A 275,151-nucleotide genomic window follows, 5' to 3' on the forward strand; every position below is an offset into this window, starting at 1 on the left:
CAAATTGAATAAATTTGCCATCGAAATAGCAAACATCATTTGGGAGGCGACTTTGAGCTACATGCTTTACATATTTATCTTCAATCTTAAGTTCAAGGCAATTTTTAGGCCAACAACCAAAGTTTTGGCCTTTAACAGCTCTGCTGATTTAATGATGAAGAGACCTGATGGAGCATATACTAAATATTAATGAAGGACATTAACGTCTGTGACTATGTAAACATGAATTTCTAAAGTTAGAGTAATCGCCAAGCAATGGGCTCGGAGCACAATAAAATTCAATAAAGTCAAATCAAAATAAAACATTTATATAATTGAACAAGCAAACAGAACCAACTCATCTTAAACTTTCTGCAATTCTCTTTAAACTTTGACCAGTTGAACTTGTTGTGTTTTTTTGCCCTCAACCTCAAAACATAAGCAAAATATTTCTTGCACATTGTTTAGCCCAGCTCGGTCTGGACCCGAAATTCGATTTGATAATTTGCAATGAAAATCAATAGAGGAAACTTTGCTGCAGCTGGAAAATGTGTAAATCGAGAAAAAGACAAAAACCAAATCGTCGTCTGCAAGTTTTCCCATTTCCAATCAGCTCTTACTCTGCCCCTTCAGCCCCTACTCCCTCCTCAGCTGCCCCTGCTTGGCTATAGAATTCATTAAATATTCTGTGGAGAATACAAATTCTGACTCGAATGGCTTTTTCCTCGACTATTTACTCTCTCTTGGACATTTTGTTGGCCAAGTTTATTGTGCTTTTCGGAATCGTTCGCAGTCGAGCCGCAGTTGGGGTTTGGATATTGAATTTAATTTTTATTGTGGAAATGTTGAAACACTTTTGTTGCTGCTGCTAATTGATGCATGCAGCTGACTGCGGGGCATCAGCCGAGCAGCGGCAGCAGCAGCAGCAGCAGCGGCAGCAGCAGCTGATTGACTGCCGCTCTCACCTGGCTTTGGCACAGGTAACAAGAGCTCAGCACCGAAGCTAATGGAGTAATTACCAGCGCATTGAAATGTGGTAAAGCTCCACAGCGCGAAGTAGGCGAAATGGCGGAGGGGCGAAATGGGTGACTGGCTCAACGGTTACTGTAAGACCCCTTCCCCCTACTGCTGGCAGCCCTAGCAGCCCTCCCGACGGGAGTTAAAGTGAGTGGGCCGTTGCCGTTGCCGTTGCTCGACTGCATAAGTATGTGGGCTTGGGTTTGTTTGATGTGGCCTGAAGGAGAGAGGGTATACAGACGTGGGGTATGCGCGAATTGCAGTAGAGTATGCTACGTTGAGAAACGGCCAGCATTATAAACGGTTTGTATAACGTATAACAGTGTATTCAGGGGGTATAGAAAGGGGACAGCTTGAGATGGGATGAGGAGAAAGAGAGTCAAAAAGATAGAGTTATTATGAAGAGAAGAGAGAGTTACAAATGTATAAGAAGGGAAGACCACAGTGATAGATGGCGAAGATATAGAACTGAAGAAGAGGAAAGTCTGACAAAGACAGGAGAAACTTAAAGAATGAGAAAAGATTCCGAATGAGAGAGAGAGAAAGAAAGGAGTAGAGCTGGAGACAATGAGAGGCAGAGAATGAATGGAAAGGACAGATAAAGAATGAGAGACAGAGAAAGAATGAGAAGGACAAACAGGTAGAGACTGTGAGAAGAGTTAAACAAGAAGGAATAGAAAGAGAGTGAGAGAGAGAGAGAGAAAGAGAGAGAGAGAGGGAGTAACTGAAAACATTTATTATTATTGTAATTATATTTTGCTAATGCTAATCAACATTGTTTGTAGAGCATTTGTAGAGCATACGAATTTCGGTCATTCGTATTTCACACTTTTCACCTTTTTCTGTTTGTTTGCTGTCGAGTCTTTGGCATGAGCCAAAGCGTCGAAGCGCCGCTAGTAGCTGCTTGGTTATAGCCGTCTGGGTGCTATACAGACTGCTCGCCTTTCCCCCTCTTTCTCTCTCTCTCCCTCTCTCTTGGTCCCCCTTTTTGCTATTGAAGCGCTTTCCGCGAAACGCTCGAGTAAAGCGGGGCATTATTATGCGAAACTCTTTTGGCCAGCCGGGCATATCAACAGTTGGCTGCCGGCTACACATGAGAATGACAGAGAGCGATAGGGTGAGTGGGGGAGGAAGGTTGTGAATGATATGGGTAGCGCGTGTTGGTTAGATAGAAAGAGAAGGGCTAGGGCTAGGTGGCTAAATGAGGCGTAGAGAACGAAATATTTAGATTTGTGTGAAATGTGCAATTAGCTGTTGCGCCTTTATTTCTCTATATACAATACATATGATAATTCAGATATAGATACATATATGTGTGTATACATGCATAATGATAACTGTATCAAAGTTAATACAATGCTTAATTAAACAACATTTTCAATGATGGCAAACAACTTTAAGTTCATAATAAAAAAGTCAAATGCAATTTCCAAATGAAATTATTTCTATTTTGTTTCTATATATCTAGTATGGTCTATTATTATAATAGAGTAAATTGGATTGCGATAATTGATTTTCACCATGAATTATAAATTGCTTTATTTTTCCCCTGTTGTTTGCTGTGATTATGGCAGTTGGTAGTGCTTATACATATACAGATATATACAGATATATACAGATATATATAGATATATTTCCATAATTACTTTAATGAATTTAATTTGTCATCTGAGCTCAGAGTTGATTGAAATGCCACGCACTTTTAATGAGTGTTAATGTATATGAGTATTCACATGCACAGATAGAGAATCATATACGAATTCAATAAATCTGAAAGGCCTTTTCATTGTCAGTTGGATGCGCAGCAAACCTTGAACAGTTAATGGCCCCTGCAGCTTTATGGCCAATCACATTTCGGTCTCTTGGCCACTGAATAGAATATTATAGAGGTAAAACAGTTAACAAATAATTGTGTAAAAACAGTGCTTAGGCTGCAGCAGCTCAAAGTGCATTCAGTTTGGCCAAACATAATCCAACCTCTAGCCTATGGCCACTCTTATACGCGCTCGTGCTAGACGTATAAGAGTCTCACTCGCTTCGGTTGTGTTGTGTTGCATTGCGTGTTGAGGCAACTTGTCTGATGTTGCCTGCGACTTGTTGTGCTTGGCTTACAGCATGTTTGATGTGCAGCTTGAAAGGTGTTTTCATTTGTTACCTTTAATACATGTTTTAGAAATTGCGAAGTTGTGCAGAGAATATACTAAATAACTTTGAAAGTCGCAGTTTATGCTTATTAATATTATTAATTATTAAATTATTAATAAATATGTTTATTAATAGGTCTTCTTAGTCCAAGTAATTTATTCTTATACATCGGTCGTACCTAATGTTTTCCATTTGAAAATTGATTTCATAAATCATAAATTCTTTTATTTTTAAAGCAGCTCATCACTATAGAATATATATAAATAGACTAAATGTTCCAGCAGCATTTCAGTCCAACTTTGTCAACATTTAACCCAGCTACATATTTTCCAAATATGAGCTAATTTGCCTTTTTGATTTTATAAAGAAATTTATTATACAATAATTTTTTAGAATACCACAAAAAATATATTTTATGAACAATTTTAAGAAGTCATTAATTTGAAGAATATTAAAAGGGAATATAATACTTACGAAAATTTGGTGTAAAACATAACAATACTTGTATATATAGATATATATCTCCTTGAAATGGCGATTTGTTCTAAGCTAAGTTCATTTTTTTTTTTATTAATAGCTTAAACAATAATTCAATATAAGAACCAATAAATAAATACAAAATAGCTATATAATAAAATTTAGTTTTTATTATTATATTTTTTACAAAGAAATTTATTTAGCTTTAACTCGTAATACTTTGCTTTGCAGAATTCAATTTGGTTTTTGGTTGGTTGGTTGTGTATGTGCATATATGCTAAAAATTATTTAATATTCAGGTACTTAACATTCAGTTGATTTGCCTAATTGGTTTCATAACACTTCGCACTTGGTCGATAAGCGGCAGCCGTTGCTGAGCCAAAGCCGAGCTGCCAAAGAAGGTTGCGAAAGTCAACTGAGGCTGAGGCTGAGGCTGATGCTGCTTCCTAATGAAGCGCCGCTTAGGATTGCGGCAGGTGGCAGTGGAAAAAGGAGCGACGGAGAGAGGGAGCGAGGCATAGCAGTGAAACAAAAACAATGCGAACGCAGTTGCAACGTTTTGTGGCACAAACGATACGAATAATTAAAATCCGTGCGATGTGAAGAGAGGCGAAACCAACTAATTGGTTTTGCATGACTTAATGGCGAGCCAAATGCGGGTGTGTGTGTGTGTGCAGATGTGTGTGGGTGTGTAACGTGCCACAAGTGGCAAGTGGCGCGAGAATCGTGTTGCCCATTTGTTGCACAAATGATGTTTGTTGCATGCAAAAAGTCAACAGCAATTTGCGCTTGTTTAGAGAAAACACACACAGCTCGGCCTGCAACATGCCCCAAAATGTGGCAACATGCAAATTGCGAGCTATAAAATGGTAAAATTGTAAAATTGTGAAATTGTAAAAGTTTCGTTCAGAGCGAAATAATAACTTGGCTTAAAAGCCTGCAAATGGCGCCCAAATAATGTCAAAGATTTGCCCCAGGAATTTTTGGCACGCAACGGAACAGCAGGGGGGAGGAGGGGGGAGAGGGTGGCTGTGGGAGACTTAGAGCTATTCATATTTATATGCAACTGACAGATACACACACACACATTTTGTATGCTACAGTTGCTGGCCATAAGTTACTTTCGGCCATATTTTACAATTTATTGCGCCTGTCAATTGCGAACAGGCAGCAAAATAAAAGCCAAGCAGCCAAGTTATAAATGTATCCACTGCTATAAATAGATATATATATATATATATATATATATATATATATATATGCACGATATATACTATATATATAACATATTGTGCATATATGAAAAAATACTCGTAAGCAAATTTATTCTGCTGCACTTTGATTTCGCTCGTCGAGCAGCGGGAGCGGGAGTGCTCGACTGGGGAATACCCAGAGCCCTAGATAGACGGATGGCTAGAGCTGGATCGACTCAAGCGGTCTTTCTACTCAGGCATTCATATGCCTAGTGCTGTCTGCCACGCCTTCTTCTCGCTCGTCCATCATACCCTCACTCAGCTCCCTTTCTCAAAGCCAAGGAAGTGTGCAAAATAGTTGTGCAAAAACTTTGGGCCAAAATAAAATCTGTGCATTCATAATAAATTGCTGGCAGAGTTGCTGCTGCTGCTGCTGCTGCTGCGATTCCAGGCGACATGGCAGACAAATGGCAACTCTGGCAGCGCCTGAGGCCAATTTTTGCGCATGCAACAAATATTTTCACTTAGCTCAACTGCAAAGTGGACAAATAAATTCGAAATAAATTTTGATTTGAATATGATCTACGATTCGCTTTTGCATCGAGACATTTCCAAAGGAAAATTCAAGTGAAATAGTCGCTGTTAACAAAGTTCCTAACACGTTTTATCAGCATGGCAATTCTTAGAGCTAGTTTTATGCAAACTAATATCAAATTCATATGAAATGCGATTTCTGTCAAAATTCCTGCTGCAGCCTCAAGTGAGTCTGTGAGTTGAGGCATGAATATATATATATAAGGGTATGTGTGTATGTCTGCACACATTATATCTAAGTTGTGTAGTGAAATCTAGACTACAAAATCCACTTCAACTGCAAGCGAAGACATTTGCTCATGAAACGACCTTTCTATGCGATTATCATAAATCCAAGTCAGCAAGCACATATTCAGATTTTCATAACGTGGTAATGATTATATATGTACATATATCTCAGCAAGTACAGTACGCAATAATGTCCTTCACATTAGCTCCCTCCTTCGCAGTAGCATTCTCATTAATATGTATCGCTTTCTCTTTCAGTCTGCTCTGCTATATATAACTCTCTCACTCCGTCTCTATCTCAGTCAATTTCTACGTGTCAGCCCTTTTAACTGCTTCCCTTTCTCTTTCGTTCAGTTCTATATATTATTCAAAACCCCGATTCATAGACCCTATACCTATTTATAATCCAAATATATACACGTATCAGGGCCTCTGCTCACATGTCCCTCATTCCATTAGTAAAAGAAAATCCGAGCCGAAAAGTCCATTCCGACAGCTGATGGCTCAATGCATAGCCGTTGGTAGTTGACCTTTGCACTGTGTCGGCTTTTATTTTTAGCAAACCAAACCTCTGATGGGCATGCATTTTCAATCGATTCAAGAGCGCAGCACGTGCTCGAGGCAAGCAGAGCTAAATGGTTTATAAATAAGGAATCGATAAACGATATTAATTTATAATTGCCTGCAAATGGTCGTCTGGCTTAAAGCTGTGCTGTCTCCCTCTCCCTCCCTCCCGCTCGCTCTGTCTCACTCACACAGCGAAGCCAAGTGGCTTTTTGACTCTGGCCATTAACATAAACCTGACACGTTGCCAGCACCGCCTGCTGCCGCATTGTCAGTGGCAGAGTTAGCACTCGACTCGGGTAGGGTATTGGTAGGGCAGGGGAGGGAGGGGGGTCGCTTGCCTCAGACATTGGCTTCAAGATTTATGATAAGTCACGAGTTTGAGTGCTAAGCGATTTTGGCAACGGATCGTCTGCTAAACATTTGCAATTATTTTCCCTCGCCTGATTGTGGCTCGTGTGTTTCTTTGCTTTTCTTCTTCTTAGTTTTTCTTTTTGCTATTTGTGCAATGCTCATTTAACAATTCGGTATTGGCTTAACAGCGTCGGCAGCCAATTAAGCCAACTGCGACGAGCTGATGGAATTACGAGGCGTGTCAGCCCAAGCTGGCCAGAGTGCGAGCCAAGGGGGAGCTGCAACCGCAAGCAATTTACGAACGAGCCTCAATATCTATCTCTAGCTCTATCAAACTCGCATTTGCAGCAGCCTAAATAGTTGCACTACCTGACCATTTATAGATACCCAGGGAAAATGGGCTGTGGCAAGGGGTATACAGAAAAGAGTTAAGCATTTCTTAAATGGTAGAATTATGCCAAATATCGAAATAAAATATTTTTACTTTGATCTCTAAAGAGCTCTCTCTGAGAGCTGTAGGTATTAACTTTGATATAGAAACTCTCAGAAAAACATTTCGCTGCATAAAACCAATTTCTCCCAGTTCTTCGCTTATTGTCGTACATGCTCATCTAGGATATCTTGTAGTCTTGTCTACTCGTGTGACCCTCACATATCTCTCTAGAGAGCATCCTTCTTATCATACACTTAACTTGCAATAAACATATGCTTGTATAACATCCAATTTTACAGGGCATCTCGAAGTCGACTTCTCGCATCAATATAGTATATGTAGCATACTCTTTAATCATATTTTCAGTCTACACATAAGCAGGGTATATTCTGTCATCTACTCTTAACAATATTTCAATTTGTTATAGTTATCTACCGATCTTGTACAATTAAGCTTAGCAGATATACTCAACCCATTAACAGGGTGTCTTCCAGTCGACTACTGAATCTCATCTCCTCGCTTTACATACGCTAGAGTACAACATACAACTATATTCAGCCTGTTTACAGGGTATATGCAAGCTGACTACTCGTAGCTGTCTGCCTTCCTCTTCCCTCTTCCCTTCTCCCTCTCCGCTTACCTCTCTCGCACCTTAGCTTTTTCTACAATTGCAATTTTCTGTATGCTTTGCAATTTGCTATCGGACGTATTTCCACTTTTTCCTACGTTGCCTCACATAATTTCAATGAACCGCATTTACATTCGGTCTTATCTACTCTCTCTCTCTGTGTCTCTCGCCCACTCCCCCGCTCTCTTTCCCTCTTTCCCTTTGGGTTTCCATAGGTTTATCTGTTCTGCCGCATAGCCATGGCTTTCAAGCGTTGACAGTGTCCTCGGCGCCCCCTGCTCTCCGCTCGTCGCTCGCTGCTCAATGAATTCGCATTGTTGTTGCTCGCAGTTTTGCGGTTTTCGGCATGCTTAATGCCAATCTCCATGTGGCACATGCACATCCACACGCGGCGCCACAGACAGCACAAAAATCGCAGCAACTCAGGCGCATTTCGTAGATACGCGCACTCTGTGCATCCATCGGCCGCCGGCGGCACCTGCAAATAGGCGCGCGATATGCATGAATAGTCACTACAGCGGCCAGGTACTTCGCTCTCCCTTTGGAGCCTTCCTCTATCCGATTGCGACTGCAAGGGCAAAATTATGAAAATCAATCAAATTATTCTGCTATAAATTTGGCAATTGTTCTTGGTAGAGAACAAAGATACACTATAGAGAGATAGACAATATATAGAAACCTATGGTGGCCCTTAACACATGTCAACTTCTTTGTTTTAGCTATAAAAATACTCAAGTCTTATTTTTAGCTGATTAAGAACTAAAATACCATACAAAATGTGAAAGAAAAACGATTTTTTGAATACAATTCATTGATGAATTTGCCATGTTATATTTATAATTTACGAGAGGTAAAATCTCTGTCCAAGTACTCTTAGCCCTAAAAGCTATTATTAGAGCACATTAGCACATGTTATCTGTATATAAACTCAAATATATCATTTCATATATTATAAGAGGCGTATATTGACTTTGAATTTCATATCAGAACAAAGCCAAAGAGCTTTAGCTCTTATCAAAGTATTCGATATGAGCGTGTATTGATTAGTCGATTACACCCGAACATTATTTTCTATATATACTGGGGTTATACATTTCACAAATCATTATTAAAACATAATTTTAAAAGATAGGATAGCGTCACAAGAGCTGATCCAAAATTATTTGCACAGAGACAATTTAAGCTGGAGCTGGTGCCACGAGTCGCTGGCTCGATAATTGATAATTGGATTAATTTATGATTTGTTTATGTCACACGAATTCGCGAGGCCTCTGGCCCCCCGTGGCGCTATCAATGAAATGTTCTAGCTGATTACAGCTCACAATAAATCTCACGTGGATTATCTCATCATGAATAGAGCGAATCGAGCAGCTATCGCGACGGTTCCAGTCAAGTGGCCAGCAATCGTTAGATAAGATTGGGACAACATTTTCGGTAATCAAATAGCGCTATAGGTAAATTTACTTTGCTCAGTTTTGCGCTTACTGTGTAGGTGCCCGAACGTGGAGTAACTGAAGGATATTCGCAATGCTGAAGCAAACGCTGCTCGTCCTGGCGCTGTCCGCTCTCAGCGCAGCTGTGCTGGCTGCTGATTTTAATCCTTTCATCGATATACCATTCAAGAGAATCAAGACTTCGGTGAGTGCTGCATAAAAAGCTTACAAATGAATCTGCAATGGGAGTAGCTAAAATGGGGGTAGCTAAAATAGGGGTAGCTAGAATAGGAGCAGCTAGGGTAGGGGTAAGGACTGCTAGAGTAGGGAGCTGAGCGAATTATCGTGTTGAATTCGTATTCACCTGAGATAAAGTTTATAGAGTGAGGTCAAACTAAATGAATAATAACAAATTTTGTGAATTGAGTTCGATTCTCAGTTTTATGCATTCGAAGTGCTCAACTTTAGTCCATGGTATAGACAACCTATTAAATTTTTCAGCCATTCAGCTTGACTAACTAGTATGAACTAAAAAGTATTCTTCTCGCTTCATTAATCAACTATTCTGTTTATATTCCATTTAAAAACAAACTGAACTAGAACCGGAGCTACACACCCACTCTCTCTCTCCCTGTCTCCATCTCATTAAATGAATCACGCTTCCATCTCTAGCTGATTTCAGTCAGGGCTTTAGTGAATGTTAAGCAATGGCTTTGGCCATTTGGCCATTTTGCAGGCGGAACGCATCGAATCGCATGGCTATCCGGCCGAAACGCACGAGGTGGTAACGGAGGACGGCTATGTGCTGAACATGTTCCGCATACCGTATTCACCGAAGCTGGCGAATGGGAACGCACAGCGTCCGGCCGTGCTCATACAGCACGGTTTGTTCAGCTGCTCCGATTGTTTCCTGCTCAATGGGCCGGACAATGCTTTGGCCTACAACTATGCGGATGCGGGCTACGACGTCTGGCTGGGCAACGCCCGGGGCAATATTTACTCACGCAACAACACCAGATTAAGCACGAGTCATCCATATTTCTGGGCATTCAGCTGGCACGAAATCGGAGCCTACGATCTGCCCGCCATGATAGATCACATCCTGGCGACGACCGGCGAGCGGGCGGTGCACTATGTGGGCCACTCCCAGGGCTGCACCACCTTCTTTGTGATGGGCGCCTTTCGGCCCGAATACAATGCCAAGATAAAGACCGCCCACATGCTGGCTCCGCCCATCTTCATGGGCAACACGACCACTCCCATGGTTGTATCCCTGGCTGACTATGTCGGCTCGCCCGGCCTGGGCGCCGAGCTGCTGCAGAACCAGGTCTTCCTGCCCATGAATCCGCTCATTCAACGCATTCTGGACACAGCCTGCAGCAATGATCCCTACTTCCTGAGCTACTGCAAAACCCTGGCCATGCTGTGGGCCGATGGCGTGGGCAACCTGAACGTGGTTAGTACTCCTCATATTCTGACATTAAGTGCAGATCAACACCGGTCACTGACCCCATCCCCCTCCTCCTAGACTCTACTCCCGCAAGTCGCTGAGACCCATCCGGCCGGCATTTCGACCAACCAGGGCATCCACTTCATACAGTCGTACGTGTCCAACGAGTTCCGTCGCTACGACTGGGGTCCGACCAAGAACAAGGCTACCTACGGCACGCAGGTGCCGCCCTCCTACGACATAACCAAGATCACATCCCAGGTCCATCTCTATGTGGGCCTGGCCGACGAGTCAGCCAACGTCAAGGATGTCGCGCGCCTGCCCGCTCTGCTGCCCAATATGAAGGAGCTCTACGAGATACCCGACGAGACGTGGGGACACTTGGACTTCATATTCGCCAGGCAGGTGAAACAGGTGATCAACGATAGGGTGATTGCCTCGAGCAAGGCCTACGATCAGCTCCACGCCAATTGATCGCACGCAGTTGCCTAATCTAATCGCAAACAACTTGTGGACATGGTCTCTAAATAAACTTTACGCCAAAACGACGCAAATCTCTAACTGAATGAGCTACGTTTAAGGATAAGCTAACGGGGCCGGGTGAGGCAGAGAGAGAAAGAGAGAGAGAGAGTGTGTGTGTGAAAAGTTAGAAAGATATTGTATATCTTTGCAGTCTGCAGCGGCTAATTACACAACGTTTTAGCTACCCCAGTGTCTTCTGCTCCAACTATTTTATATGGATACCCTGTAGCTATAAAAAGGGCTTTGTGAGGTATCAGAAAAACTATAAATGAGATTACATACCTGATATCCGATTGAAGTCAGCTCTTTGCTCTACCTTTCCATAGATTTTACCAGAATTTTTATTTAATTTCCAGTATTCTGAACTGGACGGGATATCATTACAGTAAATATATACATATAATGTTGGTGTAAAATCATGTCTGTATTCTAATCGGGCAATAATATACTCCATATTCCATATTCCAATTTTATACAGGGTATCTCCCCATCTATCATACCCCATTTAAGGCCACTTAATTGTTCGTTTGTTTGTTTGCTCTGCTTTTCTTCTTTTTTTTTTTTTTTTTGGCGTTTGTTGACAAAGTTTTTCGCCAAGCACGTGGTTAACACCAAGCACAAGTTATCCGACAGTCCGCGGCGTGCCGGCAAACGGAAAATGCGAAACGTGAGAGGGGAAACGGGAAAGAGGAAAGGGGGAAATGGGAATAGCTGACAAAATTATAGTAATTAGCGTCTGGCTGGACCGTCGACCGGCGCGAAGTGCTGCAAATATGTTTATAATTGTGATTTACGGGCTTGAGGTAAACTAATCGAATGAGCTCCCCTATGAAACTATAAACTGAATTCTAATTATCGATAGAACTAGCTAATCTATGACTGGGAAATGGGGAATTCCATTAGCCGAGTGCAGCATTATGTGAAATGTGAAATGGAGTTAAAGCGCTTCCACTGAGTGGAGACGGTGTACATATATACATATATATATATATATATACATACATATACATATATCAGTGTTGATAGAGATAGTTATATATGTAGATATTGGTATAGTGATGGATAATGACAGACAACTATAAATCACTGTATGAAGAGATAAAAAGTTGTACAAACTGCGTTAGCTAAACATAGATTGTGAGGGAGGAAAAGAGAGAGAGACCAATTAGAGCATTTTCTTAACTCTAACTCTGTCGCCTTTCTCTTCCCTTTATAATCCCTACTCTGTGAGCCTCTCTTTCCCTCTTTCCCTCTTTCTTTTACTCACACCCTTTGTGGGTAGTATTTAGAAATTTAATGTTGTATAAGCAACAAACAATTTCAAGTTTACTTCTGAGAGATACTGCGTAATTCAGAGGGAGAGGGAAACTTTGAGGGATACTCCGAGAGTGAAAGAGAGAGCTTATTGGCAAAGCTGAACCGCAGGCACCGAAGCAACGGAATATTCATTAATGACAAATTTTTCATGTGGAAACTGAATAATGCAGATGAGGATGAGGATGGGGCTGACTAAGACGATTTAAATGAGAGTTAGGATATGAGAGGCTGCAGACGATAAGGTTGAATGCATTTGAAACAAAATAATAAAAACGGAACGAAAAAGAAGTAAATAAATAAATGCAAACCACATTAAAGAAATAAAAATATTTAAAAAATAAAATAAAAACAAAAATAATATAAAATTTATAATTTAAAAAATTGTTTAACAGTTAAAAAAAAAAATGAGTAAAAAATATTTAATGAGTAAAAAATTAACATTCAATTTATAAAAAAATCGAAAAAATTAAATCACAAAATAAATATATTAAGTATACACAAAAGGAATAAAGAAATATAAATAAATACATTCTCTATAAATCTTAACAAAATGAAATATGAACCAAAAATGAAAATTAGTAGCCTGTCTCTCGATGAAAGGCCCTTGTGCCACGCCCCCATATGGTGATGTCAGCCACCATTTAGATATAAGTAAATATGAAACTTAATCCTTTACTGCACATTGCCAATTTGGCGGACAAGTGGCAAAAGGCAAAAGGCAGAGAGCAAAAGGCAAACAAAAAATGCGGAAAACGTATTTCTCATGCGGCAATGTCAAAGTTTTTGCTGCAGCAGCGAACTGGTTGCCTCTAAGTGGCAACATCTTATATTTTTTACATTTCTTTACTTGCTTAAACATGGAAATAAATAAAAAGGAGGAAAAGAAAAACAGGCGACAACAATTGCAGAAGTTGCGTTTCGCGTTTGGCGAATTGAAAAATTTGCGCCGAAAAATGAGAAAATGCAAAGTTTGAGATAAAAACAAGAGAAATCTAGAAGAAATTTTACAAGTCGGCGTCGACTGCGCTTGCCAAAATGTTTATTGTCAAAAAGTTGCAACAAAAGTTTTTCTCTCTCCCTTTTTTTAATTTATTTTGAATTTTTCTTTTTTTTTTTTTGCGCTCACTTAGCCCAGTTAAAAGAAGCGCATTTATGTAAATAGCCAAGAATGTTTATGTAAATGCGTCCAGCTAAGTGAGTAAACACACTGCGAACGTTGTAATTTAAGCTCTGACATTTTGTTGACGCGCAAAGTTTTTCCATTTGCGGCAATTAACGTGTCATTTGCATATTAAATGAGTTGCTCAACATTTGCATAAGCTGACGAAATTTCAAATTGTAACCGAAAATTTGACAAAGTAAGCAGTGCAACCGAGAGAAACTTGGCTAGGTGAACTGCTTGCTACGAAAAGCAGTGCTAGGCTGTGTCAGTATAAGGTTGGAGACTTTGAAGGCTGTGCCGTGACCAGTATACGGTTAGAAACTTAGCTAGCCCAATATTTGTTAATAGTATTAAATAATGTAACAGTGAAATATATATGTTGTTATACTGCAACAATAATATTGATTAATGATTTCCATATCTTTATAAAGATCACTGTTTATTTTGCTGATTAGTCTCTACATAGACCAATTAATCTCCATTCACAGCGTGTTTTTCCTCTAGGTATGAGGTTCGAAGCTTAGCTAAGCCATATAATATAAGTCAATTATGTGAGAAGCTATGAGCAAAATCCAAAGACACTTTACAATTATGCGTTATTCTATATAGTAGTGGCTCTCTCTCTCTCTCTAGTACCTACACCCTCTATATATACACATCCATCTCACTCGTTATCCCTTACCTCTTACCTTCGTGTCTCTTCATGCCAATTCATTTCATTCCCTAGGTAGCATTTACTTTCGAGAGCCCAACGCTAGATGACAAGTTTGAAACGCTGCCCTTTGGTGTTTCTACATTTGTTGCTCAAAAAACAAAAGCTAATTGGCCAAAACGAGGGACATGAGACGGACTGAGACGAGTTTATTGACTCGCTGGGAACCCGAGCTGAAACATAATTGAATGAACATATCAAATTTCAATCAGAGCTAAATCTTATTAAGAGCAAAGCAAAATAAAAATAAAAAAAAATAGCGAAAATGAAGAATAGCAATAGCAATAACCACAACAACAACAACAATAGCGACAATCAAACGCCCCGCAGCTAATCAGGCTCTAATGGCGATAAATATTTCATTCCATATATTTTGGCAGATCGCACGAGCAGCGCCCGCAGAGCCACGCCCACTTTGCCTGGATGAAGCTTCTTCAAGCGTCGCCAGACAAAGCCAACAGGCAGCAGCAGCAGCAGCGCATGCCAGACAAAATCTGCGGTGCGATCGACAATCGTGAAGCGCAGACCAAGCGACGATGCTGATCGGTCGCAGGGGCAAGGCGGAGGCAGACACAGAGGAGGGGCAGGACCACAGCCAGTTGGTCAGCTCAAGGCGTTGCCTCTAACCTGCTCCCCCAACCCTGCCCTACCTGGTTGACCCTGCCTTTTGCCATTTTTGTGTTATGAATCGTTCAGTTCTTAAGCAGATGGAGGAGGCGAGCATGGGCGGGTGCGACGACACGGATGAGAGGAGGAGACGAGCAGGAGGAGAGGCTGAAGATGAAGAGCAGTGTGTGGAGGACGCTAAATATGAAAATGCGGGAGAGGAGCTGTAGGAGCAAAGGTTCAGGCTAAGAGTGAAACTGAGGAGGAGTTTTGGGTAGGGACTGATACAGACTGAGGGGAAGGTACAGGCACTCGAGAAGCAAGAGGACGAGACAAGGGTTGATACTGTGGGTGAGCATGAGTCTGGAGCTGAAGCTGGAGACGGCCCTTAAGAACGCAACGGAACGTGGAGGAGGAGGAGGAGGAAGAGTAGGAGAAGTAGGATATGTCTGGACATGAGCATGCTGCCTGCCTGCCATTATGAGTAATGGGAGTAATGCCTGGGCATTTGTTTACTTGCGGCGCTACATCGAAGGCAGCTGCGCAGCGAAGCTCAGCTCAGCTCAGCTCAAAGCTGTGAGACCTGTGCTCTATGGGTATTTTGAAAGAGCTGAGCAAATGGACACGAGATGTGTTTGGAATATGTATTTTACAATGATCAAGCTGACAGAGAGAAGAGCGAAAGTGTACATAGATCAAGCGTGAGGAAAGGGCGGAAGAAAGGTTTACTCTGAAATCATTGGGTTAGTCCAATAATCTTACCTATGAAAATTACAGCATCGACTCATTAGTAATATGCTAGATTATATAGAAAATAATTCTATTTCAGAGAATATTCATGTCATTATTAAGCATCATTATGAATAGCATTATTGCAATTATCATTATACTCTGCGTGGCGAAGCAAAAGTTTCTTTGATTTTTCTTAGTATTTCCGATTATTATCATGGGATTAATATCAACAGGAAAGCTTACATTCGAAAAGTTCTGTCGAGCAAAATATATGATATATGTAGATATTTTGTGTTTCTAATTACATTATTTGTTTTATATATTATTAAAAATTTTAAGTGAATCAGCAAAGGCTCCCAACACCCATATTGGATTGACAGCAACAGCTCTTAAAGCAAACATTTTCCATATATAAATATTTCCATTTTAATTTCCGCAACAGCAGTAAATTCAGTTATTAAGAAATTAGTTTGGATGAGAGCTTTATTAGAGAAATGACGTTTGATAGCATCATGATCATTAGCTTTAATTGTGGCCTCAGATTAGGCCAAGACAAGCAGCTGAAAGCCGAGCTCTTAGCAGTGACAACGCGAACTCCCACAACAGCCAACAGCAGCAATGCTCTTAAGCCAAGAGAGTGGCTCACGCACACACTCTCTCTCTCTTTTCTCTCTCTCTCTCTCTCTTTGGGCTCTCTTTTTCAAACAAGAATCTTTGGCTGTGAGAAGAATTTCGTTTGGCTGCAACTTTCTTTCGAGAGGGGGCAAAAGGCTTTTCTTAAAAGCGACGCGACGTCGCGTTGGGGGCTTCAGTCAGTCCCCAACACGCGACGCGTTCAGAACGAGCAGCAGCAGCAGCAGCAGCAGCAGCAAAGCAGAACAACGCAAGAAAATAGAAGTGGAAGTAAAATACTTGACGCTGTGAAAAGGATGAGAGCAAGATAGACATACAGTGTGTGAGTGAGAGAAAGAAAGAAAAAGAGGGAGAGAGAGAGAGAGAAGTCAAGTGCAGACAGACTTCGATTTTTGTTATTGTTCGAGCGGTGCACAGCAACAAGAAAAACAAAAAAACAGAAAACAAACAAAACACAACTACAGCAAGTGGATAAACAATTGCAACAACAACAACAACAACGACAAGCAAGAGAGGAAGAAGAACCACAACAATTGAGCAACTCTTTCATAGGTATGTGAACTTTGAGCAGGCAAAGACCTGGCTCATTAGCATGTGGCTTGGCCAAAGAATGCGAAGAAAAATTCTGAGCTGCGGTTTCAGTTTTCTTTGCTTTTCCCCTGCTTCGTCTTCTTCAAAGTTTTTTTCTTTTTTTTTTGGCATGCAAAATTGTGGAAATTTAATAAGAGTTTTCCGTGTGTTTTTCTTCCATGCCGCTGCAACATCGCTCGCATTTCAGCTAACAGTTTTTGTTGTTCTGTTGCCAACTCTGCGTTGCAGCCGTATGAGAAAAACCATTCTGGCTGGTAGAATGGGGGGAAAGGCGGGGAGGGTTCATTCGGTTCGCTTGGCTTTGCGGCACTTTTCGCTAAGCAAAAAAAAAAAAGAAGAAAATAAATAAATAAGAAGGAGAAGGAGAAGAAATTCCGCTGGGCGCAAAAATGTGTTTGTGTTTGTGGCGTGTGTTAACGGTATTGTTTACAATGTTAACAGAAGTGCCAAGAGAAGTGCAGAAGAAGCAGCAGCCGGCCTGCCATTCCGGGTGGCAGCTTAAATAAATAATTGAGACGCACAGCGACAGCCAAAACGTTGCGCCTCGCTGCACTCACACACACACGCACAGACACTCACACTCGCACAATGAGGTAGAACTAAAGTCGATGCAGAGGCTAGCAAAACAAATGACTTAGGCAACGAACTTGGACTTGGCGGCGTCTCAAGTGAATAATAGCCAGAGCAAATAATTCAGACTGAGTCGAGCCAGCAGAGACCGAGTGGAGTGAGACATGCTCCTAGGAATTCTGAGGAGCTGTTGAGATATGCTAAAAGGATGTTTGGGTTGAATTGTTTGTCCTTCTTAATTGCTTGATGTTAAAGATCTGCGATGAGTTACTTACTGCCTAGCTAATAATTACTTAATAGAGCATAAGCATGCTGCTGGAATCGTCTAGAAAGTATAACTTCAGTTATTCGATTATTCAGACTTCGTAAAGGACATGAAGATCTCAGCATTTATTGTAAAGCATTCAATGGCATACCCTCTAATATATTAACTATAATATTATATTCTATCAGCTTTAACTCGAAATGTATATGATATAGACACCATGTTTGGTGTCTATTTGATCAGCAAATGGGTATTGCGGAAGAATATTCCTTTCTGCTCTGAGTACACTTTTGAACTATATTATAGGCATTTATCTATGGGAAGAATATTTGATGAAGCTAATCATATCATATAAAGACAGTTCAGTTAGCAAAGATTGCTGTAGATCAAACACATTGGCAGATTATATAATATAAGTTTTACTCGGAGCCATTTCGATTGCTGATCCCTCCTCCTATGGTAAACCTAGTAGTCCTTACACGATCTTACATTTAATTTATGACAACATATTGTGTCACTATACACTATATATTACCTTAAAGCAAGCACCGACTACGAATATAATTACTGTACAACGAAATCCGTTCGGTATTTTATGAATTTTGCAAACAAAAGGAACAAAGGAAATACAAATACTGTATTAAATATTTGTATTCCATTATCTTATCTTCTATTATCTATAGATTTACTAGTACCGTATGTATATACATATGTAGTAAAATTTCTCATTTCTTTTCGCATTTCGATTCCCACATAGAATAGCTTAATTCATCAAATCTGTCATTTGTTTGCTTTTGCCTCTGCTCAAAACATAATTTCGAGCGCAAGCCAATAATTTCCTCTGTTGATTCGTGCTGAAGCCACGCGAATGGCCACAAATTAAATAATAAGCCAGGCAATTAAATAACCCTCCAACGGCTTCCACAGCAACAACAACAACAGCAACAACAGCAAAAACTAACTGAAGAAAAAAGGTCATAAGAAATTGTGTATTTATTAGAGAGAGAAATGCAAAGCAGATGAGCTGAAAGTCAGTCGCGCTCTCGCCCTCTCTCTGTCTCTCTCCCTCTCTCTGTGATGCTAATGATGTAAACTAAGCATTTAACTGTTAAAAGTGCCGACAGCGCCAGCTGAAGATCACAGTGGGCCACAGAAGATGCGCGGCAAATGCGACGACAAAAGTTGAGGTCGCCAGGTCCCGCCTCCAGCTCCCCCTCTGCCGGCACTGCGTAAAGTCAAAGCCAAGTTCGAGTTGCTAAGACCAAATCAAAGCCGTTAGCTGGGAGACAGAATGCGGCTAAAAACGCACTCGGCGCTCGACTTGAAAGACGTCAACTGAAAAGGCCATGGCGGGGGGAAGCCAAACAAAAGGGTTTCACACACACACACACACAGAGTGGAGTGTGCGTGTGTGTGCGTGGAGGAGCTTGTGAAAATGTAGGTTGCATTGGCAATGAGTGAAAATGTTCACGGTAATCTTTACAGAAATTACCGTTTCATTCTCGTTGTTGTTGTCGTTGTTGTTGCTGTTGCTATTGCTATTGCTGTTGTTGACACAGCAGCAACCAGTTGCTGCTGCTGCTGCTGCTGCTGTGATTACAGCTGGCTTTTAATGATCATCATTAGATGGTTGGCGCGCACTTAAAGGGTTCTTATTTTTATGGCTATAGCTCAAAGAAGAAGAAGAAGAAGAAGAAGGAGGAGTATCTACAGCAACAACAGCTAACGTGACAACATGCAATACACAAGAGCAACAGCAACAGCAACAGCAATGGCAACGGCAATGGCAATTGCAAGAACCGCTTCAATAATATTTGATAATGCAAAGCGGAAGCTATAAAAATCCCAATGCGAACGACATTTGTGTTAGTTAGTTAGTTGCCCGCCTTAGTTAGTTAGTTAGTTAGTCAGCCCGATCGTTACATTAGAGCGAAGAAATTTGCTAATTGCCTGCAATTGACGAGAGGAACTAGGCATAGAGCAGGCGAAGGCAAGGGGCAAGGGGGCGTGCAGGAAGCAGCCTCATTAAATTAATGGAAGGCACACCAGAAGATGTACACTGGCAGAAAAACAAAGCAAGCGCTAAAAGTGTAAAGTAAAAAAGGAGAAACATATAAATAGGTATATAAGCAAAATGTTTTTGATTCTCTATTGGCAAATATTTCATGTCTATTCAAGCAAGTCGAACTTCTGATTCTATTCATGCCACAATCTAACTTGCCTCACAATCAGCATTTCTTCAAGTGTAGCCAAATCTCTTTGAGCTTGAGTGCACTCCGAAAACACAAGTCGCTCAGGGGCGTGGCGCAACGAATACACTACCTCAAGGTCAACTGGCAGCCGAATGGGCGAATGGGCTCCTTTTTGGCAGCTCGAGCTCCATTCGAGCTGCATCTGATATGCCTAAGAGGCCGAAACACAAAGGCGCACCGAAACCCGAACACCCGATATAGATAGAAGACCCGCACGTAATCTGATATTCCGAAACGAAAAACGAAGAACGAAAAACGAAAAAAGAAAAAAACAAAACACAAGAAAAAGAAAATAAAACTATAAACAAGAGAAGAGTTAGTTTGCCATATGAGGCGAGGGTTTTTGTTTGGTCTTCAGTTCTGTTGTTGTTGTTGTTTTTTTTTTAGCTATCAAAACAGCATCAGCAACACATACACACACACACATACAGAGACAGCGAGAGGCAACTGGCCAAGACTCGACTTGGCAGCTGGCCAAGAGGTAGACAGTGGCGCGGCGGGCGGGGGGCGTGGCATGCATGCATGCCTGCAGTTCCAGGCGAGTGCACAGCAAAAAAGCAGACGCTGTGCCGTAACAGTGAGTGCAAGAGATGACAACCAGGTGCATGCAACATCCCAGATATAAATCAAGAGCTCTGCGAGCTGCAGTCACCAGAAGCAGCTCAGCTGAGTTTTGGATGAAATAACTACGATAGAGAAATTCTTCAGAATTTTCTAATGATATTCCAATATAGTCATACAGTGAGACTACATTAATTCGGTTTAGATTGTGATGTCATTGAGAATAGATGAGGGTAATTAAAACGAAAGATGTACGGGCTGTTTTTATAGATAGTTGCTCCAAAGAGACATATCTAATGTTGTGCAATTCTGAAAATTAATAAGTATATGATATATAAATATATGATATAGAAAACAAATACGAAACATAAGTCATCGGAATATTATCGATTATCGATAAGAAGCTAAATAGCTATGATAATAGAATTAAGCCAGAAATGATCTATGAAATTTTAATAAAGATTCTCTAGTGAAAATCATGGGATATGAATTCTATATCTTATGATATACATAGTATATAAATATTGAGTACATTTGAAAGAAGAACAGTTTCTATAACAAATTTATCATTGAATTGTGATAAACCAAAACTTTTCCAGTATTAAAGCCTGAGTCCCAACTACATTTAAGACTGCCAAAAACTCTCTTCAGGCATCCAGCGAATATCTCAAACACTCTGCAAATGGATGGACCATTCAGTTGACTTCCATTTTGGCTCGATCGCCCTGTCAACTATTTATCAGAGCTGGCTGGCGATTGCCTTTCGAGGACTGGGAGTTGAAGTCTGTTGGGGCCGGACACGCAAATTCTGTGCTTGGCTAACGGCTCTTGGCCATGTTAACAAGTTGCGTTGACAAATGTTCCCGGAAACAGTTCGTGCGAATTTGCATGACAAAAAGGGAAAATGGAGCTCAGCTGGGAATTGCTTTGTATTGCATTTGCCTAATGCATTGTTTTAGCTCCGACTTCAAGTAGAGGCAGAAGCAGAAGCAGAAGCAGAAGCGCAGATTTCGACAGAGTTTGGGTCGCTGGCCAGGTTTGTGCTCCAAGTCTTTTGATTTATGTGTGGCCAAATTGAAGTCTATATTAATCGCAGCTGTCAGGTTGACAATTTTATTGTAATGCCAGCGCGAACGCGAATGCGAGCGTGAGCAACTCACGAACTGGCCGACAATTTGGCTTAATGACCCAGTACAAAGCGACAGCCAAACATATTTATGGCCAAGAGACTTTGGCCAATGAACTTGGCGCTCGGGTACTTAATGTGGCTCAGTCTTAGCCTAGCTCAACTCAACTCAACTCAACTCGCCGTGAAAGGTGTATGTGTGTGTGTGTGTGTGTGAGTGTGCGGGTCCAGCACATTGTATCGAGTACCTTTCCATTGCAATCGCTTTGTCGTGCAGTTGTTCTAATTTCATTTACCCAACGACTTTCACCTGCCCAGCATAACTAGAGGAGCCGCAGACCAATCCAATCCATGTGCAGCCCTAATTAAGCAGAAACACGTGCCAGCCAGAATCTACCTATGCTCCACATACAGCTCATTCTCGCCTTGCAACGATAGAAATTCAATTAACTCCCATGACAAACTGACTGTGAAATGGGAGAATTGGAGAAGCTGAGTGAAAGAACTTTTTAAAAATGGGTAAAATAATCGTGATAATATTTATATATTATTATTGCGCATCAGCGGGGGCATATTAAATTGTTCATAAGCTTTGCTGAGTTTGGAGTAGTGTCAAGCATTACTGGGAAACTCTGAACATATGAAATATGCTTGCAAAAATTATAAAAGGCTGAAGCCGACCAGAAGCACAAAAGTTCTGGGAATTCACTTAGCATCTACAATCTGTCTAGAGTTTTGATTCATGAACCCACTGTTGGATAGATCTACATATATCATTCTTCTGTATTCCCCTACGCCTTCCCTAGAACCGCAGTCACAATTATAGTTGGGTTTTCAGCTTTGGAAAGTGCATTCAAGCTTCGTTAGGTTTACTTTGAATCAGTTCTTCTTGTTTCTCATTTCATTTACAACTTCCGCTTGGCAAAAATTAAAAAAGCAAAGCAAGCGAGTGAAGAAGAGGAAGAAGGAGCTGGAAAAGTATTCGATGGCGATCGGAGCAATCGCTGATGATGAGGTGCATAAACGACGCCCATTTATTGAGCCCTCGCGGCTTTAATAACTTCGAACGTGAAGCGGCTGTCCGTCTGGCTGAAATGTGGAAGGTATCAAAGGAGAAGCAGAATGAGGAGCAGGAGGAGGCGCATGAGACAGAGGAAACATGTTTGCCTGCCAACAAATGACAGGCATTTGTCTGCCTCATTCTAAAGGGGGAAACGGACAGACATCGCGACGGACTTAGAGACCCAAAGACTGAGAGACTGGAAGACTGGAAGACTGAGAGACAGGCAGGCGGGCAAAAGTCGCATCAATTGAGTTCGACATGAAAATTGCGCTGTGTTAAATTCTTGAGACTCCACAGCGAGTTGTTGTTGCTGTTGTTTACTTAGCTATGTGTGCAGAATATACACACAGAGGTTTACGTGTATACGTGTGTGTGCTTAAGAAGCCACACATGAAGCGAAGGGTAGCCAAGCACTGGCTGTCATTATTTCTGTTTATGGTCAGGTGTGTCTGCAGCCCGTTCGTAATGGTCAATCTGGCCAAAATTGTGAGCACGCGTGGGCTACAAATTGTTTTGGCACACTATAACAACAGCAACAACAACAACAACAGCAACAACAACAACAACTGGCAGGTGGCACCAATTTCACTCAATATGAAATGGCCAACTTAGAAATGGCCAATAGAAAAGTAAGCGAGTTCTTGGTCAGGCAAATAGCCCACTTTTAACACATGATTCATAATCGACTCATTTGTGAGTTTCGATTTCAGCCTCTTCTCTCTGATTTGATCTACTAAAGTTAAGCCAAAGAACAAGTGGAGAATTGAAAGAAAAAGTATCACTGATAAAACTAGTAGAACACGAGGAAATAACAGAGAGAAAGAGTTGGGTACGGTCTCTACTTTAATCATTCATATGATTCATATGCAACTCATTACGGGGTTTCGATTTCAGATCATGAGATTCTTGTCTCTGTTCTGATCAGAGGATAAGACTTAAGAAGAAATATTAGAATAACGAGAGATCAAAAGAGAATAACGGCGAAAAATAGAGATATCCACTGGCCGGTTACCCCACTCTACGCACAATCATTCATTTGCAACGCATATCAATTTCTTATTTCCATTTCAATTTCTGGTTTCTTTCGAGCCTAACAAGAAAATATAGAATGTAAAATGTAGGCAAAGCCGAACGTGAGAGAATGTCAATGGGACACTCGGCCAGCTTACGTAGTTCTTAGCTCAGCGCTAACTTTTTTCTACATCTCTAATTCATTCATAAGATTTCCATTTCTTGTGCTCTATTTGCAAAGGTAAATGAGAGAAACGAGCATAAGAACAAAAGAATGGACATAACTGGACTGCCTACTAGTATAGTCATTACCTAATTCATTTGATACATATTCCTCACACTTCTTGGGCTCAATATATCTATTGCTTATGGTGTTGGATTGACGTGAGAATCCTATATATGTTAAGACTCTTGAAAATCTCTATATATGAATCGTATGAATGGAATGGGAAGTTCCCCAACTATTTATATTGATTCCATTTTCATATTTTCTATTTTAATGTCTGTCTAAGCTAAACAATGGCCAAAGATTTCATGTTATTCACACGATTCATATGAAATTTCATTCATTCAGCTCAATTGTCAGCTCTCCAGCTCTTTACTTCATTCATAAGCAACTGACTTCAATTTAACATTATTTCGAGAAAATTCGCCAGCTCTTCGTACAACTCATATGATTGATAAGGTACTCACTTAATTTTTGATTCATTGATTGACGTCAATTTATCTCTTGGCTTCATTTCTATTCTTGTCTTTGATGTGCTAAGGTGTAATAAAGGAAATTATGTAAATCACATGATTTATACAATGCTCAACTCGTTCATTCAATCATGCATTTATTAGTTTTGATTACCATTCCGTTCCACTTCTCTCACTACATGCAGAAGAAGAAGAAACCTAATGTGAGAGAATTACGATAGAGTCACAAAAGAATTCTCTACTAACCGAGTTCTACATTCCACTCGCATTTTGTAATTTTATTCATTAGTTTCGATTTCTGTTTCATTTCGAACGTAAGCTTATTTTCGAAAGTGAAACACAATAGATTTGCCAGAAAAGTCTGTAGTAACCCAGTTCGCTCTGCTATTCATATGATTCATAGTATTCATATGCAGACTCATTTGAGCAGTTCACTCATTGATTTCGATTTCTGTTCTGGTTCGTATTCACGCGGTTCGCAAAAGTAAAAACTAGGCTCTGGCACTATTCGATCTCAGTCTGGATTTACATAATCTGGGTGAAAGTTTTTACTGCCTGCCTGCCAGAGCAAATTATAAGTTAGAAGCTATGCCCAGTAGCTGCAGTTGGGGGCCAGATTTGATGGCTGCGATTTGCAGTTGCCTTTCACAAGCAGCTGAAGCAGTTCCCCGAAAATACGAAAATCTGTCAGTGGGGCGTTGCCTCAGTGTCAAAGAGCTGTGGCCGAGCAGCAGCCAAAGTATCTGTCAGATACAAGATACAAGTGCTCAATAGCTAATTTATTGGCCTGAATTGATGTCGCGCTTTAGAATTTATTGCTCTGCTAGATTCTCTCCATCTTCTTCTCCCTCTTCCTTCAGCTTCTTTTCCCGATTGACTCGAGAAGAATCACATTGTCTGTGCATTGTCTTCTGTTTGAATTGGTTTATGGCCTGGCTAACAAAGCTGCACTTAACTAGGTTGATTTCTAGAGTAGCTCCAAAAAAAACATAAAGCGATCGGACCTGAATGCTGGACAATGAAGTTGTGGGAGCTGCTTCAGAAAATCACCTTTTTCCGTCAACAGAAGAAGGCTTTATAGAAGGCTTCTTCTTTTTCACAACATAACGGACTAGCGAAGCAAATATCTGAATAGGATAAGCTTTACTATGAATGACTCCACTCTTACTTCCAACATCTTTCTTAAGACCTAATGTCATATAGAAACTTATAGCTTATTTATGTATTATGTATTATGATTTTCAACTTCTACTAATGCAGTTAGTCCATATGCAGATACTGGATTGGAGACATGATTATACGAGTATTTAGGTGGACTGAAACCAGAATATAGTAGTTTAATTCAAAGGGCATTAAACGCTCGAAGCTCTAGCTCTAGCTGACTTTCCCATCAGAGCTTTCCACAATTTAATGCTGACCTTTGTTTGGCTGCAGCTCCAATAAAAACTCTCCAAAGCCATAAAGGTAATATCACACTCTCCATTTCGCTAGCCAATAATTAAGTTAGCAGTTCATTCTCAACACTTATTTTGCTGCTATTCTCAGAGACAGTTACGACAATTCCAAATTTGGTTTGCAGAAATTGCAAGTTGAGTTTTTTCGAGTTGTTTTCGTCAAATAATAATGCAAACTTAATTTGGGACTTTCGCCGCTTTGCAGCGGTCAAAGTTAATTGCTTTATTAATTCGTCTAGCAGTTCTTTCTCTCAGTGTAGCTTTTGACAAAAATTATGTTGTTGGGGCGTAATTGTTGGCCCCGTTACGTTCAAGCCGCCCCAACTGCCAGTCGAATTGAGTTTGAGTTCTTGAACACACTCGACTCGAGTCGTGTAAGACAATTGCTCCCACAGCCTCGTGGCATGCAGCTTTCTTTGATTTTGGTTTTGATATTGGCTTTTGTTGCCTTTTTCATACCCTGTACGCATGGGTGCAGAGAGGTAGATTAGTTCTGTGTGAATGTAGCTCTTAGGAGACCTAGTCTCATGGAGTATAAATGTTCTTGATCATGAAGTTTAGACTAGTAATGTAATGTAAGGCTGTCTCTGCATATTGTCTGTCTGTACGTCCTACTTTGGACCCGTCGATAACTTATCGATTGGTTAATTCATCTGCCATAGATTCGCCTATCCATCTCTCTTCATCTGTCAGCATAACTCACAATATTAAGATTCCCACTGCTCAGGGTATCTTCGTGTCGATCACTCCCCTTGGCAGCAAACTTTCTTGTGCTTTTTTTCATAGCCTGTAATAACTGTAATTTATTTACGAGCTTTACACACGTTCTGAATACGCCTTTTGCATTGTTTTCCAGCAATTCTTCTCTAATATCTAAATGTACAACTAAACTGTAATTAAACTGAAGCAGTTTGTCCGATTTTCGTTTTCCATTTTCCATTTTTCCAGTAGCCTCTCAGCAGCTGTCAGCTGCAATTTGCCTTGGCAAAGAAAGTGCCAAATTAAGTGTTTAACAAGCCCTAGGCCAACAGCTGAGCTGAGCTCGACCTGAAGAGTCTATCAAAGAGAGTGTATGAGTAACAGAGAGAGAGAGAGAGAGAGAGAGAGAGAGAGAGAGTGTGTGTGTGATAGACAGAGATTACTCTTTAGAGTTGCCACTCTTAGCTCTTTGACCTGGTCTTTTTGCTGTTTTCGGTTTTAGTTTTCATGGCCAAGTGAATTCAATTAACGAAAACAGTCAAAATAAAAGTCAGCTGCGGTGATTTATTGTGTGAAACTGAAACTTCTTCCTCTGATTAAATTATTTATTTAGCTGCTGCTGCTGTTGCTGGCGTGAAAGTTTCTGCTCAGTGCGCCAATTCAGAGGCTTTGACATTCAGATAATAGCTTGATTAAAACTTGTCATGAGAACGAACCGGCGAGTTTTTACCATGCCAGGCCAAGCCATGAGAGCTCCAATTAAGCGCACTTCTCGATCAATGCGCAGTGTCTGCCACTTTGTGATGGGGTATGCCCGGCCAGTTGGGTTAGTTTGCTCAAGTCCCTCAGAACCTGCTCAGACTGTAATTTGTGAAAGAGTTCTATGATGTCCTTAGTTAATTTAACCTGGTTTACAGCTGTAGATAGGGTTCTCACTCTCCCACCCGTTCAGTTGTCCATGTGAAATCTGGGTTTAATATGTAGGTAAAATGTATTTATTCATATGACATGTATTTATTGTCTTTATATAATTTCTACTACGTGTCTTATCTCTAAACTCTCAGAGGAGCAGCCCTGTCATTTTTTTTTTAACATATAATTAACTAGACTTAGTGACTTCAGAATTTGACTAAACTTTAATTTATTAACAATTTTAGCTCTCTTAAATTTACCCTCGGTAACATTATATAGTTGTTTCTGGAATGTGGTAGATTCACTTATTTATTTATTTTAGTTTATTATACCCTGAACCCATTGAAAATGGGAAATCAGGGTATAATGGTTTTGTTGAAATGTATGTAACAGGCAGAAGGAGGCGTGGCAGACCCCACAAAGTATATATATTCTTGATCAGGGCGACGAGCTGAGTCGATTTGGCCCTGTCCGTCTGTCTGTCTGTCCGTCTGTCCGTCTGTCCGTCCGTCCGTCTGTCCGTCTGTCCGTCTGTCCGTCTGTCCGTATGTTTGAACGCGTCGATTTCCGAAGATATAAGAGCTAGAGACTTGAATTTTTTTTTAAAATGACCGTATATACAGCGCGGACGTCGAGTTTGCTTTTAAAATTCGAAAAATCATCCCGTTATGTTTTTATCGACTAAAAACATTCAAGTTCAAATCAGATGCCTCTATAGCTAATTGTGAATGATTTTTCTTTTTTTAAATTTCTCAAATATTCAATATAATATGTAGATCATATGCTGAAAGTTTCATTAAATTCCGTTCAGTCAAAAATTAATAAAAAATAATCAAATATTTCGCCAATTAACAAACGCACGTGCAGCAGCTACAAAAAAAAACATCACATCAGCTGTTAGTTTCGTTTAGTTTTGGTAGATGGCGCAGCAGCAGTGAATCTATTTGAGTTTTGCCAGCGCCACCAGCAGGAGTGGGGTGGCCTAGTGTGTTAGCTGGATGACGCTCGATCAAGAAGTCGCGGTTCGAATCCCGATCGGTGCAACACTGATGTTAATTTTTTTTAATTGTTTCAAAATATTTTTATATTTTCATAAATGCGTTTTCTATTTAATTTATATTTTTAAATACACCGAAATTGAAATTTTAACTATACTTTATGTGCGTTTTTAATAGTTTGGTTATTCTAGCAGATTGTTAGAATCACATCAGCAGTTAGTTTCGTTTAGTTTTGGTAGATGGCGCTGCAGCAGTGAATCTATTTGAGTTTTGCCAGCGCCACTAGCAGGAGTGAGGTGGCCTAGTGTGTTAGCAGCGTGACGCTCGATCGAGGAGTCGCGGTTCGAATCCCGATCGATGCAACTGATGGTAATTTTTTTTTAATTGTTTCAAAATATTTTTATATTTTATTAAATGAGTTTGGTATTTTATTTATATTTTTAAATACATTGAAATTGAAATTTCAGCCATACTAAATGAGCATTTTTATTTGTTGGGTTCAGGGTAGTATCTAGTCGAGCACTCTCGACTAGAATTTTCTTACTTGTTTTTTAGCTTCTACAGTCATTGAGCGCTCTAACGTAGACTTCAACTGTTAAGCAAGTTTTCAATTACCTAATGAAACCACTTTCTACATTTTATGCGAAGACAGCGTTACTGCTAGTCTTTGCCGAAGTTCTGCCATTGCCTAGGCATGATTTATCCTGTCACAGTCTAAAGCTAGCATTAGTCTGTGCTTAAAATTGTCTTATTGTTTTTTCTGAGTCTACAGAACGAATCTAGCTATTCTCTACAGCTATCTTTAGTGGACATTCGGTAAGTTAGGGTATCTGAGAGTCGTGTTGCCAGTCAGCAGGCAGCTGAGCACAATGTGGCTTGTGTTATGTTCTGCATTTGCATGAAAGTTTGTCGAGCCTCGCGCTGTTCTGGGCTGCTAATCACGTTCTTAATGAAAGTGGATGCTGTGTGGATGCAGTGTTGCCTGTCGACCACTGTTCGTGTTTTCGTTCTGGCCAACTGGAGAGCAGGAAGAAGAAGAAGCAGTAGACGACTATTTGGCTCTTTCACTGGCAATGACCGCCATTTGCTGTGGCTCCATTTGATTTTCACGTTTGGCGATTCGTTTGTTTGTTTGTTTGGACAATTCGCATGCAACGCTTCGCCCGACTCTGAGTGGTTCTGGATGCTAAGTTGTGCTGAATCCGATGCTGAATTCTATATTCTGGCTACCAGTTCTGGCTCGTCTTCTCTGGTTTTCTCTTTTTGCTATTTTTGATTGATAAATATATTATTTATAGCTGCGTTTCGTGTCTGCTCAGCCTCACAGCTGCGATTTTAATTAATATGCTGCTTCCTCCTAGAGAGCTACGTTGGCCCACTTCTGTCCGTCTCCCAATTTGTTTATATGTGTGTGTGTGAGTGCGCGTATCTGTGTGCGGGGGAAACACTTAGCAAATGTAAACAAACTCATAAAGCTGTGAAAATTATTGCAATTGAATTAAGTGCTTCGGAAAAGCAGAAAATACGCTTATGGGAAGTACATAAAGGGAATTGTTTATTTACAATATGTGAGATGTTAGTAGAGATATTAGTAGAGGTGGAGGAGAGGTAAGGGCAGAGATCGAAACAAAGTTCTCTTTGGAGCAAGAGAAAAAGAAGAGGAATATATTCAGGAATTGATTTTATGTGAGTGAATTTCGTGTTTTCAATATATAAGAATGTTTATAGTAAAAGATATAACTAGATGTACTTATATACATATGTTTATATAAAATGTATATTCTCATTCAATATACAAATTGTCTATCTTAGTAAAACTAGACTCTTCAAGAATTTCTTATATAATGAAAACTATTTATTGGAACTTAAATAAGTCTAAGAGGTCTATTCTATGTTTGTTATAATGTTACAAAATTTTATTGAAGGTAAAAGTCTTATAATAAGTCTGAGTAAACTTAATCCGAGTGCAATGAAATCGAATGAGCTTTTTAGTATTTATTACACTTTTTTGCTCTGCTCGATTATTTTGTAAGAAATGTTTTGAAAAACGTGAAACTTCATAAGAGAAACCCGCGCAATGGCTGAACAATTTCTAACCAAAATTCCTAGATAAACCACGAAATGCCAAAAATTCAGATACTTATCTAACACTTGAGACAGCTGAAAGCGTTAGCTAAATTAAATTTATGCTGCCCAGTCATTATGCCATTATGATCTATATGAAGTACTTGCTTATAAGGCAGTCACTCACCTGAACTCTAATCTGGCTCTCTCCCTCTCTCTCACTCACTCTATCTGTATCGTTTAGTCTAACTCTTTCTTTTTCTTTGTCTTTCAGCTCACAAATTTCTTTTGTAAGTGCTTCATTAAAAGTGTGGCAGAACGACAAACGACCACGAAGCGCTTCGAAGGCGACGCAGCAGTAGAAAGAGGAGGAGGAGGAGGAGGAGAACGAGGCGGGGAGCAAGGGGAGGCACGACGACAACAACCTGTATCATCTGCTAAGTGCCGCTCGCGACAATTGTGCGGGTAATTGCGAGTCTTTGAAATTTTTGGTCTCTTTTGATGAGCTTATGCCCTGCTCTGGCTGTGGCATCTTCGATTCGCCTGTCATTGGAAAGTTGCGGCCGCTGCGTGACACACATTTCACGCATTAGACACGAGCCTACCGCCAGCTGGCCGTTGGAGCTGGACTCTGGCGTCGGGAAGACTAGGCCTAGACTGGCTTTTTCTTGGAGCCCGCACTCCCAGCCAATACAGCCGAAGCCCCGCTCCGTCCCCCTCTTGCATTATTCATGCGTGCAACGGCCCGAGGAGGAGCGGCCGCCGCAGTCGGCGCAAAGATGACTCTGCGCTTAGTCAGCATATTGTCTGTGGCATTCATTTCTGTATTGCCCGCACAGTTGGATGCATTTATCACGCAGAATACAGGTGAGTTACGAGACACGAAAAAAGCAACAGCAAGCAGCACGTCACATAATTTAGTGGAAGTCTGGAGGCGCGGAGGGACCAGAGGCAGCTCTAAGCAAAACAGATTTTAGATTGTTCACTTCTTAGCTACTTACTAGCTTAAATTTCAGATAGTAGCCCTATGTAGAGTGACTACTATACCTAGACTAGGTTAAATGAATATAAATATGCTTGGCAGGAGCTCATACTTCGATTACGAATATTCATTTGAATTGCTCGTCGAACTGTTGGCAGTTGTAGCTGAGCTCAGTGAGCGCTGCTTCTATGTAAACGGCAAAGTTCATTGGAAATTCAAAACAATTCATAACTCCGCACAGTTCACATCGTCGTTCTACAGCTGGAAATAGAAATCACTGAAGCTCGAAGAAAAAACTATATATACTCGTATACATACAAATATATGTGTATCTATATACTTTGAAAGGCTTTAACAGCTAAGAGAGAATACGTCCCAAAATGTGGGCAGAGAACTACAATGCGCAACTGAGGCAGGAGGAGCCGTTGCCCTACCGAACCACCGTCTACTTGCCCGTACCCGACCAGAGCGCAGTGGCCCACGCGATGACCACCAGTGTGCTGAGCCTGCCCACCATGGTGCCAGCCCAGGCCTTCGTTGTGGTCACCAGTCCGCAGGGCAATCACATACAGCCCTACGTGCAGCAGCAGCAGCAGCTGGAGCAGCCCATGTGGAGCCTCGAGCAGCCTCCGCCGCAGGAGGAGCAACAGCTGCTGACACCAACTTCCGACTTGAAGGAGAACCAGAAGAACCAATCGAAGAAGTCGCTTACTAAGAAGCTTCACCGCTATGGCGCCTCACCTGAAATGCTCAAGTCGGGCTCGGCCTTCCCTTCCTACTATGCCGATCCGCAAAAGCTATGGCACCCCTATTACCTGAACGAATAAGATGAAGAGATTCAAACGGACCACAAATAAACAGATCTTTAATATTCAGGCGCATACCAGATTAGAGTATTCCCCAGATTCGAGTACTCTTCTGTAATCCTCCTGTCTTGAACGTTGTGTGTGAATAAACTTGAGCATATTGAAAATCCGCTTTAGCTGTTATTGCCAGTAGAAACTGTAGAATTGCGATTGTTCCATGGATGACGAATAATAGAGAGAGGGAGAGAGAGAAAGAAAGAGAGAGAGAGAAAGAGAGAATATATGGTATTGATAGGAAATAGAATCAGCCCAACTAGATTCGAATTAGATTCACGGATATGTTAGGAAGTATTCCTTCAAGCAAATATCAGAAGCTATAGGCAATTGCAGTTTCAAATAGGTTAGACAGTCATTCCTTAAGATATATGTATATGCCAGATCAGTTATCAGTTATCTTATGAATATTATCAACGAATAAGCCTTGCTCATATTTTGTCAATCCCTTTCATCTCCCGCTCCATCTACCATTCTTGACAGGCTGTCATCACAATGGCACTTGGTATGCTGACAAGTCGGTGGTGCCCAGCATGGAGAAGTGCCTCAATTGTCAGTGCAATCGCAAGACGCTCGTCTGCCGGCTGAAGGTCTGCCCGGAAATGCCGATGCCGCCGCCTCGGGGCTGCGTGGTCGTCCAGCGGAAGAACAGCTGCTGTCCCTACTTGTCGTGTGCTCGCTTGGACGCCTTCTACAAGATACCCACCAAGCGTCGCATCATCGCCTACCTGGATCACTACGAGCGGGAGTCGATCGATCGCGTGGTCAACGACAACATGCTGCAGAGACGTTCCGATGACTCCGACGTCGACCTGTTGGGTAAGCTTGCACTTTAGCTGGCAAGGATCGCACCTGACCTATTTTGCTCTTTCCTTAGTGTGCGTGAAGAATGGAACTGTGTACAAGTCGGGATCGGCGATGTCCTCATCGAATCTGTGCAGCTATTGCTACTGCATTGGTAAGTGGAAGAAGACGAGGAGAATAGCTATGGAGAGCTGGGGATAGTGAGTGGGAACAGCTGGCGGGAACGCCTATTGGGAGTAGTACAGCTTGTCGGGTGATCATAATAACTAAAGTTTCACTCTCTCTTTCTCTCTCATCGACAGGTGGCAACGAAAAGTGTGTCAAGCCCAAGTGCATGCTGCCCGTGGACGGGTGCAAGCCCATATTCGTGGACTCCACCTGTTGCCCGGTGCGCTACGACTGCAGCAGCAAGACCTCTGGCAAGTCCTCGCAGGAGGTGCGCTACCGGAAGAACTCGAATAAGCACTTCCAGCGCATGGCGCAGCGCTTGCAGCGGAACCGCGGCTGCACCGTGGGCGCCCAGTTCTATGCGGAGGGCCAGAAGATGCGATCGGACGCGGATAAGCCATGTGACATCTGCTTCTGCATCCGCGGCACGCGCCGCTGTGCGCCGAAGAAGTGCGCGCCGGCCCTGAAGAACTGCATTCCGGTGGTGCCCAAGGGTCAGTGCTGCCCCTCCAGCTACGACTGCGGCAGCCAGCGGGACTATCGCCGCTCGCAGAGCTCTCGCCAATTCAACCTGTACAATCTGCTCTTTGGCAAGGAGGAGCAGGAGGCGGAGGCGGCAGCAGCTGCTGCCCTGATACCGCAAAACACCATGGCCGAGCACTACCCTCTCGACCGCCATCCCACTGAGCCACCCGTGGGCGATCCGCTGCAGGCCAGCAGCGAGAAGAGCATCTTCGATACGCTGCGCGAGGGCCTCGAGTTCATCGATGGCAACAACAACCAGATGCTGGCCAATAACATGGACTTGGTGGGCAGCACACCCACGGCCAGTCCGCTGATCTCTGACCCGAGCAGCACCACAGAGCTCAGCTTCCTCGACCTGCTGCTCGGACCCAGCACAGAGACCGAAGAGCCCATAACGCCAGAGGCCACAACCGAGAAAAAGAAGCCCATATCCTGGATGGACATACTGCTTGGACCCGACGAAGAGGAGCCAGCTGTTGCACTCGAGCCGATTGCGGCTGTAGAAGCCAGCTCTACTTTGGCACCGGCACCGGCACCACCCACGAGCAGCACCACTGAGCGCAGCATTGAGCGGATTGCAGACGATTTCGGAGACCGATGGATCGAGGGACAGTATGCGGTGGGTGAACTGCCAGCGGAAGCCCAGCAAGAATGGGCCGGACCCACTGAAGCCCCACCGACCAGCACCACAGCTCAACCACCCGATCTATTCAACGTGCTGCTGGACGGACTTTCAGTCATGCTGAACGACAATGCCACCAGCACCACTTCGACAACCACAACGACAACAACAACAACGAGCACCACTACGACTAGAAGGCCCTTTAGCACACACGCACCGCCCATGTTCCGTCCACTGCCGAGCAGCAAACCGCACCACACGCGCATCAACTCCAAGCTGGCTAATCTCACAGTGACCCCACCGATGGTTGTGGTCACCAGCAAATACGGTCAGCCCGTCACCTATCGGACGATGCCAAGCAAGGGCACCACCAGCACCACGAGCACCACCACAACAACAACCACAACCACAACCACACCCAAGCCACTTCCAGTGAATGTTACTATCTCAAAGACCACAACTACGCATAGACCCTCAACAACAAAAACAACAACAACAACACCAAGAACAACTACCAAAGCAAAGCCAAAAACCACCAGACGCACGACAACAACCACAACCACAACCAAACCAACAACAACCACAACGACCAGAACAACAACCACCACCACCACAACGCAACCACCAACAACTACAACCACGCCAAAGCCTACAACCCCAACGCCTCGCACCACCTTCCGACCCACATTCAAGCACAAGCCAACCCCAGCATACATCACTAGCACCACTAAGCCACTGATCATCAAAACGAATCCCACCATTTTGGAAGTGGATCCCTTGGACGATGCAGACAGCACTGCGCCCACGCTGCCGCCCAGCTTGCCGAACCTGAAAATCATACCGTTTTTGCCCACGGATGCTGTGGATACGAAACCACCAATACAACCACCCGAGGGCTACAGCAGCCACAATTACTATCAGCAGCCAGCGGGTCTGCTTGTCTCGCAAATCGCCTCCGACAGAGTGGACAGCGAGTACGATGTGACCTACGTGGATCAAGCACAGCACGGCATCAGCTTCAACAACAACAACAACCACCACAACAACAACCACAACAGCGATCAGGCTGCCTACAAATACAAGTTCAATGTGGAGGTTCCCGCTGTGGCAGCCCCACCTGAGCCAGTGGTGCACGTCATTGGCAGCGCCGACTACGTCAAATATGATTTCAATGAGCAGGTGGTGCAGCCACCCGTGCACAGTGGTTTCTCACCACCCACCGAGACGGAGGGCGGCTTCATGCCCAAGGAACCGCTCGTCATCGATGGGGAAGTGCTGCAGGAACATGTCACATCGAACGTCCTGCTGGGCGATAATTATCACGTCACGCAGCATATTATCGATATAACGACAGAGAGGGAGGATAACGACACGGCTTCAATCGGTGAGTTTGATTGAGCGATTGACTGGTAGAATGGCATCTATATAGAAGTATTTAGAAAGGAAAAGGAATTGATATTTGATTAGATTGTCGAAGACATGTAAATTTCTCAACTGTTTGATTCTCTGGCTGATTGAGTGATTGACTGATTGAAGTGTCCCGCAAAACTCCAGTTGTAGGAAAAGAGAAGTACTTGAATATCCCATTGACTGATTGGCTGACTAATTGAATGATTGATGATCCCCAATGCATAGCTCAAGCTGAATAGAATAGTATTCAATTATTTCTCTTATACTAGATATCGAGTTCCTCTTGACCTCTTTATATCTTGTCCCTCTCTCACTCCATCTTCAATTGCTCATTCATTTACTTCTACTCTTTTTGCCCCGCAGAGATCACAACGCCTGATCCCTTCAAAGATGTTATACACACGGAGAGGCCACCAAATCTCGATGTGCTGATTGGAGACAAGCTGCAGAAGAAACCGGCAGAGCAGCTGCAGCAGCAACATATCGAGAGTGTCACCTACAGCATCAGCCACTCTTCCGGCAATAAAACTGCAGCAGCAGCAGCAGCAGCAGCAGCAACAACAACAACAACGGCTGCAACTACAACCACAAAACATACATCGCTGATAGACAAAAATGAGATAAACAAACTGGATGAGCTGCTGGAAGAGCTGTTGGGCATGAGCCTGCCTACCAAGCCGCACACCAGCAGCAGTAGCAGCAGCAGCAGCAGCAATAGTACAGTGCCGCCTTTTAAAACATTGCCAACAGCAGCAGCAGCAGCAGCAGCAGCAACAGATGCAACAACAACTACTGCGCGCCCACCTGCCACACCCACCGCAGCACGGGGCCACAAGAAGGGCAACAAAACAAAGCCGAAAACATCGAGCAATAGACGCAACCAGACAGCAACTGCAACGGCAAAGCCATCCCGCAACAAAGGTCAAGCGACCACGCGCCGAACACCCGCCAGCAACAGCAACAACAACAGCAACAACATCAACAACAGCAACGGCAACAGCAACATTAACAGGAACAACTCAATGGGCAGCACAGCGCAAACAAGTGCAAAAACCAAAAACACGCCAGCAACAGTAACATCAACAACGACATCAACAGAAGCAACTAGCAGCCCCACAACAACAGCAGCAACAACATCAACAACAACAGCAGCAATTGTTTCCACCACAGTGCATCCATTTTTAATGTCACCATTCGACAAATTGCCCTTCATGGACACCAGCTACGAGGTGCGACATCAGCAACAGCAGCTGCAACAACAGCAACAGTTGCAGCAATTTCATCATTATCAGCATGCGCCAAGCAGCAGCAGCACAACAACAACAACAACAACAGCAACACCAGCAGCAGCAGCAGCAGCAGGAGGAGGAACGGCAACTGTTGCTGGGGGCGAGGGGCTAATGGATCCTGCGGGCATACTAAAATTAGCCGGCTGCAACATTTACGGCCGCATGTACCGAGTGGGTCGCATTATTGTGGAGCTATCCAATCAATGCCTCGAATGCAAATGCACCGAGGTGGGCGTCAAGTGCGGCCCATTAGACTGTTAGTTTAAGCCACGCCCCCAGCCCTTCCTCCGCTAAAAATCTCTGCGAGTGAGTGTGCGTGAGTCTGTGTATGTGTGTGTGTGTGTGTGTGACTGTTTAACATTTAAGCCAACTCTTTTATTTGCCCATTTCCGTTTTAGCTCTGAACTAATGCATTTAGTATATAGACTAAGTTAATCTAATTTTAATATGCATACATATAATATACATAATAATTACATTTACATATATAATATACAGTTGTGTTCATGCAAGTAGTAGTGCTGCCCTATGGAAGATTTGAACCAAATAATTCCCATTGAAAACTCTCAAAATTCGTTTCAAATTGTACTGTGTTTATCATAAAAATTGAGTGCTACTTTTTCCATGAGCACAGCTCTATTCATAGCTCTTTATAGGTACCCTTAACACTAAGTTGTATTATAGACGTAGTTCTCCACGCCTTAAGTCTAACCAAATCTTGAACTAACTGCAATGCATTTAAAAATCGAAAAAGAAATTTAAGTTTAAAATTTTGAAAAAAAAGAAGATAATAATTAATTATATTAAAACACATATTTCAAATATTTAAATTTTATTATAAAAAATGCATACCTTATATACATTTAATTACTTTTAAAAAACATATACATATAAGTAACTTTTATTTATTTATACATTTCAAATTTGAACAGTAAATAAAGAGTTATAATCTCTAAAATTCTTATAATAATAAATTTGGATTCTTCTGTATATGTCTCGCTCTTCTGTCTCTCTCTCTCTCTCTCGTTCTGTCTCTCTCTCTCTCTCTCTCTCTCTCTCTCTCCGTCATTCCATCTCTAATTATTTATTACTGTTCTTAAAGGTTTTATAAATTCATGCTGTTGATATGATTGATATACGAAATTCATTTTCTAACCTAAACAAAAAACTTATGGACTACCCTCGTTCATACAAATCTATTGGAATTTAGATCACATTTTCTGATAACTGATTCGATTAACCTGAAAACTATTCAATTGATTCATTGAGAATCCACCAATTCCACCAAATCAGTCTCGACGTTAGTGAGTTATGAGCCACTGCTAAAAATATATTGAAGCTAATTGCACTGCTAAATGAAAATGATCAATGATCCAGTTCAGATGGAAATAAATATAAAAACATAAATATGTAATTACCCTTGCCTTATGCATTATTCCACCTAATTAGCTGAGTCATAAGATTGAGTCTATAAAATCGATTCGATGGTGTAAAAATAACACTTTACCAACTGAAGCATAGAAATTTATGGATGCCCTTAAGAGTCAATAGCTTGGCCATAAAAGCCAAGCGTGAATACTGCCAGAAATTTATTCGATGAATTTGATTTGGCTTTTTCCGGCGGATTTGAGTTGAATTGCAAATGTTGAGACCAAGTTAAGGCAGATCTAATCGAATCTGGAATCGATCGATCAGAGTTAATTACAAACTTGGTGTTTCCGAAGAGATTCGCTTGTAAACGAGAAAGCCGCATATCAATCCGGCCACGCCCCCACCCAAATGGGCCTCCAGACTGATGCGCGGGTTGCGATTGTCATTGAGGCAGAAGTGATAAACCGTGTATGCCACATTGCTGACGAACAAGATCAGGAGGACGGCGACGCGCCAAGTGCGATGCGACAATTTCGAGAAATTCTATGGGAAAATAATAGAAAACCCAAATCAAAAAGTTAATGAAAAAAGTGAATAACGAAGTAACAAGGTCGGCCATTGCCGACTGCGCGATACGCTGTTCACAGGGCTGGAAAAACTGGCCAATGGTGGAAAGCCGATTGTGCATTAGTTCAATATGTATGAAGTGGCAGCTTGGTGACTGTCCAACTGTAATTAGAGATTTCAAACAAACCAATATACCCGTTAGCCGCATGTGAACAGTGTACGACAAAGTAGAAAACAAATTAAACTGCGGTTGCATTCGATTTAGCCACAGTTGACTGACCAAAACCAGGTGGGGCACATGACTGCACAGCATTGCATAGACGCCCGCCGATGCGCCAATCAGCGCGAGCCCCGGCTGCAGACTGGCGTTGGCCAGGCCGCCACAAAGGCCGCCCGTTAGATAGACGACGGCCAAGCGCCAGTGACCTTGCTCCACTTCCAGGTAGACTCCAATGAAGCACTGAACCCAAAAGAACAGAAGAAAACCAAAAAGCATAAGATGCATGGCTCAGTGTGTGGTGGCTGGGACCCACCTGCAGGCAGATGTTGATCCACAGGTGCCAGAGATCAGCGTGGAGCAGCATGTATGTAAAGAAGCGCCAGTACTCGTGCCCCAGCTTCGGCTTGTATATGAGGCGCCGCTGCATGCACGCGTCGGCAATCAGATACAGCAAGATCTGTGAATGGCAGAAGAGAAGGCGACAAGTCAGACAGATGAGCGACCTTAAACGATAGACATTAAGACATTACACTGGGCTACAAGACTGAGGGGCGACAGTGCGAAATGTTCCAGATTGAGATCTTGGCTATGACTCCTCAATAAGATGAAGGTACTGAAGAGCTAAGAGATTGCATGAAGATGAAGATAGACAGATAGACATATGTAATGTAATGTAATATCTAATTTGTATATTGCATGCTTGATGTATTTCAAATAAGGATGTCAATAATTCATAGGCACATCTCTGGAGTACAAGATCCTTTAGTAATTTCACACCTTTAACACTACGCGAATCTATACTTAAAGTAACAGGTTTAGTACTTTCCCGTTTACCGTACCCCACTTGATACCGTATCTCCACATTTCTACATTCCACAAATATTTGTATGTATATATTTTGAGCTTTACTTAGCTAATTCTTTTGCATTTTATAAATTTTATAATTCATAAGCCGATCTTATCTAAATATTTACTTTTAATCTATGACATTTTGTGTCTATAGCTCTCTAATTGGTATTCATCGTGGGTTGCTTGGGTTTTGGCACACATACCTAAAGCCAAGTTGCTGGAGATGGCTTATTTTAGATAGCTAAACGAAATCGAACTGTCAAATTGATTTTTTAATGTCTACTCAATATACTTATATTTTCCATAAATATATAATTTTTCTTGGTTACACTCCACTCTCCACTCTTTTATTGTACTTTCTATCCCACTTTGTTATCCCGAGAGAAAGAGAGACAACTGACACATATCAGCTGCACACGCTCTGCTCAGTGCACTTTGTAGCACAGTGTAATCGATCAGAATGTTACAGCAACACAAAATGATGTCAGGCCATCTGTCACTTTCGCTCAGCTTCGCATCAGCCGAGTGTTGGACGTCCAAGTGTGAGTGCCAAGAAGCTTCAACACATTGTGCTGCCTGACAAGGCAGCAGCAACAACAACAAAACTATGCCAAATCGGTGCAACATGCATCACACCAAATATGACAAATGCCAGTTGCAACAATTTGGAGTCAACATCGAAGCTAACTGAAAAAGGCAATAGCCAAGTCGATTGTGATTGTGATTGTGATTGGGATTGTGGAATGGGAATTGGAATTGGAATTGAAGTTTACCAAATTATGTAATGTGAAATGGAATATCTTAAGCCTAGCCCAGAAACAATTAAGAGAGCTCAAAGCGAGCGCCTATGAACAACTGATACAAATAATGAGTTATAAAACAAGAGACGACAAATGGCAACTGGGGCGACTTTTCTAATAGGGAAACACTTGTGCGACTTCTTCAGCGACTGCGTGAGTGGCTCAGTGGGTGAGTGCAACCACTTGCACTGCAAACCACATTCGCACTTGCTGCAAGACAGCAGCCAGCCGGGCAGAGATCAGCTGACATTCGTGAAATCCATTGGAGCAGTCGGTCCTCTAGGCTAATTGGAAAGAGAATGAAAGCAAAGTAGCTGAGCTAACAAATGCAGATGCAGATACATAGGTAGAGTGGGTTATATATTAAGAAACTAATTAAAAAATAAAAATATACTAACTATTTTTATTTTCTTACTTATTCATTGGGGTTATCGGAATACCTCGTATGGCTTAATAAATAAAAAATTAAATTAAATTAAAAAAAAAAAAAAAACTTATTCATAAAAATATCCTACTTAGACTAGAATTACACCCAATTGTTTATGCAATTCGTATATTAATTAATTTCCACTTATAACCACATTTCCCTAGTTTTCTTAGCAACTTCAAATATTTCTTTTGAAATGCAAGAAGTTGCGCATATGAAACGATAATAAATGGGAATCTGATTCACTAAGGTGAATCATATGAGGAGGTTAATTGTTAAATATTGTACTAATTGCACGACCTTAAATACCATAAATAAAATACGAAATTAACGAAATTATCGATTGCCTGATAAAAGAGCTGATAACTGCGAAAGCGATTTGAGTCATTCGCACACATTTCTTTTCTTTGTTTGCTTTTTCTTTTTTTTTTTGTAAGTCTAAAAATAAATCTATGACATATCCTTGACATAAACAATAAATAGGCAAACGATTCGAGATGAAAGTGAAAATAAAAAGTGTCTGGAACTGTATTTCAGGCGGAGAACGATAAGCGACGATAAGCATTACGCATACGTCACGTCAGCCAACGGACTGGCTGTCTATCTACCTCCACAAAGGACATCAGCAGTAGGAACCAGGGCAAGCGGCAAAGACGTCGTCGGTGCGATGAATGCGTCGACGTCGAGTCATCAATGGAACTCTTTTGCAGCGGCGCTCGCGGCTCTGACAGCAGCCACAGGCTGGCATCCTTTATGTTCGGTTTGCTGTCAGTGGGCTGCATTGATATTATACACACGTAAGCACTTTTCTGACCGATAGCACAACTGCTTAGCAATATACAATACAAACGGAACGTCCGCTGCGCTTGGCACTTAATTCGCGACTACAGAGACCCCCCATCACAATACAATACAATAACCCACACATACACACACAAACATATCGCTTTTGTTGCTGGCTACTTCTTACCATCGATCGTTTGATCAGTCATTGGAAGCTTTGACCACGACGCATATCCAAAACCCAATTGCATACTTTTAAGCGGAAACTACATTTCTGTTCGGTTTGTGTCTTGGCTAAGCAAATGTAAACTAGACTTGCTCACGATTTTTTTCTGTATTTTAGACAGATATTGTAAAACTATTATTAAATATATTTAATTGGCTTTTTCTGGCTAGACCGACTGAGAATGTCCTGGAATTTAAATTATTATTCTGATACTAATATATCAGTATTCATGATGAGTCAACTGAGGTAAGTCCAGACCTAATTCTGTCTATTTAAATAAATGTTCATATATTCTATAATTTAAGATATATATAAATAATTTAGAATTAATTCAATGCAAATTGTATAATTTAAAGATCAATAAACATTATTTTTGCAATAAACAGTCACACGGTGTTTTCATTAACAGAGCTTTTTTGGTGGCAATTAATGTTCAAAAATCAACGGTCAAAGAAATTTACTTTGCATATTATCATTGCCTAACTTAAGGTATAAACTATAAAAAATATTGCTGTATGACTTAGGGAGCTGCTGATGTGGCCGTTGGGACCTAAATTTGAACGGCGCTTTACAGAAGTATCAGGCGAACAGAAATGGCTAGCAGAGTGAAAAGTGTTAGTTAACAGTAACCTAACAGAATTATGTTAAATAACAGTGTTATGTTAAGTCGCTGTTAATTAACAGTACCGTCACTGTTAACTAACAGAATTCTGTTAGTTAACATATGTGTCACTGTTAACTAACAGCATTATGTTAGTTAACATAGGCGTCACTGTTAACTAACATACTTATGTTAAGTTAATGTACATTAACAGTGCACTGTTAACTGCGTTTTTTCACCCTACTTGTCCTTTCTGTTCACCTGGTACATCACCAAGATTACCGTGCAAATTTTGATCCCAAGGCGCTGCAACTCATGTAATGCTGAGCCAGCAATGCTGATAGATGACTGTTATCTTAAAATAACTATACCGATATTGACCTTACTTCTTAATACGTGTTTTTATCCATGTTTATTATAGACAAAATCAAGATTTATTTTAACAGTTCATGTTTAGATATTTCTACTTAAGTAAATGCCAGAAGCAGCTGTAGCTTTAGAGTAAAACATTTCATAGACAATCATAACTCAAATTGTTCTGTAGCTCGCAGACATATTTCCGACTTGTGGCATCTGACAGGCAGCCATTGGCAATTGCTTTCAACATCAACAACATCAACAACAGCAGCAGCAACAATTGCATCAACAGCAGCAGCAGCAGCAACAACATCCTTGGCATTTGACATTTTGGCCAAATCAAACAGAAGTCCAATTGCCAGCAGCAAAGTTGCAGTTCCAGCAACAGCAACAACAACTACAACAACATGAAAACTCACAATGTTTACACGAGCAATTTGTTGTTGTTGCTGGCGTGGTGAAAAGCTTCGTCGGGCAGAGCAAACGCCGCTCTTCTGCTCTTCTGCTCTTTTCCTCTTTTGCTCTGGTGGGCAGTCGCTTGGGCTCGCGCTCTCGGGCTGGGCACGTGGCACGTGGAGCAGCGCCTGTCAGCAGCCAAGCGCTTTATGAATGGCAACAATGAAATATTTATATAAGCCAAGCGAAACCAAATCAAACTCATTAAGGACCTCCCCCTCAGCTGGAGCTGATGCTGAAGCTGAAGCTGAAGCTGAAGGCTACGTGCCAAAGCAATCCCTGCTGGACTTTGAAAATGTTTGGTTTTTCTCTTTTTTGAATGGAAATGCACAGGGCGATACTGAAGTGGATGAATGAGTGAACTTGGACTGTGAAGCTTACTCCATGCATAGCCCAACTAGCATTGGGGCGCTGCTCTTAGCCCTTCCCTGATAATGGACTAGTTAAAGCAAATAAACGCTTAAAACCTTTTAATTCATTTTATTTGGTTTTGCGAAATGTTCAACACGCTGTAGATCCGCCTTTCCTTCCGCGTACCCACTCATTCGTCTATTTGTCTGTCCGTCCTTCCGCCCATCCATCTGTTCATCCTTTCCTCCTTCGTCTCGTTACCCCCTTTCTTAAAATGTATTAAGATTTTCCCGATATGCTCTACGTCTTCCAATCCTTTGAGGCTAGAGCTATATATACTTTGATTTAATATGAACAGGTATTGAGTAGTCGGTGCCACCCATCTGCAGCATTCCTTCTTGTTTCCTTTAGTTAATTTGTAAATTTTCACATTTTCTCTTCGCGCTTAGCTCGTTGTTAGAGTTCTTATCGGGGTTGTCGTAATGCCCCTAATGGACGCCGATAAGCTGCTGGCTGAGTCTATGGAAAATCGAAGTCAAAATCAACATGCATTTTCCTTACATTTTCTTGGCAGGCTGAAGTTTCCCCAGCTTCCTCTCATTATGGTTGCGGGCTCGAAAAAAACGTTTAGGCAAATCTTGGCAGCAAATCTCTCGCAAACAAAGGGCGTATGAGCTGTGGGCGTGGCACTTGAATGTTTGCCACTTGATTGAGTGACTAAACCGTCGCCACTTGGGACACCCGAGACCTAGCTGAGGGCTGTTTGCCGTAGGCGTGGCACTTGAGTTTATGAGCGCTATTTTATTGATAACGCCAAGGGGAGTAAATAACAAGTAAGAAAGCTCTAGTCGAGACTGCTCGACTAGGAGATACCCTGAACCCTCTAATCTGATATTCTAATCATTCTGCACTTTTATGCACACATACATATAGATGCATCCACACGCACGCATAAGCCTGCGCTCTGCTAACTGCGCAGTAAGCAGCGACTGCGCTTGGGCTGCGCTGCTGTGTGGGCAATATTATGAGAATTTATTTGTCGAATAATTTCTTTTGTAAACATAGGATCTTAATGAAACTTTCAGAGGATAATCATATGGTAAATATATGTGTACATTCCAAAGCACAAGTCTCTAGTATTTGAAATGCGTTTTTTACAAATTGGGGGAGAAGGGGGCGTGGTATCCAAAATCTGTAAATTACAAAATCTTTGTATCGATTAACTTTATATACAACACAAATTTAAAGACTCCAGGTCCAAAAATGTTCAAGTTAGGCTAAAAAAACAAAATCAATTTTTCGATTATTCTCGATAAAAAAGTTATCGGACGATTTATCGAAAAAATAAAGCAAACTCGTACTGCGTATGGTACACACGAGTATGCATGCCAAATTTCAGCTCTCTAGCTTTTATAACTTCTGAGATCGACGCACTCATACGGACGGACGGACGGACGGACGGACGGACGGACGGACGGACGGACGGACGGACGGACGGACGGACGGACGGACGGACGGACAGACGGACAGGGCTATATCGACTCAGCTCGTCACGCTGATCAAGAATATATATACTTTGTGGGGTCTGCCACGCCTCCTTCTGCCCGTTACATACTTTTTCACAAAACCATTATACCCTGATTTCCCATTTTCAATGGGTTCAGGGTATAAAAAGGGCTGGAGAGGGAGTACGAGGCTAGGGACGAAGGAAGGCGATAGAGGGACAGTGGGAGTGGAAGCATCATAAAACGCAACGTCTGATTAGCCAAAGAATTGGGCGTGTTTATGGCCAGAGCAGAGCAACTGCAATAACAATGAGTGAGATGAGGCAGCATCTGGGATTATGTCGAAATAACAAAATAGACCGAAGGATGCTGTCAAAATTTAGAGATGCAAATGATAGAGTTAGAGAGCTAGAGAGGAATTAGTAGAATGAGGAGGAGCAAGGGAGCAAGGGAGGAGGAAAGATGGAACAGGCGCAGGAGGGAACGGAGTGGGAGTAGCTGGAGGCGGTGAGGCTAAGGTTAAAATTAAGCTGCGGCTAGCTGAGCAAGTGACTAAATATGCGTGTGTATGTGTGTATGTGTGTGTGTGTGTGTGATATGTATATGTGTGAAACATATATATGTGTATATCTGAGTATATGTGTGTGACTAACATATCTGTATGTATGTCTGCTGTAGACTAACTTGTTTGTGTGTGTGTGTGTTGTGTTTGTATTTGTGCGGTCTTAGCGCGTGCAGAGGCATAAGCTTCAAAGCAGCTGAATAAGATGTGTGTGTAAGCAGCTCCCCCACCTCTCGCCATATACATATCTATATACATACATACGCGTGTGTGTGTGCGCGCCGTGTATATGCTGTGCGTGCCTCAGTTGCAAACTCAATTATTAACTACGCGTAGGCAAAAGGCAACACCTTCAGTGCGTGGCGTCTTCGCCAGTAACTTCATTCTCAACTATGGCACAGCCACGCCTACTCGCACACTAGCCCTCCATCTGCCTTCCCCCCCCCCCCTGTTCCCCTTCACTCTGTGCAGCTGTTAGCTCTTGGGAAATTTGCATTTTATCATCCATGTGTGGGGTCCTAATGCTGCAAGGGGGCTTTGCTTTTAATTGGGTTTCTTTGGCTCCGCTCTAGAATTAACGCCATTTGCTGTAGCCGTAGTTGTTGTAGTTGCTATTGCCGTTGTAGCTGTAGCTGCTATAGTTGTAATCTTGGGCTGAGGCTGCGGCCGGGCCGTAACTTATAATTGTTTAATTAGCAAGTAAAATACGGTGCAAATATGTGGAAATTATTGGATCAACCACACAGAACCATGCGAAACTCAAGCGAAACAATGCAAATTCCCCGTAGGAGTATTTTCCGTAACGATGTGAAAATTCAATTAACATGCAGAGCACTAGAAATGTTAAACAAAATCATAAATGAAACGAGCATTAGATTGGATTAGCTCAAATCACTGACTAATGAGTAAATTTTGAAATGTTTATTAACTGCTGTATCAGATCGGAGTGTTTACAGTTGAGTTTACAGTTAGTAATCAAGTGAAAAAGGATAAGGAGTAATCAGAAATGAAACACAGTAAAATTGCTCAAATGAAAACCCAATAAAATGTATTTATTGGGTGATAGAAATTAAGAGACTGGCAGAGTGGGACGAGCAAAGTCGTAGACTTTTATAATAGTCATTTATTTTTCATATTTACAGTAACTATACAGTACTATAAAGTAAAATATATATTAACAGATCTATTATATATTATATATATTGAATTATATTTATATTTACTCTTATTCATAAATACAATTTGTAAATATAAATCCATGTCCAACATTTTTATTTATTTCTATTTAATTTTTTTTATTAGTATTTTTTTTTTTAATTCTTCAAATTTAAATTATCAGAAATGTTTAATTTGTTGTTATTATTCTAATTCTAATTATTATATTGAGTCTTAAAATTATTATGAGTAAGTGATTTAATTAAGTAAACAACCAAAGTCAACGAAAGTTAATGAAAACCTGAATATATGCATAGACAGCAATAGTAATTTCGCTCAGTGCATTTGTCGGCTCACATTTAATAAGCTAAAAGCATATTGAGCGGCGCTGAACTCCGAAGATATTTATCTTAAGCATATGCGCATTATTCAGTCAATAGAACCATTTTATTATGACAACAAACCAAATAAATACGGGGTCCGATTCGAGTGCCACGCGAGCTGCCAGCTTAGTGCAGAGCGTGCAACAAAACGGGGCAGTTTACAGACAAATAGCGGAAAAGAAGGAAAAATGATTCAGGTTATGAATTGGCTCTCCATGGTCGGTTACGCATATATTTCATTCATTTTGGGTGCCTTTAAGTATTTGTTTCAATTTATTTGACCTACGTCTAGGCCATAGGCCTGATACCGCTAAACCGCCAGCAATCGCGGTCGAACTTTGTGCTGGACTACGCCATGATGGTGATTGTGCCCTGCCTCTATTTGGCCTCCTATCTGGGCATCAACTTGATGGAGAGCTTCGGCCTGCCCTTCCTCGATGCCTGCAACAGCGTCTGCCGGCTGAGCAACAACCTGTTCATGCACCTGGGCGCCTTCCTCTATGTGACGATCACCCTGCTCAGTCTCTACCGGCGCAAGCAGTTCTTTGTGGACTTCGAGACGCGCCTGGCGGAGATCGATGAGGTCATCCAGAAGTGCCGACGCGTTGCTGAACTGGACAAGGGCCGCGCCCAGGCGGTCAAGCACAGTGTCGCCTACCACTTCACCTGGCTCTTTGTCTTCAGCGTGTTCATCTTTGCCCTGTACTACGACTCCAAGGAACTGTATGCGTGAGTATGATAGACTAACGAGATACCCTATTCTAGATGAGAAAAATGACAGTGGAAACGTAATTAAATAAATATCTTACCAGTTGTCGAGCGGCATAAGAGCCGAAACTAGTGATAGTCAGATAGATAGAAGACAGCTTATAGCACATTAACAGCGCACTGTTAATGCAATGTTATTTCATTTCTCGCCCTATTATACTCATTTCTGTTTCAATTTAACTCTGGTCCCATTTATTATCATATATTAATTACAGAAATCTTTCTCGACAGCCAACAGGTCAAGCTATAAATCACTCTATAAACGTCTCGCTTTTACTCTCTCTGCCTCTCTCTCTCTCTCTGTCTCTGTCACTCTCTCTTTCTACTTCTCATCTACAGCACCTTTGGCGAGTATGCGATAATACCATTTATGGTGTCGAGCTTCCCATATCTGGCTGGCAGCATTATCCAGGGCGAATTCATCTATCATGTGTCTGTCATTTCGAATCGCTTCGAGCAAATAAATAAGCTCTTCGAGAAGATAAACCAGGAGGCGCGCCACCGCCACGCCCCGCTCACAGTCTTCGACATCGAGAGCGAGGGCAAGAAGCAGGAGCGCAAGCCAACGCCCGCCGAGAAAGCAGCCGCCACCAAAGCCATCTACAGCACCGATCCCAAGTTGGCGGATGGGCTGAAGGCCCAAAAGGCGCTGCCTGCCAACCAGCAGAACGAGCTGAACTCCAGCGATGAGGAGGACGAGGATATCTTCGACTACAACGAGGGCATGATGGAAGAGAATACCGGGTGAGCTTAAGGAGATGATATCATTAAAGAGTGCTGGAAATAGAATGCATATATTTTATTGGATATTTACAATTTCCTTTTAATATTTACATATTTTAAAAATAATAATAAAACTTGTTTATTGCTTACTCAACTTTGGTAGCACCACATCAGAGGCCAATTTGCCGGATCTGTTCAAGCTGCACGACAAAATACTCGCGCTGAGCGTTATGACTAACGGGGAGTTCGGACCACAGTGCGTACCCTATATGGCGGCCTGCTTTGTGGTCAGCATCTTCGGCATATTCCTCGAGACGAAGGTCAACTTCATAGTCAGCGGCAAGAGCCGCCTGCTGGACTACGTGACCTATCTGTATGTCATCTGGAGCTTCACCACCATGGTGGTGGCCTACATAGTGCTGCGGCTCTGCTGCAACGCCAACAACCATTCCAAGCAATCGGCGATGATCGTGCACGAGATCATGCAGAAGAAGCCGGCCTTTATGCTGAGCAACGATCTCTTCTACAACAAGATGAAGTCCTTCACTCTGCAGTTCCTGCACTGGGAGGGCTACTTCCAGTTCAATGGCATCGGGCTCTTCGCACTGGACTACACATTCATATTCTCGGTGAGGCACGGCAAATGTCTATTGACAGCTTCAAATTCATTTCAATACTGCTTCACAAAAGTGAAGTGGGCATATTAGTTTTTGAATAATTATTGTCTAGAAGCATTTGACTTTGAATATCTATAAACTATATCAAATCTATATCTATAATATCTATAATCTATATAAAATCTATAAAAATATTTATAAAAGTCGGCTGATAGAGATCCGAACTAGTTCCAATTCAACTGTTATTAGTTAGTTTCTGCATCGTGCCAGCTCAGTTCATTTTTAAAGGCTTTCAGCTCATATAGAATTAAGACGAACGAGTATTAAACAGTCGCTTATCTTCGATTATTCAATTGCTTCAATTTAATTTCGTTGTTTTTTTCAGACTGTGAGTGCAGCCACGTCGTATTTGATTGTCCTGCTGCAGTTCGACATGACGGCAATATTGCGCAACGAGGGCCTCATGACCTAAGCGCTTCGCTCCAATGCAATTAAATGTGGACGAGTTTTTCATTTATGCATTTATCTACTCTATTTTTGTGTCACATTTTTAACAACTTTTATTCAGCACTGCAAAACTTTGGAATTTGCGATGAAATGCAACGAATCACTCGATGGACAGCTTTAAATGTGTGAAATATATTTTGATTATTTACTCAAAGCAAAAAGTGTTTAGCTCAAATTGAATTTGAAGGCACAAATTGATAATTTGTAAATAATCTGTGCTTGATTTACAGAGGAGTAGGGAAAACTCTATAGAAACTGAGAGTTTTCACGCGTATTGCAATCGAAAGGAATACCTAATACAAACTAGATATAGAAACTATGAGGACCTTAAAAAAAAAGTAACTGCAGCTCAGATAAGAAAATAAGAGAACTAACGCAACAGGACAGCTGGTGATGTTCGGTGCCGTTAATCGCATCAGTGCGCGTTGTTCAACACTGCCGCGGTTAACCCAAGGTAGCTGCGAATTGACGAAGGCGAATGGATGAGGCGATGGATGAGGCAGGAGGGATGGGGAGGGGGAGATGGCGCTCTAACACAATTTTATCAACTGTCAATTGAAAAACACGATTTGCCAGTCATTCAGGCTTACAGTGGCCGGAGGAAGTGGGAAGCAGGAAGGATGGAGGAGGCAGCGTGTGAAGTGCTGAGCCGCCATTTTGTGGCTGTCAAACGGAAGCGGCGAAGTGTGAAGCAAAAAGTAAGAACATGCCGCAATTTCCGCTTTCAATCACGTTTAGCGCAACGGAAATGTGCACGAAATTCGCTTGCACTTTGCAATTGGCCGCAGCTGGGAGTGACAGATGTATGCTATACAGATATATATATACACATACATAATTCATGTATATGTGTTTCTGGCTCAATTATCATAGAGCGAAAGGCTGCCTGCCACAGAGCGGAGCCTCCGAGGTGCAGGCAATCAATTAATATTTTCGATATTATGACGGCCTGTCAAAATGAGTGTGTGTGTGTGTGTGTGTGCTGACCAGACCAAGTGTAGCTTATATTACACGGCAGCTAGTGATGCGAGGTGTGGAGCCTCATCAATGCCATAAATCAATACGACGCGCAAATGTCACATGTTTGACCAGTAGCGCTGCAACTTTATAGAGAGCGAAAGAGAAGCAGACAGAGAGAGAGAGAGAGAGAGAGAGAGCGAGAGGGAGAGAGCGAGAGAGAGAGAGGGAGGGCAAACAGAAGCAGCAACAGGCCACACATTACCTGCAAATTACGTCAACTGTTGCCCATAGCACAAACCACTTGAATGACTCGCTCTCACCCACTCCCACTCCCTCTCTCTCCCTCTGCCGTCCTCTTGCTCTGTCGCTCTCCGTATCTGGCTCACTCTCCCACTCCCAGCAGGCAACGTGACCAAGTGAAATGTCAGGGCACTTTTAAGAGTTCATTTGGAATGTAGCAAATTGTATAAACTACCAAACAGGACAAACAGGACGAGCAGCCAGACAGGATGAAGAGGGACAGACGGGCAGAAGGACAGACACTGACACAGACAGCGTAGCGCACATTTATTGGTGGGCGGGGCCAATTCACACACAATACCAACAGGTTGTCTTCGCTGTTGTTGTTGTTGTTGTTGTTGTTATTTGAGTAATTGAGACTAAAATGCATTGGCCTTCAACCCAGCTCGCATGGAAAACTTTTATTTGTCTACAGCTGAGGATTTATTATGCTCAAATCATTGGCGCTGACAGCTGAGTGTACAATAGCGTGTTGTACAACACTGGCAAATCCTTTGTGGAATGCGGCTTAATCCATTGACAGCAATTCCTGCTCGAAAATAACTCAGTTGCCCGAGCTTCAGTCGGGTAAAGGCCAAGGCTGATGAATTGAAAATGAACTATAAAGCTAGAAAGTATTAGACTAATCTCATTAGAATAGTTAAAAGTCTCTGAGAATCTGCCGAAAATGAAATTGATGCTGGCTAAGTATTTATTTACTTAGACTTAGAAAACACTAGGCGAGAGTAACCGACTAGAAGATACACCCCATATCGCAACCAATGTCTGCATATCTCGCAATTATCTATGCACAAATCAAACCTGAGTCGCACCTCCTCGACAAGATGGAACGCCGCTACCAATGCCACTTCTATGCCTATGCCTATCTGTCTGTCCCTAGTTGCAGGGACGTAAGAGATATGCTGTTAATCTGAAATTTAATTGTGGCCGTCATTAATTACAATGCAACAGCGAGAACGTGATCTGAGAGTGCTGCTGGAGCTTTTATTGATAGACAGAGAGATGAATCGGCAGACGTAAGGATGGACAGACAGAGAAATGCACAGATGAGCTAACGGAACGACTAGCGGACGTACAGGTATACTTTGCTAGAAGTAGTGTCCGCCACGCCTTCTAGACTCGACTCGTATATATATATATAGTACTAGCTGGCCCGGCAAACGTTGCATTGCCCTCTATATTATTTCTAGGTAAAAAATTGTTGAAAGCTATGTTGTTCAGGCTGGGATACACTGATAAATTTATTAATCGGATTTTCATTCAAGCACCTTGTTGTAAACGACATTCTTCGTTTTTTGGTCGGGTGCAAGAACAAATAATGCGGATCGTTTGCCAACACGTGAGCATGCCACGTACAATTGACCATGAGAAAAACACGCATTTTCTAGATTGAGGCCACAAATAGTCAAAGATTGGCCCTGTGACTTGTTGATCGTCATGGCGAAGGCAAGACGAAGCGGGAATTGAATTCGTTTAAATTCAAAGGGCATATCTGTTGAGCTCATCGGAATCCTAGGAATAAGAACTTCCTCATCTTTAAATTTTCCTTTGAGTATCAACGCGTGAATCACATTGCTCATCAGTTTTCTTATCACCAAACGCGTTCCATTGCACAGTTTTGGTTGGTTTAAATTTCTAAGCATGCAAATCATGGAGAATTGCTCTTTTCATAGCTGTGTTCATTTCTTGATGCCGGTCAAGTTGTTCTTCCATATTGCCCATGAAGTATATTTGCAAGAATTTTTGCTGTGCATCTTCAATAGGTTGCAATGATCCAATGCGATGGCAAATCTGGCCTTGAATCTTTAAATTCAAAGCCATAGTTATTATAGTTATATTTACAAACACTATTTACAGAAATCTAACAAACTACATTATTCAAAATTTTTTTTTGGCAGTCATAGAAAATAAAATTTTTAACGTAAATTACCTTAAATATCCGTCTCCAATATTTTCCGCCCCAAATTATGTCATTTGGAAACAGGCATTGTATTTTTGAGTGTTCGCTAGAAAATGTCGTGATTCTAGTGTTTCGCCATAAAGCAGGGAACGCAATGGCTATGGTGACCGCTAATGGCAATGTCACTTTACCACTAAGGCAGCACAAACCGGGCGTTTCACCAGCAAACTTCAATGCGCCACAATGCTAGCAAACAACGTCCATTGGACCAATGCAAACTAAACGATTCAAGCTGTAATCAATGGTGCAATCATATCGAAACGCTGCTCGATTCAAATCAATCCTTGAACCATTTCTTATTGCCATTTCACGGGCTGCCTCTCTTTGAGAAGCACGAATTAAGGCCCTTCTTCCCTGGGTACTAACGCGGAGCCTTTCTCGGGCGATTTCTCGCTCTTCGTCAGATAATTGACTCGCGCTATTCCGTTGCCTAATTGCATTATGGGTCCGCCGGGAAAGATTAGATCTTCTAGGACGCGGCATTTTTATTAATAGTAATACTGCCCTCGCACAAAACCATATAAAACAATCGAGAAATATAAATATAAATAATTTACACAAATTTATGTTTGAGACAAACAAATACCTGAACTTTCGAGATATTTAGCTTTTGTAAAAGTCCAAAAATACAATTTTTAATAATTAACTTTTTTTTTTTTTAATTTCGAATTTTGAATTTTTTTATTTATTCTTGATTGTTAGGTTTTAATCTTTTGATTTTTTTTTTAATTTTTGCAGATTTTTGATTTGAAATATTTATAAAGTTTAAAAGTCCGAAAATATAAAAAGCCAAAAATACACATTTTAATAATTACCTTTTTTTTTTTAATTTCGAATTTTTAATTTTTTATTTATTTTTTGAACAGTCAGGTTTTAATCTTTTGATTTTTTGCAGATTTTTGATTTGAAATATTTTTCCTTTTGATTTGAAATTTTTTTTTTTTTTTTTTTTTTTTTTTTTTTTTTTTTTTTTTTGAATAGTCAGGTCTGCTCGAGGTCAGGAGACCGTAGACTGACTGACTACATTTGTTTATTTACTTCTACACTATTGTCAAAACTGTCACTGTTACCAAGCCTACTGGGTATAAAAAAAATTTGAACATTTGGGGAAAAAACCGCGTTTTTCAAGTATTCGGCAAATTTTTTCAGTATTTTTAAGACCCTATACTAAACTCGTTGCGGAGACAAATCCAACAAATCAAAAACCATGAAAATTGGTTCAGCCCAAATCAAGTTATAAGCAGTCTTCACTTTTACACAACTTTCTTTTATATATATAGATAATATAGACTATATTTTCGAGTGTTTCGAGCACGCTAAATAACCTGTTAGCTTATGACTAGCGGCTCGGGGTGGCAACTCTGGCGCAAAAGCTTTTACACTACAGGTGTCTGTGGGCCAACGAACAGCAGAGAGCAGAGGCAGAGCAGCAGCAGCAGCAACAGCAGCAACAGGAGCAGCCATGGTGAGTTGAGCACAGAGCGCGCTCTCTCAGTGAGACACAAACGCCCACACATACACACACACACACACACATACACAGTCAGACAGGAAATATCCTTGAGAAGACAAGCAAACACCCTCGGCCAAGCGAAGGCAAATTGTGCGAGGACTTTGGCTGCTGTCGCTGCTGTTGTTGTTGCTGTTGCTGCTGCTGCTGCTGCTGCTGTTGTTGTCGACCAAATCAAATCAAACTGATAACAAATAGCAACAACAACTGGCTGACAGGATGCGTGAGAGAGCTTCACTCGTTCGCTCGCTCGCTCGCTCGCTCGTGCGTCCTTTCGTTCGCTCGTGTGGCGCACGAAGCATCGCCTGCACAACATATTCGAACTTTAAAGGACTCCTGGCAACTGTTGGCGGAACAGTTCGTGGCGGAGTTGCGAGTGCGTTGGTTGTGCGACCTGAAGAAAATCGAGGCGAAACCAAGTCATATAGAGAAACCTGTGCGTGTGCGTGAGTGTGTGTGTGTGTGTGTCAGTGTGGGTGGCTGCCTCTATATGTACATATATGTAAGACTGTGTGTGTGTGTGGTTGTTGTTGTAATGAAAAGCGAAAGTTCTGCGGGCGGCGTCAAATTTTGTGTGGCAAATTTAATTAACAATAAGTCGCCAAAGTGCAGACGCAGAAATTCCAGTTCGTATCCCCCATTTGGGCTACTATTGTAGCTCCCACTATTTGTTTTTCGGGAACAGTTGGAAATGCGTTTTGGTTTTGGCTCTGTTGAATAACCAGCGCAGAGATGCGCAAATGGCGCCGCGTGGGCGTCTGCCTTCAAACAAGAAACATGAAGATAAAAATGGTAGCAGCAGCAGCTATGTGTGTGCCCCGCCCCCTGCTCAGCTATAGATATATCTGAGATTTCTACTTACAGGTTGTTCTTTTTGCTTTTCGTGACCTTGCGGAAAAGTAATAAAACTTTTGCTCCAAGAATGTGTTTTGCATAGTCGAGGCGAGGTAGGGATAGAGATAGAGGTGGAGATAGAGGCTGAGCTCGAAGTATACGACGAACACATTTGGAAGAAAAAACATGACTTGATTGGCTTGTTCAAGTTTGCTGTAGCTAAAAGCTATCAGCGACAGAAGTGTAAACATTTTGTTCCATGCACTTGCGTTCAATAGCAAAATGAAAACTAAATTTTACTGCAGCGAGAAGCGCTGTCAGAAGAGATAAGCTATGCGCGCTCTGAAGAGGCAACTGTCAAAAGCAGGCGAACAAAGAGCTAGTCTGAATAGAGCTCAGAGCTCCCACTTTGTATCCAATAATCCTGAAAGAAAGAAGCAAAACCCAAAACTATTTAGCAGCTAAACTTCTTAGCTGCCTGTCAACAAATAGAAAACTCGGTGAAAGCCAAGCCAGCGACAAAGAAACCTAGAGTCTCTGACGCTTCTCTCTTCATGTTCAATGAACAGAAGGAAGAAGCTAAACGAAAGTTTAAGTGAAGGACAAAAAAAGAAATTGTGGTAAAATTTGTGAGAGATAAACAAGAAATTAGTAAGTTAGAGTAAACTGCAAAAGGATATTCCGCTTCTCTCTTCAATTTCATTCAATACAAAAAATAGCTAGAAAATTAGAAGAACAAGTCGAGAAAGCAAAGCAATTTGTCTTTTTTTATAGACAGAAAAGACACAAGAGAGAAGCACGACTGGAAGCTACTGATAAGCTTCAAAAGGGAGAAGCTTAGCAAAATAATAATTATGAAAGTTTTTTGAAGGATAGTCAGAAAAATATTCCTGCATGCCAAAGGTAGATAAGGCTTGACGATGCTCGCCCGCATTATAAGAGAGAAGCAGCAGAAAGAAGCAACGTCGCATTGAATAGCCTCTGCTCTAAATTACCTACAAATTGGCACATAGAAATATTAATTTTCCGTCTCAAATTCTATTCATAGACTCAAACCTTTTCTTCGCTTCTCTCTGCACCAACTTTTTAATGGCTTTTGCATAACAACAGTTCGAAGGGTCGTCGAGACGCGGCTCTATCACAGTTCCACTTCCACTTTCTGTGCCAGTTCCGTTTTCATTTTCATTTCCACTTCTCGCGCCCAACTTCCATTAAGTAAATTCTTATTTCCTGTTTGAGCTGCGCATTTAAGGAGCATGTCAACCCGAAGTTGTATTTATTTTTCCATTTCTTTCGGTCACGTCTCTCCTACTTTTTCGCTCTGGACTGTGGGCAATTTGTTGGGGAATTAAATTTGCTGCGTATGCCCCGCCATAAAATATTGTAATTAACTTTGGCCCGCAGGCCTGGGGGTCGCCTAGGCGTTAATGAGGCAACAGGTTTTTCGGGATTTCGCGAAACGCTTCAATTAACCAACACTAACAGCTCTGCAGCTAATAAATATTCATAAAGTGTGCGAATGTGTCGAAGCCATCGACTGACAACTGAGCCACAACTTTCGCCGGGGCCACAAAGTTTCCATTTCATTCCTTGAGCTAGAGCTGATGGAAATTCTGGCATCGAGCACAAGAGCTGAAGACCAAACTAACATGTGACATTTCGGCAGCGAGTCAAAACTTTATCCGCTCTAAAGTTGGCTGCATCAAAGGACTCAGCTGACATGCCGCCGACACGAACGGAAAATGGGGAAGGAGCCTGAGCCAGTTCTTTCAGCTTAAATTCGAGCATCCCTCAAGCTGCTTTTAGCGGCAGCTTAAATGCTTTGCCAGCTATTTATAAGACAGCTTATGGCCCAAGCCGAGGTGTGCTCAGAAAGTATCTCGATTTCGTTGATACTCCACTGCCTCAACTATGTTTGGCTCCTTTTAGATATTTGACTATACCAAGGGACATCCCTAGACCTGGTAACTGATGAGATGAAATCACAGAATTCGCATTACTTTTTGAACTCACCGTGCATGTCCGTCCTACCTCATGTATTGTGAAATTGTGAAAGCCAATCATAAACTACATAAATGCTACAAATTCAATAAACAAACAAGCGACAAATGAACTTAACACACACATTGAGAGCGAGAGAGAGGGAGAGAGTAAGAGTGAGTGAGAGAACGAGAGGCAGCATCTGTGTTTTGGCTTGCGAAATTTAAATATCTTCACATATCATCAATAGAATTGAATTATAAAAGAAAGTAAAAACAAAATCTAAAAAAGACAAATTTTAATAAAAACAAAAGAGACAGAGAGTGAGAGTAAGAGTGAGAGTGAGAGAGATAGAGAAGAAATTGAATTGAATTGAAGTGAAACGACAAAAGCAATACAAGTGCGTGGGCCTCATGTCTGAGAGCCTGAAACACAATACGTAAAATACAGATTTAAGTACGTGAAAGCCTGCCACAGACAGCGCGCGCACACATACATACAAACAACAACAACTTAAAATAATATCAAAAATAAAAGCCACAAAAACAAGAGGCAAAAGAGGAGGAGCTAGCAGTTGAAGCAGAGGCAGAGGCAAAGGCAGAGGCAGAGGCAGGAGAGCAGCAACAACAGCCAAGTGGTTGACTCTGATGAGGACAAAGCGTTAACATGATTTGATTTTTTATGAAAGAGAGGTAAGACCTATAAAAGACAACACATACATAGCATACAGTCATATGTAAATTGAGAAATATGTAAATATATGTATTTAGCGGACAAATGCGGATTAAGTGCGCAGTGATTATCAATTGATAAGAACTACGTACTCACAGCTCATGACTCAAACAAAGAAAAGTGTGACTCTTTGGTAAGATAAGATAACAATAAGAAAAGAATATAATGACTGCAATTGTAGAATGTACTCGATAAGCTGATAAGATAACTCAAGTTAGCAATCAAAACGATAACTTAACTGTATTTATTTCGCATTGAATTACGATTAAAATTTATATAAATAGCATTAAATGATAAAGAAATAATGGTTGGACATTGATAAACAGCGAATACACAGGTCATACTTTGTGAATGAAAGTGAATTGAATGAGATATAAATATTATGAATGATATACATTATGAGGGAATCAAGTGTTTGAAGTATTCGAATAGACATCTTATCGCTATTCCTTCATTTGGGCGAGAAGAGAGCTACTAGCTACTATTGGGTCTAAATGACATCAACAATTATATTTGTTTATGCAAAAATCTATTCAAAAACCAACTAAAACGAATGAACTTTTAATCTAAGAAAATCTGCGGATGTGGGGCAGTTTTATTGGCTGTAAATTAAAGGTGTAATGACAGGTATATAACGGCTTTCTATACGTTTCCTATCTTCCTTTAAAAATCTTAATTGACATTCACTGACGTAAGCAAGTTACATTTAAATTTAACCAAAGCAAAACTTGGCAACTCTATGGCTCTTCCATGACTATGACCTTCGCATCTTGAGGGGCTGGGAAGGGGCGTTACGCACTAAAGCTTAGCCATATTTTGAGGACACTTTTGGGGCTCGTTTAGCTCGAGTCCAGCTCATAGCGAGAGGCTGTTTGTGTTAGATGCTTCGAGTTGAGACTCAAATCGATAGCCAATAGCAGCTCACACTAAGTAAAGAGGAATCAGCTCATCCAACAGCTCTATTGGGACATGGGAAAGCGATGCCTCTAGAGAAAAAGAAAGAGAGCTGGAGAGAGGGGAATTGCACTCCGTGATAGTTACACAACCCTTGAAGCTTAACGTTCCTCAAACTTTAAATCCATTTTGCGTGAAGCTGTGTCACTCTATCTCTCTCTCTCTCTCCCTCTCTGTCTCTATCTCTCCATCTTATGGGACATCACTTGAAGTTCACTTTATTTGCACTCGCCTTAAAGCCATCGAAATTGATAAGCAGCGCATGCCAGAGCGTATTATATTTATCAGAAGGCGTTCATTTGTATTAGATATACATATACATCTGTGTCTGTGTGTGCCTGTGGGTGAGTGTTTGATTGTGTGTATGTGTGTGTGTGTGTGTGCGGCATTATTGTACATAATTGAATGCGCTAAATTATTTACTCAGTGACTTGTAAAGCAGGCCGGAGCTACACATTTTCTTCTGCCTCTCCGTCTGCTTCTCGGGCTACGTCTTCGTCTTCTTCTTCTCAATTTTCTGCAGACCCTTTTAGGGATCTCCGCATCAGCCAGACGACGTTTGACAAGGGATAGGGCAGGGCTTAAAGCTCCCATTTGCTTAATAAAATTAAATGGCTTTAAGGCCAATTCTGAGGCGAGTCGCTGCGCTGGAAAATATGCTACGTTTTTATTTGTTGTTTTGTTTCTACTCGGCTCTGCCTTGGTCTGCTCTGCTCTGCTCTGCTCTGCTCTGCTCTGCTCTGCTCTGCTCTGCTCTGCTCTGCTCTTGAGCCACCGTCACGTAGCTGTACTTGATGGGCTTTGCCCATTTTGTTTATGCATATTTGCTAGCATATCGATGCCGACTGACTGTGCCCGTGTTCATTCACCTTTACACTCAAGAGCAAGCAGTCATCCACCTGAAACAGCAACAACTACAACAACGACAACTACAACAACAACAACAACAACAACAACAACAGCAGCAGTGGCAACAATAGATTCAAATGCTTTTCATGCCCATTAAAAAGGGGAGTTCAGAGTATATTGATTTTGTAAAACTGCATACAATAGGCAGACGGAGGCGTGGCATCCACAAAGGATATATATTCACATAGGATATATAGTATTGATTAGAATGCAGAGGTGGCTCGATTGAGTCATGGCCGTCTGTCCGTCTGTTCAGCCCTCCATCTGTGCGTCCGTACGTCTAGACGAGCAGCTAGGGCCTTGAGATACTAAATGTTTTTCTTAATACGCAGCATGAGCTCATTATCTTTTTCGATAACTCATTCCATCTCCCTAGATAATCGATAATTTGATTTAGCTAAGCGCGCTAGATGCCTGTGATAATATCTTATACCTGGTATTTTCCCTTGAGACAATATTGAACAATAATTTGTTGCAATCATTTCATAGAAAAATCCTGGAATATGAAGCGCATTGCTCAGGGTATCTGCTAGTCGAGCACTCCCCTCCCAGCACGCTTCCACTTGTTATTGCTGCCTTCACTTCGCTCAGCTAGAGAGTTTGGCGACCCTCGCAGCCGTAATCCTGGCAGTTGAAAGGTTTGCACATTTATGCTAATGTGCGGCATAATCAATGTGGCATGCCGCATGAAATATTGAAATACGCATCTGCAGAGATACACTCGAATATATGCAGAGATATATCCGCCCATTTCTAGCTGGCTCTGGCTGCTCTCAGCAACAGCAACAGCAGCAGCAGCAGAAATGTGTAATTTATTTTTTAATATGTAAACAAAACAACATTGTTTACAGTTCTTGGCGATTCAGAAATTGCTGCGACCACACGAATATTGTTGGCAGCCAAATCTGCATAAACTAATTTCGCTTTAATTAAATTAAGCACATAAATTAGAAATGCCAAACCAAATTAAATCGGGGCCCAGGCCCAATTGAGCTGAATAATTTAACTAATTTATCGCACTGTCCTGGGGCATTAGACCTGATTTTAATTCACTCTTACGATATACGAAACAAACTGTTTGGGCTCTGCTCATTCGATTATAAATAAAGCTGTTAGCTAACGATGGACAATGCCACTAAATTGGTCCGCTCTCGATTAGCCTGAATATCGTTAAGCAATTCACAATATATGTATATATAATAGAAATATATATATATAAATATAAATATATTTCTATTTCTTACTTCATTATTATTCGAATTGAAATATTAGAATTGTGTCTATTATTAAATACTAGAGCGATATCTTAATATCGTATTCAATTGGCACTTTTCATATTCACTGAATATCGTAAAACGATATCTCGTCATTCATTACTGTTTCATATTTTGTTCTCACATATCTCACAATATCTTACATGCACACATTTTCTGAATACCGTTTTACGATATCCGCTGCTCTGTTTGAATATCGTATGTTTTGCTCACTATTTCGCATCTCTTTAAGCGCAGCCAACTCTGCTGAGTCTGTGCGTCCATGTGTGTGTGTCTTTAGCGTCTGTGTATGTGTGTTTAGCCATGTGCATGTCGTTTTTGTTATAATTAAACAAAGGCTTTTTGCAAAACATTGTGAGCTGATGTAACAAGTGCTTCCATTTAGTAGATCCAATCACTCGCACTCCCTGGCTGGCTGGCTGGCTGGCTGGCTGGCTGGCTGGCTGGCTGGCAATGGCTGATAGTAATATTCCCAGTCAACTGATGGAAACGCATAAGCTCTACATGCATACACACATACGAAGTGTGTCTAGGTCTATACAATATAAATGATATATACGAATATGCCCAGAGCAGTGTCTATATAAAAAATAACAATTATGCTTATAGATGTGCTAGCTTTTAATGAGCTTAAAGCTGTCATTCGCTCTCCCTCTCCCTCTTTCTCTCTCTCCCTATATAAGCCTGTCTCTTTCCTTATATTTTTGTCTCCCCTTTGTCACATTTTTATATAGTATACACATACACGTACATATATAGTTACTCTGTATGCCATGTGGCCCTCTGACAATAATGGCTGTGGCGATAAATATTAATGACAATCGTTGTGGCACTTCACTTTGTTTACATTTCGACTTGTCATTCGTGGCCAAACAGAGCGAGTACACAGTGAGAATAAAAGGAAGTGCACAACTAAAATATACCCTAGCTGGGGGCAAAGAAGTTGAAAATGTTAAAGTAAAATTCAAGCTGGGAAGAAGAGAGTGACTTGGCACTACTTGGCACATAATATTATGTGTGTAGAATACATACCTTTTCAACGGGAAAGAACGAGCACATCACAAAGATACCCTGTGTAGAAAAGATTAGAAAATAGTCAAAATTTAGAAATTTGCTATTCAATTATTCACAGGTTTTTAAATTGATTCTCAAGATACGAAACAAAATTTAAAAAAAAAAATACAAAATATCTAGACATATGTATGTATATTATATATGTATATGTCTAATGCGGTATACATATGTATATGTCTAATACATAATTAATTGTTCAAATTGTTCTTTTATTATTCCTCTTAAATTTCCCCTTCATGTTAACCGTTATCAATATCATATCTGCCATTTATTGATTTTCCTTTAATATTATCTTCAATTGCAATTTGAATGAAATAGAATTCGACAGGAATTTCTGTAAATTAAATACATTGAATGAGGCCTCCGAAATAGATCAATTCTAACCATTTGAAGTTGTTACGCACTCGAGCTCTGGCTCTGGCTCTGGGCCTGGGCTCTGGTTACACCATGCTCCATATATTTCAATCTTAAGTGGCATCAAATTGATATTAAATTCCCATGACGCGAACATGACATGGCCCCAGCAATTTGTGGGGCCACAGGCCCAAATCAATAAATATATACATATACTTATGCATATATGTATGTGTATATGTGTATTATATCTTCTGTATACTTTTTTTGGGGGGGCACGCATTGAATTTGACTTAATGACCAATTTGCAGGCAGCGTAATATTATTTTCTCAGCTGGTTCTACATGCTGCGCTAGGTCTGTTTTTATGTGTGGCAGATTAATAAAATTAATGCTAATGATATTGGCCACTAAATAAATTGCTGCAAATGAATCATGGAAGTGACCCGAGAGCTGAGTCGAGTCACTTTGCGTATTACTTTAGCTTTTCGCTTGCTACACATTCGAGGAAATGTTTTTAGCGTGGTGAAAAGTTTTCTGGAACTGCCGAAATTTATGCATAATTTAATCATATTTATTTACAGCGAAATAGGACCAACTCCAGCCCCTACTCCAACTCCACCTTCAGCTCTAACTTTGCCACGGCAATTCGTGGCTAAAAATGGAAATTCTTTAGCTTGCGAACTTTGAATGCTTAAATATTTTATTCAAGGAATTATCTCTAAATAAATGCTGCAGCTAAAATTTACGTTAAACTTAAGCAAGCAGCAAAGCATTTTTGCTTAAGATTGTAAAGCACACTAAAAGAGCAAAATGTCAGCATTCCCACGAATTATTTATTCAAGCAATTGCCTACGATTATGGATGTATTAGCTGTATAAGCAATCTGACTTGGAAATTCATCTCTCATTTTCTTACTCTGTCTTTCTCTGTCTCTGTCTCTCTCTCTTTCTCTCGCTCTCTATCTATCTTTATCTACATCTCTCTCGTTGTCCCAGTCTATTTCGCTTCTGCCTCTCTCAATTTCTTCCACTTTCTCTTTTGTTTTTCAGACGCACCCGTTGCGTATACGTAATATTCATTCAGCTATGTACATTAGCCAAAATTATAAATATATAGTCCATATGCATATATATAGACATAAATATATTTACACATGTACAGCTGGGTATTATAGAGAATGCGAAAATTTCGAACTTGACTGAACTTGCAACGGTAATCGACTGCCTGATGAAGCCAAGATGAGCATGATATGGGAATGATTATGAAAATGGTGTTGGGTGACGATGCCAATGACAATAGAGATGGGGAGGGGGCTGATGACAATGTCATGTTTAATGCTCCAATTTATTGTTAACCGTTAGAAAATTTCACAACACGCTGCGCGTTTTATGGGCATGACTAAGCAGCGCATCGCGAAAATGCGGCCACAAAACAGAAAAGCAGGAAAAAACTCTGACATAGCTCTAAAAGGGAAAACGAACACGAAACGCAACGATGCTGAAACAATATGGAACAATATATATATATTTGAAAGACGGTTCAAAAAAGGCGAGATAAAAAAAACTTGACTGAAAATAAAAAAACAAGGGAAGTCTATCATAAACAGCTAAACGATACCCTGGGAGAGGGCTAACTGGGAAAGAGTTAACGACTTAGAGTTTGGTTATGAATATCGACCATCCACTGGTGTATCAATAATAGCAGCTTGAAGAATTCATTAGAAAGGCTCATAATGATATTTTCGATAGTTTAATAAAATCTAGATATGGAAGACCTTGAGATTGACTCGATGTAGTGCTGTAGGTTAGCGATCAACTGTCTTAAATAAACATTGCTTGCAATATAATTTGATCTTTAATCCCAAATACTTCCATCTCTCTGCCTTCACGCATACCCATAGGTCAAGCATACCCCTCTTCGAGCTACATTCACTGGGTACAGCACACGGACATGCTGTACACATGCCCATCGATTTCCGTCCTTGTTCAGCTAGCTTATCCTTTTTATGTTTGTTTACAAAAAATAAGCACGGGTGAAACTGAATAACGCAAATCTGTGCCGGACGCAGCCCAGAACTGTGCCACGAATAATTCTCCCTTTCAGCCTCGCATTTGTTGTGGCTTCGCACAGCATTTCCGTGTGCTTAGCATAAGGTAAAGGAATGCAAAATAAAAGAGAGATATGAAAAACCCTTTTCATAAGTCAAGGTATTTCAGCTCATGAATCTGAATCTGAATCTCGGCGAGCCGTGATGCTGGGAATGTCCGGCGTAGTGCATGGCAAAGGTAGTTGATTGATTAGGGTTATTTGATAATAGATGTGCATTAAGCAACGTCTGCTAAGCATGAGCCACTGATGTAGAAAGATTTCCGCAATATGCCCAATGATTAACTTCAGGTTTTTCCTCTGGCTCACAAATCTGAACGAAAAGTTTTTCTCAGTGAGTTCATATAACATCTAAATCGCACGTGAAATGAAAACTTCCTCTTACTTTTTGTCATAATTCAGCTTTCATCTTAAAGAAGTGCTATATAACAGTTATGTGATTTTCTTCTCCTCAAATCATCTTTTCTCCCTCTCTCTCAAATTCATTTTTATTTTTTCTTCCATTTCTCTCTTTCTCCCTCTCTATATTTATCTCTGTGTCTCCTTCTTTATCTCGATGCTCCTCTGTTCGTCTGTCTTTTTACTCTCTCGCTCTTCATTTCTTTGCTTCTGTGAGTCTATCTTTCACCTTACGTCTCTCTCTTGGTCTTGCTATCTGTGTCTTTGCTTTTCTCCTCTGACTCTTTATATCTGCATCTCTCTACCTCTACTCTTCTATGTTCTTTTCTACTCCTCCCACTCCACTTCAATTAACCCGTTACAGAATCGTTTTACCAACTAAAACATGCTTTCATAGCATGCACACAAATCTGATTTACATCAATTATTAGCTTCTCTTCTGCAATTCGTTCTGTTCGCACTTAAGTCGTAATCCTCTGATCTGTTACACGTCTATTTTGCATGTCATGAGCCAAGTGACAGCTACTCCATATACATATATATATGTTTGTGTATATGGACAGAAGACTTAAGCTGCTGCTGATGCTGCTTAGCCTGCGGCTGGCTGCCTGGCCTGGCTAGGGCAACATTTCATTCATTTCCTCCTGAATTTTTGGCCTATCAAACATTTCAAATCTTGGCACAATTTTCGCGAAAGACGTTTTTCCCACGAATTAGTTTTTTGGGGCAGCTACGCAAAGATGATGATGAAGGGAAGGGGGAGGAGCAGGAGGAGGGAGTTAAATAAACTCTTGAGGCTTGCATTAATTTAATGAGATTTTGTGGCAGAGCCTGCGGTTAGATGTTACTTTCGTTTTCAGCCTCTTCTGTTCTTTCTCTTTCGTTTTTTTTTTTTTTTTATTTGTTGGCCAGCCCAACCGCCATCTCATTTGCTTTAAGTGTTGGCCAGAATGGCATTGACGGCCGGAAAATGGTGAAAAATAAAAAGGAAATTTATATGTATGTATATATACCGTTTCAACGCCTTTTTCTGCACACTTTTCCAGCTCAACTGCCGAAAGGCATCGCAACTCAAGCGGAATAACTGAAGTTGTCAGCTGATGCTGATGTTTTGACTTGGTTTATCTTTATGTTTGTTCTCCTGCTTGTTTTTGTTGGCTTTGCCGTTATTCTTAGCTGCATTTTGCATAGTGTGTGCGTGTGTTTGCTGAAATTAGCAGAGAGTTGATTGAGCATCAAGCCACATCCATAGGCAATCAGAGGCAGTGCTAGAGCAATCTTAAACAGAATCACAAGAAAGCTTGAGCTGGACAGATATTCGTGCATATTTTACATATCAATTAAGATGTATAGTTTACATCGTAATAATCTATAATTTCTAACTCTCTTTCAGACAGAAAGAAAAGAAAGACAGAGCTTAGAAGATTTCACATTTAAAGAAAACAGAACAGAGTTTTAAAAATATCTTTAATTATTTCAAACAAAACATTATTATTATTTCTATATACGCTTCTGTCATGGCTATAGCTCTGCCTGGAGAACTCCTTTGATTATCAGCATTTGAAGCTTCTCTAAGCCCGTTGTGAGTCTGAAATGTCTCTACTTTAATCTGAGGTATTACATAAATCTCTTCTAATCCCCTGCTTAAGTCACAGCATGAAATGAAAATTTAATAACCTTCAAAGCAAACTGCCATGGGGCGTGCAGCGTATGTCGCATATCTTGCAGCAGCAGCAAAATCCAGACATATTCAGCTTGGCATAACTTGGCAAAGGTTCACTGCCAGCAGCTCGAATGGCCGAATGTCTCGAGCCGAGATAAGACGCACATTATAAAGCCATAAAAACGACAACGAACAGGACATAAAAATCAAATCAAATGCATTGCAATGACAATTGCTGCTGCTGCTCCTGCTCCTGCTGCTCCTGCTGCTCCTGCTCCTGCTACTGCTGCTGCTGCTGCTCCTGCTCCTGCTGCTCCTGCTGCTCCTGCTCCTGCTACTGCTGCTCCTACTCCTGCTGCTGCCTGGCCAATAGAGAAGGGGGAGTTCGAGCTCTGCCTCGGTTTCCGGCACATAAAGCACACATCAAATTATTAAGATCGAAAATCAATGACAAAGAAAACTGACAAAATCAGCAGTTCAACACATATATATATATATGTATATATCGTATATAATAAACCGAAAAAATGAAGAAAACACATCTATTCATGACACTCGTTCATGAAATGAGAAGGGTATATTGGCTTTGAGCAATATCTGACTGTCGCAACTATCGACACTCTCCGTATGCTTCTTCCCCCTCCCATCGGCCCCTCCTTCCGTCCATCTCTTTTCATAGCCTGAAGCGAGCATTGAGTCAGTCAGTCAGGCCCGACTGCAACATTCTCACTCGTTTTTTCTCTTATTTATAGCAGAGGCAACGCAGAAATGTGTAAAGCAGATAAAAACGTGCTTATGAAAGGGTCCGCAAATGGATCTAAAGATAGTTTATGCCAGCCGGTGGCAACAACAAATAAAGCCACTGAGCTGGGAGCCGACGAGCAGGAGGCGTCAAATATGGGCGTGGCAGCTGTGAACTCAAAGCTGTTGTTTGTTTAGGTCAGCCAGCGTTCCATACAAGGAAGTCATTTAACCTATATAGCAAGCATTTCTATACGGTGTGGGGAGGCGGGGAGGGGGCGTGGCTACACACATAAACCTGTCTTTTACATGTGGCTGATTTGTCAGAAGTGTTGCTTAACCCTTTATGAATTAAGCCGACAGCCAAAGACACGGAGACCAACAAATGTCCTTACAGCAACAACAACAACAACATCCATCAACCAACAACAAGAGCGACATCCAACAAGCAGCAACAACTTTTATTATAAACATGTTGACAAATTTTTTATGCCGCTCACTTTATACATAAAATGTGATGATGAAGAAGAAGAAGAAGAAGAAAAAGAAAACAGACAAGGATATGGGAGCATGTTCATAGGGTAGCTACAGTCAGATACCCTAGCATACTTACCTCAAATGGGGCTGTATGAATTATATAATCTTCCATTCCTTCACCTTACATCTTCTATCATCCTACATAAATCTTCCTTCTACTCCCTTCACTCTTCCCTCAGTTCTCTTCCACCTTCCATCTTCCCTCTTTGCTCTTCCTTTGGTACTCTTCCCTTCTCCATCGTCTATCTTCAGTTTTCCATCTTCTTTAATGGGACATCTCTCGCCTCAGTTTCAAGATACCCCAGGTCAACCCAGCAAAGGTTATATAAAGGATATACGAAATGGGAAGGAAAAGAAAAAGTTGCGTTCACACACCCCGAGTAGCAGCTGCGTTTGATGGGCTTGCCCCTGTGGCGCTAAGAACGTGGCAAGTGGCAAGTAGAGGGCGGTCATGCATTTTCCGCTGCCACATTTTTACAGCTATTCCTTTGGCTTGCAGCGCCAAACTTTCCACAACGTGCAACTGCACCAGCTGCAGCACTGCTGACACTGAGCGAAAAAAGGGAGCACAAGAGAAACAGAACCAGCCTTAGGCAATATTTCAAGGATGATTTTGTTTAAGCTGCGACGTTATTAGCTTTACGATGTCAAGTGTTTTTAATGTGCACGTACACTTCACAATTTAAGAAGAGGATTTATAGATATAGACATATAAATAAGAAATGTAAATAGATTGCGAACGAAGTAGCTCAGCTCAGCTCCTTCAACGAGAATAATTAATATCAGCAGAAGCAAAAAATATTTGCAAATTTCTTTTCCTACAAACTTTTAAAACCTTCAAGATATTTTTGCATTTTAACTCAAAGTTTACTTAATACGAGATTAATATTCAAGAAACAATAGGTAATATATAAAAATAATTGAAGTTAATTTCTAAATAAGTCTTAAAACAAAGTTATGTAAAAATGTTTTCAAATATTGAAAATTATTTACTTAAATTTAAATAAAATAATAAATTAAGTTTAAAATAAAAAAATTTAATTAGCAGTTGTTCCAGCAGTTAAGATTTGAAAACGTGCCATTTATAGTCTAAAAGCTGCTCATTCGGGGTATTCCCTATAAAAAGGCAAGCATTTAATTAGCTGCTCCTGGCAAAGGCCAAACACGTGACGCTTGCAAGTTACTCACACGTGACTTGTTTATTAGGCTGCTCATAAAAAACACATTTCTCTGTCAAGTGCAGCTCCTCAAGGAAAGCACTCAGAGAGAGAGAAAGAGAGGGAGAGAGGGAGAGGTGCACTGGTTAAGATGTCGCCGTCAATTGCAGTTTGCTTATAAATTAGTCTAATTAAAAGCGGAACAAGTGCCATTAAATAAAGCGAGTGGAAGAAGAAGAAGAAGTCGCTGGTAACTGTACTTAAATATATCCATTTGATGTTCAACGATTTCAATAATTTATACTCAGCAGCAGCAAAGCTCTCAATTGAAGAGCTGCTCCTGCTGGCAGCAGCAAATGCGTCGAGTGTTTGCGCTCCTGTTAACTTGGCTTGTTCAATTTGATGGCTGCATTCGATGGCAGCTCGAGTGTGGCGGAAATCATGGATGGGGGTATGCCAGTTGGGCAAGGGTATTCCAAAGTGGGCAGTTGTAGAAATTTAATTACCGAATTTGTAAGCGAATTCGAGAATAGAGAATATTTTAATTTATATTTATATAATCAATTATTTTTTATTTATTTATAGCCCTAGCCTAGGCAGCCCCTGTATACCCTACAGCCCCATTGTCATAAGGGGCATAGCTAGCTGTGCGTGTTTTATGGCTTGTTACTTTTAATGTCTCTCTGAACGAACTCTGAGAACAGAGAAGAGAACATAAAATGCGGATTCAGCTGCCAAATAGAGACAACAAAAAACTAAAAAAACAAGAACTACTATTATTGGGTAGTAAAAAGAAACTTAACCGAACGATGCTAGGAGCAATAACAAATAGAGTAAGTAAGCAGAAAAAGCGAGAGCCGGGGGAGAGAGAGAGAGAGAGAGAGAGAGAGCGACTGAACGACTACTTCATGCTCATCAAATACTTTAAGAGGGAAACTTTCAACAACTGAGAATATGATGCTAACTATAGAGTATATGAGAGATGTTGTAACACGACATAAATTTATATTTATTAACCATATCTAGAAAACCTATATACCCCTTCAGCTCCCCACTAACGAGCAGCATAAGCTCTGCTGCAAATTTGTTCGCGCTTTCAATTGACTTTTGTGGCTTTGCCAGCAAAGCAAAAAACGCAACGACTGCCACGCCCCCTTTTTGGGCAATGCAAATTAATGCGCGCATTGCCATTTAATATGCACGCCCACACACGGGCCACGCCCACTTTTGTTGGAATAAAAAAGGCAAAAGCCACACACGCGCATTTTGTGTCGGCGTTGAGTTGAGCCACAGTGGCATACGAAAGTATGCACACACACACACTCTCTCTCCCATTTGCTGTTGTATACAAACTTCAACTAGCTGCGCTTATTCATGCTGTCTCGCTCGCACTTTTGTTTAGATTGGTTTTACTTTTGTTTCTGTTGGTTTCGTGCTGCATTTAATTAGCTTCCTTCTGGCAGGGAAATCGTATTTCATATCATTGTGCGGCTATACGGGGCCACGCCCCGGCCATTGTCAACAGTTGCCTTTGTTTTTTTAGTGATATATTATTTCAGAGCATCCGCATGTCAAACTTCATTATGAAGCTAAAAAAAAGTTTCTTTTAGATATTTGAATCTCATTTTGAGTTTTAGTTTGAGCCAAAATTTGCAAATTTTTTGAAATTTTAGATGAATGTTTGAGTTGACGAGGAGATAGAAGATTAAATATATATACAGCTAGGTGCTACGTATTGCATCGAGTCTTCCGTACTACCGTACTACCAAAAATAATCTCTCAGCCTGTAAGTAAATCCTCATACTAGATATCTTTATCTTCTCTGTCTGCCTATAATCCTCTAGAGTAAGTTCTCTTTCTGACTCTCTCTCTCTCTCATTCACACTCTCTTTCTATCTTTCTCTCTCTCTCTGTCTCTCACTTTCTCTCCCAGCCTTGATCTTTTCACATCTTCTAGTTCTGCAAATCAATTAAAAAACATTCTAATTGAGCAACTTTTAATATCCCTTTTAATATATAAGAAACTTTAAAGTTTCATTAAAGTGAAATAACAAACCAAAGACGGAAACAATGTCAGGCAAAAGTTGGCAAGTTGCATCACAGCTGGCAGCAACTTTATAAGTTTTTGTTCGATACGAAAACTTAAGCTAGGTAAATGTTATGCAATGCTTGAAAAATTCCCGGAATAACGACTCAAACTTCTCGAATAAATCGTCTATGATAGAAAGTATCTAATATGTATATCAGCTATTTTAATACACAAATTTGAATTCTGTTTACTTGCCAGCTTTACGACCTCACAAATTCTGTGTAAGCCCATTTACATTTCATTCCCCATATCTCTCGCAATTACTACATCATGAACTCATCCAGCTCCGCTCTCTCCACTCTATCTACAACACGGATCTAAATAGTTGACATCATAATGACCTCCTCCTCTCTCTCTCTCTCTCTCTCCCTCTCTATTCCCTCTCTCCATTGAGTTAATCTTTTTAAGTAATTTCCCCAGCGACAGTTTTTTGTTCATCAAATGGCTTTTCGTTAGAGAACATTTAACGGGAAATGCAATCAATAAGCGATGAACATTAAATATTATAAGTAGCACACTACACACACACACAAATACACACACACATTTTGTAAAATGCGTCGCAAATAAAACAAAATGGTGGCAAGCCCATGGATCGAATGGCCCAAGTTTTACGACAGGCGACGCACAACGATTTGTTGCCAACTAAAAGTGAAAACGTTGTAAAACGTTGCTTTCATTTAAAAATGGAAGGTTCCCTTGCCCCAAACTCTACCTGCCACGCCCACTCAATCCTTTTTTTGCACCAACTGGAGAATCCAGCTGCATTACGTCCCAGTTTAGTCATCATTTTACAGCTCTCGACTGCTGCTAATGCAAAAGATATGTAACACAAGTACATATCCTCGACACATGCTGATGCTTTTTGTATATGTTTAAATATACCCTGTAAACATTTTCACACAAGTGGGGCCTTATGAGCTATGAGGACAGTGAGCTGCGCTTTCATTTTATTTTCAACCAGGTCAACTTGAGACTCTTCTTATTATCTTTGAAGAAGAAAGAAAAGTTTAAGCTTACGACAATTCTAAACAGGGGGGGAAAATATTATAATAGATGGATCAAGTCCACAATGGAAATGTATTAATTAAAAACTTTATAATATATTAATTATCGAATATTCATAAATAAATGTCTCATCATGTATTCGCACAGGGTATAGCCTAGTCAGTCATTAGGTTTGTTTATCTCTCCTTTATTTCTTCTGCTTTTTATTTGATATTTACATTTCGTTCGCTTTCATGAAAAACTCATAAGCGTTTGGTTTGTTTTGGTTTTGGTTTGGGTTGGGTTTCGGTTTGGTTTTTGGTCTAGAGAGCAAGTCGTATGCAAGTGCTTCCGCTTGTTGCCTTTGTTGACGTGGCTTCCACCTGGCAACACACACGTACGTCAACACACACACTGACACACCGACACACCAACACGCGGAGGCCCAGCGAGACACTCGGAGCTCTGCCTTTTCGTTGGGGCATAAAATAAATATTTTAACAATTTATTTATGTATTTGCTTAATCATTTCGGCCTCGTGCTGACACGTTGAGCAAGCATTTTCTTCTCTTCCTCTCTGGCTCGAATATATGTAAATACAAATTTGACTAATATACGGGTGGAGATCTATTTAATCGTACTTTGAGCTCAGCAGCTTAAGCTGATTGCATTTACATATATTCTGTGAGCTCTATCACGATATAAAATATCAAGAAATACATTTTTATTCAACAAGGCTTAAGCTAAAATTCAGAAAATATTTCAAGTCTTTTCTGATAACCCTAGAAAATTATTCCCAACCAACATATTCATCTGTATCATAAATAAATATTTGCTTATTTATCAACACTAAAATACAAAAAGTATTCATACAACTGACTAACACTCACTTTGCATTTCAATTACTTTCCCTTAGCTTTACGCCAAGCTTACCCTCTTCACCTCGAGCACCACTTATCTTTATCTTAGCTAAATAATTGCCCATTTACCAACACTTAAATGGCCGTTAGCCATTAGAATATCGCAATTAGGCTCAAAGTGTTGCTAAACGCTGCGCAGGTTGTGCTGAACTGCACTGAAATCGGAGCAGAGTCTAGCCTTAGCTGAGGCAATGACAAGCCGCAAACCGAAAGGAAAGGAGGAAAAAGGAGGGAGAAAGCAAAGAGATTTCATTTAACTAATTAAATATTCAGGCAGCTGGCATGTTTTCATCGCAAGGACATTTCGGTTCCAGCAATTAGGGCTAAGTTTTCTCTCCTTTTTGCGAAAGCTTGGCAATTACTTATTTAAAGAGCATTGCATATATCCGTCTCACTCACTCACTAACACTCTCTCTCTCTCTCTCTCTCTGTCTCCTTCTCCTTCTATTGCAGCTGCACAGTGGCAAATGAGAAACAACAATGAGATGCATGCTCAATGCAGGAAAGAGGCAAATGCTCGCCGCAGCACTCGACGACAGTTGTCAGCAACTGCAACTGCAACAGCAACAGCAACAGCAACATCAGCGACAGCAACTAGTTGCTGGCGTGACAAAGCAACTGTTGCTGTTGTTGCTGCTGCTGCTGCTGGCAGTTGAGCATGCAAAGGCAACAACAGCAACAGCAACAACAACTGCAACACAGCCAACAGGCACAGCAACAGCAACAGCGACAACAACATCTACAGCTACAACAACAGCCACAGCAGCAGCCGCAGCAGCAACAGCCTCAGCAGCAACATCCACAAGCTTCGCCTGGCCGGGCTCGACTGCTGCTCAGGGCGATCCATTTAAAAACATTCTGCGAATTGGCGATGGCAACATAGTCACGCGTGTAAGTAGCTTAGACTTGAGTTCTAGGTGGCTGAGTGGTTTGGATGGTTGGGTGGTTGGGTGGCTCTGCTGCTCAAGTTTAATTCATCATTAGCTGCAATTAGCGCTGAGTGCAATTGTTATAATGAGACAGCCTTCAGCCACAACACTTGAGCAGACGAAAGCAACAGCAACAGCAACAGCAACAGCAATAGCAACAGCAACAGGCAACAGCAATCCGCTGTAAGGCAACACTAAATGCAGGTGCAAATAGCTGCACCTGAGCCCACTCAAGTGGAAGAAGCAGAGCAGTTAATCTGATTAATTGGTATCTCAAGCTACTGAAGCTAGTCAGATGCTGATGCAGTTCTTAAAAGCAACAAATTTGAGAAGTTATAATTGTTCGAATTTCATAAAAGATTTTCTGAATAATTCAGATTGAATTAGCATTCAAAATTATATAAAACAACAAGCTTTAGTATGAATTTACCTTTGATTCAGCAATTTTTGCCTTGACTCAGGCTTTGAGGAGATTAAGATATGAAGCCCAGGCTGCTAAGAGGAGGCAGCCGGCAGCTTGACCCAATTCGAGTCAAGGAGAAAAATTCATTGAATTCGTATTTTGTGAATTCGATAGACATTTAGTCATACACTCGGAACTTGGCCAAAGCTCAGCAGGAATCAGCAAAATACAAACAGGAATTCTTGATCGTAGAACTTTCGAATCGAAAAGTCAGGCTTATTGGCTTAGCAGATTTATATATAGGTGTATAATGTTTCGCAAAGAGGAAAGAACTATAGCTTCCCATGTCTTGGAGCTTTAGCTAACTACTTACAGACTCCTTGGCCAAAAAACAAAGAATTAAATTGCTAGAGCTGAGTGAATGGGTATTACATGATCGTTGGGGAGTGACTGCATTATCAATTGCATCAAGTTAAATTTATTATTCACTTAAATGTAATACTCTAAAATGGGAATTTCGATTCTCAATAGAAATTAGTTGTTCAATAGTAAATGAAATTAGTAAAAAATAAACTTGATTGTCCCTATGAAATAAAATTAGGAAAAGTTTTGGGTCCCAGTTCGCAGTTCGCAGTTCAATTAAAATGTTCTTTGTTGAAGCACTTCAAGGAGATCGTCATCAGGCTGAGGACAACAAAACAAAAGTTAAACAAAACAAAGCAATAAACTGTCAGGTCACACACACACACACACATTAATACATACACCCATTGTATATTTTGGGTCACTCTATCAATTTCGGGTGGACCAAAGTCAGCCGGTTCTGTTGGCAAGTTTCGCGCGCTCGCAGATTAGAACAAAGTGAGGCAAATAACTCAATTTTCCACTCTAACGATAAAAGCCAAGGGCAGCCGACGCCGGTTAGCTGTCTTGTCTGTTTGGGCCGTGAATGTATTTAGCCAAAAAATGTATTTTTAATGCGTTGACCAAGCAAACAAGCTAAAGTTGTCTGCCTTTTGGGTCGGGCTGAGCCGTGAAAGTGGGCGTGGAAATGGGAGTGGGAGTGGGAGTGGGAGTGGGAATTGGGCTCATTTATAAATATACCTAATGAATAGAGATTTATTGAGCTGCCCCCCTCCAACTCTGCTTCCTCTTCGCAGTCGGCCATTGAGCAGTCGCTGGTGACAATACACGACATCGCCACAGAGAATCTGGGCACGCTCTGCATCTCGCAGCTCTACCGACCGCTCCAAGTGCCCCTCAACTCGGAGCGCTTCGAGAGCAGCAGACAAAAGGCGGATTTGGCGGCATCGATTCTGCAGGAAGTGGGCATCATACGGCATGGCGGTGAGTACTCAATTATGTATACACAATGGGATGCGATATAATCCACAGTTACCTCAAACATGCATGCGTACATATATATAGATATCTATTCAGACATACATGTGTAGAAATTTCTCTACTTCTCTCTCTCTCTCTCTCTCTCGATTTGAATTACTTCCTTTGTCACGTCAATTATTGATTTGTTTTCGGTTTACGCAATTAACCAAAAACTTATTCCGGACTTTGACTTAAGTGAGGCATCGATTTGGTCAATTAAATGACTAATAACAGCAACTAGGCTAATTCGAGGTGGCAAACCATAAGCAAATGTCGCTCAAATTCTATATTCAACTGCTAACTTTAACGGAAGAATATTATTGGACCATAGTAGTCAAACAAAATATATATATCAAATATCTATTAGCTTAAGAAACTAACAGTAATCCATCCGCATAACTTGAGTTATCCAAACTCTAACATCAATCCATAGCTCAAGAATAATCAACTACGATCTGAAAGTAAAACTTGTATAAATCTTTTATAAATTTGTCAAAGACTTCTTCTTCTTCTTCTTCTTCTTCTTCTTCTTCATACTCTTAATATTAGATTGCAAATACTTCAAAAAAAGTTCAAATATTTACTAAGGCAAACAAACTTTTATAAATTTCAAGGCATCGCCTCTCTGTGCGCTTCTCAATCAAAGCATTTAAGACCAGCCAGGCAATTGATATCCTTTCGAGTGGCAGACACAGCTTGCCCCAGCCTCTGCCACCGCCACCGTCTCTCAACACAGCTGCAAAAAATTCTCTTAAATTTATTCGATTTACAAGAAGCTTTTTCCCTCGAATAATTTATGCGAGACATCAAAAATTTCCAAGGGGAGCTGCTGTAGCTGCTGCTGCTGCTGTTTGAGTGGCGGCAACTGCCAAAAATTCTATACACCATTTGCATGCGTGTGTGTGTGTGTGTATAGCACATACTTAAAAACTCATCCTGTTGCTCTCCTGCTGGCCTAAGTACAACAACAACAACAACAACAATGGGACAAACGACAGCAAATTTGCTTTCGCTTTATGCGATTTTTGCTGACACGTCGCACCTTTTCAGTGCTGAAATGGAGTGGCTCGGTTAGGAGGCTGGGCCACGATGAGCAGCGGGGGCGTGGCACAAATCAAGCGCTTGTCCAGGACACAAAAGGCAACTGGTGTGCCGCCAACACTCACTCAACAAGCAGTTGTTGCTGCTGTTGCTGCTGTTGCTGCTGCTGCTGTTGCTGCTGCTGTTGCTGCTGCTGCTGCTGCTGCTGCTCCTGTGTTAATATCAGAGTCAGTGTGCGATGAGTTCATTGTGCGTCTGTTGTCCTTGACAACGCATACGCGTATGTATGTACATATACATGCACATACACATGTATACAGGCGTGTGTATATCAGCTCTGGTTGTCTGTCGTCAAGGCTGCTTGACTGGGGATCCGGACGCTGGCATCGTTGCTGGCGTCGTCTGCCTTGGGGTTAACAACGACGCACTTGTGGCGCATCAAACGTCCTGCCAGCATTTGGTTGCCCTTGCCTTTGCCTTTGCCTTTGTCTCTGCTCTCTGCTTCGCTCCTGTCCTTTGTCAAACACATGCATGCAGCTGGCCGCCAGCTCCCTCGACATAGTATTTCCGTCTCCTTCGCCTTCTCGTTTTTTTTTTTTAATTTCAAGTTGTGTTCTGTCCCAGTCGCCGTTTATTCGGGCTCTGATTTGGCACCAGATTTTGCAGCTCTTTTACACGATAGACAACGCAGATGAAGGGACAGACAGCATCAGCTCAGATTTGAAATTGCATCATTTTAAAGACAAGTAAGAATGTTGGGACGGGGTGGACAAACAGACAGACGGACATACGGCAAGTCGACTATTGCACAATGCCAATCTACTTCCCTCACTCTGTGTATGTAAATATCGCTCATACGCCTGGTTACATTCGGTTTTTCACAAGGCAAACAGGCATCAATTTTTTATGTGACCACTCAAATAGTTCCATGTGATCCCCTATATAAATATATGCACAGCTTTTTCAACAGAAAAATTTCCTTTTTTGAGCAACACATTTTTTCCCGGTAGTAGAAAGATTTATATGTGTAATTAAATTATAAATAAATGGAAAAATAAATTCAATATATCAAAGTATTTATTTGCCATTTATTTCAATTTTATCAAGTATTCGCTCAAGTAAATAGAATAAAAAAAATAAAAGCTTTAATAGAGAACGCTTTATGAAAGGATTAAATGTTTTCCGCATCGCTGCTGGTCTCACAAAAATGTTCAATGAAATGCATTGCAGTTATATCAAGTATACGCCCGCATAAAAATAATTTAATGAATTCATTTAATATAATAGGAAATAATATTTAGTTTAATTGAAATCATTTTTAAAGTCCATATCAAACCATGACAGCTTCTCAAACTATTTTACAGCTATGTAAAAATAGTACCTTTGATCTGTAAGGATTTATATGGTAGTATTACGTTCAACTTATTATATTTTAAGCTTAAACTAAGAAAACTTGAAAAATAAACATGCTGAGCTTAAAGTGAGTTTCAAAAGAGCCTTAGGTACAATGTTAGGCTGACCCTTAAAGTCACCTTTAAAGTCCCACACTAATTAAAGAGTAAGAGAAGATACCTTATGAAAGTCTTAAAGCCGAATTCCGTCTTAAGAATCATATGAAAACAACTAAAGGCGCACTAATTGCCTAATGACATAATTAGCAAACAAACATCCGTCTCTCTCTCTCTCTCTCTCTCTGTCTTACACGACATAATCAACAGATTATTGTCAATCAAATTTCTCTTTCCCAATTTGCAATTGAGCCCTTAATGAATTGTGAAGCAAACTGAGCTCTTAAGCTCTGGCACACTTCAAAGTAATTGTTATATGTAGCTAGTTAAGTCGGGCTCAAGCACGAGTCCTAATTGCCTAAGCACCTGTTGCCGCAATCAAGTGGCTCAGTTTAACATCTCACTTATTGGCACACATGAAGCCGCAAAGAGTTTGAGGAATGTAATTAAACAATTATAAAGCATAGTTTTCCAATCAACTACAAGTTGAGCAATTCAACCTTGTCTCGTAATCAACGGAACAACTCGAGTTGAACGCGAGTCTCGATGCTAAATGGTTTATTGGACTGAAGCCGAGGCGAAGCGCTGCTAAAATTTAATTACTCAGCCAGAGAGCAGCAGCCATAAAAACGATACACACACACATTGTCACACACACCTGCTGGCACAGAAAGTTAGGGAGAGAAAGAGACAGCAGCAAACGAGTTGAATAATTGGCAATTTTACATAGAGACGAAGAAAACTTTTGGCAGGCAGGCGAAAAAACAAATTGCTTACAATTGTTGCAAGTTGCGCATGTTTATTTCTGACACCTACACACAAAACACTTGCAACACACACACACTTACCCTGCTCAATGGTCATAAATTGTGAAGTTGGGTCGCTCTCAAAGATTGATGATGCGAGCCGAGTGCAAGAAATCGCACGCAGATGATGAATGACAAACATGGCTATAACACACACACACACACACACATACGCCCCGTGTACGTGTGTGTATTTGCGTATGTGTTAGGTGAGCATCTAAGCTGCTTGACAGCCGTCGGCTAATGCTGTTTGCCATAAGGTTGAGCTGCCAGAACTTCCAACCTGTCCGTACTTGAACTTGCCACACTTTGTGACAACATAAGGCAGCCCTTTCCTTATATCTCTCTCTCTCTCTCTCTCTTTTCCGCCCTCTCTCTATGTCGTGTGCATTTCATTTTAACACCCGTCACAAAAACTTGCCACATTTACTGGCAACACGTTGCCTGCCGCCTGCGTTTCATTTGCGTGAACAAAAACAACTCGAAAGTGCCACTGCGAAGACACTATACATACTAATCAAAATATATACATATATATATGTATGTATATATCTCTTTAATATAAGAGAAAAGAAAAAGCAAATATGTATAATCCGTGGTCTTATTTCGTCGCAAACTAAAGACCCTTCAGTAGGCTAAAGTGGAACTGAGATCAGGGCCGTGTATAATAGAAGCTCCTACGATCATTTCGTTGACTGAAAATTAATCTTAAAGGTAAATTTGGGGTATCTAGTATATATGGTATATCCATAATAGTTTATCTAGTATCTAGTATATATGGTATATCCATAATAGTTTATCTAGTATTCAAATAAATCTTGCATATACCTTCATATATGGAATAGCTAGTATATCATGTATAGTACCTAGTGCATAAATCACATCTTGTATGAGTATGTTTAAATAAATCAATTATTATATCTAGAACACGCTCATATTCCTTAATATAGTTTGAATACCTCTCTAGGTTAAAGTATATTTTAGAAACGGTCACACAGAAAAAGTAGCACGGAAGTTGCGCTAATCGAATTTAAATAAGTTTACTTTGTAAACATTTCATGCTTTTGTTGCCTTTGTTCCTTGGAACAAGTCAAACAGAAATGCGGTTGCCCAGGCAAGTGTGGGAGCAAAAATATTAACTTTTGACAGCATTCACCTTCCCTCTCTCTCGCTCTGGCTGCCTTTCCGGAACAGTTGTTGTAGGTTGGGGCCTGGGTCTATGTGCGCCTCGCGCATATTAATCATTGTGGACGACCATTTTTTCCCTACCAAGGCTAAAAAAAAACATACTTGCAATTTCTTTTGCCTCTTAATGGGGCCTTTTTCCATATAATAAAACTATTTCAAGGTCAACATCGCAATGACAGCTGGCCTGGAATGAAATGTAACGGCAAATTTTTAATTTGCACAATTAAGCAGCGCAGCTACATATATTTTCACGAACTGCAAACGGTCACACTGGCATTGGGTTGCGCTCATAATTGTGCTATAACGATGCTTCTGCTTATTCACAACAATTTCTTGGCATTATCAATTCCAGCTTATTCGAAATGGCAATTATTTATTACAAAGTATGAAAAAGTGAATACAAATATAATGAGGCTTAATAAGCTCAATTTATATTCATGGTCGTGGGCAACTTTCACACATATGCTGATTAAACATTAAAGGAAATACTGTATTCCCACTTACCTTAATTACAAAAGTGTCAATGAATCTTCAAAAATTTACAATTTGTGCTCGCAGCATTTGCAATTCAATAAAATGCAACAAAGAATATTGAGCGGAATGACACCTGCAATTATTCATTTTGTAGCGAGGCCAGCTCAATTCGCCATTCAGCAGCAGTAGGAGGTGTCATTTCGGTCCATGCACGGCGAAGTACGCATGTGAAAGCGAATTAACAGCCGACGCCATGAGGAATCATTGTAGAATGAGTTTGCGAAAAGTGAACAGCTCAATCGCAGGCAAAAAGGAAAAGATGTAAATGCAATCAAATGCAAATATTTATGTGCTGCAGTGAACAGCAATAAGGCGCGTTAAGTGAATTATTAATGAACCTGCCTGCCTGTGTATGATGGCTGTTCATCTGTTCGTGACGTTGTTTTATTTCCTTCCTTGCGCAGTGGAGCCTTGTAGTTTCCCTTTTACACATTTCGCTTTACTTGAATGAATGGAATGACAACCATTGCTTCGCTGCCGGCTCAATTCGCTGCTAAGCAAACGTCGTAATCATTCCAGTCGCGGCCTGCGAAGAATGGAATTAAAGCAAAAGCGAATTGAGATACGCTTAGTAGCGAACGTAATTACAAACTAAATGTAGAATGCACAAGTAGTTACATTTGTATATATGCATACGAGTATTAATGAGAATACATCTCTGATTTTTATCTGTTCAATACCACGTTTCCTCACTTCTCACTCTTTCCTTTCACACTATTCGCGATCCGTTACCAAGCAAAAAGCAACACTCAAAAGAATGACACCTCCAAGATTCGTCGTCGTCGCAAGGCATGTTCAATTCGCCGTTGGCGATTCACGCAAACTGAACTATTCAGTGTCATTCATGTTACGGCTCGGCGAAAAACACCATTGAAGCGATAGCGGACCGAGCACATACATACATACACATGTTTATCAGCTGTGTGCATTACAAAATATCAGCGAAAAACGCAAACGCAGCGAAACCGAATTCCGCTTTGTGTATTTGCAGGAGCCGTTACAACAACGAAATGCAACGCAAGCGAATTGAGCCTGGTTGAGTATGCAGAAAATTACTCAAATGAAATTTGAAATCAAAATAAGAATTAAAACAATGCGATAGCAATTAAAATGCAAAGGTTTCTGTGCTGCAATAAGCAATTAAGTGCCGTAAATGAAATATTAATGAATTTGTCTGCTTTTTGTCTGTTTATTCGACTGTTTTCGTTTCGCTGTTTTCGCATTTAATTTCCTCATTTCCGCAGCAGATTTTAAATTAATTTCCACATTTCGCTTGTGCGCTGACCTACATTCCCCCGGCGCTTGCAACCTATGTACATATGTACAAATTTCCATACAAAAATATATGTATGTAAGTATCTCCCTTTTTTGTTTCAGGACTCTCGGATGCGCTGGCCAAGGGCCTGCTCACTGATGAATACATAAACGGAGCACGCATTTTAGCTTTGAACCTAACCAACGGCGCAGTCCAATCGTACGTCTGGTGGGTAAAGGGCGGCCACGACAAACTAACCGAGACGCAGCGCTACGAGGAGGAGGGCCTGCAAATTGGTAAAAAGCCCGCACACAGTTACCCCTGGTAAGTGGAGAGGGCACAATGAGAGCAAATCGATGACTTTTCCTAATTATACACGCAGACTGAACTGAAGGGGTATATTACATCTACATATACCTCATGCCTATCAGATCCTATCCTATCCCGATATTTTTAATCTCCATAGCTATCTAGAAATAGCAGAGAATAAATAGACAACTGTGCATTTCACTCTCATATGAGTCTGATTAATTCCTTACTCCAGTCTCTCGATAAAAATCTATAGTTCTTATTTTCCTCGCATAATATTTAAAGAACTATATAATAAGGTACTAAGCATAGGAATGGGCGTACTTCATATTCTTAATAGAGCTCCTTTAACTATATTTATTTACTCAAACGAAATACAGGGTATTCCGCAAGTCAATCACTTATCTCCCCCTTCTCTTACCAGGTTTGATGATGAGAGCAGCACGCCCACATTGCGGTCACCAAAGTTTGCGCCCAGTCCGCCGAACAACTACTACAAGGGCTGGTGGACCTATCCGTACTTCTCCTGCTCACTGAGCCGCTGGCTCGTCTCCTACAGCATTGCAATACCACCGAGTGGGCGGCACGGCCTGCGCGGCTTCATCAGCGTGGACATTGATGTGAGCTCGCTGCGTGTCAACCAGTGCGATGCACCGCCGTATCGCTTCAGCAGTAGCAGCAGCAGCACTCCGCCCCACTTGCTGCGGCAGTCGACAGTGCGCCGCGCCACAGCAGCAACAGTTGCTGCCAGCTACGACGTGGAGTCCATCCGAGACTTGCAAGCGTTTCACAGCTCGCACAAATGCCATCGCGCCTCCATGGTGGTAAGCAGCTCTGCTCCCCCCGCACCCACACACTCACACACACACAGACTATGCCTTAATTAACAACCCTATTGCAGTGCGACTATCGCCAGCCCAGCTCGGAGTCAACGACAATAAGCGGGGCCAAGCTGTTGCCGGGCATGATTAGCGGCAGCAGCAGCAGCTGGTCGCGCGGCTCGTATCAGTGCCTCTGCAAGCGGGGCTACTATTCGCTGCGGCATCCGGATGGCTTCAATGGCACCATCATGGAGATTGCCTGGCAGGAGCATCAGGACAATATAAGCAATTACTATACGGACGTATTCAAGTGTTTGCCCTGCGCCCCCGGCTGTGACACCTGCACCGGACCCGAGCCTTGCCTGGCCAACTATCACTGGCCTTTCAGGTGAGTTGAGATTTGGGATATGAGATGAGAAGACGTGACAGGAAAGCTAATATCCTATTTTATTTATATGACATCTTTGATCTATTTCCTATATCCAAGTCTATTTGACTCTACACACATATATCAATATGGTACTTCAACTTTTATTCCACAGAATATCTCTGCTGACCATTTCGATTGGCTGCGCCTGTGGAACCCTTGTGCTGCTCTGCTATCTCTTCAAGCATCGGCGGGTCAAAGTCTTCAAGGTGGCCAGCCCCATCTTCCTGATGATCACGCTCATTGGCTGTGCCATTATGTATTTGGAGGTGAGTAGCTATAAAACATGTGAGCAGGAGAGAGAGAGAGAGGTGGGCAGAGGGGCAGAGGGAGAGGGAGAGAGTGCGTTACACTCTGCTGGCTACTTAACCCATTAAAAGTCGAGCTACACACAAAGAGCATTACGAATGGATGGCAGGACAAAGCCAGGCAAAGGCTGCTAATGTGACAAAGGGTCTCATTTTGGTCCCATTTACAATTGACCCACATGTTGTAAAGCCGCACTCACCACTCGCAGCACCTGCGGCTGAGGCAACATACGACTCCGTTTTATGGCTTTTTAAATGCGGCTTTTAGGCACTCGCCTCTGTCGACGGCATTGCAGCTTACGCTATGCCGTTTGTAACTGTGCAGGAGTTAATGAAAACTTTGCCCACGATTAATTATTTAGTTCGAGAGGCTCTAAAAGTGTTAGTCTGATGTGGCTTTACTGTTAAAGCCACGCTGTTAAATATTAACTAAAGCAATGTGAACTTGCATGCTAATGAATTTTATACTTGAGCTAGAGCAAGCCTAATATCTAACAGAGAGACTTCTTTAATAACGATATATGCATATACAGAGATGCCTTAACATTTGGAATTTAAGTTTAACCTTTAACAGCTAGTTTACAGAGCTACTCAAAGTGCAACAGTATAGCTAACATAACATTTGAAATGCAAGTTCAAGCTGTTATTTACATTTTATGGTCATGTTAACTAGGCATACGCAGTCTCAAGCAGTGTTAGTTAACATAATTGATAACAGTCGTATGTACTACCCCTTATTTAATGTAAATGTAAGTGAAAATCATCTTGAATGGTTAAACAAAGAGCAAGTGTAAATAACAGCTAATCATGGGTTAACCAAACACTGTTAACAAATGATTAGCAGTTGCCAAATATCAGCAATATTTCAACTGGTTAATACTCAACTTCGTGTATATATGAACTTTGATGACTCGACAGATTTGCCCCAACATTTCTTGCTCCATTTGACAGCAGTACTCACATGGCGTGCAGAGTATACTAGCATTAGCCACGTACAAATACATTCCAGTATTGTTTACAATGATGCTGTCAACATTAGCCAAACGACAATGGAACTCCCGTCGGACGCATAAAAGACAAGAGAACAATGGCAAAAGCCTGCGAGTAACACGAGCACAACAAATGGGTTAAAAGGTTGCGTGGAGATGCGGATGCTCGTTGTTATGGCAGCTGGGGGAACTGGGGGAGCTGGGGGAGCTTTCAAGCGTCTCATTTACTAAATATAAACGTAACTGATTTTTTAATCAGAGTCTGGGCTTTGTAAGTGTGTAAAACAAACTAAAGCAACAATAAAACATTACTACAACATGAGCGACCAGGAACGAGCTCTGAGCGAGCGTAAAGGCGCATCCCATGTCAACGATAGCGATAACGAAGCTAATGACGTTGGCGAGGAGCTGCAGGAGGTGGAGGAGGAGGAGGACGAGGAAGCCATGCAGGCAGCCTTAAGAGAGATGGTTCAGGTGCCCGATATTGACCCCAAACAGAAGCAAACGCCAAGCAGGCAACCGTCGGAGCCCCGCCACATTGGCAATCTAATTGAGAAACTCAAGAAGACTGCGTCGCCAGAAACACAAAGGAAATGGCTCAAGACTGTGACAGATGTGGGAATTCAAGCGGAAAATACCGCCGTCGGCAAGAAGAGCACTCCAGAACACAAGCCAAAGAAAGCAGAACCCTCGGGCGAGAGACTGAAGCAAACAGCCATGCCGTCAGGCAGTTTGGCTCAACCTCTGCCCGCAGAGCAACAGCCCAGATCGGACCCATTAAAGAAACCCGAGGCTGGCAAGCAGACGACAATGCCAAACTATTTGCAGTTTACGGTTAAGCCCGAGCGACTGGAGCCCACAACATCGGACGAAGAATCCAAATTGGAGCGCATTGAAGCTGCCTCCAGGCCCAAGTCATACTTCCAAATCAGGGAGCAAGCCGAAGCAGCCATTGCTGCCATAGCAACTCCAGCCAAAGAGGCACAGGTCGCCGCCCGGCCAGAGAATGTATTGGAGCCAAGCAAACACTCAACTGGGGCCATCAATATACTGACGGGCCCATTTCGACGAAGCCTCAACGTAGAGCCCAGCGATGAAGAGCCATCAACAACAAAAGCGTTGCCCGAGGGCAAGAAGACAAAGTTCTTCAGCAATTTGCCATTATTTGGTCGAGGTAGAGCAGAATCCTCGGCTGTCGAGAAACCGACTGCAGAAGCGCAGAGTCAGGAGAAGCACCCCACACAGAAGGCAACCAGCGGCTTTTTTGCAAATCTAACATCGTTCAAAAGAAATCGACCAAAGCCCAATGAAAAGCTTGCCGAGTCTATCAACATCACTGCCCCCAATCAGTTTGTGGATGAGGCAATGGAGGCCACAGAAGTTCAGTCCACCCCGGGTGTAATTGGCACACAGTTTGCTCCAGTACCGAGCACTGGAATATTAGATACCGGGACTACACCGGTACCGAGTACTGGAATAATAGATACCGGAACCTCGCCTGTACCGAGTACTGGAATAATAGATACCGGGACTACTCCGGTACCGAGTACTGGAATAATAGATACCGGTACTAGTCCAGTACCGAGCATTGGAGTGATAGATGAAGAGGCTACCCCAATACCGAGCACTGGACTAATATATGAAGGGTCTACTCCAATACCAAGCACTGGGCTAATAGACGCTGGATTCACTCCAGTACCAAGCCTTGGAGTAATAGATGCAGGATCATCTCCAATGCCGAGCAACGTAGTGATAGATATAGGATCTACTCCAGTACCAAGCAGCAGCTCAATAGTACAGGCCGAAGAAGATTTCTATGACCTGGAAGAAGAAGGTGAAACCGAAGAACTAATTCAAACAGATGGCTCCTACGTAGTCACTTATCAAGAGCCTCTGTTTGAAAATGGCTCTACAATGCCCAATTTCTTAAATCAGTCTGAAGAAACTGCTGAGCGACTGTCCAGCAGTTCAATCAACTCAGAAGATTCGCCAGCTGAAAGAGCTTCATCCCGAGATGAAGAGACGAAATTTTTAATGAGAGCTGATCGAGTTGAAGGGCTTAAATATCCAATGGCAGCTGAACAAGGAATCCAAAATATAATTCCAGACCAAACTGCGGGTGCAAGAGCAGACCAACGCATCAATACAATCATGTCTAGGGAGCCCGATCTAGACACAGCAGCCTCAAGTTTAGCCGCAACTAATCAACTAATCGAAGTCAATGAGCAACAGTCAACGGCTATGGATACCGAGATCGAGCCATCTAACACTTTAACACGAACTGTAAAGGCCATCACTTCAGCGACTAGGCAACTGGAGGAGCCGATTATTAATTTGATATATAATTTTCCGATCTACGGCCGGTCTAGACCAACGCCAATCGACAGCAGCCCAGTAAGTCAAGAAACTGCTTTGCCTACTACGTCAGAGCCAGTCAGCGTGGAGCAGCCGCCAAATCTGTCCAGGTTTGGCAGAGAGAGGCCAACAACAAATCAAGGGACTGCAGAGACTGCTCACGATCCGGTCATTCCACTGGAGAGGTCTACACCAATGCCTTGTGAACCCAACATTAATATACTTACTGCTGTGCCAACTGATAGCGCCTTGGTCAGCTCAGCCAACAAGGCCTCTAGTGCCCAGAATCAGTCGAGTTCCAGCCTACGCCATCTGGTGCCAGCTATGACCTACAGCGGAGCCTCTCATCCCGGTAGTTCCAACTTCACCGAACAGCCAAGAGCTTCGCCTGTTGAAGACGGTTCGGCTGTCGAAGGGGACATTCCATCTACCAGCAATTCCTTGGCTAGCAACATATTGCGCTACTTTTTCCCGGCAGATCCCAAGAGTCCTCCACAGCAGGACCATGTACAACAAGTCGCAATGCATCCTTTGCCCAATGAAGTGATTATAATCCCGCCACAGCTGCTAAAAGACAAAGACCACAAATCGCAGGGCAGGGACAAAGACAACGATAAGAATAAGGAGAACGAAGCGGAAAAGGATAGGGATGAGACGGCCCAGTCCGGTCATATGAGGCATTCCGAGTCGATGCGCACTCTGACCATAATCGGCCGGCACTCGCACATAACGACGACCTACCGGGATCATTGCCATTACGAAAGGCACGACGAGGGCGTCGACAAGATCGCCAGGCGCAAGCTGATCATAGCCAGCGCGCTCTGTCTCACCTTCATGATCTGTGAGATCATTGGCGGCATACTCTCTCGCAGCCTGGCCATAGCCACGGACGCAGCACATCTGCTAACGGACCTAGCCGGCTTTCTCATATCCCTGTTCGCCCTGTACCTGAGCGCCCGCCCCTCCACACAGCGCATGAACTTTGGCTGGTACCGCGCGGAGGTGATCGGCGCCATGCTCTCGGTCTACTTCATCTGGGTCATCACGGGCGTGCTGGTCTACATGGCCATAGAGCGGCTGGTCACGAACAAGCATGATGTGGACGCCAAGATCATGCTAATCACCTCCGCACTGGCGATCGCCTTCAACATCATCATGGCCATCCAGCTGGGCCATGGGCACTCGCATGGCCACTCCCACGGCACGGCGCAAGCCCATTCGCACAGAGAGCCGAGGCTGCGCCTGAAGCCGTCCGAGACGTCCGCCGTTCCGACCGGTTCCAGGGCGAATATTGTTAGTCCCGTTCTCAAGGAGCAGCAGCAGCTGCTGCCACTTTCCGTTTCGGCCCAATGCACCCGGGCCGACAAGGAGAACATCAACGTGAGAGCCGCCTACATTCATGTCATCGGCGATATGATTCAAAGCTTCGGCGTCTTCCTGGCCGCATTGATTATATTCTTTAAGCCCACCTGGGCGTTTGTTGACTCCATTTGCACGTTCATCTTTTCGGTGATCGTCCTGCTCGTAACCTTTCGCATTTTGAAGGACGTGCTGATGGTGCTCATGGAGGCGACACCCGACTACATGGACTACGGCGAGGTGCAGCGCACATTCCTCAGCATCGAAGGGGTGGAGCATGTCCACAACCTACGCATCTGGGCGCTGAGCATCAACAAGATTGCCCTCTCCGCCCACTTGGCCATCAGCAAGGACGCCGATCCCCAAGTCATTCTCGAGAAGGCCACCACATTGATTCACAAGCGCTACAACTTCTTCGAGACAACCATCCAGATCGAAGAGTATACGCCCGGCATGGAGGACTGCAATCAGTGCATGACTCCCCAGACCAAGGCAGCCGTCGACGAGGCCAAGGGCGCGGATGACAAGGACAAACCAATCGATCACAACAATGCCAAAGATGATGACGAACGACGAACGCCATCGACGAAGAGATCCGCGAAAACTTAGCCTACAAACTCAGCCTAGCAAAGACTTTCCTTCCTTTCCTTTCTTTCTGTTGAAATTGCATTTGTACTCAGCTCGATTTCTTTTTGCTTGGGAAATCTTCTTTTAATAATGAAATTATAATAAAGAAAATTACAAACTTTTGGTCGTAATCACTTCAGAGTTGGGATCTTTCTTAACTAAATACCCTTAGTCTCTATATCAACTTTTAAAGACATATATATTTAAGCCTAATCGAATATCTTTACCCTCTTTATAGATGGTCGCCATATTTCCCTACCTGGATACCACCTGGTGCATTGCCACCAAATGGACGCGTCATATGGGTTTCTGCATCACCTACACCTCACTGCTCATGAAGACCTGGCGGTAAGTCAACTCTACCCACGATCCACCCCCCTCCCCCTCTCTCTCTCGTTCTCTTTGTACAACTCTCTTGCCTCGCAGTGTCTCCTTGACATATCGCGTCAAGTCGGCGCATAAGATAAAGCTCAATGACCAGCAGCTGCTGCAGTGGATGGTGCCCATCTTGCTCGTAATGCTCATCTATCTGGGCACCTGGACAATTTCCGCCACGCCCTACGCTGAGGTGGTAAGTGTCGGAGAGAAGAGTTAAATCAATTGCTCGGCTATAGCAGTTCTCATACCTTCACAGATCTACGATCAGAATCACCTGAAGTTCAAGCAGTGCTCGTACAATTGGTGGGATCACAGTCTGGCCATAGGAGAGGTCCTGTTCCTCGCCTGGGGCATTCGCGTCTGCTACAACGTGCGCAATGCAGAGAGCCTCTACAACGAGGCTCGTTTGATCTCCTATGCCATCTACAATATAGCCATTGTGAATATTGCCATGGTGGCTTTTCAGTAAGTCCAGCTATCACCTGTCGCACCTGTCGCACCTGTTGAAGTCCTCTATTTAAATTGTTTTTCTTTCTTAAGAGCTTCTCACACCATTTCTGTTTTTATCTTATTTTTTCCTAATTCCTACGCATGTCCTGGCATTTTATCTGCCCACTGCCACTGCCACGCCCACAATTTTAATTAAATTCACTGGCTTTGTGCGCTCGCGCATTTCCGTTGTAATCCTTTTTGTCGCCCTGCAAGGACATGCTGTCAGCCTCCACAGCTGTCTATCCATCTGTCAGTCCCTCCATCCCTCTGTCCCGCCGTCTGTCCGCCTGCTGCTTGCCTCTCGTCTCGCCCTGTCCGTCCGTCCGTCCGTCCATTTGTTTACACAGACATTCCACGGATTTCATTGCCAAGCTCTTGTCCGACTCTTGCCTTCTGCCTGCCAAATGGAAATCCTTTCAAGTGTTTTGATAATTAATGCAATTTGTTGTTGTGTTGTTCAACTTCCCTTCCCCCCTCTCCTTTTTCCCATGCAACGCTCAACTTGTTGCCCTCTGTACTTTAAGTTTAGGGCTTAGTCGTAGGTCAAGTTCCTTTTGCATAAAGTTTTCCGACTCTGTCGGGGATTCAAATTGAATTAGGTTAGGTTGAGTTGAGTTGAAAAAATAGGTAAGGAGTGATACAAGGGAATTAAAAGGCCACTTCAGCAGGTTTATATAAATGGAGTAAGGGATTGACTGACTGAAAGTGTGATCATTTGATTGATCGACTGACAGACTCAGTTACTGACCGAGAATTCGATGATTGACTGGCAACTAACTGACTGTTTGCTCAATTGATTGAGTAACTCACTGTTTGATTGATTGACTGACTGATTGATAGGATTGCTGGCTGATTAACTGTCATCTAAAGAACTCGCTATTAAGGGACAGAGAGATGCTTGAATGATCAACAGGACCAACCTGATTGATTGAGTGATTGACTAATAGTGGAGAATACATAATAATATATAAATATAAGCCGTACACTGTCCTTAAAGCCCTAAAGGTGCTCCAAATCCTCTCTGATATTCACCGCTCTCTTTCTTCCTCTTCCAGTGTAATGCTCTTTCCAAATGCTGGACCCGACTACAAATACATGCTGGGCTTTGTGCGCACCCAATTATCCACCACGACGACCATTGCCCTGGTCTTTGGCCCGAAGATCGCGCGCGTCCTGAAGGGCCAGGGCGACAAGTGGGATCAGAAGGCCAAGGTGCGCAGCATCACAGCCTCGTTCTCGCTCAATGGCGTGGGCCTGGTGCCCGAAGAGTCGCCCGATCTGTACCAGGAGAACGAGGAACTCAAAGTATGGCACCCAGTGCAAGCGTGTAAGACTTTCCTTAACCTCAAGCTCATCTCTCGTGCAGGAACAAATCCAGAAGCTGGCGCATCAAATCGAGTTCATGAAGACTGTGCACATGCAGATGAACAACCGACATCTGAAGCCAAAGCCTGGCGGCTACTTTACCATCACGTCAACCTCATTCCAGGCGCCCTACAGCAAGAGCACGGTTTCCACGGCGCAAACACAGACCGGCAAGGATGAAGGGTAGGACACTATTATTAATTTAAATAGTAGAAGGAATTTAATAAATATTAGTTTATATAACATATCCATATATGTTTAATCCTAACAATCCCATTTCTTCGCAGTTTGACCGGCAATGCGACGCCTCTGAAGTGCAAATCGCCGAAGGGCAAAGTCTGACGCGGTCAACGAAGTGTTAAAGATTGCTCAATAAATGTTGTTGATAAGCATGGAAGGGAGGTCGTGGATAATGCAATTGATTTTAGTTTCTACCAACAAGCAGACGAGCAGCAGCAGCGGCGGGAATGGCAGCAGGATGAGCTGGGACTGGAGCTGGGCAACGATTCGGATTTGCTGCGGCAATTCCATCGCATCTTTGCGCCCATTGTGGAGGACAGCTTGCAGCTGTACTACGAGCTGAACAGCAAATTCGACGATGATGCAGTGCAGCATGTACGCATACATCGCACTGTCGCCGAGCTGAACGAGTTGACCAGCAGCGAAGAGGAGACGCTGATGACGCAGCTGCAGTCGGAGCCAGAGCTGGAGCCGGAGCTGGAGCTGAAGCTGGAGGTACCCAGCGTGGAGAGCAGCTCAACCATTTCGACCACGTCGAGCAACTGCTTGTATGCGATGCATACGCCTCCGCCGCCATGCCTCGAGTCGCCACAGTCGGAGTTTGGGGATGAGCCGTTGACCATAACGGAGCAAGTGCAGCTGCATGCGCCGCCGGGCGACAACAACAATGCGGAGCAGGAGGAGCGGGAGCGGGAGCTGGAGGAGCAACAGGACTCTAGCCTCAACAACAACAACACCTCCTGCTCATTGTCCTCCACGCTGACGGATAGCAAAACTCTGGATGCTCGCACGCCCATCGTGGTTTGAAGTGACAGCCAATTGGAGTCCAATCGGAGTCCAATTGGAGGCGGGTATTCTGCTTTCTGCTTCAATTTGTGATTTCGTTTACAACAACAACAGCAAGAACAAAAACAACAACAACAACAACAACAGTAAACGCTTAATGTTTAAAACTAGTCTTAAATAATGTTTGTGTGTGTATGTGTCTCTAGCTCTGTCCCTCAACCGGGCGTAGGCGTCGGCCGTTGTTTGGGCGTGGCACGAAAGTAACCGGCAAGAGAGAGAGCGAAAAGAACGCGGAACCCAACGATGCGCCGCTCGCGCAAGAATTTTCTCATTATAATTTGTTAATAAGCTCATTTTGATTTTAGAAATATTTTGGGAAAATTTAAGTTTAATATTTATTAATATTATTGATTATTCAAATAATTTTTCATGCAATATAATTTAATTTATAATTTGAAACTAAGAAAAACTATTTATTTCCTAATAATAATAATTTTTTTATAATAGTTAAAAAATATTTATTTTTAATAAATCTATCTATTTTTTTTTTTTTTTTAATTTTAATCCAATTATAAAAATGCTTTAGACTATCTTATAATATACTATCCATGCCACGCCCAAAAACAACGACTTTGCCTTACATTGAACTTTTGAACTTCTGAATTCCCTAATTTGATTGGCTTTCGGTTTTAGCTTCTTACACATACGTCCATTTATTCTGGGTTTTCAAACATCTCTTCGATCATTCATCAACAAAATAGAGAAAAGTTACGAAAAGAATTCAAATTGAGCAAATTTTTTTCACTTCGTTCGGATTGTCAAGGAACTTGGTGGAGTCACTGGCCGAGGGGAAGGGATGGTAGGGGTAGTTGGGGGCCAGTTAAATTGTAGAATGTCAGATGGTAAAGCTCATAGAGCTATGCCCCAGGGCTTAGCCTGATCTTGTCCTTATTTCTCTCTCACTCTCTCCCTCATGCACCTCAGAAAAAGAAAACGTAATAAGAAAACTCCTTATTTTCACGCACCCACACGGAAAACTTTGTTGCAATTCGATTCGACCTTAAGTATTATAATCTAGTCAAAATACCTAACGCATCGTCAAGCTATATGTATATCCAATATATGAATCGTAAGGTTAGCAAACAGAGTCGATTTTAGTCTAATTGGTAAAAAGGCAGAAAATAAAAAATTAATAAATAATATATGAATTTTAGCGTACAATTTTTAACAATAAAATATATATTAAAAAAATTAAAAAGAAATTATAAAACAAAAACTGTTAACAGTCGCGCAATTTTTCAGAAATAGTTGGGCATTACGTATAAAAAAAAAAAAAAAAAAAAAACTTACAACAAATTATACAATTAATTAACAGTTAAGTTAATGTTTATTTAAACGTAAACATATTAAAAGAAAAAAATCAAAAGAGAAACAAAACAAAAACAAAAATTGCATAAATAAATGTTGATAAAAATAAAACGAATATAAAATGTATTTGATGTGGTCTACTAGGGACTGCTCGACTTGGAGAGCACAAGGATTATCCAATACCCAATACTCATCGGGGATCTTAGCTACTTTTGTCACAGGCTCGATTTATTTCGATAACTCCCATCAGACTCAGTCACAAACTGTGAGTTGTTCCCATCACATTTTTCAGCCTGAAATCGAAATTTAGATGTTTACGGCGTAACTAAACAGCAGCATGGGCCGCAAGTCTGATCCTGCTCAGGGTCGAGTACTTGACGAAAATTTCGAGTGTCTGATGCGTGTGGCTAATTGCATTGGGGAGGACTTGGCGCGGCCGAAGGATCGCGAGATTTGCTTCCAAACCCTTGAAGATCTGTCCAAATTCAATAGAAGCAGCTCGACCGTCACCAAGCGTCATGTGCGCAAGTTTCTCGCTTTCTACTTGCAGGTGCTGCGCTGGACCCAGGTCCATCAGCCCCTGGGACTATACGAGAAATGGGTAAGTAGACAGATAGAGATACAGAGAAAGAGAGTTGACAACTTCGGCCCTCTCGTATTCCAGTACAACACACAATCCAAATCGGATAAGGGCAACCAGCAGTCGGACGAAATGCATGTTTGGCTAGAGCACGGAGTCTCCTACCTGGCCATGAAGCACTTTGAGGATGGCTCCACCATTGTCTACTCAGCAGTTTCCAGGGACCCCAGCAACGGCTGGGCAGAGGGCGGACTCAAGACATTAGTCTCTGGGGGAAACACCGCAGAGACGTCAACTACAGAAGTTAGATAACTGTATATACGTTTAGTTTCGGCACTCTAAATCTGACTGATAAATAAATCAAAATATAAATATATAAACCTTACATACATTTCTCTTTGTCAAATATGAGATTTCTCTCTTCATTTCTCGAGATTCGGTGTACAACTGTGGTGGCTTAAAGTTAAATACAAAATGTGGACGGAATGTGTAGCAGAGTGTATACAATTTGCTTAAACTAAGTGTGATGGGAGCTTCCAAGTAGCTAATGAAGGCACTTCGTGGAGGCAGCTGGACTAGCTGCCTAGCTGCGCATGAATGCTCCAGCGGCTGCCATCAGGGCAAAGCCCAGCAGCAGCTGCAGAGACTTGTGCATGGTTACGAGGCTGGCGCCGTTGCAGCTGTCGCTGGAGCAATAGCACTCCTCCCAGTAGACGCCGTTCTCGTAGACGCCCCAATTGCAGACGCCTGTGACACCTGTGTCCGATACCGAGGCACAGCGACGTATTACTTGTCGCCAGCGGCCATCCCCTAGTGGAACACAAAGCAGATATAACAAATGGGAGCAACAATTGATCTGCAACTACTCACAGATGAAGCCTCGGGGTCCCTGCTGGATCACCTTCATGCAGAAGGAGCCTGGCATGTGGGACTCATCGCTGTTGCACTCAATGGCAATGTGCTCCGTGCGATTAAACGCTTTGTAGGCGCCGCAGCTGTCGTACCCCTTGCGATCTTGGTCCGATGAGCACTGGTAGCAGCGTATGGCGAAGCTCCCTAAACAAGTGAGTAATACCACAAGCAAATTTCAATTAGTTAATGCTGACAGACCACACCCAACATTGGACAATTAGCTAAGTAGACAATATAGCCTAATTAGCTATACGAAACAACTTACCGCACACGTTTAGTGTGAGCACCAACAGGGCGCAGCGTGTTAATGTCAGCATCATATAGCGTTCTTGTTATTTGTGCGTGTAAAAAGATTAAAAACTAAATTTACTTAAACAAAACAAGATGCTATGAGTGGAATGTGACCGTAAATAACGTTGACATTCTGTGTGAATGCCAAAGAATTGTGGCGGCGGGTCGATTGACAAAAGTGCTGGCCATTTGCAGTGTTGGCTGCTGTAATGAGCGTGGCGCGGATTTTAAAACATTTGAATCAATGCAATAATAAATTATTGTAAGTAGAATTAATGAGTATTTTACACTTCACCATATTTGTTACATGTAAATGCATACAGTTTTAACTTTTAAGAGCGCAAAAATGGCAATAATTTAATTATTTATAAACATAATAGTATGCAATGTGACCGTATGAAATGTTAATTTTTGTAGGTGGCCATGTGCAGTGTTGGTGAGCAACGTAAATAAGTTTGGCGCGCGCTTTGCAAATGTTTAATTATGCGCGATACAAAAACAAAATTTCGAAATTGAATATTTTATGAATACACTCAACAATGAAAAGAAATAAATAAGTATACATTTAGGTTACTTGTTGCAAATAGTTGTCCATTTTTTATTTGTTCTCATACACATCATTCTCATGTACAACATTGCGATATGTAACTATTTATGTTATGAAACAACTGCGTAATTTACACATAATATATAATATAGATAATATTTAAATTGTTTGTTTACGATTAACAGCAACCACCTAGTAGGAGTATTTAAATATAAACTAATGCTTATTTATTTAGATATAACTGTATATTTATGTATTTACAATTGGGGAAGGGGGAGCTTTAGAATATATATATGTATACATATATAGTTGAAGCGCAGCCACAATTTACAATTAGAATAAATAAATAAAATACTATTATTTGATGTACACATAAATTAAACATTTGCTTTTTCTTTTTTTGTTTGCAATTTGGCTAATGAGAGTTGTAACATCTAGATACGCCTAAGTGAGGGAGGGGAGGGGCTATATATTCGTAAAATACATATATATACAAAAAGTGTTAAAAATATACAAAAATCATATAAAATACTTTAACAAATGCATTCGCATTACTAAAATACTTCTTATTTGGGAAACAAATGCGCAGCGAGTTGTGGATCGGGCACGCCAATATTTGGGATATATACGTATGTATAGATAGATATATATATAATACCAGACATGCCTATTCTATGTATATATAGGAGAGGATCATTCAGTTTGTTTAGTTAATACTTATGTTTAGTTTACAAAGGCTATTTGCATTAACTATTTATATCATATTTTGATTCTGCATATTTTAGTTTTGTTTTCTTTTGGAGTTGGCGATGCACTGAGATTGTCACGAATTCTGTGTTTGGCTTTGCTTCTCTCATTTCGCTCATCGCTCGTGTGCATCAGGCGCTGCGCCTGCTGGGCTGATAACAGTTCAAACTGGCCGAGAGCCGAGCGAGCGCATGGAACAGGCGATTCGGCAGACGCATCAACTGCCGCTGCTGCTGCTGTTGCGGCTGTCGCAGCTGCGCCAGCACCTCGGCATGCTGCACATAGGAGACCCGTATGTTGACCGCCTCGTCGTCGTCGCCGTCGCTGCCGCTGCTGTCAACGTCTTCGTAGTAGGAGAAGCCCGCCGGCGGCAACTCGACAACAGGTGGCGCCACCGCCAGCGCTGCCGTGGACTATATGTTGGCGTAATACGGCGCCGGCGTGTGCGCGTCGCAAGGCTTGACGCGCAGCTTCTGCTTGTAGTGGTACTCCTTGAGATAGCTCTTGAGACGCCCGGGCAGCTCCAGCTGATTGATGCCGTCGTAGGTGGTATTCGAGACGATGGTGGCACGCGCCAGCTCCTGCAGCGAGAACGTCTGGCGGCGGTGCAGCGGCATGGTCAGGCAGGGCTCAAAGAACATGACGCACGACGGGTCCTTGTAGTGCTCCAGCAAGCCGGTCACCGTTTGATCAGCAAACACGCAAGGATCATGGCAATCGAAGCTGCAACGACAACAGAAATTACAAAATTAGTTCAAAGTTTAGCATGAATTTAATTAAATTTAAATGAATGAAGCTGTGCTTAAGCAATTTAGCTGGAAATGCTATCTGACGTTTTAAGCGTTTTTAGCCTGAAACCCCATTTAGCTGGAATCTCTTTTTATAGCAATTAATTTAGCATGAATAAATATGTACTTTTAGTGCTGCGCGTTAAATGTCGTCGGATCTAGTTCATGTGAATTCTCACGGCACAATAAGACAAGTCATCGCTAGACACCTTTTTGGAGCTACGTGGAGCTCATTAATGTGCTTGATGATTAATTTTGTATTATCGATAACACACGACAGCACAACTCACAACTCTAACATGGAAGGGGCACGAGCTCTCACTTTCCAATATACGGCATTCCACTGTTAGCTACATGTAAATATGTATGTGTGTACACCTACATGTGTACATAGACATTCACGTATCTCTACATGCATATATGTATGTATTTATGTCTCTGTTTATATGCATCGACTCACCTAAATTTGTGGCCACTTTGCTCGATGCGCGCATGCAGCGAACGTCCGTACTTGCGGAATGTAACGGAGAAGAGGAACTCCTCCTGCGCAGAGTCACGCAACAGGAACGTGCCCTCCGGCTTGCCCTCGAGCAGGCGCTCCGCCTCGTAGCGGTCCATCTTGCCCCAGTAGAAGCTGCTGTTGATGATCCGCTCCAGATCCGGGACCAGACAGTGCATGAAGTCTATCTGCGAATGCACCGTTACGCCGGCACCGTACGCATTCACCGTGGGCGGGCAGGTCTGTTCGATGGCGAGGGGCAGCAGAGCTGCCGTCCCAGCAGCAGGCGCTGCTCCCTCTGCGGTAACCAGGCGTATATTGTGACCCATGGCGGCGACCATGGGCAGCGTGTTGCGATTATTTTGGCTGGGCGCAGCGGGCTCCACGACGAACTGCGGCATCGGCTGCGAGCTGATGCGTATGATGACGTCGCCAATGCCATTCGGAGGCGCTGCCCAAATGGCCAATTGGCTTGGCTCCGCAATAGCCACTGAGTTGCGCTGAATTCGCTGCAATTGCGATGCCGCTGCTGCTGCGGCTGCTGCGCTGCCACTGCTGCTGCTTAGCGTCGGCGGCGTTGAACGTCTGTCGGCGCTGCTGCGCGTTTTATTCCTAGGTGCTGCGGCTGCTTCCTTTTTATCCTTGCTGGCCTGAGCGCTGCTCGAGCTGGACTCCAGTATGCCGCGTATTCCACGCAACGCATCCCGACATTTGCACTTGCAGCAGCGTCGCTGCTTCGATGTGGCTGCGGCTGCGGCTGCTGCAGCAGCTGAATTCGCTGAGAAGGCTTTGCTGCTGCGACTGCGACAGCAGCTGTTGCCCCCACCGCTGCTGCTACTGCTAGTGCTAGCTGCTGCCGAAGAAAGAGAGCGAGAGAAATAAAGACGAAAATAAATAACTGTATATTTGTGAATGAATTCGCTCTGGAGCTCACCTTGCGCACGTTGTTGTCCGCTCGACAGCATTTCGCTAACTGGCTGCGGCTCGAGCACCTCACAATACTCGACGCCTTCGCCGCTGCTGCGACGTAGCAGCGACGATAATGCCACTTCCAATTCGCCTTCTTCGCCGGCGACGTCGTTGCCGACGACGTCATCATCGTGCAATTGTAACATTCTCACCGAAGTCGGCGCCGACGCCGACGCCGACGCCAACGCTGACGTAGAGGCCGACACCGACGCAGTGCTTCCCGCTAAATTGTTATTATTCACAATTTGTCTTTCGCTTGGTTTTTTCGGTGCTTCCGTTGAAGAACTGCCCGCAGTTCGACTCGCACCTGCGCCCATTCGCTGCTCATTTGCATTGGCTGCGTCGTCCGCAGCAGACGCAGCGGCGCCCTCTGCCAACGGCAATTGCTCGCGCTCCCCCTCTCCCCCTCCCACTACCACGAGCGCCTCCTCCTGCTGATTGCCATTCTCCATTTTAGCCAATTGTATTTTAATTATAATTTGTCGCACCTCAGCTAACGCCTCGTCGGCGGCTGCTGCTGCTGCTGCTGCCGTTGTCGCTGTTGTTGTTGTATTCGTGCCGCCAGCTTCGACAATTTCGTCCAATTCTTCGTGCTGCTCCGAATTCGCTTCGCTAACGGGTTTTCTATGAATTTTGCTTCTGCTGCTGCTGCTGCTGTCAACGTCTGCTGTTCGCTTGCTCAATTGAAGACCCATTGGAAGCCGCTGTCTTCTGCTCTCTTCCAGTTCCGGCTACGTTCAACTGTGAATGAATGGAAAAAAAAGATATTCACAATTAATTTGGCTGTTTATTTATTAATTCGCATATTAGGGCTACACTCCTCTTAAAGGGGTGACCATATGTTTATCTTATTTATTCCATATTTTGGCATTTAGGCGCCTGCAGGCGCTGCCACCCTTTCTATTTGTTCCACTATTTGTCATATTTCCTGGGATTTCAAGGCGTTGCCACCGTAATATTCCCATTAATCACTCGCATTGTTTCCACTAGCTGCATTTCGGTGCGAAACGGATGTGAGCTATTTAAAATTGATTTGAAAGTCAAAATTTACCGCAAGTTTTTGCGTTCAGTGAATACATGACTGAGTAATAGAAATTCCACTCTATTTACAGTTAAGTTTTCTAAATCATTTTCTCACAGCAATGCATTCAAGTGTCACACAGAGTCAGACGCTTAACCGAGTGTGAAATGTCTTGACCTACGGCAACAAAACAGTCGACAGGCCCCCCTCTTAGCCCCACCACCTCCTCTCCCTTGATCTTCCAGTCTCGCTGACTTAATTAGAGTTGAAGTTGGAGCATTCATCAAGCAATTAAATGATAGATGGTAGAAGCACCCCCCACACACACGCACACACACAGTCACAGCTGTTGGCTGCCAAGTGGCCGACGCTCCCCCACACGAGCTGACTCACACATTGCTCAAGGAATGGCCCATTGAAATAAACAATGGAGCGCATACCAATCCCACGCATCGCGCCTGTCGACAGCATCTTTGCGAGAGCGTAACGTAACGCGAAATAACGTAATGATTGATGCTATATTTAGACAAGGCAACGGAGTAAACGCAGAGGAGAATCTGGCTAAATTCTAGCCGAATATGATGGAACAAGTGAAAATGTTTATATTTATGTGTATTTACTCACTCGCTTAACTGGAAAGATTTAGCAGTTATGCATTGTGAATATGATGGAGCAAGTGAAAATGCTTTAGATTCGTCTATTCACTAGTTCAGCTCAAAGTAGGTCTCAGTGGTTCATTTGAATAAAGCGCTCCATTGATGCGCCCAACTTCTTTTGTATATCAAATTTTTGTTAATTTCACAAATCATTGAAATGTTCAGAGAAACAAGAAGAAGCACGAAAAAACCCTGCACACACGAGTCACATTCAAGTTTACACTGTAAAATGTCGTTCATTCAGCGGAATCGCGCTTACGAGATTCATTTATTGATAAGGCGACTCGTATAAACGATTTGCAATTTATCTGAAGCGAAACTACGCTCTGGCATGTGTGTGTGTCTGTATGTGTCTGAGTGATTCGCAGTGTGACTCGGAATCCTTATCGCTGCAATTGAAATACGTTAGCAAATGCGTCATCCAATTCAAGGGCAGACCGTGACAGACTTCGCTCTAATGAGTCACTTTCTAGGCCAATGTACTCCACTCCAACGACAAAACTACAACAAAACGTGAAAAAGAACAGCTGGCAGCATTGACAAAAAAAAGCGTTGTCATTCTTTGGGTATTTCATGAAGCATTAGATCACCGATCAGGCGACTTTCTATTATCATCCCAATATAATATAATAGTCATTTCAACATATAAATTTTATATTCAAATTGGCAAGTCGCTTGTTCTATGTTTAAATATTTAATGCATTTTCAGCAGAATCACAAGAATATCATCCTAATTAATGCTCAACTTACTTTATTATATACCAAGTATATAATAGGTAATGTAATTATCTTCTGCAGAATCAGAAATCGCAGTTCACTAATTCCGACATTTATCTAATTGGCGTTTCAGTAGAAACACAAATATAATTTTCTCAGCGCTAATTGGCAATCAGTGAACTTAACCAATCGCCGCGCAGTTATGGCTATATATACATATGTACATCTATATGTACTTGAAACACCATAAATTTCTGGGAAATTTCAAAACGTCGATTGGAAACGCTTTCAAATTTCGCTCGTTAAACAATTAACAATGCGAGAAGGTCGAGGGAGACGGAGACACGGCGGAGAGTATTTAATGGCAAAGCTAAAGTTGGCTGGAAAACCATTTGAGGCATTTCGTACTTCCCGGAAATGCTATAGACAGCCAAAATGCGAAATAAAAAACTCGATATGGCAACGTTTGATTTGTGTTTAGTTAGAATTTCTATATTTTAATTGGCTTTCCTCTCGATACTATACAGTTAGCTAACTAATTGCCATGCAGCGCCATCTATCGGCATCAGCGACAGCAACAGCAACAGCACGTGCTGCATTTCGACCTTACTCAATGCGAATGAATCAATTCATTATGACACAGCTCATTCTGATTCGCTAATTTTAAACACAAAGTCCCAGAACAAAATGAATTATAGCAATATACATATATTATATGGCAGAATGTATATGTGCACATATGTATGTATATATATTATTTACGATAATGATGAAATCCAGAGAACCCGCATGACATGACGAGCGCTGAGCGAACAACTTTCAATGGAAACCCACAGAAGTTGAAGCATACCAGATAAAACCGCATAGCGCGCTCTAAAAAGCTAAACACACACACACACACATGCATGTTAGTAGGTAGGTAGTTTAGCCATTGGAGCATGAGTCACAGGAGCGGTTGCGCTGCAGCCTGCTTGGCGGTTCGAGAGGGCCCGCGCTTTCGTACCTTCTTTCTTCACTTTGTTTTTTACTTTTTTCCGTGTTGCCATGAGCTGGAAGTGCTGCAGACAATGCGAAATTTCATCAGAAATCCAAATACAGATAATGATCTAATACATAACTTGTTCGTGGTAAAAATAACGTTGATAAACGTTTCACAGTAAACCCAACTCTATATGTATATGTATATGTATATGTATAGGGGGCGCGTATGCACACATATGTATGTTTGTATGTACATACATTAGCACGGGGTGCATTGTATATTACTAAGCACCTGCGCTTATCTATAATGCGAGTTGAAATTAGTTTTGAATAAATTGTTCACAATTCGCAGTTTAAATACTTCTTTTTTTTTCTCTCTCTCTCTCTCTCTCTAACTCTAAAGCCAGCGCCGTATACAAATACTGAATATTTGACTTTGTATTTAGTAAAAAGTTCAAAGCAACTAAACCTTAAAGGGACGGCGGCGGGTGGAGGAGAGTCTGCAAAACTTTTCCAATTCAGTATTGAGAAAAATAAAACTTTGCTAAAAGTTAAGTCGCAGTTTTGCAAACATTAACTGTGGGAAGCGGGTTCCCAGCAATTCACCACCCGCTTGAGTTTACATAACTGCGCTGCTTCCCTCTCGCTCACTTCAATATCCAAGAAAGGAAAAAAAAGCGAAATTGCTGCGCTGCTGCTGCCTCCGCCCATTGTCATGTTTTTACGCTGAAATTGTCACAACAAAGCAAAATGAATTGCGGTCAGTGCGAGCGACGACGACGTGTAGAGGAGAGGGTGAGAGAGAACGAGAGATGATGACAACAATGAAGCTAGGCAAGCGGCTGTAGTAGAAGTTGTAGTTGTAGTGGAATAGCAGAGACGGGCAAGTGCAAAACTAAAGCGTGAGCAAAAAGTCAACTGCAAACAACAAAAGCCTGGAAGGAGAGGGAAGTCAGAGTCAGAGTCAGAGCGTGGCGAGAAGAGGCGCGGCGAAGCTTGCAAGCAGGATAGGGCTATATAGGTAGACAACAAAGACGAATGGGACAGACAGACGGGCGTAGGATTTTTAAAGCGAATTCAATTACTTTTTGTTGCTGTCGCTTCGTTGACTCTGTTGGCTGGCTGCTGCCACTGGCTGCTACTGCTTCTTCTTGCTATTTATTTCAATTTTTTGTTTTTTATTTATTTTGATTTTTTTCGTTTTTTTTTTTTTTTTTTTTTTTTTTTTTGCTTTTGTAGTTACTTGGAATTCGCAAATGAACTTCGCTTGAAAACAAAATCACATGCAAAGCAGAGCGCGCGGCAACAAAGCGCAAAGTGCCAAAGGAGCGCAACGAACGAACCGAAAAGGGAGGACAGAGCAGAGAACGGGGAGTGGCCTCTGCCTTCGCCTCTGCGCCTCTGTACAATGCGGCCTGAGAAAGTGTATTTCATTTTGATATTTTTCGCAAGAAAATTGAAATGAGATTTATTTATTACGTTTTCATTTTGCCGTCCGACCGTCCACCCGGCCACTCACTCATGCCATGACATACACATATATATGGATATGTATATGTGTGTATATGTACATATGTACATGTATATGTACATGTACATGTACATGTATATGTATGAATATTAAAAGGTATTTGCTTCTCTCCATTCATTGCGCGCTTCGCTCGAAATTGTGTAGTATGAACATAAACAATTCTCATGGCAATTCGGCTTTTTCATATGCCAATTTAATTAGCAATTCCACCGAATTCAGTTGCTCTCACCCACGAGCTTGATTTTTTATATTTATCTACGGGTCGCTATCTCGCTCACACACACCCGCCCACCCACACGCACACTGCTTCTTCATCTATCCCTTCATACGCTTATCATGCGGATCGTGACTGATATGCTGGGGACTTGGCCATTGCCATGGAAATACCTAGAGAAATCTCATTGACGTAGGTAAACAACAAAAATATGTAGCAAAAAAACAATCAAATCAAATTCTCATAAGATTCCATTGTTTATAACATAGCTTACTGTGAAATATGAATGCAAGCACACACACGCACTCACACATAGTCAGTTCATTTTTGACATTTGCAGTTAACAGTTAGCTGGCATGGCTGCCCAAGGGCAGTCAGTGTCGTAGAGGCAATTTATTTGTTACATTAGGGTGGTTCACGAAATGAAATGAATATTTTTATTTGAGTTGGATGCAAAGTCTTGCGCTCTTTGCTATTTTTAAATTATTTTCAAGTTTTGATAAAAATCTTTATTAGAAGACGGAATTCTACTTTTTGGTATTTCGAGCTCTTATCGCGCTATTTTGGGCAGTCGCATTATCAGCACAGCTCTCGACTCGGATAAATTTTCTAGGTAAATATACTATACTCTATGTACATATGTGCTTTATAAAGTACGCACACACGTTAATACAAACGCAATAATCTATATAAGTGGTAGCAGAAGGAGAACGAGAGGTAGCACAATAAATATATTAACATGAATGTGAAAAGTGGCAAAATTCGTAGAAATTCGCTGCGGCGCTGAAAGGCTCTCATGATAAATCCACATACAATTCACAGATATATACATATATGTACATGTGTGTTCTTGGAAAATATGTATGCACACGGTACTCACATGGTTGGTGAAGTCATGAAGTTGTTTAAAGGTACGCAGCCCCTACAATGTACATGTGTGCGTATGTGTGTGGGTGTGTGTACTTTTGTGTAGGTGTACGCCTTTGTGTATGTGTGTGTGTGTGTGTTTCTGATTAAACGCAAGCACTAACAAAATTTCGGCTTAATTTGCCAACAACTTTACTCTAGTCCAGCTGCGGGCTGTGAGTCGAATGCGTTGTCAAGGTTACCTCGAAAGATGGGTTCGGCCTATTCATGCTTAGATACAGAAACTGATACGAATATAGCTAGAGATACACACACACACAATCATTTATTTAGATACATTTGTATCTTTGTGTACATATTATGATATGCTAATGCTGGAGGTTCGCATTTGTACGCATAACGGTGAATGAAAAGAATATATCCAAATTGGCTTTTGTTCGCAGCAAATTCTAAACCCCAAAGTTAGACGGAGCTTAACAGACGAAACGAGAGAAATAAATGCAGATAATACGGCTTAGGAAAAAAACAACCATTCTGTTAAGTTGAATGAATTTAAAGACTATATACATACATACATTCTTATGTACAAACATATATAATCAGATGACATGTGAGTCGGATAGCATTATTAAAAGTCAGAAGAAATAAAGAGTACTTCAGGTTAATATAAACAATAGAAGATACGGTAGATTGCTATACGATATACATATGTACACATATGAAGTAGTTGATATACTAGTACAGCTATGTCTAGTAGTGAACATAGTGAAATATCTATAAGTATTCGATGTAATACAAGTTATTAAAGTCAATTTATACAATATTTATAAGTTCGTTAGTAGATAACTTATCATATTGTATTAAAAATAAAAAATTTTAAGTTTCTGTGTCGTAATAATAGCTAAATTTGATTAAAATCTGCGGTTGAACATTTCATTCATAGTTTCAATAGTTATACTACTCATAGAGCCCATATGATTTATGTTCCTCAAGAGCCAACCCACATACCTGGTGCCCGAATTGAGGTAGGCTCCACACTATTATCAAGAACCACTTGGATATTACCGAATAAGGCAATGCCTAATACTTTACGGCAATCACCGACTCGTTCCGTCCAGAAATGTCAACTGAACAATTCAGCGCAACAATCGGCGCTCTTTATTCAGTCAACAGAGACCATACATACGTATGTATGGATGTGAGTATAATAGCTACGATTAAATTTATAAATTTAGCGATTACGATTGCCTTCAGCCGGAAGCCGATAGGGAAAATTAAAAATATGAACGAAACCGTAAATTATAGTACTTTATGTATGAATATACATATATATATATACGCAAACACACGCACATACTCGTACTCACTCGTAAAACAGTTCCAGGCAGCTGTAAATATAATCAAAGCGTACCACAAAATTTCATTGATAAATAACAACGGTAAATGAAAAGCCCGACTGTGTATTTGTGAGCGTGTGTGTGTCGCCCATCCACCCATTGAGCTTGCCAACTAGAGGTGTGCACGGCACGTGAATTAGTAACTGCTGTATCGAGTAACGGTTACTCAATGTAAACAGATGAGTGCATAAATAAAACAAAGATGGTCTATTAAAGAACAGCAATAAGTGTGTGTAGTAAAACAGATACATATAAACACTTTGTAACAAGGCAATAAATCAGTAATCGAGTTATTCGATATTTGAATGTACTTGAATGCAAATAAACTCTGAAGTTGACCTTTCGACTCTGCGAGTGCAGAAGCAGAGAATTCAGTGCTAGTTACGCGCGCAATTTAAGTTACTTATCACAATTCACACGAAAATCAGAGTGTTTAACGGACCTGATAGTATTCAAGCGAATAATACGCGTATACACAGCGCTTATCAGACACATAGCGCACAAGACTCAAAGAGGAGGAAGAGGTTGGGAAACAACAATTCCAAGAACAATCAAAAGCGCTTCGTTTTCCATGGAAATGGAAGGCAAATATGTGCACACTCACACTGAGAGAGCGAAAGGGGCGGAGTGAGAGAGAGAGAGAGGAGCCACATGAAGAAGAGACAACATGGGCATGAGCAAGTGGCTTAGATAAGTCAACTGGAACTGGAACTGGCACTGAGGAACTGGCTCTGCTTGGCTGGGGGTCATTGGGGGTGTGTGGGCCATACGGACCAAGTGTAACAGGTAATTGGTAACTGGGCAACGCTCGGGCAAATATAGATTAGGTCGTCATCATCTACTTACGAAAGCGACCCAGATGAAACTCAAAGCAAAGCCAAACATAACAAAACATTATAAAACAAGTTCAAAAACTTGAAGCCAACCAAAATGAACCGGTTTCTGAGCAACAACAACAAAATAATCATACTAATATCCAAGCAAAACAAAACAAAAAGTTCAATAACAATCTTTGAGTATTAATAGCTTTATATGCATACAGCTTCGATGATTTACTATGAAAAACAATTAAGAGCAAACTAACAAAAACATAAAACATCAAAATAAACAAACAACCAAAATGAATTCCACTTTAACAAAAATTGAGTGTTTTGCCCACATTTCACTTTTGGCATTGCGATTCAATTGAACAAATTCACGCGAACAATTAACAATGAGCGCAAAATGAAGACGGAGAAGAGAAAGAAAAAACAACAACAGCAACAATGCATAGCCATTCGCATACATCAAATCAAATTTCCACGAAATCTGCACGTAAATCGTATAACAAATACAATAATACAATAGAAATAGGGAAGAGTGGAAGAGAAAGAAGGAAAAAAAAAAAACAATAATAGCCCGAGTGGCAGCAGCAGCGGCAGCTGAGCATAAGCCAATAGCGACAGAGAGGTTAGAATGGGGTGGGGAGAAATAGAGAATGGCAATCTTTACATGTTCATGCGTAGCGTATCATGATAACAGTGGGATCATAGAGTCGGTTGCAAAAATTTTAAGAAAAATTTAATTTCATTTTATTTATACATACATATAGATGAAAAAAAAATATATATATATATTTATATATAAATTGTAACTTGAGTATTTTAAGGAAATTCATTAAATCAGTTTAATTTTTCGTATTTTATTTCTGCTTTGTTCGAGTCAGCTCATTTTTATTTTTCATGAGTAATGCACAAAAAAATAAGCTGATAATTGCTTTTTTTATGCATTTCCGCTAGCTTGTCATGAAGTACATAGCCATATATACATATGTGTATTTATTAAAGAACAGCTGCTCAAATACCCGAACCAAAGACTAGTAGCTATACTATTAGATAAATCATAGTAAATTAAGAGGCTTTCAATGAATGTTACTCACATACTAGCAGCTTGACTGCATTTAACAACTTTTATTTATCTTGAAAATACCTAAGTTAAATGCCAAAGCAGCTGCGTGTGAACAAACACGATCAACTTAAGGGACATGCAAAGGGCTCAAGTTTGTCTTCTTCTTATTCATCTCTTTTTTTTTTTTGCTTTTCGGCGCAGACAATTTGGCATATTCGCCGTAAATATCGTTTGGCTCGCGGGCGAATCTATAAAAGCCAATTAAGCAACGCCCCAATTACACTTATCCTTGCTTCTATGTGTATGTGTGTGCGTCCGTGTGTCTGTGAGTTGGAAACAATTTCAATTTCACATGAAAAGCTATTAAAAATGCCAGAGAGCCCACAGAAATGCACTCAAAAAAAGTTTTAATACAAATTCAAGGAAATGAGCGGAAGAAGCTGGTCAAAAACCCGCTTTTAACAAGAATGATCAAAAAACTCTGCATGCTTGTGTGTGTGTGTGTGTGTGCATTACAGACAACAGCAAAGTTAATAACACCTTTTCTTGTGAAGGGTAAGTCGAAAAAAAAATATATATATCGTCTCTGCCAACGTCGAGTGTGTATGAAGTATGGCTTCAGGCGAATTGAGTCAAGTTTCGCTCTTGCTCTCTCCCTCTCTCTCTCTCTCTATAGCTGCGCGTGTAAACGTGTGTGTGTGTGTGAGGCCAGCTTCAGCTTGGCTTGTGGTGTTAAATGTTTGCAGCCGCAGCAGCAGCATTTCATTCAATAGCCGCCACAGCAACAGCAGCTGCCAACTTCAGCAGCCGCCAACTGCCGCGCTCCCTTTCCCATTGTCTGCTTTATGCTCTTGTTGCTATTGCCAAGTCTCTCAGTGTGAGCGCGAGAGCAAGCATATGCATATGGACGTGTGTGTGTGTGTGTGTATGTGTGTCAGTTTGTGTGCGCATTGTTGTCCGTCTTGTTGAGCTGCTGCTTCTGCTGTTGTTGTTGTCGTCGTCGTCGTTGGCTCGCTTGGCTGTCTGTCACTTCTCAGAAATCGGTCTAAATTAGAAAATGCGTTTCTGGGAATTTCGTATATCTCTTTTGGGCACAACGAAATAACGCAACGGCGACACCAATAATATATATGTATATATATTCTTTTTAATAAATATGTACATACATCAAGTATTGCTACTTATATGCCCTTGCCATAAACCATATATATTTATGTGTGTGTATTAATATAAATTTATCAATGGCATTTTTGCCACATAAGTTGTAAACTTTTTTGTTGGCATCATACCCAACTATTTACCTGATTAAACGCTGCTGCTGCTATTTTTGTGTTTTGCAATCGCTGTCGTTGTTGTTGCTTGCTAAATATTGGCTTGTTGGCAATTTATATAAATTGTATTTTAAGCATAATTCAGTTTAGCTAGCCACACAAACATTCGCACTTAGTTATATATCTGTGCTCTCTTTCTCTCTCATTTACACTTTCCGATTTATTTTCATCTTGTTTAACACCACGCGCACACCATCTTTTTGCACATAAATTGCACTGAAAACACAATCGAATTAGTGTTCACTTCAATTCAGCGGCGTTGATTTCATCAACTTAAGCAATTTCACTAACGCAACGAGGACGTATCTCAATTCTTTTGTAGACATTAAAGCTATACCGAGCGACAACAACGAGATACGTGCGTGCTACGAGTTCCAAGTACTGCTCGTTTGTGTCAGTGACACACACTGCCACAACGTGAAGTTGGCTCTGGCTGCCAGCAGACGCGTATCGATATGAACGATACTTCCTTTACTTGCAGTGTGACCGGATTCTTGAATTGGTGGCATTCCACGAGATAAATATTATAGAAAATTATTTATATTTTATTTTCGGCATGATATAAAATTAAAATAATTATTTATAATTTTTATGATATTTTTCTAGCGGCATATTTTCCAAGGAAAACAATGTCTTCTTAAGAAAAGAGAAATAAATACTTTTAACAAATAAATAGCTTATATGAAATAAATTTAAATTGTATCTATTTCTGAGTTTATTCATTTCAATTTCAAATAGTTATTGTACATTTGTATGATTATTCAAATAAAACGATATTTCTGAGTAAGCTCTTAAGCATACCTATCGATAGCAATTTGGCTGCGGCCATGGTCGGCTCCATGCGCGCGCATATTTGAAATGGACCTATTTGCTGATAGCAGAAATCAGCAAAACAATGTAAACAAATCTAGGTTGATAAACCTGTCAACTGAAATTTGCCATCGTTATGGCAATATTTGCTGTAAGTACAAATGTATGCACTCTAATCATAAGAAACTAAATAAAGTGAAAAGATTTTGACGTTCTAATCTCTCTACGGGATGCACAAACACAGCCAGAGGCAAGTTGAAGATAATAAATAAATTAAAATACACATTATATAGATACAAATACGCAAGATGATGTGCACACTTTTAATGCCCTACTCCGACTCGGTCTCGGACTTGGATTCAGTGCCACTCGGTCAGTCAGTCAAGCAACTTGAGCGTGAGCGTCTGTGCACTGCAATTTAATTTAATTAAGACGAAAGACGACAAGTGAAATATTTTTTCGTTGAATCAATTGTCGAGGGCAATTAGACAAGAAAACAAATCTCAGTTACTGTCTACGCGTGGGATGATGAGTGCCGAAAAGCTAGAAATGAAACGCTCCACCTCGATGCCAGTGAAGCCAAGGCCCCTAAATCCCAAGCCCTTGGCTCGATCCCCGGAGAAGGAGACGGTCAATGATACTGAAACCGATTACTATCCAGAAAGTCCAAGCTGTCTACGCAGACGACGTAAATCCAAGCAAGCAGCCGATCAATTGGAGACGCGCAGCGAGCAAAAGTGGGTCAAAATTAAGCACACTATATATTATACACATTATATACCACTTACATAACTACCGCAGCTTTCCATATACGCTCGACTGGTCGGGCAGCACCATTGAGCTCAGCCCCGACTTGGATGCGGATGGCAGAAAGCGCAGCATGCATCGGGTTATGCAAAAGAATGGTCACGAGAACGTTGTCTTTCGTCGCATTCCGGAGAAATCGTGGCGATATATGCGCGATGCGATTACCACACTGGTAAGATCCGTGTTCGGCCACAAGCCTAGTAGCAAGACAGAGCAGATAACACGTGAACGATCGAATATCTATAGCATAACGCCCAGCATTCAGCGTAAATTGGATGAATTGGCTAATGAGTCGCCGACAACAAAGCTGAAATATAAACACATGCCCAAGCCAAATAATGACGATAGGGAGAAAGTAACATTTAGCATTTAGCATTTAGCATATACTAAACACAATAAACTCACACAATTTAACGCAAATCCAAAATATATATAACAAACATATTACTTGGGTGCTGCATTCAAATTCATTTCCATCGATGACTAATTATTTGCTATCGCAAAAGCTATCGACTAGTTGGTGCAAATATTATATTTGGGTGTCGAGCATCATTCTAACATGTCAATCTCATCGCAAACGATAACGTGCGTGTACTGTCACTAACGATATCGATGGCACACGTCAATCATCGAAAACGATAACATTGATTCCGTCACTAACGAACTCGATACAAACATTTAAATACAAATTCATTCCACACTTCTATCACGTTCCAATTGAAATCGATAGCATTCGCTCAGTCCTAACCAAATTAAATTTCCCGCCCACACAGATCGAGTTGGATTGGAAATACATGCTGACGATTTTCCTAGGCAGTTACTTTCTGAGCTGGCTCTTCTTTGGAGTCTTATGCTATATGGTTGCTTATTCGCATGGTGATTTTCTCTTCGATTCGGTTACTGATGAACGTTTGGGTGAAGGACAAGATCCTTGCATCTATGGTGTGCGCACCTTTGTGGCCATGATGATTTACTCGATTGAGACGCAAACAACGCTTGGATTTGGGGAGAAATATGCGAGTGAGGAATGTCCGGAAACAATTTTTCTATTTGTCATGCAAATGATGTGCGCGGCGGCTATTGAGGGGTCAATGATTAGCATTATTTATGCGAAGACTGCGCGTCCGGCCAAACAGTTAACGAAGCTCAAGTTCAGCGATAAGGCTGTGGTAAGTCCTCTTAACAATATTTACATTTGTATGTATTTACACAAAGAGAATCTTGTAAAAAAAATCGAACTGCTTCGCTCTTATGATCAATGCTAACGCAACTGTTAAAATTACTTTGCATACATTCACACATATGCATACATGTGAGGATTGCCAGTTGGCAAACCGTTGTATTTTATGTGGCCGGTTACGAGGAGCAGCTATTTCACACTATCGCACTATGCTCAAGGCTTACAGATTCCGTTGCTCGTTGACAACAAGATAGAGATGGAGAGAGAATAAATAATATGTTAAGAATCTATAACCATAATATATAAAACCATAGACATACATATATGAATTTACATACAACATATGTATATATATACATATGTATGTATTTCAGATCTGTTATCGCGATGGCAAACTATGTTTGCTCTTTCGCGTCTGCGATCCGCGGGAACAGCAGTCCATCGAATCGAAGATACGAGTCTACATGATTGTGGACAAACAGTGAGTAAAGACAAAAGAGAGATACGATACTTATAATGAGAAACATTTGCTTTGGCAGTACTCGTGAGGGAGAGGTCATCAAGACCCACACGGAGCTGAAGCTGGAGGGAAATGGCGAGCAGCTGATTGTCTGGCCAGACATCGTTTGCCATGTCATCGATGAGACGAGTCCACTCTTCGCCTTCAACAATGCCAAGCAATTCAATGCCGGACTGTTTGAGCTCTATGTGACAATTGTTGGCACCTCGCCGACCACAGCGCAAATGACCGAGGCGAAGACTTCGTATGTTCCGCGCGAGATTTACTGGGGTCAGCGATTCGCCAACATCATCCACTACGATGCCAGCCACGAGCGCTATATAGTGGACTATGAGAACTTCAATTCGACCATATCGGTGGGTGTGGCAACATTTGATAAATTGCTGTTTGTTAATTGCAAATTCCGTCTCCAGGTGGATATGCCGGTCAAGCTAAGTCCAGCGGAACAACTGCAGCAGCGACAGCAACAACAACTCGAGCTGCAGCTTCAGCAGCTGCATTTGCAAAAGCAGCAACAGCTGAAGCTGCAGCAACTGGAGCTGCTGCAAAAGCAACAGCAACAGCAGCAGGAGGTGCAGCAACAGCAACAGCAGCAGGAGGTGCAGCAACAGCAGCAACAGCAGCAACCGGAGCAACAGCAGCAAAAAAGGGTAGCATTAGCAATTGGAGCTGCAGCAAAAGCAGCAGAAAAAGTAGCAGCAACAGCAGCGGCCATTGCAGGAGCAACAGCAACAGCAGCAGTAAACGGAGGACTAACAGCAGGAGCTGAAATTGGCATATAGAATATATATGTTGGGAATCTGTTGAGTATTAACTACTATACTTATACATACTGAATTGATGTGCATCGTTTGAATATGGACATAAACAAATTTAATACCGTGATTAATAACAATAATACATATTTATAAATGCTTTTTAAGCAGTTGCAAACAGAATCATGAATATATAATCGAAATAGAAGGAATCTCTTTGACAGTGAAGAAGCACATAGTAAAATACAATGAACAATAGTTGAAATACTTATTAATAAACAAATAGATACACATACATAAAGCAAACAAAAGGACTGCTGGCATGCAACAAAATAATCAGTTAAATCGAAATATAATTTCAACAAGCTTTTAAGCCTCATCGCCCTCTCGCACGCTGAGCAACAGCTGCAGTTGCTCTCGCAGCTCCTCGTTCTCCTTCTGCAGACAGGCGAACTCATGCACAAAGCGATCCTTGCGCAGCAACAAGTCGAGTGTTTCGCGTATCTCCTGGGTGATATTCAGCTGCTGCTGCCAGTAGTTGGCCATCTCGCTGAAGAGCAGGAAGCGCGTCTTTTCGTCCGACCACTTGAGCTCTTTCTCCAGCTTAACGAAACGTTCGTCCATGAGGCTAAGCACCTCGGCATGCTCCTTGCGCACCTCGACCAGCTCTTTGGCCAACTCAGCTCCATCAGCTGCATCCGGCAGCAAGGCATCTGTGGACAGGCCGCTGGAAGTCTTTGGCAGCAGTTGTTGTGGTTGCATTTCAATTGGCTTCTTTGCTGCTGCTGGAGCTGCATGATGTGGCGTGCTGTTCCGGCTAGCCGGCAGCAAGCGCAGACGTTGCCTCCGCTCGACTTCGGCCATGTTTGGATTCTCTTTGTCGCTGCCGGCACAGCTGCTGGCAGCGGAGCAGTTGGCCGACTGCATCTCGTGCAGCTGTGTACTGTGTTCGTCCGTCTCGGCGATCTTCTTCAGCTTGGCATCGCCCGAAATATTGCTGCGATCGCGCAAAGGACCGCTTAGAGTTTCTGTAAGAGAATTCAACAGTTTTAGTTTTTGTATGTCAGCTTCATCTACGACCTTACGTTGTAGGGAATCCGCGCTGTCCAGGGAACTTAGACCCGAGCCAGTGGCACAAATGCTCTGACGCTGCTCCTCATTGTTTTGCTTTGCTTGCAGAGCATCCCAGTCGAAACTGTCGCGTCTGGCTGTGGTTAGGCGCGTGGACATGCGATCCAGGGCGCGCGGGCGCTGCGCATCCAGGAAGTCACAGAACGAATCACGCTGCTTGCCGCCATAGCCCAGGCTGCTGCTCATCGTCGCCAGCTGCTGCTGCGTCTGCAGCAGATTGGCTGCAATGGATTTGCGCAGCTCATCGCTGGGCGTTGGCTCCACTGGAGTACCAACCGATTTGCCGGCGTCCATGGTCACGTTATTAGAGCTAGTGAAGCTGCTGCTTTGCTGCTCTTCCGTGGGCATAGGTACAAAGGCGACGCGACTCACGGCACTGTCAAAACATATTCCATTACAGACGATTGTAATCTCGATATAGGGAAAGCACTTACCAGCCCTCGTGAACCGGGCGCACTGCTAGCGGCGCCTTGGTGCTACGCATGTCGTAGGCAATCAGCTCGCCTTTGAGATTCCCTGCACAGAAGTACGTGCCACACTCGCTCAATGCCACCGTAGACAGGGGATGCGAGTAGGTCAAGCGACCCGAGGACGACTGCGCCTTATTGCGCCGTATGTCAAATATATTGATCTTGCAATCGTAGCCTACGCTGACCAGCAGCGAGGGCTGTGTGCTGCACATGCTCACATCTCGGCAAGGCGCATCGTGCGCCTCGCTCAAGTTGAGGATGTTGCGCTTCGATTGCACATCGTAGACGCTGACCGCGCCCTTGTAGCTGGCAATGGCCAAGTGGAATCGTTTGCTCGGGTGAAAACGAGCCAGAGTGGAGCTGCAAGAGAAGAGATTTGATATTAGATTTCGAACAAAATATTAGAGACAGGCGAATAAGAGAAGGAATTGGATTGTAAATATCATGTATATATAATATGTATATAGACTGTCAAGAGTGAGAGGAGAGATGTCTTCCTTCACACTTCTAGCTACAAGTTTACTCATAGACATCCCTGTTCTGCCTTCTCTGCAGCTATTCTCAAACATCTACTCACTGCTCATCGATGGTGACCGTTTCGATCTTCTGCTTGGTCTTCGTGCCGTAGATGTTTATTTTGCCGCTCTCCAGCACAGCGGCTATATAGTCATCTGTGCAATTGTAGTCCACATAGAGCACTGTGCTGCGTGACTGGTCCGCTGGATAACGGTGAATCATCTCAGCAGTGCGAAAGTCGAAGAGCTTAACGAATCCGCTCGATTGGCCGATGGCAATTTGATTGGAGGCCGTTTTGGCGCAGCACACGGAATAGGCATTGTCGATGGTCAGTTTGCGCACGCGCTGTATTTCAGGAGCTGCAAGAGAACAGATTAACATACACATCTTCCTATTTATATTGCGCACTTCGTTTATACCGTTTGGCTGCTTCTCCTTTATGCGCATCACCGCCAAGCCCGCCTTTTTGTCCACCTCCACAAAGACGCGTCGCTGCGCGTTAAATTGAAAGTCTGTGGACTCGCCATTTGCATGCTCAAATACAGATTTCGTTTCCAAATCAGCGAAATCCGATAAAATGGTCTTCTTTGAGGTGGATATTAAATACATGTTCATCAAAAAATTGCAAATTGTAAATTTAAATCAAATACTCTTAGTTGGCAACTGCGTTAAAAAAAAAGAACGGCTTTGTTTTGTATGGTCTTGGCATTAGAGTTGCCAGACTGTGTCAAGTTTAGCAGCTGGCAAGGATATTAAATCTTATTTTAATTCATATGCCAAGGTACTTTCACTAACCAGAGAACACTGGTTAGTGGTATTTTTTAAAGCTCAGAGTTATATATGCATTTCGTTTCACTTCATATGTATTTCGTTTCATTCCACAGGCAGAGGTTTTAAGCAAAAAATGAGTAGCAGCTTTGAAATTGACTGACTTCATTCAAAAAATTCGTTAGTGAATTGGAATTGGAATTGGCGGCTTTGTTTATTGAGAGCTTGAGAGTTGCCAGACTGTGCTAGAGTTTGCCACAATAAACAACACATCTGTTATAATTTAAAAACTAAGCTACTTGTATTATATATTGTTCCATATAGAACTACATGCGTATATACTATGACTGTATAAAGCCAGCTACCAGACCATCGCGTTTCTTTTCTGCAGCTGCCGTATGGTCCCAGTTCACTAATCCATGCTCTTCGAACACAATCGAATTTTGATTCTCGGGCAGCAGCTCACAGTCCAACGTGGAATCTTCAATGGGCTCGCCACAATCCAAGATAAAGTTATGCAGCATGCATGCGGCCGCGACAACAATGCTGGCCACTTCCATTGTCCCCACATCTAAAGACTTCAGTCGTCTAAAGCGAGACATCAAGGCCGTGAAGGCACGCTCGGCGGGCGCATTCCACAAATGTATAGCCTGATTGTAGCGTATGTGACAAGGCGTTAACTCCCCATTGTTGTCCGCGTACGGTGTCATCAAATTGAGCAGCAAGGGGTAGGTCATTTCACCCACGAGATGCTTATCCGCCGGCATCAGCGGTTCTTCCATGTCAATTAATCTTTCAAACAGTTCGCTCTTCAGCAGCACGGAACACTGATTGTCGGGCACATCAATGTGCACATCAAGGAAGCGACTCCGCTCATCACAAACTGCCTGGAGTGCCAGCGAGGCGTACTGCATATGCCCCTGCTCCTCGCGCACGGGCAGTTTTAGTGGTATGCGACACTCGTCGATGACACCCACTACTCCAGGTAGTTGACTGCACTTAATGCCACACGCATTATCCTTTGGCCACTTCACATAGCAAGGCATCAATGCTGCGAAGCCTGATGTAACCCATTTGAATATCTCGTGCCCAGAGCTCTTGGATATTGCAAACGATTCACCCACTTCGCGAAATGATTTGCTGAAAGAAAATGTACAAGTATCCAGTAAACTGATATTTCTTTTAGTTAAAAGTGGAAGAGTCTTGCCTACTTGCCACTCAGGAGTGTTAGGGTGTATAATAGTTTCTCTGGCAGCGATACTCGCGCTATCGGCTGGTGGTGTTCCGCCCCTGCTATTGCTTTACCCACAGCCTGCAGTAACAACTGTAAAACATAACATTTATAATACGTAAATATAAAGGCTATAAGGCAAATAGATCACCTCAAAGCTGCTGCGCTTCATGCGAAACTGTTCCTTGAATTGATCATCCAAAAATCGTGGAATTTCTTGTTTATCCTTATCCACTTCATTCGTTGTATGTAGCACACTTAATGTACTTTCAGCTGTAGCCAGTCGCACGGCCTCGGCCAGCTGTGGGCCCAGACCTTCGTCCAAAAAGAAGTTCAGCATGAACGCTCTGTGTGCGCGTTCATTCATTTTACCCGGAAAAATGCATAGGTAAACAAAATAAAAGTAAACACAGGTCTAACAGCAACAGCTGATATGATAATATTGAAATAGCGATGATACGATGATAATTAGTATCGATCTATCGCAAAGAAATGTGAACATAATTCAAATGTAAATGTCGAACATGTATAAAATCATCAACATAGAGATGAGAGCCTTTTAAGGTATTTCATAAATATCGGTCTATCGCAATGACTTTGCTGTATTGGAGCAATAAAAATGTTAATGAGACCTGCAATTTGAAAGACAGTGGTAAAAATAGGCATTAAACTGTCTTATAAGTCTATTGGGACACGCTTGTCTAATTGAAGCCAATTTCATGAATCGATAATGTAAAATAACAGTTCTTACGAGAGCACTAACAGGCACTTAACAGCTACTTATTTGCAAAGGAAATCAATACAATTTATACTTGTCATATAGATAATAGCCCAGTAGTTATTTCTATAAGACATTTAAAGTAACTCTAAAAAAATATTATTCAAAATTAGCGAAAATATCTCTTTTCAAAATTGGCGATGGATCGCTGTTAATAACAGCGCAGCAAAATGTTAAGTTTTTGGTTGCCAAAAAAAAAACCCAACATATGTTAGATGAACGACAATCAGGGGTTCCGTTCGTTCAGTTTATTTAGTGAGTCTTGGCCCGTGCAAATATCAAATAAATTTGCCAATATAAATTACAAAAACTCAAATTGCGCACTCGTTTTGCCAATAGCAGCAGGCAGCAGGGAGCGGACAGACAAAGGCCAATAGAAAACGCAATAGCTAAAATAAAGACACTAACAATAACAGCAACTGCAACAACGACAACGACAACTACAACAAAAACAACAACACAACCACACCTGCTGCAAAATGGAGGCGGAGGGTCTGACAAATGAGCAAACAGACAAAGTGTTACAATTCCAAGATCTAACTGGCATAGAGGACATGAACATATGCCGCGATGTGCTCATGCGTCATCAATGGGATCTCGAGGTGAGTGTCGTGGGTCGCTTGCTTGGAGTCTTAGATTAACGAACGCATCTTCGTGCAGGTGGCTTTTCAGGAGCAGATGAACATACGTGAGGGCCGACCCACAATGCTGACTGCCTCGACAGATGTTCGCGCACCGGCTGTGATCAACGATCGATTCCTGCAACAGGTCTTCTCGGCGAACATGCCAGGCGGACGCACTATTAGCCGGGTGCCAAGCATCGGGCCAATGCCACGCAGTTTCACGGGCATCCTCGGCTATGTGATCAACTTTGTGTTCCAATACTTTTACTCGACACTCTCTGGGATTGTGCGCGCATTTATTAACATTGGTGGCGGCAACGAGCCGCGCATTGTCTCCGATCCACTGGCCGATGTGATGAAGTTCATAAGAGAGTATCACGAACGCTATCCGGAGCATCCGGTCTTCTATCAGGGCACCTATGCCCAGGCCTTGAACGACGCCAAGCAGGAGTTGCGCTTCCTGCTCGTCTATCTGCACAAGGATCCCACACAGAATCCAGATGTGGAATCCTTTTGTCGTGACACGCTGTCATCGCGCCCAGTTATTGACTATATCAATGCGAACACGTTGCTCTGGGGCTGCGATGTGTCCACGCCGGAAGGATATCGCGTGATGCAGACACTCACGGTGCGCACTTATCCCCTGATGGTTATGATTAGCTTAAGGGCCAACCGCATGATGGTCGTCGGACGCTTCGAGGGCGATTGCACGTCAGAGGAGCTGCTGCGTCGCCTCCAGTCGGTCATCACCGTCAACGAGGTGTGGCTGAGTCAGGCGCGAGCCGATCGACTCGAGCGCAACTTCACGCAGACGCTGCGCCGCCAGCAGGATGAGGCTTACGAGCAGAGTCTGCTCGCCGACGAGGAAAAGGAGCGTCAGCGCCAGCGCGAACGCGACGCCGCTCGCGAAGTGATTGAGGCGGAGGAGCGCGCCCGACGAGATGTTGAGCTACGCAAGGAAGAGATAGCTAGGCAGAAGATCGAGCTGGCCAACCTGGTGCCGCAAGAGCCGCCAGCCGATGCGGCAGATGCCATTGCTGTGGTCTTCAAGCTGCCTGATGGCACACGTCTAGAACGACGCTTTCAACAAACAAATTCCATTTTGGTATATCATCAAAGCTAATCCCTAAACTGTGCCTCATTAACGATCTGATTTTCTTTCAGGACGTTTATCATTTCCTCTTCTGTCATCCCGCTTCGCCGGATGAGTTTGAAATTACAACGAATTTCCCAAAGCGTGTTCTCTATTCCAAGGCGGCCATCGATGCAGCCGAATGCTCTGTCGATGAAACCTACAGCAAAACCCTAAAGGATGTGGGTCTTAAGCATCGCGAAGTGCTCTTCGTCAATGATCTGGAAGCGTAACCAAGCCCTACTACCACCAAATAACAAAAACAGTAACAAAAGAAAAATAACAAAAATGAAACATACAAAGGAACGGAACGAACACTGAAATCTGTGTGTTACCAGCTAAACGAAAACGCATTACCAAATAACTTGAACCAAGTTTTGAGTAGTCGTAGTCCTCAACTCGAGTCCAATCCGTTTGGCCCAGTCGGAGGTTGGAGCTTCAAAACAAACACGCAAGAACTCATAGACAACAACAAATAATTCCTAATTAATCATGAATATATATAAACAGAATTGTTTAACAATTTTTATGTTGATTTTCGTCTAACACCAATTTTTCCGCCCTTTAAAGTAACTTCAAACAATTTCCATTATTTTTTAGGGTTTTTTTTTTCTCACACAAGTGTTGATTTAGCTGTATTTACTTGGCATTATTTAATTTGAAGACAAAAATTAAATAGAAATGAAGACAGTTTTTCATGACGAAATACAAAATACAAAAGTTTGTAAAATAATTTTGTAACAATTTTATTCACTAAGTTTAAATCTAAATGAAACCAATTTTAATTGGGTGGTAATCTAAAAGATACAATTTTAAAATAATAGGATAATAGAAAATGAAAGAGATAAATAATTTGCTAATCAATCAACTTATATGAAATATTTTTAAAAAAAATTTTAGTTTATAAAATAAAATCAATTGCAGTTAAATTTAGAGAGTGACATATAGAATCGATATTTGCATCAAGTTTTAAAAAGTATCGATGTGTTGACAAGCCAACCATATTCAATTAAATATTATGCTAATTAGTTGACAAATCCTTAATAAATTGAATTGATCGTTGCAAAGACTAACGAATTAACAACAAACAAGTTCTTTTGATGACAAAAAAAAGAAAAGAAGTATTCTTAAGATTCTTAGTGAAGCAAATTGCATTTGAACATTCGAAATAAGTAGAGTATCGATAGATGCATTTTTAATTGGTAAATTCACTTTATCGATACGCTGACGCTCAACACAGGGTGACTCATGCCCGCATATCTCATGAGTCAACTTGTTAAAGGTATTTGTCGCACTTAATCAAAGAGCCACACACACACAAATTGCGTGTCAAGCATTGAAATTTCCAAGCTCTTAAACTGGACAGCAAATATAGTGACTCCGAGGAAGATTCCATTTGGCATAGCACAGACGAGCGGGCACGTCTATTGCCCAAAAGAGGAAGCGAATCGAATAGTTTTGGCTTGCGGCCCAAGTTAAGGCAGCTGGCGTCTCAGCTGTTTGACCTCGAAGAGGTGCAGCAATTAACGCGTGGCCTACGCCAAGTGAATTACCAAAAGCTCAGCCAGGAGTTGCCTCAGAAGTTAAACAATCCCAAATACTCAAAAACCATGTCGGCACCATCAACCTCTTCCGTTGGCGATGCGGCTGCAGCGCTCTCTGGAAATTTGCAGCTTGCGCCACTCCGAACTCTGGATGACTTTGTGCTCGGATCGGCGCGCTTTCAGCTGCCCAACTTGAAGGACTTTGACAAGTGGGGCAACCGCGTGGTCAAGAACTTGCTGTACTATCAGACGAACTACTTCCTCGTCTTTCTGGCCATCTACGTCATCATGATAGCCTGCAATCCCATGAAGATCATCAGCGGCCTGATTGTGCAGGCTCTGCTAATCGCCATCATTTGGCAGTTCTTTAACAGCAAGTCCAAGACGAACTTCATAGCCAGTCGCCTGACTGGTGGCAACCCGATTCTAGCTCAGCAGCATGCCCAGCAAAAATGGTACATCCTGGCAGGCGCCCTGTTGGCTGGCTATCTGTTCCTGCACATGATTAGCGCGGTTCTGCTGACGGCCTTCACGCTGCTGCTGCCCGTCTCGGTGACCTTCATCCATGCCTCGCTGCGGCTGCGCAACATGAAGAACAAGCTGGCCAACACCATCGAGAGCTTCGGCCCGTCCACGCCCATGGGCTCGCTCCTGGATGCATTGAATGTGCGCGCCGAGGGAGTCGTCAATTAAAGCGGCAGATAAATAATGCTAATTGTTGATCATGTTTGAGGGAATGTCTCCCCCTTTTGAATAGATGCTTCGATTCACTGTATACACCTATATATATATCTATATTTATATATTATGATTTGATCTTTTTTACGTTTAAAAATGAATTTCTTATTCACGTATTGTTTCTGCTAATCAGCAATTATAAAAGTCAATAAAAGTTTTCCCTTAAAGTAAATCATTAAATAACGAATTTCTGATGCTTACTCAAAGTTCACATGGATTGTGAACATGCATACAGATGGATGTGATTGTAATATATATATGTACATACATATACATTAAAGAGCTTGATATACTTTAGGCAAAGACAGGCAACACTTATTTACCAATTAATCGACTGGCTATTTGAAATAAATAGATTAGATAGCAGCACATTCGATTTAAAGTCTGGTACATGGAAATATATGGGCTATATTAGATATAGGGTACAGTAATTTGATTTGAAAATAGAATAATGTTTGCCAACAAATCGAATGACTTCCATAGCAGCTTAGAATAGAGCCTACATCTAAATATCTATAATTTCAGGTATATTCTCCTTTAGTCGCTTTGAGTATGTGAGGACACTTCGTTCAGGTACTGAACTGAAAATATCGTTGAATATAATGAAATACAAAAGGAAAAGACTCTCTCCAGCAAAAGTACACAGTCCTCGACTAATCTAGATTCCCGCTAGCGGCTTAATATTGATTTCAAGCTCTAACGCAACTCAACCGTTGCTGGACAACCAGATAATAGCTGCTGCGTGCTTGAGAGCCAATCCCTGGACACTTGGTGTTTGGGCGCGCACACTGTCACACCATCCAAAGAGCAATAGTTCTTGTCGTTTATCATTGTGAAGTTCAGCTTAGCATCGCAGCTAGCCATCAAGACAATATCATTTTCGTTCTTGTGCGAGACTTCCAGTAGCTTCGCATTTACGGCGCCCAAGCAGTGCGGCACGTGCCACAACCCCTGATATTCTGCAACAATTTTGCGCCAATCCGAGACCTTGGGATGTGGCATAAAGGCGGGTGCTAGCGTATTCCACAGGACTTCGCTCATATCCTGGATAGTGGCACGCACTGTGGAGCAGCTCATTCTGAAGGCCATCGACAGATCGACCACCATGGTTGCTTTCGTTGTAAAAGATCTTGGCAAACAGGCCATCAATATCGCGATTCAGATTCTCCTCATTCACCCAAATCCTGCGCCGGCTCTCATTCACGTTTTCCACTTCGCCATGTCGCCGCCTCTTGCTTGGCGGATCTTCAGTTGTCACTTGGATCTTTGGTCGCTTTGTTGGACATTTTTCTAACATTACCAGCGCTCCATAAGCCAAATGAACTATTTGTTGCAGCCAGTGCAAATCTTCGACGTCCATTTTAACAGAATTGAATTCCGCGCGCCGCGCAGCTAACAATTAGCGCACTCAACGTAAAACTCCCCGGTTATCGATAGAAAAGGATCGATACTTAGTCAGCTTTTCGTAGATGGCGTAAGAAGCGTTTCGATTTCATATCGATTCAAAAGTAAAGTATCGATATGCAGTTTGATGTTCCGTAGGAATGTAACTTCAGTAACGGCACCAAACGTAATTAGTGGTAACGGCTACGGTTGAGCGTAAAACTCCAATGGTGAAATATCCATATTAGCTTTTTCAAAATATTTTCTACTTGCTTGAAATATATTTGACGGAATTTGATTAAATAGCATTTATAAATACTTAACAATAAAGTTAAAATAGTAAATTAAGCTATGAATAATTATCTAATTTAAAAATAAATGTATGTAATAACTTAATTTAGTTTTATTTTTGTAATATAAAACTAAATCGATCTTACCCTCGCGCTTTTGCTGGATTGCAATTGTGTTATTAGCGCGTATTTTGAATGCTAATCGAATGCTAGTCATAAATTATATATTTGTAGTCGCTTTAGGGTTATAAATAGATTTGCAGAAAGTGCTCCGCAATTGTTTCCCTTCGCGTAGCAGAATCACATTTTGTCACAGAGACCAAAAGCTGAGAGTCAAAGAGATGAAAATTGTGGACTCCCCCGTTGCTCTTTGTCTTGTTACTGCTGCGACAAATAAAAAAGGGAAAATGTATTCATGTGTATGGAATATATAGTAAAAAAAACAAAATGACATAAGTGGTTTTCTTTCTTTGAAATTTATTTTTGCTTAAAAAGTAAAAAGCGCAGTTTCCAATTAGTGCGCATTTGTTAGCTGAAGTGATTGGTAGAACAATTGACAAAGATAATAATTTGAAAACAAAAAATGTTGGAATTGATGCGCGATCATTGGACTCTGCTACGAGATGTATATCAACACGATCGCACAAATCTAACGGGCTACGATCTAATCAACATGTATATAAATAACAACGATGAAGCGAATCATGTGAAAATGTACACGACAGACGATGATTGGCTGGATCATGGAACATTTGTGCTAATCGTTAGTACTATATGAAGGAAATATAGACAATATATATGTAGTTATCTTTATATGTATTACAGCACAACAATATCAACAAATCAGATATATATCTAAATACTCTAAGTGGTTCGTTCAGGGATCTACAAAATCTGCTGAGTTCTCTTCAACTGAACGATCGAGTCTGGTTTTGTGGCTATAAACAGGTATTGAAGTTAACTGTAAATAACTATTGCCTTGAGAGAGGACTAAGTTTGAAGAAGTTGGATCAAATGGAAACATATGTATATTATTTACCTAAAACGACTATAGAATCATTCGATAGTCGGTAAGATATGACTTAGTTTAACATATTATATATATGTGTATATAATACATACTCTTCAGTTTAATTGCAGATATAAATTTCGCTCCATTGAACCTTAAGCACGCTACTTTAGTTGATGAACATTGGCCATATCGTTCAATTGATTCTTTGGCACTGATCGAGGATCGCATCCAAAATCATATTAGTGTTGGCGCTTTCGATGGAAATGGTCAACTTTTGGCCTGGTGCTTGAGGTGGTTAACTTCAGATATATCCCTTATACATATATACCACTAATATATCCTCTTATTCAGAGCTGTCCAGGGAAGTCTCAGCAATTTGTATGTGTTACCCTCTTATAGGCGTCTCGGTCTGGCTTCTTTACTGGTGCGACATATGGCTAAAAAAATTGCCGCAACTGGAGCCGAGGTTTTGGCCACGATTGCCTTTGGCAATGAAATTTCCCAGCTATTTTTTGAGAAACTTGGTTTCAAGCTTATCGACAGTATAGTCTTCACCATGGTGCCTGCACTATGATCGAGCTATATAGAAATCAATTTTACTGTATAATTATATATAGCATATATCAAACATGAAATACCTCAACAAAATATAGAAAATAAAGCTCATTGCTGAATGTAAACAAACAAGTGCTCTCTATTAAATATAAATGTTGCATGATAATTATTACTATTAAAATGTGTTACATAACGTTTATTTATTTTCAGATAATTTAAAATTAACTCATTTCAATTTTGCTGAATGTGTTTGAATTCGCTCCAATTGCTCATACTCCACTATAATCCACTGCAGCTTCAATTACTTTGAGCTTCACCCGTAACCGTTTACCAGCGAATATGCAGAAAAAATACTCTGCACCATATCGTAACCAACCAGCAACAGGTCAACGAATCGACTGAGCAAGAGCTGACAGATGCTTCCCATTTTATAGACAGCACAATTCGCTCAAAATAGGAGCTGAGCGCGTGAGAGCTTTTGTTGAGCTAGTTGTCTTACTCATTAAATACGAAGTGCATGCTGAAGAAGAATAAGTGTACTTATTACCGACAGGCAGAGTAACGGAGATAACTAAACCGACTCAGCTCTTCTTACTCATTGAGAATATCATTGTTAGATTTTAGTTGATATTGTATCCAAGTAGAATTAGTTCGTCTAGGCATAGTATGTATGTATCGTGCACATGTTTTATATTATGCTTGATAGACCTTCACAGTAATCTAATCTACTGAATGAATTTACAGTTTAGTTATCTGACGAATTATCTTTTTACTGATTTTTCAGCGTTTAGTCGAAAATCTTTGTCAACGCCGGCCAGCTGTTATTAATCTTATAGTATCAATGCATGCTGAGACTCTCTTCATTTAGATCATAATTTTACCATTGCACCGGCTGCACTAGAGGCCTTGCACTTGCGCACACATATGCATATATGTATGTTTATATGTCAGTCGTTTGTATACAGTTACATTTGATTACTTGCGTTTCGTTTTTTGAAAATTGTAAAATGATAAACACATGTACCAAATTGTTGTCAACTGACTCTCTCTCGCTCTTTCGAATTCGCCTATTTATAGAAGTGCTTATGACTTCGCCCATTTTAGTTGTCGGGCGAACTTGGAGCCGGTTGGTCATGTCGCAAATGCAATACGAATCTCATTCGCTTGTCGAGATAAGCCGCAGTGAATGGAAAACTTTGCTAGAGCTTTACAAGCACAAACAACTTGAACCCAATGGATATGGGCTAATAAAAAATTATATTAAATGGGTAGCTGAAGATGAGAAGGTGGATGCTAAAATATACTCGCTCGATGGCGAATGGCAAAGCGATGGCACTTTTGTAATGATTGTATGTACACAAAGAGAGTGCAGTTAAGAAGAGAGTAAAGTAATGAGAGTCTGCTCAATAAATTATGCACACATTTGCTACTCTTCGTAGGTTAACCATGGCATGGCCTTCAAAGAGCTCTCTTTTAATACACTCAGCGATAATTTTAAGCGATTGACAAATGCAATGCTTTGTGTGCTATACGAAGCTACCGATGCTTATTTGCTCACAGCTTATGGAGAGCGGCTTATACCAGTAGTAGATGCCTTAAGAGAGAAATGTAAGAGCATTTTGAAGAGAACGGATCAAACAGTCTGGTACAGAGCGAGCAAAGAGTTAGTGGCAAGCTTTACAGCGGAGTATGTATTTTTTATAGACCATAGAAAGCACTGAAAGTTCTATTAACATTTCTGTTTTGATTTTTTAGACCACCTGCTGGAATCGAGTTGCGTCGCTTGGAGGTGAAGCACGCCTCGGCCATCAATGAAATCTGGCCGCATCGTTCGGAAGGTTCTGTTGCATTTGTGAAGAGCTTGATAACTCACAATATTTCAGTGGGCGCTTACGATGAGCAAGGCAATTTAATAGCCTGGTGTATGAGGTGTGAACGATAACCTATCGAATATGTATATGTGTGTTTGTTCTTAAAGAGTTCCTTCACAGATTACCTAGTGGAGCGTTGGGTCTGCTGCGGGTTGTGGATACCCACAAGCGCCTTGGCTTGGGTAGTTTAATGGTTCGTTATTTATCCAAAAAAATTTCGGAGCTCGGAGATGAAGTTAGGGCACCTGTTGTAACAGAGAATACGCCCTCTCGCAAAATGTTTGAAAAGCTTGGCTTTCAGCAGATCGATCACGTTTACTGGAGCTGGTAGCGACAATTAATATTTATGTATAGCGCTACTCAAAAGAAAACTTTAAGATGAGGAATGCCACAATATTCCAATATTCCAGAGTATGTATTAGAAATGTTAATTTCTTTGTTTTGTGGTTTGAATTGCCATTCAACATTATGAGCTTTTACTTTTGTTAAAATAATAATAATACTAATAACAATAATAATAAATTTATGCACATGATTTTATTGTTTTTATTTTAGAGTATTTAATAGTCGAGCATTTCTGACTAAATCATCCATTGTTGCGTGAGTTAAGTTTTAATTAAATCTCGTTCACATAACTAAAAAATCTTGATTTGTTTTAAAATTATTTTTAACTACAAAAATAATATCCGAATATAATACTTTTAATGACACAATCATATAGTCATGAAATGCATTATAAATTTGATAATTGAATCATTGAAATATACATAACATATCCGTTGTTTTCCAATTTGGAAAATGAATAATTTTCTATTGAAAAAAGTATGGAAATTAATTTGACGCAAATGAAAAATTTACCAGCTATACATTGCAAATCAATATTGACATATGCTAAGGAACTATACGACTTACAGGCGAAGGGGGAAACACCCACAATATCTCAAAAAGCAGTTCGAAACAAACTTTCCCAGTGAACCCCAAGCAAGAGTATGACAAATCTTTGATGAATAAATCAATATACATTCATATGCAAACTGCCAATCTTAATATTGTCTCAAACACGAAATTTCTGCATACATTATAGGAGTAGATAATACGTATACAATAATCTCTAAATATTTGCTCAAATACTTAGTGTCAAACAGAGATGCGTCAAAGAGAGCGTCAGGTATTAGTATTCTAGTCGCATGGATGGGAAGTTGAACAATGAGCATGATAATCAACAGAAAAGGGGTTAGAGAACGCATGACTAGAGAATACCCTATGCAAAAGTTCGAGCTGCCTTTGCATGAATATCAACTGCTGTCTATACGTACACTGATGGCCAAAATATTAAGTACAGCAAGTTAAGTTGGTTACCGGCTAGCCTTGAAATGAACTGGATCAGAAAATAAACCATCCAAAAGACATACGAGTCAAAAGCATATATAAACACATACAGTAATGTCTGCAACAGTTGGTATGAACCAAATTTATTGTACATAAATGTATAATAAAGTTTCCACTTGCACAATTTTACAGTTCAGCTCATAGTGATTAGTTCAATTCACCTAATCGATTAATCGGTTTGCTGCCACACGATAAATTCTTGAATGATTGTTCTCTACTAGCCGTTACGGATTACATATATATGCGATTTGCTATTTACTAATTGGCTGGACATGCCTTTTTCCCTAAGCTTTTTGGTAAGTATTGAGTAATAAGAGATATCCGCTAAAGCGACTCATCACTAAGCGCTAATTTTATTCCTGAATACTTAATAGATAGCGAGAGAGAGAGAGTGAGAGTCTAAAGCCTGCTGATAGATACTTAAACATACACTATATTTAGATTGAGAGTATAAAACTAGATACCTATTTGGATCAACTATTTAATGAGGCAGAATCGAACGTAGTGCATGTCAACAAAATGTAAACAATAACGGGGTAAACCCAATGCAATGAGTTGTCATCAAAGAGAGCGCTCAGGGAGCGTCAGAGTTAAGAAGAGGCTGCGAGAGATGGTGAGTGAGAGAGTGTTCATGTGTGTGTGAAACGGAAGGGGTGCACATGGGACTGGGCTTGGATCGCACTTGTGATAACGAGTTTTATATATTTTTTTCGCATCAACCTATAAACTGTTGTGCACAAAGCGTGACAAGCTCAGTTTAACAGCAGCTTTAGAGGCGTTAACATCGCGAGCGTTAACTGCTACACATATACACACATATATACATATTATATGTATATATAAAAACAATTCGTAACTAAAGATAAGCATAAATTGTCCCAATGTTAGGCTCGTTGTTTTTGTTGGCCTTCGCCTGCCTGTTTGTCATTGGCAATGGCGATCTGGATTTGTGGCGCGATGTGCGGAGGCCGGAGCATCAGGCTCTGTTGCAGAAACTGAACGAGGCACACTCGACAGCCAGACCAGCATATTTAGCCCCAACGGCGCCGCCGCCGCCCCTGCCACAGTATTTGCCTAGCGTTCCCGCTATGGCTCAGTCTGTTGCTGCCTTTCCGAGCATCGAATACGCTGGCTCCAGTTCGGGCAATGTGGATGTGGCCGCCTCGGATGACATCGCACGCAACGTACTCACTTTCGCGCAGAATCTCTCCAATCAGATCAATGCCAACTATCGAAAGACAGTGATTTTTTCACCACTAAGCATTGTGTCTGCGCTAGCTCTGCTACTGCTCGGCGCCAAGGGACGAAGCTATTCGGAATTGGTTACCGTCTTTGGTCAAACGGATATGGTTAAGCTTCACGAACAATTCGGCTTGATGCTGCAGGATGTGCAGCAGCCAACTAGCCAGACGACGTCCCCAGTGCGTCAGCTGGATGCGTGGCACAGCAATAGCCTGCGCCGCAGCCTGCGCAACTATCCGCGCAATCGCCACGCCCCACAGGAGGTGCATGTGGCTAATGGGCTGTTCGTTAAGCACGGCTACAACTTGAATCCAGATTACAGGTGAGTCAATCAATCAATCGATTCTCAATAGTAACTTGGAACTTATATAGTTCCGGTTTTTCTATAAATATTTATTAATAATGTGAGAAACGGGAGTATATTTCATTTCGAGTACTTTAACTCGTTTTACATCAACAATTCTTTACATTATAACGGGCATCTCGCTCGTGCCTGTTAGAAATGTGCAATTTTGCGATAGCCATTGTTAAATATCGATTATTGCCCATCGGCCGCAAACCAAATTTACACAAGATTAAATCATTTTTAAGAAAACTTAATTTATATTAAGAAATGAATCCAATATTAAAAATTCTTCTCTTACAGACAAGCTGTCGTTAGCATCTATAAATCGGAATTGCAAATGCTCGACTTTGCCAACAGTCCAGCGACGGCCAGATACAATATTAACTCGTGGGTGGAGCAGCAAACTAAGGGCAAAATTGAGAATATAATCCCAGACGATTTGCCGCAGGAAACGCGCATTGTAATGGCCAATACCCTGTACTTTAAGGCTATGTGGGAGATCGATTTCATAGCCAGTGCGACGAAAGTTGAAAACTTCTATCCCAATGGCGAAGGCAGTCAGCCCGTGATACCCGTCGATATGATGGTCGGAGCCGGCGCGTTTCCCTACTACGAGGATCAGCAGCTTGACTGTCGGATCATTGGATTACCTTACCATGGCAATCTGACCACAATGTATGTGATTCAGCCCATGCGTTCCTCTGTGGAGCAGTTGGCATATTTGCAGCAGAGACTGAGTGCGGATGCGATTGAGAACATGATAAGCCAGATGACAAGGCGATCGACAATTATAGCTTTCCCCAAGATGCATCTCACAGAGTCCTTTAAGCTGAACACATTGTTACAATCGATGGGAATTGGCGGAATCTTCAACCCAGTACAAAACGATCTTTCATTGATTGCCTCAAATGAACCAACTGTGCAGGCACCTCAAATTGGACGCAGTTATTCGGATGGCTTGGGCAGTTTGCAACGTTTGGTGGCTCAACGGCAATTGGCACAATCGAGTAAGACACCCACGCCCCCCTCCGATCTCATTGTGTCCGATATTCTGCACAAAGTGGACTTTACGGTCAATGAACAGGGCACCGAGGCGGCAGCTGCCACAGCAGCTATACTGAAAAAATCCGGTCCAGAGGTGCTGTTCCGGGCGGAGACACCTTTCATATTACTGGTGCGTCACGATCTGACAAAACTGCCCTTGTTCTATGGTATGATCAATGAGCCACCCACAGCCAAAGCGAGTTTAATGCATAAGAATTAGAGACTAATCTAACTTCATAATTAGAAACTTAAGTAGCTAGCAATTTAAGTTGAGTGTATGTATTTAGAAAAGATTCTTCAATAAGATTGTAGGCTTATAATTTAAAATATGCTCCACAATCTGCCTTGTGTACATACATATACAATTGCTCCTATTTATAAAATAAATTTAATTTAAATTTAAAACATTGTTCTATTTGCTTAAATAACAAGGAAAATCGAACTATACAATTTATTACAAAAAAAAACTCAAAGAGTTTGCATTTCAAAATGAGCGCCTACAAGTCGATAGTTTTCAACTGCAACTCCTATCGATAACTTACGCGCACTGTGAATGGCAAAACGTACCGCCTAGGTCTGCCCTACCAAACAGCTGTTAACATTTTTAGCTGAAAACAAATTGTTCTTTGAACTCCAGACACTTTATATACAAATACCAATACCAAAATGATGGCAATGCCCGATTCCGACTCTGAGGATGAGCTGCCCCCTGGCTGGGAGGAACGTGCCAACGACGATGGTGTCGTTTGCTATGTCAAGCAAGTCTTCAATATGTACAGCTTAAGGAAACGCAATTAAACATATGATTCCCAATTTGCAGTCAACAAACTAAGACGACACAGTGGACGCATCCACGAACTGGACGATCCAAGCGGATTACCGGCGATTTGCCGCTGGGCTGGGAGAAATACTACGACGGGCAAAGTCAACGTTTTATGTTCCACAACAAAGAAACGAAACAGCGCACAAATATTGATCCACGTCTGGCATTTGCTGTCGAGGAGCCGACACTAAATATTAGTCAAGTGCGTCAGCGCTTTGATTCGTGCAGCACCGCGCTGCAGATATTGCATGGCAAAGATTTACACGGCCGTGTGGCGCTCATAACAGGTGCAAACTGTGGCATCGGCTTTGAGACAGCACGTTCCTTAGCTCTACATGGCTGCGATGTCATCTTCGCCTGCCGTAATTCAAGTACAACAGCGGAGGCCATTGAGCGCATAGCACAGGAGCGTCCGGCAGCACGTGCCCGGTGTCGTTCAGTGGCCTTGGATTTGGGTTCATTGCGCGCTGTGCAGCAGTTTGTAGAGGAAATCAAGCAGAGCGTTGTGTGAGTGTGACAACTACAGACTGTTTTCCATATTTTAATATCATAATTTGAATGTTTCAGTCATATCGACTATCTGATATTGAACGCCGGCGTCTTCGCTTTGCCACATACGAAAACTGTCGATGGACTCGAGACAACATTCCAAGTATGCCATTTATCGCATTTCTATTTAACGCTGCAGTTGGAAACACTATTTGACCACCGTACGCGAATTGTCGTAGTCTCATCTGAATCACACAGGTAAGTAGATCTAGTTATATGTCTAAACAGCATTGAAACACCGCTCACTACATGTAAATGGCCGGCACTGTATTTGAATACTAACAGATTCATTCAAAAACAATACTCGAATAGCTACCTAACCACTTGATACTCTTAAATAGCCATTAGTGTATTTCCTGAACTGAGAATATTTTAATGGACTCCACTGTAACAGGTTTAGTTCGTAGAAGCAGCATGCACATAGCATCATAGTACACTAGACATACTGTAAGAACCGCCACTGTATCTGAATGGAATCCACTGCATTCCGCTATGCGCAAATGGTACTAGGGCAATTTAAATGGCTGGCACTGTTGTGCATATAATCCAACTGTATTTGGCAGCATTTGTTTGCAACAAGTTTATTGCACTTATCGCTTGGACTTTGGGCTGGCTCGAGTCTCCGTTTGTTGTTTCTTTGCGTTGGCGTCTATGCAGTTTGTGACTAAACTATAAATAAACGCTTTGCATGCAATTTATACAACAACATACAACAAATGTATGTATGTATGTACATATGTATGCATGTGTGTGAGCTCCCAAATATCTTACATTTAAATAAATAAACTAAAGGGCGCTCAGCATAGCCTTTGCACATACATACATATGTACATATGTATATATGTATTTACATAGAGTATTAAAATATGTATGTAATACTTCTGAATATTTTCTAATCTAAAATTGCTTGTATGATGTCTTGGGCTTCTTTAAATAATGACCTTGCAACATTGGTTTGAAATAATATTTTTTTTGTTACGGCTTAACCTTGACTTCAAGGCGCGACGCAATTGAACTCGGCGTTCAAATCCGATTTATTTACATTTTTATACTGCGCATATATAAACTACGTCATAAGTTTGCCCTAACAAGGGGAAACCTGTAAATAGGAAAATCTTGTTGAAAGTACTTTTAACATTACTAGTTTTTTAAACAGCCTGTTTACATTTTTATATGAACTTCTTCCGGTGTCAAATTGCTGATTTTGGTAAAATGGTAGCGGTGCCCATATAAAATTGTTTACATTTTTATATGTACACATTTACACGCACACACACACATTCATATTCGCTCTAGTGCATGTTCATATCAGCTGAAGCCACATACGTTCAATTCACGTGCTGCGCGCACAAGCACAGTGGTACGCAGCCAGCATTTAACTGCTGTTCAACAGTTTGGTTGCATATAACAGCATCTGGCTACACTGTGTCTGTATACGAATGGGCAGATAAATCAACGAAACTCGCGTGAAGCGACGAATCGACGAACAAAAAGCAATTGAAGTGAAGTTGCTCATTGTTGTTGGAGGTGGTTTTTGCAGCTGCGTTTCTTCAGCTGATTCTGTGTTCGTTACCGCCATCACGTATAACATTTGTTGGCTCTGCGTTTTGGGTATCTTTCTGTCTGTATCTCGTGGAAGCATGCAGCAAAAGTCGCGTGCGCCAATTGTGTACTCACTAAAAGTCATGTATGCCAGCCATTGCACACACACACGCGCACGCACGCAAGCATAGCATATCTATGTATGGGTAGGCTGTTAAATATGTGTCTCTGAGCATATCTGTGCATGGGCTGTCGAATGTGTGTATTTGATGATTAATGTTGAGTTTCTATTGGGGTCAGAACACACAAAGCGATAATGATAGGCGGGCGTTGCATGGCCAGGGCGTCAAGATTTGTTTGCTGCTTGGGAAATAAAATTAAGTTAATTAAAATGATTGCTATAAAAACAATTGATAAAGAGACCTCTATGAAGACATTAAATGAATTATAAATAGGCATTATGCTAATCTTTTGTTGAAGTATGTACATCCACGACAAGCTACAAGGTAAAGGGAAAAGAAGCTTATTTTATTTTTGCAGCAGAATCTGTGTATGGATGTACATATGTATGTATGTATGCAGCTAACTGCGTAATTATGTGTGTGCTCTACTAGGGCGGCACAATAAAATAACAAATTCAAAGTCCACAAATTGCGCGCTTTGCTTTGTTACATTTGATATTTCGGCATTTACGAATTGCACATGCGCTACACACTTCTGACTGACAGCAGAATGAAATAAAGTTCAATTTCACGCCGTGCATTGTTGTTGTACAAAGGCTTTGTTGACTTTGTTCTAGGGTTTCATTCACGTGTAGGCGCCTTAGTCACAGTCATGGCCTGAACTTTTGTTCGTGGCTCGAGACTTGCATCTCATTAACGAGCATTGAACGCCGCCGCACAAACAACAGCAGCAACAACAACAACAACAGAAAGAATAACGATAAAGTCAATCAAGACTCGTTTGGGTCCAGCAAAGCGGTGGGTGCAAAGTCCAGAATGTGTTCAACTGGATGATGCCACAATGTTTATGAAAATACAGCAAGCCTTCTATTGAGCAAATATTCGCTTTCATGTTGCCAAAAAAACACGTTCTTAAAGATTTGCATATGTATTTATATACATATGTATATATATATGTACATATAGTTTGTATATGTAAATCATTTTGTTTTGTCTCAAAGCTATCGTTCTGATGTCCAGTTTGTTCGTTAGACTGGAGACTTCACTGTATGCACACAGAGTCGTGAGCCGGCAATGTACAGCAAAATCAAAACAAATATGCAGAAAGCGGGCCACAAACAGTAAACAATTTTTAGAACTGCGCGTCAAAAATAAACTTGAATTCCTTTCTCAATATCGCTGCTCGTCTCCCTCCCCCTGTATAATCTGGAATGATTAACCAATAGGCATATGTAAATACAAATGCATCCCTGTCCCTCCCCTTGCATTTACCGACTAGGGAGTTTGTAATGGCATGCATGTATATAAGGATGTATCTATCCCTGTCTCCCATCCATTTGCAGATTTGCCAATCTGCCAGTGGAGAACCTAACGGTGCAGCATTTGTCACCGCCTGCAGAGAAGTATTGGAGCATGATGGCCTACAACAATGCAAAGCTGTGCAATGTTTTGTTCACTCAGGAGCTGGCGCAAGTGAGTCATGGGCTATAACTGTACAATTGACTCGTGATCAATGACCTAATTTCGCACATGCTTTCTTTTGCAGAGATGGAAGCAACGGGGCATATCTGTTTTTTCTGTGCATCCTGGCAATATGGTTTCGACACAGCTGTCGCGAAATTATTGGTTTTATCGATTGCTGTTTGCCGTGGTACGGCCCTTTACCAAGTCCCTAGTGAGTAGTTGTATTTGGTCTTGGAACTTTCTGTTGTTAATCTTGACAATCCGCAGCAACAAGCGGCTGCCACGAGCATCTACTGCGCCACAGCCAACGAGCTGACAGGGTTGTCAGGATTGTACTTTAATAACTGTTATTTCTGTGAGCCAAGCAAATTGTCCAGGAACGAGGCACTGCAGAAGCAACTGTGGACACTAAGTGAACGACTCATACATGAACTAATGGACCAACCAACATAAAAATAGACTAAATTTGTCATAGTAATCTTTTTAATACTTATTTCTATATATTATAATTCTTTTTTGTTTAGTATACATTTGTTTTGGTGTTTTCTTTTATCTTAATGCTAAACAATTGTTAAAAAAAAAAACCTAACTAAGTGCTAAGGAACAATTATTTGTGTTCCACTGGGACTAGAAATCGGAGACGCGTCCTTTGCGCTCCCAATCACCATAGCGCGTTGGCTCCGGTCCAGCGGGTCCGCCAATTTCGCCTGTGTAGGGATTTGTCTGGTTGGGCCATGGCTTTAGTGGCTCCTTCTCCTGGTAGGGATGACGTGAGAATTCATCCAATTTACCCAGAGGCGTTTTAGCACGCAGTTTCTTCTGGAAGGCGATAAATTTCTCAGAGGTTGTCTTCGGCGGCTTAATCTCGACGACGCTGTCATTGCCACCAACGACGGCTCTGCAGGCGCTGCTCGTCGATAAGTAGCTCACTATTTCAAAATTAACGACAAATATTACAAATTAAATATGCTGCAATTTAAGCACACTAAAATCACACACACACACACACACACCTTGTTTGCTCATCTGCGGCATTGCGCGCAGCGTTTGTTTTGCCATCGACTGCATTTTGGTATTGTTTTTATTTTTTAAGTTCAAGTTTTGATCTGTTCTTATTTACAGTTATTCGAAGTACCGGTAACTGAGTTTAACTTTGTTGTTGTTGCGGTTGTAATTGAATATCGCACTGATGTTGACACTTGCTCGGCTTGTGAACGTTTGTGGCAACTGAACTGTGGCTCGTTGTTTTTATAGCTCCGCGAGACAACGCGTTGCCGTTTTTACTTTGTAGCTGATGCTGCTGCGGTTGCGTTGAAAGCCGCACGTTCAGATTTTACTTTTTTCTGTTGTGGTCTGTTACGTATTGTACTGGTATGCCGATATTGATAGCAGAAGAGTTATCGAAAATACGTGACGATAAACAGATTGGGCGATTGGTTATAAGCTGTGACGTCACTGCTAGCGGCCATTAGCTGAAATATTCCTAAAAAATTAAAAAATAAAATTAATTATCGAAGAAACATTGTCTCTACAATTAATGAATCAACAAAAACGCTGATTTTATTTTAACTTGAGATAAATGTTTCTATTGCTGTAGTCAAGATTTTAAAGAAATTTCGACGAAATCTTCTCAGCTGCTTATTCGCGTACATATCGCTTCCTTGACAATGTTGGTACATCGATATAATTCGACTCGATACATTTGTATTTTGCTTTGTAAGCAGTTGTCCGCATTGTATTTTAATATTTGTGTATTGTTTCACATTTATTTTAGTTTGTAATGTTGCCGAGGACACCGAAACCTGCACTTTGGAGATTCATCAAGGGTAGCGCCAAGACACTCTTTGTGCTGGAAGCAGTCTGTTTTGCTGCCAGCTACGGTCTCTACTACCGCATGAACACAGACCGAGGTAAGTGCCACATTTAGCTTTACATAAGCTTCCGCCTAAACGTTTACCTGCAGATTTCCGCCGGTACATTAACGAAAAATATCCCTACGCACTTGAGTATTACTATAAAATTGGCGAAATTGTTGGAGACAATAAGGCGCGGGAAACAGACGCAAAATATTGGAGGAGCACAGCGGAAGGATTCAAGAACGAATAAACTGTCATACCGATTACTAATACCCGATTCCCGATGGCGAGCAATCCTTATGTTAAGTCCATAGTGCTACTGCTTGGCTCAGGCGGCATAGGATATGGTCTAATGCTGCTCACTGAGCCGAGTGCCGAGAAGTTGGAGCGCATTAAAGCATCCGGATCACTGAATGCAGACCAACAAAAAAAGACACTGTTCATGCAAAAGCTAAAGGAAGCGGCAACAGATAGCACACCAATATACAGGCAAAGACCAGGTGCAGATAAAAAAGATAACTAGACTAAGTTATTTGTAATTTAATTGTTGTATAACCGAATTTTGTTATAGAAATGCACATTTTAAATAGAATATTGAATATTCGCTAAAACGAAAAATCAAATTTGTACCAAAGTATAACAGATTTCAAGTACCACAATTGGTACATATGAAGACTACTCACAAGTATGCCAAAAATATCTTTGTCTATTTGTACTCTTCGTTAGACAACATTTGTTTGTTAACGTCTCTTAAATATTACATTTTGATACCAGATATATAATTATTAAAAGATACGTATGTATACTGAAATCACTGCTGAAATATAACATATTTTGTTGCATTTGTTTTTCTCATCGCTAATACAATAACATCGTTTCTTTGCTTACAATACTAATCGATATAAGATTTCATACTCAAATTCGATATGCTAATATGCTACTTCGGCGTTTGGCATCACTATCGATATATTAATAGGTTTGAACAGCGACACTTCGCCACTCTGCTGAAATAGAAAGAAAGAGATTAATTATTATACAGGATGTCCACTGACAATATACCCTTGTTAGATGTTAACGGCCCATCTGCGATGCAGTTCGGTGCTAGTAAGGAGTTTCAACGACACACCGAACAGCAGGATTTAGATAGTGCATTTCTGGGCTATGAAAAGCGACCGTGGATGCAGGGGAAAACTAAACCGAACGTCCAAAGGGAACGTGAGGCCATATTGACCCTATTTGCCAAATCCAAACAGGATTATGTAAACGCCAATCATGTGGACAAACTTCTCGAGGATCACATTAGCTTTCGCGACTTGGCCTCACTCTCCAATGAAGACCTGGAGATGTTTGGGTTTTCTACGAAAAAGGAGCGCGAAGAGTGTCTCAAAATGTTTGCAGTGCTGCCGAATCAGGATCCCAGCTATGAATCTTTATGCCAATCGAAGGCCGCGCAAAAATATAATAATCAAATTGTTGGCAATGCGGCTAATCATCTAATGTACCTGCGCTCGTCCTTGGCAGCCACGAATTACAAATTGCAGGTACTGCCACCAGAGGATTTGATAGTGGGCGACAAACGCTATGCGAGTCGCTTTGCACTGGAGGCCTTGAACAGTGTGCAAACCATTTCGGACGAGCTAAACAAGGATCTACGTAAACTGCAGCAGCTACAGATTTCTGAAAGTCGCAAACAAATTGAGGAACAGGCGAGGGACTCACCCTCCAAGGAGGTGAGCGATTTAAAGGTGTGCAAATCTTATACAATATTAATCATATTCATATATACATTCACTATATAGCATAATCTAAAGCTTCTCTACTTTGCGGCAATTGCTTTGGGCACGGCTGGCGCCTGGTTCTGGTGGTGGTCGAAACGCAGTTACAGTCCAAACCTAGACAATATTTCAGTTAAGATCTAATACATTCCATATTTTAGATATATAGGGTCGTTTGTAGACCTTGTTATCAGAACTGCCTCGCATATAGATTACATGAGATGCATTTTGTATTTTACAGAGTATTATCTGTGCTCGAAGTTTGTAGTTTGTAAGTTTATTCCATTTGAAACGATAAACCATTCATGTTCCCAATTTTAGTTATATACAAATGCTTTCTTTAACAAGCATGCCCCATTCAAAGACTTTGGAATCTCTTAGCATATAATTACGCTATTTAGTATATATACTATTACATTTACTTACAACATATATAGAAATATAGTCTACAAAATGTGTGATCCGAGGTTGGACAGACAAACAGACTTCTGTCTTATATTCATTATTAAATAAGTATTCAAGTAATTTACAATTCGAATGATAATAAAGAAGTTGAAACCATCTTGCTTTTTAAGTAGATCCTACGTATTAAAAAATCATGCTACAATAAATTCATTATTTAATGTACAAAATAACATTTTCAGATTTACTAATATTTAGTTTACAAACTATCATACATGTACTGTTGTTCTATGGTTTAACCTCCTCGGCAAGCAGCAGAAACACCAAGTTCACATAGGCATCAACATGCTCTGGAAACTCCCACTTCGTAGTATGGGCAATTAGTTGAGCTCTACTTGTGGAGTGGGCTATATTACCTAGAACCAAGTACAAAATATGTATGAGTGGAGAGGCTTGTGGTGTCTGTGGTCTGCTCTAGTGTAGTGATAGTGCTATTGGCTGGAGTACATTTCAGAATTTAGCTCTACTTACGCATCACATGCTGTTTTACCATCGATTCCTGTCTGTAACGCTTTACCAGTTCCTCGGTGAAGGACACAAACTCTGTCAACTTCCAAGTTCTATAAAATATCACATTTGATGTAATGCCCGCTAGCAAAGTCAATCCACGCAGTTGTCGCAAAATCTCACGCGTGTTTGTAAATATATCAACAAATATCGACGTAATAATGGCCAATTTGTCGCAGCTCATATGCAGATCCTCTGGAAAATAGCCGTTATCTGCATTATCGTAGCAACGCGTCTTTCGCGCCTCAATCGCGTAGCAGAGGGACGTGCCCCGCTGTTGAGCCATTTGCCATTTGGCATAATTAGCCTGCAGGTTAGCTACCAGCCCTTGCAGCTTAGCCTTACAGCTGGCCAAGTTGGCGTCGTGCTTAATCGCCGGTGACTGCACGCGCTGGCTGTCAACAACTAAAGAACAGAGAGGAAATCAGTATATATGTGCTCTCTTTTATTGTGTTATAATTACTTACAACGCACTGGCGTTAAAGACTTATTCAATTGGTCCATTTATATTGCAAATAACTTGAGCAAACCAATTAATTTTTGAATCAAATAAAAACATGCCCAGAATTTAAAGAAAAATAATAGAAATAAACAATAAGCCAACCAGCTGACATCTATCGACTAGCCGATGAAAGAGCTACCGATTACAAAATTTGGCGAGTACATATCGCACATATTAAATATCAACTGCTGACTGACTGGTTCCGTGCCGTGTTCGTGCTAAAGACTACCCCAACAATCGATAGCTATCGGCGCCTGAAAGCTCACGCACACACTTACTCAAAGTGTCAAAAAAGTGCCGGTAATCATTTTCAGACATTTCCAAAATACATTCAGTCGAAGTAACTACGTAAAGCGCTACAACTAAATACAATTTTCTTGAAAACAAAATGTCGACCTGGACACCATTGGAATCCAACCCGGAGGTAATAAACTAACTTTACTTTACTGTTTAGAAATTGTTTTCATTTGCCATCTGCCGTTGCAACGCACTTCTGTGAATTTGATTTGCAATTTGTCATATTAAAAGAGACGCCATGTTGATTGCTCGTAACCCATTCCCAGGTACTGACCAAATACATACACAAGCTGGGTGTGTCGCCATCCTGGTCAATCACTGACGTCATCGGCCTGGATGAGGAGTTATTGGCAATGCTGCCCCAGCCCGTCAAGGCTCTCATTTTGCTGTTCCCCATCAGCGATGCAGTTAGTACGAGTTACAATTGTTGATTTACATTTACTGATGTCTAGTCTCCGTAGTATGAAAAGCACCGTGCCGAGGAGCATGAGCGCATCAAGTCGGCAGCTGAACCTCTGAAGACCCCAGCTGATCTCTTTTATATGCGTCAATTTACACACAATGCCTGCGGCACCGTTGCCCTCATCCACAGCGTGGCCAACAACAAGGAGTGGGTGCCCAATGATATCATCTCGCAAGTCTATGTAAACTACATATATGTATCTCTCTCTTAGCATTGACATTGGCGATGGCGTCCTAAAGAACTTTTTGAAGAGCTGCGCCAATATGTCGCCCGATGAGCGCGGTCAGGCTTTGGAGAAGGACAAGGCCTTCACCGAGGATCATCAAATGTTGGCGCAGGAGGGCCAAACCGATGCTGGCAACTACGACACAGTCATCCATCACTTCATTTCACTCGTCAATATCGACAACACACTCTACGAGCTAGATGGACGCAAGTCGTATCCCATCAATCACGGCAAGACCTCGGATGAGACATTCTTGCCAGATGCTGCTAGGGTGTGCAAGGAGTTCATGGCCCGTGATCCGGATGACATGCGCTTCACTGTCTTGGCTCTAACTGCTACGCAGGAATAGAGAGCGAGGGAAAGAGGGAGTCTCATCAAATATTTATATATGATCTCCGATCAAATACATGAACCATAACTAAACCTATTTTAACCCATTGTAAGGCCACGCAGTAAAACCTCTGCTGGTCATGTTTGCTGGCCATAAACAAAATTTATATATATTATATGATCTCTGATCGAATGCATAACATATTCATATTCTAACCCATTTGTGAGGCCAAGCAAGAGAAGTTCTGCTGGTTATTAAAACAAAATTTTGTCATGCATATTTAACCAAAAATGTATTTGAAATATTTGTAAAACCTTTAATTCGGCCTGGCCTGGTCATTAAACGAATAACCAAAGTTTATTCATATTACTGTTGGCAGACAACTGTCCATCACTCGTAGACTTCACTGTGGTGGTTCAATCACTAACGCTGCTCCACCACTGCATCAGCTGTTGGCCTTTAGCGATAGCCACTGCGCATGCCTCTTCCTTTGGTTACGCTCCACGTAATTGTTTGACAGTTGGCCGAAGCGAAACACCACGAGCATTGTTTTTTCTTAAATTGTAAAATACATTTAATTGGAAATTGCTTATAGTAAAAATTGTAAAGGACATTAAGAAAGGAAAACCCTCCAGTGTGCCCAGCAATAGAGCGAGACAGCCAGTGCAAGAGAGAGAGAGAGAGACTTATGTGTGGTCGATTTGATTGCTCGGCATCATGAGGCTGCTGCTCAAGGAGCTGACGCGTTTAACCACGCAGCATCGCACCTTCTATTGCTACATGTTGCTCAGCATCTGGATATTTCTGCTAATTGCAGGTAAGCTCAAGCACAAGTAGACCAGCTACTATTGATGGTATAGCGCTAGCTTTCAGGCTGCTCGCAACTAGCTTTTAGATTAGACGACAGCTAGAGATGTAAGACCCAGCTAGCCTTCTATCAGATTCCACTTGGAACATGAATGAGCTTCCTCTTCTTCCGCATTCAGCTTAAACAATTCGATTCCAATCTCTTTTTCCAGGCATGTATCGCTATATGGGCAACGTGGAACGTCTTGGCAATCCGGGCGGCGGCTTTGGCACAGGCACTGCCAGCTCGGGACTTTCTCCAGGAGCTGGTGGTAATGACGCCGCAAGCAGTGCTCAGCGTTTTGCCAAATATCGTGAACGCTGCGCGCCGCTCAGTCAGCTAACGCGCCTGGACGATGGCGGCATACTGGAGGGTTGGAAGCTACAGGGAGTGCTCCTGGTGATACGGCATGGCGACCGTGGTGCCATGTCCCACGTGCATGCCAACGGCATCAATTGTGGCGTGCCGGCCGATGGAGACAGCCTGGTCAACAAGTGAGCAGAAACATGTTATATTCCAACTGGAGGCAATTAATTCCAATTGTATCGATTTTATTCGCAGATATCGCAGCTTTCTGCAAAACTCGAGCAGCTCTGCGTCCGGCTCGAATCATTTGTACTGGAGCAAAGTGGGTCCATTCCATGGCTTTCCCTTGCTTCCCGCCACGGAGCGAGGCTGTCCGTTGGGTCAGCTGACGTACAAGTAAGTTGCTGGAGAGGATTGACGGCTACAGAAGATTACCTGTTCCATAGGTAGTGGATCGGGAAGTGAATTCATTCTTTAAATGATCCGCTTCTCATATAATTCATACTCTAAAGAAAGAGCAGGTGATCGATCCTTGGTAGACCCTGCATGGCAACCAGAACAGGGAATGACTCCTACGATTTTTACATGGATACATAGTCAATCTATCCCCTTCCCAGTATAAATACATCTATTAAAACGCCTTTCTAATCCCGCAGAGGCATTGCCCAGTTGCTGCACGTAGGCGACATCATGCATCAGATCTACGCCCATCCGCTGGGCCTGCTGCTCAAGCCGAATGCTCTGAGAGTGGGGGTGGACACGACGCCCCACACGCTGCTCAACTCGGACGAGGTGGTGGTCTTCACGACGCGCTATCGCCGCACCTTTCAGTCGGCGCTGGCCCTGCTCTTCGCCCTGCTGCCGGCGGACAAGTGGCTGGCACTGAACGTGAGGGAGTCGCATAGCATGGCGTTCTGCTTTGGAGACTGCTCGTGCGGCCAGTCGCTGGTGCTGCGCAAGCGGCTGATGCAGCTGGCGGACAGGCAGCTGGTGAAGCGCTCCGATGTGCTGGCCGTGATGCAGTGGATCGGCGGGACGCTGATACAGCACACAGCTAACGAGGGGGGCGTGACGAATCCCTTCGAGGTGGTGGATGCCATGCTGACTGTGCTCTGCCATGACGCCGCCTTGCCGTGTCGAAGGCGCAATGGCAGCCGGACTGCCAGCACCCTAGCCCACAATCCCGAGCTAGTCGACGTCATCAACATCGACCAGGACGAGGCGAATGGGGCGAATCTTATGCCAGGAGGAGCAGCGGCAGCAGCGGAGCTGGAACAGCAGCAGCAGCTGGAGGAGGAGGACGAGGCAGCTGGCTCCAATGGCGGCTGCGTGGAGCCCTCCCAAGTGGATGCACTTATGTCCTTCGCCGACGAGCTCTCTCTGCGCACTGCCCAGCACATCTACTACAAGCGAGCGGGCCTGCTCCGGGCATACGGCATGATCCGGCATATAGTTGGCTATATGCTAAAGATGATATCGGGGGATCGGACCAAGTTCGTGCTCTACTCTGGCCACGACTGCACCATGCAGTATCTGACGGCTGCCCTGGGCATAATTAGCAATCGTGACGGAAAGACGATCTCGTACGCCTCACGCTTGGCCTTCGAGGTCTATCGCTCCGATGCCCATACGGATTACTATTTCCGTGTCGTCTACAATGGGCGCGATGTGACGCAGCAGATCGATTTCTGCGAAGGTGGAAAAAGTCTGCGCGTGACTCGGGACAGTCGCGGCAACAAGGCCGATCTGTGTCCCATCGAGAACATCATTCGATTCCTGCACGAGGACTATTTCGGGCCATTGAATGCGACCAATTTCAAGGAGGCCTGCGCAGCGCCTGTCGCACAGTCACCCAAAGCGAACGAGTTCTAGTGGCACTGGGTTCCATTCTCAGCTGTGATAAGTATTATGTTATATATATATATATAGTTAAGACGAAATCCAACAAATGACGAAACTTTGTGAACACATACCAGAACGGTCCCCATACAACAACAGCAACGAAATCTATGCTACAGATTGCAATACCAACACGACTTCGTATTCGTATTGGCTCTCGGCGAGTAATGGAGCCTGAGAGTCTTGTGTGCGATTGAGGGAGATAGCAGCTATCACTTACACAACTATATTTTTACTTTCAATTGCTTACGCACATGATTGTATGCATGTGTGTGTCCTACGCCTAGTGCGCTCGAAGGAGATGGCAGCTCCCATTTGCTCATGCCGTCTCACTACACAACTGTGTTTACGCTCACTTTTAAGTCTTGATCAAAGCCAAGTGCGCTCGAGGGAGACAGCAACTTTCTCTTACACAAATCTGCTCTAACTTATTTTCAAATGCTTCATGCATGTGTATGTGCCTAAAGCCTAATACGATCGAAGGAGATAGCAACTCCCACTCACTTTGAAGCTCTGTTCTTGTTTATTTGCAATCGCTTTCTCAAATGTATTTCTGTATGTGTGTATGCATGTAACTTTTGTTTACATTTCTGATCATTGCTTATCCATTGAGTGAAGAGTTGGAGAAGCACTCTCAATTTTGTTGGCAGGATAACTATGCGTTGTTGTATGGCAAGTGACTGAATGAAACCAAACATATCAATTGAATCGCACACATTTTACTCTAAGTTAGTAAATACATATATATCTACATATATAGCAGAATTCTAGCATAATTGTAATTCCTAGACCGATACATATCAGCGATTGCTTCCACAGGGGCAATCCTTAACATTTTCTAGGTTAAGTTCTATGAGATGGAATATATCTCTATGAGAAATACATATGTGTATTACATATGTTTATTACATATCAGCAACATATCATGTGCAACACTTACCTACAGTTTTTAAATACAAATATACAACAATTTCCTCCCCCAGTTAAGTATTTAAATAAATGTTAAACAAAATAATAACAGACTATATTCGGGTATATTTAATTAAGTAGATGCTATCTATATATACGATGCATTTTATATACGTATATGCTACAGTGCACTTTTGTCCATGCGACTGCGACGACAATCAAACGTCGACTGAGTGTAGGCAATGCATTTGCAATTTTGCGGCTCAGTGAAGTGCATTTGCGTATGTGTGGGTATGAGTGTGAGTATATGTGTGCATGTGCATGTGTGAGCGCACGATGAGCATCGGCTTTAAAGCAGCGGTCGTGAGTGATAAAGCAAACGAGAGCAAAGGCACCGCCAAAAGGGGGCAAGCAAGAACAAAAGTACATAGCGAGAAGAAGAAATAAAAATGAAGGCAAATTGCGTTGACGTTGACGTGGACGTTAACGTCGGCAGCGGCAGCGGCAGAGTGGAGAGTGGAGCCGTTATTACTTATCTGTGTGCGGTTTGGGTGGAGTGGGGAGCACGCGCGCAAGTAACGCGGCGAATACACACAAGCACACACACTCTTAGAGAGAGACAGAGAGCACACAGAGTGTCGTGCGAGGAGTGGCAGATGCCTGGCTGGCTGGTTGGTCGGCTGGAGGGGGCAGAGCAAGCGAGCGCGCAATGAGCGTGTACAGAGACCGAGCGTCGATTGTACAGCGATTGTAATGTAAAATCGACGCTCTGCTCACTGCTGTGAGCCTGTTGACATTCAGTACATTTTGTTACTTTTGTGCACGCAGCTGGCGACGGCGGCGCCGACGATGACGAAGCAGCCGCACAGAGCAGGAGTTGTGTGGCCACGGCCGTAAAAAGGAGCAACGCCCCACTCAACCAGCCCCAATATATAATAAAATTTTACCCACACGCTCGCTGGCTGGCGCTGAAACGTGTAATGGACCCAGATTTCTTGGGTCTTACGCCACGGTTCGTTCCGAGGACGTTCACGTGCTTGCTGTAAAACTGTAAAGCGCCGTTCACCCCATCCACACACATGATAACCATATCCACGTAATCGCTGTCGTAATGCTAATGGCAGCCCTGGGGCAGTCGTCGCTCGCATGGTGCATGGTTGTGTTACATTGGGAAAAGGAGCCCAGAACTCGTAGCCACGTTGCACTTTGGCAAAAGCAACAAGTGCGAATGCACGAGTTGAGCGTGGCGGACTGGGAGATACCCTGTAAGTTGTTGAGACGTGCACTTGCCTAGCTAAAGTGGAATGCAAAATGATTCTATAAGCAATATTTCATTATCACACAAATATGCATCAATTGCATTATTATTATATTCATTGATTGTCCTAGGTACATAAGTCAGTGGCATTAGCTTGCTAACCCACCTTCTGGCAATCTATGTGACTACAGGGTATTCCAGCAAAACCAAAACGGATTTTATACTCGCTTACATGTGTGAGTGTTAGAGAGAATGAGAGAGAGAGAAAGAGAGACAGAGAGCGAGCAAGCGAGATTTGGGCGGGGCAGGTGCAGCCGCCTGGCGGGCAGAGTCGCACTGCACTCAACAGGCAACAACAACTCAACGCGAACATCTCTCGATGGGGGCTGCGACGTCATTGTGCTCAATTTGCTGCACGCCGCTGTCAATGCCTACGTCTCTTTCGATGTGTGTGTGATGGGGGCAGCGAGATGCTGTCTGTGCGTGTGTGTGAATTCAGCTCCAAAAAGTGCATTGCGTCGCCACTATTATCTCGAAATGCAGCTCCCTCTCCTGCTCTTCGCAACTGCAGCGGGTCTCTGCATGTGTGTGTTGTGAGCAAAGGAGAATGCAAGCGCCTGAGTACAGTGGGTCAGTTCCATTTGCTGCGAGCGAAATAACCTAAACACAAGCCCATGGCCATGTTTTTTCTAATATGCAGCTAGATTTATACTTACCAATACGACAAATAAATACAAATTTGAATAAGTTAACATTTTCTCATTTTAAATAGGTACAATTTTAATTTTTTTAAAATTCATTACAGTCTGATTTGCTTTTGAGTCAATGTAAGGCTGGCAATGTTCAATTGCAGTGTGCTGTGCCCACTCACTTGCTGCTCCGTTCTTTCTCTCTCTATCTTGCTCTCGCTCTCGCACAAAAAACGAGCTGCAATGTACAAACAGAAATATACACACACTCGCACACACACATAGGCACAGAAGCAAGCGCGACTGCCAATTGGCTCAGCTGCGAGCAGCCGAGTGCAGCCAACAATAACAACAACAGTGGGCCCATGTGCATTGAGCATTGAGCAGGGGAACCGTTGGAGCGGCCGCATAGTAAGAAATAAAAAGAAACAAATTGAGTTTTGTTGATGCACGCGCGCACCTCTGTGTGTATGTGTGAGTGAGTGACTGTGTGTTGCTCTCTTTCGGACTGTGTGCATTTTTGTTACAAATGTCGGGGCCCGCCTTTGCTCAATGCTGCGGCTCTGTTACAAAATATTGGCGAAGAAAAATCATACAACGTTTTTTTTCAAACTTTTTTTCAACCATTTTTCATCGGTACGCGTGCGACTGTGTGTGAGTGTGAGTGCGATTGAGCAAAGTTATGAGTGCGTGTGTGAGTGTGTGTGTGGGTGCGGGCAGGTAAGCGAACTCCATGTGAGTAGCTTATGCAAGCACTGTGGAGTGGGGGCTCCTAGGCCATCGTCTGTTGCCTATTTGGGGGAAAGCGTGGACAGGATTTTTCTTCGGGCAATAGACGAGCACCAGTTCGGTCGTTGGTCTATGATGTCTGCGCTCTCTGTACTCGCCTAGGTGAGCCGCTGGCCCCTGCTAATAGACGAAGCAAAAGTTTTTCCAAGCAGTCAAACTAGGCTCCATAGGCTCGGCAGCCCCACCTACCGCCGAGCGGAGCGGATCGGAGATGCACTTTTCAAATGTGCGCAGCGGGGGTTGGGCGAACACAATTTTCCACGCAAACATCTTGGCGGAGGAACCACACACACACACTTATAGACACTATATATATACACAGAGAGCTTGAGATAGTCAAAGCGTGAGAGGGAGAGAGAGAGAGAAAGAGAGGGAGCCGGCAGAAGCGGCGATAGCTGCAGCTACGCGCACATAGAAGAAATTGCAACGGAGCGACGTCGTAATTGCACCTCGGCGCAAGCAAATGGCGTGAGCAAAGAGCAACAGAAAGATGGAACGAGAGGAGTAGAGGGGCAATAGGCGGTGCCCATAAATTGGCATATTTAGTAAGTACCTAAGAGCAAGTACTTGTTGCTTACAACTACACTTACTATATGTGTGTAATTACATATTATAGTCGGTGCGAGTAGCCCTAGCAACAGCAACAACAGAGAGCGAAACATCTGGCAGCGCCGAGCCCCCGAGATAAAGATCCAGAACACCCGATTGGAGCTGAGAAAACTCTTATTATTAAATCTTGAGTACTGAAGTGGATTACGAATTTTGAGTAATGCCCAAAAGTAATATTAAGTGAAATACATGTATGAACATACATATATGTATATGAATGTATGTATGCGCAACAGAAAATATTTTTATTTAGCTTTAAAACATTCCACCATCATTATTTTCCAACCATAGTCAAAATAGCATTACCTTAACTGTTGATCATTTTCATAAACTAAAACCCTATATTTAGCAATAAAACCTATTTAGTAGTAATATAGCAGTAATAATCATTATAAATTTTCAATAAACATCATCAACATCAATCATCATAGTTCAATTCTGTACCAAGCAGCAGGAATTTGGACTCAAGTCAACAGTTAACATTTCCCTCAAAATGGCGAATAGTTGTCATTGGTTGACAAAAAGAACAGGCCAGTAAGAAATAGGCAAGAGCCACATAATAACCGAGGGTTGCTTGAAAACTTAACGTTATGCCACATACATATATAATAACGAAAATTGTAACAGGAATTTATTCATCTATTTAAATTTTCCTATTTATGAATAATAGAAATTAATTTTGAACAAATTTATATATTCATAAATTTTCTTTAGTTCACATTTTAGAGACTACCCTCGTCGTATACGTCAATGTCTATATATCGGAAAATTTCTTAGTTTTGTTAACGTTTCTTCATTCAGTAAAGTTTTTTAAATTGAACAAAAATTTATATTTAAATTGTAGGTGCTTCATTTGGATATTTATCACATATGGATAAGTGCAGGAGACTGAGACTGAAGGTAAAGCCCATCGACAACAAGTATCAGAGGTACTGGAGATATTTACCCCATCCGCTATGTCCGCTCATAATGCGGACCTATTTGTTTTTCCGCTGTCTATGACGTGATGTGGAAGACCCATTTGGGCACAGTTTCAGGTGCGATCGAGTTGGAGGGTTTTGGAAGACTCTGCAGCTTTAGTACACTGCCAGAAGTAGTTTCTTCAGTGCGAACAAAGTTTGCTGGTGCAATTGCTGTCGATGTTGTCGAATCTAGAAGATCGATTTCTGGCCATAGTTATATATAGATAATAGACTATCTTTTACTGCAGAATCAGACAGACATTCTATTTACATAATGTTAATAATAATTTGTAAACACAGTCGGTAATATGTACAAAAATTGAAAATGATAACAAAATTAGTTTTGTATTTTTTGTATTTGGTAATTTGAGATGATATAATTTTACCTAATGAATTAATTTCATAAACTGACAATAATAATAAAAAATCTCAATATGAACACTTAAACTATTAACATAAGCTACATGTCTGCTCGCATATCGTGCAAATGCGCCCACCGCACAAAAAGCGCGCTCAGTTCTGCAAAGCACACACATACGCACACACGGGCGTATCATTTCGACGGCATAGAGTGCAATGCACTGAACTCCGAGTACATTGGCCCCAAAAAGCACTCACACAAACTCAAACTCAAGCACAAAGCAAAACAAACACATAGAAACGGTCACACTGCCGCGCTCACAAGTAAACGGATAACAGATAACAGACACAGGCATGCTCAAAGCACACATACGCACACCGCATGGAGAGCACACAGCATACACTCGTGCTCGCACACTACGACAGGCATACGCTAAGCAACTCGAACGACCTTCCACATTGGCGTCTCGCTCGCACAGCTGTCGCGGCCATTGACGTTACGTCTCCGACAGCTGCTCGGCAATGCTGTGCGCCTATTGAATTAACATCGCATGACGCAAAGTTCGCGGAACGTACATTTTTCACAGTTTTAACACGAATGTCGAATGTCGAATGGCGGCGACTGAGCAGCGGCAGCGACTGCAGCGCATTTACCGGTTCAAATTGTTGCGTGTTAACATAGAAAATCGTTAGAAACGAACGCAGCAGCTACCAAGTTTTCATAGAAATAGCAGCCAGGTGAAATGCTGCAAGAGGGCCTAGACTAGGAGTTGCAGTTGCAGTTGGAGTTGGAGCTGGAGCTGGAGCTGGTTGAGCCGGTCAGCCAGCCAGGCAGAGAACTGCAGCGGCTGCCATTGCTGTCGTAGAGCGGCTGAAGCTGGAGTTGCCGTCGCCACACAACAACACCGCAAGCGACGGAGTGTGTGAGGCAGAGAGAGACAAACATAAGCACGCACACTCGCACACGCACACATGTACTTTAACATTTGCGAGGGATCTCGCTGTAAAATTAACATAACAAAAGGCGCAAACTTTCGAATTTGTATATGTTTTGAAAATGTTTATGGCGAAAGCATGTTTATTGTGTGTGCAATGGCTGCTTTTTCTTGCGCGATTTCTTGAAGCCTGTTCGTTTATATTTTAAACATACAAACGAAATAATCGCATAATAATACCACACAAACCTTGTCACGCCATGTGTGCGAGTGTGTTACTTAGTGTGTGTGTGTGTGTATATAAATATAATAATATACATATGTATCTGCATACACATATTATATTGTTTGTCCATTTAAAATTGGCTTCAGTTACGATTGGTTTTTTTTGGGGGGGACAGCTTAAACGTTTTTTTGGGGCACGCCTTCTAAAATTATAATTTATTATTATTATATTTCGTTTGCTTAATTACACCAGGAAAACAGAAGTTGCGCTGAGCGCAGTGACATACACACACACGTACACAGCTAGACAAAAACAGGGTGGTAGCTCCATGGTAACCACTCAGTCTCACACCCACACTCTGCTCCACCCCACCGCCCTTGGCGAATTCCATTTCGCTGTGATTGAGCAAAAAATCGAAAAAGATGGCTACTAACAGCGCGGGCTAACAGAAAACATAGACAGAAGCACTTTTTTTGTCTTGGCTGCTCTCATTGTTGTTGCTGTGCTGTGTGGGGAACACGCGCAATTGGGGAACACTCATTTCCAAAGAGGGGGCCCCATGGTCTCGATCCCAGACAGCCCTCGACCCTCGGTCCATGGCCTGTCATTCGATTCTCCGCTAAAGGGGCGCCAGAGACCTTCTCAAGGCTGCACTTGTGGGGGACTGGGGAGCCGCTCCACTCACATTGGAGCGTGCACACACGCCGACATGGGGAAGTCTTGACTGCCGCAGCAGGCGCACAGCAAACCCGAAAAGCTCAACTCAGTGCAAACAAGCGAAACAAGTGCGACGCGACGGTGCGAGTTGCCCCTCGCAACGGTACGCCGCTGCTCTCTGGGCTGTCGTGGTTGCTGCTGCTGCTACTGTTGCTGCTGCTGGTGCACGAGACAGTGGCGCAGGTGTAGAGATATCAACTTAATCGTATACCAATTGCAGATGTATATACGATACGCACAATATGATACGAGTTGAGATACGTCTCCAATGCGAATAGTAACACTAATGCACATGCCTTTAATTGCTAGCAATAGTATAAATATTGATAACAATTTTACCATCGATATAAATTGAATAAATGGATACTATGCCAATACTAATTACTAATGCTAACATCAATGGCATATTTACTCATTGTTAAGTAATACTACTATTTAAATATTTTTACAGCTTATACCATTTATAAACTCACAAATTCAAATGCAAAGTTTTAAATAATATTCCTATCGTCATCATAATCCTAAGAAGGAGGTTTATGTTGACACCAATGCTATTTCTAATACCAAAACTTATTGTTATACTTAGTGCTTAAACTATAGATTATTATCTAACGCAACCTGTCGCAATTACATTAGTCTAAACGTGTTTTTTAAATAAATACGTATGCATATCATCTGTTTATTTATATAAATAAAGTTTCTCAAGTGCAAGCTAATATTAAAACAATCAAAATAGTATTCTAATTTTTATTTTTAAAAGAATTATTAGAATTAAAGGGTTTTCAAGCGTTTCAAAAACGTACATTAATGTTTTACAATAATAATTTCGAGCTCCTAATGCTTTGCAAGCATCCTTTTGTGCGCACGCCTCTGTAGTTTGTGCGATTTGCATTTGCCGAATTCTGATCCCTCAAACGACAATCGAGAACCCATCTGCCAAGCAGGTGTGCCAGCAACCGCCCCCAACCTCCCCCCTTCATTATCCCACTCTCTTTCTCTCTGGCACCCCCTATCTTTCTCTCTCACAGCATGGGGCAGCGTCGCCGTCGAAAAGTTTTGCTGCATTGCAGCAGGGGTAAGAGAATAGGAATCAAAGCATTGGTGGGGCCAAAGGACACTTTCATTTCGTGCCAAACGAGAGAGTAAACAATTTTTAGTGAAATTTTCGAATAGGCGAACAGCAAATTTGTAGGGCGTATGCTGCCCCGTTCGCTGGCAGCGACGCCGACGTCAATGATGATTCTATATAAGCTCCGTGTTCGCCCCATATATACAATATGTACATACATATACAAATATACAAATATATATGTATGTATAGTGTTCTAAATGTTGACGGGAGCAGCAGGCTGCGCAGGCAGGCAAACAGCAGGCACAGTCACAGCCACTTAGATGATAAAAAAGCACACAGCAGAACAGAACAGAACACGACACACATAGCAGCAACAGAGCAACAACACACACATACAGGGGGCAATCGAGGCAAATCACACGCATACACACACACTCACGCACACAACAAGGTGATTCTTTTGATTGAGGTTGGGTCAGCGCGTTTGTCTCGCTCTCGCACACATTGACTTTGAAACACATTTGACAGCAACAGCAACAAAAACAGCAAAAAGAGCCAGCAAGCAAATCGTGATCACAGCACAACAACAACAGCAACTACTACTACTGTTGCTACAACCAACACATACACACAGTAAACAAACTTGAAGGGGAAGCAAACGGGCGGCTAAGCTCGTTGCCAGCGCAAACATTTGAGTGAGTTCTAGCTGTTACACTCACTCTCACGCTCGCTCACGTTCTCGCTCTCTCAATTCCAAGGGCAACTAATTAGCATTTTCGGTTAGTCAAAAAAAGGCGAACCGCACACAAAAGCAAATGCTGAAGCAGCGGCACTTAAGCCTGCTCTCTCATTTACACACGCACGCATTGACTACACCAGCAAAAACAAGAACAACACGTCTAATTCACCTCAGCGCATGACCGCTGCAAATGTTAACGAGTTAATGAACTTCTCTCGGATTCGCCATTCGTATACGTGTGTGTGTGTGTGTGTCGGCATGTGTCAATTTATTTCAATGCCAAGGTAATCGCACACAAGCACACGCTACTCACACTCGCATTCCCAATCTCACATACACCGCACACAGTCATACAGTCACACACTTGCAGCTCACTCACATTCACACTGGTCGGCGCATATTTCGCTCAGCGACGTGCTGCTCACTTCTGCGTCACTGTTACCGTTAAAACTTAAACTTAAAACAGTTCAAACATTTTTTACAACATCCCCCATTCGAAAGCCAAATCGACGTCAGCCACAGGCACCGAACATGGTGCTGCTGCTGTTGCGACAACTCAGGTGGATTTGGCCAAGTAGTGTTCACTGTACTAGCACCATTCCGCTTCACTATTCACTTCAGAGTTGCCCAACACTGGCGTCTACAACAGTCGCCACTGGAGTTGCAGTTGGCCACAGCGAGCCGCATCGAACTCAATTCGCGAATGAAATCAAAAGCGAATATCAAGTGTTAAATTATGCCCACTGTACTTGGTCATATTTAAATGCAATGAGTGTACTCATTATAGCACCTGCAAAAAATTATTATTGCTTTCGCTTATCTATTGTGAATTATTTGCTAATAAGATAAAATGCCATTCACCTAGCCGAGCTCGCTCTGCCTATAGAAATTTTCAATAAATACTCAAATATAGTTATGTAAATATATGTACATATGTATACAATATGCATTTTACGTAAATTATTCATAAGCGCAGCTCGAAATTTGAATAAAAACGGTATTATTGCGACTTGCTCGACAAAAGGCCAGAAGTTTTCGTAGAACCACTCAGCCGGCAGCCGGTAGCCGATAGTCGGCAGTGGGTAAACGGTACTCGACAGAGTGCGACCACAAACGAGTGCGAGTACACGAGCGAGCGAGTGAGTGAGTGAATAGTGTGAATGCGTTATATTCGTAGCGGTTTTGTGAATTTTTCAACAGGCGCGCAGCAGCAAACGCAGGCTGCAAAATACGCCATTGATTCACATCGAGCGCTCGCGCTGAGCAACTGTGAATGCCAAAATAGCGCGCGCCAGTGTGCAGTGCGAGCGAGACAACCCTAGGGTGTGCATATGCCTTGCGTACATACAACACGTGTTTGCTGTGTTTAGTTCTCGCTGAGCGGCGCTGTGTTTGCCGCCATTGCTGAGCGCCTGCTAACTGTTTTAGTTAAAGAGCAATCCATTTTGTTTTGTGAAAAGGAAAAGGAGTAGATAGGCGAGACAGGCCGTCGCAGTCAGGCAGCCGGCGAGTGAGCGCAACAAAAAATACGCAGCCCGAGATTGTTTATTTGATTTTGCAAAGCGCTAATTGGAATTTAAACGCTGTCTAATTGGAGTCATTGTGTTGAAGTTGTATGAGATGATAATTGCATTGCTTAAATATTTAATAATCAGTTTTATACTATCAATTAATTGCTTATTTTGTTTGCTTTTTTGGCATTGACAATGTCTTAAGCTTTAAGCGCATCGAGATTTAGACTTTGTCAAAGTTTTAAAAGCTAAATTTATATTTTAACAAAGTGTTGTTTCTAAAGCTTTACCGCTTGTATGCATAATATACATATGTATGTATGTATATAATAATAATGACTAGATATACTATATTAATATACATATGTATATACATAGTTATTCATCACTTTGCTGATAACATTTTAATTAAAGTTCTTTCTGGGCTTGTTGCGTATTGAATCGCTTTTTAAGCTCGTTTGTCAGAACTTTTATGGCTGTCTAATCCACCCTGCCCCCTGCTTCTTCCGTTCAGCAGCATGTACATAACTGTAAATAAGCTCTTGTTCTGAGCCGGGTACAGCTTATGCACTGCGTTCCATTTAAACTATGTAGTTCCTGTGTTTCTTTTTTGGCTTTCTGATAAAAAAAACTTTCGATTCGTTAAGCACTGAGCAAAGCATCAACAGTGCTTTTTATACGTCGCTGAGGTGTGTCTGAATGTGTGTGTGCATGTAGGTGTTCGTCGCTGTTGATGGGCTTTTTAGCGCCAACTTCAATATCTTAATTATACATTGGCATAAATCCCACACTAGAAAATATAATTAAAACTAAATGGTTTGTTGGTAATTATTTATATTTCAATAAGGAATAATATCAATTTAAATACAAGAGGCAAATAAAAGTGAGTCGTGCAAAACAAATTAAACGAAAAACGTGTATTTTCATTAAGTCAAAAGTTAAAGTTTTTAAATTTTAATTAACCAGCTTTATAATTTTTTAATATTCCCAATTTATATCAACATATTATATCTATATATTAGGTTTAGCTGCAAGGATCGCACTTATTGGAACTATTTTAAATAATTAAATACATAATTCAATGCAAAGAATCTTTTCATTGTGATGAAAAATGTATTTGGTTAAAGTTCCGCTCAGAAAACTTTTACTGGTATATGCATGAGCATGTAGGTGTGTGTATGTGTGTGTGCATGTAACTCGAGCAGCTTACGAAACAAGTTTAAGTTTAGAACTTAAAATAAGCTTGAACTTTTTGGAACGCCAGAGGTAGAGCACGAGTACGAGCAGGAGCGAGAAAGAGATAGGGATACGGTCAGAGAGCGGGTGGCGGAACGAAGGCACTGAAGAGGCAGACTGTGAAGAGCATGCATATTCTTTCTGAGCGTGTGTGTGTGTGTTGTGTGCTTAAAGAAGAATCGCGCACAACACATGGGCGACGGCAGCGGCTGCGACAGCAATAATAAAAGCACTCGGCAGAGGTGAACTTGGCAGATTTAACTTTTTTCAAGTTTCGGAAAACCAAAGTTGCAGTCGACGGCGCTGCCGGCGCCGCCGTTGCCATCAGCGTCGTCATCGCTTTTCGCAACTTTGGCAAGTTAATTTTGTTTGGAAGCTACAGATTTTGAAAGTTCTTGTACTGGGAGCTAAAAATCAGCAAAGGCTTTAGCAGGGCGATATCTTTTCTGTGTGTATTATTTAGAAAACAGCTGATAGGTGGTCAGCCCATGGGGGGCGTGGCGGGGAGAGACGCTGCGATCCGCCGCCATTCGAGCCAGCAACGTAAGCGTTTATTTCGGCGAGAGCTTAAACAGCTTTTTCTGCTTTGTTTCAATATTTCTTTCCTATATATTTCTTTCTTCCACAAAAGCCATTTCGAATTTTTGTAAATAATATTTATTTGATTCCCAATTCGAGTCGGCTCGCCATATTTTCCGTTAGCCTGCATGCTCATTCAATTCGGCTGCCCACTTCGTTGGGTCTACAAAATTGAGTGTGCACACACGACGACGCAAAAAATTGCACAACTCATTCGGTGTAGAATTATTGTAATCCCCACCAGGCTGCCAGAAACGCCGGGAGGCGGCCTCGCCACTGAAATGCTTCGGAGTGCTTTTGGCGCTGGCGGCTGTGCGCGTGCAAGCGAGACAACGACTGTGCTTAGTTTTTGTTGCGACACATGCTTGCGCGCTCGCACGCACTCTCTGAAAAGTGCTGTGCAGAAAACACTGTTCGCCGCCAGCTTTCGCTGCGCGCCTGTTGAAAAATTCACAAAAAGCCAAAATAGCGCGAACGGAACCGTACAAATCGAAAAATGGTCGTTCACAACGTCCCTCGGTCGTTCCGCGAGCCGCTTAATTTGAATTGCAGCCATTGCGAGTCACGTTTGTTGTGTGTGACTGTCTCACTCTCTCTGTCTCTCTCAGGCTGATTGGATATTTATTTTTGAATTGGAAAATGCATGCAGCTGGCAACACTGGCACTTTGGCAATTGCAATTCCCTTATTAACAGCTGCACCAACATCTGTGAATTTATTTTCTATTTTTAACAGTTACATTCGCAACATTGAGAATTGTTGCTGTGTTGAAAAAGTTAAAAAGTGAGCTCTTTGATTTACATATAAAAATAATAATAATATTTTAAATATATTTTTTAGTAATTACAATTGATTTCATAATTGTGAATATTCATTTCCTTCTACTTTATTTGACTTATATTATTATTCTTAATGGATTTTCAGCAAATTACATAATACTCATCAGAAATAATGGCGTTACCCGAAGGTTTGGCTGGCAAAATGAAGACTTTCCAGGCAATTTAAACGTATATTTTAAGTATCTTCTTTTAGTTAATAATATTTCTTGCAGGCTGTCAATGATTTGCCTGTGTTCCTTAAGGGCGGACCCGCCGATAAGGCTCTATTTGGCATTACGGCAGCTCTGTGCGGCGTGGGCTTAATAAGCATTGCCCACATGATCTATACAATGGGTTTCAGCAAGAAAAAGGCATAAGTGTGTACATTATATGTATATAAACAAGCAGTTCATGCAATAAAAATATAGAAATAAACTCTATTTATTTAAACCTCGCGCCAAAGTTATCCTATAAGCACCCTGTGCAGTCAGCCTACAGGGTTGATTTAGATAATTCGTCATTTATGGCCACTCTAAATCGTAATCAGCTGATTGTGCACGCTTCATTGGGAATGGTTAGACACACACAAAGCCAAAAATACATTTAGTTTTGCTTTGTTGAACCGTGTAAGAAAAATATAAATAAATAGAGAAATGGAGCCCAATGATGAGGTTGTGGAGCGCCAGAAGCTGGTGCCCAACGATGTGGAAACCGAGGAGGAAGCGAAATCAGCGCAAACACCTGCAACACCCGTCACTGTGCCAAAGATCAATGTAAATGGCACACGCCCAATTTGCAATTGACAAAATTTACGATTTCCCATTTTTTAATGCAGCTTAAAGGTCTGTCGAGTGGCGAAACAACACGTAGCCGCAATTCAGCCTCGTGCTCCATCGAACGCACTATATCAGAGAAGGGCCAAGGACAACAGCAGGGTCAGCCCTCTGCTAAGACTACGTTGCAATACGTCAATGAGCGCCGGCCACGCCCACATGCGCCCAACAGCGGGGCGGCCAATGAAGAGCGATTCGAGTTCAAGACGCGTCCGCGCAAGCTGCTGAAGGGTAAGCTGATAAGTGTATAGAAGCATGCTTCAGTTTTTCCTCTAAACTTCCAGTCGCTGTGGAGGTTCTCAAGGAATTGAACCGTTTGTTGGCGGCGACGGCAGCGGCAACAGTAACATCAACGGCCTTGTGACGCACTTCTAGAGCCATATGTTGTGCACACTAGTCTTTCACACACGGGCGTGCTCCCACCCACCCACTCAAATACAAAGGGAGGGGAATTTCGACAAACTGTTATAATTTCAATAATTTAAATTACAAGCCATTTGCCTAGTGGCTCCGTCTTTCGATAGAGCGAAGGGGGAGCTGAGGGGGCAGCACAGTCCGTGGGATTTGTCGTCTGGCATTTGGGTTTTTGTGCTTGGAACAGGCAGTTGCTATTTTATTGTGGCGAATTCGCGTAATTTTGTGATTTGTTTAAGCTTTTTTCTTATGTGATTTAAAATTGTGTAAATTGCGTGAATTGCTGCAGGAAATTTAATAAGTTAGAGTTTGTTTAGTATAAGAGTTAATGCAAAGATTAGTTTAACTAGTTCTTATTGCCAGTTTAGCTTATATGAATAGAGATAAATTAAGAATATAAGTAGAGATAAATTAGAAAAGTTTTGGAAGAAACTAGAGGGGTTGTATAGTATATGTGATATTATGTGATTTGTTCAGAAATTGTTAATTATACAGATATACATTCTATATACTATATATAAAGACTATGTACTTTAGATATAGACTCTCCATACTGTACTGTAAACTTGATATAGCATAGAAATCGACTCTATACTATAGATGTAGACTTTTTAGCTTGATTATAGGCATATATAATATATGCAGATATACACAGCTTATTGTTTTATAGTTGATGTGGTAGCTGATGTTTACAAAGTTTTAATTTAATTTTAAGTTTATTCTCAATTGAAGACTTAGTTTGATATTCCTTGTATATATGTATTATTTGAACTTCATTTTGTATTGTATGCCTTATAGTTTGTATGTACCTTGCTATAATTTCCTTATTTATCATTTCATTTAATCTGTTTATTTTTATTTGCTTTGATTTTGATTTTTATTTTCATGATTTTGATTTTAAATGCGAAATGCAGATGGAAATCCTTTAGAGCCAACGCACAGCAGCAGTCAGCATAGTTTGAATAGCATTACGCTGGTCAGCAGCGAGTGGCTAACGCCAGATGCACCCACACCTAACAATAACAACAACAACAACAATGATAGCTCTAAAGTGAGCAACAACAACAACAATAGCTCGACAAAGCCGCTGCCGCCGCCCTTGCAGCAGTTGCATATTCCAATGGCCGATCCAAGCATTCACAGCGACAAGTTCGACGATCGTCCAATTAAACATCATTCCTTTGTCTCCGAAGTGCCCGATGTGAAGCATATGGAGCGAGCGCTGCTTGGCCTGCTGGATGACTTTCACTCCGGCAAGCTAAAGGCATTTGGTAACTATTTTACATAGATTGGTATAGATGTACATATTTGCTAATCCGAGCTCCTTTTATCTAGGCTCTGGCTGCACCATGGATCAAATGACCAAAATACGCGAGCAACAGGAGAGCCTGGCTAAATTGCATTTCGAGTTGGCTGCCGCCGAGGAGGACTCGCTGGAGCACGGCAAGGAGTTCAACACGAGTCGAGCGCAGGAGAATATGCTGCAGCTGATGCAGCGCCTGGAACAGCTGTCCATTTCCATTGAGCAGCTGCAGACGAGTCACACGGGTCTCTGAGAGTTGGACAAGGTGCCGACCGGCACGCTCTTTGATCGCCTCCTGCTGCTGCTCTGAGAAGTGTGCAGCGCCCACCCACCCACACTGGTGTACATAAGTTCTTTTTGTGTTGAAATGACATTTTTATAAGATTTTTATAAGCTTCCACTTTTTGTATAAGAGTTAGGCGTGATTGTGTCTGAGAACTTAGTGTTACAATTACCTGCTAGAGCAGATAACATACATATATATATGCAGTCACATCACATATATATGCACATGCGTGCATATGTGTGTGTGGTATATACCCAACTTGTAGCGTAGTGTAGTTGAGCAGCTTTCGCTCTCCCCAATTGACAAGCTTCGATTTTACTGAAATCTATTTCGATTCATTACTTGTTTATCCTTTTTGTTGTAGCTATTAGCAATATATACATACATACAAATATATATATTTAATCTTTTATATAAATGAAATAAAAATATATTGATAAAATAATCATTTAGATTTCTTAAGAAATCCAAAGTCTACTTCTATAAACTAATCGATTTTGTGTTATAGTTATATGCAATATATAAACATTTTTATATAAATGAAACTTAATGATTTTTGTTTTATTCACATTTATATACAGCTTGATATTTTCGTTAAGTGTCTTTTATCTTGAAAGAACTGAAAAAATGTAACTGTAAATTTGTTAAAATTTGTTTTCATAATTTAGTAAATTAAATTTATTTAATATATGCATTAAAACATTTTTATGGGTAAATTAAAAACTACTGCGAGAGTGGTTTGAGGAATTCATGAGCTTACGGAAATTATGTTGAAAACTTTAAGATAATTTATAAATCAATTAAATTTGTCTTCATTATTTTCAATCTTCATTAAATTTCACATGAAGTTTGTGAAATTTATTTTGATTCAAGTGAAAAAAAAAAATTTTTTTTACATCGATTAGTTTAAATATATAAAAATAAACTTAAAATTAAAAAATTTTGTTTTTTTTTTTTTTTTTAACATTCTAAACTATAGAGTAATTATTATATTTGTAATTTTAGACTCTTATAGAGGATGGGTAATGTAATGTTAATGATAATTAGAGATAGGAAGATTCTATCTATTTATCTTAATGCATCTATCTACATGTATCAAGATGTTTTCAAACTGTGTTTTCAGTTTACTTTATAGACTGTCAACGCCTTCCACTCGATTTTTCCGCTTAGCAATTCAAGGGAAAAAGGTTCATAAACAATAAGTTCATCCGGCTTGGCGGCCTTTCAAAAAATTCCAATTTATATATGTACATAAAAATAATGTCCATTTACCGCCAAGCAGAATTTCATTTAGCATTCACAATTGGTTTGGCTTGGGATATTGGATATCGAACATGTACACATGTACGTATATATAAATCGGGCATGGCATCGGGACAACCTTTGGGCAAGTGCATTTTGTCCACATAGGAAATTTGTTTGTTGCGTCGCTTAATTTGTGCATTTGCATTCAGCTGGCGTCCACTTCACTTGGAGTTGTCATCATCCTCGACAATGTCTCTTCTTCTTCTTCTTCTTGTTCTTATTACTCTTCTTCTTCTTCTTTTCTGGTTGTTGTTGTAGATTTTGTGATCGGTAAAAGTAATTTGTGACTCGTTGTTCTTTCTTTTTCATGTTCTGTTTAAATCCGGGTTTCAAATAACAAGAAGCGTGCACTGAGAGAAAATTTGTGTTGCCTATGGGTTTGAGTGAGGGTAAATGCATTCCATATAACGACTATCTATGGGTACATACATGTATGTGTGTAAACGCATATACTATAACTCATACAAGTCTAAGCTCGATATACCAATACATATATTATAATCTGCAATTAATAGGGGGAATATCCCTAACTTGTACATTCACACAGTAAATTCGAAATCTTCAGATTTTATGGCTTTCAATAAACAATTTAAACTATTGAAAATAAGAAAATGGGATCAGTTATCGTACTGCATATGAACTCTTTAGGTATTACTCGGTACGTTCTCTTGATCAGAAATATATATACTCTGTAATGTATGCTAAGCTCCTCTGCTTGTTGCTTTTTCATAAAATCAATATATCCAGAATTCTAATTCCAATGGTCCTAAATTATGCTCATCTAATTATCGTATATTATTAATGATGTTACAAATATGAGCTAGTTTTTGAGATATATTCTTAAATATCTAAATTCTCTTAAATCAATAGATCACAGAATGATAAAAGTATACTCACAAAATCCAGAACGGCAATCGCTTCGGATCTTCAATCAGCATATGCTGACCTTTGGCTAGTATTTTTCGTGCAGTGTATTTGGGCACTTGTTGTTATTGTTGGCATTGCCACCGCCACCGCCTGCGTACGCCCTTTCGTTTCCTTTGCCTGCCCTTCGCCGGCTGCGGTCAGAAAACTCTGGAGTTGAGCTCGGTTTCGATTGCGAGTTTCAACACTCGACTTTGGGTTTTTGGTTTTGGGTTTTCAGCGCTGGGATTGGGGGATCACGGCTCCGGTTTATGCTTAGCTAGCGGTTTAGTGCATTCCAGGCTTGTGTCGAACATCATTTGCGTCAAATGAAGAAATAAACGCTTCTCCCGGCGCATCCGCCACGCTGCATACAAATGCAGTCGAGTCGTTCGCTCAACAGGCACACCTATACACACACACACGCACACACATACACACCCACTGCAGTGGCACTTCCATTGTCCGGCGTTCCATCACGCGCCTGGATTACACACACACACACACACACACGCGCGCGCACTGCTGGAAAGGGTCGCCATGATCGGGAATGGGAATTTCCGAAGCCAAGCCCTAGAATCCAACAAGTGACTGGGTGCAACAGCGCTGCTTGGAGCTGGAGCTGGAGTTGCAGTTGGAGTCGGTGTTGAGGTCTTTTGGTGGGGGGTGGGCGGAGGCGTGGCTGTCGTCAGTTCATCGAATCGAGTGTTATGTAAAATGTGAAAAGAAGTCATTAAATATGTGAAGCGCATATCAAATTTCATACGAATTGAACCTTTTGGGCTTTGGTCACATGAGAATTTGATGAACTGCCAAGCCGGACAGTGTTGTTGTTGTTGTTATTGTTGCTGTTGTTGATACCTGTCTGCCAACTGGGCGCGGATCACTTGTTGCCTTAGCCACTACCCACTGGCCACTGACCATTTGGCCATTTGATATGCCCGCCACTTGATGTTTATGAACTTTGCGTGCAGGTCAATCGCAGCAGTTGCCTTTGCTTCTCTTCAGCTTTAGCTTCTTCTTCCTTTTCTGTTTTGCTTTTTTTTTTTGTTTGCATTCGCTTTTTGGCGTCGCTCCCTTAGCTCGTAATCCTTTTCTGTTTTGCCACCCACGTGCAGAGACACAAAGAGCGGAAATTACGTTGCTGATGACAGAGCAAAAGCGGAAGAGCACGCAGCTCTGCAGCTCTCTTGCCGACGGGGGGCACTCAGGCAGGACTCGGCGCCCACGTGAAAAATGGGAGGCGGGCGCCATTCGCTCAAAAGCGCTGCACCAACAAGTTCACATTTGGTTCGTGTGAGCCAATCGCTGAGCCGAACATTCGATATACGTTCATTTGATCATTCACTTCTAGAGTGAAGCGTTCATTTTGGGACAATTATTTAAAGCTCAAGGGAATTTCTGCTGAAGCACTAACAAATTTCCTTTTTCATTATTGCGCATCACTAAATTAAAGTCCCAAGAGGATTTAACATTTGAGTGAACTTGCTGAGCAAGTAAATGGGAACTGAACATTGAACTAAGCTGCATTCTATTGTTTTATAGTTCATTTTATTGTTGAGCTGAGCCATTTAAGGAGTTTTTTGTTTCATTTGGCAATAAACTAAAAAGTCATAAATAAAAATAAGAAAACAGACAGTAAATCAAAGACTTAAAGAAATGTTAGTTCATAAGGATTTCGAGACCCTTACTAACTTCTAGTTCATATGAAGAAACCCATTATTTGACAATAAATTTTAATTTATATTATTTAAAATCAAATTTAAGTATTGGACAAATATTTTTCATACCCAGTTTTCAGTACAAATGGAACAGTGCTGAACTAGTTCTCCGCGCTGAACTACTAGTGCGCATCTCTAGCACACCTCGCCCTTTCTCTCGCCAGCGAAACGTAACAGGAAGTGCGACAAAATTCAAAACGTACTCTGCAGCCGGGCATCCTGCTGCTGCTGCTGCTGCTGCTGCTGCTGCTACGGCTGCTACGGAAGCACGGAAAAGCCAAAGGGGGGCGTGGCAATGTGAAGAGGGCGTAAGGTAGTAGCTGACTGACGGTCGGGCTTTGACTGGGCTGGCATAAATGCGCGCACGGCAAAAGTTGTGACTGCTGCTCTGTGCCCCAAAGGAGGAAGTGTTTGGGCAGTGGGCGGATGGGTGGTGCCCGGGTTAAGTCCTTTGCGAGGCTATATGCCCCACAGAGAGCACACACACACACACACACACACACACACACAGACAGAGTGAGAGGAGGGCGACGTACTTTATTTCCTGTAAATGTCCTCGAAAATATGAACATTATATCCCGGAAACGGAAGCTGCAGCATTTGCAAGGAAGCAGGCAGGCAGGCAGGCAAGCAGGCAGGACTCGCAGGACTCTCTTGTGACTGAGCTGCCTGGCAAACATTCAGTTGGACGAGCCCAACCCAGCCCAGCCCAGTCGTGTGGGCTGATTAAAGTGGGTAAACAACTGACTTCGACGTTGAAATGTACACAACAGAGACTGGTGGAGAGTGGTGGCAGGACTCTAGCTGGCAGGACTCTGACGATGACGTCTTTACATCCTGCAGGAAGCGAGCTGGGCTCTTAGCTGCCGGCAAAGGCATTCAGGGACATCCAACAGCAACAACAACAAAATATAAAAAAACCTTTGCATTGAGGAAATGACGGAAGCTGCTTCAGCTTCAGCCTCAGCTTGAGCTCCGGCTCCAGCTCCAGCTCCGGCTCCGGCTCCGGCTCCGGTTGCTTTGGCAGGAAATCAACGTCGTGGACGTAAATTAAATTCCATGCAAAGTTAATTTTGTGCCACTCCCAAACCCACGCCCACGTCCACGCCCACCCCCATCTCTCCCTCCGTAACCATGCCGTAGACTATTTCCGCATCTTTCGACTAAAAACCATTTTGCAGCCATTGGATATGAGCTCAAGTTTTCGATATGCGCCGGAGGTTGAAGGAATGCGACTAAGTTATCCGGAAGAGGAGTGGGTTTGGAGGGGGAGCGGAAAGGGGAATGCGGAAGCGTGAGAAGGGTTTCACATATTAATGTCTTAGCTGAGCACTTAAATTCTCTGATTCAGAATATTTAATATATGTTGAGGCTTTTGGTTATGCCGGTTATATAAAGATTTAAGGATAGAGAACAGAGGCGGAGACACAGAGATAGAAGGGAAAAGCCAACAAAATATGGAAATCTGGAAATATTATATGGAAAATCTGGATATAAACGATAATAACAAATTCTTAAAATTCAGAGGACCCCTATTGATAGATAGTTAACATTAGAGAATCCTCTGTAGGATAGCTTGAGTAACATTATGCTAATAGTCCATCTACATGGTCTATATTCAGCTATATGTATATGAGCTATAGTGTATATCCAACGTCATAGGATTCCCAATTGGGAATTCCAATTAGGATTCTACACTCGATTCCTCCCATGAGATTATAGCGCTATCTGTCTATTCTTATCTGGCTGGCAGGCAGCTCTTGCAAGCCTATTTATAATGACAGGCGGCAATTATAGCCAGTTAATCCCACACTCTGCGAACTCACCTGTGCCGTGGCAGCTCTGGGATAAATATAGACGCTTCTCTGTGGGGCGAATCCGAGATCAAGCCGCTCAACTGGTTGCATGGATCCACATATATGTGGCTATGTAATTTGCGCCAATCATTTGGCCAGCTTCAATCACATAGGAATAGGCAGTCGGCCAATGTACCGCTAGATGCTGGACCATAAACAGTGCTAGCCTAAAAGCCAATCCTCGATAGCAACGGCAACAACAATAAGCGCAGCCTCTGACCAAAAGATTACGTGAAAGGTGAAAGTTGTGCGAGAACCGCAAAAGATGCGAAGCCAAAGCAGGAAACAGCTCAACAGAGTCAGGCAGAGGCAGACAAGGAGAGCGAGAGAGAGACAGAGGGAGAGAGGGAGGGTGAGAGGTGCTCGGTCGATTGGTGAGAAACTGAACCGGACCCCCACCTGTCGGCCAGCCAAAGCTCAGGTGACTCTCAGCCGCAGTTGCAGCCTCAGTCTCGGCCTAAGACCTGGTCACATTTCCGTATGCGAAATGTGGAACACTGGCACAGTAGCCGGCACCATCAGCTCCTCTACCCCACTCTCTGCTTGGCCTTCTCCTTTGGCTACAGCTTCCATCACCTTCTTCTTCTTCTTCGTCGTCTTCTTCTTCTTCTGCCCACCCATTTATGGCGCATGCGCGACCCACTGTTGGGTCCCAGCTTCTCGTCTCTCGAGTCTCGCGGACAGGTTGGCAGCCGTTAACCAAAGCTGGCTCCGCTCAATGCGCGCTTGCTCAGTTGCTTGTGCATTACCGCATTGTAAACCTGAATTCTTCTGCTCCTCTTTCTTTCTTTGCCTTGGTGCACCCAATGCGGATGGCTCAGATAGGGCATATTGGCTGGAAGTTACATGAAGTGGTAACTGTATCGTACATCTAATAGAAAAACGATCATAATAATAATGATAATTACAATGATAATGAAAATTAGAATGAGAACGAGATGAATAATGATGATGATGACAATCATAGCATGATGATGATAATGGAAAAGGTACTGAATTATAATAATACCACTGATAATGATAGAACTATATCAATAGCAATGATAATGATAATAGCAATGACAATGACAACGACTGTAACTATAACTGTACTATGGTACTGGTAATAGAAAAGAAAATTTAAATGAGAATGACAAAGACAATAAAAATGATAAGGATGACAGCAATGCTAATGACAATGACAATGACAAAAGCTATAGCTATACCACTAAGTATAGTAATACCAAATAGAATAAGCATCACAATGAGAATGAGATTAACTATAATAATACCAATGATAATGAAAAAGAAAGTCAAAATAACAAAGAGAAGAGCTCACGTAAGACCATAATAAAGATAACCTCAATTCTAATGAAAATTCAAGTCTAAGCATTTTGAATAAATATAATGAGGTAAATGCCTATTAGCAGACATTACTGAGTATCTGCTAGTCGGTCCGTTTAAGCCTAAACCACTCCACTACTTTTTATTTTGCCCGCTTATTTTGGCATTACAATTCCGGATGCTGTTTGGCTCCTCTCGGCATTGTTTTTTAATAGATTATGAATGTAAGGCAGTGGGTGTCGCTGCTGGTGTTGATGTTGTTGTTGGTGTTGTTGGTGTTGGTGTTGGTGTTGTTAGTGGTGCTGCTGTCGCTTTGCTGTGTTGGTTTTCGGTTTCGGCTGGTTTCCAGCCTCGTCTGGCTTTGGCTTTGGCTTCGTCATTAGACGGTAGCGTGTTTGCAGTGTTTGTAACACTTTTTGGTTAACGTCTGGCACTGGGTCTCGGAGTCGACTCGAGTCTGGAGTGTTTGTTGAGGAAGTTATATAATCAGCACTGCGATATATATGCCGACAATATTTTGTATATATACATACATGTGCATACATGTATGCCTCAATCAATTTATAACTCTTGCGAACCAGCTCAAAAGTTGATAACCGAAAGAGAAGACTGTATGTGTGTGTGCGTGCGTGTGTGTGTGTGTGTGGGTGGGCAGCTCGTAAGAGCCAAAGAGCATGTAACTGATCCGTTCGAGTGCATATACCGTACGACAGAAGGTGTATAGGTATATGGGTATGTAGGTATATGGCATATGGTATATGGTATATCGCATACGTCGCAGTTGAGAGCTTGCAATGCTTCCTCCTCAACAAAATTTTGCAATGGAATTTTTGGGGTACGAGTATGTGAACGAGCGAGATGAAGTTTAGTGTGATATGTGTGAGAAAAGTTGACAGTGCCAGCTGTAAAGGAAGAGGAAGAGAGCGATTACTTTAGCAGGATCTATTGGCAGAGATTGATATATCTGGTACGTTGCTATAGATAATGAAATAAGCAATAATCTACGTAACTCGATCGACTTGCTCCGATCAATAACTCCGATTTATGCGTATAAATACTTTTGATAATAAACAGTAGAGAATCGAGTTCGATATTGAGGGTCTTAAAGATTAGTGATAACTCACTTTAAGCTGTGATCAGTAGCTCTGATAAGAAAAAGCTAAAGATTACATTTTATTTATATTCTATACTACTACTCTATTATCTACTACTACTCTTTTATCTACTACTACCCTATTATATACTGCTTTATTATCTACTTTTACTCCAGTATCCACTACTACTCTTTTATATAGTACTTTATTATCTATTTTTACTCTAGTATCTACTACTATTCTATTATATACGTCTTTATTATCTACTTTTACGCCATAATCTACTACTACTCTTTTATCTACTACTACTCCATAATCTAATACTCTAATATGTTCTACCACTCTATTATCTCCTACTACTCTCATATCTACTACTATAGAATCTACCACTCTGCAATCTGCCACAGCCCTAATATCTACTACTAATCTACTACTCTCTTCAACGATCTTTCGTTCTGGTCAAAGTGTGAATAGCTCTGATTGCGCTCCAAATCCACAGTTTTCTCAGCTATTGTCTGAGGTTTCCATCAGTTCGAGCTGTTGTTTGTTGTTGGCTCATAAAAAGTCGCATTTCATGTGCATTTCCTTTTGTCACTTTGCCCTCGGGCAGGACATGTGTTTCAAATGCTTCTTCTGCTGCTTCTTTGTTAAGGATGCAGGATAAACTTCCTTTTGAGAAATGTTCCCAGGCAAACCTGCTCTACGAACCGATGCTGCAATTAATTACACAGCATTTTTCATTTTTTCCCATTTTCCCATTTCCATTTTCCATGTTTTCAAGTGCGTGTGCTCAGCTCTCCTCCGATATCTGTCTGTTTCGCTTGCACTTGCTCTCCCTCTCTCTCTCTCTCTCTCTCTCTCTCTCTCTCTTTGTTGCTCACTTCATTCGTGTTGGGTTCATCATCTTTGATTTGCTTTGTTGTTGTTTTTGTTGCTTGTTCTGCTTTTAAACGTTTTCCAAGAACTGCAGCCAGTGAATGGCCTAGACCCGAGACTAGAGACTCGACTCGACTCGAGACCCGAGAACCGAGACAAAAATCGTAGCTGAGTTTCGAGATCGAAATCGAGTTCGAGATCGAGTTTGAGATCAGCTCGCAGTCGGCGGAGCCTTCGGCTGAGCGGATGTGGTCTGCGCATTTTCCAATTCCCTTTGCTTGTGTGAGTCTAGCTGTGTGTGTGTGTGTGTGTGTGTGTGTGTGTGTGTTGGATGGTCTGCTAGTGCTGGCAATCGAGCTTATTTCCCGTCAAATTCAGCCAGATATAAATGCAGCTATGGGCGTATGACTGCAAGCAGCGGATATTATGGCATTTTATACTCCATTTCGAATGAATGGAGTATATTGGATTCCTTGCTCTATTCATCTTGCATGGATGCTAAACATGAAATTGAGAGCATATGCTCGTTAGTAGTAGTCTGTTTATAAAGTGTTTTGGGCATAGAATATAATTTTCAATATGCATACTCATATATCGAAGGTCCCCGGGTATAAAAATATATGTATAGATTTAAGTATAGATACTATAAACATACTGTAAAAATAAAAATAGTATTTTATTATAAAAATTATACATATGATTACTATAAAGAACTATACTATACACTAAAAGAATGTAATCTTCCCTTTCCCTACAGAGCTACTTTTACTTGAACCATTTTTACTTCAACTAAAAAAGTTGAACTTTCAATAGTCAGCTTTATAGCTTTATTACCAACTGAACTAGCTAGATCTCTTATTCAGCTTTTTCCTCAAGCCAAGAATGCTCAGCTCTGGTTACTAGCGCCAACCTCGCCTGCAACGACTTTAGCTGCTGATCTACGCTGATCAGCTATATTACAACTGCTCGTGTATCTGTGTGTGTGTGTGTGTGTGTGTCAGCGATATTTAATTGATAAAATTTCACATTCCACACGTTGCATGAAGCCACAGCAGCGACTCACTCTCTGTTTATCCTGGCCTGGAGGATCGATCGCCTCGATCGCCACGATCGCTGCGATCCGAGTCTGTCATATCGCATGGCAGTTGCACAATGCACTCGTTGCATGAAATCTGAAACCTTTCACCGGTCTCTGTGGCAAGCAAATCTGCCCAAAGGCCAAACACTTGCGGCGATCGAGCGAGGATCGAGCAACCCCTAAGTTGTCGAGCATTTCGTTTGTTGCTTTGTGTTCTGCTTGGCTGAGTTTCATTTAGGGCGCTAAATTAGAAGAGACGAAACTCAGATGCGATGTGTGTGCGTATGGATCGATTTGTGGGCGATCCGTTGCACAGGTCGTCTTTGATTTTTGATCGGTTTTTCCATTGTTCGAGTCAGGTTCACCTTTCCCACGGTTTCTTCTTTCCAGCTCAGCTGGCTGCACATTCTATACACTCCACATACATACATATATATCCTGATCCTCGTTCTGGACTTGCTGCCTGGCAACAATGTCAAAAAGGATCGTAACAATTAGTCATTGTTCTCAAGAGAGAGAGAGAGAGAGAGAGAGAGAGAGAGAGAGAGAGAGAGAGAGAGAGAGAGAGAGAGAGTGAGAGAATGGGGAAAATGTGTAACAATTAGGGCAACCAGGATCTGCACTTAATATCCTTTTTCCACTTTAATTAACGCAAGCAACTCGAAACCCTACGGATGGGGTGTTTCTGGAATACTTTTCTGCTTCGTTTAAATCTGCTTCTGTGAAGGTGGTCCATGGAATACGCCTCACTAATTCTCAGTTATTTCCAGCACACATTTAACATTTCTTACGTGGGCTGAGCATAATTGAAAAAAATTAATTTTTGAATAATTGTTCACTTTTTGAAATAATAATATGGATATACTACAGATATTGGCTACATATTATAATAATGACAATACAATATATACAGATGTATAATATAATAATGATATTACAGATATAAAATATATATTATTTGATTTTTTGTCATTAAATTAAGGAGCAGAGCTATATACATAGATACATATCTGCTGAAAGGTTTTGATGATCTCTGAAGCGTCCAGGCTAAATGACAAGATTAAGGGATGGAGTACTTGAAAAGATATGTCCTAATCTACATCTAACATATGTCAACAGAAATCCTGTTTATATACAGGTATATATATATATATAAAAAGCTTTTATTATATTAGCGTTAATTAATTTTCCCGACTATATTCATTATCATCTCAATGATCTGGTACAGCATTCCACTCGATTCCCAGCCAGACAGCCTGGAAATCCTAACTGTATATGTAGCACACAGTTGATATATAGATAGACAGCAATTCGTTGTCTTATGGCTGCTCCCCCGCCCCCTGTGCGAAATTTTTAGTGCTAATAATTTGTGCGATTGGCAAATGACCAAAAAGTGAAAAGTGAAGCGTCTGGAAGACTTCCGCATCGGGACAGATCGCCGGGGCACAGAGCGAAAGACAGAAAGAAAAACTATTTATAGAGCCGACGTCTTGCTCTTGCATGCTCTCGCTCTCTCTCACCCGCGCGGGAGCTCTCTTCAGGGATGTGAGAGGGGTGAGCACTAAAAATTGTGTCTGGCCTGTTTCAACGTATTTGCGTGTGTGTGTATGTGTGTGCACTCTGGACATTGCGGCATTCTATTTTAATGTATTATTATCTGCACTTGGGCATCGAACTTGCAACGTGCCACACAGACGAAAACTTTGTCAGATTGACGGCGGCAGGTTGCAAGCGCACTCACAGACACACCAGCACACCAACACACCAGCATACACAAACTCACACATATGAGCAAATTGAAAATTAAGTAGCTGCCGCTTTAACAGCCACCTACGACCCAACAGTCGGCACGCCCACTCGCCCACACGCCCAGTGCAATGCGAAACGAAATGATTGCTACTGATCGCAGAAAATATGTTGATTGGCTCAATTGGACGACTATTTGAACTCTGAACCGCAATCCTGCTCGTTCGCTCTCTCGCACTCGCCGCGCGCTCTCTCGCTCTTAAAATCGTCTCGCTCTTCGCTTAAGCTAAACGGCACCAGCAGCAACAACGGCAAACTAATTTGGGCCAATGCGTTAGAGCGGGAGGGCCGATCACTGACCGTTTATGGGCATTTGACTTCAAATGTCAACGTTGTTGGAGGGAAACTGGTTAACGAACTTTTCAACTCAAGACAACGCAACAACAACAACAAAAGCAAGACAAAACAAAACAAAAAATGTCAAGCGGATGCAACGCAACTGAGCGCATCTTTCGCTACGTTTTTATGGCAACCTGTCAGTCCCTCCCCGCCTCCCTCTCAATCGATCTGTCTCATCTCTCACTCTCTCTCTCTCTCTCTCTCTCTCTCTCTATCTGTTTCTTCCGCTCTTACGCAGCGGCGCTCTTGCTTGACTTGGCCACTAACTTATGCAGGCAAATAAAAAAGATTTTGTTTAACGGAAATCTCGCCGCAGTGTTGCTTAATTAAAACTGAGGCATGCATACAGCCCACATTCTATTAGCTCATTGATAAGCGATAATCTGCTTTTATCGCAGCTGATTAACAAGTCAATCGACAACCCACGCTTAACACCCACAACTATGGAAATAAAAGTTTAGAGTTACAGAAAATATTTTTAATTTAATTTGATTTCGTTCATTAACGATTACCTACTAATTATGCATATTAAATGCACATCTCGATCACCTGTAAAATTTGTTAAAAATACATATTTCAAGATATTTTTGAATAACCTTTATATACATATGTACACACATACACACGGCGTTAAAGGAAATAAACAACGTGCAAATATTCGGAAGAAACATATACACATATTGTTAACAAGAACAAGAAGACTTCGACAATAATAAGAAATAATAAATTAAATTTAAATTTCATACGATTCTCTTTGCAAGCAGAACGACTGCGCTCTTAAATGCAATGTGCTCTCTCGCTCTTTGGTTCACTCAATTGCGCATGCTCTCGGTCTCAGCTATTCGTCGTTTGCTTTGTTTATTTCTTACTCGCATGTTTTGAGTCACAACGTAAGAAACTTTCGTGGTGAGCGGACGTGTTGCTGCGGAACAAGACAAGAAAACACAAATTAAAAAATCAAAATTTGTTGTACAATAATTATAATACCGAATTGTAATTGTGCAAAAATATTCTAAACAAAAATTAATTGAATTCGATTCAATGCGCACGCAACGGCAGCAGCAGCACCACCACCAACAACAATTGCAGCAATAATAATTTTTAAGTTGAATTTATCGCTTGACAAATCAAAACATAACAAAAAGCCAACGAGGCGAAATAAAAGTGTGGAAGAAAAGACGCCGCCACCGCCGCCGCCGACACCGACGTCGAGAATCGAGTAACAAAGCATAGAATAGCTAAATAACTGTGTATGCCAAGTTTTCCTGTTGTGGCTGTTCTCTCAATATAAAAACGAAATAAACAAAAATTAGGCGAACAGAGCGCAACAAAAAAGAAGAATAAAAAACAACAACAACAAGTAGTGTGCAAGCAAAAGTGAAAAGGAAGCAGTTTATTTATTGTTGTATGTGTGTGTGTTTTCTACTTAAACGAAGCGCGGGTGCAAAAGGGCCAGCAGCAGCAGCAGCAATAACAACAGCAGGGACCAGCACAAGTGCATAGCTGTGCTTGTGTTTGTGTGTACGTGTGTGTATGTGAGACGGAAGTACTTTGTGCTCTCTTTGTGGCTGTGCTCTTCCTCCACAAACGTCTCCAGATTGCGCTCGATTTGTTTTTGTGTTTTGTTATTTTTTCGGTGTGCCATTCCCTTTTGGCGCTGACATTCGCTTTTTGCAATGGCAAATAAGAAAACATATACAAAACACTTTTGAAAGCAACCTAAAGCAACAGCGGTCAACACAGGATTAACGTAACGTAACGCAGTCCACAGTCCGAACCCCGTCGCACTCTCTCTTAGTCTCTTCACAATGCCCACTTGACGTCGCGTCGCAGTAGCAGCGAACGACGACGACGACGACGCCGCAACAGAACCAGGAAATCGACAGCAAAGTGCATGCACTTACGTTGCGTGACGTTCACCATACGTTACGTTACGTAGTACTGCTGCAGTTGTAGTTCAAGCGAGCGTCGAAGCAGTAGTAGCGAAAGAAGAAGCAACGGCAGTAAGCGGCAGCAGCAACAACAAGTATAACGCGCGTTCTCTGGATCTGGACAAACATATCCGCTTCCGCGTTGAAAGCTTATAAGAACAGCAAACAACAAATAAAATAAAAAAAAAAGCAACTGAGACAACGGGTATTACACCAACAACAACAGCAACAACGAAATACGTCACGGCACAGTGGAGCAAAGGCAAACAGGTAAGCAAACCAATTTATTTTCTACTCCTCTAACTGTGTACAATGGGTTGTGTGTTGAACGAAATTTTTCTAATGGTAGAAAGCCATACATAATTTGTTTAATATTATTGGAAATAGATTTTCGAAATTGATTTGATTTAATTTTAATATTAAATTAAAAAAAAAAAAATTAAATATCTTTCCTTTTTTTTATACATTTATTTTTTGTAAACACGTTCCACTTGTCTTTCTGACCTTCTTTTATTTCCATATGTTTTATTTCATATCGCACTTCACGGCGCCTGCCCCCCGTTTTTCACACTCCCATGCAAAAGTTGTCACTCGCTCTAGCTGATAAATTTGAATCGCTAATCTCCCAGCTTTAATTGTCTTTCGTACATTCGCTTTTTACTGTTTTCCTCATGTTTTGACAATCTGTAGAACAGCTTACAATGTTTCTGCTCAGAGGTCAACAAATCTGAATTCCTGCTTGCATAAGCGTTTTACAATACTGCCTTAATGTATCTCTCTGGCAGATCTATGTTTGTATTTCAGATTTGTTTAGGCTTTAAAGAGAAAACCGCATCTTCACTTATTCCGTATGTATACATTCATATTCACATACATATACATATATATGTATACGGAACTCAAGATTTCGCACCTCTCAATTTAAGATTAAAGCAAAATGATATGACAAATGCGCTGATTGTACTAAATGAACTGTTTTGCTTTTTTCTTAGTTCCCATCAAGCTTGAACTATAACTGTTTTGTAAAGCTTTAGCACAGTGTGCGCTCGCTACGAGCAATACCAATTCCAGTACATGTCTTAAATAAATATTTTTGTTGTTTTCATTTATGTTTTTATCACATCTAATATTACCTAGCTCTTACTGTTTTATTGCAAATTTTATTAATTTATATTTATAATCGTTTCTGTTCTCATATTCGTCATGTCTAATATTAGCTTGTTCTTCATGCCTGTGTGTCCACTGTACACATACAATTTTGTTGAACCATATTGACGGCAATCGGTCGACTGGCTTTTGGCTCGCTTTTTTCTTGGTTTTTGGTTTGAGCTTTGGGCGTTGGGTTTTGGGCTCTGGGTTCGACGGGTCTCTTGTTGCATGCAGCAATTTTTCTATGGAAGTGAAACAAAAGCGGAGCGTTAAGCTCCAATTGGATTGATGTTACGGTTCTTCTTGTTTGTTGTTCTTGTTCTTGCTCTTGTTCATGTTGCCTGTTGGCGAATTTTTATTTTCGCTGCGTCTCTCTTCTTCGATCTTCTCTACGTCAGCGAAATCTTATCGCGCTGCTGCTACAGCAGAATTCTGTTTAGTTGTGCGCCTGCTCATGCTGCCGCCGTCGACGCCGACGTTCACAGTGTTGCTGCGGCTGTTGAAACGAAACAGCGAACAGTTCCTGCTTCTGGTTTAGCTACACCTACACACACACTCACACACACACACACGCACGCTCAAGTCAAGAAAGCATCGCACCTGATCATGCTCCCTCATGCCATCTCTCTATCTCTCTCACCCTCCCACCCTTTGCTTAACGCAAAGATTTTCGTCAATAAATTTGATTATGTGTTCTCATATATAAGTTGTACATGTATGTGTGTGTGCGCATTTTATTTACTTAGCATGTTCGGTTCTCCAATTAGCGAAACGTAGAAATACATACGTCTACACACATACGCATGCACACTAGCTTAAAACAGACATCTCTCCAACTGAAGCAACAAACTTTTTATGGATTTCTAGCCGTTAACTTTCCTGGTTCTCTCTAGCCATCCATCCATCCATCTGTCTGTCCGTTTGTCTGTTTGTTGTGTCTGTGGGGCAGCGTAAATACAATAAATTAAATTCACTTCCGCATTGCTCCACACAAAAACGACGACGCAACGTAACGGGTGAGTGTGTGACGACGCGGCACACGTAAGAGGCGCGCGCGCGACGCCTTAAAACGTAAGAGCAAGAGCGTAAAAATTGTACGGAAGCAAAATAGCAAAAGAGAGCGGCAAAACGTTGACGACGACAACAACGACGACGATCTGTCGGGTCAGCAGCATGGCAATTGGGGAGACTCACATACACACACATGCGCCCAAGTGTATGACATGCTAGAGCAGAAACAGGTATAAAAAGTGTTCCGCGCAGCAGGTAGAAGGAGGCAGCGCAAAGGCAAATGCTAGGCAGAGCAATGAAAGAAAGAGGAAGCATATGCCTATGCCTATGCAATAGTAACAACAACAAAAACAACATTGATATGAAAACTAAAGAAATAGTATGACTCTCGGCTCGCTTTTGTCTCCGCTGTTTAATAAAAGGGCTCAATATATCAAACGAGCGTATTTTGTTGTTGCTCTTTGCCGCTTCTACTTCTTCATACGCTATGCCATGATCTTTGAGTCACATTCACACACACACATGCACCCATATCCAAGTGCATTGAGAATGAGTCGCAGTCGACGCTTTTTCTTTGGCTGTTGTTGTTGTTGTTTTTTTCAGTTTCTTTTAGTTGTTTCAACTTGCATGCGGAAGTAGCTGCGCATAGCAATTGTATTTGGTGGCTAGCTAGTTTGCTCACTGTTGTTGTTGTTGGTTTATTTTCTTGTTGCGTGCTGTTATCGCCCATTGTTTGTGTTGTTTTTTGCTGTTGCTGTGTGCTATATTGATGTTTTGCAATATGCATACACACACATATGTGTATTGTGTGAACACTTTACACTATACTGCACACACACTCAGCACTTGCCAGCATTATGACAGCCACTTGTGCAGCAGCAACAACAACAACGACCCATTTTATAGTGCACAAATATCACACTAACCTGAATTTGCCTTGCCATAAATGTTAGCAGCTTCCATTTATGCTGTCTCAAATTCGCCGCAGAAGAAAGTGCATGAGTGTGCGTGTGTGTGTGCGAGTGTGTTGAGTTTGAACTCCAATAAATGATCGTGCGAATTGGCACTAAAAGAAAATCAAACCAACGCTCCTCAAGCTGCCGCTGATTCGTCATTTCTCTCTGTTTCTCTTTCATCATCATTTAGTTTATATTACCAAGCATAAAACGGTTAATAAGGCTCCCATCAAAAATTGAACGAAATTTATATAACAGCTGATAGACAGACGAAGAGAGAGATAAAGTGTGTGAGAGAGAGAGAGCTAAATCTGTTTTTCGGCCAAACTTTAAACAAACTTGTTTGAAGTATTTTATACACCCACAACACTGCACAGTGGTATCAAATTGCTAACACAGAATTTCTTTTATAAATTGATACGAAATATAATAGGATAAGAGACTAATCGTATGTATGTATAAATGTCTTAGAACAAGCAATACCAATGTCTGAGAATTTTACTGTCCATATTTAGATTTATGGAAAATATGACAGTATAACCCACAATACATTATTATTGCTAATTTTTTTTTACATTTTATTTTTCTAAAGAACCAATCCCTGATGACTGAATAACAGTTTGATTTAGCATTCAGATTTTTATTAAAATTCAAGCTTAATTACTTTTAAGAATGATCTGTGAAAATTCTAAAATCTTCAATAGACAATGACATTAATCATTTTCCGATGGCCGTTGATCACATTTTCCAGCTAACGCCGCAAACTTTTCCCATACGAATTCGAACCGAACTCCGCTAAAGCAATTGAGATCAAGCAGGAGAGTATGTAAGAGAGAGAGAGAGAGAGGGCGAGCTTTTGCCATTAGCTGGGAGAGGAGAGGCGAATTGTTGTAACCTGTTGTGTGAATTTATGTTACGAACGTAACGTGTTTCAAAATATAGGAAGTCTTGCTTGACTTATGCCGCCGACACAGCAAATGCAACAACTGTTATTGTTGTTGTTGTCTATTATCTAACGATGCCAAAGAGAAAGAAACGAACCGAAGGCAAAACGAACTGCAGAGAGAGGAAGACAGAAAGAGGGAGGGAGAGAGAGAGAGTAACTAACTAACTAAACTAGGCAACTAAATGTAAGGAGAAGAAAAAACTACGTTTGCTTGTGTGTGGCACATTTTTAATTTTCCTTTGCAGCATGTGGCACACATACGGCAGAGGAGCTGCTGCTGGGAGGGTGGCCAAGGGGGCAGCTTAGCCAAGCAAGAAGTGGAGTAGAAAAAGTCGCTGCTTGTTGACGTTGCTGCTGTTGTTGTTGTTGTTGTCGATGCAACACAATTAGGTAATTTTCTTTCTACTTGCAACAGTGTGTGGCATGAGAGATCCATTGATCGTGTGGCCGGGGTGGGCATGTTGCGTGGTTAGACGTAACTGTTAAAAAAAAGAAACGAAAAAGTAAATGATGTAATGCACCAAAAAGGAAGTTATCTTCTCTCTCTCTCTCTCTCTGTCTGTCTATCTGTGTACCTCCCCCGCTTCACCTCTCTTTCTCTCTGTGGATCTCCCGCTGAGTTTAAGTAGGTTATGAAGTAACTGTAATAGTTAAACTACCTGGCTTACCTGGCCTCCCGCTTAAGCCTAATCCTAACTGTTGTTGCCTACCTGTTGATTAACAATTGAATACTTGAGTCCTTCTTGAGATCCTGGTGGTCCTCAAACAATTCAATTGTTCAGCCTCGCGCTCAAGTGTTCGATGAACTGTTCCGCACCACGCCACGCCACGCCCACTCCAAAGATGACACAATGAAAATTTCGAAATGTTTTTCGTGGAAATATGTTGCTGTTCGGGCGGAAGGAAGCGGCGACAAGTACTTGAAGTTTTAAGTACGAAACCCTATGGAAAATGAGAGAAAAGATTATCCTTGATAGTCCTGACAGCGAAGCCTCTTTGCGGGGGGTCCAGCAGAAGGGAAGGAAATGGAAAAATAGAGAAAGTTTATCTTATCACTCTCGAAATATTCCTTTAAAAAAAAATCTAGAAAATATTCGTATCTGAGCATTTAAATATCAAAAGTGTTTTATCACTACTATAAATGCTTTTTATACTACAGTAAACATTCGCAAATTAAAATACTTGAGATTGTGGAACACAAATTATATGATATGATATGGTCCATAATTAAACAGATCATAAAATCTGTAAAGAGAAATTACTTATTAATGTTAATTAATTTCAAATGTGTAAAGAACTTAAATTTTCAGGAAGTCCTTACATCCGAGTTGACACTGTAGGCTAAGACCCATCCAAATGTATTTGTGTATTTTTTGGCACTGGGAAATCGCTCATAAATCAATTTGATTTTGGCGCTCGATATCAAAGATAAGAGCGTTACACAGTTATCAATAGGTATATACGTATATGTGCATAGATGTGTGTCGGTGTGTCTGTGTTCGTGTGTGCGTAAGTTCCTATCGTAATCGCGTCGAAATGTTTCGATAAGCAAAGTCAAGTGGAAGAGCAGCAAAATTCCCGAAAAATGAACACGGAACGAATATTAGAGAGGGACAGAGGCAGAGAGCGAGAGATAGAGAGCGCTAGAGCGAGAGAGGGCACCAAGGGTAGACTGCACCGATCGCGCGGCAGGTGAGAGGTGTACATATAGAGGTGTATTGTTGTATATATACTCGCGTTTATTAGGGCTATTCGACAGTAACCGGAAATGACGGCAGTTGGCAAATATTGGCCGAGTCTCTTAGATGATATGAAATAATCAGAAATGGATTTATTTTTAATATTTTGTTTGTTTTACTTTTTACCTCTTTAAGCTCTTTTGATTTGTTATTGTTTATAGTATTGCGCACCACACGCAAATTTCAATTATTTTTATTACTTTTTAAATTATTTATTTATAGCCGAGCAAAAAACAAAAGCAACAAACGTAACACGTAAGACGGCGCTAGTGGGGAATACTCGACTAGGAGATACCTAGCTCAATTACTACTGTTGTCGTTATGTGATTATGCCGTTAGCAAAACTTATATAGTCATTGTATTATCAATCTCAACTGTTTTAGGGTATTAAAAGAAGTCTTTTAATCATATCGCACAAGTGGAACTACTACTTGTTATTGTTAATCTTGTTGTATAAATAGTACATATACCACACAGAGTTTTCGCAGAGGAAGCAATAAACACACAACAACAAAATATTATCAAATCTAATGCACGTAATCGTGAAACATGATACTTGATCAATTTCATCAGGGTTTAAGTTTTCATTTTGGAGGGGATCTTAACATGGTATTGTGTCAGGTATGTTGTTGAGGCTCAGGACCTACTGCTCAAACGGATATATATATGATTTTGATAACATGCGGAATGTTATCACTCAAGTGACAAAGGTCAATTTCACATGACTGCACAATGACTGATTAGCCGAAGAGAAGAAGAAAAGAACTATCTCACATTTGCTTAAGATAAGCTAAACAAAAATGAAAAGTAATATCAGCTTGATTTTAATTTCGGCGAATTGCTCGAGTATTATTTATAAGCGAAAAGACTTGGAGTTCTGACGATTATATAATCAAAACGAATATGTTTAGAGTGGATAGTAATCTTTATCACGATATGACTATTCATATTTGACACGACCTTTAACATGCATGTTAACTCAATGTTTATTCCAAAGCTATTTATAAACCTTGCTACTCCAGCAATGATTGTGTGCTATATATAAATTAAGCTTAAGTGTAGCTCTCCCGGCCCTTATCAACCATTAGAACGGGGTCTACGTCATATGCGGATGCAGTTCTCGATCGCAGCTGTTGGCGACGTGTTCGCTGCTGTTTCCAGGCAGACAGAGTGACAGGCAGACCCACCCGCGGTCCGAGCTCCGATTTGTTCAATGCACTTTTTATTAATATATTGTTGCATTTCCACATTTGAGCAAAGGCTGATAGCAGTACTTAATAACAAATGCTTATATGTGTGTATATGGAATAAAACACCAGCGACGCCTATCTCTAGACAGAGAGGAAGGGAGAATCTAGAGTGTAGAGAGTTCATTATAATTAACAGTTAAAGTCGAGTGCACAATTGTGCAGAACAACAATATTATAATGATAATTATACAAAACAAAGCGAGAGGGAGAGAGAGGGAGAGGGTGATGGAGATATGCAGGAAAAATAAAGAAAAGCTCTCGCTTGATAAGCGCAGCGCCTCGAGGGAAATGCCACGGACCAAGAACTAAGCACAGAACGCGAGAGATAGACAAGTGCCACAACAAATGCCAGAACGTGGCCAACAACTGCTAATGAGATAAAAGCAACAACAAATTATATTTATATATACACACATAAGAAATGTGAATAATACGAGCTGAAGAAATGCCATTCTAAACGACACTAACTCCCCACTATTGTCTCTAATGGACTAGGCTAAGCTGCTCTGCCGCAGCGCCTGGGGCCCAGTGCTTCAGCTGCTAATTATGAATTTGGGCGACAATAGGAAACAACAACAGCAGCAGCAGCAGCCGCAGCAGCCGCAGTAGCAGCATCATCAACTTGCCACAAGTTGCATCAAATGGCATCATCATCAAGCTGATGCATCAACTCGGCTCGTTGAGCAGCCTCGCCTCCTTGGCGCTCCTTCAGAAGCGCTTTGCTACGTGCTTTTCGTGTCAATTTTGTGTGTTGTTTGTTTTACTTGGAAAATTATAATATAATCTTAGACTTCCTCTCCGCTCTCTCCATGCAGAGAAACGGTTCTACACGTTTCCCCATCCGCGGACACGTTGCCAGCTTCTTAGCAATTCGCCTCGAGCGCCACTTTTGTTGTTGCTTCTGTTTCATATCATTTGACACTTGGAATTGATGTTGCGACATTCACTTGAAGGAATTCACTTATGACAAATGCCATCAAAATGTTGAGCTTGCTCAAAAGTGGCAAAGAAACGACATTTTTATAGTCGTAATACCCATTGAGCTGACAAATGGATGACTAAACTATGACTTTTCAACGACTACAAGCTAATGTTACATAGGCACCCAAAAACATTTGCAGATATAGAGAGGGAAGGAGAGACTGAAATTGTCAGTGAATCGCTTGCATGAAAGACTAATTGAAGAATATATAAAAAGATCAAAGATCGTGTTGATCAAGTCAGGAAATGACGAGGAATATATGTAAAATTTATATAGAGCGGAGAAATTCATAATGAATACGTGAATCTGATGATTAAGAGATCGAAATTCTTAGAAGTAGATCATAAGAAATGAAGGTCCGTCAGATCACTTCATACTAAGTGATATACAAATTTCTTCAAAGTGGAAAACATTGATAATTCTTATCGAAGATTAACGAGGAATTAAAATCATCTGTTTATAGTGAATTGATATAGTGAAGATTACTTTATTAAAGCCGTTAGCAGATGCAGTTTATATTCTGAAGTTTCCTTATCATTCTTATAGAGCATACAACTTTCGATAGAAGAAATCGTGTTCAGGGCACAAAACTCCTGTAAAAAAATTGCTTGACGAATCGCAATTTGATCTGTTGTAAGACATATTTCAGACAACTATCGATTGAATGCTTGCTTATCAATCGTAGAAACCGCAGCGTGACAAAGCGTTAGATAGAGACAGACTGAGCGAGAGCGAGCGGGACAGAGCTTGCTACCCAGACTCTGTGCTTGTAATGATTGTGTTTTCATTTGATCAATAACTCATGTTTAATGCTTATCGCATGTCAAGACAATGCGCACTAATTTACTTCCCATGATTGCGATATCTATGCGAATGTGTGTCTTTATTGAGGAGTATATATACTATCATATATTTTTTCATTGCATGCAATTTCCTGCACTTTGTGCTAGTAGGAAATTGTGGTTCTTCAAGAACTTTTTGGCAATTCGTTTTGAGCGAAGGAAGTGAACCGAAAAGATATGTGAAAACCCTGTCGAATAAGTAAATGGATGAATTATGTCTGCCCTATAAACTATACCTATCTCTATATGCACATTTCTTTATCTATAGATATATTTATCTATATCTATGTATGAACTACAAGTATAGATCTATATCTTCACCTTTAGTCACGCCTGTCTATCCCAGCTCTTCCTCCGTTCCCTGCGATTGTAAAGCTTTAGTTCACTGAGTTGATTGTGATTATATTGCTTGTTCGGTTCCACGTCGTCGTCTTTTTATATCTATATTTTTTTTTTGCCTTTTTGTACATCCGCTTCCGCATTTATTAAGTGTCTTTCCACCAGAACGTTTTTACAATTCAGGTTTTTTTTTTCGCCAGAGACAGTCATCTAGCCAGTCAGCCAGTCAGCTAGTCGGTGAGCCAGCTAGCAGGCAGGGGCTTTGTCTCTGTTCGGGTTTATTTATATTTTTTTCCACGTATACCCTGTAATTGTATATGGGCTAATAAGCGGGCGTTTAAGGGAGTGGCCAAAGGCTAATTAGCGGGGAAAATAGATTTCACTACTTTAAATGATTTATTTAATGGGGAGCTAAAAAGTGAGAATTATTATTTTAAGAAAATTTTTTTTATATAATAGTGAATCATATAACAATGAAAATACATTTTATAAAAAATATTTTAAAAATATATATAAATTTAAAAATTATGAAAATAATTAATAAACAAAATCGATCGTAAATTATTATGCAAAATAAATAAAGAAATTGGTAATTTTGTATAAAATATGTTTAATGTAAATTTTTCGAAATTAGAATTCCTGCAATGTGTATTATATGAGTATATTATGAACTATAACAATGAGGACAACATTCCACTTCCATACAGGGTATTCGCTAGCCGAGCATATTCTCTGCATATATTTTCTACTAGTTTTTCGTTCATACTTCAACTTTTTTTTGCATTGCTCTCTGTAATTAAGATGCGAGGCGCGATCGTTGCGACCAAAACGAGCAGCGCGATCAACGATCAAGCCAAAGTTCTTGACAGAGAGCCGAAGTATAGAGTGGTGCGGGCATTAGGGGGAGGGTGGGAGGCGTGAGGCGGAGCGGAGCGGAGCAGAATAGCTGATGGCTAGCTGGGCTGCATGCATGCCTAGATCTTAGCAATGTGCTTGATTACCAGCGCAAATACTAACTACCGGTTTAGATGCCGATCTTCGATATAGTTGGCTGGACGGGGACGCGACTTGGACTTGGATTCGAGCTCAACTTGTCTACGACTTTGACTTCGACTTCGACTCTGGCTTTTGGCTATGGCTATGGCTATGGCTATGACTGTGGCTATGGTTGTGGCTTGGATGGCTCACATCCGTGCTGGACGCTGATCTAATTGCCCATTTGCGGCAACAGGAAGCTGACTCGCTTGTCAAGATCAATTGGCTGCAAAAGAGAGCGGAAGAGAGAGAGGGAGAGGGAGAGGGAGAGGGAGAGGGAGAGACGAAGGTAAAGAGCAGCTTAAAGTGATCGAAGGAGGAAGTCAATGGAGTCAAGTTGTTGCGCACATCAATTGGTGTAAGGAGGGAAAGAGACGGCAAGTGAGAGAGAGGGAGAGGAAAGTTGGGTGATCGAAGGAGGAAGTTGATGGAGTAAAATCGTTGCGATTTCCATGTCAAAGGCAAGTATATTGTGTTATTCACAAACAAAGTAGCTGCCTTCCTGCCACAAGCTTACCTACATGCACAGAGACACTCACACATATGCAGACTTAATAGTATATGTGTATATATAGTATATCTGTATCTAAGAGTTTTTGCGTTATCTTATCTGGTCATATTTGTTATAAACTTACTGGAAGAAACAAAAAAAAAAAAAAAAGGAAAAAGAAGAAAAACACCTCAAGCAAATCGTAAACATTTCGTAATACATATAAACATTATAGTGGAAGTATAGCACACACACATATATGCATATATATATTTATATACGTATAGAGGCACACGCACATGACAACAACGGAACATGTTGTATCTATAGATCTCCCTCTTGTTGTCTCTCTCCCTTTCTCTCTGGTTGGTTGGTTGGTTTTTCTTGTCTATATCTTGGCTGCTATCAAAGACGACAACAACTAATCCTAGTTTACAAATATATCAGCTATATATAGTCCACACTTGCTCAAGGTGTACCAGATGTGTGTGTGTGTGTGTGTTTGCAGGTGTACATACATATGTATGTGTGTGTGTAGCTGCTTATCAAAAATCTGTTGATGGACTAGGTTCAGGGGCGCTTTCCTCTGATTATGCAGGGCATACAAATATATAGTGCTCCTATTTTAGTATAAATAGTGTAGTATTTAGTACAAGGAATATATAGTAGTAAAGTGTAAGTTACTAATGTAGAATATGTGATATCAGTTAGTTACTAAAAGAGATGGACTCTCATTTGAGGATCATAGCAATGAAGATCAGCTATATAATCCATATATAATTAAACAGACCTTTTGCAATTACGAAATTAAATAAATGGAGAAGTTTCTTTGCCCGAGATCACTTCTTCCCCTTGTTGAGCTGAACTGCGGAAGCAACGCTTATGAAGCTTCAATTTCAATTTTATTGCACTGGGTCTGAACTTTAACCTGACCTCAACACAAGAAACTGAAAACTCTTTTCATTTGCCAATTATGAAAGAGTGAAGTGGGAGAGAAAGAGAGCGAACGAGAGGGAGTGATGAAGGCAGAGGTGGAGGTAGAGATATAGAGAAAGAGATGGAGAGAGTTGGACCCAGAGATTAAGAGAATGCGAAATGTGATATAGAGAAGAGAGATAGATATAGATAAAGAAAGAGAAAGAGATACAAATATATAGATGTAAGGAAAGCAAGCGAGTGAGATAGGTAAGGATGCAGGAGAGAAAGGGAGATGGAGACAGCTAGGTAGAGAAAGAAAGAGCGACGGTGGAGACAATACATAGAGAAATAAAGAAAGAAAGGAACACAGAATTAGAGAGCAATAAAGACAGAGATAAAGAGAAAGAAAGAGACAGAGAAACAATAGCTGATCACATTTAGCTTAAGCTAGTTAAGCTTGTAGAATGGAGAAAGGGTATACGTCAATGAGAGTTTTTGTGTGTGCGTGTGCGTGTATGCGTGTGTGGCAGGGTATAGGTTATGTGTATATATATTCGCATACATGCCACATATTAATAAATACGAACATAACTCTTGTTACTAATTGAATATGATGGGCTCAAATGGTGCTGATGCTCATTCGGACGATGTGGACGATGATGCCTCGCTGTTGCAAGTGGCAAATTAAGTTGCAAGCTTGAAGCTATCAAACCTACTCTGCAGAAGCATGGCAATTCAACATTTGCATGTGGCTGGGCCCCTCAGTTAAGTTGCACACATGCGTGGCAAGCTTAACGAGCGCCAATGCTCGACCGTTTGATGAACTCATCGAGAAGAAGAAGAAGAAGCAGCAGCAGAAGCGGCGGCGGCGGCGGCGTCAGCAGAAACAGAAACAGAGAAATATGATTACAGGGTTTTTTGTTGTTAGAAGTGGTTTTGGTGAATAGCTACCGTAGATGATCATCATCGTAATGATGATGCTGCCGCTGCTAATGATTATGCTAATGATCATCAGCTGCGGGTTTGCATATTAAAAAGGTTATCGAACGTTTGATATCATTAAGCATTTTATTTGAGCTTTCTGTTGTCTACGATCTACAACTCATATCATTAGAGAGCGACAGAGAAACCCCCGCACAGACACAACAATACGATAAAAAGATATGCGCAAAGCATAAAAGATGAACCATGAGACAGCAGAAAACCGAAAACTGAAAACAGAAGAAATCAACTCCACTAGAGTTGGAGATTCACATTAGAACAAACATGCACGTAACGCCTAGAAATGGACCCAAAGAAGAAGAAGAAGACAAAGAGTTGAATACAAAATATTTTTTCTTGTTGTTGTCTTTTAGAGTTGAGGCGCGATCTTGTCGCGTGATCAACAACTAATAACCCAAACTAAAAGTGTTGGAATAGATCCAAGAGATCATAAAATTACATCAAAACCCATATAGAGAGAGAGACGAGTTCCATGGAAACGCTTGAAGAGTTGTTGAATGCTGAGCCAAACGCTGATCGTACATTGATCGCGTTTGGGTTAAGGTTTTGCTCTTAGCTTTAGCCTTTCTTTTGCTGGTGCTGGTGCTGGTGCTGTTGCCGTTGCTTCTCCTCCTCCTCATCATCATCTATTTCTTCTTCTTCTATTTCTCCTATGGCTACAGCTACTGCTGCTTCAAGTGCGTAACGATGATTGATTTGCTTGCTGGCTGGCTGGCTTTCTGCTGGATCAGCCAAGCGACGATCGACAATCGACGATCAGAATGTCCGTCCGTCTGTCTGTCTGTCTCTCGCTTGTAGCTTGTGTGTGCTCCACAAAAAAAGTGCCTACGGCGCTTTAAGCAAGCATTAAACAACAACAACAACAACAACAGCAACAACAACAATAAAAAATTGTGACGATCTAGACAGAAATTGTAGCGTAGATCGTTTTGCTGCTGCTTCTTCTTGCCTTTTTGTTGTTGTCGCGATCGCGCGAAGAAGAACCCGGAATTGGCGTCTTTTTCTCTCTATATATACAAAGCATATATGGGGTTTATATATGCTTAGCCATAGTATACGCTCACGCGCTTGTTATGCACGATCAGCTCAACGTCTATTCGTATGTATATATATCAATATCTGTATATATATATGTCTGAATTGTCGCGCTTTCTGACGGGGGGAGTTAGGCTTTGAGCTTTACTTTACGTGTCTGTTTTCTGCTTCTTTTATAATATATGCGCCGTTGTTGTTTTTTTTTTTTTTTTACTTCTCTCTACTTTGAGCAGTTATAAAGCAAAGCAGGTCGTTGACTTGGTTTTGAATTTTGTATTTTATTTTTTGTGCTTATTAATTGAGTATTCGATATGCCGGAATATGGCAAACGATCTAAGCAAATGTAAATTTTATACAAATTTTGGCGTATACATACATATACAATGTATATTCATATAGTCATAATATAATAGCGACACGTGCAAAACACACGATGATCAGCTCGATTCACTTTGTTGTTTAGCACTCAAGTGTTAATTGATAGTGATTGACGTAGGGTATGATCGACTAGACTAGTTAATTTTCACCTATTTCAGTATCAAGTTGATTTCATTCGCAGCATTTAAATTCATCGATGACTTCTTTTATTTGTCCATTGTATATCAATATCGATTATAATTCTTTTTATATTTATACATTTAAATGAAGCGAAAACTTGTTTTACCCCATTTCATTCGATAGGCTCTTTCGTTTCAATTTGCCGATTACTATATGCGTATTCCCATCTGATAATTACATGGAATATGATCAACTTATGTCAAACCTATGCACCTATACCTATGTATATGTAAATAGAGTTGGAATTTTTTATTGCACTCAAAGGCTTCTTAAAATTTAAGGAATTTCAAATTGAATATTATCATCATTGAATCACAACCGCAGGGAAGGTTCCTTCGAGCCGTCTTGCCTGGGTTTACTTTGATTTTCTTCCTCTTCTGATGAGTTACCCTAAGCTCATTGAATTTCACGTAGGCGACAGACAATGCACAGCCTTCAGGTCCTATACATGTACATAGTAAGTATATATGAATGTACATCCACTTTAAGGGTTGTTTTCTGCTAAGAGCACTTGAGTACTGTTTAGCTGATAAAGAAGAAAAGAGGAGAAGAAGACCTCATAAAAGAGATCAAATGTCAACTGGCAACACATGCGCATTGCTTTTGTAGTCTTCGCTCCGAAGCCCCGTAGCCGGAGGAGGTTTTCCAAGAAGAAGCAGCAGCAGCAGCGTCTATAAGATGTAAGTGCATCCGCAGGTACGCATTTCCTTGTGCCCATTCTTCCAGCGCTCTCCTTCCCGTTCCACTCAACTGTTGAGCACTTCGACTACCTGCTGATGCTGCTGCTGCCGCTGCTCGCTGAGGGGTCGTTCGGCCATCATTAACAGCGCAGCAGCAGCAACAATACTATCTCTCTCTCTCTCTCGCTCTCTCTGCTTGCCTTGCAGCTGTGCATTCGAACAGGCCGTTAATCTTAATGCGCCGTGGCGGCTGTCGCTTCTGCCTTTTTATGTTATCAGATTTTTCTTATTTTTCTCATCGTTCGTTCTACTGCGCAGCAGCAGCAGTAACAGCAACAGCATCAGCCAGAGCCGCATCCAGAGCCACAGCCACTTGATGCACACAGCCAGCAGGCAGTGGTGTCGGCAGCAGGGGGTAGGATGTGCCTGCGGAAATTACTCATTAACTTAACTCTCAACAGCAGCAGGGGCAGCACGATTGCACTTTAAGCGTGAATCACTGCACGAGAGCGAATGAGAGGAAGAGAAGGAGCTATTGGAATAGCTCCTTTGATAGATCATATGTCTGCAGCGTATTTCCTCTTCTAATCTGAGCACACGCTGACGACTAACAAAGAGCTTGCTAAGCACGCACTTGACAGAGACCGAGAAGTTTACAATCCAATTAACAGTTAGGTAGGAATTTTGGGTGAGACATGGAAAAAAGACTTGCATTAATATATCAAATTTCAAAACTGTGATCGTAGTATAAAGAACTTCAAAAGATCAAACAATTGTTGGATTTTATAAAATGTTCAAAAATATAACATTCATTTTAATTTTTTATTGGATAAAGTTCTTATATTGCATACATAGACTCAGTCTTATTATTTTGCTAAGACGCAAATGTTTTGTCTATTTTCCCCCATCCTTTATTTACAAAGCTAAAAAAAAGATCTTTAAATCAATCAATTATCGATAAGATTTTATATATACAAATCCAATAAAGTTAACAGGCAATTATTTTGCAATCGACAACACGTATAAATATTCGATAAATTATCGACACGTATACAGGATGCTCGCCTGCTTGGCTGTTCAATTTCCTTGGCCATTTTTTCAAACGACCCCATTTTCCTTGTCTGGCATTTCCGATCCCACACGCCCAGTCGTATCGTGGCGTGTCCCCCACCCTCCTCGCCCCGTCCACTCAACAGTCAGGCAATTTCGCTTAAAGCGGAAATCTCTGCATAAGCAAAAATTCTTTTCACACACACGCAAAGACATGTATACAAACATTCCTGTGGCCACTCTCTCTCTCTCTCTGGGTCTCTCTTCACGCTGCAGTTTCCTCTGCGAGCTTTAGCTTTTACATTTCTTATTTGCTGTCGCCTTTCTTGTTGTTGTTTTTGTTGTATTGAGATCTCTGCTGCTGCTGGCATTTTTCTAAACTGATCGTTTTATAATTTTTCGTTTGTAATTTCCGTTGAAACCGGTTCGCCATCATCCGCATACCTAACTACCTGTGCCTGTTGCCCCCTCGTTCTCCCCCTCTCCCTCTCCTTTCTCTTTACCCTTTGTGCCTGCTGTGTTCGTTCATCCAAGCCGCGCCTCCTTCGCCGTTGCCGTCGTTCGCTGTCATCTTCGCTGGCTGAGATTTAGAATACACACATGCATATATATGTACGTACATACATACATACATACATGCTTGAGTATTTATATTCTTATTCTTCTCGCATTGCGTGCGTCGCCGCGTTTTGTGTTCTCTTGCCTTCTTTCACTTTGTTGGTGTTGCTTTTGTTTTTGTTGTTGTTGCTGCCTTTTGGTATGATGAACATTCATTTGTCATTTTACTACGTGCCACCGACTGGTTGAATGTTTATTTGTAATTGTTGTTGTTGCTATTGTTGCTGTTGCTCGGAGCGGGCGAACATGTGTGTAGTACATATGTATATGAATTTATTTTAGTCAAATTAAACCATATGTTGTTTGCGGCAACCAAAATAACACGTAGGATCGCTCATACATACAGACAATACAATACAATCACAGATATGCGTACATGCGTACATATGCGCGTGTGTGTGTGCGTGTGTACACAATCAGCAGAGGGCAGCAGCACCTCTTAAACAAAACAAATAGACCCCCTCTAAGTAAAAGACATGTACACAATAAAATATATATATTTATATATACATACATACATGCATAGATATGGACATACAAATAAACATGTGTATATCCCACAGTGCGGGCAGTGATCATCGTCATCACATCATCATCATCATCATCGTCATCTTTCTCATCTGTTATGCCTGTCTTCTCCTGTTTCTTGCTCAACACAAAAAATAATAACAAAAACAACAACAATAGCATGCAAACAAAATATATTGCTCACGAGCGCTCTCTTAGTGGGCCTATTGGCGTCTCGCTTGCACGCTTTTGAGCTATAGCTTAAGTAAATTTCTTTGCTCACTTGTTGAAATGCTTCCCGGAGAATGAGGAAGTTTCTGTTCTGCTGCTGAGAGCGCGATGAGATAAATTTTAATGTACGAGCGCGTGCGTGTGTGTATGTGTACTCATATGCATGTGTGTATGTGCAACTGGGCAATGCCTGAACGCGCGAGTGAAATACAGGGTGCGCCAGTGTAGCTGCTTCTTGAAAATTGGCTTGTTGCTCTCTTTACCCACTGGCGGATTTATTAGTCGTCGTCGTTGCGCCAACATCTTTCACCCGCTGCTGCTGCTGCTCCCGCTGCTACTTTTGAAACGAGTTTTGTGTATGGAATGTGCACTTCCGTTTGCTGTTGCCGCTGCCGTCGTCTGCTGTTGCTGTTGCTTTTGCTGCTGCTGCAGTGATATGCCCGGCAAGCCTAAATGGGTACGGCTTTCAAGTTTCTTAAAGCACGCAGCACCTCCCACCTTCCGTCGCAGACACCACAACCTTAACGGCTACGGCATCAATACATTCGTTTATGTTGAAATCTTACAGCAATCACGCTAAAGATATGCCTGAGTGTGTGAGCGTGTGTGTGTTGGGCTCCATGTGTTGTCGATTTGTATATGCACATATGTATGTATTTGTTTGTCGGTGTTTGCTTTGTACACATCCGGAATAGTAGCGTCAACGTCGAAGCCAGCGACGACGACGCCAACGCACATATTTATGGCAATTACCATATTGAGTAATTTTCAATTAAAAAGCTTAATTTTATATACGTAGATATATACACAGATATAGTATCTACATATGCTTAGACATTAGTGAAAGCTCTCTTGAGTGTAAACAGACAGTAGTCCTGTTAAATGGGAAAAAAACCCAGAAGAGAATTTTAGTTCATAGAACGTAGGGCAGAGAGTGATGTCAACGGCAGTTGTTTTGTTGCAAAGCTTTCACTTGATCGCTTCCTGCGGGGGTGTTTTTGAATGTGAGAAAAATAATAAGAGCAAATGGCGATAATACAGTAATTGAGCGTTCATATGCGTGCATGTGTGTGTGTCTATGAGTGCTTGCGTATTGATTCTGACTCATGCTTAGCGTTTTGTCTCGTTCTCGCTCGCTCGCTCAGCTGGTTTGTGCCTGTTGCGCTGCCTGCTGAGCAGATTTGTTTATGAAGAAATCAGATTTGCTTGGAATGCGATTGAGTGCTATCTCTTTCGACGCATACAGGGTGATTTTGCACGTATGGTTCATATTCTAGCCTTTCCTAATAATCAAATTTGTTTGCTCTCTTTCCAGGTTGTTTTAATCTAGTGGCGTTTGCATGTCCAAAATGAAAATGCTTCCAGTACAGCTATCACTGAATCCGCTTAATCCCGGCATCTGGGGCGATGTCATGTGGCGCTGCCCCCCACCACCGTCCAGTCAGTTGGCTGAGCTCAAAACACAATTGCCCCCATCCTTGCCATCAGATCCGCGCCTCTGGAGTCGCGACGATGTGCTCGTGTTTCTCCGCTTCTGCGTGCGTGAGTTCGATTTGCCCAAACTCGACTTTGATCTCTTTCAAATGAATGGCAAAGCCCTGTGCCTGCTGACCCGCACAGACTTTGGCCATCGCTGCCCTGGCGCCGGCGACGTCCTGCACAATGTGCTACAGATGCTGATCATCGAGTCGCACATGATGCAATGGCATCTGCCCAACAGCCCCGTCACGCCCACCGGCCGCTACCCGCTGTCTCCGCACAGCCACCCGCCGACACCCACCTGGCCACCCTTGAACGCACCTCCCGGAGCCGACCCCGGCGGCAGCAGCAATCCCTTCCACAGCAGCAGCAGTGTGGCCGCCCACATGGCCGCCCACCACTTCATGGCGCCCAACTCGGTGACCCTCAGTCCGCCGCCCTCTGTCGACTCGCAGGCCAGCAGTCCGCCGGAGTCGGCCTCGGGATACTCGAGTGCCGGCGCCTCAGCAGCAGCCATGAGCAGCGCGGTCGCCGCAGCGGCCGCAGCAGCGGCGGCGGCAGCAGCAGCCGTTGCCGGCTCCTCCAGTGCGAGCAGCACCACCAGCAATGGGTCCACATTGAACGGCTGTGTGCAGCCTATGAAGGGCATCCAGTCCAGTGCCAGCAGCAACCACTCCGACTCCGAGGAGGAGTTCGCTGAGTCAGCCAACCAGAGCAACAACAATAACAGCAGCAGCAGCAACAATGGCAGCAACAGCAACAACAGCAACAGCAACAACAACAGCAGCAACACCAACAGCAACAACAAAGCTCTGCCTCTGGCGCCGCTCTCCTACAGCGCAGGCAGTCCGCCGGGCACGCCCATTCACAAGGATATGAAACCCAACTGGACGCAGCAGCTGACCAACAGCTTTGTCAGCTCCTGGTCCCAGCAGCAACAGCAGCAGCAGCAACAACAACAACAGCAGCAACAACAACAGCAGCAGCAGCAACAGCAACAACAGAAGTTGACACTGGAGAATGCAGCGGGCGCCATTGTGGCTGCAGGGGGTGGCTCGATATCCGCCCCAACCACGCCCAGTTATATGTACAAAGCGAAGCGGGAGTTCTTTCCGGAGAACTCGGAGCCAAATACGAGTGAGTGAAGCTACGAATTGTTGCAAATTTGAATTGATAACAAGTTATCGATGTAAATTGTTGATATGTGAATAGTATACGTAATCGATAAATCGATAACAGCGCAAACAATTGTTAGTACCAGCAATATCGATCATAATTTATATCAATTTTAATTTCGATTTCAATTACTATTTATCGAAACACTATAACTAATCGATATTTTCCATTGCCCTCGATAGACGGCCGCCTCCTGTGGGACTTTCTGCAGCAGCTGCTGAACGACCGCAACCAGAAGTACAGCGATCTGATTGCCTGGAAGTGCCGCGACACGGGCGTCTTCAAGATCGTCGATCCCGCCGGCCTGGCCAAGCTGTGGGGCATCCAGAAGAACCATTTATCGATGAACTATGACAAGATGTCGCGCGCCCTGCGATATTACTACCGTGTCAACATTCTGCGCAAGGTGCAGGGCGAGCGGCATTGCTACCAGTTCCTGCGTAATCCCACGGAGCTGAAGAACATCAAGAACATATCGCAGCTGAGGCAGACGGCGACGGCGTCAGCGACACCTGGCGAGCAGGTGGGCAGTCCGTCGGCCAGCAGTTGGAGTCAGCAGCAGCAGCAGCAACAACAGCAACAGCAACAGTTGCAGGCGCAGCAGCAGCAGCAGTCGCAGCAACAGCAATCGCAACAACAGCAACAATTGCAGCTGCAGCAGCAACAGTTGCAGCTGCAACAGCAGCAGCAACAACAGCAACAGTCGCCCCAGCGTCCCGCATCGCGAAATGCCCAGCCCATGGCTCTGCCCACGGCAGCAGCGGTTGCTGCTGCTGCTGCGGCCGCTGGCTATGGACCGCAGCCGACGTCGCCGCTCTTCATGCACGCCTTTCACTTCCTGTCCGCTGCCGCCGCAGCGCCGCCGCCCAACTCGCCTGGATCCGTGGCCTGCCTGACTCCGGGCGCCGCCACCTCAGCGCCTGGCGACAAATTCCAATTTCACCCGCTGAAGCTGGAGAGCGCCAACGACAGCGCTGGCGAGGATCTGAAGCCCACGGACCTGAGTGTGAGCAGCAAGACTGCGAATGTGAATGCGAATGCAAACGCCAATGCGAACGGCAATGCGAATGCGAATCTGAATGAGGATTGCTATCCGTAAGTGCAGATGCCAGTCGCTGCCCTTGCTAACCTTGCTAATTACCCAACTGCAACAACTCTATTGCAGGCTCATACGTAATGCGGATGGCTTGACCACCATTAAGCTGATACGCCAGTCGGAGCACAAGGCGGAGGCAAGCGAGCAGCTGACGGCGGCTGCAGGTGGCAGCCACAGCGCTGCCAACTCACCTCGGCCCATGGATGCAGTCGAGCGGGAGCGGGAACGGGAACGGGAAAGGGAACGGGAGCGGGAAAGGGAGCGAGAGCCACAAGCTGTGCCCATGGATAGTGAATGCAATGGCAGCGAGGATGCGGCATTTAGGCATATGCATTAGGCTCCACACACACATATGCCCACACCCACACCCATACCCACCCTTCACACCTGCTCTATGACAATCAGCCACAAACACAAAACTTTACCTGAGCAACATGAATGCAGCTGCCTTAGGGGACCAGCCAACAGCACACTCTCACACTCACTCTCACACTCACACTCACACTCACACACTCATTAACTTGTTGTACATACCATACACACGCACACACCTTTTGTATATGTGTGTGTGCTGATTAGCTTTTAAGCTTAGTTTAGCCTGCAGCCTTAAATAATAGAAATTCAAAAAGAAAAGCATATTCTAGGCATAAGCTATACATAGATATATATAGTTGCATAAGTCACACACCCACACACACTCATACATACGCATGCAATACATATACACACACACCTGTACTGTAATTTGTTTATATATATACCATATGAGAAATGTAGCTTAAGTAGTTTCTTCTCTTCACTTTTGTATGTGACCGGCGCAGCGCAGCCTTTCAAAGTTTTACAGAGTTATGTGCCAATTTTCTACATATGCTAAACAGCAATTAAACAATTATTAAGCTTAAATCAAACACACACATACACACCTTAGTCTATAAGTGTTGTCACCTTTGAGCTTTACAATGTTGCCTCAACAAATGGTTTCACCCAAAATGGAAAACAAAATTGTTAGAAAATATACAAAAAAAAAAAAAAAAAAGAATGAAAATCAAAAATATAAAAGAAAACAAGAAAATTTGTTAATTATAAAATTTATATATACACTGAGAGAAAAAATTCGTAGCCATTTATTTCAATGCAAACAAATTAATTGTGATAACTGAAGAAGAAGAAAAAATTGTAAAAAAAAAATTGATTTAATAACTGAAACAGTTTAGTTTTTTTTTAGTTTGTTTGTTTTTGGCAAAGCAATTTCTATTAGTTCTAAAACATTGGCTTCCATTTGTAAACAAACACACCCACACATGCATATTTATGTACTTGTATTTAGTTTTAGCTAAAAAGAAAGCGAAAGGTGTTCATAAATTGATCTTAAAACAAAAACAAGAAATGCAAAAACTAATTAATTTTTTTGTACATTTTCAAAGGCACTTTATTAGTTATGAAATACACACACATAATTATAATTATAATTAATATACAAATTTTACAAGCTGTAATTATTAATCATTAAGTACATACATGCATACATATATATAGACAACTATATATATACACATATATATATGTAATTAATTTTAATTAATATAATTTTTGTTTGTTTTTCATTCGTCTAATTGCTTAAGTTTAAACACCGCCAATAGCTAATAATTAGCACTTTAGTGTCGCCACAATACCTGTTCTTCCATTGAAAAAATACCTTATCTTTCGATATGATATATATATATAAAATATATATATAATATATATATATAGAGCATATTATATATGAAAAAAAAAAAACAAGTAATGAAACAAATTTATATATGCAATAAATAAATGAAATCAAAACTCTGAAGTCAAATGTTTCTATGAATACAATTTGGGAGACTTTTAGATCAGTTACTGATTAGTTTCAATTTTCTGTGATTTGATTATAAATTAGATTGTCTCTCAGATCACTATATTATAGTTACTTCTTAAGTTTAGATCAGCCGCTTTCTGTGTTTAAGCTCAACAGATGATAATGTTAGATTTTGAATACTTTTTAGATCAACTGTTGATTGTTCTGTTGATGTTTATGGCACTTTCTGTTTAGATCACCTTCTGAATGTCTTTTATATTAATTGATTGTTGTGCTTTAAATCAAAAACGGATTGTGTATTTAGATCAGTTGCTGACTTCTTTTAGATCACTGTGTGTAAATTACTTTTGAAGTTTAAAGCAGCTGCTCATTATGTTTTAGATCACTGTGCTATGTCTTAAGTAATTGATGTTTTAGATCGTCTGTCTTTTAGATCTATTACTGATTCAGATCAACTCCTGATTGTCCAGGAATTCACGGATCATATTGCGGCACGACTTAAGCAACGCCTTGTTGCATGCCGCAGTGGAGGTGGCCTTCTGCTTGGCTTTCACTATTGTGCTGCCGCCGATTGCCGCCACGCTGTTGTTGCTGCTGCTGCTGCTGCAACTGGGCGTGGGCGTGGGTGGCGGCGTCGCCTTGGCTGGAGTCAACGAGCGGCGCAGCAGATGAGGCGGGATGCTGCGCTTCTTCAGCGGCTGCGATGCAGCAGCCATGGAACTGCGCATCGGCTCCTTCGGCGTGGACTCCTCGGCGATGGGTTCGAATGAGGCTGCTCCTCCTCCTCCTCCAATTACTGTGGCTGTTGAGAGCGGCGGCGTTGTCTGCTTGACATTGGCGGCCTTGATCTCGTACTGATAGCGCAGCATTAGCAGTGCGGCAGCTGCCTCCAGCTCGAGTGCGCCATAGTTGTTGATGTACGGCAACTTGTCGGACTCAGTGTACGGCTTGCCCGTCTTCTTGATCAAGGATGCCATGCGACTCTTCATGCTGACGTTTGTAGTTGGACTGTCTACCCACCTAGCAGTGCTCGCCGCTTTTATGCAAGCTCAAGGATTTACCTGGCCACCAGGTGAGGTGGATTGCGCCAGGCTACCTGCCTATTGACCCGTGTCCGCTAATAAGTGAACTAATCCGCGGCAGCTGGCGTAACTTTAAATTTCTTATTACCAGCCAGGTAAGACATCTTCCATAATAAACCTTACCCATGCAAATGCCATATTTGGTCTTAGACATTTGTAGGATCATAAACTTTAACTGGGAATCGTAACACTTTTCAGATTCTCAAAATCCATCCATTTGTCAGTTACAATTTGAGTTTGTTCACAGAATTTTTTATCCTAACTTAAGATTTTTCCCACCTTATTAAAGATTATAAAAGGTTTCATTTCCTTTATACAGAAATCATACTGATATTCTTTTGAATAGGTTCTAAATTTTTGTTCTGATCTAGACTATATTTTATTTCTAGAATAATAACAAAATATGTGTATATCTAAGGTGCTTGTTTCACAAATTTTATTTGCAAGCCTTCTTTAAATGTAGGCTTTTAAATGAATTATTTTGAGTGTTTGTTTTATGCTATTTAACAGATTTTGCAATGGGTGCTATAAGCTGCATTATAATATAACATACATTAAATATATGTATAGGATATATATTAAATCAAGTACATAGTTGCTCAATTATGAATTAAATAATAACAATGCTTTCTCTTAGCATTAAAAAGAAAAGAACTGAAAAATGAAAAGTAAAAGTAATTCAAGTTGATTAGACGATAAACTATATAGCCAGAGATAATCTAGTAAACATATTTATTCAGCTTGATTTGGTTTTATTTTCTATTTTTTGTTTTACTCTATTTCCCTCTGTGAATCCAATCGAGCAGCTCTGATGTCTCAATTCACCATCTCAATTGGATGTTGACTAAAAATCAACGATTTATTCCAAAATAATAAAATTAACACTAAATTTTTGTTGCATTGTGCCTTGTGTCTGTGCTGCTCATGCATTTACAAATGCACACACACACATATACATATATACATATCAAGAAATATATATATATGTGTATATCTATATATGCTTTGAAGATTTTTAAATACATGCATTTAACTGCTGACATGGAACGTTGGGTGGCCCCGATTACGACGACGACGACGACGGCGACAAAGGCGATGACTACGTTGACAACGATAGCTTCTGGGTCCATTCGTGAAATAAATATATACATCTGACTTGGCTTGGCTTGACTTTAGGGTCGAAGGACAGAGTCTCTCTCGAGCACATCCCTAACTAGTATTACGCGTGTATCTCAAATAGTTTGGCAACCTCATTGAGATCATCATAGCTTTTGTTCTGATTGATTATCGTCCGCGCCAGTCCAATCCGATTGAACAGATTCCACAATAAAATGCCAACAATTTTTTCGTTCTGCAGATAGAAGATGACGCCCTTGCCATAGTTCGGCTCCTCGCTGGGATCGCAGCTCATCTCGGGTCCGGTTGCAGGTTTCAGTTGCTCGTCAGCATTCGCATCCGCTCGCACCTCTGTATGGCTATCCGCACGCTTCTCGTTGTTCGAGGGTATTGCGAAGACACCCACGGTGGGCAGCGAGGAGTCCACCAGGCCGATGCCCTCGTAGCCAATTTCTGGGCCCAGATCGGACCAGAACATACTCTGATGGGTGTACGGTTTCTCTGTGGATAAAGAGAATAGATTCGAGTATTCTCATATATATAAATATATTCATATCCAATGCTCACTCGCTCCAGTCATATTCTCGCCAGCTAGCCGGCCGGAAACCACGGAATGATCGTGATGCTCGACACGCCTGCGTCCCAGCAGCGGATCATAGAAACAGGATGCATCACCGGCCACAAACAAATTGCGACGTGCTTCCAGCTCCGCATTTACCACAAATCCACCCATGCTACGATCGACTTCCAGCTTCGAGGCGCCAGCCATTGACGTGTTCGGCGAGCAGCCCACGCAGACAACCACGATGTCGGTCAACAGAGACATGCCATTGTTCAGTTCCAGCTTCAGCTGGGACTCGTCCCGCGTGGCCGTGCGGATGCTGGCATCTGGTATCACACAGACGCCCTGCGCCTTCATCTTCTGGGTTGTCCACTCGCTCAGATAGTTGGGCAGCACCTTGGACATGTTGCCGCTCTCCTGGAACACCTGGTACACCTTGCCTCCGTTGTTCTCTTTGGAGTAGTGGGCCAGCGAACAAGCTAGCTCGCTGCCAACGAACCCATTGCCGACAATCGTGATCGAGCGCTTCTGCAGCGCGTAGCGACGCAGACGATCAAAGTCATCGGGCGTGCGGTAGACCATGATCTTCTCCTGCACACTGGGCGGGGCGTCGCGGAACATGGGCAGATTTTTGGGCGAGCAGCCGGTGGCAATTAAACACGTATCGTAACTGATTTGATAGCCGTCACTTAGTGTCACAATACGATTCTCTGCATCCACTTTCTTAACGGCAAAGCCTTGAGCTACGGCAATGCCGCCGTTGACGCTTTCGTCCAACTTCTCCGGGTCCACAAAGAATTCCTCTGGCTCAAAGTACAAACTGGGGGATATTTAAATGTGAGTCCACACAGCGATGCTTAGCGCATTCTCAGAGTGACTCACCTGCGTTCCGAGCCCGTCCACTGCTTGAAGCGGTAATCCTTAATGGGATCCTCGTTCGGATTTGGCGTATACCAAAGCTCCTTGGATAGAGGTGGGCGCATATATGGCTTGCGGAACTCATTGCTGATCATCAAAACCTTGGCCTTGGCGTCGTTAGATTTGATGGCGCGGAACGCGGAGAAGGCAGCAGTGCCGCCACCCACGATCAAATAGGGAACATGCGCTGGAAGTTTATCTGAGCTGCTAGGTGCTGAAAGGATTCAGTCGATCAGTGCCATAGATAGATCAAAATTAGCTAATCTGCCATTTACTTGTGACAAAGCCAGAGATTTTGGCTCGCTTCAAAGCATCCTCTGGACTCTCGCCATCGCCCGAACCGTCCTTGTTCTGACGTGACCACAGCCAAGCGATCTGCAAGGGATTACGAACTGTTATTCATGATAGATTTCTATATATGTGCGGCACATACGATGCCTCCGGCTACAAGCGCCGCCAATGCACCAAGGATGCAGCGTAGCTTTAGTTGTTTCAGCTTCTCTTCCGCCTTCTTTTTATCATCGTCTTCGCCATCACCGCCGCACACATCGCCGCCGCCTCCACGTGCAATGGTTGTCTCTCGGCGCAGGCGATGGAATTCCTCGCAAGGATCTTTGCATATGTCGTCAGATTTGTCGACGCTAAGTGCTGGCGGCTTCTCGCACTGCGAAGACTTCAGCACTTCCTGGGCAGTGGATGACGGTCGGGAGTCCGCATAGGCCTGGAAGAGAAACCGCACGTATTAGAGATTGCATATATAGGAGATGCAAATGAAGTGGCATGAATGAATGATGGAATGGATGATACCACGCGAAATTGTGGTTCTTGCATGACAGCAGATGCGGCAGTGAAGTTGATGGGCGGGCTCTGTATATTGGAAGCAGTTGTGATTGCCCCAACATCGTCATCCATATCGGGCACGAATTCCACACTTTGGGCCACTTTCATGCAGGCATTCTGATTCGGATACTTATTGGCTTGTAATTTAGAGCGTGCCTCAAGCGTACGTTTTTTTACCATTTGATACAAACTGTTGTGTGCCGGCCGGCTGATGCCTGCAATGGAAGACACACATTTTAATACAACAATTGTGATTTCAATCAAGTAATAGTGCATGCCGGTCTGCCAGTCGAGCATAACCTCACTCTAGCTCCACCTGTGCCACTGCGCCACTGCTCCAGTGCTCCACTTACCATTTATCAGTTGGGGAAGTCGATGTACGGGTTGTATGATTCGTCTGCTGGCTAATATGTGCGCCTGTCGACAGAACTTTTGACACAAACATCTCACACTCCAAATGCTCATAATACCGATTCGATTCGTATCGTTATGTGTTTGTCTCGAGGGGGCAATAAAGGCAACAACAACAAGATTTTAAATCTATTTGGGTTTTCTTGTGTAACAATAGTATAAACGTGAATGTATATATTATTGTTTTAGTAAATAAAAAAACGTCGTGTTTTGGTTCGATATGTGAATTAATTCTCAGTGAAAATATGACTCGAGTATCAGCACAGCTACATGTATTTTAAATGCGAAATTAGAAAGACTTTTAATTTACATCACACACATTCGGATCGGAATAAAACATTTGCACACACGCACGCCGTCTCCATGTACTGGCGCTTAACAACACTGTGCATTTGTCTCACGTACCGCCACGACCAGGGCTGGCGTATATTCTGTTTCATTTCACAATTCAAACAACTTTTGTGAAGATTCGTTACTTTTGTGCTGGAGTATGAATGATTTTTGTTTGCTTGTAGTGAAACAGTTAAGGCAATGTATATCAGTTTCAGCTTTAGCTGCTACCAATGCCACCCTAATCCATCTGAATGGAATTTCGTTCTCCTTCAGCCCATGCATTAGAATAAATCACAAGGATTATTACAGTTTATCGAGTCGAGCTCGATTCTTTTGTGCAAGGCAATAAATTATTTATTGACGGCTACGTCGAGTACATTGGTATGTTTGCTAAACTAATTATTTATCAGCCACAACTTGCTTCTTGCTGGCAGCAGCAGCTGCGCCACTCACCGGTGGCTTAATACCCATCAAATTGCAGAGCTCATTGCGTATCGGTCGCACCTCCACCAAGGGCAATGTCCAGTCCGTTTCCGAAAGTAGATTCAAGATCTCATCCATGTTCTCTTCCGGTATGTCGGTGACATCGCCGTGCAGCGCCAGAGCTTCGTATAGCTTGGTTGCTGCCGTCTTGCGCACATGCACATGCTGTAGACCGAGGAATACGGAAATTTTGGAAAGGATTCTCTTGCTGAGTCGGGGAACTTGGAGCAGCTGACAAAAGGTGCTAATACTGGTAGCTGTCTTGTACAGCTTCTTGTAGCCCTTGACCTCCAGATTGAGTAGGCGATAAATATCCTCGGCGAAGGGATTATTCTCATCGTGTAAGACATTTTCAACACTGCCCGAGCCGAGAAGAATGTCCAAGAAGCTGAGCATAGGATAGGTCACGCGCTCGTTCAGGAGATGACACTCGAAGTTCTGCACAATCTCCGAGCAGAGCCGCGGCACCATCTCCTGGTGGGCACGCAGGAACTGGAAGAGTGCAGCAGAAGCGTACTTGATCTGCAATAGAGATAAAGATATAGATACTCTCTCAGCTCAAATGTATTATCCGATGCTCACCAGAGATTCGGTCAGCTGCCCGATGCTGGCTGAAAGTCCAAGCAAAACACGCTTTGAGTAGGCCGGCAAGGCGAGCAGCTCGCAGAATAAGGGGAATGTCTGGTCAGCAAATAGCCACAGGACGGACTTCTCGTCCTTCGGGAAGATCTCGAGAAGTCGCTCATGGTCACGAATATAAGGAATAGCGGGCACCGTGTGGACCAACTGGCAACAGAGGCGGCCAGCCAAGCCGCGTGTGCGATCGATTTTCTCCACTGCCTGCTGCATAAAGCCAACAACAATTTGATGCACTTGGTGCGGGAATAAGAGATTCGCGGGACACTCCGTGGCCAGCTCGAAGAGGGCCTGCATCGCCGCCTCGCGCACCCAGGCGCCAATATCTCCGCGATTATCCAAGGTATACTCATCCAGCGCACGCAGCAGACAATGAATCACTTTATCAAAGTGAATCCGGTCCGCAAAGGAGCAGGACACGGACGAATCGTAGCCAACCGTCTTGACCACTTTTCTCAGCGCCTGAACGCTGCGAGTGCGCGCCTCGCTCCACCTGTAGGTCTGCACCGATTCGTGATTATCGCACGCGCCTGGAGGAACCAGTGCGTGCTTTACTAGACTATCCAATACGGATGTCAAATGCTGTCGCAATATAAAGGCGGGCAACACGCCCAATGCGGCAATGTAGCCCATGCGTATGTGCTCTTCCAGGTCGTTGTCAGCGCCTTTCAAATACGTCTCGATGATGCGCGCGTTCTCAGCTGAGCGCGATTCCAAGCAGTAGAAGGAGAGGCAGAGCTCTGCAAAGGCCTCGACAGCAGCGTCGCGAATGTTGTTCGTCTTGGTGGTGAGGCAGAGCTCAATGACGTGCTGCCAGCTGGCTGTAAGGGAAGGTCAGATGTTTACAATGAATATATCAAAATATATATATTTATACAGACCTAGACACTCCTGGTTAACGGGCAGCTGGGCCACGCTGCAGTTACGTATGAAGCTTGTTGTGCTAAGCTTCATCAATTCGCCGCTCATGCCTCGATAGAAGTTACGATCCACAAAAGTCTTGACTAGATCGTTCAGCTCAGCAATGCGCTGGTTGGATAGGTAAGCCCCTTTGGAGTCTGGTGCCCTTTCCAGCTCCCTTAGGGCCAGCGTTATCTCGCCCATGGCCAGCACGCAGCCATGCCTTGCGTTCACGTCGATCGTCTCCGTCTTGGCCAAGAGTTGAGGCAGGACAACGGCCGCCATGTACTCGGGTGCCCGATAGGTGAGCTTGTGCAGCGCCTTGGCTGTGAGCTCCCTTATGGCTGGATCCCAGTGGCCCACCTTGCGCTGCACCAGATGATCTATGAGAGGCTGACGATACTCCTCGAATTGAGCAATGAAATCGCTAATGGACAAATACGAATTCTGTCGTATGCCCACGGAGTAAAAGTCCGTGGTAGTGGATATCTCAATGCCATAGGGAAAGTTGCCCAGGCGTCCGACGCTCTCCTGAAAGGCAGCTGAGGCAGCGCGTCGGCAATTGATTTCTCTGTCAAACACGGCTACAGTAAGCAGACCGGATGAGATTAGCTGGACGAATGGCTTGAGATCGTCCGGGTTGTAGGCGCGAGCAAAGGCCCAGCACATGTAGCAGGCAGCATCCCGAATGTGTTGGCCGACGGACATGTAGCCCTTCACCTCGTCGTAGAAGAGCGCCTGCATCAGCAGCGGCACAAGTTCGTGCAGGCGATAGGGCAGGAGTAGGCCCCTCTTGGCTAACTCTGCTAAGGCCAGGCAGCCGCCGTGCCATGCCTCGTGCGGCTCCAGGGGATTGAGTATGTCTATGACAGAGCCAATCACCTCATCAGCCAGCTCCTTGGGTAGGCGATTAGTAACGCGACCCAGTCCCTTGGCTGCACTCCAGCGTATATCGTTGCCGCCACTGCGCAGCGCTTGGAGAAGCTCCTCTATTACCTCCTCAATAGCATCGGGTACTACGATCTCCTCGGCAGCCGCGTCATCCTCAGCCTCAGCCTGCACAGTCAAGAAATCGCCCGCAGCGTTTGGCTGGGCAGTCAAATTGCTGGCCAGTGAGCGAGTGCCTGTAGGGGAGGAATCTTTGATTGCAGAAGGGTTTAGCTATTGAGAAATAAGTTTACCTCTCTTGTAACGCCAGCTGGCGATGCGTGGCTTGAGCTGCACCAAGCCCAGTCGCTGCACAATCTTGATATAGTATTTATATTTAAGGAAATCATCGCCATCCTTGTACTTGCAGCCCAGGATCCACTTGAGCAGCTTGTCCGCATAGGGCAGCAGATCCTCTCGCTTGCCATGCTTCAGAATGGATGCAATGGCAGCCAGTTGACCAAATTTCACCTGCAATGTGTCCGCTTGGTGCTGCTCAATGATCCAGTCGAAGAAGCGCTCCAAGTACAAGTCCTTGATGTCATTGCGCACAAAGTACTTGGCGGACAGGTAGGCGGCCATATTGCTGCAAGTATCGTTGGAAGAGACATACAGCTTGCACAGCTCGTAGATGCGCTCCATTTTGGGCACGGCAGCCGGAGCTACTGGACCATCATGATTACAGTTGTTGAGTGGCGGAGGAGCAGCTGCCTCATACGCATCCAGTCGGGACATGTGAAAGGGATTCAGCACCAGTATGGACATCCAGAGGAGCAGCACATACCGAGTCTCCCAGTTGCTGAACTTCTTGGGATCCTGCTCGCTGAGCAGCTGCAGCACAAATTCCAAGTCGCTCAACTCGTGAGGCATAAACTTAACCAAAACTTTATATGTGCGAACTTTGCAAATCACGTACAAGTACTTAAAGGCAGCATCACGCTCCCCAGGTTCTTGGTTCGACTGTCTAATCTTGTTTAGCAGCCGTGTCAGTAGCAGCTCCAGATGGGGATCGAGCAGGTGCGGCTGCTCTTGGTAGCGCGAGAGCACCTCTGTGTATTGCTCGAATTCTCGTTCGAAGGAGTTCGCTTGTATCGATTTAATATTATCTATGAGCGCGAGGACTTGCTCCATTTCGGCAAAGTGCTCCAGCGTATTTGCCGGCAAATCATCGTCCTTGACTTCGTCGTTTTGCTGCATCGTTCTGCTTTTATAACAAAATTGTAAATTTTTTGAACAGACTGACAAGCAAATGAAGTCGAACTTCAAGTTTTGATTGTTTCACTGTTTCAGCTTTGATTCGTTCTAGCTGTTTCGATTCACAGCGCGGTCGCTGACATGCCAGGGCTGGCAAATAGTGCTTTGGTTTCTTTTCGAAAATTTCAGAAAGTGCCAAAGTGATGTTTGAGAGAGATTAATTAATCGACTACATAAACTATTTGTTAGAAAATTTGATCATTTAAGGGCAGGTATTTTCATATTTATACGAGTCCTTAATCATTGTAAAATGCAAACACTTGCAGCACTGCAGCTCTGTTTCATTTCTACTGTTCGTCGATCATATGATTGAGAACGCGGCAGCTGCTTGTCCAGGGCTGGCAGCCGGCTAAAAAGAAGACTCACGACTGCAAGACGGTTTATTTTGCGGCAGTTCTGAATTTTGTTGTTTTAATTTTGAATGCAATTGTAAAAAAAAAAATAGCTAATGAATAGGATATAAGTAAATAGACATCTTACGACTGTACGCATCATACGAACGCGGTATCGCGTGCTGCTCGCGCTGCTGAAACATTGTGGCTTTGGTAGCCCTGACGCATTCGCGATTTTGTTTACACGCTACAAAACCTTGTATTTTGCGCTGGTCTTGGCTTCAGCTCTTGAAATGAAATTGGATAACTTTCGGCTCATCGATGAAGTGCGAAAGCGTCGTGCTCTCTGGGACTCAACGATGCATTACTGTGCACGCAAAGATGTTGGCGCCCTGCAATGGCAGGAGGTGGCAAGCCAAATGAATCTGGACGGTGAGCAAAATGAATCCAGCTGCATGTTTATCCTGCTTTATTGATAATCTTTATTGTTGATATATTTGTACAGTGGCAGTGTGCAAGAAGCGCTTCAAAGGATTGCGTGATAGCTATCGCACCGAAATACGGAAAATACAGCACAAGCGTATCGCAAACTCAAATTGGCCTTATTTTCGAGCCTTGGAATTTTTGCGTAATATATTCGATCCAGATAAATTGGTTGCCTTCTCCCCGGTGCCGTTTGACATGGTCAACGATTTCTCAGACTTTGAGCAAAATAAGCTGGATGACTTTGTTATTGATGTCGATAATGACGATTCCTTCGACTTCGATGTTATGGGTGACATATTCAAGCGGGATACAGTCGACTCACAAATCCACGATTCTAGCTCCGATCATTCGATGATCAGAAGACAAAACATTGATGTGCCGAATACATGCACCCCCATGAATAGATCAGATGTGGAAACCCCACCCAGACTGTTATCCCCCTTGCTGCCCAAAGCGCCATCGACGAAGCGTGCGAAACGTCGAAAGACATCCTCGTCCACAGATGGAGTTTATCAAAATGGCCATACAACAAACAGAAAGTCGACACCAGTGCTAGCTACTGCGGATTCAACTGCCAAAGATGATCCTGATTACAATTTCCTAATCAGTTTGCTGCCACATGTGAAAACGTTATCAAGTTTGAACAACATGAAATTTCGTACAGAGGTCAGTCGAATGCTAATGGAGATGAATCAGCAGGATATGGAGTCGACGGAGCATTTAGGGGCCTCCAGCTTACCAAAAGTAAACCCAGCATCAGCAGCTGGTGGCTATAATCACGAGCATGACAGTGACACCACAAAATATAGTACGGGGACTGGCTCAATGAATGGAAGCGCATTTCTCGCTCATAGTTCGATGATCGAGTGTGATGTTAAGATCGAGAACGAGCCCCTATATTGAGGATTGATCAAGAATTTAGATGTAAATACATAAATCCTAGATTTTAAGCTATAAACACGCAATTGGCTGCATCCAAATTATAGTTTTACGGCGTAAACCCAAATATTACAAAAACTGCGTCTGTATCTGATAAATGGTCCCTAACTACGCCACTACACAACCACCCATATTCTCAATACGGTAATTATACAAAATAATCCAAATGGAATATAATTTACTCCATCTTTGTCTCTGAAGAGTATTTTTTCTTCTTGTAATTGTTAGTTATTTATAGAAAATAAATATAAGGAATATAAAAGGCTTAGTATGTTTGCCAGTTTTGGAATAAATTTTATGCTATGGAGGTATTTCCCACACATTAAATATTTCGATTGTGCGCCATTTACTGAGAATGCCAAAGTGAGATGATGATAAACAGAAGATGCATTTCGAAAACCAAATCGCTTAAGTATGTATATTTTAGCGGTGACTTGGAAATGCAGATACATATTTCTAGATTATAAATATATCATTGGTCATTTTTGTTGTATTAAAAAATCCGAATAGCTGAGATTAATAAGGTTAAAACTTTAGACATTTAAAAAATATCTAATTTAGCAGTATGTTTTGATTTTTGTGTGTATTTTTTCTTATAAATTGGTTTCGGTCTTAAATAAAATTTATCGATAGTATTTCATTCGCTGTGAATGGCATAAAGTAGCGTAGCCCAGCGAACGGTACGTGAGTCAGCTGTTGCATTTTTTGTAAAGCCGAAGTGCCTGTGAGAATATTTTCACGAAAGTTACCTGGTTGACTGCCATTCTATTGTGTTCCGCCCAATTGTGCACTTGCTGTAGCGCTCTATTAGCACAAAAATGACAGATAGTTCAGATGAGGAATATCTGCACACCGAATGGGTGCCATACAGCGAGAGACCCGAATGGTCCGATGTGACGCCGCTGCCACAGGACGATGGACCCAATCCTGTTGTTTCCATTGCATATTCACCCAAGTGTGAGTTTACACCTATATTAGGATACAAGCAGAACAATTCGAATCATTTTATTCAACATTTCAGTTCGGGAGACATTTGATTATATGCGCGCCATTATTGCGAAAGGTGAAAAGTCGCAACGTGCCCTGGAGCTGACAACCGAAGCGCTGCGTCAAAATCCAGCCAATTATACGGTGTGGCAATATAGACGAGATATATTGCGTGAGCTGAAAGCCAATTTGCAGGATGAGTTGGACTATCTGGATGAGGTCATTGGACAGAATGCCAAGAATTACCAAGTGTGGCATCACAGGCGGGTCATTGTCGAGATGATGAATTGCCCCAAGTGGGAGTTGGAGCTGACACAGAATGCCTTAGACAATGATGGCAATGCAAAGAATTATCATGCTTGGCAGCATCGCCAGTGGGCCATACGTACATTCAAGTAAGCCCAATTCGCGGTTATGGTATTCATATACAAATTGTAATCATTTATTCCTTTAGCCTCTATGACGACGAACTGGACTTTGTCGACCGTTTGATTTGCGAGGACCAACGCAACAATTCTGCCTGGAACCAGCGTTTCTTTGTTCTCAAGCATTTTGGGTTCACTCCAGAGGTGATCAAACGGGAGGCCGAGTATGCCATGGATCGCATACGAGTCATCAAGAATAACGAAAGTCCATGGAACTTTTTGGTTGGAGTCCTGCGACAAAGCGAGAGTGGAAGGCTCGATACCCTGCCGGAAGTTGTGGAGTTTAGTGAGGGCTTGTACAATGCTGGCAATCGTTCGCCCTATCTGCTAGCCTTCCTCATCGATCTCTATCAGGAGCAGGCCCTGGAATCGAAGCAAGAAGACAACAGCATTGCCCAAAAGGTTTATGCGCTGTGCGACGATATGGCCAGCAAACATGATGTTATACGTCGTAAATATTGGCAGTACGTGGCGTCCCATCTGAAGACGCAGCTGAGCAAGCAGGCGGAAGGAAATGATTAGCTTTTTATTCATATACAATATATGTTTGCGTTTTTGCCCTACAAGCATTATTTTCTTAATATACAGAAATACATACCATGTTAGACCATAGACGTTCATAGAAATTTAGTTAATTTATTTAAGTTCTGCTGCATGGCCTCGCCTTGTTTCAATTGTTTACCAAGCTCCGTGTTGCTGTTTGTTCACGTAAAATTCATCATAAGATAATTTTGTTCATTATCTGAACGCATTTCTTATCAGCGAGCATTGCCTACAGTGGGGCAGAACAGAGAAATTTATGGAATAAACAGAGTGCATAGACTGTCACTATCGTGGACTTACGTCCTGTAGGTCTGCATCTTTATCTGTCTAAATGTAGCGAATTTTCCCACTGTGAGTCTATTCAGCAAAAGAAATTATAAACTTTCTGCTGTCTCAATATTTTTATTTATTTAAGTTTGCTTCTTTCAGTTTTTTTTCTTTTTTTTTAAATTTATTTATTTTTTTTTTTTTTTTAGTTGAGTACATACATTATAGCAGTTGGTAATATATAACGTTTTTTTTTTTAGTTTCTTTTAATTTGATTTTCTTGCGTATATATTTTGTGTTTTTTTAGTTTGTTCAGAATGGAAATAGTTTTTAAATTTTTTTTTCATTTACTTTTGTTTTGGAATAGGCAAAAGGCAATTGGCAATTCAACAATTTGGGATTAGAAAAACTTAATTTCGTGTGCTCTTTGCCAGGCATTTAGTAAAATACTTTAAAATAAAGCAGAAGACATCTTTGGCGTGTTTAGTATGGATACAAAATATTGTTTTTCATTTTAATGTATATATACATACATATATATAGAAGTATATATATACATATGGAGTACTCTTTTGCATAGTTTAATAAAATTTCGTAATAATAAAATATATATTTGCTTTTTTTTTTTAAATATTAATTTTTTAAGATTTGTTTTTTTTTTGTCTGCTCAAAAAGTATTGTGAATTTTAATTTTTTAATGATTTCAATTGTTTATGAGTATCTACTTTGTGCCCCTTTAAGTAAACCCTGTCAGTTCTACATGGGTCAAACCAGGTTGGGGAACTATATTGCCTAATAGGCAACAAGGGAGAACAAATGCAAACTAGATTAACGACTCTTTAGTTGAAATGAGTAAACACAATTATCAAAAAACATTTTTGAGTTAAGTTGTTAAACTTCTAATTTTTAATTAGAAAAAAAAAACCGAATTGCAAAATCTAAATGTCTAGTTTCGTAATACTTTTTGAACAGACCTCGTATATAAATTTGAAAAAAGCCTATTAAATTCAAACATACTTTCAAAATCAAAGCTATTTAGGAAATTATTTTTAAAGACAGTTCAAATATATCTATATATAATATAGTTTAGAAAAAGTGTCGGCTCACATTATAAAATATTTAAATTTCCTTTTCGTCTACTACACTGATTCATGTCGCTTCTGCTTACCTGATCTGAGTGTTGGGTGTAGCCAGAGAGAAAGTTTTGATAGTTTTTTCGTTTTTTAACAATTTGATATATAGAATTCCTATATATATATATATATATATATATATATATATATATATATATACTATATATAGATTTGTAATAATGTTCGCCTTTTGTTTGAATTACATTTGTGTAAAAGCATTTTTAGCAAAAAAATTAAAAATTTACATTTTGTTTCATTTCTAAAATCTGTTTCATCAGAGTTTGTGTTTCATTACAAATATTACTGTTTTACTTCAACGTCATTCTCCTGTTACTCCTTTATATTATATAAAATAAATCATTTACCAACATTTCGGTTTTTCGTTTTCTGCGCTTTGTGTGAGGAAGCTTCATATACCATCTATAAATATATATGTATATATATATTTATATATACTATATAGATATACATTTTAGTTTTCTTTTGTTTTTCATATAATTGTTAAAAAATTAATGCCACTTGTGCCACTTGCTATATTTTTATATGAATATATATACGTACAATCGACATTTGCAGCTGTTGTGTAGCTCTAGTTGCTTACAGCTTGACATGGACATGCATATACATATACATATATCATTCAAAACCAATCAATCTGTAGCTCTCTCTAATGTAACTCTGTCTTTCTCTCTTATGCCAGCTCTTGGAGCTACATCGTCCTCCATTTCCCTCTCTCTCTCTCTATATCTCTCTTTGTCTGTCTCTCTCTCTTTCTGTCTACTTATCCTCTCCAATGCCCTCGTCAGTTGTTGTCTTACGCTCTCTAGCCTCTTCGTTGCTGATATCACATTTTTCAGCCAACATATCCTCGATACCCTCGTCGTCCACCGCCTGGCTCTCGCCGGGTATATGCTTGCGCACAGGTAGCACAACGCACAACTCATCGCCGTCCTGAGGTAATGGCGGAAACTTGGCAAACGAGGTGTTCGCGATGGTGCCCACGGTGCTGTCCTTATAGCAATCGGGTGTCATACGCACACGGCATGTCTCGTAGGCCTTGACATAGCCCAGCTTGGTGTATAGATTCCTGGACGCATCGTTCTGTGGACGTATGACAACGAACGGAGTATAGCCGCGCTCGATCACCAGCTGAGTCAATGACTTGGCCAAGCGAATGCCATAACTGCAAGAGAGGTGAGAGAGATTAGATCACTACAGATCTGCAGATCTGGGGGAATGGCTATACCCACCCCATGCGTCGGTAATCTGGACGTGTTTGCATAGAAAACATAGCGCCGTAATATGAGTGTACCATCCATGCCGCCAGCTCGTTCGTGTCCTTGCGATAGATGCCCAGTCCGGGCAGCACACGCACGAGTATATCAAAGAGCTTGACGCTTTCGATTTCATTGGCCGGATATAGATCGTGTATGCCCTGAACGTTCTCCAATGTTAGCAAGCGCATTTCCGCATCGTCGGGCAGCGGCTCCAGCTCCAGGTCCGTGTTCAGCTTGTTGCACACATAGATATCACCGCTCAGTCGCTCCATCACACCCATCTTCGAATAGAACTCATCCAGGCGATTCATAATTGCGATGTGCGTAAAGTTCAGGTACAATGGCTTTCGCCAATCTATAAGTACATCTTCGGTGCGCATCAGATCGACGTGCTCGATTTGTGCGGATGGACAAAATATGCCAAAAGTTTGGTATATATTGTTGTGCGGCTGCAATCAAAATGCGAGATTTTTAAATGCGATATGGGCCATTGGCGTAGGCTATGACTGTTTACCGTTAGCGTGCATCCTGGAAAATGTAATATTATCGGCTTTTCGGGCCAATCTTTAGCAACATAAAACTTAAAGTCCCAAATACGATCATTCAGGTACGTTTTAATGGTTTGATGAAACTGCAAGCGAAAAGATTATATAAAAGGAATATTTTAGAATATATTTATGTGAAAGGACTTTCGGAAAATATGATAGAAAATAATAAAGCTAGAGCAGTAGAGGAAGGAACAATAGTACCGAAATTAGCCTTTTTTTATGTATATAATAAATGTATTATGGATTTGAAAAAGGTCAGAATTGGACTGTCTCTACCAAGAAGAATATTATAATAATTGAAGGATATGTATTGTTTTTTCTTTTTTTTTTCTTTTTTATACACTAATAATTCCATTGATTGGCCTAAAGAGCTAATGGCTTTCGTTTAGTTAATGCTGACCTTATAGACAAGGTCGTTGTAATTTGTACACCGCATAGCCTTAAGATTTGCATATAAAAATATTCACGTGTTGTTTTAAGCGCGCCTGGAAAAATAGCAAAGAATTTTGCATAAAAGTTGAAACTTTGGCTGACGCCGAAACTCCAAAATTTCTTTGAAAGGCGAAAATAGTTTACTTTAGGACACGCCTCCTTGCACAGTGCCAGCCCCTGCCCCCATCCAAAGCGAACTTAAGAGGAGCAGCTCCTCCTTGCCGTTTGCCGCTTGCCGTTTGCAGGGCGCATTAAAAATTGAAATGAATCGTTCGTAAACAGTTTGAAAAATATAAAAAAGAGGTCAACATCAGTCGATGGGTCGTCGAGATTGCATGACTCTGTGTGACTATGCGGTCTACCTGGTTGGGTGGGTTGCACGCCCACAACAGGTAATTGTTGCTACAAATTACCTGAGAAGTGGGCGTGGCTGTCAGATATTATAGAGTCGTGTCAGTGGCATGCAACAAAGGCTGCCTCAATATTTATGTGCATTTTAAGTGGCTGGCAATCGGAGGTCGAATATAGGTCTATGGGTCTGTGGGTCTATGGGTCTGTAGGTCTCTTCAGAGGTGTAGAGCTCATAGAGCATTCCGGCTTACCTTTAATGATTCCGGCAGATAGCGCTCTAAAGTTACCAAAATTTCTGGAAGCTCTGATTCATGCACCAAACGAAAGTGTCTACCTTCAGGAATGATTTCCATTTCTGTAAAAAAAGAGAGCGAGTAGATATATGAGAAGAAAGTTCAAAGCGAAAATATTATAGGCAAAATATAGGTATTTCCATGGGAAAGACATACCCAAGATAATCTCTATATATTTATAGGCGTTTAATGGTACTTATATTCAGCTAATTGACAGTTTTGCATTTCTACAATTATATCCGTTTCCCACTTGCATTCCTTTATCCACCTACCACACTCAGCTCTGGGCTTAGTATAACTTCCCTCGCTTTTTACATTCGCTCATCTGAATCGTTAAATATTCATAAAGGGTTCACCCATCTGTTAACAATTAGGGAATTAGAAACTATTTAAGTTTAAATTACATTTATTTTAGGCAGACTTTTCCGTACTTAATAAAACATTAGCCTGTAATCCTCTTACGCTGCATAATTTTCACTTTTCCTTTTACTCATGTAGATTTATATACAAACACATGCATATGTACCATGCAGAGGCTTTTGTACTATGCTCTGGAATAGATATTATATACATATATTATATATACTATATACTATACTAGACACATTTTATTCACCATAATGGCAACTGCAGCTGCCATTAGCTCTGTGCCTCGCATATGAGTCGCTTGCCCCATTTCGCAGCATTAATAATCTCAAATATTTGTTTTCTTTTTCGAGTGCAATGGGTTATTTGTGTGCCCCCTTTTCTGCATAAAATATACCCAAAAAGCCTTATGAAAGCCTCACGCTTTGGCCTCAATCAAGGCACAAAAGGAATGGATTATGAGAGCACTCAATGTGCTACAATTGGGAATAGCCGACTAGACTATCATCATCATCATCCTCACCATCGACATCGATATCATTGCGAATATTATATTATTCATAATAATATATATTATTATTGTCATTAGCATTAGCATCGTTATACTCAATTTTAATACTATAAAATCATATATAATTTGTGGAGCTTGTTAAAAGAAACCCCAAAATTATTACCCCGATTACCCGCTCTCAGTGATTACAGGGTATTTATGGCAAAATGTACAAATCAAATATGCAAAATAAAGAGTCAAGAACATGCCGTTGACAGTCACAACATAGACGATAATGATGGTGGTGATCATGACGATGAAGACGATGATGCTGTCATTTTGGCTAGTAAAATATATATACTATAATTGATGGCCATATCCTTTAGATTTTTGGCATTACGTATCGAATATGTGAGCACATCCGTTATTGAGCCAATTTTCAAACCATATTAGCTGCTATAAACCGCATACGTAACGAGCTATTTCCTCACCCACAAAATAATATAAACTGTTGACTGCAGTGGCATGGAAATGTGTAACGAAGCTCTTGGGTTTCCTTGTTTGTTTGTATATGTAAAATATTATAATGGTACATATATTATACATTATACATAAGAAATTTAGTTGGGCTCCTTTATTGCCATAGAAAAGTGCACAAATAGTATGTAGATAGTGGGCACTGTAACCTTCTTACTCCATTATAATCTACATTAAAGCCAAGTTTATCTCGTTTCAACACTTTTTTATCCCAGCTCCTATTTTCGTTGATTGACAGGCTAGTCGACGAAAACGGGAAAAAATGCTGGTTGTTTGACTATTTGACTGATTGATGATGTGATTGATTGGCTCAAATGGCGAATATCATTCATTACTTGTTTTACTGGGTTACTATGACTATATTTATTACGGCCATTTCTGTTGTGTGTGTCGAAGCGAGCAGAGCGAAGCAAACGTTGACGCCCCTACATGGCGGTAACTATGACGGACGCTAATGTCTTCTGGCTGATTTGTGGAAATTAGTATTTGCATTAGTCGTGCTTGAATAATACTTATGGATGTAGGTGATGAAGTGTGTGGGGTGTGTGTTCAAGGGTGCAATGCTGTGATTTCTTACGGGTTGCGTAAAACATTGCTCACAGGAGACAATGCTGATGTGAGCTAGGCTTGGAGATACCACGAATCCTGAACAGAAGATTTTCTTAAATAAACTGATCGACTTTGATTGATCATAGGAAAATGAGATGGGTAGTCGAAAAGAGCTTGTACTGAGATCTCGAGCCATTATGTTCGATATCCCCTTTTGCCTGGTAAATCGATTATCAGAAACCATTACTAATGTTCGATTGAACTAAAATGTTAATTTATGATATTTTCCTTTCTACATTTTTTAATAAATAGTAGTTTCTTACTAGTACAACAAATTAATTGAATTATTGCTCATCAATAAGATTCGCGAATATATACCTAGAGTTAAGGAATCGATTGCCTGAACCGAGATAAACACATTTACCAAGTGTGTCTGCAGCCCTGGGGCCTCTGCCCACTTGCACATTCGTCTGAGACAGACGGCTAACTAAATGTGCAGCTCAAAATACAAAATCAATATAATAAGTGTTTCTAATCTGTTGTCAGGCAGACAGTTAGAGAGAGGGTGGAAGGGAGAGACCAAGGAGAGCGTGACACCCGATAGTCGCTTGAGCAGAGACTGTTCGCATAACAGCTTTTTCGTTTGCTTACTTAACCGTTAAAAATACCTTTGACATTTCGCAGCGGCAGCCGCAGCAGGTAGCAGACACCGCAGCCGTCTGGCGAATCGCTAATTCCCCGATAGTTCCATATCGTTGCCATTCCCAAATGTGGAAGCATCTATGGCCCCTCTCGCCCTTGGATCCTGTGGCACCCGCTAAGCGCATCGCGCTTGCCGGCCAATTAATTTGGTTTTTGCCCCAATTACAATCGTGCAAGTGCCTATGAAGCGTTAATTTCATATACCCTATCAAATGGGGTAGATGGTATTCCCTAATATTGCATATTATAGTTAAAAAATAAAAATATAATTTAATTTATAAATAAAATAATATTACTTGTTGATAAAATTGATAATGTTATTGCAATCGTACACAGAGCAGTTGATATTTTCTATATTGCTCTGCAGCAAATATAGCTAACTTAACCAACTGTTGCTTCATTTTCCAAAAGCCCAACTATTCGCAGTTCAGCTAAAAGGGTATTCTAAATTCTATTCACACGTTTGATTTGCTTTCCTCTTCTTAATTTCTGGGAGACACTCGATATAAAAATATGTTCATGGGCGAGCAGAAATCTCTGCTTTAATTGACATGCACATGTGCACTTGCATATGCACATATATACGCTTGCATTTGTGTATATGCGTGTGTATATTTAAATACTTACAAAAAATATTAAATCCGATGACCTTGTATGAATTTGTTGCTGCTTGTTGCTGTTGTTGTTGTAGCGATTGCTTTTGCGTTTGTTTCAAGCCTGAAGCCAACTGCTTGAATTAATTAGTTGTTATTTGAGCTTAATTATTAATTAATTTGATGGCAAATAATATTTTAATTTTTTAAATTAAAATTTTTTTTGTAGAAATTTTTCGCAGTTTTAGAAAAAGTGCAGTATGAAAATAAGTTTTTTTTTTTTTTTAATTTTTTCTTTTTTTGCGAATCACAGATGCTCTTTATTAATTTAATTGGTTGGCATTAAAATTGTTGAGTGCTAGTTTTTTTGTTTATGTTGAAAAATTTAGTTGCCTGGTAGTTGATATTATTTATATAAAATTTAGTTCTTTATAGATTGTAAATTGTATTTAACCGTTGTCTCGCGTCGTTTGGTTAGGCCCTTTATGAATGGAGGATGTCGGCAGGCTGCTCAGGAGCAAGAGCTGCTATGCTTATTTGTATTTGTGTGTATATATCTATTAATGTATACGTATGTGCGTTTATGTTTAAATGTGCATCAAAATTTCGAAGTACGGTATTCTTGTTGTTGTTGTTATTGCTGCTGCTGCTGCGACTCCTCCACAGACAGGCCTAACCAGCCAGGAAAGCCCGTTATTCCTTTTGCTGTTGTTTCTCGTTTATTATTGTTGCTTTTATTGTATTTGTATTATGTGTATCTTCGGCAGATACAACAACAAGCGTGTGCTAGTCCAGCATGGCGGCCGAGGACGTGCAGTAGTTGGTGATGGTAATGCTCTGTGCTTCTCTTCTCTCCGCTCTCCGCTCTCTGTTCCTTCCACTCCTTCTTATGCTTGCTGCGGCTGCTATTGTTGTTGTTGTTGTTGCTGTTGCTGTTGCTGCGTCCCACGCACACTGCACAAACGGTACGGTATTTTTTAGGTGTATTGGTGCTTAGAAGGTATTTGGTTGTCCGTCTATCTGTTTCACTTGTTTTTTGGTTTGCGATTTATATATTTTCACGAAAATTGATTTTCTGCTGTGCTGCTGCTGCTTCGGTTGCTGTTGCTGTTGTTGCTGCTGTTGCTGGCCTGGTTCTGGTTGCTGCTGCAGCTGTGTGGGCTTCGGAAGTATCCTTGTGCGGCGCCTGCTTTTTGGCTTCAGTTATTTGTTTAGTGCCAGGCCCAGCCCCAAGGACGCGTCACTTGGACACACAAACACACACAGTCGCGCGCGGCACACACACACACACACACACACAGACACACGCACAGTTCGAGAGAAATTCAATTCGCCTAATTTAATTGTTGTATTAAGACTCTGTGGCCTCTGCCGTGGGCTACGCTTTTGATTCACTGCTTCTGCTGCTGCTGTTGTTGCTGCTGCTGCTGCTGCTGCCCTATGCAGTGCGTTCCAAATTTGTTGTGGACTTTGTGTACTTTGTGCGCTGCGCTTTGGAAGGCGTTTGGAATTCGCAGGAATCGAACTAATCTGACTGACTGACGACAATGAACTGATTCTGAATCCAAGGAGCAGAGCCAGATGTTGGCCCAAGTTTCTATATTTATGTGTGTGTGTGTGTGCGCGTATGTGTGGCGAATCGGCACTGCAACGTGGCAACGTCGTCAACGTCGTGTTGCCGACATCTTTGTGGCTGTTTTTATATTCGCATTTTGTTGTTGCTGCTGCTGTCGGCTGTCGGCTTTCGTCTGTGTCCTCGTCTCTTGTGTTGCGCTACCTACGGCTCGAGAGTTTACGACTTAGCCGCTTGCTTTGTAACGCATTTTCCATCCCCTAAAATTAAAGTTTTTTTATTTACCGAGGAAAATTGTTTCCGAGAATTGCCATTGCATACTTTTCGGGTGCTGAAAAATTCCGACTTAAGATATAACGAATTAAAGATGATATGGAAATATAACCTGTCCTAGGATATAATAAAATAATAGGTATAAATAATTTGTAAAGAACTAATTAATGAAATTCTAACTTTGCAGATCGCATAATATATATGTATATATTTGATTTTGATTTATATTCATTAGATGCTAAGCGCATTCAACGTTCGTTCAGTAGCGTTTTTGTTTATGCATGTTACAAGCACATTTCAATGCCGCTTGCATTTGTGTTTGTGCTCTTGCGCTCACATGTTGCCCGTCGCATCACAGCTGCTCTCTCTCCCTCGTTTGCGCTCTCGCACTCAATCGCACTCTCTCTCGACGGAATGAGAGCGAGCACAAGGTTCGGCATTAATGCTGCATGCAATAGCATGCCAGAAGTGTGCGAGCTGCCAGCCCGCCAACTCTAACCCCCTTTCTGACTCCATAACATTGGCTTGGGAGTTTTGCGCTTTTGTTTTTGCCTTTTCCGTTTTTTTTTTTGTTGGGCTGGCCACGCTGCGCTGCTTAGCGCAACTGTACACCCTAAAGCAGAAGAGCCAGCAGTCGCAGTAGCAGAAGCCGCACTGGCAACAACAACAAGCGGCAGCTAAAGCAATAGCAACAATAACAACGCTCGTCTTTGCATGCGTTTCCACAACACATTTGCCAAAATGGCCACGGCGTCAGCGCAATACGTATACGCCACGTAGCGCCGCCATCGCGACGTGCACGTGTCGCCGGCGAGTGAAATAGGGAGAGAGAGTGAGAGTAGAGACTCATGGTCCTTTCACTCACTTTATTCTCCGCTGCCTGCGCTCTCGATTAAGTGCTACCCCCGCTGTCTCTCTCACTCTCTCTCTGTTTCTTTCATTCTTACTCCACTTTGCTCATGCTCATTTGTTTTGTTTATGCCGCACAGCTGTGAGACAGCCGAAAATCATTTTAATCGCCGTTTTTGGCCGTTTAAAATGAACATGCACACAAACCAGGGATGGGGAGTTATTTTCAAGGTCGCTGCTGAGTCTTGTGTGAGTGTGCGTGAATTGACATTCTTATTGGCGTCAAGTGGCGACATTCAAAACTATTTCAAGCCATAGTCAACCAGCCAGTTACAGTTACAGTTACAGTAATTAAAACGGACATATAGACGCGCCAAAAGTTTTGGGTGTTGCATTGGAGTTGGCAAGTAAGTTAGCCTGCTGGCCCATGCAACATGAATCACGCAAGCCCCACAGCACGCTAAATAAAAGAAATGGAAAAATGACGCCAGCTAGTAGCACACTCCGCACCCGTTCCCACTCCCGTTCCGCTTTCCAGTGCCAGCACCACATTTTTCTGCTGACAGTTCGCACCATGCGTGGTGTTGATCGATGTCTGTTTGTGTGTGTGTATATGTGTATTGGTATGGGTGTTATAACAGATACGCGAATTGTTATTCGATGCGCTCATTTCCAAGGAAACTTTACCCATAAAAAGTAGGAACTTAACATATAAAACAACACGGCTCTGCAGTTGGGGGCTCTAGTTCCAGCTAATTTTTTATCAGGTGTTTGGCATTTGCGCTAGGAGCTTCTCTTTGTCCTTCAACTAAAGTTTCTTAGCACTGAAAGAAAATAATGATATAATATAAGCAAATATGATATGGATTAGTTTTTTTTTTTCTTAGAATATATCTCAAACATTGTAAACATCGTCACATTTTATGAAGATCACTCACGAGTCATGCTTTAAATTGTAAATAACTTCGATTTCGTTGAGTGTATAGCTAAAAAGTGGGTTGAAATTTATGGTGCTGTATTTGCTTATTAAATGCTTTGCCAATTTTTACAACAGACACACATTCACATTTGGACATTCCACGAGGGCCACAATTGACCTCTGTTGACAAACTGGCAAATGGCAAGTCAAAATGGCGACCAAGGTCGGCCATGGAGTTAAACAACGCTGGCCTTTAATTAGCTTTGCCAGCAGTGGCAGCAGTGGCAGCAGTAGCACCAGTGCCAGCAGCAGCAGCCGGATTACTCATACGTAACGTGGTACGAGTGAGTGCGAAAGAGTGAGAGAGACCTAGGAGCAGGGAGCGACGCCTATTTCTGCCCATTGTTTCAATCGACTCCAATGCAGTGCTTGTGTGGTCAAACGTGCATTGAGTGGCACGTGGCACGGCACGTTCAAAGCCGGCTCAAAGGGTAAAACAGGCTATGTTAATGTCAGGGTCAACCTAGTTGCAGACATGCATCGAATTGAATATATTATTTAATCTATTCGAATTAGAGCAGGTAGTTCTCGTTCGAATCCTCAAATCCTTTAGTTGATTCACAAGTTCAGCTGCTTGTAGTTGAGTCTTCTAGTTCGATTTGCTGAATACACTAGCTTAGCTCTTTTTCTTAGGTCAAATTGATGAATCAGTTCAGTACTTAATTTTGCAGTCGTTGATTCCACAGTTCATTTGTTTGTGAATAATTTAATTTGATATTTAGTTGATGAGCATATGAACAGTTTGTGACTGGTAGTTGAGTAATAACATATTTCGAATAATAATTTCAGATTACAACGCTCACTGAACTGATTCAGTAGTTCAATTAAATGAACCGTAGAACTTTACGTATTGTGAACGAAAAGCCTCAACTCTATTTCGCATGCCCATAATAAACATAAATCAAGGAATTATATTATATATACATATATAACAAGTACAGTTTTACATTGTTGTTCATTTTTCCGCATTATTTAAGAGCAATTGACAGCGTCGACAGCTGCTTTGGGGACACAGCCAGATACCACAATTGTTGACCTTGACTTGCCAGTTGACAATTAAAGTTATTTTCATTTGCTATTGGGGACATGTTTATTTGACGACAATATGGTCAAAAACAAGGGCCATGCATAAAATATAAACAAAAACCATTTGATATTTATTTATATATATATAAAAGAATTATTTAGATGGTGGAGGCAAAGTGAGAGAGTGAAAGAAGTAGTGGGAGAGAGAGGAAAGGAGAGAAAGACATGTGCTTGGGCTTGGAATGTAATTGTAATTATAATCTAATATTTCCATCGTAAGCATTGATTTTCCCATTCGCTTTTATTCGATGAATTATTTAAATTTTCATGTTAATTAACAGACTGCAACAGCTAAGCATAGACTCAAGAACTGTTAATTAACATAAAATTACAAGTGAAGAAATGAAATTTTTAAATCTAAACAAAAGTGGCGCCTCCATAGCTAAAGTGTGACCAGATACTTAAGACTCATATCACTTTAAACATCATGTAGGTATCGATCACAAAATCAAACTATCGCACTGTTCATATCGATGGAGAACAATGTTATCGTAACAACACTCATCCCAAGGTCTTCAGTTCTACTTTGTAAAACCAACGGAATAGACGTACACGAGTTAATTGCTGAATTCGCCGAAAATCAAAGCAAAAAAAAAAAAAAATATATATATATATGTATATACATATATACTTTTTTATATGAATTTCACATATAATTTAGCCAGAAAAAGGCCTTTAAGTGTAACTCAGTTTTAAAAGTGCTCTATTTGTTCATATATTTATCCAAATATTATATCTTGGTGTTTGATAAGAAAATCGTGAGAATAGTTGTTGTTGTAGTTGCATAACCCCCGCGACCATTGTAAGCGCCAAAATAAGAACGTCCGAAGGAAACAACTACAGCAACATCAATCAACTCTAGTACGAAAATTTCATTGCCGCTTGTGCAAAACAAAAACAAAGAAGCGCAGAGCGAATATAAAAAAGATTCCATTGCCGGGAGCACAGCCGTTTCCCCGGCTCCGGGGCCCCACAGGCCGTCGAGCTACAAGCGCTCGTTGATATTATTTTAAAGGGAAAATCAAAAGTCGATTATGTCCCAAAATCGTGATACGCTGATACATTTACTAGCCGGCGCGTAAGTGCTCAAAAAGATGTTAATATATGTTGTATGTTATTTTTGTTATTGTCAATTGCGTCTTATCGGCAAAACTTAGAAACCGGTTTTAGTTGGAATCTTAAAGCAAAAGCAGCAACGGCGCAGTTGCGTTTAAGTAGTTGAACAACAACAATAATTAGACAAATTGACCCGCTGCAGTCGCGAAAGTTGGCATAGGCGCCAAAAAAACAAAATAAGAAACAGATAGAAAGCAAAGCAAAGTAAAGCAAAACTGACAAACAACAAAACCAAAGCAGACACAAACACGCACACACATGCCCACATATATATGTACATGTGTATTTATATGTATATTTGTATGTGTGAATCGTAATCATCTGTTCAAATCATGCAGTGTTCACGTGTTTAGTTTATTTTTGGCAGCAGCAGCAGCCGACATTACGGCCCACGTTGCGCAAAAATAATTCATAATAAATAATAAATAAATAAAAACAAAATGATAAAAAATGTTACAGTAAAAGCTTTAGAATAAAGCAAAGGAAAAGCTGGCCTTGATTGCACAATTTTGCCATTCACCCAAAACATAGAACTCTAATCTAATTGCGATTCCAACTAGAAAGAAAACTATTAATGAATTGTATTAATGTGAATTAAATTTAGTCAATTAAAAAATTAAAGAGCAGAACTATAGCTAAGCTTTCTCGTTCCTTATCTTTCACTAAAAACAATGAAGCAGTGTGTGGATTAGGAAAGCACTCTCTCTCTCTCTCTCTTACTCTCTCGCACCGCATCTTATTTCAGCGTTTGTCATTCCAACTTTATTTATTTGACTGAAGTCCAATAAGAATTCAATACAAATATTGTTTTTTTGCGAAACTTCATATATCTGCTGATTATGCGCATTGCAAATGCTCTATATATAATATGGATAGAGGAAGAGGCGATTTGATTATTTATTTTATATAAATCATGTCGATGATGGAATTTAATTGAACGGGAAACCAATTGGCTAAGGGGAACTCAAATAACGAGCAACAATTGCGTTGTTATTGTCGCTTGTTATTGTGGTCTGCTATTTTTAGATCTGCATCTTAATTTATTTTTGTGCTTTTATTGTACACCCTACAACACACGCCACACGGCGAGGCATATTCGTCTCCACACCCATCTCATTTTCAGGTGAGATCCAGTTGGCAAATGTTTTGTCAACCGGTTTTCAGTCCTGCCTTCTTCTTCAATTTCATTTGTGTTTTGTTGTTGTCAGATTGGGGGTAGCGGCTTCTGTTTACTTGTGCGAGCCGACCCGAGTCGAGTCGAGTCGAGCCTCTGCGAGCGTGAAATGTAAATAAATTAGGCGAGGGCTTGTTTTTAGCTGCGGAGTCGTTATAGTTTTTTAGCGTTTGCTAAATACATTCATCATTTATTTGTGTCTCTTTTTCTTTTTGGGTAAACAAACAGAAAAAGTCGACTCTAGAATCAAGAATCAACAGGCTGCAACAGTAAATAACTTGATGATTCACCATAAAGAAAACGGTTAAAGCACCTTCAGTTTCTTTAAATTTCCTTATCACAATGCTTTAATAATATATTTACATATATTTGTGTAGAACGTCTTTATTTTATTGGGTTTAACATTATTATTAACGAGTGGTTAATAACGAGAGCTGTTTCTAGAAATTTCTGTAAATCAGAATTAGATTTTTCCAATGGTTCATTAAAATGAATTATTGAACGTGTTCAGTAATGCTACGAAGAATATAGTTTGGTTGCTCATTAAATATATTTACATATCTATATTGAATTATTGAGGTGCTTATGAATGATTCCATCAACTGAGTCGACGTCAATTGTACAGAATCTTGAACTGAGTTACTTAAATTATTGCTATTGAACGTGACTTTGTAAGCCACCTTGCCCAAGATCAAGCTAGACTGCAGAATGCCGGCCGGCCGGCCAGGCAGTCAGACAGACAGTCAGGCAGCCAGCCAGTCAGCCAACTGTATATATATGAATTATTTACAGTCTGCTCTCGCCTATTAAGTTCGCCATGTAAACAGCTTTAAGCTAAGCAGAGGCTAGAAAAGAAACGAGAAGAAAACTCACGTTGCACATTGCACATTGCCTCTTTGCCTCTCTTTCTCTCTCTAGGCAACTTGAGCTGATTATACAACTGTTGTCTGGCTAGTGAAATTAACTCATGTGTGTTTTTCTATATAGTATATACGCATATATAACACATATCTATACATATGTATACATGCGTATGTATATCCATATATTCCCAAGTATTTCTATCTTTCAAGCTGAATCTCGTGTTCACACACGTCACAAAATAACAACACTTTGCACACATAGATATCGATATAAATAAACTAAAACAAATTGTGACAGGCAACTATATATTATAGATGATATATGAATACACTATATATACTATGTACCCAATATGCCGCAAGCAAATTGCTCTCAAGTTGCATTTTGCAATTTGCACATGCTTATCAGATTGTATATATAAATATACATGTGGATATCTATACTTTTCTTATTTGTTATATATTCGCATGTAGGATATGCCTGCATATTTATCTGCGTCTATTTGGCTGGCGCCCATAATTTTATTTTATTTATCTTATGACCTATGTTAAAGGTGGTAAAGGGTATATACATTGATAACAAAGCTAACAAATATAGTATGTATAACATAATAACATTAATAGTTGATGATTTACATGGATTCCTAACGTCTCTCTATTTAATTTAATGTATATAAGAGTAAAAGGAATCTGTTATACCCCTATTTGAAGAACACATTCAAAACGAATACAATTGCAGGGTATTTTTATAGTTGGTCGCTCTCGAAATTTGTCCCATGTTTTGTTGTTAGTGTCCACTTTTGTTTTCACAGAAACAAACACCGACAAATGCGGCCTGGCATTCGATTTGTTTTGGTTTTCTGTCGACCGTCGCCTCTATAAAGCAGGTGAGGAGGGAAATAAACTTTTTCTGGCACATTGACTCAGTTGAAGGCGATTGCAGCTAAATAAACAACATTGCTAATAACAAGCAGACATAGACTTGGATAGAAATAGAGATAGAGGATAGAGAGAGTGGACAATATATATATCGATATGGGTTAAAGGATGTAGGATGGAAGGCAGAGGTGAGAATATTAGGGATAAATGCTAGAGACATAGGAAAAAGTCGGCATACGACTAGATAAATTATAATAGATCAGGCAGCGCTATTTATAGACCTCATCTAGCTACATGCAACGTTTGTCTATCTAATGTGGGAAAATTTCCATGTCAAATTGTTTTCTATTCAAAATGGAATTTTCTTCTGTACCGAAACTTTGTTTTCGATCGGGCGAGCAAATATATATGTATATATTGTTGCTTTGTTTTGACCAATGTTTCATTTTGGCTGTAAGTTGGTTTGCGTGCCTTAACGCACGTACGCAATATGTTGAGGTAATCTCATATCTCGACTCTCTCTCTCTTCCTCATATATATATTACTGCCACTGAAGTTGGCTGAAATTTAATTTCTATTGTATAATTAGTACCTCACAGCCCTAATTAAAGCAATTAATTAAATTTTTATTTATATACAGAACAAACATAATTTGAAATGAAATTTTTTCTTGGGTTTTCTTCTGTGACCCTGAGAAATGTAAAATGTGCGCAAAATTATGTCAAGGCCGAAATCTTTATGTGTGTGCATATATATTTATATATCTATTACTAATGAGGAAGAGCTTGTTATATATAAAGAATATATATATGCAGATATATATATCTCATTTGATATGAATAAACTTGGCATTTTAGATAAACAAATTCAAGGTGTGTTTTGCGTTAGAAGAAGAGAATTTTATTTACAAACAAACATGAATATGTGAGTTTCTGAATATGCGAATAAATATGTGGTAAATAGGTACGGCGGAACAATATAGAGGTACTTTTTATCATGGCCATAATTCTAAAGATAGTTATAACAGGTCTAATTGTAAATATAATCATAAAGATTATGATCATAATAATTTCTCTTATCACTTAAATTTAGTTATGATTCCAATAATGATGTTCAATGATAGAATGAATATGGCTATTGTAATTATATTTAAGTTGAAATGATTCAAATTATAAGAATATGAATATTCTTATCATAATAATCTTCATATTGATAACATTTTATCAAATTAAATTAATTAAATAGAATTATCAGTACTATCTTCATCATTATCATAATGATTAGCAATCTGTTGATATTACACACTGACACTGACACTGCTGAGTCAAGTGGAAGTATAGTACATTAATTAGATTTGATCAATGTGGAAAATCGGTTTATAATATACTATACTAACTTCATAAATTTAAAAAGGTCGGTTCGGGAAACCAACCACATATCCCATTTTCCATATAAACATCCAAAATTAGACAGGAAGCTATATAGGCATGTTGATAGAACCATGTAGAACGGCATACTATATATATCTGGTATACATAAATATATGGTATATATATTCTCATGGCAGATTCCGTTTCAAGTTCAATGCTAGAGCAAATCAACGCGTGCTAATGCGCTGTTGAATCGTTCCTGAGCGAACAATCATTTGAGGCATGAATATGCTTATGACCTATTGAAATAGATTTTGTTTTATCAAAGTCTAAACAAGTTCAAGAAACGTTTCTACAGTCTTATTCACTATATATATATATATATATATATATATATATATATGCATATATATATATGCAGCCCTCGTATCTTGACCTGCATTCGACAGATCACATGAAAGAAAAGGAAAAGAGGGGGAAATAATATTTCACTGAATCGTCTCGGAAGCCATAATACGCTACACGCGCCAGATGAGTATCGAAAATTTCCTTTCTTTTTTGCAAGCGAGCCCCGTGAAGCGGGCCTTGCAGGTGGCAGCCACGAATTTCGGGCATGTTCTGATAACAGCTATGCTCTAGCAGCTATATACCTGATATACCAATGCGTCACGGGCGACTTTGGCTCCCGAAATATTCTTCTTCTTCTCTACGGTTTATATACATTTATTGCGCCGTTGGTGGCAAATCTTATCGCCGAATTTTGAAGTCTCTCGCTTTGCAGACACGCTAAAATGTTTTGTTTGATAACAAAAAAATTTAATGCGAAATTACGAAATCGGTGGAAAGTTTTTGTTTATAGGTCAGGCCGAGCTGTGCGATAAAAATTGTCTGCGAGATTTGAATCTTGAATTAGAAGAGACTAATAATATAAAGATAATGAAATGGGCATAAATTAAAATAAGAGAAAGTAATTTCCACTATGAGAGGTGAATTAAAATCAACTAAATCAGCTTATCCTGCCATTAGTGAATAAGAACTGATGAGGGCTGCGTTAAAGTTGTTCCTTCAGGAACTAAAGCTAGCTAAAGCGTTAACTAAGCTCTCTCTTTCAGTTTTATTCAATTGAGTTAGTCAGCTGTTGAATCATTGAATAACTGAGCAATATTAATGTTAATGAATGAGTAAATAGGTGAATTAGTATTGAGATAGTTGTATGTCTTTTGGTTAGACTCGCAATAAGTAGACTCTGCTAGCTTCCCCCTCTTTTGTTCTCCTTGCAGCCCTGAAATTCCCGACAGCCGACAGCGTAGTCTGCTGACGATGGAATTGCTAGGTTCTTGAAATAGCTAGACAGACGCGCAGCTGCTTACATTTTGCTAACTTGCTGTTGAGTAATATTCAGTAGATACATGGCATATATAAGATGGGTTACATTTATATATATACTACCTAGTCCCCATAACTCTAACCGAATATTACGTAAAGTTACGTAACACATAATGAAGTGTAACAGGATAGTATTCAATAACTATAAAGAATCTGAGCCAATTAGCTTATTAGTATTGCGTTCCATTCATTAGATCTATAAGCATATTTGATTACAACTCGTTATTTTGCCACAATTCACAGATTTCTTTTCTCGCATTCCACAGATGAGTTAAGTGACTTCTATTTATATTTATTATTATAAATACAAATACAAATATATGTGTGTATTTATATAGATAATGGCACATCTGTCATCTGTGTGTCCGGTTGTCTGTCCGTTTATATTGAATTTCTCACCCACTGCTCTATTGTTGCTGCCTGCTAATGGTGAAATTCAATAGACGTCTGCTGCCGCATTTCTCGTTAATAAGTTGATACAATTTGCATAATAATTATTGCTCTCATTATTTATTGTTGCTTCAGCTGGGGCGTTACACGGCTATCGACTCTGTCCATAAGGTCGATCGGGCAACGTCTTCCCAATACCTAACATATGGCGTGTTTCAATGTTGTACAAGTTTGCATCGGTTGCTCGTGCTCAATTATGTCACAGGTCGTTAGCAGATTCCAGGCTCAGATTTCTTTTGCACATTGTCTACACAAACATATAGAGTGTATATTTGTAGAACATAAGTCAAGTCAAATCCAGGTCTGGATGCCTGATAAGCACACGCGGCTTTGTTCGGCATTGGCAATTCATTTGGTTGAGGCACGGCGGGTTATCAGCCAGGTCAACGTAAAGCCGGACTAAACCGGTTTGCATGTCGCCCCTGCTGTAATCACAACTCGATTTGTGAAATTGTTTACTAGTTTTTATACTGCCTATAGAGTCCAGAGGGGTGCCATTGGGAGGGGTCTGATCTGATGCATGATTGGCATTAAATGCACTGAACTCTTGATAAGATAAGAGTCCATAATATGGGACAGCTAATTCTATATATTAATATATACACAGTATATATATGTATGGTAAAGGTCCTCGACTATCTTAGATATCAGGGGATTTCGACTATGCTACAGATAATTGAAATCAATCACTTCAATGAATTTTCTTTATTATGCAACAAAGGAGTGCTGTGCTCGGGAGTCTTCGACTAGGAACCTGACATCTGATGTGAAATATATACCATATATATATATTTATTAACATTTTATTGTTCGTTGTTGTTGTCGACATAGCTGCCTTCTGTTCTTTCATCGATCAAACTTTCTCTCCGATTTACTGTACTTCTCTGACAAATGCAAACAAGGCAAAAATGGGGTAGACTGGGTAAAATCGCTTTTGTTTATCGTATTCATTGTCATGAGAAATCTGAAATGAATAATGCTAGTTATACAACCATTTTAACTTAATTGTTTCACGTGTTTCGCATGTTTTTCCTAACTATTTACTAAATAGATAAGAATACCCTTCTTTGATTTCTTTATCAGTAGTTATATACAGAAGATTGGCAAAAGTGAGGTAAGAGACCTAACGTAACGGTTTCTATCATAGGATAATTTCATTCTAATATTTTCAGTGTTTCACACAATGAAAAATTTACATGCCATGGATGATATCATCAATGGTTATATAATATTTGTTATTATACATATTACAGATGTCGAATGAGATGACTTTTACTGCATTGCAAAGTGCATTCCAACCCAAATCGATTTCGTATTGTAGCTGTAAATCTGTCAAACTACAATGGCAAAAGCTTTTTAAGAACGAAATGCGTAAACAGTTATATATAAAGAATTATATATGTATGTATATATATTATATTGGATATATAAGATATATTTAGAATATTGCCACAAAGGAAAAAATAATCTTTGTGTTCAATTTGGCAAAATTTGTTTTAATGTTTGTTCTGATCGCATTTCAGCGATTTGCGTAATATGTAGTTCTTATTGTACAGGGAGAACTGCCTATAAAGAAGTGAAATATAAATATAGATACTTGGAATTGATCGAGAAACTATATATTTACAATTTTATTATTACATTTATATTTATTGATTTTGCATAGTCAAAGAAGTAAACGGATCAGATATTTGCGTATGCTTGAGGTTGTCCGTTAGACTTATTTTCGCTGTATTTGTATTTCTAGCAGTCGTGCCAAAAATTTAAGATTTCTATTTGCTGAAGATTGATATTTTTAATTTATAAATAAAATAAAAAATAGTTCTTAGAAGTCTAGGCTTTCCTACTATACAATAATTTAATATTTAGATATGAAAAATAAAGTACGTGCACATTCGTTACCTTTATTCCGTAGACTGAAAATAGCTTCAGGATTCAATAGAGAGCTCTAGTATATATGTTATTTGAGTTTCTTTTCTTATAGTTTCTATTGACTTCCATTACCTTCTATAAATAGAAACACCAAGGTCAAATATATGCATATTTGTGTGTGGAAGACTGGAGTATCAAAGTGTTCCTACATATCTAATCTTATCTTTTGCTTATCTTGGTTTTCCTTGCAGATCCGCTGGCACAGTTGGTGCTGTGGTCACATGTCCCTTGGAGGTGGTCAAAACGCGTCTGCAGAGCTCGACGGCGTTTCAGCCCACGGCGACGACGACACGCATTGTCGAGCCAGTTGGCGGACCGGCGAATGGCGGCGCCTCTGAGCTGTTGCGGCCGGAACAACGACGTAAGCTAAGCACAACGATATTACGTAACAGATCACAGCCACAGGTGATTGGGGGTGTGCGTAGGGTAGTACCAAATTCTTATTATTGTTATTATTTTCATATTCTCTCCATTCTCCATTCCACTGATCTTAACCATCGTCTTATGCTCGAGTACTTCATTTCCATTGCATTACCAGTTATCGATAGACTCGCAAGTATAATCGATATTGTTTTTACAGATTATGGCTATATCACATTGCGGCATCTCCTCGACTACCCCAAAAACCATGAGTATCATGCAGTGTCTCCGGTAAGTAGAGAGAAAGTATTTAGGAAAATTGAAAAGAAAAATTATCGAACCGTAACCACATTTGCTATCGATTGTGTAGGCACACAGTCAAGGTGCTCGTCTCTTCCCATTTTACTCACAACTGTTTTTCCAGTTGAACTTCAATTCTAAATTTGGCAACGAAATTATATCGAACATGTTTTCGATAACTCTGTCACTTGCATAGCTTTCAAGTCATTTTGCACTGGAACCACTTAATTGAACATTATTGAACTAGTTTTAGTTCAGCTTGGCATATTGTCCAGCACTGGATTACAAAATGTACTATTTTGAATTAATTCTTGCCGCTCTACAACACTAATTGCGTATTTATTTCATTGTTATCTAGATACATTGTACAAAACGAAGGTCCCCGCGCTCTGTTCAAAGGTCTTGGACCCAACCTGGTGGGCGTGGCCCCATCGCGTGCCATCTACTTTTCCACCTATTCACAGACAAAGAACTCGCTCAACAGTTTGGGGTAAGTGAAAACCAATTGTAAAAAAATTCGTCATTCTATATGATGCGTTTGATTGCTTTTATATATTTTTTGGCTATAGTATATCATTCTAATTGATTGGTCTTCCAATTTCTAGTTTCGTTGAGCGCGATTCGCCCCTGGTTCACATTATGAGCGCTGCAAGCGCTGGATTTGTCGCATCGACGGCAACGAATCCCATTTGGTTTGTGAAGACGCGTTTGCAGCTGGACTACAACGCGAAGGTGCAAATGACGGTGAGACAGTGCATCGAGCGGGTCTATGCACAGGGCGGCATTGCTGCCTTCTACAAGGGCATCACAGCGAGCTACTTTGGCATCTGCGAGACGATGGTGCACTTTGTCATCTACGAGTTCATCAAGTCGAAGCTGGTAAATATTTATTTGGAAATCACTTTTGAAACTCTCTAAAATATCTCGTGTCCTCTCACAGTTGGAGCAACGCAATCAGCGGCATTCGGATACGAAGTCTTCAAGAGATTTCCTCGAGTTCATGATGGCTGGCGCTGTATCGAAAACAATTGCCTCCTGCATTGCTTATCCACATGAGGTGGCACGAACGCGTTTGCGCGAGGAGGGCAACAAATACAATAGCTTCTGGCAAACGCTGCACACGGTGTGGAAGGAGGAGGGTCGCGCCGGACTGTATAGGTGTGTGTTTTATACTTGCTTGTTTACCGTTTCCTTTAAAAATACCCGATTAGCAGAGGCATAGCCTGTTAATTTTTTCAGAGAATTCCCCTCTTTAAAATGGTGATTTTTCTTTACAATTGTCACAATAACACATCTATATATTGTTAATCTCTTCATGGAACTCAAAAATTACACTTGACATAGGTCAATAGATAGATGTATAGAACCAATATTGTTTGTAGATACGCCACATACAAAGAAAATGTCAATTAACACTTGACGTGCCTTTTACGATACAGATTGAATTGATTTACATTAATTTAAAAATAATTTCCTTTAAATTCAAAATCAGGTTTCAAAATCTAAGCTCACGGCAGGTAATTAGCTTAAATCATAAATATAATCAAGTTTATATAATTTACATGCCACGCATAGATATGGTTCTTATATATGAGCGTAGGTTCAGGCAAATGAAATTTTTCGATGCTTTCTGCTAATTTGTTGTCATAACGAATCGCCCACGATTTCTGGTCGACCTAGCAAAAAATTCAAAATTCTTTTAAAAATATCTTTTGCGACGCATTTTGTTTCAATTCGGCTTGATTTATGTTCATTATCACTCGCCTGCTATATATAAGAATATTTATATATTCGCATATGTATACGAAATATTGAAAGTTCGCTCGCACTCGGAGCCCCTCAATATTTGCACTATCTAATTAATTTGTGTATTTTGCAGAGGCTTGGCCACGCAACTGGTGCGACAGATACCCAACACGGCGATCATGATGGCCACTTATGAGGCGGTGGTTTACGTTTTGACGCGACGCTTTAACAATAAATCGAATGAGTTTTACGATTTTTAAGGAAACACCTTTAATGCCACGCCTACTCAGACAGAAGGAGGGACTAGTTAACAGTGAAGAAACCCAATCTGTGCATATATGTATATATGCATATAAATATCTATGTGTAACCTATATATATATTTGGTAGCGACTGCAGCAAACTTATCTATAATTGTAATTTAAATGTGGTATTGTTTATGTTTTTCTAGGCGATTTAACCAACGAGCCGAAAGGTTTTGGTTAATTAGCTGCTAAGGCAACGAACTCTAGAGACTTAAAATCAAAAACAAAACGTTGACCGCACGAATTATATATATTCTACAATATCTGAAAAGCAAGGCCAAAAACAAACAAACAAACAAACAAAAAAGGAAGAAATATATTAAGTAACTAAATTTCAATTGAGTTGAAAAGGATTCGCAAGCGTTATTCATGTTCAAAAAGGCTAATTAGTTAAAGATTAAATATATAACTAAAAACAAGGATTGATATTTTGATATATAAATTCACATGTATATAGAGTTTTAGCATACTTCCAAACAAAAATAAACACACATATATAAATATATATTTATCATGTACATTATAGTTGAGGAAAAGATGAATGTGAGAAACGTTATATGTGTATATAAAGGCATATGTAACAAACTGCTTATAATATAGTTTATCTCGTTGCCTTCCTAGTTTTTAGATTTAAGTAAGCACAATTTGTAGTAATGACAAGAGATCGCAGTCATTAGGCGCGCAAATTTGCCGTCGTATATATATATATATATAATTATGTACACATATGTAAATTAATCTTATTGAAACAAATTTCAAAAAGAAACGAAGGGAAAATATCGGTATGCACGCAGCGTATACGTAATTTGTTGTGTTAAGTTTTCTCAAATGCGATATATATTTTAGTTATTCATTACTACATTTAGTTACTTAACGATACGTTGCTGTTTATTTAGTGATTATTATATATACATATATAATGCCACTATATATTTTATAGTGCCTTTAATCGTATTTAATTAATTAAAAATTAAAAAAAAAGAAACCCAGCAAAGAACGAAAGAAAAGTACTGTGAATATTTGATAACAATCTTAATTGAATGGTGAAATCAATAAATAAAATTTTTTGTTTTAAAATAAACATTGTTTATAACTAATAAATGGGTATTCGTTTAAGTGCTTTGCCTAATCTAATCTAACCCTATGTCTGCAAAATATCCCGCATAGTGTAACACGTTTGACCACCGATCTTCAGGGGCAATAAATTATAATAAATGTTAAGTTGATTTGTAGTTAGATTAAAAAGCATAGACCCCGACTAATCTTGAGCGCTGCTGCTAATCTTGAAGTTAACTAAGATCCAAATGATTGCAAATATTATATTTTTAAATCTTGGCGCCATCAGCAACGAGCGAAAACCGCAACCACTGATCAATACTATAAAAAAAAAGAAACTAAATTTGGAATTTATACTAAAGCTAATATTGTTGGTTGATACAAAACTATTTACAAACAAATTATATGAATTGACATTAAAAGTCGCTTAAAAACGCTGCGCATGCGCAATCTACTATCCCCTCTGTTAATTGTTAACAGCACTTTTAAAGTTAGTCGCTGTTAGTTGCTTCGCACATCGATAACATCTATCGATGTCAAACAGCAACAAGTGATCGCATCACTAAAACTCCAATTTTCAGTGTTTACGTTTGCTTGCGTCGTATTTTTGCTAACAACAAAATACAAATTTGAACTATTTACGAAATTTGCACACGCAAAATAAGTGACACTTTGGTTATAGTTAATATAGTGCTGTTAAAAATCTCTGAAAAACGTTGCGCATGTGCCATTCGCTTGGCCTCAAACTCGGTTTTGCCCTGATTCGTGTAATCGTCGACACTCATTTGTGGTCCACACCCCAGATTTGAATGTTAATTTCCATTTGCGTTGACAATTGAGGCCATGCTTTAAGCGCGCTGCAATGCTGCTCAGCGAGCTGCACTTCTGGACAACGCAGCGCGACGAAGTGCGCATCAAGTGCAGCGATTTCGGCGCCTTCCGATATCAGCGCCAACGCGAGCTCTCGCAGGAGCTAACGGCGCAGTCAAAGCGCGACTATACGGAGCGCCGCAATGGCTTGGCGGTGTTAAAGAACAGCCGCAAGGCTGGCGGCCGCCTTAAGGACAATCTAAAAAAATTGGAGGATCTGCTGCACACACACAAGCTAACGCACTCCGAGTGGCAGGATGCAGCGCAGGTGCTGCTGCTCTTCGACAATGGAGTCATTGCTCACATCTGTGTGGATATCTATACGGGCGATATATTACGCATGGTATTTGACAAATATCTCGTTGGCAAGCTGGCTGGGGACCTGATCACCGATGGTGAGTGAATTGTGAAGTTGTTTTGTAGTTGTGCGTGTGCTTTGCTTGGAGAAATTTGCATTTTTAACGACTTTCTCACAGCGCAACAACAAAAGCAGCCGCAGTCGCTGCAACTGCAGCTACAGCAGCTGCACATTCCACATGCAATTATTGTAATTTATAATTAATGCTCATGTTTTGTTTATGCACTTTGTCTTGTCTCTCTTTTTTGCCGTGTTTTGCCAGCCTTTTTTACACGCTCCCACATCGTGTTGGCCTACAATACCAACCAGCTGACAGTGGTGCATTTGCAGCGACCCAATGCTCGACCCCTCGGTCCGGAGAAAATCGCGAATATGGAGCCGCGTATATTTCATGTTATTATACCGGGCCTCGCATCTGAACGTAAATTAGCACGTCATCTAACTGTAAATGGCAGCAGAGATTTGTTTGTGGTCTGGACACAATCCTCGCAGAACGAAGTGTACCCCTGGCGACCCACCATTCGGGATCAGGATCGTGCCAATATACACATATTTAAACTGAAAGCGTAATCAACAGATCAGTTTAATTTATTCTGCTTTCTAATTGATTCAAATTACTTTGCAGCTTGCAACTGGAATCGCTGGCCTATTGTTGGTCGGAGAATGATCCGCTTTGCGTGGACTTTTTGCGCAGCTCAGAGAATCAAATCATCACATTGGAGCAGAAAGTTTCCCGCAAGGGTGAGATCAGCGCTGAGATCTGCTCCTATGAATTGGCAACGGGCAAAATGCAGCGCACTGCAATTACCTCAATTGCAATGGGCACACAGATCTGTTGCTTTGCCTTCAGTCCGGATCAGGAGAAGCTCTTCCTGGGCAGCATCGATCGGAATATATGCTTGCACGACCTGGTGCTGCAGACAACCAAATATGTTAAGCAAATCGAAATTGTGCCAACGCAATGTGCTTGGCATTGCGATTCAGCTTTGCTCTGTGTGTCCAATGAGCGATCTGTGCTGCAGTGCTTCGACCTGGCCCTGTCGCCCATTGGCAACCAGCTGCTGAGTGAGAGCGTAACGCCGACTAATCTGCTGGACCTCTCGCACTACTTTGCCGCACAGCCGACGCTTCTCAGCATAGCCTTCAGCCGCAAGCCGGACTTGGCTAACTTCTCTCACAACTATGCGCAAACGGATTGCCTGCTACTCTTGCTGTACGAGCAAGGTCCGTTGGCCTGCCTGCGCTTCTTTGGCGGCGCCGGCATGCGTGGCGATATTCACAATTCAGGATTGACGGCTGATGTAATCGCGGACAAGTATCTGCGCTTGCAACAGCCAGAGCGAGCGGTCAATGTGCTTGCCTCTCTCAATTGGGAGACCTATGGAGCCATGTGTCTGATCACGCTGCACAAGATTGCGAACTATGTTTTCTTCTCATCTGATCAGCGACGACCACGCTGCGATCTAATGGCCAGAGCCTTGAGCACGTTCGCTGACACGCTCTCTGAGGATACAAAGGATGAGTTCAGCGACCAGGTTTATGATCTAAAGCGTCGCTTTTGCTTTTTTTTGATGCGGTGAGTCGTAGCTGAATATAAAAAATATTAAATATTTTAGTCTGATTTGTTCCCCTCTGTCCACAGTAAGAATCTGTTCAGCGAAGCCTTTGAAATAGCCCATGACATAGCGGATTACGATCTATTCATGGACCTTTATAATCTGACCAAATGCATTGGAAGCTTGAGTGAATTTGCTCAGGTTGCTTTTGGACAGGCTGCTGCTATTATTCATGGCGATGATCAGGGCAATTTCAGCTCGACTTTGGCCAGCGAATTACGTCCGGATTCTGTTTGCTCACAGTTGAGCTATACGACGCCCAGTCAGCCGACTGCTCTGAAAAACTATGTGCCACCCTTGCCTTCGTTTAAATCAAAGATTTTCAATGCTGAAATGATTAAGATTAATATACCTAAGCCTGAGCTGCGGCCAGCATTGATGGAACTGCGGACGCCAAAGCTGAGTGGACCCACGGCGAATACAGCAGCAAAGGGCGGCAGCCAAGCAGCGCCCAAGCAAGCTACTTTGAATGGTAAACAGCTCAATTTTATCCTAGACTAAATTTGTTATATTGATAGGTTCCCTCTTGCAGGCACAGATTGGTCGCAGGATGTGCCGGATCAGACAGTGGGTCTGCCGTTGCCCTTGTCGTTGCCGGCCAGTGCTCCTGTGCATCTACAGCAAAGTTCACAGCTCACATCACAAGTTGGCACACAGCAAGTCTCACAGCCCGGCTCACAGTTGACTCTGCCATATCATCAGCCCAAGTTTTATCAGCATCCGCTTGTCTCTGGCAACATACCAGCCATGTTGCCGGCGCTTGGTAATGAGGAGCATCAAAAGCGTTTGCTACTTAAAAAGCCAACAGCTTCCATACTCTCAAATGCAGCAGCAGCGACTCCGCTGCACAATGGCGACACGCCCAATGTGAAGAGCACGCCGGTGGAAAAAAACAAAGTCAAGTTCTCGGACACCATTCAGGTGGCTGTTGTGCCGGTAAGTCTTACACATACACTAAATAGCTCCCAGTTAAAGCTTTCTGCTTTCTTTCGCTAGGAGATACCACGTAAAGAGAAGCCGTTGCCACCGAAACGCAATGGCTATTCACGCCCTGCAGCGCGACACATGACTAATCCTCGCAAGGAACTGGCGGATAGTCTTCCACTGTGTCATCCAAATGATGAGTACTTAAAGGATTTCAATCCCATTACAACGAGTGAGTAAAATCAAGGCATATATATAGTTTCATCTTGCTTACGTATAATTTTCTACAGATGTTAGCAAGCCGCCAACGAGAAGGAGGGGCGAGGAGGAGCCATCCAGCAACAGCAAACCGACGTCCAGCTCTTCGTCCTCCATCAAAGTTGTGCACTTTGGCGTTGTCTAAGCGTTTTTTACGTAGTGCAATTTAATTAGTTTAAATAGTTAAGAATTCGTCTTCCATGTGTAAACGTTGCCGTCCACTTAGTGCAAAGCTTTAAATAGGAAAAGTTTCTATTTTAAATATGTTTCCCTTCTACAATTTTTACAGATTTATTCAATAAAATAAAAACTAGTTTTTAAATGTTTTTGCCAAATGACAAATGTGTGCAGATTATTTTTTCTTATTGGGCGTGGCGCCACCCATGCGCTCCAGCTCCGCCTTGAGATCGAGTAGATCCTTATCGGGCACATAGCGTCGTTCATCATGCTCATCTGTATGCTCCGACACCATCAGATGAACGCCCTCCGGAAGCGCCGCCTGTGCAATCCTTAGAAATTGTGGATACACCGGTGCATCCACGTTGCTCAGTAGTAGGCTGCGTTCATAGGTGGTCAACTTGTACTCGGACTCAATGACCGTCGAATTGGGCCGCAGGCGTTGCACCTGCGTCTGCTGTGGGGGCAAAGCATAGCAGTCGGAGACATCCAAATCGAGGTACTCCGCCACACCGTGGAGGAATCGTTGATAGCTCTCGAGAAGTGGGTAATCGTAGCCCTTTATCTGTACATTGAGGCTTTCGTATTGCGGGAACTTGGGCTTGAGGGACTGCAAAAAAAGCTTACATTTAATAATTTGTTCATTTAAATTCATATTTCATTAAAAACCTCGAGGTAGTCCGGCTCATATACACTGTAAGTATTATTTCTAGTCGCAATCACCACTGGCTTTGACACTTGCAGGGCTACTCGCGTACTCGGCAATAGCTGTAAAAATTAAATATAATAGTTTTAATACAAATTTATTACATTTTATTTATTGTTATTTACACGGCGCAGCATTTTGGAATTCACGTAGGTTATGTCACAACAGCTGATTGTCCATGCGATGCTATACACGATCAGGTCGCATGACAAGCGCTGAGTTGTAGCAGCATAACGAATTGAGGACAGAGTGATTTATTAATACATGCATTCAAAATTGTATGAGTATCAACTCAACAACGATTTTACTGTGTACTGTGTACATTAAATTCCTTCAAAATGTATTCAGCCTTTTAAATTTTCACATCTAATACTTCATTCGATAGCAATCGGTTATAATATCACACCAATCGATGTATCGATAGGTTCTACTATCTTTCATAAATACGACTGAATGGCAAACTGAGAAGAAGATAACAAGTAAAATTTTTTTTCGGTTACTGCTAATTTTGCTTTGCAACTAAGGTTTTACAACTAGAACACGTGAAATGGAGTCAGCAAATGGTAGAAATCTAGCGCTGCTTGTACTGTGCCTGTGCGCCTGTTACGCGCTGGCCTTTGAGGGCAAGGAAATACCGGCCACCAAATTCGGTCAGAGGGTGGCACCGACAATGACTTTTCTTTATTGGTGAGCTGCAAAATTAATTACCATTAATGATGTCTAATTTATTATGTTTGTCCATCGTTTAGCTATTCATGTGGCTATCGCAAGGCGTTCGAGGACTATGTAAATATACTGGTTAAGAAGTATCCACAGATTGAGATTGTGGGCGCCAATTACGATCCGCCCGGCATAAATTATTACCTGTCGAAGATAATATTTGCTTTAAAGATAATTATTATAATATCTGTGGTAACTTCGGTGAGTCCCTTCACTTGTTTGGGATTCAACACGCCTGGCTGGTGGAATCATTTGCAATCAAACAAAATATATGCCTGTATGATGATCTTCTTCCTGGGCAACATGATCGAAGGGCAACTTATTTCCTCCGGGGCCTTTGAGATAACATTAAATGATGTGCCCGTTTGGTCGAAAATACAAACGGGCCGTTTTCCCGCACCTGAGGTGTTATTCCAAATCATCGACAATCAACTGCAGTTCACTGACAGTGTCCAGGAGAATCCCGACTTTGTTAAATAATAGTAGTTCCCCGCGAATTCCAGAGACGGTTCAGGTGAAGCGCCATCTGTCATCCACTAGAACAACACCAAAAACGAAAAAAAACTATAAAGAAACGAAGATTGAAGAAATACAAATGGAACTGGACGCGTGGATATTTAGTTATTAATAAAACTTAACTAAACTATATCTTGTCTCTGCGTTACGTAAAATAGTATATTTGTTTATCTACCAATTTATCTGCTGTATTACTGCTCTTATGTGTATCTGTGTCATCTACAAAGCTATATAGTATAAATAATGATAATGAGTGAAAGTGTTTTAAAAGGGCATCGGGGTATAATGTTTTATATATAATTAAAAACTGTATTAGTGTATGCACTTTGTTTTATATAGTTTATATCAAATTATGCAATACTCAAAAATACAGAAACAGTTAACACTTGTTAATGGCTGAAATTAGCAAATATATGTAGCTGTTGAGCCCTAAAATTTTCAATTGCTTTGCATTGAAATCGAGATTTTCGAAAATCCCTAAATGGCGGCATTATTTATTTAATGTAACCAGCATCTATTCGTTAACAACAAACAACTTATAACAGGAGCTTTTGTCACTTGATCTTTTACTAAACAGCTTGCAGTACCTCCTATGAGCCGCTTCCGTAGATGTAAAGCTGTTGCTGCTGCTCACGATTGAGGAATACTTAGTCCTAACGGCGAATGCTTGTATTTATTTTAGTTGCTTAGAAGAGCTGCTGGTGTTGAGCTTGCAAAGCTTATAGTTATAGCTAAAATAATACTCTTAATTCACTGGTAGTTAACGGAACTCTTACTGAGTTACATGAGTAGTAAACTACTTTAAGGTATGAATAAATAGTTCACATTACTTTTAAGACGTTTAAATTTTTATTATTTTAAAAACTGGGTTCTGTTCGCTTTGTGTATGTGTGTGTGTGTGTGTGTTAACTTGTAATCCCTAAATACAAGATATGAACTGAATTCTATATTGGGGCAGTGGGTTGTTATAGTAGCTTTGCCTCCGCTCGACAGACAAATATTTTGTAAATTGGTTTTATTTTATTCGATTCAATTTGTAGATCTTTACCCAGCGATCTTTCGAAAAAAATGGCACTGTGCAGGGTATTTGGTATCTCGTTCTATTTGGGGTAGTGTTAGCGACTTAGATATAATTATTTATTATTTTACTGCTACTTAGTATGTAATCGGAGCTGTGGATCTAAGGAGCGTAAGTATCATCGCGCGGATAGCGACGATTTTGGCGAACTCCGCCGTATTGATATGGATTACGATAAGTTTGTTGACGATTGTATTGGCCCGTTGGCGGCAGTGGCTGTGGCTGACGCAATGTTTGTGGTTGCGTACGATATTCCGCTGCTGGATAGCCACCTGACCATGTGGAGTAGGAGTTTGGTGGTTGCTGTCTGCCTCCTGTTGACCAGGAGTTCGAACTAAAGCCGGCATTGGAGCCAGAGCCAGAGTTGAAACCACCAGATCTCGAGCCTGCACCCGAATTGGAGTCTAGGCCAGCATTAGTTGCCCAGCTGGAGCCCGATCTGAAGGCAGAGTTGTCTCTAGAGTTGGAGCCAGTGTTGTAGCCCGTGCTGTAGCCCGAGTTGGAGCCGGAGCTATAGCTGGACTGGGATGCAGAAGTCCGCTTGACAGTGTAGAAGCTATCGCCACGACGGCGACACACAGTACATCTGAAGGAAAAATAATACGCTACAGTTTCTAACTCTAGTTCCAATCAAAGCCACATACCTGCTAATTTTGCTGGTTTGGTCAGCCTTTAGGGTTTGCTGGCGTGGCTGCAGGAACTGATCCTGTTTCTCGATAACGGCTAGCCAGAAGGAGGCCAAAGCATCATAATAATTGCAACGTCCATGGCCATGGCATTCGATGACAGGATTGGCACGGAATTCCTCCAAGCAGGAGCCGGGTGAGACCAAGTTTTGGCCAACACCACCCGTATTATCCAAGGTCGTCTAAGCAATACAAAAGTCATTAATATTGAGATGGGAATCTAGACATTTATACTTACCATATAGTAACTGAAGCCTGTCCACATCTCCTCCCAGCCACCTGGACAATCTGGAATGGACATGGATTGCGAATGCAGGGCAATCACCCGCGTTGAAGTCTCGCAAACGACACAGCTAGAGAGTTGGTATACTTATGAGTCTGCTGTAGTTAGCCGTAGTCTACTCTCTGCTTACCGTGAAATGTACTTCATGAGGTCTCTGGATTGGATAGGCGTCATGGACATGGGCATGGGCTCAGCTGTGGATAGCCACAAGCTGTCGTCATTGTTCTGAGCATAGTTGCAAACGTTGTTGAAGTCACAGAACATGTAGGGCATGGTGGTAAAGCGCATAAGACAAGAGCCGGATTGTCCCAAATCTTGGCCGATAGCGCGACTGCTGGCCACATTGCCAGACAGCGAGTAGCCCTCCCACAGCATATTTGTATTGGCTGGACACACGGGTATATTAACGGATTGCGAATGTCGGGCGAAAATGAAGCCACGGCTCTTAGGTGGAGGTGGTGGTGGAGCTGGGTCACCTTGTGGGCCAGGCAGACCGCGTAGACCCACGCGTCCTCTTAGACCCATTTCGCCAATGTCGCCGCGTTGGCCTTTAACGCCGTCTGGTCCTTGGTAGCCCATCTCGCCATCATCACCTCGATAGCCAACTATGCCACGGAGACCCGCTGCTCCATGCAAGCCAGGTGGTCCAATATCGCCCCGCTCACCCTTGAAGCCATCCAGGCCGGGCTCGCCACGATCGCCGGGTCGGGCGTATGTGTACGAATAGGTAACACCTGGTTCACCTTTTTCTCCTGATAGTCCATCAACACCATCGATGCCACTCCAGCCTACATCGCCAAGGGGGCCGCGTGGTCCGCGTGGGCCGACCGGGCCAGTGCGGCCTGGTCGCCCACTGGCACCTTCCTCGCCCTTTGCACCATTTAACCCGGGCATACCTTGCCGACCTCTTTCGCCGATGTCACCCTGTTGACCCCAAATGCTGAAGCCAGTTTCACCAATTTCACCTTTGCGTCCTGTGTCGCCACGCTCTCCTTTCCTTCCCCTCATGCCGTGCAGGCCATTACGTCCAGGTATGCCTTGATAGCCATAATCTCCGGGCGGACCTTGGGGTCCGATGAGCATTGGTCCCTGTGGTCCTTGCGCTCCATTTAAGCCGTATTCACCCTGCTCACCAGGTGCACCCTTCTGGCCAGGAGTGCCCGGACGTCCGGGCAGGCCATCGTAGCCAATGTCACCTTCTTCACCCGGTTCGGCGTTGAGTCTTTCGCCGATCAAACCTCGTAAGCCCTTGTCTCCTTGCTGACCTTTCGGGCCTGGTAGACCATCAAAGCCAGCAGGACCCTCGAATCCGATATCACCCCGTTCTCCACGTGGACCAGGATAACCAATAGCTCCAATCATGCCAGGCGGACCCGTTGGCCCTTGAGCTCCTCTCAATCCATTATCTCCAGGCGGACCTCGCATATCAGTTTGGGAGCCAATATAAATTACCTCACCAGCATCACCGATATCACCACGGTCTCCGATTTCGCCTCTGTTGCCAATTTGACCATATTCACCCGGTAGTCCTTCATCACCCTGTATTCCATGTTGACCTGGATAGCCGACATCGCCAATATCTCCGATTTCTCCAGGTGAGCCAGGGAGGCCTATTTCTCCGGCCTCACCCTTAAGGCCATCAAGGCCATTGCGTCCGGGATATCCATTTGGACCATCATCGCCTTGATCGCCAATAATTCCTGGTTGGCCAGGATATCCAGTATCACCACGTTGACCTTTCAGACCGTGCAAGCCGGGCAAACCATTGCGACCAGGCGCACCAACCTCGCCTTTTGAGCCTGGCAAACCATCAGAGGCGGGCATTGAATCGCCTGGTTCACCACGTTGGCCTTTAAAGCCCATGGGTCCATTGTAGCCGGGTGGTCCCTGCCATCCAGGATCGCCTTGATCACCTTTGATACCACTGTAAGCGGATACACCCTTAGCGCCGCGACGTCCGGGTACACCTTGATCACCTTGCACGCCCTTAGTGCCGGGTACACCCGGGATTCCCGGATATCCGAAGGGCCCAATCTCCCCTTCAAGACCTGCATAATATCAAACTTTATTAATTTATACAATTTTCATACCGATTGAGTATATCAACCTTTAGGTCCGAATTCGCCGACAAGCCCGCGGGGACCAATATCTCCTATGCGTCCATCAAATCCAATATCTCCACGATCTCCCTGCTCTCCGGGGATACCAGCAAAGCCGGCGGGTCCTGGCTCGCCCGGGATTCCAGGCACACCTGCATCGCCAATGGGACCGCGACGACCTGGATATCCAATGCTGCCCTTGGCGCCATTCTGACCAACTTGTCCACGATAACCAACTTCACCCTTTTGACCCTTAACTCCATGTGGGGCAATGCTGCCTGGACGACCAGGCTCACCCTGTCGTCCTGGGGGTCCAACGATAATGTCACCGCGCTGTCCCTTGTTACCGGGCAGACCCTTAAGGCCCTCGAGGCCATCGTCTCCGTGCACTCCTTTGATACCTTTTGGTCCAGGCGGGCCTCTTGGGCCCGGAAAACCAATGGGGCCCTCGTCTCCAATGATGCCTTTAACGCCTGGTCGGCCAGGCACACCGATTTCTCCAGGAAGAATATATTGACCAGGCTCGCCACGGAAACCTTTTGGGCCATCCAATCCTGGCAAGCCGGGCTCGCCATCCCTACCTGGCTTACCGGGCATGCCATGTGGACCATAGTCACCGATTTCACCCTTATAGCCCTTGGCTCCAGTTGGTCCCTGGAAGACTTCACCAGGTACTCCCATATCACCCATTATGCCCTTCAGACCCGGCTCGCCAGTCTCTCCCTTGGGTCCTCGGAAGCCAGGCTCTCCCGGATATCCCACATCACCGGGCTCGCCACGATTCTCAATTATTTCACCGGGATGTGGCTCACCTTTGTCACCCTTAAAGCCGGGGCTTCCAACATCACCACGTGCGCCCCTGAAGGAAAATACCATATAAAATACATACTTGAAGGAGTGGAAGACATAACTTACTTTTTACCATTGTAGCCTGGTTCGCCCGTTAAGTAAAACTTCGGTATGGATGGTGGTGTACCTGGTTTACCATCGCGTCCATCAATACCTGGTAATCCGTCCACGCCGGGACGACCTGCATCGCCGAAGTCACCACGAAGTCCAGGCTCTCCTTTAGCTCCGGGCACGCCGGGCCAGCCATCTTCTCCCCGATCACCCTGTTGACCTTGATCACCGCGGCGTCCATTGTCACCATCATCGCCCTTTTCCGTTTCTCTTAAGCTGCCAGTGTACTCGACACGGCCGGGTGGACCTTGCTTGCCGGGGCGACCTACCTCACCAGGAATACCATCTGTACCTCTGATACCTTGGTGGCCAGGTACACCAGGCCTTCCACGAATACCCTTAGGTCCTCTAGCGCCCGTGATGCCAGCCATGCCGCGTGCACCGTGTTCGCCTGGGTAACCAGCATCGCCTATTACGCCCTTCATGCCACGTGGTCCGGCATGGCAGATGCCACAGTCATCACCTCGTATGCCTTTGTCACCAGGATATCCACGGGAGCCGGGTGCACCGTCTATTCCGGGTATGCCACGTTTGCCAGGTGGACCTTGCGAGCCGGGTGGTCCAACAATATTCAATCCCTCACCGGGCAGGCCCTTGTCACCGGTTATACCGACTTCTCCACGATCTCCGCGATAACCATCAACGCCGGGAATTCCATTCTGACCAGCTTGACCTTTTGGACCGTAGAGGTTGAGTCCTGGATTGCCAGGGAATCCAGTGCGGCCAGGAGGTCCAGCCACTCCGGGCGGACCTTGTGGACCAGGTGGACCCATCAATCCGTAGTCACCTTGTTCGCCTTTCTGGCTGCGTCCCGGTGGGCCACGATTGCCACTCAGTCCTTGCTCACCAGGTGGTCCAGGTGGTCCATGTGGACCGCGACGTCCTTGCTTACCGGGTATGCCATTCAAGCCTGGATTACCAGGTGGTCCAAGATCGCCCTGTGGTCCAATTGGACCGGGCAGCGACTTATCCAAGGTGGGATCGTAGATACCGGGTGGTCCCTCGGGTCCCTGAACACCGGGAGTGCCATCGAAACCGTCCTCACCGCGTTCGCCTGGTCGACCATCCTCGCCATTCTCGCCACTGTAGCCAGGTGAGCCCTTCATGCCTTTTTCACCGGGGCTGCCTTGTACGCCATCATGACCGGGCTTTCCTCGCTCTCCACGCTCGCCCATTTCGCCTCTAGGACCTGGCAAGCCGCTGCGTCCTACTGGTCCTGGCTCGCCCGGCATGCCGGGAGGACCTCGGTCACCACGTGGTCCAGCAAAGCCTTTATAGCCTTTGAGAGTTTCATCATAGCGCAAAGCTCCAGGCTCACCCTCGCCAGGCTCGCCCTTGTCGCCCACGACGCCTTGCAGCATTGGATAGCTCTCCGGCACGCCCATCTCACCTTTATAGCCCTTTGGCCCCTGCTCACCCTTGTGGCCCTGAGCGCCAGCGAAGCCAATGTCTCCTTTGTAGCCGGTAGGGCCAGGAAAGCCAGGCTGACCGTCGACGCCATCCACTCCTCGCACGCCCATACTTCCCTTGGTACCTTTGGAGTTGATGCCGCCCTCGCCAGCATCACCAGTTTCACCAGGCGGGCCTGTCTTACCCATTGGGCCACGAGCGCCATTCTCACCAGGAATACCAGGAATTCCTTGTTCGCCAGGACGACCGTCGCAACCATCGATACCACGTGGTCCGGCAGTTCCATCATCTCCAGGAAAGCCCTATAATACAGAAATGTTACTCAATGTTCTAAGCAGCTGCTCTCAAAATATACTTACGGGAGCGCCCGGTAGACCAGTCAGGCCTTGATAGCCAATATCACCCTGGAAAAGGTAAGGTTAGTATCCGTAATACTTCAATTGAATACTAAATTTGTTAGAGACTTACGCGATGTCCCTTTTCGCCCGTTTCGCCGTATTCACCGAAATCGCCTTTTTCGCCGACACGTCCGGGCGGACCAGGCGGGCCCACATCACCGGGCGAGCCCTCACGACCGGGCACACCCTTTAACCCAAAGCCGCCCATGCGTCCTTTGATGCCTTTGCAGTCGCACAGCGTTGTATTGCATTCCTGAAAAAAAACAAGGTAAATATTGATTCACTTGATTTCGTTCATATATCTGTGAAACAACATCCAAATAGAAGACATAAGTATATATACATATATACATATAATGGATAATTGAATTTCGCACTGGAGAACGCGCCTTGATTGCCTTGATTGATTAGCATTCTTAATTGAGTTCCATATATTTATTTAAGTGCATAGATATGATTCATGCCTATAACTGTTAACTGTCCTAATTCAAATTGAAAAATATTCGTGTTTCCTAGTTCCTCGCTGAGTCTTTCATAAAATGAGAATAACAGAGCTAAAGTAGAGCAAAATTAATACTTTCCAAGAATATATGTGTGAAATGAAATATCAGGAATTAAATCTGGAATCAAATATTCGGGAGGAAAGAGACTTGATTTTTTGCAGATAAAATCATTGAACGTAGCTTAAATGAAAGAAGTATAATCTAGAAGCAAATATATATTCAGAAATCTATGCCATAAATTCACGATCTGTTTTTTTAGCTGTCTCCCCTACATTCTAGTATATCTCTAAAATAAAGACTACGTTGGAAGATACACATCGTAATGCACAAAGAATTTCAAGGATTCTCCTATGCGAAAGGCAGAGGAAGGAAGTGGAACGAGAGGAAGGGGTCGGCCCATCTAGTATTACGAATGGGCAGTGTTAATTGCCGTTAGTGCAACGACTATTTTTAGAGGCAGTCTTCAATTAAGAGCAATCATATTACACACTTAATGCTCTCAGCATTCTATGCTTTATGCACTTTAGATATTTTTTGCCGATTTAACCATAACAATAACAACAACAACAACAACAATAACACCAGCAAATGCGTCTTGCAACGTGTGGCGTGTGCCCCATGGGCTATGAAACAGTTCAACACTTGCAACTTTGGCGAACCGGGTGAAATCTGAAATGTTTGCTTTAATTGCACAATTGCCGTCAGCAATGAGATAATCCTCTATGAATATATATGTACCTATACACACATATGCAATATATATATAAACACATATGCTTCATTGTTTGCAGCTGCAAATTGTTTTCCTTTACCGCCGAAAACTCTATTAAACGTGGTCATTGAGGCGTGCGACAGCGCAGCATAGATTTTGTTTATGAATAAATACAATATTTTATAAATACTAGAAAATGCTAAATACAATAATACCCAGTATATTGAGCTAACGATTTGTACCGCTATGCTATAGATAAATATGTATATAAATAGTTGGCCATACTGCTAGATCTACTTGTAAACTTGAATCATGAAATTTCTCTAAATTTACCTTCAGTTTACCTCTTCATCCATCTACTTTTACATATATCCATGTTTCATCAGATGAAACTTGAAATGTTCTATAATTAAGCGTAGTTAATATGAACTGTTATATGTAGCAGTGTAATCAGCTTCCATCTCGCAATTTTAGTGCAAGATCTGAAACACTTCCTCACTATATTAAGGCCAAAGAATTTCAAAAACAAATATTAGTTTTGAAAAACCGTGCGCACTCAGGCATAAGTTCGCATCGAGCAGTTTATAGTCATGCTGCAGTTATTATGTTCCATTATTATTACAGCCACAAAATATTCCAGTTCACATAAACCTATTTCGTAATGCTTGCATGCGACCTCCAGGCACTTCGAGTGCCCATTAAAATTGCATTTCAGATTTGAAATGAAATCGTTTTTTTTTTTTTTTCACTTAGTTTTTCTGCTTCTTCTTCGGCCTGATTCACGAAAAACTTCTTGTGCGACATTTGCATCGTTATAAACATCCTTAATTTGTTTAGTAATTTTAGCGATTATTAATAGAATTGACATAACTTTCAGCGTTTTAGTTCAGATTTATGACACGGCATATTTCCCAGATGAAACAAAACCCAAAAAAGAGAGCAAATAATCGAAACACATGTCGAACGCATGTTCCAAAAAACAAAACAAAAAGTTTGAAGAAAACATTGATGTCAAATTCTTTTTTTCGCTTTGCAAAAATTGTTCAAATAAATTGAAAAACTGTTGGCTAATAAAAATAATTATCGAGTGCAGCGTATTTTCCACACACATTTTTTCACATTTTCCAGCTGCACTCGAGGAAAATTCAACTCAATGAGTTCAAACGCAAAACTTCCGAGAATTTAGGCCTCGGTGCGAGATCAAACCATCTGTTAACCAAATATGCAGATGACGTGTAAATCAGAAAATCACAAAATCGTAACATAAACAACTCAAATGAAACACAGAGAGAAATAGAAGGAGAACAAACTATGAAAACTGTTTTTTCGTGTGTGGTAAGCCATAAGATTTCGTTTTTGCCTTCAATCAAAAAAATAAAAGAGAAGAGAAAACGCAGACGAGACCAAAAATATAAATTTACAATGCATATGGCAGGTGTATGCTGCAACTGTGTGTGAGTGTGCATGTGTGTGACTATAGATATATATGCATGTGTGTGGGGCACAGCTAACACGGCAAGCAATTGCACTCAATTTCTGGAATATGTACGAGTTGTTCATGTGGGAAGAATCGCAGCTCAATAAAAGCACAAAATCCCAAGTGAACCGCAACAAAATAAAAGAGCAAAGAAAATACATTAGAATTGTTTGCATAGACTATTTATACTGATGAGTTGTTGAGCGCTAAATATGATATATAGTTGAGATTGGCTAAGATTTATATATGATGTATTATTTTTTTTTTTTTTGACTGATTAAATTATGTATTTAGTTTAATACAGGATAATAAATTTATAATATAGTATGAGTCATGCATATAGAATACAAGTAGGAGTAGATGAAATGCGAAAGTCTAGGATTTTAGTCGATCACATTAATTTAATGTAAATTAATTCATTTAAATTTCATGTATTTGTTCTTTGTAATATCTAAAAATATTTTATAATAAATTTTGTTTATAGCAACAATAATAATGGTTCAGTAATATTCATGTACATATTTTATATTGCCCATTGCAAAATATATGCACATATGCAATCGACTCGAATTACACGCGTTTCCATATAAGAATGGAAAAATGTGAAAACAAGTGTCTCCCGTCTGATATTTCTTGTCGAAGCCATCTATAGTATCCATACCCCATATCCCATATCTGGTTAGTAATATGATTTATCTACCTGATCGACCTGCTCGATCGAGGCCAACATTTTCACACATTCCTTCCATTGAAAAGGCAGCAATTGAAAACCCCAAAGTTCATTCAATCAATTGCCCAACCCGAAAGAAGCTCACGAAAAATTCCAAATGCACTTTTTCAACAGGTTTGCAAAACAGACAGCGCTGCAGTTCCCTTGAACTTGACACTCAACATATGCCCAGCTATTATATATATTATGTACTCTATATATATACCATATATGTGGATTTTGATGGGCTCCACAGCAACATAGAGCGCATTTAGCTCGGTCGCAGACAATGCGACAAGTGGCGTTGTTTTATGTGAAAAACAATCAAAAAGACAAAAAAGACAAACAAGACCGTTGCAATGGGGCGTTACAGACTGCGAAATACACGTTCAAAATCCACATCTGAATAAATTACATACCCAGATTCAATTGGAGTTAATAGACCTCTCTCTCTCTCTCCACCTCCAAAATTTGCTTAACAGATTAATAGAATATATGTATAGCGCATTTGATTGTTATCTAGATAAAGTTAGCACAACAGGATATACTCGACCACCATCCAATATGCCCGTTTTGCATAGCTGAGCGAGCATTAAAAAAACTATACAGCGCAAGACTTGACCAATTTATGAGCTGCATAATGTTCTACAAACTTGTATAAAGTGCAAATTGTTAACGTCAGCAAAACAGACAGAGACAGGGCATAAAACAAAAAATGTGTTGGGAACCTAAATGTGCTATATATATAGATATACATTTTTATATATATACGGTGCAGATATGTATATGTATATATATATTATGATATGGCTATAGGTATTGGGGCACGCGTGTGGACCCTGTTTGAGGGTCTCATTTGCTTTGCGAATTGAGCAGGTTATGTACGTATAGCTTAGATAGCATAAATTTCAGGGAGCGACCATAAGACGGGAAATATGTTTAGGCAATTGCAATTGCTTAAGCAGTTTCAATTTGAAGTATATAAATTTCCCATTTGAGTTGGATGTTTTAATAAGTTGTGTAATCGGCATGAATTGAACATGAAATTTTTTATAAATATGCAATATTATTTTAAATATACATACATTGAAAGTCAGATCTATAAACCAAACAAACCAGTCATGATCAATTTAAGTGAATGAACTAGAAGTTCCTATTGCCTTCATAAAGTTAAGAATCGTAGAAACTATATTTCAACATAAAGTTGGAGATTTAAGTTTCCTCAATTGAACTCAGTCTTTTGATCAATTAAATATTAAATATAAAGAATGCTTAATACTGCTTACGAAACTAGTCAGTTCATAACTCTTAATTGAACCATAAATTCCATACCTAACTTCTAGTTCCGTTAAGAGGCAAAAAGTTCGACATAATCATAAACTAGGCTTTATACTTTTTAGTCCAGCTCGATCAATTATTAACAGTTCAAACGAACAACGGACTCATGAACTTGTTAAATCGCTTGAGTAACTGATTGAATTAACGGAGCTAAGAGCGGCGCTCATGACCCACTGAACTACATAAGTCCGATAAATCGATCACTGATGACTGATCACTGATCACTGATAACTGACCGCATGCAGTATATTCAGCTGTCAATCATGCTTACTTCCGATCCTCACTTGCCGTGAGGAACATGTGAGAAATGCGAAACACAGACAGACAAAAGCTGCCTGCTATGGCAATGGCTTCGTCTAAGCAGTTTTTTACACGTGGCGTCTGCCTTAAAACAGGTTTACTATGCGTATGCGTGATGTATGTATAGGTATATACATTTACATACATATATATGTGAAACAGGTATATAAATAATATATATTTCTATGTATTTATACTCTTGATACTTCCACATGATGTGTGTCAGCGGCTTAGTTAAGCGCATTTACACATGTTAAGGCCAATTGGCAGCGCATCTCTCTCTCTCTCTCTCCCTCCCCAAGTCGCTCTCTCACACTCCCTCGCGCCCTCCCTCTGCCTCACTCTCAATTATTAAGCTGCATTTGCGCTGCAGTTTAAGGTCAAAGTTGTCAGGCCTCCAGAGCTCTATCACAGCGACAATTGGCACACCCACCCACGCTCAACTCAACCCATAGACGGACACACATCTGCACACACATAGCTATACATGATATGTGTATATGTATGTATATATATTTGATATATGCATATGCGGAGATCGTTGCACGTGTAAGCGCCGAGTACATTGGCCTGGCCTGGTCTGGTCTGGCCTGGGGGGTATCTAATGACGCCAACTGGAATTCACAAGTCAAGTTCCGTTGAAAAACAATTATAAAAAAAAAAAACAAAATGTTCAGATATATATAAAGCGCATGGTAATCAAATTTGTAACTCTTAACATGAACTTAGGCTAAGTTAAGGCAAAGTTAGACGCAATTGTATTTAGTTAGAGGGCGAGAGACTCGCAATCTGCTATATCGCTTATAGTCGAGCACTAAGATGGCGGAACGGATGTGGCACAGAATACAAAAAAAAAAAAAAATACTTATATATATATAACTGTCATACATACATATGTATATATATATAAATCATGGCTGATAACACATTGCTCCGACAGCTGACAGATTTTGATTTGTTCTTTGGGCATTTTAATTAAAACGTTTTAATTTGGCATTAAATTATGCGACAGCGAATTACATATATAACATAAAGTATAATATAATATTATATATGTACATATGTGTGTATACACATATTGAGAGTGACATATGTGCTGTACAAAGGGGTTATCTGTGTGTCGTCGTTGTAGATGTCAATGCGAACTCTTTGTTGCCAACTTGAATAACTTCTTGAAGCGATGTCCTGTCATTGGATCTTGAGTATAGCATCGTTCGACCCGCCTAGCAATTGACCCAATTCAAGCAGCAACACGCGCCATCAATCAACATTTGATCTTCTACAGGCGAATTTCGCAGTGAGCTGCAACATGCAAGCCTTTCAGAGAGTGTGTCAAGTAGTCGACTAGGAGCTACCCTGTTGCTACACAGAACTGATTGCTGGGGGTTATCAAAATTATAAATTGGTTCTGAATAGAAAATCTTATATGCTAAAAAAAAGGTATGCAACAAAATTTATTTTATGATATTATTAACATTATAAATATGTATTGTGAGAGGGCGTCATTTCTAAAATAGATTATCTTTGAAATTCATTTCATACACTCAATGACACGCAATTTACTCTTTGAAGTCAATTTCTGTAAAACTCAAGGAATTGTAATGTTAATTTAACTCAAACATCTATCGTCCACACGAAAATATTTTAACTTTTAAGATAAAGATTACATTTATTATTATATTTATTACTATGTAAATACATACATTTACACGTCAAGGAAACTAGCACAGCCTAGCTGTGAAATGTGTACAGGGTGTGTGTATAAAATAGTAGATTTGGAGCAAACATATGAGCAGCGTGTGATTGACATGAAAATTCATGCCCACACACAAGCATACACACACTCCCACACACACATAGAGAACACATAATGAATGCACATCTGGACAACTCGACTGCGATTTGGAACTGGGCCTGGCTCGCTGCCTGCTCCCGCTATATATGTATGTGTGTATATTATTATTAGTATTTGTTATTGTTGTTGCTAAATGCTATTGTTGTTGTAGTGCTGTTTGTTGTTGCGCTCTTGCAGCATGACATCATTTTGCTTGACATCATTAAGAAGCGTCAAAAGAAATCTGCACATGCACATGCAGACTCAAAGCGAATCACATATTCATACACACTTCTGCATGTACACATATGTATATGTATATGTTGTGTACATATACATGCACAGTCAGCCAATGTCGCCTCGTCCAGTTTTATTGTTCAGTTTCCTTTTAATAGTTTGCCTAATTGTTTAGACAAAATGCTTGACAGATGTTAACTAATTGCCGCGCACTCAAATTACATGTAATAGACAGTCCCAGTGGCTGTCAAACTGTATGCTGATAGTGCTCAAATGCCAAACTGTCAGCATTGTCAGCTATGGCAAATGGCAATGATTGACTATTCCAGCCCCTGCTATGACATGGCGAGAACATGCATTTTATGATTCGAAGAAAATATTATTATTTTATTATATATAATTAGAATAGAAAACCTCTATTGATAGCGTTTAAATTGAATTTCTAGCTCAAATGTTTGGCTCTTGGTATTTGCCTTATCAGAAGCCTTGTTAACCTTCTTATTGACATTTTCCAAATGCTTTTGCAGTACAAACAAACTATTTGAGATTGAAATAAATTTAAACGCATGCAAAAATGTTCAAGCTTCAGCTGATATTTTTAGCAATGACGCTAGATGGAAACATGAATATGTACATATAGTATATGTACATATATAAATATGTATATACATATATAACATTTATGAGCTTTAATGAATTTCAATTTCAGAAGCTGCAACTAAATCAAACTGATAACAACAACAACCAAGTGGCTCTCTCTATGTGCGCGCGCGTATGTGTGTGTGTGTGTGTGATGCTTGATAACCCAATTTCTTGAGGCTCTTTTTAAGCGCAGTGAACACAACAATCAAATAATCGCTTTAATTTACAAAGTTACAAAGTAATTTACACTGTTGCTGTGCCCCAGACATACAATATATACATACATGTATACATGTATATATATACATTCATACGTATATCACTCATACGACATGTTGCTCCTATCTTTTAGTCGCTCGCATAATTTCCGCATTCAGTTGCAGATAAATAAATAATTGAGTCAAATTGAAATGCAGCGCGCCAAACAATTTTCAACAAATTGCAGCACGCAAATAAACTTCAGTCATAATGAAAGGCGTGTCTTGTTGTTGTCTTAGTTCTACTTCATCTTCTTCAGCTCATTCTTGTTGTTGTTACTTGGGGGGCCCCGTTATGTCTGCAGCTGGTCAGTGATTTATGCGCTTAGGGTCAGCCTAAGGACTGAGCCTGCCATTCGCTATAAACAAAGCACAAGCAAATGGAATTGGAACAGCAGAGTGATGGAGCGAAAGAGAGAGAGGGAGGAGTACTGTACTATGGGCCAAATTTGGCAAATGAGCTGTGCTTTAAAAACTGTATCAGTAATTTTGAAGTGACTGTATTTACAATTTGAAAGCTAACAATCAAACTGTCCAGTTTGATTTCGTCAAAGTCTATTAGCAGAAAATTTAAAACATGAGAAAGTTTCTCAAATTTTTTAAATTAAAAATGTATGAATATTTTATTATATTATTATATTTTATTCTATTATATTATTCTCTTTATTTATTGATATTCCATTTAATTTAACTTTTTAAATCTTGACATAAATTCTAATTCAAATTCAAAAATTTCCCATAGTACCGCAGCAGCTTCATCGAACCTACAACCAAAAGACATTCAATTCCAATATGAAATGAGGCAGCGCGTCGAAGACAGTCGCAGCTGCGCAGCTGAGTAGCTGAACGCTAGTCTCTTTGCACTGTCAGTGCCCTCTGCATTCTCTCTCTCTCTCTCTCATCCTCCCCCACTCCAACAACATTTTCCAATCACTTGAGCTGCTAATTGTCGGCAGCAGAAAAGAAGTCTCACGCACACACACAACTGCACACGCAGTGCACAAGAAATTTCCCTATTAAAATGGGCTTCAAACGGTTTCTGATGTTGTTGTTGTTGTATTTTTATAGGCAGATGCTGCAGCCGCGGTCGCTGCTGATAAAGTACATTTATCAAAATTCATTCATAGAAAAGAAGCAGTCGCAGGCGACGTCAACGTTGGCGTCGGCATCAGCACCGGCAATGGCAGCAAGCTAAGTGCAATCGCTACGTATGTACACTCACACGCACGCACACACTCATGCACACTTGTTGCGCTCAGTGTACGCGCGCGCTCTTAAATGCGCAACGATTGTCTCTCTTGTGCGCTGCGCGCTCTTCACGTGAAATGTGTCTGTATGCGTGTGTGAGACGGAAAAGGAAATCACATTTATGTTAAATGTAGCGCGCATACAAAAATAATTCTTATTGGCAAATGTGAAAACCAGTTGATGCACAGTTCGAGAGCCACTGCGCAGCGCAAGCCAAACAGTAGCAAAAGAAAATAAACGCTTATTCATAAATATATAGGAGAAATAATCAAGTTTTAACGTTTTTGCGGTTTTTTCCATTGGCTTAGCCGCAAGACTTTGACGCTCTCACTCCAATAGCTGTAACAATTGCAGCAATTGCATTTGCATTTGCAATTGGAGTTCTCTGCGAAGTACCATGGCATTGACCACGTAACCGAGTGCGAAAAAAAGTTCAGATCAAATTACAAGTGCCATCAAATGCGGCTCCCGCAAACACGTGAGTTGGCAACAAAAGTACTAAAGTAAAAGAAAAACTCGCTTAAAGTGTAATTTATTTACTTCTTATGCCTTTTTGCCTTTCTTTGGCACATTTGACTCGCTAAGAGTGTAAATTCTACGAGAATTCAAAATTTCAGATATCAATTTCCCAGTCGGTGTGAGAATATTTCGAAATTGTCCTGAAATGAGCTGAGCAAATTTTCCCAAGTAATTAGGTTTTTGAGTTACAACATCTTTACTGATTAGTCAGTCAAGCAGCCAAATATTGATTGCTATATACGTTAGGCCCAGTACGTAAAGTCAATCACTGCAAATAGATTCATATACGTAAGCATATAAAAATCATATGATCTATCAAAACATGTTCCCAAATCCCCTCCGTATGACATAAAGAGGAATTTTAGCTATTATTGCGTAAGTCAATCAATTACAGAGTACATCAATCAAACACTTTGATAGATTGATTGACAATTGTTTATATATCAGAAATTGTATTTAACACTGGGAAACTAAAGCATTGAAGGGAGCTAACTTAATTCAATCAGATCAGTTCAGATCAGTTCAGATCAGTCAGTCGGTCAATCAATCAATCAGCAACACAATTCAACGAAGATTGACTGATGTAGGAATGTACAATATTTACAATTGTTTGGCGCTTATTTACGTATACAACGCTCTCATTAATCAGTTGCTCAATCAATCAATCAGTAATTTATGCATGTATAAATATAATCTATAGATTACTGATGCTTTAGGCATGTTGCTCTGGCAAATGTCATGCTCAGCCGATAGCCTCTGTCTCTGTCTCTGTGTCTGCCTCTGCCTGTGGCTGTGGCTGTGGCTCAAGCTCTGACTGTGTCTGTGGCTCTGCTCGTTGGCGACACTTTAGAATAAATTCTATTTTGAGTTCGACTCGATCCGATTCGATGTGTCGCAATCAGCGAACCGAAGGCGGCTACACATGCTATCAATCGTCAATGCCGCCAACATAGCAATAAACCTAATTAAATTTCAACGATTTCGATTTAGTTTCACTTCTTCTGCTGCTTCTTCTTATTTTCATTCTGTCTCTTTCTTCTTCTTTGTCTCGCTTGATAAGCGGCTGAAATCAGAGCAACATAACAGATTTTGCCTTAGCATAGGGCCCAAAAATACTTAAATGACGAAATAGAGGTTCTAATTAAAATAATCTCTTCGGCTAGGCTTGAAGCAGGCGAGAATACACGACTACCCAATACTCGCTCAGAGCGCTCAAAAATAGATTTACGACTTACGATTTCCCAACTGCAGTTTAAGCTTTTACCCTAAACATATTTTGTTAACTGCCTAAAAATCATTGTACAAAACGTGTTGCATAACTCCAGGGGCAACTTATGTGGCAGGAAAATTTAAGAAATTTTGTAATAATATTAAAAAATATTAGAGACAATAATTTCAAAATTATTTTTAGTTTAGAAACTTAGCGAAATATATTTATTTTTACTTTGAAATATAAAATTATTCATTAATAAAATTTATAAAACAAAACAAGTTATTTCTGAAATTTATTTGTGTGTGGAACAAATTCAAATATTAGGTGTTTTTCATTTATTTATATGATATACGTTTTAGCTCTTTTATACAAATATTTCAAAACAAAAATCCAATTTAAGTTCAAATTTGAATGTATTTTTAATTTTTAATTGCTAACCGGAAATATTCAATGGCAAACGAATTTGATTGTTTATTATACAATGTACAAAAAAGCATAATTGCTTTTGGAAGAGGGAAGAAGACAGAGATCCATTGGGGTTATCATGAGAGTGATAAGAGCACGCGCTAACCTTTCCCCGATTGCCAAATCTCACTAATCTGAAATTCATCTGCGATGACATAATAGAAACTAGAACTCGAATCCATTGAACTGCTCCGCGTGTGACCAGAGAGGAAAAGCCTCTACAACAAAAGCCCAACTCGCAAGGGTTTATCAAGCTCAATTACCGGAAATATAATGTGCAATAGACCCAAAGAAAATAGTATATACGTATATATCGGGGGGCTTTTGTTTTGGCTGATTAAATGTTACACAGCTGACCCAATTGTTTACTACATTTATCCAGATATATGTAGTATGTATGTAATATATAATATATAAGTATATACTATATACACATTATGAATCAGTTACGATTGTAGTTGAAAGTCAGATTGAGATTTGCGCATGCATGTAGTGCAGTTTGAAAGCCATTGCTTCGATTTAGTTTACTTGGAAAGGCATTGAGTGACAGCAATATATGTATGTATGTTATGTATGAATCAGTAAACAAACGCTCTCTTAAAGGAATTGTATACAGTTTGAATAGCTGTGAGTAAGGCAAGATATCAAAATACCTAACATATACTCTTAGTTTAAATAAGCCAGAGCAACTCTTGCCGAACAGTTTTACAAGGACTGTTTCAGTAAAAGAGAAGAATTTTCGACAATGACAGCATGAAACACGCAGTTTGACAGGAATTGATGTATGTATTGATTGATATATACGCTAAATAATATAATAAATAAATATGCATGCTTCATCAAAATTGATTCAATATTTAATTTTTTTAGTAAATAATTTTATTAGTATTTTTCCAAATTTTATTATTACTTACCTTTGCCGCATTCGCAAAGGACACAACGCTGGCAAACAGCCAGACTGCGCCAAGCACACCCGAGAGACCCGTTAGATCTCTGGGCAACAACATCTTGGTCCTCAGCCTGACCACAAATCGAATTGGAATTTGGAAACTCGAACTGGAACTGGGGACAAACTTAAAATGTCACTGCGATAAACACACACGAAACTGCGAAAGATCAAAACATTGGAACAGTGAATAAGAAACCGTTTTGTTTTTTGTTTTTGTTACTTTTTTTTGGGAAATTTTTGTATATACAATTTGTTAGAGTCTGATTGGTTTGCAATTAAATAAATAATTGATATTTGGTATTTTTAATATTTTGCATTCGAATTTGAATTTTTTGCAGGCGAACTAACACAAAATACTGCTGCTGCGTGCGGGCTCGCCACTTGATTTGGTGCTGTGCTGCTGCTGCGTTCGTCGAGCACGACACACTCCCCACATGTGGCGATCGTCAAGCGTTCAAAATGCTACTAAAATCGCCCGGCACAAAAGAAATTTCAATTCGTTTGCCCACAGCCTCGGCGTTCGGCTGGCGCTCGGCTCCAGATCGACGCACGCACACATGCTCAGCTGGCGATGCGTTTGTGTTGGTGCATTTTGTTTCAAGCGCTCGCTCGCTTTGAGCAGTAGGCAAGTTGGATTTCGTACGGGAACTGCGGAGTGGGGTATTGGTGCACAGCCTGTTGAATTTAGCACTTTGTTGCCTTGAAATGAGGAAACGACGACAACAACAGCAACAATTTCCCTCCATATTATAATTTCCCTACTTAGCTATTTAGTTTCTTGTTATTGTCGTCGTCGTCGCAGCAGCCGCCCAGTCCGATTAGGCAAAGGCTATTTTACATTTAGTACAACGGTCTGATAAGAAAGCCCGCTATAAGGTTGCGTATTTCCTGTTCGACTCATGAAAAGTCAGCTCGTTTCTCTCTTCTTCGTTCTTTCTAATTAATTAGTACGCAGATTTAACAAAAATAGAATTTTTCAAAATACATATTTGTTGTACATTTGAGGTCAGTTTTGAAACGCACTAACCACAATCAAGGCTTTTGTGCGTTGTGTAAGATTCGTTTGTTAGATGCCTTAGCATACACAATACAGAGTTGGATATCTGAGGGGTAAAGGGGCTGAAGGGAGGCTGTGTGCTATACATTGACCCACTGGTCCCAATCGGAAGCTTTCAGTATAGCTGGCTTACATCATTTTTGAGGAGAGAAGCAATAAACCTAATTAATATCCTAATATCCAAACAAATTCCTATTTTATTTCAATTGTATATTTTATATTCGATCTAAATTAAAAAACTAAAGTGATGATATTATTAATTTACTACATATCCTGAATACATTTTTCCAAGTCAATTACAAATATTTTGAATTCAAGTCAAATATTTTAATAAAAATATAAAATAACTTTTATAAACCTTTAAGTATTTTAATTAAACATTTATTATAATATTTTCAATAAATGAATAGATTGATTACTTTTCAATATAGTATATAGAATGTATATGAAAAGTAATTAATTTATAACAAATTATTGTAAACACCACTTAAAGTTTAACATACAAAATATTCTATTTATAAATCTCAAATCAGTCTTTCAAAAAGCAACAAAAAAAATATTCCGTTCTTATCAGAGGTTCTTAAGAATTTTGTTGACCGAAAGACCTGAATAAAAATCCAACACTGTGCAAAATTAAAGTAGAGCACTTAAAATTGATAATACAAATATATTTAACAATTTATGTTATATTATATTTATTATTAAAATTAAAATCTTAAAATATCTAAAGTCAATAGAAAATATTTTATATATATTTAGCTTGCATCTATTTCTCGCAGTGTATTCACAAGCAGGACTTCAAATCAAGCACACGATGCTCAAGTCATGCCGGATCGAGCCCTAATCAGAACTTCAATGGCAATAGCAATAGCGGAACTCATGTACCCGATCTTTCCAATTGGGCTATCAGCTATCAGCCCCAAATGTGATTCAAGTTGTCGCCGCCACAGTAGGTGCTCCAAAGGGGGAGTAAAGGCAAAGTCAAGCAAGCAGCTTCAGCTGGAAATGCTGTAAGTGGAATCTTAGCTCATATCGATCCACTCCAAAAGAATAGTATTGAGTGACTGGCTCGAAAATACCCTCGCAACAAGAAGTCAAAGGGGCCTTATGGATGTCAAATTGGAAATTTATTTACAATCAATATATCCCAATTATTGCAGAGCTTGATTAGCTATCAAAAAGAAAATCCTCCTATAAGAGAACATTGAATATTTGCCAATGTTCGTTCTGGTATATTACTAATTTATTTTCCCATATCCACTTCCACTTCCCGTATACCCCTTTTGCAAACAATCCATATTCAATGAGCATTTGCTATGGCAAAGAACAAAGAACAACAACTAAGTTAAGTAGCCGACTTAGTTTCAAACTTATCGCCCAGTTTCATTCATATTTATATTCCAGTTGGGTTAGCTGGCTCATTTCGTTGTTGTTGTTGCTTTTGTTGCTGTTGTTGCTTCACCCATCCGTTCCACATGCTCCGCACACGCACACACTCACACACAGACGCCCAGTTCACACAGACGACACGGATAGCGTACGTGAGCCGAACGGCATTTGGCGCTCGTCGCTCTTCGCCCAGCCCACTCGGCTCGCGGATCGTGCATTGGTCGTGCATTGGGTTTTTGGTTGGATGGAAGCTTATACTATAATTAGTCGTGTTTCGTCTTCTCGAGTAAGTAGGCTGCTTGCTTCTGTCTTTTAGTCTTAACTCGCCTGCTGGCTGTGCTGTGCTGTGTGCAGCTCGCGCTCTCGCTGCTGTGTGATTCGTTCAGTACGCTCCAGTCGATCCATTAAGTTGGATCACTTTTCTTTCAGTAAGCAGGAGCAGAAAATCGAACTGAAAATAAAAATTATATTACAATGAAAAAAATAGTTAAATTATGTTATATAAAATCGAAACGTTTCCGATTTATAAATGCATAAGATATATATAATAATAAAAATTAAAAATTGATAAATATTTTATTTGGAGCGTTCCTTCAGTTTAACCAAAAACAGTGACTTTCAAACTGTACCGCGCTACTTGAACTGAAATTAAAAAAAAAAAAGAAAAATTAAATATACCCAAATACTATAAAAAAAAAAATTATAAACAACTTTTGCCATTCACACAGCAAAAAAGAAGTTTTTTAATATTTTTCCATAATAATACATCATTTTATAGTGCATACTTTTCTGCCTCTTGCAGGCCAAGCGACGGCAAACATAATTTTAAGTCGATTAAGGACAGCAGGACATAACTGAGCAGCCAGAGTGCAAAGGGCATCATGTTGCCCCATTGGAAGCGGTAAGTAACTATATTACACGACTGAAAAGGAGCAACTAAAAAAAAAATAAAAATAAAATTCTACATAAATCTAAATTCATTTAAAGTTCAATTTAAAATGCTTGCTCAAAATTATATGAGCTATCAGTGGCTTCTAAACTGTGGATTGCTCATGCCGATCAGTGCCTGTTAAATATGTGCACAGCTTACGCACACAATCGCTCGTCGCTGCTGCTGCTCTCTTAGGCAGCGCTGCTCTTAACGCTTAACGCGCTCTCTTTAACATTCGCGCACACACATGCACACATATATAGGCACATGCTCTTGTGCAAGATAAGCGACTTGAAAATATTTTTTTTGTGTATGAATCGGAACGTTATTAAATGGAACATAAGATTTGGCCAATTAATTAACTTAAATGTATTCATATATACAATAAATATTTATGTATGTATATAAGTATTTTTTAAGCTTCTATCTAGATTTTCATTCACAATAACAGTGTATTAGTTCAACAGCTATATCCACTATGCTTAGAGAATCATAAAAGTAATAATTTACAGTTGAGGAATCCGAAATCTATATAGTATTGTTAGGATGCCAAAATTTAAATTATTATTTATTAAAATTAAAATTACGATTTATTACATCTTTTTTGGATTAATTAAATTTACTTATTATTTAGTTTTAGTTCATATACGTGTACATGTATGGTCATACCATATACCATAACGCATACCACTGATAATATGATACTGATTTATTTTTTAGGCTGCTGTTCGCCGCTGTAATTGCTGGAGCATTAGTTGGTACAAATGCTGTAAGCAAATGTTAAACAATTTAATTGTTCTATTTCGCGTAAATATTATATTTTGTTACAGCAATTTTGGACGAATCCCGGTGCGACTGGCTCTATCCATGAGTCGCTACGTCACCATACACGAGATGATCCTAGAGATACGTTTTCCATCGATGAAAGTTACGATATTGTAGATTCGGCGAGTATTCAGCGTGGTGCACCTTTGCCAAAGAACTGCACTGCTGGGTATGCGGGCTGCGTGCCCAAGTGTATTGCCGAGAAGGGTAATCGTGGTCTGCCCGGACCCGAGGGTCAGACTGGACCGAAGGGTCTGCAAGGCTATGCGGGACCAGAGGGTCCGCCCGGTGACAAAGGTCAGAAGGGTGATCCGGGTCCATTTGGAGCAAGAGGTCAGAAAGGTGAGCGAGGATCACGCGGTATTCCCGGTCTGCCAGGCGTTGCTGGCGTCCAAGGCCCAGCGGGAAATCCTGGTGCACCAGGTCTCAATGGCAAGGATGGTTGCGATGGCACCGCTGGTTTGCCAGGTCTTCCAGGCCTGTCCGGTATGGTTGGTCCTCGCGGCTACACCGGCGGACCTGGCCCCAAGGGCGAGAAAGGTGAACCAGCTAAAGAGAATGGTGACTATGCCAAAGGTGAGAAGGGTGAACCCGGTTTTGCTGGACGCTCTGGCGCCCCCGGACCCGAAGGAGAACGCGGCGAGAAAGGTCAGCGTGGCGACACAGGACCTTATGGACCGCCTGGACCTCGAGGTGATCGCGGTATCAAGGGTGAGAAGGGCGCTGCATGCTTTGCCACAGCTATGCCCGGCGAGAAAGGTGACAAGGGCGAGAAAGGAGATCCAGCTCCCAAGCTTCCTGTTCATGGCTCCGATACTGTTATGGGACAGCGCGGCGATGTTGGCCAGAAAGGTGAAATGGGTTATATGGGCGAGAAAGGTGGACTTGGACCCGCTGGTGAGCCTGGACTTGATGGACCGAAGGGTGAAAAGGGTGTGCCTGGCTTCGTAGGAGATCGAGTGAGTCCTTGAAGAAGAACAAAACAAAAGTAGTATCGAATATAATACCATAATCTTGTAGGGTCGTCCAGGCAACTTTGGACCGACAGGACCTGCTGGGCAGAAGGGAGATCGTGGTGAGACGGGTCTAAATGGATTGCCTGGATTACCCGGCATGAAGGGTGAGCCAGGACGACCAGGTAAACCAGGTGAACGCGGTTTGGTTGGTCCGGCAGGCCCTCCTGGCGGTGGACGCGGTCAGCCAGGTGCCCCAGGACCCAAAGGACCTCGTGGCTATAGCGGTCCCCCGGGCCCTCAAGGTCTCAATGGTATGGATGGTCCTCAAGGACCTCAAGGCTACATGGGCCCCAAAGGAGGTCCTGGTCTGCCTGGAATTCCTGGAAATGAAGGCCCTGCCGGACAGAAGGGCGAAAAAGGTATTCCTGGATTCGTCGGCTCTCCGGGTCCAGTCGGACCAATAGGCCAAAACGGCCCTCCAGGACTTGACGGACAAAAGGGTGAGCCTGGCTTACCCGGCTATGGCATTCAAGGCCCCAAAGGCGATGATGGAATCAATGGGTATGTAAAGCTTACGTCTAATTGGACTTACTGTTGAGTGTCGGTACTTTCTCTCAATAGTTTCCCCGGCCAGAAGGGCGCTAAAGGCGAAAGAGGCTATAAGGGCAATGCTGGTGTTCCCGGAGATTCGAAATTGGGCAGACCTGGTACCCCCGGTCCAGCAGGTATTCCCGGCCCACAGGGTGATGCTGGTCGTCCTGGCATACCTGGTGACAAAGGCGACATGGGTCCAAAAGGTGATGCAGGTGGCAAATGTTCTCTATGCCCACCCGGCGCTAAGGGAGACAAAGGCGAGCGTGGTGTGAATGGCATCCCAGGCAACCCAGGTCCTCGTGGCCCACCAGGTGAAAGAGGCTATGCTGGCGAGCGTGGTGATGATGGCATTGTTGGACAAACAGGACCTCCTGGCGAGAAAGGCCTTGATGGTTTGCCTGGTGCACCCGGTGCAACAGGAAAGCCGGGCAACTCTGCTTTTGTTAACTTGAGTCAAATCATCCCAGAGAAAGGCCCCAAGGGAGACCCTGGATACCCAGGAGCTCCTGGCGTTAAGGGCGAACGTGGCGATAGTGGAATACCTGGCTTGCCTGGTGCTAAAGGCGAAATGGGTGTCAAAGGCGACAAGGGTTACATGGGCCAGCCGGGCACAGACGGTGCTCCTGGTGCACGTGGACGTGATGGCTTTGATGGCTTCCCTGGACAGAGCATCAAGGGAGAACCTGGCCGCTCCGGTGTGGATGGACCTAAAGGTGACAAGGGTAGTCTTGGATATGTAGGACAGAAGGGTGAGCCCGGCACTTGCGCGGCTAGTGAACTGAAAGTACCCATGAAAGGCAACAAGGGCGACCGTGGTCCTACGGGTATGCCTGGACCGATTGGACCAATGGGCCAGAAGGGCGAGATTGGCAGGAACGGTGAAAAGGGTGACACAGGTCCACAAGGTCCTCCTGGCTTGGTTGGCCCTCGTGGTATTACTGGACCTCGCGGCGAGAAAGGAAACCCAGGCCAATATGGTGCGCCCGGTAACGATGGCAAGGATGGACTTCGCGGACCACCTGGTCGTTATGGCGAGCGTGGACAAAAGGGTGAACAAGGCGCTACTGTGGCTGGTCCTCCCGGTCCTGCAGGTCGCGATGGTTTGACAGGCGAGAAGGGAGATCGCGGTCCGGTTGGTGCCATTGGCATGATCGGGCCTATGGGCAATCCTGGCTATCCCGGAGACAAGGGTGATTCCGGTTTCCCTGGTCAACCTGGTGCCACTGGCGCTCTTGGACAGAAAGGAGAACCTGGACCAATCGGTCCGGAAGGTCGCCCTGGGCCACCTGGTATACCTGGCATTGCTGGTGTCCAAGGTCGTGATGGTGCCAAAGGAGAGCCAGGCAGTATTGGTCTCGTTGGCATGCCTGGTAGCAAGGGCGAACGCGGTGCACCTGGCAACGATGGTCCTAAAGGTTTAACTGGCTTAGCTGGTGCTCCCGGCAAACGCGGTCCAATTGGACCTGCAGGAATTCCCGGTAAGTAGTTATACACTGAATCTATTATATCTTATTTTTACAAATCCCCAACCTTTTCCATTCAGGCATGAAAGGTGACAAAGGCGCACGTGGCTTGACTGGCAACGATGGTCTGCCCGGCGCTCGAGGACCGACTGGACCACCCGGTATAATGGGAGTTAAGGGAGACATGGGCCCACGTGGCTTGCCTGGACAAGATGGTTTGAATGGTTTGCCCGGAGAGAAGGGTAACCAAGGTCTTCCAGGTTTTGATGGACCTCAGGGAGAGCCGGGCGACGCTTCCGAAAAGGGACAAAAGGGCGAGCCCGGTGTCTCCGGATTGCGCGGTCAAGATGGCTTACCCGGTGCCCCTGGACTGCCAGGCGAGAAAGGTTTACCTGGAATTGCTGTACACGGTCGACCAGGCCCACAGGGCGAGAAGGGTGATACTGGACGTGATGGACTCTACGGACAAGATGGTCTGCCCGGTGAGAAAGGTGACCGTGGATTCAACGGACCACCTGGTGCAAAGGGTGACAAGGGCAATTCTGGGCTGCCTGGCAATCCTGGAATTCCTGGCCGCGATGGTTTGCCTGGACCACAAGGTAGTCCTGGACCGATCGGCTATCCTGGTGCTAAGGGTGCCAAGGGTGAGCGTGGTCCAGGAGGCGTTGATGGACTAAAAGGCGCAATGGGTCTACCGGGCAGGCCAGGTTATCAAGGAGCACCTGGCTTGAAGGGCGACAAGGGCGAAAAAGGTCTCAGAGGTCCAGCGGCTGAAGTCGATCTGTTTGCATTAAGAGGAGAAAAGGGTACGCCTGGCAGCCCAGGCTTGACTGGTTTGCCCGGACTTCAAGGTATCAAGGGTAACCAAGGCCCAGCTGGCTACCCCGGCGAGAAAGGAGAACGAGGCTTAACAGGACCAGCTGGCGTTCCTGGCTTAGCTGGAGAGCCTGGACCTAAGGGCGATATGGGTTTGACCGGTGAACGCGGTTTTCCAGGACCTGTTGTCCGGGGAGAGAAGGGTCTACCAGGACGTGCGGGTAAAAATGGACGCCCAGGTAAGTGCCAAACTGAAAAATGCATTGAAAATGAGCTGTATATAAAAGAAAATATTTAAATACAGGTGCTCCTGGCTTGCCCGGTATGAAGGGTGAGCGTGGCTTGGCCGGCTTGCCAGGTAATGCAGGTCTAGTCGGTTTGCCTGGTCCAATTGGTCCCATGGGCCCCAAGGGTGAACGTGGTTTGACTGGCCCTCCTGGCATTGATGGCATCGCTGGCATGGATGGCGCGACAGGCGAAAAGGGTGATGTTGGCTATCCCGGCATAAAGGGTGATCGCGGCCTTCCCGGCTTGGAAGGCCAAAAGGGTGATAAGGGCAACACAGGACCTCCCGGTCCTCCTGGCTTAAACGGCCTAACTGGTCTTAAGGGAGATACTGGCGCTCCTGGTTTGCCGGGCCATCCAGGTCCAGCTGGTGCACCAGGCGAGAAAGGCTTTACAGGACCTAAGGGTCGTGACGGTCGCGATGGTCTTCCCGGATTGCGCGGCGAGAAGGGCGAGCCTGGCATGATTCCTCCTCCCGGCCCTAAGGGCGAGCCTGGTCGTCCCGGTCGTGATGGCGAGAAGGGCGACCGTGGACCACAAGGTGAACGCGGTCTTATTGGTATTCAGGGCGAGCGTGGCGAGAAGGGTGAACGTGGCTCGATTGGTTTGACTGGTCCCGTTGGCCGACCCGGCCTCAAAGGCGATCGCGGTGAACAAGGTTTGATTGGTCTAGAAGGTGAGGTCGGTCCCATGGGCTTCAAGGGTGAGCCTGGTCTGCCCTGCTCTGGTGCACAGGATTATCTCACTGGCATACTACTAACGCGCCACAGCCAAAATGAACAGGTGCCACAGTGTGCTCCTGGACATGTAGAGCTCTGGACGGGCTACTCATTGCTCTACGTAGATGGCAACGACTACGCACACAATCAAGACTTGGGCTCGCCCGGCTCCTGCGTGCCACGCTTCTCCACATTGCCCGTGATGTCCTGTGGACAGAACAACGTTTGCAACTATGCATCGCGCAACGATAAGAGCTTCTGGCTATCCACCTCAGCGCCCATACCCATGATGCCCGTCAATAGCCAGGAGATTAGCAAATATATTTCAAGGTGCGTCGTCTGCGAGGCACCAGCGAACGTCATTGCCGTACACAGCCAGTCGCTGGCGATACCCAACTGCCCCAATGGCTGGGAAGGACTATGGATTGGCTACAGCTTCCTCATGGTAAGTCCGAACTAGTTACGACCAAACATTGGCTGAACCTAAACTGATCGATCTTCAAAACACTCTAGCACACGGCTGTGGGTAATGGAGGCGGTGGTCAGGCCCTGCAATCGCCTGGCTCCTGCTTGGAGGACTTCCGTGCCACTCCGTTCATTGAGTGCAACGGAGCTAAGGGACACTGCCATTTCTATGAGACGATGACCAGCTTCTGGATGGTTACCTTAGAGGATAACGATCAGTTCAACAAACCCGAACAGCAAACGCTCAAAGCAGGCAATTTGCTTTCGCGTGTATCCAGGTGTCAAGTCTGTGTGAAGAACTCGTCATAAAGCGCACACCAATAATTTTAATCTAAATGTAATGCCTTAACTATACCAACGAACAAAAACAACAAACACACACACACACATACACAAACACACATACTAGAACCAACACTGCTACCAAATTCCTTAAAAGCAAACAACTAACCAAATATATACAAAAAGTACCCAAAGAAGAAATATATATATAACTATATGTATGTGTAGGTCCGCCCCGATTAGGGTGGAGCGAGTTTGCCATTTTTTGTATCTGCCATTTTTTTAAAGAAAAAACAAAAAATAAATGAAAACCAATGTAAGCTGCTTCTTAGTTACGAGTAAGTTAAGTAAATCAACAACAACAAATAAACTAGCCTGGTAATATGTAAAACAAGAAAACAACGTTTAATAATACATCCCCACTTGTTTGTTTCCTTTATCTGTATCTTCCATATGTTGTCGAGATGTGAAGGAATTGTGTCATACGATATTCAAAATTATATTTTTGCGTACTCAACATTGTGCTAGAGCCTAAAACGAAGCCCGAATTAAACAACAAGAAAACAAATGAATAAAATAAATAAAAACATTTTTCTTAATTCTTTAAATTTCCATATTTATTTATATTATAATTCAATTACCTAAATTCAATTCTTCAATTTTAATTCTATTTGGAATTTCATCGATCAAAGAAATATCACTTATTATATATTTATGATATTTCAGATTTATCTACATTCAGTCAATTAATGACTCAATAAATGAGTTATTCCATTACTCCATGGAATACTCATTTAGTGTAGAACACAATCAGGCGATCATTTAATCAATTATTCAATCAGTAAGTCAGGTAGTCCATCAATAAGTCAGTGAATAAATTATTAAATCAGTCCGTCAATCAATCAGTATAAGCAATCCCATGTGCAATTCGATGATATTTTCGATATTCAAAGTTAATCTGCATATCACTGAGCTAGGGGATGATTCACATCACCTGATAATGGAGGTGTGTATGGATGGGGTGGTTTGTGGCTAAAAAATAAGCGGCGAAGAGAACACTTTGAAGACGCGAATTATTCAAACTTCACGATGTTCGATGAAAACTCACCACTTGGTCTGTCGACTCGGGCACAAGTGCGCATGTCGAGGCCTTCATGGTTGAAACAGGGGCTGGGGCTCTGCCCATTGTGGGGGGGTGGGTTTACCCGATAAGAGTTACAAGAAAGGGAGCAGCGGTAGAGGGTGGCGCGTGTTACCATATGATAATGATATGCCTGTAGACCCTCACACATACAATAGCAATGAGAGGCCAGTGGTCGGGAGGTATGCGACTATTAGATACTTTAT

The 275,151-nt window shown here is 41.7% G+C and overlaps 39 protein-coding genes, 2 long non-coding RNA genes and 1 pseudogene across 51 annotated transcripts; 27 read left to right on the plus strand and 15 right to left on the minus strand.

The window, feature by feature from the left end:
• Window positions 1-9,069: 9,069 nt before the first annotated feature.
• LOC108611693 (lipase 3) lies at window positions 9,070-11,043 on the plus strand. The gene is made up of 3 exons (XM_018004457.2): window positions 9,070-9,250; window positions 9,782-10,501; window positions 10,574-11,043. The coding sequence occupies exons 1-3, from the start codon at window positions 9,140-9,142 to the stop codon at window positions 10,967-10,969; spliced, it is 1,227 nt and encodes a 408-aa protein (XP_017859946.1). The 5' UTR covers window positions 9,070-9,139; the 3' UTR covers window positions 10,970-11,043.
• Window positions 11,044-16,367: 5,324 nt separating this feature from the next.
• Window positions 16,368-37,451, plus strand: LOC108609434 (uncharacterized). The gene is made up of 6 exons (XM_089463777.1): window positions 16,368-16,731; window positions 30,719-31,311; window positions 32,770-33,105; window positions 33,164-33,244; window positions 33,393-35,789; window positions 36,179-37,451. The coding sequence occupies exons 2-6, from the start codon at window positions 31,176-31,178 to the stop codon at window positions 37,363-37,365; spliced, it is 4,137 nt and encodes a 1,378-aa protein (XP_089319903.1). The 5' UTR covers window positions 16,368-16,731; window positions 30,719-31,175; the 3' UTR covers window positions 37,366-37,451.
• Window positions 37,452-37,891: 440 nt separating this feature from the next.
• Window positions 37,892-42,239, minus strand: rho-6 (serine protease rhomboid 6). The gene is made up of 4 exons (XM_018004458.2): window positions 41,947-42,239; window positions 39,576-39,719; window positions 39,323-39,502; window positions 37,892-39,018 (listed from the first exon to the last, which is right to left on the minus strand). Exons 1-4 carry the CDS (start codon window positions 42,118-42,120, stop codon window positions 38,806-38,808), a joined length of 711 nt encoding a protein of 236 aa, XP_017859947.1. The 5' UTR covers window positions 42,121-42,239; the 3' UTR covers window positions 37,892-38,805.
• A 5,608-nt stretch (window positions 42,240-47,847) lies between these two features.
• Gr33a (Gustatory receptor 33a) lies at window positions 47,848-50,347 on the plus strand. Its single transcript, XM_018001558.2, has 5 exons — window positions 47,848-47,935; window positions 48,010-48,446; window positions 48,825-49,229; window positions 49,372-49,837; window positions 50,211-50,347. The coding sequence occupies exons 1-5, from the start codon at window positions 47,906-47,908 to the stop codon at window positions 50,295-50,297; spliced, it is 1,425 nt and encodes a 474-aa protein (XP_017857047.2). The 5' UTR covers window positions 47,848-47,905; the 3' UTR covers window positions 50,298-50,347.
• LOC149269572 (uncharacterized) lies at window positions 48,384-82,378 on the minus strand. Of its 4 annotated transcripts, none has more exons than XR_016269463.1 (5): window positions 82,185-82,374; window positions 81,537-82,092; window positions 49,359-62,816; window positions 48,527-49,262; window positions 48,384-48,460 (listed from the first exon to the last, which is right to left on the minus strand). It is a non-coding gene; the product is annotated as an uncharacterized LOC149269572 (long non-coding RNA). The 4 variants fall into 4 exon arrangements; XR_016269465.1 differs by lacking the exon at window positions 48,384-48,460 and having other exon boundaries at window positions 49,152-49,262; window positions 49,359-54,052; window positions 54,368-62,816; XR_016269464.1 differs by lacking the exon at window positions 48,384-48,460 and having other exon boundaries at window positions 49,152-49,262; window positions 49,359-54,052; window positions 54,139-62,816.
• Window positions 58,427-94,745, plus strand: LOC108609438 (putative G protein-coupled receptor CG31760). Its single transcript, XM_089465584.1, is given in 13 exon segments — window positions 58,427-58,568; window positions 74,228-74,665; window positions 76,267-76,453; window positions 82,944-83,145; window positions 83,555-83,954; window positions 84,032-84,339; window positions 84,494-84,647; window positions 90,255-90,364; window positions 90,443-90,587; window positions 90,651-90,859; window positions 91,942-92,191; window positions 92,253-92,434; window positions 92,539-94,745. Coding segments are annotated over 12 exon segments (3,318 nt in total). The 5' UTR covers window positions 58,427-58,568; window positions 74,228-74,254; the 3' UTR covers window positions 93,299-94,745.
• Window positions 85,891-90,161, plus strand: ZnT33D (Zinc transporter 33D). Its single transcript, XM_018004195.2, has one exon. The coding sequence runs from the start codon at window positions 85,994-85,996 to the stop codon at window positions 89,996-89,998; it is 4,005 nt and encodes a 1,334-aa protein (XP_017859684.1). The 5' UTR covers window positions 85,891-85,993; the 3' UTR covers window positions 89,999-90,161.
• A 199-nt stretch (window positions 94,746-94,944) lies between the features above and the next one.
• Window positions 94,945-96,572, minus strand: LOC108611509 (uncharacterized). The gene is made up of 3 exons (XM_018004198.2): window positions 96,403-96,572; window positions 96,096-96,281; window positions 94,945-96,035 (listed from the first exon to the last, which is right to left on the minus strand). The coding sequence occupies exons 1-3, from the start codon at window positions 96,455-96,457 to the stop codon at window positions 95,809-95,811; spliced, it is 468 nt and encodes a 155-aa protein (XP_017859687.1). The 5' UTR covers window positions 96,458-96,572; the 3' UTR covers window positions 94,945-95,808.
• LOC108611508 (uncharacterized) lies at window positions 94,983-95,610 on the plus strand. Its single transcript, XM_018004197.2, has 2 exons — window positions 94,983-95,246; window positions 95,310-95,610. Exons 1-2 carry the CDS (start codon window positions 94,983-94,985, stop codon window positions 95,535-95,537), a joined length of 492 nt encoding a protein of 163 aa, XP_017859686.1. The 3' UTR covers window positions 95,538-95,610.
• Window positions 96,573-96,998: 426 nt separating the features above from the next.
• Window positions 96,999-111,013, minus strand: Socs36E (Suppressor of cytokine signaling at 36E). Its single transcript, XM_089465585.1, has 4 exons — window positions 110,551-111,013; window positions 99,944-100,719; window positions 98,971-99,862; window positions 96,999-98,445 (listed from the first exon to the last, which is right to left on the minus strand). Exons 2-4 carry the CDS (start codon window positions 100,671-100,673, stop codon window positions 98,136-98,138), a joined length of 1,932 nt encoding a protein of 643 aa, XP_089321711.1. The 5' UTR covers window positions 100,674-100,719; window positions 110,551-111,013; the 3' UTR covers window positions 96,999-98,135.
• A 691-nt stretch (window positions 111,014-111,704) lies between these two features.
• Irk3 (Inwardly rectifying potassium channel 3) lies at window positions 111,705-114,860 on the plus strand. The gene is made up of 6 exons (XM_018001160.2): window positions 111,705-112,127; window positions 112,192-112,369; window positions 112,971-113,366; window positions 113,752-113,858; window positions 113,917-114,253; window positions 114,311-114,860. The coding sequence occupies exons 1-6, from the start codon at window positions 111,916-111,918 to the stop codon at window positions 114,677-114,679; spliced, it is 1,599 nt and encodes a 532-aa protein (XP_017856649.2). The 5' UTR covers window positions 111,705-111,915; the 3' UTR covers window positions 114,680-114,860.
• Grip71 (WD repeat-containing protein Grip71) lies at window positions 114,754-117,597 on the minus strand. Its single transcript, XM_018004397.2, has 5 exons — window positions 117,189-117,597; window positions 116,831-117,128; window positions 116,218-116,613; window positions 115,738-116,159; window positions 114,754-115,680 (listed from the first exon to the last, which is right to left on the minus strand). Exons 1-5 carry the CDS (start codon window positions 117,382-117,384, stop codon window positions 115,022-115,024), a joined length of 1,971 nt encoding a protein of 656 aa, XP_017859886.1. The 5' UTR covers window positions 117,385-117,597; the 3' UTR covers window positions 114,754-115,021.
• A 1,974-nt stretch (window positions 117,598-119,571) lies between these two features.
• Faf2 (Fas-associated factor 2) lies at window positions 119,572-121,824 on the plus strand. The gene is made up of 3 exons (XM_018004398.2): window positions 119,572-120,148; window positions 120,207-121,274; window positions 121,334-121,824. The coding sequence occupies exons 1-3, from the start codon at window positions 120,026-120,028 to the stop codon at window positions 121,532-121,534; spliced, it is 1,392 nt and encodes a 463-aa protein (XP_017859887.1). The 5' UTR covers window positions 119,572-120,025; the 3' UTR covers window positions 121,535-121,824.
• A 709-nt stretch (window positions 121,825-122,533) lies between these two features.
• Jwa (PRA1 family protein Jwa) lies at window positions 122,534-123,766 on the plus strand. Its single transcript, XM_018003794.2, has one exon. It carries the CDS (start codon window positions 122,912-122,914, stop codon window positions 123,536-123,538), a length of 627 nt encoding a protein of 208 aa, XP_017859283.1. The 5' UTR covers window positions 122,534-122,911; the 3' UTR covers window positions 123,539-123,766.
• Window positions 122,587-125,535, minus strand: LOC149269573 (uncharacterized; annotated as a pseudogene).
• Window positions 125,536-125,622: 87 nt separating this feature from the next.
• Window positions 125,623-126,842, plus strand: Glyat (Glycine N-acyltransferase). Its single transcript, XM_018003788.2, has 4 exons — window positions 125,623-126,019; window positions 126,082-126,326; window positions 126,386-126,559; window positions 126,620-126,842. The coding sequence occupies exons 1-4, from the start codon at window positions 125,840-125,842 to the stop codon at window positions 126,840-126,842; spliced, it is 822 nt and encodes a 273-aa protein (XP_017859277.1). The 5' UTR covers window positions 125,623-125,839.
• A 1,072-nt stretch (window positions 126,843-127,914) lies between these two features.
• On the plus strand, window positions 127,915-129,229 carry LOC108611260 (uncharacterized). The gene is made up of 4 exons (XM_018003786.2): window positions 127,915-128,172; window positions 128,263-128,510; window positions 128,579-128,752; window positions 128,815-129,229. Exons 1-4 carry the CDS (start codon window positions 127,957-127,959, stop codon window positions 129,023-129,025), a joined length of 849 nt encoding a protein of 282 aa, XP_017859275.1. The 5' UTR covers window positions 127,915-127,956; the 3' UTR covers window positions 129,026-129,229.
• Window positions 129,230-130,457: 1,228 nt separating this feature from the next.
• Window positions 130,458-133,120, plus strand: Spn28Dc (Serpin 28Dc). The gene is made up of 2 exons (XM_018003784.2): window positions 130,458-131,647; window positions 131,972-133,120. Exons 1-2 carry the CDS (start codon window positions 130,965-130,967, stop codon window positions 132,933-132,935), a joined length of 1,647 nt encoding a protein of 548 aa, XP_017859273.1. The 5' UTR covers window positions 130,458-130,964; the 3' UTR covers window positions 132,936-133,120.
• A 139-nt stretch (window positions 133,121-133,259) lies between these two features.
• On the plus strand, window positions 133,260-137,803 carry Wwox (WW domain-containing oxidoreductase). Its single transcript, XM_018003785.2, has 6 exons — window positions 133,260-133,473; window positions 133,536-134,045; window positions 134,106-134,285; window positions 137,155-137,284; window positions 137,358-137,486; window positions 137,543-137,803. The coding sequence occupies exons 1-6, from the start codon at window positions 133,382-133,384 to the stop codon at window positions 137,726-137,728; spliced, it is 1,227 nt and encodes a 408-aa protein (XP_017859274.1). The 5' UTR covers window positions 133,260-133,381; the 3' UTR covers window positions 137,729-137,803.
• LOC108611267 (protein CEBPZOS) lies at window positions 134,156-139,381 on the plus strand. 2 transcript variants are annotated; one of them, XM_089466081.1, is made up of 3 exons: window positions 134,156-134,285; window positions 139,050-139,185; window positions 139,239-139,381. In XM_089466081.1, the coding sequence occupies exons 2-3, from the start codon at window positions 139,056-139,058 to the stop codon at window positions 139,379-139,381; spliced, it is 273 nt and encodes a 90-aa protein (XP_089322207.1). In that variant the 5' UTR covers window positions 134,156-134,285; window positions 139,050-139,055. The 2 variants fall into 2 exon arrangements, with proteins under 2 accessions (XP_089322207.1, XP_089322206.1); XM_089466080.1 differs by lacking the exon at window positions 134,156-134,285 and adding an exon at window positions 138,845-138,991.
• Window positions 137,741-138,668, minus strand: Sirup (Starvation-upregulated protein). Its single transcript, XM_018003793.2, has 2 exons — window positions 138,289-138,668; window positions 137,741-138,204 (listed from the first exon to the last, which is right to left on the minus strand). Exons 1-2 carry the CDS (start codon window positions 138,341-138,343, stop codon window positions 137,903-137,905), a joined length of 357 nt encoding a protein of 118 aa, XP_017859282.1. The 5' UTR covers window positions 138,344-138,668; the 3' UTR covers window positions 137,741-137,902.
• A 33-nt stretch (window positions 139,382-139,414) lies between the features above and the next one.
• LOC108611268 (uncharacterized) lies at window positions 139,415-139,963 on the plus strand. Its single transcript, XM_018003796.2, has one exon. It carries the CDS (start codon window positions 139,415-139,417, stop codon window positions 139,652-139,654), a length of 240 nt encoding a protein of 79 aa, XP_017859285.1. The 3' UTR covers window positions 139,655-139,963.
• Window positions 139,964-140,069: 106 nt separating this feature from the next.
• daed (daedalus) lies at window positions 140,070-141,467 on the plus strand. The gene is made up of 2 exons (XM_018003789.2): window positions 140,070-140,861; window positions 140,931-141,467. Exons 1-2 carry the CDS (start codon window positions 140,172-140,174, stop codon window positions 141,048-141,050), a joined length of 810 nt encoding a protein of 269 aa, XP_017859278.1. The 5' UTR covers window positions 140,070-140,171; the 3' UTR covers window positions 141,051-141,467.
• LOC108611264 (uncharacterized) lies at window positions 140,283-142,548 on the minus strand. Its single transcript, XM_018003792.2, has 3 exons — window positions 142,343-142,548; window positions 141,840-142,280; window positions 140,283-141,724 (listed from the first exon to the last, which is right to left on the minus strand). Exons 1-3 carry the CDS (start codon window positions 142,377-142,379, stop codon window positions 141,597-141,599), a joined length of 606 nt encoding a protein of 201 aa, XP_017859281.1. The 5' UTR covers window positions 142,380-142,548; the 3' UTR covers window positions 140,283-141,596.
• Window positions 142,549-142,633: 85 nt separating this feature from the next.
• Uch (Ubiquitin carboxyl-terminal hydrolase) lies at window positions 142,634-144,054 on the plus strand. Its single transcript, XM_018003791.2, has 4 exons — window positions 142,634-142,801; window positions 142,941-143,081; window positions 143,136-143,284; window positions 143,349-144,054. Exons 1-4 carry the CDS (start codon window positions 142,766-142,768, stop codon window positions 143,710-143,712), a joined length of 690 nt encoding a protein of 229 aa, XP_017859280.1. The 5' UTR covers window positions 142,634-142,765; the 3' UTR covers window positions 143,713-144,054.
• A 122-nt stretch (window positions 144,055-144,176) lies between these two features.
• On the plus strand, window positions 144,177-152,401 carry LOC108611256 (2-phosphoxylose phosphatase 1). The gene is made up of 6 exons (XM_018003783.2): window positions 144,177-144,511; window positions 144,714-145,035; window positions 145,103-145,243; window positions 145,504-148,920; window positions 149,719-150,936; window positions 151,008-152,401. Exons 1-4 carry the CDS (start codon window positions 144,412-144,414, stop codon window positions 146,717-146,719), a joined length of 1,779 nt encoding a protein of 592 aa, XP_017859272.1. The 5' UTR covers window positions 144,177-144,411; the 3' UTR covers window positions 146,720-148,920; window positions 149,719-150,936; window positions 151,008-152,401.
• A 7,559-nt stretch (window positions 152,402-159,960) lies between these two features.
• On the plus strand, window positions 159,961-160,589 carry COX7AL2 (Cytochrome c oxidase subunit 7A-like 2). 2 transcript variants are annotated; one of them, XM_018003873.2, is made up of 3 exons: window positions 159,961-160,119; window positions 160,261-160,332; window positions 160,388-160,589. In XM_018003873.2, the coding sequence occupies exons 2-3, from the start codon at window positions 160,288-160,290 to the stop codon at window positions 160,529-160,531; spliced, it is 189 nt and encodes a 62-aa protein (XP_017859362.1). In that variant the 5' UTR covers window positions 159,961-160,119; window positions 160,261-160,287; the 3' UTR covers window positions 160,532-160,589. The 2 variants fall into 2 exon arrangements, with proteins under 2 accessions (XP_017859362.1, XP_089320032.1); XM_089463906.1 differs by lacking the exon at window positions 159,961-160,119 and adding an exon at window positions 160,181-160,199.
• Window positions 160,590-160,699: 110 nt separating this feature from the next.
• LOC108611314 (uncharacterized) lies at window positions 160,700-163,435 on the plus strand. Of its 2 annotated transcripts, none has more exons than XM_018003868.2 (4): window positions 160,700-160,927; window positions 160,990-161,218; window positions 162,316-162,672; window positions 162,737-163,435. In XM_018003868.2, exons 1-4 carry the CDS (start codon window positions 160,808-160,810, stop codon window positions 162,955-162,957), a joined length of 927 nt encoding a protein of 308 aa, XP_017859357.1. In that variant the 5' UTR covers window positions 160,700-160,807; the 3' UTR covers window positions 162,958-163,435. The 2 variants fall into 2 exon arrangements, with proteins under 2 accessions (XP_017859357.1, XP_017859358.1); XM_018003869.2 differs by having other exon boundaries at window positions 162,595-162,672.
• On the minus strand, window positions 161,440-167,017 carry LOC149269574 (uncharacterized). 2 transcript variants are annotated; one of them, XR_016269015.1, is made up of 3 exons: window positions 165,974-167,016; window positions 165,193-165,880; window positions 161,440-161,684 (listed from the first exon to the last, which is right to left on the minus strand). It is a non-coding gene; the product is annotated as an uncharacterized LOC149269574 (long non-coding RNA). The 2 variants fall into 2 exon arrangements; XR_016269016.1 differs by lacking the exon at window positions 161,440-161,684 and adding an exon at window positions 163,923-164,666 and having other exon boundaries at window positions 165,974-167,017.
• A 22,174-nt stretch (window positions 167,018-189,191) lies between these two features.
• Window positions 189,192-201,495, minus strand: LOC108611315 (uncharacterized). The gene has a single exon (XM_089465693.1). The coding sequence runs from the start codon at window positions 201,138-201,140 to the stop codon at window positions 200,598-200,600; it is 543 nt and encodes a 180-aa protein (XP_089321819.1). The 5' UTR covers window positions 201,141-201,495; the 3' UTR covers window positions 189,192-200,597.
• aop (ETS variant transcription factor anterior open) lies at window positions 195,901-199,363 on the plus strand. Its single transcript, XM_018003863.2, has 3 exons — window positions 195,901-197,176; window positions 197,398-198,310; window positions 198,381-199,363. The coding sequence occupies exons 1-3, from the start codon at window positions 195,901-195,903 to the stop codon at window positions 198,646-198,648; spliced, it is 2,457 nt and encodes an 818-aa protein (XP_017859352.2). The 3' UTR covers window positions 198,649-199,363.
• A 152-nt stretch (window positions 201,496-201,647) lies between the features above and the next one.
• AIF (Apoptosis inducing factor) lies at window positions 201,648-205,581 on the minus strand. Of its 2 annotated transcripts, none has more exons than XM_018003866.2 (7): window positions 205,023-205,581; window positions 204,637-204,884; window positions 204,263-204,550; window positions 204,105-204,204; window positions 203,794-204,043; window positions 202,917-203,731; window positions 201,648-202,850 (listed from the first exon to the last, which is right to left on the minus strand). In XM_018003866.2, the coding sequence occupies exons 1-7, from the start codon at window positions 205,132-205,134 to the stop codon at window positions 202,453-202,455; spliced, it is 2,211 nt and encodes a 736-aa protein (XP_017859355.1). In that variant the 5' UTR covers window positions 205,135-205,581; the 3' UTR covers window positions 201,648-202,452. The 2 variants fall into 2 exon arrangements, with proteins under 2 accessions (XP_017859355.1, XP_017859356.1); XM_018003867.2 differs by having other exon boundaries at window positions 204,847-204,884; window positions 205,023-205,580.
• Window positions 205,582-205,713: 132 nt separating this feature from the next.
• Window positions 205,714-209,609, minus strand: Tbcd (tubulin folding cofactor D). Its single transcript, XM_018004647.2, has 4 exons — window positions 208,614-209,609; window positions 207,414-208,556; window positions 206,479-207,353; window positions 205,714-206,418 (listed from the first exon to the last, which is right to left on the minus strand). Exons 1-4 carry the CDS (start codon window positions 209,554-209,556, stop codon window positions 205,813-205,815), a joined length of 3,567 nt encoding a protein of 1,188 aa, XP_017860136.1. The 5' UTR covers window positions 209,557-209,609; the 3' UTR covers window positions 205,714-205,812.
• Window positions 209,610-209,688: 79 nt separating this feature from the next.
• LOC108611836 (uncharacterized) lies at window positions 209,689-211,632 on the plus strand. The gene is made up of 3 exons (XM_018004648.2): window positions 209,689-209,825; window positions 209,880-210,377; window positions 210,451-211,632. Exons 2-3 carry the CDS (start codon window positions 210,239-210,241, stop codon window positions 211,332-211,334), a joined length of 1,023 nt encoding a protein of 340 aa, XP_017860137.1. The 5' UTR covers window positions 209,689-209,825; window positions 209,880-210,238; the 3' UTR covers window positions 211,335-211,632.
• A 270-nt stretch (window positions 211,633-211,902) lies between these two features.
• Fnta (farnesyl transferase alpha) lies at window positions 211,903-213,394 on the plus strand. The gene is made up of 3 exons (XM_018004859.2): window positions 211,903-212,327; window positions 212,392-212,752; window positions 212,812-213,394. Exons 1-3 carry the CDS (start codon window positions 212,189-212,191, stop codon window positions 213,302-213,304), a joined length of 993 nt encoding a protein of 330 aa, XP_017860348.1. The 5' UTR covers window positions 211,903-212,188; the 3' UTR covers window positions 213,305-213,394.
• Window positions 213,395-214,826: 1,432 nt separating this feature from the next.
• LOC108610444 (uncharacterized) lies at window positions 214,827-222,559 on the minus strand. Its single transcript, XM_018002544.2, has 5 exons — window positions 220,898-222,559; window positions 217,585-217,688; window positions 216,517-216,633; window positions 215,976-216,451; window positions 214,827-215,908 (listed from the first exon to the last, which is right to left on the minus strand). The coding sequence occupies exons 2-5, from the start codon at window positions 217,684-217,686 to the stop codon at window positions 215,503-215,505; spliced, it is 1,101 nt and encodes a 366-aa protein (XP_017858033.1). The 5' UTR covers window positions 217,687-217,688; window positions 220,898-222,559; the 3' UTR covers window positions 214,827-215,502.
• Window positions 222,560-226,131: 3,572 nt separating this feature from the next.
• Rim2 (replication in mitochondria 2) lies at window positions 226,132-237,923 on the plus strand. 2 transcript variants are annotated; one of them, XM_018002540.2, is made up of 7 exons: window positions 226,132-226,701; window positions 234,985-235,219; window positions 235,374-235,444; window positions 235,812-235,943; window positions 236,059-236,332; window positions 236,394-236,611; window positions 237,333-237,923. In XM_018002540.2, the coding sequence occupies exons 1-7, from the start codon at window positions 226,658-226,660 to the stop codon at window positions 237,457-237,459; spliced, it is 1,101 nt and encodes a 366-aa protein (XP_017858029.1). In that variant the 5' UTR covers window positions 226,132-226,657; the 3' UTR covers window positions 237,460-237,923. The 2 variants fall into 2 exon arrangements, with proteins under 2 accessions (XP_017858029.1, XP_017858030.1); XM_018002541.2 differs by having other exon boundaries at window positions 234,985-235,198.
• Window positions 237,924-239,088: 1,165 nt separating this feature from the next.
• frtz (WD repeat-containing and planar cell polarity effector protein fritz) lies at window positions 239,089-242,928 on the plus strand. Its single transcript, XM_018002538.2, has 7 exons — window positions 239,089-239,825; window positions 240,051-240,354; window positions 240,414-241,364; window positions 241,431-241,876; window positions 241,937-242,340; window positions 242,401-242,560; window positions 242,619-242,928. The coding sequence occupies exons 1-7, from the start codon at window positions 239,423-239,425 to the stop codon at window positions 242,729-242,731; spliced, it is 2,781 nt and encodes a 926-aa protein (XP_017858027.1). The 5' UTR covers window positions 239,089-239,422; the 3' UTR covers window positions 242,732-242,928.
• Window positions 242,821-243,760, minus strand: mRpL48 (mitochondrial ribosomal protein L48). Its single transcript, XM_018002554.2, has 3 exons — window positions 243,595-243,760; window positions 243,433-243,531; window positions 242,821-243,373 (listed from the first exon to the last, which is right to left on the minus strand). Exons 1-3 carry the CDS (start codon window positions 243,604-243,606, stop codon window positions 242,939-242,941), a joined length of 546 nt encoding a protein of 181 aa, XP_017858043.1. The 5' UTR covers window positions 243,607-243,760; the 3' UTR covers window positions 242,821-242,938.
• Window positions 243,761-244,016: 256 nt separating this feature from the next.
• Window positions 244,017-244,956, plus strand: SelT (selenoprotein T). Its single transcript, XM_018002552.2, has 2 exons — window positions 244,017-244,156; window positions 244,219-244,956. Exons 1-2 carry the CDS (start codon window positions 244,017-244,019, stop codon window positions 244,667-244,669), a joined length of 591 nt encoding a protein of 196 aa, XP_017858041.1. The 3' UTR covers window positions 244,670-244,956.
• On the minus strand, window positions 244,218-264,531 carry vkg (Collagen alpha-1(IV) chain viking). The gene is made up of 10 exons (XM_018002536.2): window positions 264,371-264,531; window positions 263,988-264,179; window positions 251,690-251,872; window positions 251,581-251,625; window positions 249,767-251,523; window positions 248,860-249,710; window positions 246,883-248,800; window positions 246,708-246,822; window positions 246,428-246,651; window positions 244,218-246,369 (listed from the first exon to the last, which is right to left on the minus strand). The coding sequence occupies exons 2-10, from the start codon at window positions 264,078-264,080 to the stop codon at window positions 245,886-245,888; spliced, it is 5,670 nt and encodes a 1,889-aa protein (XP_017858025.1). The 5' UTR covers window positions 264,081-264,179; window positions 264,371-264,531; the 3' UTR covers window positions 244,218-245,885.
• Window positions 264,532-266,695: 2,164 nt separating this feature from the next.
• Col4a1 (Collagen type IV alpha 1) lies at window positions 266,696-274,412 on the plus strand. Of its 2 annotated transcripts, none has more exons than XM_089464465.1 (9): window positions 266,696-266,754; window positions 267,271-267,369; window positions 268,120-268,168; window positions 268,230-269,183; window positions 269,245-269,741; window positions 269,802-271,252; window positions 271,318-272,292; window positions 272,358-273,502; window positions 273,571-274,412. In XM_089464465.1, the coding sequence occupies exons 2-9, from the start codon at window positions 267,350-267,352 to the stop codon at window positions 273,829-273,831; spliced, it is 5,352 nt and encodes a 1,783-aa protein (XP_089320591.1). In that variant the 5' UTR covers window positions 266,696-266,754; window positions 267,271-267,349; the 3' UTR covers window positions 273,832-274,412. The 2 variants fall into 2 exon arrangements, with proteins under 2 accessions (XP_089320591.1, XP_017858026.1); XM_018002537.2 differs by lacking the exon at window positions 266,696-266,754 and adding an exon at window positions 266,761-266,896.
• Window positions 274,413-275,151: the final 739 nt, after the last annotated feature.

Source organism: Drosophila arizonae, chromosome 3, assembly GCF_054131065.1.
Source record: "Drosophila arizonae isolate 15081-1271.41 chromosome 3, UAZ_ARI_1.0, whole genome shotgun sequence".
NCBI lineage: Eukaryota > Metazoa > Arthropoda > Insecta > Diptera > Drosophilidae > Drosophila > Drosophila arizonae.

Coding starts and splice junctions, on each gene's coding strand:
- LOC108611693 (XM_018004457.2), top strand. CDS start 9,140: ATGCTGAAGCAAACGCTGCTCGTCCTGGCGCTGTCCGCTCTCAGCGCA. Junction 9,251..9,781: donor TCAAGAGAATCAAGACTTCG/GTGAGTGCTGCA, acceptor GCCATTTTGCAG/GCGGAACGCATCGAATCGCA. Junction 10,502..10,573: donor GCGTGGGCAACCTGAACGTG/GTTAGTACTCCT, acceptor CCCTCCTCCTAG/ACTCTACTCCCGCAAGTCGC.
- LOC108609434 (XM_089463777.1), top strand. CDS start 31,176: ATGCGTGCAACGGCCCGAGGAGGAGCGGCCGCCGCAGTCGGCGCAAAG. Junction 31,312..32,769: donor ATTTATCACGCAGAATACAG/GTGAGTTACGAG, acceptor CATTCTTGACAG/GCTGTCATCACAATGGCACT. Junction 33,106..33,163: donor CTCCGACGTCGACCTGTTGG/GTAAGCTTGCAC, acceptor CTCTTTCCTTAG/TGTGCGTGAAGAATGGAACT.
- rho-6 (XM_018004458.2), bottom strand. CDS start 42,120: ATGCAGCCCACTGACAGCAAACCGAACATAAAGGATGCCAGCCTGTGG. Junction 39,720..41,946: donor TGCTGATGTCCTTTGTGGAG/GTAGATAGACAG, acceptor TGCCATTCACAG/ATCTTGCTGTATCTGATTGC. Junction 39,503..39,575: donor GGATCAACATCTGCCTGCAG/GTGGGTCCCAGC, acceptor TTTTGGGTTCAG/TGCTTCATTGGAGTCTACCT.
- Gr33a (XM_018001558.2), top strand. CDS start 47,906: ATGATTCAGGTTATGAATTGGCTCTCCATG. Junction 47,936..48,009: donor TTATGAATTGGCTCTCCATG/GTCGGTTACGCA, acceptor ACCTACGTCTAG/GCCATAGGCCTGATACCGCT. Junction 48,447..48,824: donor GACTCCAAGGAACTGTATGC/GTGAGTATGATA, acceptor TCTCATCTACAG/CACCTTTGGCGAGTATGCGA.
- ZnT33D (XM_018004195.2), top strand. CDS start 85,994: ATGAGCGACCAGGAACGAGCTCTGAGCGAGCGTAAAGGCGCATCCCAT.
- LOC108611508 (XM_018004197.2), top strand. CDS start 94,983: ATGGGCCGCAAGTCTGATCCTGCTCAGGGTCGAGTACTTGACGAAAAT. Junction 95,247..95,309: donor TGGGACTATACGAGAAATGG/GTAAGTAGACAG, acceptor CTCGTATTCCAG/TACAACACACAATCCAAATC.
- LOC108611509 (XM_018004198.2), bottom strand. CDS start 96,457: ATGATGCTGACATTAACACGCTGCGCCCTGTTGGTGCTCACACTAAAC. Junction 96,282..96,402: donor GCTCACACTAAACGTGTGCG/GTAAGTTGTTTC, acceptor TCACTTGTTTAG/GGAGCTTCGCCATACGCTGC. Junction 96,036..96,095: donor GGGACCCCGAGGCTTCATCT/GTGAGTAGTTGC, acceptor GTGTTCCACTAG/GGGATGGCCGCTGGCGACAA.
- Socs36E (XM_089465585.1), bottom strand. CDS start 100,673: ATGGGTCTTCAATTGAGCAAGCGAACAGCAGACGTTGACAGCAGCAGC. Junction 99,863..99,943: donor CGGACAACAACGTGCGCAAG/GTGAGCTCCAGA, acceptor TTTCTTCGGCAG/CAGCTAGCACTAGCAGTAGC. Junction 98,446..98,970: donor CAAAGTGGCCACAAATTTAG/GTGAGTCGATGC, acceptor TTGTCGTTGCAG/CTTCGATTGCCATGATCCTT.
- Irk3 (XM_018001160.2), top strand. CDS start 111,916: ATGATGAGTGCCGAAAAGCTAGAAATGAAACGCTCCACCTCGATGCCA. Junction 112,370..112,970: donor GCGATGCGATTACCACACTG/GTAAGATCCGTG, acceptor CCGCCCACACAG/ATCGAGTTGGATTGGAAATA. Junction 113,367..113,751: donor AGTTCAGCGATAAGGCTGTG/GTAAGTCCTCTT, acceptor TATGTATTTCAG/ATCTGTTATCGCGATGGCAA.
- Grip71 (XM_018004397.2), bottom strand. CDS start 117,384: ATGAACATGTATTTAATATCCACCTCAAAGAAGACCATTTTATCGGAT. Junction 117,129..117,188: donor AAAGGAGAAGCAGCCAAACG/GTATAAACGAAG, acceptor GTTCTCTTGCAG/CTCCTGAAATACAGCGCGTG. Junction 116,614..116,830: donor ACGGTCACCATCGATGAGCA/GTGAGTAGATGT, acceptor CTTCTCTTGCAG/CTCCACTCTGGCTCGTTTTC.
- Faf2 (XM_018004398.2), top strand. CDS start 120,026: ATGGAGGCGGAGGGTCTGACAAATGAGCAAACAGACAAAGTGTTACAA. Junction 120,149..120,206: donor GTCATCAATGGGATCTCGAG/GTGAGTGTCGTG, acceptor ATCTTCGTGCAG/GTGGCTTTTCAGGAGCAGAT. Junction 121,275..121,333: donor AACAAACAAATTCCATTTTG/GTATATCATCAA, acceptor ATTTTCTTTCAG/GACGTTTATCATTTCCTCTT.
- Jwa (XM_018003794.2), top strand. CDS start 122,912: ATGTCGGCACCATCAACCTCTTCCGTTGGCGATGCGGCTGCAGCGCTC.
- Glyat (XM_018003788.2), top strand. CDS start 125,840: ATGTTGGAATTGATGCGCGATCATTGGACTCTGCTACGAGATGTATAT. Junction 126,020..126,081: donor ATGGAACATTTGTGCTAATC/GTTAGTACTATA, acceptor TATGTATTACAG/CACAACAATATCAACAAATC. Junction 126,327..126,385: donor ATAGAATCATTCGATAGTCG/GTAAGATATGAC, acceptor CATACTCTTCAG/TTTAATTGCAGATATAAATT.
- LOC108611260 (XM_018003786.2), top strand. CDS start 127,957: ATGTCGCAAATGCAATACGAATCTCATTCGCTTGTCGAGATAAGCCGC. Junction 128,173..128,262: donor ATGGCACTTTTGTAATGATT/GTATGTACACAA, acceptor TACTCTTCGTAG/GTTAACCATGGCATGGCCTT. Junction 128,511..128,578: donor GTGGCAAGCTTTACAGCGGA/GTATGTATTTTT, acceptor TTGATTTTTTAG/ACCACCTGCTGGAATCGAGT.
- Spn28Dc (XM_018003784.2), top strand. CDS start 130,965: ATGTTAGGCTCGTTGTTTTTGTTGGCCTTCGCCTGCCTGTTTGTCATT. Junction 131,648..131,971: donor AACTTGAATCCAGATTACAG/GTGAGTCAATCA, acceptor CTTCTCTTACAG/ACAAGCTGTCGTTAGCATCT.
- Wwox (XM_018003785.2), top strand. CDS start 133,382: ATGATGGCAATGCCCGATTCCGACTCTGAGGATGAGCTGCCCCCTGGC. Junction 134,286..137,154: donor GTCTCATCTGAATCACACAG/GTAAGTAGATCT, acceptor ATCCATTTGCAG/ATTTGCCAATCTGCCAGTGG. Junction 137,487..137,542: donor GGCCCTTTACCAAGTCCCTA/GTGAGTAGTTGT, acceptor GACAATCCGCAG/CAACAAGCGGCTGCCACGAG.
- Sirup (XM_018003793.2), bottom strand. CDS start 138,343: ATGCAGTCGATGGCAAAACAAACGCTGCGCGCAATGCCGCAGATGAGC. Junction 138,205..138,288: donor GCCGCAGATGAGCAAACAAG/GTGTGTGTGTGT, acceptor ATTTTGAAATAG/TGAGCTACTTATCGACGAGC.
- LOC108611267 (XM_089466081.1), top strand. CDS start 139,056: ATGTTGCCGAGGACACCGAAACCTGCACTTTGGAGATTCATCAAGGGT. Junction 139,186..139,238: donor CCGCATGAACACAGACCGAG/GTAAGTGCCACA, acceptor GTTTACCTGCAG/ATTTCCGCCGGTACATTAAC.
- LOC108611268 (XM_018003796.2), top strand. CDS start 139,415: ATGGCGAGCAATCCTTATGTTAAGTCCATAGTGCTACTGCTTGGCTCA.
- daed (XM_018003789.2), top strand. CDS start 140,172: ATGTCCACTGACAATATACCCTTGTTAGATGTTAACGGCCCATCTGCG. Junction 140,862..140,930: donor GGGACTCACCCTCCAAGGAG/GTGAGCGATTTA, acceptor TTCACTATATAG/CATAATCTAAAGCTTCTCTA.
- LOC108611264 (XM_018003792.2), bottom strand. CDS start 142,379: ATGGACCAATTGAATAAGTCTTTAACGCCAGTGCGTT. Junction 142,281..142,342: donor GTCTTTAACGCCAGTGCGTT/GTAAGTAATTAT, acceptor TCTGTTCTTTAG/TTGTTGACAGCCAGCGCGTG. Junction 141,725..141,839: donor GGTAAAACAGCATGTGATGC/GTAAGTAGAGCT, acceptor ACTTGGTTCTAG/GTAATATAGCCCACTCCACA.
- Uch (XM_018003791.2), top strand. CDS start 142,766: ATGTCGACCTGGACACCATTGGAATCCAACCCGGAG. Junction 142,802..142,940: donor CATTGGAATCCAACCCGGAG/GTAATAAACTAA, acceptor ACCCATTCCCAG/GTACTGACCAAATACATACA. Junction 143,082..143,135: donor TGTTCCCCATCAGCGATGCA/GTTAGTACGAGT, acceptor TAGTCTCCGTAG/TATGAAAAGCACCGTGCCGA.
- LOC108611256 (XM_018003783.2), top strand. CDS start 144,412: ATGAGGCTGCTGCTCAAGGAGCTGACGCGTTTAACCACGCAGCATCGC. Junction 144,512..144,713: donor GATATTTCTGCTAATTGCAG/GTAAGCTCAAGC, acceptor CTCTTTTTCCAG/GCATGTATCGCTATATGGGC. Junction 145,244..145,503: donor TTGGGTCAGCTGACGTACAA/GTAAGTTGCTGG, acceptor CTAATCCCGCAG/AGGCATTGCCCAGTTGCTGC.
- COX7AL2 (XM_018003873.2), top strand. CDS start 160,288: ATGGCGTTACCCGAAGGTTTGGCTGGCAAAATGAAGACTTTCCAG. Junction 160,333..160,387: donor GCAAAATGAAGACTTTCCAG/GCAATTTAAACG, acceptor TATTTCTTGCAG/GCTGTCAATGATTTGCCTGT.
- LOC108611314 (XM_018003868.2), top strand. CDS start 160,808: ATGGAGCCCAATGATGAGGTTGTGGAGCGCCAGAAGCTGGTGCCCAAC. Junction 160,928..160,989: donor TCACTGTGCCAAAGATCAAT/GTAAATGGCACA, acceptor TTTTTAATGCAG/CTTAAAGGTCTGTCGAGTGG. Junction 161,219..162,315: donor TCCGCGCAAGCTGCTGAAGG/GTAAGCTGATAA, acceptor TGCGAAATGCAG/ATGGAAATCCTTTAGAGCCA.
- aop (XM_018003863.2), top strand. CDS start 195,901: ATGTCCAAAATGAAAATGCTTCCAGTACAGCTATCACTGAATCCGCTT. Junction 197,177..197,397: donor GAACTCGGAGCCAAATACGA/GTGAGTGAAGCT, acceptor TGCCCTCGATAG/ACGGCCGCCTCCTGTGGGAC. Junction 198,311..198,380: donor CTGAATGAGGATTGCTATCC/GTAAGTGCAGAT, acceptor ACTCTATTGCAG/GCTCATACGTAATGCGGATG.
- LOC108611315 (XM_089465693.1), bottom strand. CDS start 201,140: ATGAAGAGTCGCATGGCATCCTTGATCAAGAAGACGGGCAAGCCGTAC.
- AIF (XM_018003866.2), bottom strand. CDS start 205,134: ATGAGCATTTGGAGTGTGAGATGTTTGTGTCAAAAGTTCTGTCGACAG. Junction 204,044..204,104: donor AATCTCTGGCTTTGTCACAA/GTAAATGGCAGA, acceptor GAATCCTTTCAG/CACCTAGCAGCTCAGATAAA. Junction 202,851..202,916: donor CGAGAATATGACTGGAGCGA/GTGAGCATTGGA, acceptor CTTTATCCACAG/AGAAACCGTACACCCATCAG.
- Tbcd (XM_018004647.2), bottom strand. CDS start 209,556: ATGCAGCAAAACGACGAAGTCAAGGACGATGATTTGCCGGCAAATACG. Junction 208,557..208,613: donor CAGCTGGCGTTACAAGAGAG/GTAAACTTATTT, acceptor CCTCCCCTACAG/GCACTCGCTCACTGGCCAGC. Junction 206,419..206,478: donor GGCAGCTGACCGAATCTCTG/GTGAGCATCGGA, acceptor TCTCTATTGCAG/ATCAAGTACGCTTCTGCTGC.
- LOC108611836 (XM_018004648.2), top strand. CDS start 210,239: ATGAAATTGGATAACTTTCGGCTCATCGATGAAGTGCGAAAGCGTCGT. Junction 210,378..210,450: donor AAGCCAAATGAATCTGGACG/GTGAGCAAAATG, acceptor ATATTTGTACAG/TGGCAGTGTGCAAGAAGCGC.
- Fnta (XM_018004859.2), top strand. CDS start 212,189: ATGACAGATAGTTCAGATGAGGAATATCTGCACACCGAATGGGTGCCA. Junction 212,328..212,391: donor CATTGCATATTCACCCAAGT/GTGAGTTTACAC, acceptor TCAACATTTCAG/TTCGGGAGACATTTGATTAT. Junction 212,753..212,811: donor TGGGCCATACGTACATTCAA/GTAAGCCCAATT, acceptor TTATTCCTTTAG/CCTCTATGACGACGAACTGG.
- LOC108610444 (XM_018002544.2), bottom strand. CDS start 217,686: ATGGAAATCATTCCTGAAGGTAGACACTTTCGTTTGGTGCATGAATCA. Junction 216,634..217,584: donor ATCTGCCGGAATCATTAAAG/GTAAGCCGGAAT, acceptor TTTCGCTTGCAG/TTTCATCAAACCATTAAAAC. Junction 216,452..216,516: donor TTCCAGGATGCACGCTAACG/GTAAACAGTCAT, acceptor TTTTGATTGCAG/CCGCACAACAATATATACCA.
- Rim2 (XM_018002540.2), top strand. CDS start 226,658: ATGTCCCAAAATCGTGATACGCTGATACATTTACTAGCCGGCGC. Junction 235,445..235,811: donor AGTATCATGCAGTGTCTCCG/GTAAGTAGAGAG, acceptor ATTGTTATCTAG/ATACATTGTACAAAACGAAG. Junction 236,612..237,332: donor GGTCGCGCCGGACTGTATAG/GTGTGTGTTTTA, acceptor TGTATTTTGCAG/AGGCTTGGCCACGCAACTGG.
- frtz (XM_018002538.2), top strand. CDS start 239,423: ATGCTGCTCAGCGAGCTGCACTTCTGGACAACGCAGCGCGACGAAGTG. Junction 240,355..240,413: donor CACATATTTAAACTGAAAGC/GTAATCAACAGA, acceptor ATTACTTTGCAG/CTTGCAACTGGAATCGCTGG. Junction 241,365..241,430: donor TTTTGCTTTTTTTTGATGCG/GTGAGTCGTAGC, acceptor CTCTGTCCACAG/TAAGAATCTGTTCAGCGAAG.
- mRpL48 (XM_018002554.2), bottom strand. Junction 243,374..243,432: donor ATGAGCCGGACTACCTCGAG/GTTTTTAATGAA, acceptor CTTTTTTTGCAG/TCCCTCAAGCCCAAGTTCCC.
- SelT (XM_018002552.2), top strand. CDS start 244,017: ATGGAGTCAGCAAATGGTAGAAATCTAGCGCTGCTTGTACTGTGCCTG. Junction 244,157..244,218: donor ACAATGACTTTTCTTTATTG/GTGAGCTGCAAA, acceptor TCCATCGTTTAG/CTATTCATGTGGCTATCGCA.
- vkg (XM_018002536.2), bottom strand. CDS start 264,080: ATGTTGTTGCCCAGAGATCTAACGGGTCTCTCGGGTGTGCTTGGCGCA. Junction 248,801..248,859: donor CGGCGAATTCGGACCTAAAG/GTTGATATACTC, acceptor GATATTATGCAG/GTCTTGAAGGGGAGATTGGG. Junction 246,652..246,707: donor CAGGCTTCAGTTACTATATG/GTAAGTATAAAT, acceptor TGTATTGCTTAG/ACGACCTTGGATAATACGGG.
- Col4a1 (XM_089464465.1), top strand. CDS start 267,350: ATGTTGCCCCATTGGAAGCG. Junction 272,293..272,357: donor GGGTAAAAATGGACGCCCAG/GTAAGTGCCAAA, acceptor ATTTAAATACAG/GTGCTCCTGGCTTGCCCGGT. Junction 273,503..273,570: donor TTGGCTACAGCTTCCTCATG/GTAAGTCCGAAC, acceptor AAAACACTCTAG/CACACGGCTGTGGGTAATGG.